The 215,185-nt window shown below is 39.2% G+C and overlaps 1 protein-coding gene and 1 pseudogene across 2 annotated transcripts; one reads left to right on the top strand and one right to left on the bottom strand.

Annotated features, from left to right (window-relative positions):
* The first annotated feature begins 2,615 nt into the window (after positions 1-2,615).
* PLA2R1 (phospholipase A2 receptor 1) lies at positions 2,616-197,125 on the top strand. Of its 2 annotated transcripts, XM_037849248.1 has the most exons (32): positions 2,616-2,948; positions 20,167-20,550; positions 26,509-26,682; positions 42,463-42,636; positions 45,955-46,068; positions 46,559-46,702; positions 48,741-48,935; positions 50,774-50,931; positions 53,765-53,863; positions 72,165-72,277; positions 78,997-79,166; positions 123,379-123,581; positions 125,461-125,606; positions 129,602-129,686; positions 131,739-131,871; positions 132,430-132,465; positions 132,920-133,077; positions 145,188-145,252; positions 145,520-145,623; positions 147,779-147,912; positions 153,582-153,699; positions 154,382-154,512; positions 154,902-155,049; positions 157,218-157,456; positions 158,916-159,084; positions 161,237-161,371; positions 161,874-161,990; positions 163,137-163,313; positions 165,685-165,717; positions 165,841-165,896; positions 195,870-195,927; positions 196,921-197,125. In XM_037849248.1, exons 1-31 carry the CDS (start codon positions 2,843-2,845, stop codon positions 195,915-195,917), a joined length of 4,266 nt encoding a protein of 1,421 aa, XP_037705176.1. In that variant the 5' UTR covers positions 2,616-2,842; the 3' UTR covers positions 195,918-195,927; positions 196,921-197,125. The 2 variants fall into 2 exon arrangements, with proteins under 2 accessions (XP_037705176.1, XP_037705175.1); XM_037849247.1 differs by lacking the exons at positions 195,870-195,927; positions 196,921-197,125 and having other exon boundaries at positions 165,841-168,380.
* LOC119544111 lies at positions 14,828-15,200 on the bottom strand (annotated as a pseudogene).
* Positions 197,126-215,185: the final 18,060 nt, after the last annotated feature.

The raw sequence follows: 215,185 nt of genomic DNA, 5'->3' as shown, positions 1-215,185 counted from the left end.
ATTAAGTGAGTTTTAAATCCCTGCATGTTTTTCACTGTTTTCCTTCAACCCAAGGTTTTTAATATTTTCCTTAAGTTTCAAATGACTCCACCTACTATATTCCTTTCACCTCCCTCCCTCTCTCCCCTCCTCTCCTTTCCTCCCTGCTCCCTTCCTTACTTCCCTCCCTCCCTCCCTCATTCAACAGATAGTTTGGGAGAGATAAAGTGCCAGGAACTGTACTACCCTAGAGTCTCAAACATAAGTAAAATATAGTCCGTTCTCAAGGAACTCACATTCAGGTGGAAAATATAAATCAATAACAAATTCTAATTCGAAATGATAAATGCAACAATGAGAAAACATACAAAGGCTGGCAGGTGCAGAGCCTTACCCCACTGTTCCTGGCTAGAGTTGGGAGACCTAACTATCAATCAGCGCTCTATAGTGCTTGTTTCTGAGCTCTTTTTGCTCCTGCGTGCTGCCCTACCCCCTCCCACACTCACAGCTCCCATCAGCAATCATTTACAACTTGCTGGACTCTGTGCTAAGCACTTTGCATACATCATCTCATTTCATATAACACCATGAAGCAAACAGTATCATCTCCATTTTACATACAAGGTAACTGAGGCTAAGGAAGTTTAAATAACATTCTGGAAAGTGGCACAGCCCCCACTTTTAACCATTACACTATGCTCCCTGACAAATCTGAAATACAAACAAGACTGGGGTGTGTGAAATTTTCTCGAAGGCCAAAAAGCTCTTTACCACAGATTTTCACCTCTAAAGCCGCAATGCTTCAGGAAGAGATGAAAAACTAGCTCTGGATCTTCTAATTATTGAATAGGAAATACAGAGTCGGTAGGCCAGGAAGCTGTCATCACCTCTCTTCATTACACTAATTGCTCTGAAGATGAAATGTAGCTTTTTTTCCCACCTCTCTTTATCCTACTCATATTCATAGCTCTGGTATTTCAGAATATCATCAGCTTGGTCAGGGGAGGTTTTCTGTGCTTTTGTTGTGGTGATGTTTTTAAATACAGAAGATAAAACTGAAGCCCAGAGCAGGTAAATGACTCATCCAGGCCTCACAGCCAGTGGGAGGGAGCCCAATGTCCTAACCAACCTCATTTGCCAATGTGCCCCAGTAGCTGCCCTTTGCCCCAGCAGGCAGGCACACCTCCTCACTGTCTCCCAACAAGCATGTTCACTCTAACCATGTGGTTTTTTTTCTCTTTTCTGCATCTTTCCAGGTAAGGATGTTGACTTCCACAAATAATGCTGTTCTATATACCCACTATACACATTGGACCCTCTGTGCACATTTACATTTCCTCAGCTCTACCTCCTACTGCAGCCAGCTCTGCACAGGCTTCCCTCAGCTTCCATCTGTGACAAACTGACAGCACCTCATCTCTGGTGATGTCATGCACCTGTCACAGGGGGCAGGGGAGCAGGGGCGGGGGTGGGAGCTTCTTGGATACCAAGACATGGAACTATGCTTGAAGCTTGCCACTGCTGCAGAAGTGTGCAGAGAAGTTAATAACCCTAGCATCACCTTAACCAACTGGGTCTGGAGCTTACAGATAAATGTTTTTCCCTTTTGTCACTAGGGCAGACTGTTCTGAGACTTTCTGAGGTTTCTGCAATACTAAGCACCTGTTGCCTCTGCCATGGCCAAGGCAATTGCTTTCCCTTCTTCCCTATTTCATTCTGACCTTCAACTTCCTCTTTGTCTGAGATCACCTCCCAGGCTCTGTTTTTAGGGGAACAAGGCCAAGACATCTACTCAGAAATACTGGGTTGGTATTGGCTGATAGGTAGCTGAGAAAGGCAATTCTTCCAAGATCCCATCACTGTTTCTCTTTTTAAAGGTTCCCTTAGTTTTCTTCCCTATCTTATGTTTTAATGACTAATGACAAGCTCCTATTTAGGAAAGGTCTTATATTAGCCTGTACTCCCGAATATTAAATGCTTCCGGTGTTCTGCTGGTTACTAACGTTAGAAGGACTGCATTCCGGTCAGAGTTTTCCTAATTACTAGTTTAGGGAGTACCTTTTACTACATTAAGGAGTAACACTGAGCAAATCACTTAGGGGCGGGGTGGTAAAGTGGAATAATGCCCTTCACCACCCACCACCCCGCTATTTTACTGGGTTAGGGGCCTGAAAGGAGATGCGGGATTCTTTTAAAATGTAAATGAGTTCAACAATAGAAAGGCCTCGGGGTTCCTCAGGAGTGAGGAGGACGGAAACCTGGACAGAACACGTTAGGGGGGTCCAGTGCTCCACATTCCGGAGGAGAGGTCCAAAGCGCTCCCGAAGCACGTGAGCTCAGGGGGAAGCTCGGTTTACTTTAAGTTGCCTCCTGACAAACCCGCAGTGTTTACCGGAATCTGGGTAATCTGTAAACCCAGATGTCAGACTTCCTGTGACTTTCAACTCTCTCAATCCCTACTCCTCTTCGGCCTTCCTCAGGAAGGCAAGAGCGCGGCTGGAGGCGGGAGGAGCGTACTCTGGGGCCTCATCCCTCCTCTCTCTCCACCCTAAAGGCAGGAATTTCTGGGATGGGCAGATGATCCACCCCCTCTTATTCCTCCTTCCCCAAGCCGGAGTGGGTAGGGCGGAGAAAAACTCCGCGACTTTCCCGACTCCCAACCCAGGGCTCCCTAGTGTCCGCACACTGTTGCGACAGAGTGGTGGAGCGCGGCGCCAGGGCGCAGGGGTGGGGAGGCTCCCGGCGGGGGTGGAGCGCCAGGGACCCGCGGTCCGCCTCCCGCGCCGAGGGGCAGAGCGCTCTGCGTGCGGCGCAGGCCCGTGTGGGCGCGAAGAGAGGCGCGCCGCGAGCCCAGTGGTTAGCGATGCCGCCGCCGCCGCTGCTGCTACTGCTACTGCTAGGGGTGCCGCGGGGCTCCAGCCAGGGCGCAGCGGCAGCGCTCTCCCCGGAGCGGGTCCTCGAGTGGCAGGGTGAGTGCCCCTCGGGCTGGAAGGACGAGATCGGCACGTCGGGGACGGGGGGTGGTAGAGGAGCGGAAGGAGGGCGAGGGGGGACGGGTTTGTCTTGAGGCCGCGTGTCTGCAGTTCTGAGAAGGCCCTGCAGCCGGGTGGGCCCCACATCCCCTTCCCCTGCCGCGCATCCTCCCGGCTTCTGTGAGGGGCGCGGCGAGGGGCGGGGCCTGGGCTCTAGCCGAAGTCTCGGGCACCCGGGACCAGCCAGCCATAGGACGGTAGGAGACTTCTCCAAACGTAAACTTGCTGAGAGAGTTGTTTATTTGGGAGGAACACTCTCGGACAAATTAAGGCAAAAGGACTTTACATCTTGTCTCTCAAAGCAAGCGCTCCTTTGTGTGCGCCGTCACCTGAGGAGTGGCCCCAGGCCAGACCTCTCACCTCCGCCACCTTGGAAAGAAAACTTGATCACTGTTAACGCCTCTCAGACGAGATGGGGGAGAGCTCCCCGATGAGCTGTGTGACCTCAAGCAAGTTACCTTCTTTGTTCCTCAGTTTACCCCATCAGAATAAAAGAGGGTTTTCCCTTGGAACACTGAGGATCAAATGAGAGCATTTCTAAGGCCCGTGGCACGCAGGTGCTTTGGCCATTGTGAGAGATCCTTCAAAGTTACCCCCAACACCTCCCCCCCCCCCCACGGATCAATTCAGCAAACATTTATTGAGAACCTACTACACATTAAGACACACGTGGGGCATATAAAGAGAAAGGAGGAGAGGTTTCCGCCCTCCAGGGGCCCACGTTCTTGAATAAAGGTATAGACGGCCCCTGAGGCAGAGAAGCCCGGGTCTAAATGCAGAGACCCATATATGGAGAGAGGAGGGAGGTAGCAGGAAATTAAATAAATGGGGAGGCGCCTCTAGGCAGCCTTCCTTTCCTGGCTTTGGGGGTAAATTTGGAGGGAAGGGCTTTAACAAGGTATGATCATTGTCTGCATTCCTTCTGTTTTGTTTTCCTTCTCAACATACTAGGTCCAGTTTTTGAGGCAGTCCTTCTGGGGTGCAATCTGCAGCACTCCTGGGAGGCCTTATCGGGAAAAGGCTGGGTAATAGGACCATTCTTATACTAAAGAGGCCAAAGGTCGGAGAGGCTCTTCCCAGTTCCCACTAACAGTTTAAAATGTGGGTTTTGCCTGATCATGAGATTTCTAGAACAGGGTAGCAGCCCACAGGACAGAAGCTGGGACTGAGCCACTGAGAGGGTCTGTGCTAGGGATTTCCAAGCCAGGGTTAGTGCTGACTGCCTAATCCCTTTCTATATATAGCAGACCCAAGTCCTGGCCTGATTTCTAATCAGTGCCTTCTTAGTGGTGAAGAACACTCCAAAATTAGAAACATCTGCAACCTCCTGTATCCTCCACATGACAGTTTGCAAATCTGAAGGGGTTTGATATAGTTTTCATAGAGTTTCTTCAGATATGAAAATGCTGCAGCTAATGTTCTAAAGAACACAGAGATAGTGTGGCAGTGAATTTAACAGTCCTCACACAGGCTCCCTCCCCTCCCTGACTCCAGTCACACATATCAGTGGAATTCAAGCACAGTCTACATGGGTTTGAAATCAAGTTTTTCTTGTCCATACGAAGATGGAAAACAAAATCTTAGAGTTGGAAGGGACCTGAGACATTGTCTTCTCCAACCCGCCATTTTTCAGTTGTGGATGCAGGAGTAGGCCACCATGTAGTTAGCCATGTTTTTGGATGCCTCAGTTTACCACAGTGTTCATATTGACCAGATTTACTCACCCTTTGCCATGATAGGCATTCTCAGAGCAGCTAGCAGAAGAATACATACCTATTTTAGTTTCATCTCCACTTATAAGGGATATGTTATGATGTGAGGCAGATTACAAAGCTTTTTTCTCCAGAATTGTTTCATATGTATCACTGATTGATCTGATAATGTTTTATAAGCATCCTAGCCTTGGGAAGCAGATGATGGATGGTTTTATGCTGACTTTTCCATCATTTATCAATAATTTTGTATTAAAAAAATCAGTAGATGAATGTTATATAGCAGTTAAGTCCATGGGCTCTGGAGACAGACTGTGTTCAAATCTTGTCTCTGCCCTTTACTAGCTGTATGACTTTGGTCATGTTACTTAACCTCTCTGTACCCCAGCTTTCTCATCGATAAAAGACTGAGCTAATAATAGTATTTACCCTAGTGTTGTTCCTTTTGTTGAGAAAGCACCATGGAGCCTTCTTCCTCTGGCCACTTTGAAAGATTGGCAGCCTTGCAACAGTTATTTTTGGCCCTGTGCCCAGTACTTAATTTGGAATGTCTGGAGCTTGTCTCCCACCTCTGGTTGACTATACCCAGGAACCTCATGGTGGTTTGTTTTCTTCAGTCTGGAATCTGAAGTCTCCTAGCAAGAAGTCTTCACAAACTTGATGACCTAAGTCATTTAGGTAGCCCAGATACTGGGAGAGCAGGGGGAGGAATGAAGTGGGTGGGGCATCTTGGTGAAAGGTGGGCATAGTCTTGTGGAGGATGCTAAATGAAATGAGTTGGAGGCAAGTAACAGGACTTTGAAGCTACATTGAGGGCTGAAAATTTTGAATATGAAATATGAACTAACCCCAGCCAACATAGTAGGAGATTAACTTCCTGCAGTATTCAGCCCTCCCACTACCACTCTTTGGGGCATGGTGGGATAGGTGCTTCTGAAGGACCAGCAACCAAGGGAAGTGGGGTGCTGATGAGGTGGAGGTCTAAGGACTTGACCATGGAATCCCATCAGAAGAGAATAGAGTGAAACTGGGCTTCTCTTGATACTTTGGGATGGGAAAGGGGTAGGGGGAAGGTGGCTAAAGGCCTCGGTTGTTCGTTCACCATCTGTTGAACGCTTTGTGCTTTATCTTCCCATCTTGGTTTGGGTTCACGCAGAAGCAATCCCTGGGGTATGTATTTGGGTGCATGTAGTTTATTTGGGAGGTTATCACAGAAAGGGTGGTGAGGGAGTGAGGAAGCAAGACAGGTGAGAGAAGACGTCTACTGTCGGCAGCTAGGGCTCAGTTTCACAAGGGACCTCTGAAGGACTGTGTAGAACATACTTCAGAGGGGGACAGGAAGCTGGGGTACTTATTCACCAGATTCCATCCTCCATTGATTGAGGGTGGCTCCTGGGACATTAGCCTCCTGGTGCTCTGGCCTGCCTGGTAGCCCTCAGGTGAAAGGCACAGAGTGTGGGAACTGTCTGCAGGTGAGTGACCTCCAGGGCAGGCGTGTGGGTAGGGAACCAGCAGAATCTCCCACCTACCTCCCAAGATCAGGGAGATACAAATCTGACTAAGATATGATACAGAAGCTAAGAGTGCAGTGACAGATACAGAAACAGACAGTTGCAAAGCAGGGTGGTGGGTGTTATGATAACAGGATGAGCAAAGTGCTAAAGGGATGTAGAGGAGGGACTGGTCTGGGAAACTGGAGACTCACAATAGTGCAATTGAGTTGTGGTAAAGGATAATAACTAGGTAATTGCCCTGTGGGAAAAAGGAGATAGAGCGTTCCAGAGAAAGCATGGAATCTGTGCAAAGGCACAGAATCTCGGGTTGGGCAACAGAAGTTCAGTGAGCTGAAAGTTCTAGTTTGGGCTTTTTGGTTGCAAGGAAAGAGGCCCCAACATTTCACTCAGGTAAATGTAGGGCTGGTTGTAAGTGTATGAGGAACTCACGGTGATCCCAGGACAGATCTCCTTGAGCACCAGGCCTCTGGGAACCAGGAACTGGTCTCTGGAATGAAGTAACCACTTCTTCTGTTTCTTTCTCTCAGAGGCTACCTGGTAGTCCTGCTTGGTTCTCCTTTCTGTTAACTGGTTTCCTCTGCTTTAACTTTAGGATCTTTCATGTGTAGCTCCCACAGCTTCCTGGGGAGAGTTCTCTGCTTCCCCAGAGAGGAATCTGGCCACCTTCCTCACAGCAATCTGGCCAGTCCATGTGCTCTGCTCTGGAATCAGAGGCCTTCCCCTGGCTAATTCGCCATGGCAGGGGTGGGGGTAGGCAGGGACAGGTCAGACCATTCTGTGCACAAGGATGCTGCCCTCTGGGGACTGTGGATGGGCAGGTCCCCAGAGCAGGGTCATGGGCAGTGCAAGAAGCAAGGACAGGTCTGTTTTTGAAAGCAGGGGAGAGATGGAGTAGTGAAGTGTTAGGCTGGAGGCACTCTGCTTGTGGGGAAAAAAAAAAAATTCCAGTCAGGTGGATTGGCAGCTGCTGCAGAGGGGTTTGGGCAAAAGGGGAAACATCACACTTTTAAGTTTAGGAATCCATGGTCAGGCCAGGACTTGCAGAGGGTAATTCTGGAGTTGTGTAGAGTGGCAAGGAGACCATCTGGAAGGCTAAAGCAGTAGCCCAAGAAGAAAGATGCTGATGATCTGAGCTAAACCAGTCCCAGTAGGAATACTGAGTAGCAGAAAGTTTGGGTTAAGTACATAAGGGTCAAAAAAGAAGACAATTAAAAAAAAAAATAGACTTAATAGAAATTAGGAGGTGGGAGAGGTGGCAAAACGGGAGGGACAGTAACTATGCAGTGGGAATTTCAAGTTTGGGAAGTGGATCCATTCTCAGCAGTGACGAGATCCAAGGTGTGGTTGTAGGAGGAATTAGGAAAATGGAGTAAACAGGTGAAAGAAGTCCTCAGAGCCGAAGGAGTCAGGAATCAAAAGTCCAGAGCAGTTGAAAGAGTTTAGAACTTTTTGCCAGTGAACCACAATAAGAAATACATTTTAGATCATGACCCACACATCTGTATAACTGAAACAAAAGTTTCATTTAAAAAATACCTTTTTCTAGTTTGCTAATGCTGCTGTTTTACAAAACACCAGAAGTGGATTGGCTTTTATAAAGGGGGTTTATTTGGTTACAAAGTTACAGTCTTAAGGCCATAAAATGTCCAAGGTAAGGCATCAACAATAGGGTACCTTCACTGGAGAAAGGCCATTGGCATCCGGGAAACCTCTGTTAGCTAGGAAAGCATGTGGTTGGCATCTGCTTGCTCCCAGGTTGAGTTTCAAAATGGCGTTCTCCAAAATGTCAGCTTTCAACAGCTGTCTTCAAAATGTGTCCCTCAGTTGCAACTTCTCTAAAATGTTACTCTCAGTTGCTCTGAGGTCCTTCTGTCTGTGAACTCCTTTATACAACTCCAGTGATCCAATTAACACCTACCCTGAATGGGTGGGGTAATATCTCTGTGGAAATTATCCAGTCAAACATTTCACTCACAGTTGATTGAGTCACAGCTCCATGGAAACACTCAATCAAAGGATTCCAATCTAATCCACACTAATACCTCTGCCCCTAAAAGATTGCATTAAAGAATATGGCTTTTTTCTGGGGGACATAATATGTACAAACTGGCACATACCTGTACCTCGTATGGTATTGTATTAGTATCCCAGGGCTGCCGTGACAAAGTATGGCAAACTAGGTGGCTTAAAACAACAATTCACTGTTCCAGAAAATGTGAAAGGCTAGAAGAGGCTAGAAGTCCAAAATCAAGGTGATGGCAGGGTTGGTTCTTTCTAGGGGTGCTGAGGGAGAACCTGTCCAGCGCTTCTCTCCCAGCTTCTCCTGGTTCTCAGCAGTCCTTGGCGTTCCTTGGCTCGTTGCAGCATACCTCCAATCTCTGCCTGCATCTTCACATGAACTTCCTCCCTGTCTATGTCCTCTGTGTCTGTGTCTCCAAAACTCCCTCCCTTTATAAGGACACCAGTCACTGGGTTTAGACCCACCCTAATCTTAATCTGATCACGTATGCAAAGACCCTGTGTCCAAATAAGGTCACATTCCCAGGTGCTGGGGATTAGGACTTCAACAGATCTTTTAGGAGGACACAAATCTACCACAAGTGTGCTGCTATTTTTCTATTCTATTCTATTTTGTTTTGTAATGCCGGTCAAGACACGCTGAATAGATTTCATGACCCACTCACGGGTCATGACTTGTAGCACAGAGAATACTGGGCCACAGTGTTGAGTCCTCATGTGGCAGCGAAAGGTCTCGGGGCGTGGAGGACATCAGGGAGCCTGCTGGTGCCCAGGCTTTAGTGAATGCGGGAAGAGAGGCTTGGGGTGGTGAACGCCAGTGACGAGGACGGGAAACGAGAGTGCCACATGGAGGGGTTTCTGAAAGAGGTTTGTAAGAGCCATCCCATGGAAGCAGCAGTGCGGAGGAACTGTGGCCTTGAGGTTTTCCCCTTGTTTCCATTTCTGACCCAAAAGTAAAACTGCCCCTCTCTTCCGCTCATAATAGCATCTGGTGTTTGTGGAGTGCTTACGGTGTGCCATTTGACTTGTATCACCACAGTTAATCCTCACGACAACCCGGTGAGGTGGATAATATTAATACATACCCATATTTTATTTGCAGGTGAATTAGGGCAAAATAGCTTACGCCTACTCTGTGGGCAGCATGGAATATACCAGCCTTTTGGTCTGCAGCTCCTCCCTTCCCAAGCCCATACTTCCACATGTGGGAGTGCATATTTTCACAAAGCAGAAATGTGCAAAGCTATTGGTTTATTTATTGTTCCAGGCAATTCCTGCAGCTCTGGGCAATTAGCCAGTCTCCTAATCAGGAGATTTGGGATTTAAGTAGAAGCCTGATCAGATTCTGGTTTCGCTGTCCTTCCTGGCCATGGATCGCTCCAGGCAACTGGACCCCCTTTCTCCTGTGTCTGCCCAGCGTCTCTCAGCATCTCTTCCACTTCCGACTTATCTCCTCCCAGCTACTCTGAATGGCTCCGGTCCTCACCAGCCTTTGCAAGTCAGCATAGATTTCCAGTTTTACTGGTCCTTTTTACTCATTAATCTTCTTACTTCTTTTCTTATTGTTGGTTGTCACAGTAACTGTCACAGTTTCAAGCCTGTGTCTGGAAAGTTTGACCCACACAGATTGCCTTCTTGTCTCCTTAGCTCCCCCTTCCTTAGCCTAACAATTTCCTTATTTATGTCAGATTTTCTGAAAAAAATGGTTTCTTTGTTTTGCCTCTTCTGAGCTCATCCCTATGCAGTGATTCCTCATAGGGATCTATCAAAGTAATATATTTGAGACCTTTATAGACCCTTTACTCCATTTTCTTTCAGAAATTATCCTTGAAAGCCTTTTAGGAGATACATAGCTAAGAACATAAATTATATTTTGCCTTGGCCAATGTGAAAAGAAATATTATAGTTCGTGAAAGAAACAAACAAAAGAGCACCTTATAAATACTTTAATAAGTCATTTAGGGAAAAATATTTTACAAAGCCACTTAAGAAAAATGGAGGAATATTATTAGAATTTCTATAAATTGGGTTCTGTGATACAGAGCTAAACAAAACAGACAAGAGGTTTCTGCTTTCATGCGTGGCCATATGACTTTTAATTATGATACTCTCCAGACCACTACAGTTCCAAAGAAATATGCTAACAAAAAAGTTTTACTCTTTACAAGCATTTGGCATTCTGCTCTTGAGAACTTTCCTTTTCAATTATAAACATATTAACAGGAAATTCAAAGTGATTATTGAACTTTACCATTGTTGTCTTATTTTGCTGCTATTTTGCTCCATCCATGTTCAAAGTGAAGGTTTGCTTTTACTCTTGTTAACATTTACAAAGTGACCCTTGTGACTGAGGTAATCCTTATAAGGATCCAGTGAGACCAACACTGTTATTAAAGATGGGGAAACCAAGACAGATACTCTTCTAGCCTCAAGTAGTTCTACCCTAAAAGAGGTGCTTTTTTGTTGACCAAAGTCTTTTTTCAATAGTGTTAGCCTCATTCAGATAAGAACAGGGCCATCTTCATGGGCCTGTGACTGGTGCAGGCACACAGGACCCCATCTCAGAAGGGCCTCATGCTCAGGGTTTAATGCTCTGCAGTCGCTGTCTTGAAATTCTTAATCAATTTATCTTTGAATCTGTGTTTGGGGCATGAAGTCCCAAGACAGTGGAACCTCAGGTCAAGCACGATCCAGCCTCTTGTCACCTCCCTGCCTCCCCTGTAGGTTCTCAGCAGCCCTGTGCCTGCTGCCCTGCACCCATTGTGGTAACTGAGTCACATTTGGGTGGAGGGGAAGGCCCGGGGCCTGGGAGCAAACCCCCCATGGGTGGGTTCCTTAGGTGGGGCAAGGTGGGGGCATCCCCACTGGGGCTGGCAGTACCCTGCAAGCTCAGAGGGGACTTGATGGAGACTAATCACCTGTCCCCAATCCAGGTACTCACTGTGACAGACAAGAAGTTTGCAGTCCTTTGGGGGTATCTCCTGTCTACTGTGGGTTGGGGCAGCCAACCCATGGAGAAGGGGGATTGACATTCCTGACCCCAGCTGTTTTGTCCTGTGCCCTGCAAATTATGTAGCCAGCCCTGAATAAGATGCATGGAGACTAACAATATAGTAAAAGTATTTTTTTAAAGATTTCTACCTCCCACTTAAGTAAATGTAATATTTTAGAAGTGGGCATATTCTCAAAGCAGTTAAGATGAGTAGCTCAGTGAAAATACTTCTGCTTTCAGTAATGTGACATCGTTTCCAAAGTTGTTTGGTTGTGGGTGAAGTTATTTTCTGTTTTTTTTTGTTTTTGTGACCCAGTCTTTGAGTCATTTCTCCCAGGGCTTTAAAGTGCAAGGCTTTGTGAGGGAATTTTGACAATGTTCTGAACCCATCAGCTGTGTCTTACTATGTCTTGTCATAACTTGCTCTTTGTAAGGAGGTTACCAGGTGACTGAGATGGTATATTTTCAACACAGTATATGCAATGATAATAGAGCTCTGTGAATAATGGTTTCAGCACAAGCAGTGTCTGTTAGGTACTTTCAGGTTAAATAAGGCCAAAATAATGGGAAGAGAGGAATAAACCAAGATCTAAAACAAAGAAAAATCTTTTTATCTCAGTTCAAAAATTCATTGATCAGGTATGGCCAAGAACCTTGGAAGAGAGTCCCTTACCGTTAAACAAGATAAGATTTTCTGCAAGGTCAGCCACTGCCAAATGAGAAGGACAGAGAGTGAGGGCTGGGGGGGAAACAAGAGCAGGCAGAGGGAGGCAAGGACAGTCGGGAAGTGTTCACCCACCTCGTAAGGGATCCGTAACAGGCAATTTGAATCCTCACAAAACTGGAGCCTGTGGAGCCGATTAAGCTGGGTTTCATTTTTCCTATGTGAGAAAGAATATTGTTCACTTCCTAGAACTTGGATCAGCAATTTGGGGAGATTAGGCAGAAAGGGAAATGAAAAGGGGAAGAGAATGAACATGTAAAAAGATGTAGCAAGAGGGGTCCCCTGGGCCTGTGGAGGTGGCGATTATTAGGTTCAGAAGCTGCTGGAGAATAAAGAAGCCTCAGAATCAAGGACAATGGTAGGGCAGGGAAAGAGAAGGAAGTTCTGAGACAGGATGAGGACATTTTAAAAAATGTCCTTAGGTAACTTTTTAGTTGGTTGATAGAAAGCATTTGACAGGAAGCCACGGGCATCCTTAGTGCTATCAGTCAGACCATTAAGAGACATACACTAAATCTCAAAGGATTTGGTACAAAATGCTAATGTTGGTCAGAGAGGGGCAGGAAGGGCAGGCACACCTTTCACTTTCTTCTGTGGTTTTGTTCTTTCAGGTACTATGCACATGCTGCTTGCTGCAAGCAGAGGAACTTCCTTGCTTATTGGTTTAGAAAGTTATAGTAAGAACCCAGATTTTTGGTATCATTCAACTACAAACAGGACTTGATTGAGCAGCTTACAACATCCCTTCTTGCTACCGGGTTGTCTAAGCAGCACAATCAGATCCGAATCCATGTTCCCTAGATGGGACAGGCAAAGACGGACCCAAATGTATGTAGCTGGAAAAGGGCAGTACATCTCAGGACAGAAGCCCAGGACTCGCCTTGAGACCCTCCCTGTTCCCTGTGAACCCCTTCCCTGCCAAAACTGAAATGCTGTCAAGACAGCAAGGAAGCGGACAGATTCAGTGGCTGATGCAGGGCAGGAAGTGCTTGAACCCAGAGCTGGCTGTGTGGGTTGAGGGAGTAGGAGAGGTTTCAAACTCAGGGGACTTTGGTAGGAGATTGAAATTGGATTGCACTAGGTGAGCTGTGGTTTCCTAATAGCTTGTCTTAAACATTACGCTTGCTGTGATCCATGCGTTTGAACTTGTCCTTCCAGTTCCCCTGACATGGAGAGGAACGGAAGCAGAGGCTCTATGTGTGTAGCTGGATTAGATGGTTGCCATCATGGTGTAATTTACTGAATACCAGAAAGCTCAGCCAGATTAGCTTTCCTTGAGCTAAGAGGTGTGGAGAAGCAGTAGGAGACACTGAAAAGAGTATGGAGGTGATCAGAAGTGGCACCAAAAAGTTAAGTGGGAGGGCTTCAAGAGTAGCTTCCTATGGTTACCTTGCAGTGGCACTGTTCAAGCAGCTGGATCAGACTGTAACAATAGCCCCAGGTTTTCTGCTCGAGCCTCATGGCCTCATGGCATGGTAGGGATTGGCAAGCATGTGTCAGTGATCAAATCCCTAAAGCCAGAAGCAAGTCATTTATACCACCTTTTCCAGAATCTTCACATTCCATCAATTACCAAATCCTTCTAGTTCTTTGAAATTTCTCTCTGGTGATTGGAGTTGAGACCATTCCCTCTTTTCCTTTCTCATCAGCACCTTTAGTCTCCCCTGCTGGGACATGGGAATTGTCTCCAGATTGTTCTCCATGTCCACCTGTGCGCTGTTCATCTCCTCCTACCTAAAGGAGAACTCCTCCAAGGCAGGAACTTGGTCATTTGTCTTCACCACTATATTCTAAGCCCCTAAAACAGAAGTGGGCACACAGTAGATGCTCAATAAATGTTTTCATTGACTGATTCCCTACCCCGAATCATCTTTCACACTGCTACCTGAGTTGTGCCTTCCCTTACCTCCAAAATTCCCTTTCATCTGAAGAATTTTTAAATGAAATTCAAGTTCCTGCATAAAATGACCCCACCCACCTCTTTCCCACTTCATATATATTTTTTTAATTTGAAAATGTTTATTATTTCTGGACTCTATTTCCTTTGTAAATTTTTGGTTCAAACTGAAAAAGCAAGATATGGTTCAGCATGTATAGTAAGACCCATTAAAAAAAAAAATATATATATATATATATTCACATGCACATATATCATTTGGTTTTCTCTGACTAGTGGGATTCCCCATACTTTGGACTTCATTTCTTTCTTCCTTTCTATATGTGAATTTATTACAAAGAATATATACTTTACATTTACCTCAAGAGCAATTAAAAGACCACAGTTACCATTTATGTAATTTCTTGTTCACCTGTATGTGCTGGTATCACTTGGTATCAGTTTTTTGTTGTCCAAACTTATATTCCAAATAGATTTGGTTAAATTTTCAGTTGAATTCTCACTATCCAAACTTCCACTTTTTGTTTTCCTAAACTCAGTAGTCAAATAGATTTGGAAAGTGAGGATTCTTATAATTGCTTTTTTATATTACCATCATTTCTGGTTCTAATTTTTTCTCCCCCTTTTTGTTTCTCACATACTACTAATTTATATTATCTTTTGCAGTTGATATATTTGCTGAAAGGACAAATATATCTCTGTTAGCCCATTTAAATTCCTGTGGCAGCAAGGCAGATTGTAAATGACATATTCTTACAGAGAAATATAACCTAAGGGAAACTCAACTAAGAGTAGGTGTGCTCTGAGGGCAATGGCAATCTCCACATGAGGATCTGATACTCCTTCTGGGACAAAACATTACAACCAGAGGGGATGGACAGGAGATCTAAAGACCCAGTATCCTTCACCTTCCAAGGAAGAGGAGAGGGAGGCATTGCTGAGTAGCTGAGAAAAAAGATCAAGAGTCTTCCTTCTCCTGGACCTTGCAGTTGGTACAGGTGTAGGAGACAGTCTGCCCTTCATCAGCTGAGTGCATCTATCTGGTGTGGTATGCCATTCCTTCATGACCTCATCGAGAGCAGCGTCTGTCAACCACGGGCCCTTGGAACTCTGGTCCTTCTTCCACCAACACAGGCATGGCTGTTTCCAGTTTGTGGGACACATGAGGTCTTCATAACCTTCCCTTCAAAGTCCCGCACATTGATGGCGAAGCCACAGCAAGTACAAATGACTGTATGTGGTGTCCCGGGCAGAGGTAGAACCGAGCCACAGTCTGGGCAGAAATCTAGGTCTGACTGGAAGCTGGAGCAGGTCTTGGCGAGGTCCATGACGGACAGATGGTCTGAGGTTGGGACGGGGATGAGAAATTTATTAATAAAACAGAGGTTTTTTAAAAACCAACCTCACCACTTGGGTCCTTCCTATCCTGTCCCAGGACTTAGGCATAAATAACTCGAGCCCTCCTTTCTACACATGCCTCCTATTTCGGCAACGGGTGAGCCTAAGCGCCCGACATTCCCAGCCCACATTGGGTGCCAGCTGGCCTGGTACCCTTCCTGGGAGAAGAACTGGACAACCCCGCGAGCTAGAGCGTGGGCCTCCGCACGAGCCACCCCCACTTCATATTTTACCACCATCAAAGGGTTATGTACAGGCCTTTGTCACCCCAGAGCTCATTATTTTCATCCTTTCTGAGTGTTGGTGACTATCTGTAGATCTGTCTGTAGATCCATAGGCCTCCTCCACTGCTATGGACACTCTTTCATGAAGATGGGCATCCGTGCCTGTCTGATACACCAGTGTATCCCCATGTATGACAAATATTAGGTCCCTAATACATGTTTGTTGAATGAAAATTGTAAAGAGATTTCTCTGTTCTTCCAGGCCAAACTGACCCCTTCTGCCCCTTGGTTTCCATGCTATTGCTCTTATACTCTAATGTCAAAACATATTTTGGTATTATGTTCTAGTTATTTCTATACATTTCAGTAGCTCCCAGGAAGAACCTCAGTTCCTTGAGAGCAAGCACTATGACGCACATATCCTGGTATCTGCAGGGTTCCTAACACGTGCCATAGTCGGTACTCAGTAAACGTTTGTTGTTGGAATTGTAGGTCTTCTACTTGAATATGCTCAGCAACAATCTACAGTGGTTCATTTACTTCTTTCTAGATTATAAATAAACATATGTAAATAAAGCTAGATCTGAACCTAATATGGTCCTCACTGAGTATATGGGTATAAAACTTCTCTCCTAAGACAAACCAATTTGAAGTATGTGGTTCTGGGTGTATGGGTAATGCTAACCTCCTGTGCTACCCCCATGTTCCTTCCAGCACTGTTCTGCTCTCTCTTCTCTGGAAAATGGACAAGCACGTGCGTGTACACACATTTCCCCTCTCAGAAAGGACTGATGACACTGAGGAGTCCTGTCCACCTCACACGTAACATCAGTTGAGCATCCATTTGACTGTCTTAAACTATTTTCTTTTTCTTGTTTTTAAAGGCTTAAAGTACAATTATAATGATTTCCCCTTTTTTTATTAGCTAGATGAATTCACATGATTCCAGAACAAATAAACATAGTTCAAGGGAAAGCAATTTAGGCCAATAATTTCCCTATCTCCAGCATCCTGCACAGTGCCTAGCATGTAGCTGGTACCCAATGATACTAGTTGAGTGAATTAATGAATGAATGAATACTCCACATACAGTCATAAAAGGAAAACCTTAAGCTTAAGTTCAACAGCTGATCAAAGAAACATTCTCCTCCTACTCCTTAGGAAAGTACATGTTATCCTGTAGGATGAATGAGTGGGTCTGAAATGAACTTCTAAAAAGGAACTCCAAAGCAAAAAGTATAGCCACTGTCTTCCATGGATTTAATTTTTTGAATAAAAGGATGGAAATTAGCTTACAAGTTACTTCTAGTAAATCAATCCTTTCTCTTCCTAAACTTGTAATTATGAAGGGAAGCATAACAACAGTTTCCTGCAAAGAGATTTAGTAATTCTGGCAGTACTTCATTAATCACTTAATCAGTGTTCAAGCAGAACTGATGTCGTTGACATATATAATCAATCTTGATTCCTCCTACATTTGATTTTCATCTTTTGTAATCTGACAGCTATAGGCACTAAGGATTGGTGGCTTATTTTCACATTATATTTTTGTTCGAGTCAACCCAGATGTGTATATTTTAACCATCAGAATATTGATACCTATATCGGTTGGGTCTCCTTGTAGTCTATTTGAAAACAATTGTTTTCTCTTCTGTGAGTCTGTGGAGATGAATGTTACTGGGAGCAGACTGTATTATAACTTAATGGGAAAATGGGCCCGGGTGATTTTTTAGTTTAAAATAAGATGGTATTCTTTTGGAGGTAGCGTGTTTACTGTTACTGGTAAGTCATAGCTACTTGTGTATGATACTTTCTGAAGAACTTTCCAAAGCTGCATTCTAAAGGCATCTGGGAATAAAAATGAAATAGCACCCAAAAATCTAGTAGCTTAGGATTAAGTTTAAGCTTAATATTGTCTGCTTCCAAAAGGAATTTTTTAGTTCACTGGCATGACTACAGAAATTCTGATTCTGTCCCCCATTTTCTCTTAATACTTAATATGTGTAAGTTTAAAACATTTCTCATTCACCCCAAATTTTGGTGTATGTATGACATGCAATTTTTATGTTCACTTGCAAACCACCCAGTCACCCAATCACACACTGCTACTTAACATCATGCAATTTTTCATTCCTGTAAAAAAGCAGTGGTATCAACTTTACATATAGGTAGAGTGAAAGATTAACAGGTAAAGTCTCTTAGTCATAATTGTGCAAGTATTTGAAAACAGGAGCCAACAGTATTTTAATCTCGTTGTTTAAAGTGTATCTGTCATCCATAAAAGTTGATAGTGCAGTATTTCAGGATCATTTACAAATAAAAAGTCTGCAAAAGCTAAAGTAAAAATGAGCTGTAGAGCTGATGATGGAATAAGAGACGCATCTTTGGGAAATGCTCAAATTAGCACCCAGATCTATGGCTGAGTGTGCAGACATGAACCATCGGGATAATGGTAACGATAATAACAACGACCCACATTTGCCAAGTTATTCCCTTGCTGAGATACCATGCTGTGTGTCTTGCAAGGCTTATTTAGTGTAATACTTTTAACATCCCCATGAGGTCAGTACCATACTTAGCCCTGGTTCACAAAGGGGAAGATGAGGCTCATGGAGATCAAGCAACTTGCCCAAAGTCACACAACCAGTCATTGGCAACTGGGACACCAGATCTGTCTGATTCCAAAGCTCTTAACTACTAGCCAGGTTGTCTGTCTGCCTATCTTAGAAGTTTAAACTGAGGCCTAGCAGGCTGACCTACAGTCAGTAATTTGCAAAGCTGGACACACTTGAACGTAAATATTAGGTAGAAGCTGAACTACAGAGCTATTGTAGTAAAATATTTATCCTTTAGTAAAATTTAATGGAACTCTGAACTGGCTGGAAAGTAATTAGTAAGTTACACCAGAAATTAAGATTAACATTCTACCCAGGCATGAAAAGGTGAAAGGGGAGTTGGAGAGAAGGTTAATTATCAGAGTCTACATTGCATCAGTGAGAGGTGGATTTGATTTTGAATGCTTATTACTAATAGCCATACAGAGATGGCCTTCATTAGGAAAACAAATTTCCTGATCTAAATGAAATCTCCCTAAAACCATTCATTCTCTCCCTCCCACACTCCCTTTCTCTTTTTCTCTGATGTGGGATGATCAAAACAATTTGCTGACAACTAATTCAACTCCTCAAATACATGACTATAAGTAAGGTCATAAATTGTTAAATAAGGTATAGCTTTCATTAATGCATTGACAGTCTTCTTTAACAGTCTTAAGTGATTTTGGTTACTGTAAATCAGTTCTCCTCAACCTGATTAACTTTGGAGAAATCAAAAGAACTTTTACCAAGATGAAGCATGGTTCCCACACAACAGTATGTGAAGTGGCTCATTCTTCACTGTTCCAAATCTCTAGAAGGCCTCGGCTTCTCCCTGTTATGCCCCCTGCACATAACTCATTCTTAACCTCATCCATTTTAAGGGAACCAGATAACGTCAATTCAGATTTTCATAGACTAGACAGGAAGGCAAATTTAAGAGGGAGGTCTAGCTGATGGGAGAACAAACAAGTTCTAACCAGGCATTCCAAACAGAGGTAACCTCGGCAGCAAGCTTAGCCCAAGCAGCTACTGTCAGCAAATTCAATCAACGTGAGGCACTTACTGAACTTTTATGATGTGCTTACTATACTCTATGTAGACAGAAAAAGAAATGAGGCATGATTCCCATCTTCAAAAAAACCTATGAAAGAACAAGTTCACAGTTGTGTAACAGGTGCCTTCAAAGCCAGCAACCAAAGTCAGGTGAGGGACAGTGAACTAGCATGCATTCCCTGCTAGCCCCTGCCAGCTTTATCACAGGATGCTCTACCAAATCCCTTCTTCTGGCCCTATGGGGTGAAGGCTGAGGAGTATGTCACCAAGTGCCCTCTTTATCCGCATTTCCATGTGACCCCTGAGGCTTCTGCCACATCATGGTGGTCTAGCACCTCTCCTAGATCTAGGTGTGGGGTCCTTGAGTGTCCTGGGCACCCATCGCTGCTGCCAGTCATTCCCAACAAGGCTGCTCTCACTAAGTCTGTCCCCATAGTAGAACGTCCACACTTTTCTACTTCTGATGGTTCTACAACAGAAAGCAAATATAGAGAAACTTTTTTTTTTCCCTCAACACCATTGCATCTTGTATAAGGACCCAAAGCAACACGCCACTTACATCCTTTTGGTTTCCCACAGGAACTTAGATGATAAAGATGTTCATTTCAGTGGTTCTTGACTCCAGCTGCCATGTTCCTCACATTCAGGCCCTTGTTGGAAGAAACCCAGAGTGTCACCATCCCTCTAGCCCTACGTATTATTACCAATGCCCACCCTGTTCAACTGTGGTGAGCTCCTTCTCTCTCAGTACCACTCTGAGTGGACTAATAGGCGTTCTTGTTCCAGTATGGCCTCGTGGGTCTTAGCTCAGTCAGAAGTCCCCCATGAGTTCCATTAATTCTATTTATGCATCCCAAGAAACTCCTCTGTTTTATACAAATAAAGCCCTTCAGGTGAACCCTACCCATCTATATCTGCCTGAAAAGGGTGGCAGCTGTGATATATCACAGCTTAGACATGGAATCCTCATGACACTAATTAATTATATATGAAAATTTGATACATCTTTTATTTTTCTGTTTCAGATAAAGGAGGATTCATTCTGCAAAGTGAGAGTCTCAAGACATGCATTCAAGCAGGCAAATCTGGACTTACTCTGGAGAACTGCAAACAGCTAAACAAGTGTATGCTGTGGAAATGGGTTTCAAACCACCACCTCTTTAACATAGGATGCAGTGGGTGCCTGGGTCTGAATTTATCTAATCCGGAGCAGCCATTAAGCATCTACGACTGTGATTCCACCCTTGTTTCCCTGAGGTGGCGCTGTTACAGGAATACCATCACAGGCCCACTCCAGTTCATGGTCCAGGTGAAGCACAACAACACCGTGGTGGCCTCATGGAAGCATCTTCATAAGTGGATTTCTTATATGTCAGGTGGTGGAGGCATTTGTGAAAATCTGCATAAAGGTAAAAAAAATAATTTAAATCCAAGTACTCATGAATTGGTATATTTAGAAAGTTTGCCCATGAGTAAAGATTTGTAAAAGATATGAAAGAGCTGCCTGGTGCATGGAACATGAAGGGACTTTTGTTAAATCCATTTCAGGTGCATGCTTATTGCTTATTGCTTATTGCTTATTGTAAAAGGATTATGGCAGAATTGGAATGGTCTTGCTAAATTCCAGTAGCATAACCTCTCAGAATTTAAAGGTTTTAAGGGCCAAACATTTAGAAAACTTTGAGAACCATTGGAAAGGAGAAGAAAGAATGGGAGAACAGGAGAGAAAGGAGAAAAGAAGGTAGAAGAAAAGATGTTTGAAGTGAAGACTTCTGTTAGGATGACTATAATAACCTACCCCATCCCTGTTTTTCCTTACTGTAGAAGTTCACCCTCATTTATGGCATTTGTAGGGCACCTTGATGCCCGCTGACTGGCATCCAGGACCATAATGAAAGCATAACCTAGGAACTCTGTACCTAGTCCTTGGGGGTCAGGCAAGGAACTCCTATGGTCCGAGGCTGACCTTCCTCCTGTACCTACAAGGAATGAGTAAAAAGAGACAGAGTCAAGAGCAAGATGTTTTCAGGATGTGCTACAATAAAGCAAGTGATGCAAACCAGCACTCTGAGTAATCTACAGATCTAAAGAAAAATTAGATTTTTGCTTTATGTTAAGATTTTAGCCATGTACACACACGTAGCAGAAGACTCTAGGCAATATATGAATTTGGGTAGAAGGATCAGGATTGAAACAAAAGCATGTGTCCTCAAATAGCTGTGGTTCCTAAGCAGCTCTGCCCCTAATCACTAGGACTGGTGACACAGTGTGAGCTCAGTACCCCTGCCAATTGTGGGAAAGTGGTAGGAGTCGCTATAGCTGGCCCTTTCACCCCAGGACAGTCCTGATCCTCCTCATCGTAGAAAGTACCGACCAAATCATGAAAAGTTTTTGTTGTTTCCTACTTACGGCCAAAGATGACTGATTATTCCAGTACTCTGAGAAAGCAGCCAGGAGGCATCTCTGCACCATCATCTGTCTCCTGCACTACCATAGAAGCCTTTCAACTAGTCCTGCCTTACCCTCTCGCTGTCCAGACTCTTCTGGACTGTTTAGATTGTTCTCCACACTGCAGCCCCAGTGAGTCTTTAAAAGTGGAAATCTGATTTTGTCCCATTCAAAACCCACCAGTGACTTCCCATTACCCATAAAGGCCAATGTCCATAACATTGTGGAGATGGCCCTATGTGAGCTGATGCCCTAGGACTTCCCATCGGGCCCTCTTGCTCTTCACCCCCCCACCCCACACACATTCTTGCAATTCCAACTCTTTTCCATAGACTTGAATCCTCACTTCACTCACTTGTTCAGAGAGGCATTCATTGACCACCCTATCAAAAAGTCCCCCAGATAGTCACTCTCTTCCTTCTTACCCTCATTTGTTTTTTCTCATGCCACTCAACACTATCTGAAATTATATTATCTGTTTATTTGTATATTTGCTTTCTGTATTAGTCAGTGGTCTCTAGGGAAACAGAATCAACAGGAGATATCTGTAAATATGAGATTTTATAAAAGTGTCTTGTGCAACTGTCGGGATGCACGAGTCCAAATTCTGTAGGGCAGGACACACGAGTCCAAATTCTGTAGGGCAGGCAGCAAGCTGGCAACTCCAATGAAAGTCTTTTATGAACTCCCCAGGAGAGGCTGGCTAGCTGAAGAAGAGAAATTCTGTAGGGTAGGTTGTGAGCTGGCACTCCATCGAGGGTCTTCAGTGAATTCCTGTAAAAGTCTGGCTGGCTGAAGAAGAAGTGAACATTCCCTTCTCCCTTAAAAGTCTTCAACTGATTGGAATAAATCCAGCTGATTGCAAAGACACTGCCTTCGTTAATGTAATCAGCCACAGATGCAATCAGTTGACTGATGATTTAATAAACCAGCCACAAATGTCCTTACAGTAATGGTAAGTAATGGTAATAGCTTGCTTGACCAGATACCTGGGCACTATCACCTGGCCAAGTTGACACATGAACCCATCCTTCACAGTCCACCCCTCGTCAACTTGGCAGCTATACACATCACCTTAAACCATACTTAATCTCTAAACAGAACACCATAACAGACATATGTTTTGCCTAACAACACTCGCCTGTCCTGCATACAACCGGAAATGCACTAAATCTCTCCAGAATAGGGTGCAAGTCCTTGGGTAACATTCACTCTTAAACTTGATATCCTATAACATAAATACTATGAAATAAATAATACAGCTTATGTCATATGATAAGGGGATGAGACAGAGAAGTAAACAAAGATATTTGTTTCATGTACAATTACAAACATACTCATAATAATAAAACAAGGAGGAAATATTCATGCCATCACAGTCCTCATTTCTGTAACTGTTCATGTGGTCATATTTCATATTTATCACTACCTTCTTCCACTACCCATCCCAGGTTCCCTTTACCCTCAGCAAGCACTTCAGCTAGCCATGGTTCTTTGCCTGGTAGGGTGACCAAAACCTTCATTCCTGAAGTTTCTGGGTCATTGAGAGTCATGCCTGGATTGGGTTGTTGCAGTTTTACATGGACTTTAATCACAGGGCATGATAGTACTAAGAGATGCCCTAGGGGATCTCCTGTATTCCAGGAAAACTCTTCTTTACCTCCATTGTATAGTTGCAGTCCTATTTTCCCTTGATAGTCAGGATCAGTCACCCAAGCCAGTACAGTAATCCTTTTCCTTCCTTGTGGATTCAGAGGCATGAGAAGCCCAGAGTGGCCAGGTGGCAGTCTTAACTTCCAGTTCAATGGAATTATTGTGTCTCCTGATGGAAGCACTCCTCCTTTTGGAACTCAGACTTGTAGAGCAGCAGAGCTTAAGGTTTCAGGGACAGGAAGCAAAATTTTTCCTCATGGATCACTAAGTGTGATAGTGAGGGTTGCCACTCCCATTTCCATCCCTTGATTCCTGGACCCGTGAATCCTGGCTATGGGAGAAAAAGCACCATAGAGTGGACACTGATTCAGAGCACACACAGCTTCCTGGAGAACACTGCACCAGCCCTGCAAAGTATTGCCACCTCGTTGGCACTGTAACTGAGTCTTCAAAAAGCCATTCCACTGTTCAATCCACCTAGCTGCCTCTGGATGATGGGAAACATGGCAAGACCAGAGAATTCTATGTGTATATGCCCATTCCCTCACTTCGTTTGCTGTGAAGTGGGTTCCGTGGTCAGAAGCAATGCTGTGTGGAATATCATGATGGTGGATAAGGCATTCTGTAAGTCCACAGATGGTAGTTTTGGCAGAAGCATTGCATGCAGGGAAGGCAAACCCATGTCTGGAGTATGTGTCTATTCCAGTTAGAATAAGTGGCTGCCCCTTCCATGATGGAAGTGGTTCAATGTAATCAACCTGCCACCAGGTAGCAGGTTGATCACCTTGGGAGATGGTGCCATATCAGGGACTGAGTGTCAGTCTCTGCTGCTGGCAGACTGGGCACTTAGCAGTGGCTGTGGCCAGGTCAGCCCTGGTGATTGGAAGTCCATGTTGCTGAGCCCACGCATAACCTCCATCTCTGCCGCCATGACCACTTTGTTCATGAGCCCATTGGGCAATGACAGGAAAGGCTAGGGTAAGAGGCTGACTGGTATCCACAGAACAAATCCTCTTATCCAGTTGATTATTAAAATCTTCCTCAGCTGAGGTCACCCTCTGGTGAGCATTCACATGGGGCACAAATATCTTCATGTTTTTTGCCCACTCAGAAAGGTCTATCTGCATACCTCTTCCCTAGACTTTGTCACCAATTTTCTAATCATGTTCCTTCCAAGTCCCTGACCATCCAGCCAAACCATTAGCAACAGCCCATGAATCAGTATACAAACACATCTCTGGCCAGTTCTCCTTCCAAGCAAAATGAACAACCAGGTGTACTGCTGTAAGTTCCGCCCACTAGGAGGATTTCCCCTCACCACTGCCCTTCAGGGACATCCCAGAAAGGGGGTGCAGTGCTGTAGCTGTCCACTTTTGGGTGGTACCGGCATATCATGCAGAACCATCTGTAAAATAGGCCCAAGTTTTCTCTTCCTCAGTCAACTGATTGTAAGAAACTCCCCAAGAGGCCATAGCTCTGGGCTGGTAAAGAGAAGGTAATGTGAGAAGAATAGGGGACATGGGTATTTGGACCACTTCCTCATGTAACTTAGTTGTGCCTTCAGGACCCTCTCAAGCCCTATCTCGTAGATACCATTTCCATTTTATGATGGAGTGCTGCTGTGCACGCCCAACTTTATGGCTTGGTGGGTCAGACAGCACCCAGCTCATGATAGGTAACTCAGGTCTTATGGTAACTTGGTGGCCCATGGTTAAGCGTTCTGTCACTACTAAGACCCAATAGCAGGCCAAAAGCTGTTCCTCAAAAGAAGAGTGGTTATCTGCAGAGGACGGTAAGGCTTTACTCCAAAATCCTAAGGGCCTGCATTGTGATTCTTCTATAGGAGCCTGCCAAAGGCTCCAAACAGCATCTCTATTTGCTACTGACATTTCTAGCACCTTTGGATCAGCTGGATCATATGGTCCAAGAGGCAGAGTAGCTTGCACAGCAGCCTGGACCTGTCACAGAGCCTCCTCTTATTTCGGTCCCCACTCAAAACTAGAAGCTTTTCTGGTCACTTGGTAAATGGGCCAGAGTAGCACACCCAAATGAGGAATATGTTGTCTCCAAAATCCAAAGAGGCCAGCTAAGCATTGTGCCTCTTTTTTGGTCATAGGAGGGGCCAGATGCAACACCTTATCCTTCACCTTAGATGGGATATCTCAACGTGCCTCACAGCACTGGACACCTAGAAATTTTACTGAGGTGGAAGACTCCTGTGTTTTTGTTGGATTTATCTCCCATCCTCTGACATGCAAATGCCTTACCAATAAGTCTAGAGTAGTTGCTACTTCTTGCTCACTAAGTCCAGTCAACATGATATCATCAATATAATGGACCAGTTTAATGTCTTGGAGAAATGATCAAGGTCCTTGTGAATAATACTATGATATAGGGTTGGAGAGTTGATAGACTCCTGAGATAGGAGAGCGGAGGTATACTGCTGGCCTTGCCAGCTGAATGCAAGCTGTTTCTGGTGGTCCTTGCTAACAGCTGTTGAGAAAAAAGCATTTGCTAGATCAATAGCTGCATACCAGGTACCAGGGGATGTGCTGATTTGCTCAAGCAATGATACCACATCTGTAATAGCAGCTTCAATTGGAGTCACCACCTGGTTAACTTTACAATAATCCACTGTCATCCTCCAAGACCCATCTGTTTTCTGCACAGGCCAAATAGGAGAGTTAATGGGGATGTTGTGGGAATCACCACCCCTGCATCCTTCAAGTCTCTTTGTCTCTTCCCTCTAGAATAAAACTCCACATGGAAGAGAAACTTTTGTCAGTTTGCTCACTACTATATCCCCAGTGCTGGGTACAGTAAATGCTCAAATAGTATATGTTGAAGGAATGAATTAATAAATGCCTATGAAACTGTTGAGGTTTAGCTGCTGATGGCTAATGTATTTGGGCACCAGAAGATATTGTAAAGTAAAATCGTTACTAAATTTTCCTTCTCATCCCTTTGCAAATACATATGCTTCTTTAGCTGAACACCATAGTAAATAAACAAGTAGATCCATAAATAATCAAACCATTTATCAGCATTTCTTCTCAACCCAGCACTCAGCCTAGTGCTTTGACACACAGTAGACAGTGAGGTCCTGGAGGATTCACTGTGCTATAGCAAGTGCCTTGCTCATAGTAGGCAAAAAAAAAAAAAAAAAAAAAAAAAAAAGGCATTAAAAAATGCATTAACTATTTTAAAATTTCCAAAGATAAAGCTGGTATACTACTTACTTGACTTTTTTATTTTCTTTCTCCTAGATTTGTATACAATTAAAGGGAATGCCCATGGGATGCCATGTATGTTTCCTTTCCAGTATAACCACCGGTGGCACCATGAATGTACTCGGGAAGGTCGGGAAGACGACTTGCTGTGGTGTGCCACGACAAGCCGATATGAAAGGGATGAGAAGTGGGGATTTTGCCCAGATCCCAGTAAGAGTGAAATCTAGTCTCCTCCATATGTCATGAATGACTCAATCAAGGATGATTAGAAAGTTATCTGATTCTAAAGAAAAGCACCAGGATTGATATATTGAAGTCTGAATAAGCACTCTGATTCCATTAATACAGATTTTGATTTTGTGATTGTTTTTGCCTTGAAAAGACAATTCTGATGTATATTCCTTTTTTTTCCTTAGGTTCAAAAGATGTTAATTAGCCATTCTTCATTTAGCTCGGTGTGTAAGGATGCTTTAACCAGAATCAAGTTATAATATTCTGATCTCATTAATCTTAGCTTCTCAGCAGGATACTTCAAAACAAACCTAAATGCATACAAAACCCAGCTATCTTTTCAATCCACTTCCTCTTATGAGATGCCTTAATTTCCCCATGTCCCAGACTGCTACTCTCTCCCATTGTCAAATCCAGGCATCAGCTGGGCTCTGGGATGATCTTTCTAAAATCATTGCCCTCTTTATTTCTCAAAATGTGTTTTCATCTTGATTCCCTTTCCTTATTCTACTTTTTGTATATATATATATGGCATATATGGAAGGTCTGTATGTTTATGTCTATGTATATATATCGTATATTTATGCAATTTCCCTCACTTTGCTTCCTATAAGTCAGAGAATAGCTTTCACAATTTCCCTATCTTCCATACCCATCCCCCTCCACCTATACATAAAATACAACAAATAAATTTGAAACAAAAGCAGATGGCAAAGGTCAACTCTCAAGAATCTGATATATAAGTTATATGTAATTTCTTTTTATTCTAAGAGGCAATACAGCTTAGTGGATAAGAAAGAGTATAGATAGGCTTTGAAATCAGACAGTATTTCAAAGTCCTGTATTGGAGATTGGAGTCCTGTATCTTCCCAACAATGAGATGTGAGGAGGGTCGTTCCATCTCCCTGAGTCTCAGTTTCCTTAGCCCAAAATCGATAATAACTGTACCAATTAGGGTCATTAGGATGCATGTAAAGTACCTATAGGGCCTCGCACATGGTGAGCACTCCAGATATTGATTATGATCATCATCATCTTCCTCAAGCCTCACTTATCCTTTCAGTGCCCATTTCTGAATCAGTGATCTGAGAAAAAAGCATTTTCTTGAGTGCCAAGATCTAACAAAACCAAACAAACCAATGCCAAAAAACACCTTTCACAGTCTTTGCAAATTAGCTTTGCATTGGCTGGTGTTCTCCTTCAGAGTTCAGCCCTCCTATGGTGAAAGACAGCCCAGGGCAAATACAAAGTGCAGGGTGTTCCTTGTGCTCGCTAGTGGACTTGAGTCCCCTGTTCACTGGAATTTGAAAGCCCCTCATCCCCCTAGGAAACAGATCTTCTTCCTATCCTGGGTGTTCCACTTTGGGACTTAAAGCAGGTAAGCCTTTGCTCCAGGCCACCCAACTCAATTATTTTTTACCTTACTTCTGCTGTCTCAGGCTGATTTTGCCTGCAGGGCAAATTCTAGGGTGGGGATGGGCAGGTGAGCAGGAGAGGAGTTTCCCAAGTTAGTCTCTCACAGCCGGAACCAGGTCAGGGACCCATAAAGGGAGGACTGGTCAGCTCTGTACTGCACTGGGGAAGAATGGGGCAGGGGTTACCAAGGGTACCAGGAGATTTTTCTATGGCTCTCTGAAGCAGAGTACTTGATTTGGCACTTTCCCAATAAATGCATCCCCTCCCTTTTTTTTTTTCAGTTTTATTGAGATATATTCACATACCATACAATCATTCATGATGTACAATCAACTGTTCACAGTACCATCATATAATTATGCATTCATCACCCCAATCTGTTTTTGAACATTTTCCTTACACCAGAAAGAATAAGAATAAAAAAATAAAAATAAAAAGGAACACCCCAATCATCTCCCCCATCCCACCCTATTTTCCTTTTAGTTTTTGTCCCCACTTTTCTACTCATCCATCCACACACTGAACAAAGGGAGTGTGAGCCACAAGTTCTTCACAATGACATGTAAGCAACATAGTAATGCAGTTGTTTTCAGGAATCAAGGCTACTGGGTTGCAGTTTGACAGTTTCAGGCATTTCTTTCTAGCTATTCCAATACACTAAAAGCTAAAAAGGGATGTCTATATAGTGCATAAGAATAACCTCCAGAGTGACCTCCTGTCTCCATTTGAAATCTCTCAACCACTGAAACTTTATTTTGTTTCATTTCTCTTCCCCCTTTTGTTCAACAAGGCTTTCTCAATCCCATAATGCCAGGTCCTGACTCATTCCCAAGAGTCATATACCACATTGTCAGGGAGATTTACACCCCTGAGAGTCATGTCCCATGTAGGGGGAGGGCAGTGAGTTAGCCTGCCAAGTGGGTTTAGAGAGGCCACATCTGAGCAACAAAGAAGTTCTCTGGGGGAGACTGTCAGGCACAATTTTAAGTAGGCATAGCCTCTCCCAGGCCATAACAAGCTTCCTAAGGGCAAGCTCCAAGATTGAGGGCTCATCCTACTAAATTGTTAGTCCTCAATGTTTGTGAGAATATCAGTAATAACCCAGGTAGGGAGGTCCAACACTTCCACATTTTCCCCCAGTTCCCCAGGGGGGCCTTGCTAATACATTCCCATTCTCTGCCCAAATTACCCAGGGATGTTTCAGAATATCACACTAACCTGTACAAACCTACCAGATCTCACTTCCCATTCCAAGTTCCACGTAATTATGGTGCCTGAACAAACCGATCATACAAGTCAAACTATCCAATGTGCTGCAGAAAATATAGACCCTGCACCAAATAAACATCTTTTCCCTTGGTCTCACACAGAAGTCAAAGTTTTATAACACAGTCAATCTAGTCCTTTATCCTCTGGACTGATTTTCCTTAGTCCTAACCAGATCCTCTTCATTCATATCTCTAATTGAAGTCTAGACTCTTTTTCAGCTTTTTCAACAGTTGCTGTATGAGGCCATACTGACACCCACAGCCACTGAGCTCTAGCTCTGAGCCTCAGGCACCACACAGATACCCAAAGTTCCAGAGACCGACCAGGCCATGCACAATGAGCTCAGCATCTCAGAACTGGGAGACAATCACCACAACTCAGGAATAGATGCAACTGCTGTAAGAGCCCACAATCTAAGGACCATCACAATAAGTTTTCCCCTGATAAGCTGTGCTCCAAGATTCAACTCTCAGAGTTTATACCTCATAGCTAGTCGACACCAGTGAGGCATTACAATGTTTGTATTTTCGTCTGTGGCATACCTTACTCAAAATGCTATCCATTCACCCAGCTGCATGTCTCACAGCTTTCTTCCCTCTTGAAGCTGCCCAGTACTCCATTGTATGCATACACAACAGTCCACCATTCTGTTCATCAGTTGATGAACCCCTACGCCAACACCATCCATTGTAAGTAGTGAATACTGCTGCCACAAACACCAGTGTGCAAACATCCATTCACGACCCTGCTCTCAGATCTTCCAAGTATATACCCCATAATGAGGTTTCAGGACCTTACAGCACCCACATACCCAGCTTCCTGTGGAACCGCCACACTGTCCTCCAGAAAGTCTATACCATTCTTCTTCCCCCCCAACAGTAAATAGGCTCGTCCCCGTCTCCACGTCCTCTCCATATCCCTCTGCTTGTATTTTTCCCTGCAATTTTACAGAGATATATTCACTTACCATACAGTCATCCAATGTACGGTCATTTGTTCACAGTATCATCATATAGTTGTGCTTTTATCACCACAGTCAGTACTTGAACATATTCATTATTCCAAAAAAAATTTTTTTAAGAATAATAAAAAAGATAAAAAAATTAAAATACCATACAATACAATATAATAAGGTCAGAAAACAAAATCACCGCCAAGAATCCCATACCCCTCCTCCACATCCACCCCTCACAGACATTCAGCTCTGGCATACCGCCCCTGCCAATTCAGTGGAAGCATGTTACAATGCCACTGCCAACCACGGACTCCGGTTTGCCCTGATTATACTCCTCCCCAATACCATCCCCTTTTCAACACCCTGCAAGTCCGACATTCACTTGTTTTCTCACATGCAAAAACATTTTCACACCTGCACATTCAGTCACCATCACTGACCACTCCAGGTTCCCACCGAGCCACATAGTCCCAGTCTCTATCATCCATCACCCCCTCTGGTGCCATACCTGCCCCCAGCCCTCCTCTCCCAGCTCCACCCACAGACATCTTCGCTCAGTGTACCCACAATACTGTGCTACCATCACACAGCACTATGCTATCCGCCACCGGATCTACACAAGCAATCCTGCCGAACACTCAACACTCCTTCAGCATCAAATACATGATCTCTACCCTCCTTCCATATCCCCATAACCTGTGTTCCCAGCTCTCAACCCTTAGAGTTTGTCCATCAATGCCAGTCCACACTTATGAGACCACATAGTATCCGTCCCCCTGTCCCTGGCCCACTTTGCTCAACATAACGTCGTTAAAGTTTATCCATATTATATGTTCCGTGATTTTGTTCTGTCTTACAGCTGTATAATATTCCATTGTGTGTATATACCACAGTTTGTCTATCCACTTGTCCATGGATGGACATTTGGGCTGTTTCCATCTCTTGGCAATCATGAATAATGCCACTATAAACACTGGTTTACAAATGTCCATCTGTGCCTTAGCTTTCAGTTCCTCTGAGTATATACTTAGTAATGGTATTGCAGGATCATATAGCAATTCTATACTTAGCTTTCTGAGGAACTGTCACACTGCCTTCCAGAGTGGCTGCACCAGTCTATGTTCCCACCAACAGTGAATAAGTGTGCTTCTTTCTCCACATCCTCTCCAGCACTTGTAATTTTCTGTTTTTTTTTTTTTAATTACGATCATTCTAGTAGGTGTGAGATATCTCATTGTGGTTTTGATTTGCATTTCCCTAATAGCCAGTGAAGTTGAGCATCTTTTCATATGTTTTTGAACCATTTGTATTTTCTCTTTAGGAAAGTGTCTATCCGTGTGTTTTGCCCATTTTTAAATTGGGTTATTTGTCTTTTGTTGTTGAGTCGTAGGATCTCTTTATATATTCTAGATATTAAACCCTTATCTGATATGTGGTTTCCAAATATTGTTTCCCATTGCATAGGCTGCCTTTCTACTTTTCTGACAAAGTCCTTTGATGTACAAAAGTGTTTAATTTTAAGAAGACCCCATTTATCTATTTCTTCTTTGATTGCTCATACTTTGGGTGTAAGGTCTAGAAAACCACCTCCTATCACAAGATCTTTAAGACATTTCCCTACATTTTATTCTAAAAGTCTTATGGTCTTAGTGCTAATGTTTAGGTCTGATCTATTTTGAGTTAATTTTTGTATAAGGTGTGAGATAGGAGTCCTCTTTCATTCTTTTGGGTATGGATATCCAGTTCTCCAAATACCATTTATTGAAGAGGCTGCTCTGTTCCAGTTGCTTTGGCTTGACTGCCTTATCAACGATCAATTGTCCATAGATGAGAGGGTCTATTTCTGAACACTCAGTTTGATTCCTTTGGTTGATATATCTATCTTTATGTCAGTGCCATGCTGTTTTGACCACTGTAACTTTGTAATATGCTTCTAAGTAAGGTAGTGTGAGACCTCGCACTTCGTTCCTCTTTCTCAATGTATTTTTGGCTATTCAGGGTACCCTGCCCTTCAAATAAATTTAGTTATTGGTTTTTCTATTACTGCAAAGTAAGCTGTTGGGATTTTACTTGGTATTGAGTTGAATCTATAAATCAGTTTAGGTATAATTGACATCTTAACTATATTTAGTCTTCCAATCCATGAATACCATGTGTTCTTCCAGTTTTTTGTTTTTTTTTTTTAGGTCCTGTTTGATTTCTTTTAGCAGTTTCTTGCAGTTTTCTCTGTATAGGACTTTTGTGGCCTTCGTTAAATTTATTCCTAAATACTTGATTCTTTTGGTTGCTACTGTAAATGGAATTTTCTTGATTTCTTCCTCCTGTCGCTCATTACTCGTGTATAGAAGCACTAGTGATATTTGCATGTTGATCTTGTAGCCTACCACTTTGCTGTATTCCTTGATTAGCTCTAATAGATTTGCTGTAGATTTTTTTCTGGATTTTCTACATATGGGATCATGTCATCTGCAAACAGTGAAAGTTTTACTTCTTCCTCTCCAATTTGGATGCCTTTTCTTTTCCTTGCCTAATTGCTCTAGCTAGAACTTCCAGCACAATAACAATAACAGTAACAATGGTGACAATGGGCATCCCTGTCTTCTTCCTGATCTTAGAGAGAAAGCTTTCAGTCTTTCCCCATTGAATATGATGTTAGCTGTGGGTTTTGCATATATTGTCTTTATCATTTTGAGAAAGTTCCCTTCTATTCCTATCCTTTAAAGTGTTTTCATCAAGGAAGGATGTTGAATTTTATCAAGTGCCTTTTCTGCATTGATTGAGATGATCATGTGGTTCTTCCACTTTGATTTATTGATGTGGTGTATTACATTAATTGATTATCTTATGTTGAATCCACCTTGTATACCTGGAATAAATCCCACCTAGTCATGGTGTATAATTCTTTTAATGTGCTGCTGGATTTGATTTGCAAGTATTTTGGTGAGGATTTTTGCATATATATTCATTAAAGAAATTGGTCCATCATTTTCTTTTTTTGTAGTATCTTTGTTTGACTTTGGTATTAGGGTGATGTTGGCTTTATAGAATGAATTATGTAGCTTTCCCTCCCCTTTGATTTTTTTGAAGCGTTTCATCAGGATTGGTATTAATTCTTTCTTGAATGTTTGGTAGAATTCACATGTGAATCCATCTGGTCCTAGGATTTTCTTTTTTGGGAGATTTTTGATGACCAACACAATCTCTTTACTTGTGATTGATTTGTTGAGTTCATCTATTTCTTCTTGAGTCGATGTTGGTTGTTCATGCTTTTCTAGGATGTTGTTCATTTCATCTAAGTTGTCTAGTTTATTAGCATATAGTTGCTCATAGTATCTTCCTATTATTTCCTTTATTTCTGCAGGGTTAGTAATTATGTCCCCTTTCTCATTTCTGATTGTATTTATTTGCATCTGCCTTTTTTGTTTGTTTGTTTGTTTGCCTAGCTAAGAACCAACTTCTGGTTTTGTTGATTCTCTCTACTGTTTTCCTGTTCTCAATTTCATTTATTTCTGCTCAAATCTTTGTCATTTCTTTCCTCCTGTTTGCTTTGGGGTTAGTTTGCTGTTCTTTCTCTAGTTCTTCCAGGTGAACAGTTAATTCCTCAATTATTGCTGTCTCTTCTCTTTTAATATAGGCATTTAGGGCAATAAATTTCCCTCTCAGCACCACCTTTGCTGCATCCATAAGTTTTGATATGTTGTGTTTTCATTGTCATTTGCCTCAAGGTATTTACTAATTTCTCTTGTAATTTCTTCCTTTACCCACTGGTTGCCTGAGAGTGTGTTGTTTAGCCTCCATGTATTTGTGAATTTTCTGACCTTCTTCCTGTTATTGATTTCCAACTTCATTCCATTATGATCTGAGAAAGTGTTTTTTATAACATCAATATTTTTAAATTTATTGAGACTTACTTTGTGTGCCAACGTATGGTCTATCCTAGAGAATGGTCCATGAGCACTTGATAAAAATATGTATCATGCTGTTGTGGGGTGTAGTATTCTATAAATATCTGTCAAGTCTAGTTCATTTATCATGCAATTCAATATCTCTGTTTCCTTATTGATCCTCTGTCTAGATTTCTATGCATTGATGAGAGCTGTGTAGCGAAGTCTCCAACTATGATTGTAGAGGTATCTACTTCTCCCTTCAGTGTTGTCAGTGTTTGCCTCATGTATTTTGGGACACTCTGGCTTGGTACATAAATATTTATGATTCTTATGTTTTCTTGATGAATTGACTCTTTTATTAATATATAGTGTCCTTTGTCTCTTTTAATTGTTTTACTTTTGAAGTCTAATTTGTCCAATTTATATAGCTACTCCCACTTTTTTTCTAGTTGTTGTTTGCATGAAATGTCTTTTTCCAACCTTTCACTTTCAGCCTATTTTTGTCCTTGTGTCTAAAATGAGTTTCTTTTAGGCAGCGTATCAGTGGGTCCTGTTTTTTAACCCATTCTGCCAGTCTGTGTCTTTTTATTGGGAGTTTAATCGATTAACATTTAGTGTTATTACTGTAAGAACATTGCTTTCTTCTACCATTTTGTCTTTTGGATTTTACATGTCATATCTTATTTTTTTCTCTCTCTCCTTTCACTCTTTCTGACAGTCTTCATTTCTACACTCCTCTCTAAACCTCTCTCTCCTGTCCATTCCCATCAGCTTGCAGCACTACCACTAGTATTTCCTTTAGTGCAGGTCTCTTATCCACAAACTCTCTCAGTGTCTGTTTGTCTGAAAGTACTCTAATCTCTCCCTCATTTTTGAAGGACAGCCTTGTCAGATATAGAACTCTTGGTTGGCAGTTTTTCCCTTTCAGTATCTTAAATATATCATACCACTGCCTTCTCACCTCCATGATTTCTGCGGAGAAATCTGCACATAGTCCTATTGAGTTCCCCTTGCATGTGATGTATTGCCCTTCTCCTGCTGCTTTCAGAATTCTCTCTTTGTCTTTGACATTGGACAATCTGATCAGTAAGCATCTTGGAGTAGGTCCATTGGGATCTATTCTGTTTGGGGTATGCCACACTTCTTGAATCTGTAATTTTATGTCTTTTATAAGAGTTGGGAAATCTTCAGTGATTATTTTTTCTATTATACTTTCTACCCCTTTTCCCTTCTTTTCTCCTTCTGGGATACCCATATCATGTAGATTCATGCTTTTCATGCTGTCATCCAGCTCCCTAAGATCCTGCTCTTATTTTTCCATTATTTTTCCTATCTGTTCCATTGTGTGTATGATTTCAAATGGTCTGCCCTCCAGTTCACTGATCCTTTCTTCCCCCTCTTCAAATCCACTGTTGGATGTCTCCATTGTGTCCTTCACCTCTCCTGTTGTGCCTTTCATTCCCATAAGTTTTCCTATTTATTTTTTCATGCTTATGAATTCTTCTTTATGATCATCCAGTATCTTCTTTATATCCTTCATCTCTTTTGCCACACTTTCCTTCAGCTTGTTGATTTGATTTAGGAGATTTGTTTGAACATCTTTAATTAGTTGTTTCAATTCCTGTATCTCAGTTGGGGGTGTTAGTTTGTTCCTTTGGCTGGTCCACACCTTTGTCTTTCCCAGTATGGCTCATTATCTTTAGCTGTCTAGGCATCTGATTTTCTTTTTAGTTTTTTCTGGAGCTCGTTTTCACTCTTTTACCTAGAGTTTTCTTGTTTGTTGGCACTGTTCTCTATCTGTTCTTTGGTGTGCAGCTCAACTTATTCTAGACCTCTAACCTAGTTTCTGTTTACTTGATCAGAATTTTTCACCTCTTGTTTTTCTGGTTCTTGCCCTGCCTCTACGTAACAGTTTTGTGAGAGGATCTCCCCAGATATGATTGACCCCAATCAGATTTTCCCAGTCTGGAGAGGCCCAGGTCTCAGGAAGACAGTATGAAGTTTCCCTGAGAATGAGACCCTGCAGGTTGCCAGACCCTCCTGTGAAGCCTCTAGACTCTGCAGGTTTCCTACCCTGTCTAGCAGGTGGTGCCCGTCAGCTGGCAGCTCCCCACCAGTGTAAAGAGGTACCACAGTTGCCTTTAATTCTCCACAGAACCACCCCCCTACCCCCCCACCTCCGCCCTGTCCCTGCCAAGGACGTGGCTGACTCAAGCTGGTTTCTGTTTTCCACCCCCAGGGGTCTGAGTTCTCCGAAGGAGGGCCACTACTTGAGCTGGGCCCCACACCCCCATCTCAGGGAAGCCATGTCCCCCAGGGAGCTGTCTCCCCCCCACTCTAAATACCTTCAAAAGCACCAAGTAAAACGTCTTATTTCAGTGGATTTTTAAAAGAGCTAACAACAATGATGGCATACTTAGTTTAGGCACCTCTCTGAAGAAGTTAGTGTTGGCTATTAATTTACCTGTAGAAGGGCTGCCTTGCCCCAGGTCCCTTCAATGTGTCTTAATAGTCTGGACATGCTTATTGAGACTACAGGCTGTGTTCCAATAACCTGTCCCTAGACTGAAAGGTGAGGGTGGGGTTGCAGAGGAAGAAACAATTGGATCTTAGTGCTTATTGTGTTGAGTGAAAGACATAGCAGCAATAACCAGGAATTTGGGTCAGAGGCAAGGCCACTGCTGAGCTTGCAAAGACGTTTATCACCTGCATCCAATCTTGGTGCCTTGTTCACCAGGAGACCCATTTTCCCCACAAGCTATAACCTGGCTCAGCTGTGCATGAGCCCCAATCAAATCCTTCCTGCTGACTGAATCTCTGCACAGTGGAGAGTGAGGGCTGTAGGTCTCTAAACCAGGCAACGGCTCATATCTGTAATCTGTAATCTGTTTTCTGTAATATCTGTAATCTGTTTTCTTCTTCCAACTTCCCTGTCACCATTCTCCTCCCAGTCACTAAGAAATAGAAATACTAAAAGAGAAGGTGCTCATCAATACATCAACAAAAAACAAACTTTCTTACAAATATCATGCTTAAGAATAATGGTAAAATCATTATAGGTTATCAGGTAACAGAGGTCTTTGATCAAATATGCGTTTTGAAATTCAAACACAATATGGAGGGATGGGTAAGAGGGGGAGAGACGGGACCCAGGGAAACCAGTTAGGGAACCCCCACCTATGTAAATATTGGCTTTAGTCACAGTTCCAAAGGCAAAACACAATTCCATGTATACTCTGTGGCAAAATATTTTAGTAATACGTGTGTGGTATGACTATCCTTATGGCAATCAATAGCAGAGGCATCATCTTCTAATCCTTACCATTACATGGCCATTCATACACATACTCAAATATATACACAAGTGTCATATGTTCATACAAAGAAGGAAATATTAATTTTTGAGTTAATTCAGATATTCATTAGTGTAAACACAAGATTCATAAATTCTCTTCTGAAGTAGTAAAAATCTTCTCTTCCTCCTCTGCCTTCTTCTTCCTCTCCTTCTCCTCTTTCTCATCCTTCTCCTTTCTTTAGCTTGGCTAAGCTTCTTTGGCCATTTTACTCATTCCTTCCTTTATTCACCATTTATAGTAGGAGACTTTTCGAATATTTTAATAATAAGGAATCATAAATATCTGTTTCCTTTTAACTTCTTTATTTAATCTCTTTTATTTTAGATGCCATGCTTTCCTGGGTAACATTTCTTCTATTTCATTTTTTTTTTTTTTTTTATTTTACAAACACTCTATATCCACCAAGCAAAAACTCCCTCTTTCCCGCTCCTGCTAACCCATCGTAACCTCTAATCTACTTCTGTCTTTGCAAATTTGCTCATTCTAGATATTTCATATAAGTGACTTCATACAATATTTGTCCTTATGTGCCTTGCTTATTTCACTGAGCCTAATGTTTTCAAGGTTCATCCATGTATAATTACAATTTTTGGCAGGTGCTATTAAAAAAAAAAAGCAAGGAACTGAATTTAGATTTGGGAGTCAGGAAAGGCTTTCTTGAGGAAGTTATATTTAAACTCAGCTCCAAGGGATGAGCAGACGTTATCAAGTGGGGGATGAGATATCCATATAGAGGTGCCTGGTGCAGTGGTATACCAGGGAGGCAAGGGCAGGAGAGGTGGTGGGAGTGGACAGTGCCAGGTGCAGGTGGTAAAGGGGGTATTTTGTTTGAATAGGGCTAAAAAAAAAACAGCAACAAGTAAAAGTCAATCTGCTTTTTGTCACCATGCACTGACAATTCTAGACAATGTCAGTTATGTAATACTCCCACCTGTCCAGGTTGACGGCTCCCACTGCCTGGCTCCTCCGTATGCCGTTGGCCAGGTGTCTGAAGGCTTTGAGGAGGGGAGGAGGTTATTGCTCTCTAGGACAAGTGAGTAAGAGAGAGGGGAATAGGAGACTCAGGGAAGGTAGGCAAGGGCTGTATCTTGCAGGAGCTAGATAATTTGGGGGTTTGCAGGCCCTTTGAAGGATTTGTCTAATTCTAAAAGTAAAAGAACGCCATAAACGGATGTTAAACAGGAGTAATAATGATTTAAAGTTTTTTTGTTTTTTTTTTTTAAGATCACTCTGGCCCTGCATGGAGAATGGCTTGGAAGGGAGCAAGAGGGCCATCCTAGTGTCTGTAAAAGGGCTACAGCAATAGCCTGAGCCAGGAATAGTGGGGTCCTGGATTAGATGATAGTAAAAGAGCTGGAGAAAAGTGGATGGATTGAAGATCTGTTTTAGGGGTAGACTCAGCAGGATCTGGTAAAGGACAGATTGTGAGGAGAGGGAGAAGGGGAGTTCCTGACTTGGTGGGGTAGCCCTTTTACATGAGATGTACTAGCACAGTGCTTTGCAAAGAACGGATATTCAATGACTATTTGCTGAGTATATGAAAGACCAAATAGAGAGAAAAATAGTGACTTTGCAACTTGGAGTTCAATAGCAGCTCTGATAGATAGTATAAGAATTCATTAAAAAGTAATTTGCTAATATTAAAAAGTAGAAAGAAATAGTACACCTAAGAATACTTCAAAGCTGTCTCCTTAGGGAAGAAAAACCAAGCCATATCAATAGAGAAAAAGGGATGGCTAGATCCCAGTCATAATCCATCACAGAATCACTGTTGTTGTGAACACATCTCAGTTCATTAAGAGAGAAGTGTAGTTTGGGAGGAAACAAATCACCTATTTATAACATCACACCAAAGATTTTGGTACTCTTTCATCAAATAATAGGAGATTCAACAATATATATGATACAGTTGCTTCCTTCAAGGAGCTCTGACTTTAGTGAGAGAAAAGATAATATAAAGACATTAAAGATGCAAAGAAATATATCAATATCATCCTAGTATGTAGATTAGAATTTTTCAAGAATAATTAAACATACCTGAGACACTAGCCTTTAAGTTTGTATTGTTAGTGGCTTGGAAAGAGGGATTATTTATGGAAAAACAAATGAATAAGCTGTCATACCCCAAGCCAGGATGGATGCCTATGCCAGGTGGTTTCCCAGGAAGCAGTCTCCAAGGCAGAGATAAGCTTGCAGGATCAATACATGTGGAAAGGAGAGGAAGGGAGCAGGATTTCCCAGAGGGAGAAGCCGAGCTGTGATCTGGGCTCTTGATCTCTAGACCAATGCTATGTGGAATTCCCCAACTGATGGTGTTTCAGAGTTGCTCCTAGTTAGGGTGTGAGAGCTGGGCTTTATACCCCTGCCTTGATCAGTCACAGTCCTTTCTTGGGAGAGGAGAGTGGCATTGGGCAAAGGGACACCTCTGCCATGGAAATCCTTGAAGAAGGTTGACAGCTGAGAAATGTCTGTTGGCAGCTGGGGAAATAAGTCCTTCAGTCTTCAGGGGTTCAGTACAGTGCCCTGGCCTGGAGTGGCATTTTCATTCCATCTCTTCCCATGTATCCTTCAAATAAGATCTGTGGAGTGACACAGCCTGTCTAGAGGAGCAGAGAGGGGACATTGTGTGAGCCTTTGCAGAAGTATAAATTCTTATATTTTAGTCAAGAACAAATGAACTTACTTGTTAGGAGAATATGGGTACTCTTGCAAACATTTGACTGGAGGTTCCCTTTGGCACAGATAATTCAAAACCAAGGGAAATCTAGCATAAGCTGGCTATGCAATTTGTGGCATACACAGGATCACCTACAAACTTCTCACCTTAAGTTTAACTGTTCTAATACATAGAATTCAGGCAGGTTACTTCAAAAGACTGTATTTACATAGCTTGATCTATGTTTTGTTGAAAAGGTGGGACCAGCTCTTGGCAAAAGTGGGAATTAGGTCAATTGAAGTGTTCTCCAAACCTTTTTCTATCATGTATTTAGCTGTAGCCTGGAGGCTTGTAATTAGGACTTACTGTCAAATGTTCCCCATGGCAGGAGATGAGAGGCAGGTACCCTGTTCCAGGATTGACCTCCCTCTCCCCAGACTTTCCTTCTGACATCCTAATATCTTCTTGTGGCGGAGAGGTACTCAGACCTGTCCTCTCTGCAAAGTGCTTTGGATGTTTTCCTTTAATATAGTGTTTTCCACTGTGTGCTCTGGACCATCTATATTAGAATCAGGAGTATGTTTAAAATGTGTGTTCCTGAGTCCCACCCCAGACCTACTGATTCTGAATCTGAGACTGAGAACCAGGAATCTGCATTTTTTAAAAGCTGTCTAAATGGATCTTAGACTTACTAAAATTGTAAATGCTCCCCCTTCATGATCTCAGCTGTCATCCTGGATAAACATGACTGAACTAATGTCAGATAATGCTTAGTGCCTTGCCCATCTCAGGGTGGTAGCATTTTAACAGGAAGACAATCCCTGAGGACTGAATCTTAATGGGGAAAGTTCAGCCACAAGCATTAGCTGGTGAATTAGCATTCAGCAAGATGCTAATTGAAAATTCTCTTCTCTCTTTTCCCTTCCTTTCTCTTTCTTTTTTTCACAGTTTTACTTGGTGATAGCCTTGTCTTCTGCTGCCTTCAATCTGGAATCCTTCTATAAATGCATGTGTCAGTCGTAAGCTCTATAGACAACATACGTTTAACAACTTTTCTGGTTAACTAATTTAGTTCTGGGGAAAGCATGTTTCAACCAGACATGAAAACAAACTTTCCACGTTTTCCACGGGTACCACATGAGTGAGTTTTATGAGGGAAAAAAAACAAAGAATATTTCATTGTCAGTAAGTTTGAAATATACTGAATTAAAATTAAGCATGTTTCTTTACTGTGGACTTCTCAGAGTCCTTAATATGCTAATGTATACTGTGACTTTCCCAGAGGGGGCTATAGTATGCCATATGCCCCAAATTTTCTTGAGAAGCATCTTGAAGATGTTAATATTCCATGGACCACACTTTGGGAAAAATTGTTCTAAATTTTAGCAGATTGCCTATCCATCAGTTACACTTATACTATAGTATGCTTCACATATTCTACATTTTGAAATTCTTTGGATAAGTTTGGTTTCAAGTTATTATTGTGGCTACTTAGCTCAACTTGGATTTTTATTTTAAATTTTAGCAAAAGCACCCAAACTGTGTCTTCATCTTCTGTTATTTCAATAAACTTCAAATATCAGATCCACATTTAATATTTTATAAATCTACTCTTAAGCATATTGTGAAATCCTTGGTCAATATCTTACAAGTGGATTTTCTTTCTCTTCCTGTTGGCTGGAGGAATTTCCTTTCTTAAACTCAGTGTCAGTGTTTCTGCTTACAATGTTTATTTGAAATTTGTGTTAATTGGAGACTCATATTTCTTTTGTATCCCTACTATTCCATCTAACGCTTTGGTAGTTTAAAAACAAAAAGCCTTTCAAAACATTTGCAACTAGTCATATCTCAAATAAACATTTAAATTCACACAACTCTCTGTGTAAAGTTCTAAATGACTGCTTTCTAAAGAACTCGGATGTTATTTTCACAAATACTTCAGTTCTATTTCCTTCTCTTAAAAGGTTGGTCTCTATTATTTACCTGGATAGGACCAGAGCTTCTTTACTGATAATTTCTTGGTTTTTCTTAGGTAAACCTTGAGAATTTAACCATAAGTTGATGGGAGAGCAATACAGACTTCATCATAATCAAGCATAGATAAGCATTGAAATTAGAGTTGCAAGTTCGGATGATTCCATTCAAATTCATCTTAGAAATAAATTCTTGTATAGATAAAATAAGATTGTAGTGAATGTGTTTAATGGATTTTGTCTCCAGACTCTGCAGAGGTAGGTTGTGATGCTGTCTGGGAGAAGGACCAGAATTCACACATTTGCTACCAGTTCAACCTGCTTTCATTTCTTTCTTGGAATGAAGCACATTCTTCGTGCCAGATGCAAGGACGTGCTTTACTAAGTATTGAGGATGAGACTGAAGAAAATTTTATAAGGAGTAAGTAGGTGAATGATCCACATTGATTTTAATACAATAAAAAATAACTGTTGTTAATAATTATGTCCATGTGTGTGAAAAGGTATTCTGGAAATAAATTCCTTAAAAATATTTTTCTTTTCCAAGAGTGGTCCAAAGTCATACCCATAATTATGAGGCATTTCATTTGGCAACCAGTCATATCCTCCTTATTTTTCCCTCCTTGGAAAAGGGAAATTGAAGCAAAAGCAAGGGACCCAAGAGAATTTACAAGTCTAGCAAGCAGATCAGAAACTTGAACTTGAACTTAAGTACAAGTTCTTGCTCTTCTAGAGATCTTAGCCATTCACTCTCCATTCACAAATAATTAACTAGTTTATTAATACATGCATTAAACAAAATCTTGTCTATCATTCACTTTGTGAGGTACATAGTGGGCCTTCTGGTGCATGCCAAAACACTTAAAATTTAGTTGGAAAAGCAAAAACAGACAAATTAACTAATAGTACATGACAATAATATGTCAAAAAAGCTGGGTAATGAGCTTGGTTTGTGTTTTACCTATCAACTAAATGCTATTCTTCCTATTCCTTTAGAGATTAAGCGTGTTGGTGTGAACATACAGCTTTTTAAAAATATTTGGAAACACTTGAAAGTGTCACAAAATTAGTCACTTCTATTAAAAGTTGCTGACACCCATGTTTTTTCAAATTTTATTGCACAAGTACATGTTTATTCTAGAATAATTTTTAAAACTCAGGTACACAGAGAGAAAAATCTCCCATAATTCTGCAACTCAGAGATAACCATGTTTTCTGGGCAAACTTGTAAATGGAGATGTGTCTATATAGTACCTAAAACAAATACTATTGAATAAAAACATGAGGTTGCTGTTGTACAGTGGCCAGGAGCAGGGGCCACAGAGCTACCTTGCCCGGGTTCCAAGCCTACCTCTACCACTTACTAGCAGTTACCCAAGACCATGACTTAACCTCTCTCTGCCTCTATTTCCCCCTCTACCATATGGATATAATCATACCTCTTAGTGGTGTGCATTACATGTTATAATGCAGTTAAAATCTTAGAAATATACCTGACACATGTCAGCTACTTGACAACAGCTATGCACACGGTTTGTTTATTTCTCTTAGCCACATGTAATGAACATCTGCCCAGGTTTATAAATATAGATCTGCTTCATCATTGTAATGGTTACATAGCTTTGTAGGTTGGCAGTAATTTATTTATCTAATCTATACTATTAGATAGGTTTTAAAATTTATTTCATCAGTCTTTTTATTTTTTACTGTTATAAACTATTTCTTCACATACCTTTATTATTATTATTTCTTTTAAGTTTGTAGAAGTGGATTCGCATTTGGAATCCACATGTGGAAGCACATTTTAAGGCTTTTAAAAATTGTGAGTACCTTCCAGAAGGATTGTGACATGCACATGAGCAGGGCATGTGTGCCCCTTTCCCCACAGCTGTGCAAAAGTGGGGAATTATCACTGGATGGATTTGAGCAAGTCTTGTTGCAAGAAAACACCAATTTCCAAAATCATTATTGGCCTGTAATAGCTTTTATATAATTTGTGTATGCATACCACTATGAATCACAAGCTTTATCTGTTTTAACTGCCATGATTTCTAATAAGCTGATTTGGACTTACGCATCAGATTTTCATAATGATTAATAAAACTAAGATACTAACTTTGATTTAAGGATCTCCATTAAAAATTTAATTACAGGCTTTAGGGATTGTTTAGGGAAACAGAAGTCTGTTCATAAAGACAGAAGCCTATTCTGATAAAGTTATTTTTTACAAAGAGAATAGTATATTGTTTCTTGCTAATAGCTCTTTATTCCACCTTAAATTTTAAATTTTACTCTGATAAAAAGATGACTGGGGAACATTAACTATGATATAAGGAATTATCTAAGCTGTCATAAATGCCAAGAAATACCCAAAATAATTTAGGTCTGAGTTTGTTATTACAATATCGTGGACTAACATAAGAATCAGGCACCCTTTAATTGTAAAGCTAAATAGACTATTTTTGACCTTTAAGCACAGATTACAAATTACACAATGATATTTTTATGTGTATTGTTAAAGCAATTGCATTGGATATTCAGAATAATTCTAAGATAAGAATAATTAATATTTGAATATTTTAATTGGATTATTTAAAAATAAACCTGGACTTTACTCTGATATTAAATATGGAAATTTATCCCTGTCTTGTCAGTCTATCTTGAAGTCTACCTTCTGTCCTCACCATGATACCTGTTAAATGATGTAATCATATGATGCTGTCAAAAGTAATCAAATGGACATTAGGATGAGACTCCATGTTAATGCTACAGAAACTTGAAAGGTGACGCCCACCTTTCTGTTTAGTTTTCCTGGCATCTCAAAATTATAAAGAACTCTTTGTCTTTCCTTAAGTGGCTCTTCCAGGTTTCTACAGTGTATTGAAATGTCCCGTCACAGAGGAGGCTACAGCCTTCATTTCCCATCCTGCTAGCCACCCCTCTGGGTGCCCTGTGCGCTGGGGTTACGCTGCTCCTCTTGGCCAGACGCCTGCTCAGTCTCACACCAGGCAGCCCCACCCCTGCTCTGCTTTAGTGTAGCTCCTTAGACTTGAAGACTTGCCTCCTTTCACCAACACGTCACCTGCTTTCTTCTTCCTTCCCCTAAAGAAAAGCTTCTTTAATATTTTAAAGTTTTTAGCTATGAAAATTTTCAAAAATTTTTGAAAAGTGCAGAAAATAATATTTACACAGACATATCCCCATTATACAGACAGAACAGCGTTTCTTGCTAATCTTAGCTCAGGCCCTGAGGAGGTTTCAAGGTACACGGGATCCAAGCCTGCAAGCTGAGACCATGAGGTGTGCATGGAGAGAGAAGGAGGAGAGGGAGACACTTTCTGGGAGTGCCCCTCAGTACTTCCTCCTCCACCCTCTACAACCTCTAAGTGCATGAGGTCACATAATAAGCTGGCCTCAAACTTGTAACCATTCATTCTCATAGACTGGCAGTCATTGAAAGCCAACGTTTCTGGCTGCTTGGATTAAGCGCTTCACAGCTGAAGAACTGCTTTCAGTGAGCCTTTGGGAAACTGCTGTGCTGCTCGAGAAGGTGGAGGCTTGCTTTGTTACTCTGAAACAAAGCGGGGTGTGACTTGGCAATACCTAAACTCTTTCCTGTCATTGTCTGGGGTTAATTTGTGACTCTGTATTCCAGGAATAGGAAAACAAGAAAGAAGTATGCCATTGAATCTTTAAAACAAAACAAAACAAAACACCTCCTTAATTCTCTTCATTTCAGAGCACTTAAGCAGGGAAGCAGTGGAAGTGTGGATAGGTCTGAATCAGCTGGATGAAAATGCTGGCTGGCAGTGGTCAGATGGAACGCCACTCAACTACCTGAATTGGGAACCAGGTACCTGGAGCATCTTATTTAACCTTCAGCTTGTGGCATCAGCCCACAGCCTTAAACAGCTGCATTTCCCCTGTGTGCATATGACATGTTATTTTAAAACTGGCTTATAAACACTTTCTAAGCCTGACTGAATTCCTGTAAAGCAAGTTTTTCCGGACAAGAAGGTAGACATGGAGGCCAAGATAGTAAACTATTTAAGCAAGGTTGCAGAAGGATTGGGGTCAGAGCCAAGAGTCCAGTCAGCTGTTTTAAAAATAGCAGAAAATTGCGAAAATATTTCTCTACTTAAAACATTAAAATAGGCTCTTTTGTGATGTTTGGGAAATCATTTCATTATCATGCCTGGACTTTAACTGCAATACCACACGTATAATATAAGGTCTTCTAGGATTTACTATATTTGCCTAAAAAGTGCTGTCCCTTTGATACTAAAACTACATTTCAGTATACATTAAACCAAGTGCATTTGCTTCTAACGTTGCATTTTCAGACATCAGTTTTGAGCCATTTGTTGAATATCACTGTGGAACATTTAACTCAGCTATGCCAAATACTTGGAAGAGTCAGGATTGTGAGACCGCCTTGCCTTATATATGTAAAAAATATTTAAACCACAGTGATCCTGAAGTAGTTGGTAAGTGCTTTAAGTTGTTCTTGGTCATTGCTTAATTGTCCTTTCATTATATTCAAGTTCCTCTTTTTTTTTTTTTGCCAGTAATTCATAATTTGAACTTACCTAAGCCTGGTTTATATTTATATGAATAAAAATGTGTAACTAGGTGTTATCTGTTATTCTATAGTTACCATGAATTCGACTAATGCAATTAGGTTTTTACTAAAAACTAAAACAAAATAACCTGAACATATAAACATTTTTAAAAATTTGCATTCTTAGTCATTCTGCTTTAGGAAAACAAGATACAGAAATTAAATAAATCAGAAAATATTTTTATAAAATTCATTGATTTTTACCACATTCTTTATCTCTTATTAGCAACATCCGCACCATACCACCCTCCACCCTGCATAACATACAAAACTTTTAGGTGTTTTTAAGACTTAATTAATGCCTAATTATAATCTAGTACCTGAAGTGGAATTCTTTCTTTTTTTTTAAGATCTATTACTTCTTTTTAGTTCCTGTGGGAATTAATTCCTTAACTCAGAAAGTTGAGGTTAAAAACAAAACCATTTGTTAAAGAATCATTATAAATGTAATTAAGAACAATTTGAAATTTAAAATAATAAGGTAAATTATCATTTTTAAATATTGTCCTGTACAATTAGGTTTTACCTTCCATTTTCCTTTTAATAGCTAAACCTAGGGGTATTGTAGAACTTGGGGGGAGGGGCAGGGAAGCATCTTATTTTTTTTATATATAGAGATTATTTCGTTATTTCAAAGTTTTGCTGAAATTGCTAGACTGTTATCCTTTTCTCTCCCTCCCTATATCCTTTCATCCTCCTTGTTTTTCCATTTTTTGCTTCCTCATTTTTTTTTTCCTTATCGCCTCCTGCACTCCTTCCTGCCATCCTTCTTTCCTTTTGTTTTATTTCCTTTGTTTTATTTATTCTTCTGATCTACTAATTGAGGTCTAACCTCAATTAGTCTTCTGGTCTTCTGACCAGAAATGGATTTAGCTAAACTAAGCTTATTTGGATTATTTTCTGTCGCTTCAAGTTCAACAAATTCTTTTGATGATCTAGTTCAGTGTTTTCAAACTGTGTTCCCAAGGTCCGTGGTTTCTTGCCTTTGCTTCAGAGCGGTCCCTCTTTTATCTTTTTACCTTACGTTTAGAAGGAAGTTTAAGATTCCATTTTTTAAGAAGAGTTCCATGACTATTTTTTATTTCTAGGTTGAAAAATCACTGGAGGAGATGATATCTAAATGTGATCTAATTGCTATCAGAGTCCTAGAAGCAATTTTTGAAGAATCTGTCTTGAGTCCCAAATAGCAGTGAAATTATATCTAATTGCCTAAGGAAAGCACTCAGTTGTGCTTTGGTAAAATAAGGAAAAATCCTACTACCAGTTTGGAGACAAGCTCCTGGACATGGAGAAACAAAACTTGTCATGCACACCACACCTTTCCCTACAATGTCCAAAGCACCCTGGCTCTATGTTCCTCTAAATCCCTTTATGGCTCCAGCTCTCCCAACCAGGAGTGACACTACCAGGCACTCAGAATAACCCTCGGGGTGAAACCTAATTGTCATCTCTGCTTCAGAGAAAGTGTCACAATTTCAGGCTCTTTTCAGCTGAGCATAAATATCTACTCCATTTGCATACTGTATATCAAATCCTTGGAATATCACTTAAATTGTGTGCCATTATTCTCCATGGTCAGTTTAAAAAATTTTCAAAAATGGACAACTTTGTTAAATTTTGTACATAGTCTTGATGTTTTGCTTTGATTGTATGACCTTTGGCAAGTCTTTCTACCCCTTTGGATCTTAGATATTCCATCTATAAAATGAAGTGTTGAGATTAGATTAGATCCTTCTCAACTCTGAAGATTTAAGATTCTGTGATTTATTTATATGTCACTGTTGTATGTTTCTGTGTTTAAAATGTTTAAAGTAATCACAAATTGGTAGCAATGTATTATTAAGGGTAACAAATAATGTTAAAATTATTGTGAAAAAATGACATTGTTTTATTGGTTTGAAAAGAAAACGATGTTTGGAAATACTATGCTACCCAATGTGAGCCTGGCTGGAATCCCTATAATCGTAATTGCTACAGACTTCAGAGAGAAAGAAAGACCTGGAGTGAGGCTGTGCGTTCTTGCCAGTCTGATAACAGTGCATTAATAGATGTAGCTTCGTTAGCGGAGGTGGAGTTTCTTATATCCCTCCTTGGAGACGGTGAGTGCCAACTGCTTTTGTTTTAATAAGTATGAAATATAATGTAGTAACTTTTTATTATTGCAGTTGAAAAGAAATTTAAGCTATTTAAAAGTGCTTATTTATAGCATATATACCTGAAGTTTCTAAAATAATATCCATGAGTGAAAATGCATTGAATTTTTATGAAATACATGTTTGGAGACCTTGTAACATCTTCACATAATCCAGATATATTAGATGGCTTTAAATTTTTAAAAGGGGGTAAAGGTCATTTTTTGATATGTTTAATAAAAATCCTGAACCTATAATTTAGTGTCATGGCCACTAGATAGCAGTAATGTACTGTGGTTACCCAAGCAATAAAGGAAATTCCTTGGACAAATAATTGGATTAAATAACTGTAACTAGTGAAAATGGATAACTTCTTTGGTGCAGTGGTTTGCAAGCTGCCTGTAGTGTTTGGGAGTTCCAAGCTCCTAGACCTCCACCAAACTTTACTTCATCAGAGCAGACCTGCTCTTACTTGTGTTATATATTTGACACAGAATTATGCTGGAAAACATTGAACTCAGTGATTTAGAGCAAATTTTTAAAAGTGAAAAAAATCTCTATACTCTGATACCTTTCCAATGTTAAGTTTTAGTTTGGAGTGAAAACAAAAATCCTTCTCTGAATTTCTCCTCATCTTTTGCATTTGGGATTAAAATAATCCCATGACGCTTCTTGACCAAAAGGGGGATGCGAAATGAAACGAAATAAAGCTTCAGTGGCTGAGAGATTTCAGATGGAGTCGAGAGGTCACTCTGGTGGACATTCTTATGCACTATATAGATAACATGTCTTAGGTTTTAATGTATTGGAATAGCTAGAAGTAAATACCTGAAACTACCAAACTCCAGCCCAGTAGCCTTGACTCTTGAAGATGATTGTATAACAATGTAGATTACAAGGGGTGACAATGTGATTTTGAAAACCTTGTGCATCGCACTCCCTTTATCCAGTGTATGGATGGATGAATAGAAAAATGGGGACAAAAACTAAATGAAAAATAGGGTGGGTTGGGGGGGATGATTTGGGTATTCTTTTTTATTTTTATTTTTTTTCTTATTCTGATTCTTTCTGGTGTAAGGAAAATGTTCAAAAATAGATTGAGGTGATGAATGCATAACTATATGATGGTGCTGTGAACAGTTGATTGTACACCATGGATGATTGTACGGTATGTGAATATATCTCAATAAAACTGAGTAAAAAAAAATAATCCCCTGACATCCTCTGTATTAACAGGAGGCTTTAACTTCTCTCTCAGCAGCTCTCTCTCAGGGTCTTTTTAACCTTACATAGGCTTTTATGCTTTATTTATTTTTCCAGCGACCCCATTGCTCCCGTATGAATGCCTCACTGAGCTTCTGCTTTTTTTTCAATGGCAAGAAAAAAAGAAAGACAAGAAAAAAATATATCTTAAAGCTAGACTGTCATTAGTGTTTAAAGAAGAAAGTGTTTTTCCTAGTTCAATAGACCTTCCTATTTCTCCTCTCTAGGCAGAAGTAAAACCTGACTTTTTAGGTCTGTGTTAGCAGGAATTTAATTAGAGTCTCAGGATTCTGACTTCCTTCAGCTTTGTCTTTGGACTGGTTTTGGCTCATACTCTGCCTTACTCACAGGGCCTGTATGTATTGCACAGATCAGAATATTATCAGGGAAAAAAGTTTAAACAGGTATTTCAAACTGAGACTTCCACATGAAGAAATAAAGAAATCACATTCACAGTGGTCTATGTTGGTAATAGTTCCTGTGCATTATCTTGTTTGCAGGTAATAGGATTCCTGTCAGTAATTTACATTTATCTCTTACAGAAAATGCATCAGAAACATGGATTGGTTTGAGCAGCAGTAAAATTCCAGTTTCCTTTGAATGGTCGGATGGCTCCTCAGTTACCTTTACTAATTGGCACACACTTGAGCCCCAAGTTTTTCCAAATAGAAGCCAGCTCTGTGTCTCAGCAGAACAATCTGTAAGTTTATGCATGTACTCAATGCTCACTCTTCTGGGTTTGTATGGAGGGCCCCTGAGCTAGGCAGCAAACAGGAACACACAGAAAGATCATGGTAATCAGAGCTGTGAAGACTGCTCTGAGGAAATAGTTGACATGATGGCGGGAGAGTTAGGATGGGGCCACTACTTTTGACAGGTCGGTTAGGGAAGGCCTCTTCAAAGAGGTGGCATTTAAGCTGGGACTTAAAGAAAGGGAGGGATCTAGCCTCTTGAGGAGTAGGGAGAAGAGCATTCTGGGAAGACGGGCACCGAGTGCAAAGGCCCAGAGGATGGTCACAGCTTGCCATGTTTGAGAACCGAAAAGGAGACCAGTGTATGAATAACGAGGAGGTGCTAGGAGCCGGGGCGTGAAGAATGCAAAAGCACCGGGCTCATAGACTTTTGCCTCAGAACCATTATTAAGGAGACAGACAGCATGATCTGCTTTATACCATAAAAAGTAACTGTGGCTGCTATATAGAGAAGGGACAGGAGAGGGATAAAATGGAAACAGAGAAGCTGGGCATTTTCAGAGATCCTTTCAGGGACAGGCTGTTTTGCTAAATGAAATGTTGGGGGTGAGGTTTTCGGCCTGAGGAACTGGGTGGGTGGTGGTGCTACTGACCACCGTGGAGAAGACGAGGGAGAAATGAGGTTTGGGAGATTCCTCTGGAGAATGATGGTTCTTAAGCAACCTTGCCTTAATGACATAAAAGGATTTCAACAGTTCAACCTCTTTGAAAATCAGTGGGAAATCTTGCTGTTCTCCTCACAAGAATGTGACAGTCTCAGTAACCTTCACATCATAATTATCCCTTTGTCCCAGGCTCTCATTTATAGAAGACATCTGATTACACAGAATTAGTTTAATCCCAAACCATGTGAAGCGTTTATTGTATGTTTAAAGCAGATTTAACCTCTTTGATCAAACAGCTGCTGAACCATGACGCCTTCACGGAGGTTAGGCAGGTCTAGGTCCTTGGCAGGCGTCCTCACTCTTTCTAACCACCAGGATACCGTGTCACGTTCCCCTGAGGAGCAGTTTAGTAAATGTTACTTAAGTAGCTTGACAAAGAAGTTGTGCCAACCAAACATCAAAAGTTTCTAAGCAGTTTCTTTTATGGCACGCTTCCTTATTTTATCTTTTAAGGCATGTCTCAGAGTCATGTTTGAAAAGAGACAGTTGATGACCCCTAATGAACACTCTGGGTGTCGCTGTTGGGTCTGCCCCTGCTGAAATCTACCGCAGTTTATCCTATGCTCTCTCATGCTTTATTGGTTTTGATATAATAAAGATGACCTTAATTTCCCATTGACATCCTCCCCTTTTATCTGGCAGATGTGGGTGTTTCACTTAGCATGTTTACAGAACAGGAGCCAACATTAGGACAGGGAGATTCTTTTTGAGAGAGCGAGGAAAGCCATTAATATTACTGAATGTGTCAGGAGAATACTGCTCTAAGTATGATATTTTGTGGGCCCTTTTTGGCAGCTCATAGCTCTTTAAAAAGTAGATACTCAAAATTTACTGTTTATTTTCATGAAGTAGCACTTAATGTGAGTATAATTATTATAATTAACCAGTTAACTAATCATGGTAGATACATAGATTTGAATATGAGAGCCTAGGAAACTACTTCATTTATTCATTCATCCATCCATCCAAGAGTTATTAAGCAACTACAGTATGCCTGGGACTATCCTAGAGACTGAATGGTTTGCTGGGAGACTCCATGGGGAAGGATAGATGAAGGTGTCTGCTCCCTACATAGTATATTTCTGAAGGTAATGGGAGAGCTCTGTATTCCCCTAAAATCCTGGATGAGATACCGCTTGGAATCTGAGTTGTGTGGTTTTAGCCTAAGGTTCTGATTTGTGGTAAAATAAAAAGTCTTTTGGGAGGATAAACTTTTACTCTATTAGCAGTTACTGTGTATCATTACTAATGAAGGACCGGAGAACTAGGAGATGTGATGGTCTCTGCCTGTCAAATGAAGAGGAAATAGGGTGGGGCTTTGGAGAATTAGTGATGAAGGAGGATGCTGGGCATTGAACATGGACTTCAGCTATGAAAATGTTGTCTAGGGTGATTTGTGGCACTTCCAGGTATTTCCCCAGTATCTAGTTTATCAATGTGAGCAGCACAGCATTCGATTTAACATTTACAAGTGGTGAAGAGAGGAAGAGGCATTCTCACTTGGTGGGCAGGGGAGCAGCTGCATCTGTGTCACCTGAAAACATGTTAGAAACACAAGATCTCCGGTCCCACCAGACCTACTGAATGAGAAACAGTTGTCCATGTTTTAGTAACCCCTCAGGAGACTCTGATCCCACTAAAGGTTTAGGACCATTAGTCTATTCCATCATTTTAAGAGAAAAATTGAAAACAACTTAATGGAAAGGCAGGCTGACTTTGGTATAAATCCTTGCTCCAAATTTTACTGACCAGCTGGCCTTGTGCAAGATAAACGTAATCTTTAAAATGGGAATAATAATGCCAAACTCACAGGAATGTTGAGGTAATTTATGAAAATCCCCCAACATTAAACCTGGCACCCAGCAGTCACTCAGGAGACATCACTTGCTCCTCCACTTCTGCTCATCCAACCCAGAATTACATGCCTTGGAGAGAGCAGGAGTTGCCACCCTTAGAGAGAGGATCCACCCTTCCCCACGGCAGCACAGGGTCCTGAGGCACCACCCCATCTTGAAACATCTATTATTAACCATATTGCTATTCATAATAATGGGTATTGCCCATCAGCATCACTAATGGAGCGAGTTCATTGATCGTGTAATATTTTCTCCCTTAGGAGGGACACTGGAAAGTTAAACATTGCGAAGAAACACTTTTTTATGTTTGTAAAAAAACAGGCCATGTCCTTTCTGACAATGAATCAGGTTGTCAAGAGGTAAGTGTTTGTAATTTTGTAATTTATGTATAGGGACTTTTCATACCTAGAATAATTTGCCCACTATCAGTTTAAAGTGAATCTCTCTCCCTTTTTCTCCTTCCCTGCCTCACTCCTCCCTTCCTTTTCTCTCCCTTCTGCATTCCACCCTTCTTCTCTCCTTCCCACCCTCCCTCCCTCCTTTTGTTCTCTGTGAGTATGGGCTACTTTTTGTTAATGCAATTTTATTGAAATATATTCACATACCATACAGTCATCCAAAGAGCACAACAGTTGTTCACAGTATCATCATATAGTTGTGCATTCATCACCACAATCATTTTTGAACATCTTTATTACTCCAAAAAATAAAAATGAAAATAAGAATAAAAATAAAAGTAAAAAAGAACATCCAAAACATCCCAAACCCCTCTTCCTTCCCTAATATTCATTTACTTTTTGTTCCCATTTTTCTACTAATTTGCCAATACACTGGGTAAAGGGAGTGTGAGCCATAAGGTTTTCACAATCACATGGTCACACCGTATAGGCTATATAGATACACGATCATCTTCAAGAATCAAGGATATTGGATTGCAGTTCAGCAGTTTCAGATATTTCCTTCTAGCTATTCTGATAATCTAAAAACTAAAAATGGGTATCTATATAATGCATAAGAATAACCTCCAGAATAAACTCTCTACTCCATTTGAAATCTCTTAGCTACTGAAACTTTATTTTGTTTAATTTCTCTTCCCCCTTTTGGCCCAAGGAGGCTTTCTCAATCCTACGATGCCAGGTCCAGGCTCATCCCTGGGAGTTACATCTCATGTTGCCAGGGAGATTTACACCCCTGGGAGTCGTGTCCCTTGTAGGGGGAAGGGCAGTGAGTTTACCTGCTGAGTTGGCTTAGAGAGAGGCCACGTCTGAGTAACAAGAGAGGTACTCTGGGGATGACTTTCAGACCAATTTTAAGTAGGCTTATCCTTTCCTTTGCAGTAAAAACTTTCATAAGGGCAAGCCCCAAGATTGAGGGCTTGGCCTACTAAACTAGTAGTCCCCAATGCTTGTGAGAATATCAGTAATTCCCCAGGTAGAGAAGTTTAATATTTCCACATTTTCCCACAGTCCCTCAAGGGGGCCTTGCAAATACTTTTTGTTCTCTGCCTGAATTACTTGAGGCTGTTTCGGGGCTTCATGCTAACCTTACAAACCAACCAGATCACACTCCGTATTCAAGGTTCCAAGTAATTATGGTGTTTGAGTAAACTGACCATACAAGTTAAATTATATAATGTGCTACAGAAAATATAGATTTTGTACCAAATGAACATCTCTTCCTTTGGTCCCACACAGAAGCTGAAGTTTTAAAACAGTTAATATCATCCTCTAACCTTTAGTCTGATCTTCCCCAGTCTCAACTAAGTTCATTTCGTTCATATCTCCAATATGAGGCAATGCTGACACTCACAGCTGCTGAACTCTTGCAGATACCCGAAGCTCTAGGGACTGACCAGGTTACACACAAACAGCTCAGCATCTCAGAATCTAGGATAAAAAAAGATAGAAGAAAAAATGGAGTGGAATGGAGTGGAGTAGTCATACAACAACAGCAACGCCGCACCCCTCCCTTATATTCCCCTCTTATAGACATGTAGCTTTGGTATATTGCCTTTGTTAGAATTAATGGAAGCATATTACAGTTTTACTGTTAACTATACACTCTAGTTTGCATTGATTGTATTTTTCCCCTATACCATCCAGTTTTCAACACTTTGCAATGTTGACATCCATTTGTTCTCCCTCTTGTAAAAACATATTTGTACCTTTTATCACAATTGTTGAACACATAAGTTTCAATGAGTTATACAGTCCCAGTCTTTATCTTTCTTCTTTTCTTCTGGTGTCCCACGTGCTCCTAACCTTTCTCTTTCAACCATACTCACAGTCATCTTTGTTCAGTGTATGTACATCACCCAAAATTGTGTTCCAAACTTCTCACTCCTGTTTTTTCCTATCTGTCTGTAGTGCTCCCTTAAGTATTTCCTGTAGAGCAGGTATCTTGTTCACAAACTCTTTCATTGTCTGTTTGTCAGAAAATATTTTGAGCTCTCCCTCATATTTGAAGGACAGTTTTGCCAGATACAGGATTCTTGGTTGGCAGTTTTTCTCTTTCAGTATCTTAAATATATCACACCACTTCCTTCTTGCCTCCATGACATCCGCGCATAGTCTTATCAAGCTTCCTTTGTATGTGATGGATCTCTTTTCTCTTGCTGCTTTCAGGATTCTCTCTTTGTCTTTGACATTTGATAATATGATTATTAAGTGTCTTGGTGTAGGTCTATTCAGATCTATTCTGTTTGGGATATGCTGCACTTCTTGGATCTGTAATTTTATGTCTTTCATAAGAGATGGGAAATTTTCATTGATTATTTCCTCTATTATTGCTTCTGCCCCTTTTCCCTTGTCTTCTTCTTTTGGGACACCCATGCCATATACATTCATGCACTTCATGTTGTCATTCAGTTCCCTGCAACTTTGCTCATATTTTTCCATTCTTTTCCATATCTATTCTTTTGTGTGTAGGATTTCAGGAACCTTGTTCTCCAGTTCCTGAGTGTTTTCTTCTGCCTCTTGAGATCTGCTTTTGTGTGTCTCCACTGTGTCTCTCATGTCTTGTGTGTGCCTTTCATTTCCATAGATTCTGCCAGTTGTTTTTTCAAACTTTCGTTTTCTACCTTATGTCCACCCAGTGTTTTCTTTAGATCCTTCATCTCTTTTGCCATATCTTCCCTGAACTCATTAACTTGGTTTTTGAATTGATTTAGCATATTTCTTTGAAAATCTTTAATTGATTCTTTCATTAAAGTGAAACAGTATTTAACTGTATCTCAACTGAGGTGTAAGTTTGTTCCTTTGACTGAGCCATATCTTCGTTTTTACTAGCGTGATTCGTAGTTTTCTGTTGTCTAGGCATCTGGTTTCCTTGGTTACCTCAATCAGATTTTCCCAGACCAAAACAGGTTCAGGTCTCAGAATGGGGGTATAGTCAGTGTCAGATATCCCTGAGGATGTGTCTTAGAATATTGACAGACTTCAGACTTTCCTGTGAGGCCTGTAGCTGCTGTGCTTTTTCTAACCTGCCCAGCAGGTGGTGCCTTTCAGCCTCTTGCTCCTGATAGTTGTAAGGGTGTGTAGACCCTTTAGTTCTCAGCTTAGGTTGTTTCTGATTTGGCTGCTTTCCCCCAGGCCCTGGGGTCTGAATTCTGAAGGGAGGGCTGGCACCAGAGCTGGGCCCCACCTCCTTCCTCTTAGGGATGATACAGCCCCTAGGGAGCTACCTTTTGCATTTGAATTTCTCCTTTGTCTCTCAGACTCTGTTAACTCTACCCCTGTCTGGGTCAGAGCGCTGCAAACTGAAAATGGCTGAAGCTCTCTCCACTGAGCCACTCAGGTTGAGAGAGAGAAAAAGGGAAAGAAAGCCCCCTTTCAGAGCCCCCAGTTTCGCCTGTCAATCAGAGATAGCATCTGATCTTCTAGGCTCCCATTCCTGGGGCACAGGCATTTTCTGGCTCTTTAAGGTCAGTCATCTCTAAAGCCTCTGTATTTTTCCTTCTTTTTTTTAATTATTTTTTTTTCCCATCAGCCCCTCCTCCTCTCCACTGGGAGTGACCTCAGGGTACTTTGCTGCTTGTTAGGAGTTTGTCTATGTTTGTAGCTTGTATATAGCAGTCCACATTTGTTAATTAAAACCCCAGTTGGAGCTAGGCTGAGCTATATTTGCTCTCTCCAGGAATACTGCTTTCTCCCACAATGAGGTCTTGTAGCTCAGCCTGCCATGGGGGGAGGGGGCTCCCAGCACAGTTCCGCAGTTTTTACTTACAGATTTTATGCTGTAATCTTAGCCATTACACCCAATCCAGGTTGGTGTATGATGTGTGGACAGTCACGGTTGTCCCCCAGCAGTTGTTCCAGATTATTTACTAGTTGTTCCTGGTTGTTTATTAGTTTATTAGTTGCTCCAGAGGACTAACTAAATTCCACACATTTCTATGCCACCATCTTGCCCCTCCTTCTATTGGGAGGTTTTTGACTACTGCTTCAATGTCTTTACTAGTAATTGGTTTGTTGAAATCTTCTACTTCTTCTTGAGTCTATGTGGGCAGTTTTGGTTAACTGAGAATTTGTCCATTTAATCTAGGTTACTAGTTTATTGGCATACAGTTGTTCATAGTATCCTCTTATACTCCCTTTTATTTTATTTTTAATTTTTTAACTTTATCAAAAAATTAAAAAACAAACAATAAAAAACAACATTTCAAACAAAGCCAAAACAAAGGAATAAGAAAAAGCAAGTAACCTACAATAACTACATTGCTTCCTACCATACTCCAAGAAAATTAACGAATGATAATTGAACAAAGGAATAAGAAAAATAATTAACCTAAAATAACTACATTGCTTCTAACATGTTCCTACCATACCCCCCCAAAAATTAACAAACCATAGTCGTTCATGAGCATCCTATAACATTAAGATTACCCTCCATAACTTATCTGTTTTTATTAGATTATTGTTCTACCTTCACTATTTGCTGTCTATTGCTAGTTCCCCTACATTCTACAATATCAACGATTTATTTTACATTTTTCACAGAGTTCACATTAGTGTTAACATACAATATCTCTCTTTTTGTGCCTGGCTTATTTCATTCAGCATTATGTCTTCAAGGTACATCTATGTTGTCATATGTTTCACAACATCGTCCCTTCTTACTTCTGTGTTGTATCCATCATGTATATATACCACATTTTGTTTATCTACTTATCTGTTGAGGGACATTTGGGTTGTTTCCATTTGTTGGCAATTGTGAATAATGCTTCTATGAACATTGGCATGCAGATATATTTTCATGTCACTGCTTTCAGATCTTCCAGGTATATACCGAGAAGTGAAATTGTTTCATTGAAGGGAAACTCTATATCTAGTTTTCTAAGGAACTGCTAGACTGTCTTCCAGAGTGTCTGTACCATTATACAGTCCCACCAACAATGAATAAGAGTTCCAATTTCTCCACATCCTCTCCAGCATTTGTAGTTCCTGTTTGTTTAATGGCAGCCATCCTAATTGGTGTGAGATGGTATCTCATTGTGGTCTTAATTTGCATCTCTGTAATAACTAGTGAAGCTGAACATTTTTTCATGTGTTTTTTGGCCATTTATATTTCCTCTTTAGAGAACTATCTTTTTGTATATTTTACCCATTTTATAATTGGGCTGGCTGTACTATTGTTGTTGGGTTGTAGGATTTCTTTATATATGCAAGATATTAGTCTTTTGTCACAAACATGGTTTCCAAATATTTTTTTCCCATTGAGTTGGCTGCCTCTTCACCTTTTTGACAAATTCTTTTGAGGTACAGAAGTTTTAAGTTTGATGAGTTCCCATTTATCTATTTTTTCTTTCATTGTTTGTGCTTTGATTGTAAGGTCTAAGAAGTGACCTCCTAATACAAGGTCTTGAAACTGTTTCCCTACATTATCTTCTAGGAGTTTCATGGTACTGTGCCTTACATTGAGGTCTTTAATCCATTGTGAGTTAACTTTTGTGCAGGGTGTGAGGTAGGGGTCCTGTTTCATTCTTTTGGATATGGCTGTCCAGCTCTCCCAGCCCCATTTATTGAATAGACTGTCATGTCCCAGTTCAGTGGTTTTGGGGGCCTTATCAAAAATCAGTTGACTGTGGATCTGGGGGTCTGTCTCTGAATTCTCAATTCAATTCCATTGATCAATGTCTATCTTTGTGCCAGTGCCATGCTGTTTTGAGTGTAAGTCCTCCCACTTTGTTTTCTTTTTCAGAATGTTTTTAGCAATTCAAGGCATCTTTCCCTTCCAAATAAATTTGATAACTAGCTTTTCCAAGTCTGCAAAGTAGGTTGTTTGAATTTTGATAGGAATTGCATTGAATTTGTAGATGAGTTTGGGTATTATGACATTTAGCCTTCCTATCCATGAACATGGAATTTTTCTCCATCTTTTTAGGTCCCTTCTATTTCTTTTAGTAAAGTTATGTAGTTTTCTATGTATAGATCTTTTACATTCCTGGTTAAGTTTATTCCTAGGTACTTAATTTTTTTCGTTGCTATTGAGAATGGAATCTTTTTCTTGAGTGTCTCTTCAGTTAGGTTATTTCTAATGTATAGGAAAATTCTTGACTTATGTGCATTAATCTTGTATCCTGCTACTCTGCTAAATTTGTCTATTAGCTCAAGTAGCTGTGTCATCAATTTCTCAGGGGTTTCCAAATAAATAAGATCATATAATCTGCAAATAATGACAGATTTACTTCTTTTCCAATTTGGATGTCTTTTATTTTTTTGTCTTGCTGGCTTGCTCTTGCTAGCACTTATAGAACAATGTTGAATAGCAATGGTGACAGCAAGCATCCTTGTCTCATTCCTGATCTTAGATGGAAGGCATTCATTCTCTCACCATTGAGTACTATGCTCTCTGTGGGTTTTTTGTATATGCCCTTTATTATTGAGGCAGTTTCCTTCAATTCCTACCTTTTGAAGTGTTTTTATCAAAAAAGGATGCTGGATTTTATCAAATGCTTTTTCAGCATCTATTGAGATAATCATTTAATTTTTCTCTTTTGATTTATTTATGTGTTCTAGTACATTGATTGATTTTCTTATGTTGTACCATCCTTGCATGCCTGGAATGAACCCCACTTGGTCATGGTGTATGATTTTTTTAATGTGTCTTTGGATTCGATTTGCAAGTATTTTATTGAGAATTTTTGCATCTATATTCATGAGGGAAATTGGCCTGTAGTGTTCCTTTCTTGTAGCATCTTTACCTGGTTCTGTTATTAGAGTGATGTTAGCTTCATAAAATGAGTTAGGTAGTGTTCCATTTTCTTCAATGTTTTGAAAGAGTTAAAGTAAGATTGGTGTCAGTTCTTTTTGGGAAGTTTGGTAGAATTCCCCTGTGAAGCCATTTGGCCCTGGGTGTTTATTTGTGGGAAGCTTTTTGATGACTGATTGGATCTCTTTGCTTGTGATTGGTTTGTTGAGGTCTTCTTGTTCTTCTCTGGACAGTCTAGGTTGTTCATATGCTTCCAGGAAATTGTCCATTTCCTCTACATTATCTAAGTTGTTGGCGTACAACTGTTCATAGTATCCCATAATTTTTTTAATTTCTTCAGGATCTGCAGTAATGTCACCTCTCTCATTTATTATTTTGTTTATTTAGGTCTTCTCTCTTTTTTATTTTGTTAGTCTTGCTAGGGGCTTGTCCATCTTATTGATCTTCTTAAAGAACCAACTTTTGTTTTAATTTATTCTATTTTTGTTGTTGTTGTTGTTGTTCTCATGTCATTTATTTCTGCTTTAATCCTTGTTATTTCTTTTCTTCTGCTTGGTTTAGGATTAGTTTGCTGTTCATTTTCTAGCTTCTTCAGTTGTTCCATTAGTTCTTTGATTTTGGCTCTTTCTTCCTTTCTAATGTATGCATTTAGAGCTATAAATTTCCCCCTCAATACTGCCTTCACTGTGTCCCATAAGTTTTGATATGTTGTGCTCTCATTTTCATTCATCTCTAGATATTTAGCAATTTCACTTGCTATTTCTTCTTTAACCCACTGATTCTTTTTTTTTTAACTTCATTTTATTGAGATATATTCACATACCACGCAGTCATACAAAACAAATCGTACATTTGATTGTTCACAGTACCATTACATAGTTGCACATTCATCACCTAAATCAATCCCTGACACCTTCATTAGCACACACACAAAAATAATAAGAATAATAATTAAAGTGAAAAAGAGCAATTGAAGTAAAAAAGAACACTGGGTACCTTTGTCTGTCTGTCTGTTTGTTTCCTTCCCCTATTTTTCTACTCATCCTTCCATAAACTAGACAAAGTGGAGTGTGGTCCTTATGGTTTTCCCAATCCCACTGTCACCCCTCATAAGCTACATTTTTATACAATTGTCTTCGAGATTCATGGGTTCTGGGTTGTAGTTTGATAGTTTCAGGTATCCACCAGCTACTCAATTCTTTACAACCTAAAAAGGGTTGTCTAAATTGTGCGTAAGAGTGCCCACCAGAGTGACCTCTTGGCTCCTTTTGGAATCTCTCTGCTACTGAAGCTTATTTCATTTCCTTTCACATCCCCCTTTTGGTCAAGAAGATGTTCTCCGTCCCACAATGCCGGCTTTACATTCCTCCCCGGGAGTCATATTCCATGTTGCCAGGGAGATTCACTCCCCTGAAACCCACTGATTCTTTAGGAATGTGTTGTTTAACATCCAGATATTTATGAATGTTTTAAATCTTTGATGATTATTGATTTCTAATTGCATCCCATTGTGGTCAGAGAATGTGCTTTGAATAATTTCAATCTTTTTAAATTTATTGAGGCTTGTTTTATAGCCCAGCGTATGATGTATTCTGGAGACAGTTCTGTGAGCACTAGAGAAGAATGTGTATCCTGGTGATTTGAGATGTAATGTTCTATATATGTCTGTTAAGTCAAATTCATTTATCACATTGTTTAGGTTTTCAGTTTCCTTATTGGTCCTCTATCTGGTGATCTCTCTATAGAGAAAGTGATGTATTGATGTCTCCCACAATTATTGTGGAAATATCTATTGCTTCCTTCAGTTTTTTCCATGTTTGTCTCACTCATTTACTTTGGTGCATCTTGATTGGGTGCATAGACATTTATGATTATTATTCCTTCTTGTTGAATTGTCCCTTTTATTAGTATATAGTGGCCTTCTTTGTCTCTTATGATATCCTTGCATTTAAAGTCTATTTTATCTAAGATTAATATTGCTACTCCTGTTTTCTTTTGGCTGTAGCTTGCATGGAATATTTTTTTCCATACTTTCACTTTCAATTTCTTTGTGTCTCCGGGTCTAAGATGTGTCTCTTGTAAGCAACATATTGATAGTTCATATTTTTTAATCCATTCTTCCAATTGATATCTTTTAATTGGGGAGTTTAATCCAGTCACATTCAAAGTTATTACTGTGAAGGCATTTCTTGAATCAGCCATCATGTCCTTTGGTTTTTATTTGTCAGATATATTTTCCCACCTCTCTCTTTATTTCCTTTAATGTACCCTTACTAAAAGTCTTTAGTTCTGTACCCTTCTCCTTATCTCTCTCTCTTTTCTTTTTTTCTCTCCTGTTAGGGCTCCCTTTAGTGTCTCATGTAGGGCAGGTCTCTTGTTGGCAAATTCTCTCAGCACTTGTTTGTCTGTGATGATTTTTAACTGTCCCTTGAATTTGTAGGAGAGCTTTGCTGGATAAAGAATTATTGGTTCACAGTTTTTCACTGTCAGAATTTTAAATATGTCATATCACTGCCTTCTCACCTCCATGGTAGCTGCTGAGTAGTCACTACTTAGTCTTATGTTGTTTCCCTTGTATATGGCGAATTACTTCTCTCTTGCTGTTTTTAGAACTTGCTCCTTCTCTACAGCATTTGACAATCTGATCAGAATATGTCTTGGAGTTATTCTGTTTGGCTTTTGTTGGGTGTCTATTATTCTGTGTTTATGTCATTTTGAAGAATTGGGAAGTCTTCTCCAACAGTGTGTTTGCATATTCCTCCTAGACTTTTACCCTTCTCTTCCCCTTCTGGGACACTGATGATTCTTATATTTGTGTGCCTCATGTTGTCCATCATATACCTGAGACCTGTTTCACATTTTCCTATTTTTTTCTCCATTTGTTCTTTTGTAGTTTCACTCTACAGAACATGTTCTTCCATTTCACTTACTCATTCTTTGAGTTCATCTAATCTGCTGCTTTGTGTTTCCAGAATCTTTTTAATTTGATCAACCGTTTCTTTTATTTCCATAAGTTCATCTATTTTTTTATTTACTCTTGCAAATTCTTCTTTATGCTCTTCTGGGGTCTTCTTCATGTCCTTTATATCCTGAACCATGATCTTGTTGTTTGTGATTACTTCTTTGATTAATTGCTCCAAGTTCTGTGTCTCCTCTGGTTTTTTGTTTTGGGCATTTGGCTTATCCATGTCTTCTGGTTTCTTCATATGCTTTAAAATTTTGGGGTTTTTTTTTTTTTGGCATCTTGGCATTTGCTTATTCTGATAGGGTTCTTTTGATATATGCAGACTTATCTGAACAATTATCTATAATTTTACAGAGCTACAGCTTGGTGAAGTGCACTTTTCCTGACTGTTCTAGTTTGCTAATGCTGCCAGAATGCAAAACACCAGAGATGGACTGGCTTTTATAAAGGGGGTTTATTTGGTTACACAGTTACAGTCTTAAGGCCATAAAGTGTCCAAGGTAACACATCAGCAATCGGGTACCTTCACTGGAGGATGGCCAATGGTGTCTGGAAAACCTCTGTTAGCTGGGAAGGCACATGGCTGGTGTCTGCTCCAAAGTTTTGGTTTCAAAATGGCTTTCTCCCAGAATGTTCCTCTCTAGGCTGCAGCTCCTCAGAAGTGTCACTCTTAGTTGCACTTGGGGTATTTGTCCTCTCTTAGCTTCTCTGGAGCAAGAGTCTGCTTCCAACGGCCATCTTCAAACTCTGTCTCATCTGCGGTTACTCTCTCAGCTTCCGTGCATTCTTCAAAATGTCCCTCTTGGCTGTACCTCCTCCTCAAAACATCACTCATAGCTGCACTGAGTTCCTTCTGCCCCTCAGATCATTTATATGGCTCCACTGATCAAGGCCCACCCTGAATGGGTGGGGCCATGCCTCCATGGAAATATCAGAGTTATCACCTACAGTTGGGTGGGGCACATTTCCATGCAAACAACCTAATCCAAATGTTCCAGCTTAATCCCCACTAATATGTCTGCCCCACAAGATTGCATCAAAGAACATGGCTTTTTCTGGGGGACATGATATATTCAATCCAGCACACTGACCTACCAGCAGTTGGCGCCCTCCGGCCACCTATTACCCTCAAGTCTGTTCTCCACAACTTTGTCTGTGCGGCCAGTGGGGGTCCAAGCCTTATGAAGGTCCAGTCAGTGCACCAATTTTCTGTGGGCAGTTGGGACTGCCAGTCCTAGGGTGAGGAGTGTGCCCTGTGCAGTTAGGCAAAGAAGACAGCTTTAACACCCAGAACACCAGCTGTTCCCAAGGCTGTGACTGTAATACTCTGGTGCTATTGCATGAGCCTAACCCTTCAGCTCAGATTCCCCTTGGCTGTGGGCCCACAGCTCCCTGGGATTGGTGTAAGGCCCTTCACCCTTCCATGTGGGACCCCACCTCTCAGCTGTGTACTCTGTGGGCCTCTGCAGAGGAAGACTGAGCAATGTCACAGGTGAGCAGAATCCCCAAAGGGAGCTCTCGGCTGTGGCACTGTGAAGGGGTGTCTTCCAGCCCACTGAAAAGATCGCTGTGTGAGGCATGGTGACTTCCCACTTCTGCAGTCCTCTGCCTGCTGCAATGGGCCAGTTCTGTCTCTGGGATAATTAGCTGTGGTTGTGCAAAAGGCTGTCACCCACACCAGATATTGAGGCAGGTGCCCAGGGCATGGAGGGCTCTCCCCACTCACTCAACTGCGCAGCTCTCTTTACCAGATCCACAGTCACTTTCTGGGTTTCTTTTTTTTTCACTAACCCGCTTCCAAACGCTGACCTCAGGTTTCTCCCCACTGTGGCCACCGAGCGCTGTTTCCTCAGCAGTTCAAGGACTCACTAGATTCCGAACGCAGTTTTTCAGTTTCACCAAGTGCACAGTCACTGTGGATGTAGCGGACCTTGTCCAGCCAGTAGAATCTTGGATCTGCTATTCTGGAGCACTTTCTGTCTTTTACCTAGTGTTTTCCATGGAAGAGAATTTTTCTCTTTCTCCCCTAATCTGCCATCTTGGATCCCCTCACTCCCTTTTGTTTTAGTGGGGTCAGTAGTAATGTCATCCTTTTCATTTCTGATTTTCATTATTTGAATCCTCTCTGTTTTTTTCTTTGTCAGTGTACCCAAAGTTTTATCAGTTTTCTTGATCTTTTTATAAACCAACTTTGGGGTTTATTGATTCTTTCTCTGTTTTTTTGTTTTTATTTTTGTTTTATTGTTTGTTTTCTATTTCATTTATCTCCACTCTAGTATTTGTTATATTCTTCTTTCTGCTCAGTTTGGGTTTTGTTTGCACTTCTTTTTCTAGTTTTTCCAGTTTTGAGGTTAGGTCTGATTTGAAGTCTTTCTTCTTTTTAAAAATAAGCATTTAGAACTATAAATTTCCCTCTCAGCACTGCCTTCACTACATCCCATAAGTTTTGGTATGTTGTAATTTATTTTCATTCACCTCAAGATATTTCCTAATTTTGCTTCTGATTTTCTCTTTAACTCACTGGTTATTTAAGAGAATGTTTTTTTAATTTCCACATAGTTGTGAATTTTCCATTTCTCCCTCTGTTATTGATTTCTAGCTTCATTTTGTTTTAGTTGGAGAACATACATTGTATGATTTCAGTATTTTTGAACTTATTGAGACTTGTTTTGTGACCTAACATATGGTCTGTCCTGGACAATGACCTGTGTGCATTAGAAAAGAATATATATTCTGTTTTTGTTGGGTAGAGTGTTCTATTTATGTCTGTTAGGTTTAGTTGGTTTAGAGTATCATTTTGGTCTTTTATTTCCTTATTGATCTTCTGACTAGATTTTCTATCCATTATTGAGAGTTGTGTATTAAAGTTTTCTATTAAAATGTAGAACCATCAATTTCTCCCTTCAAATGTGTCAGTATTTGCTTTATATATTTTGGGGCTTTGTTGTTAGGTGCATATGTATTTATAATTGTTATAGCTTCCTGTTTACTTGTCCCCTTTATCAGTATGTAATGGCCGTCTTTGTCCCTCATAACTGTTTCTGACTTAGAGTCAGTGTTATCGGATATTAGTATAGCTATCCCAGCTCTCTTTTGGTTCCTACATGCATGATATATATTTTTCCATCCTTTCACTTTCAGCCTACTTGTATCTTTGAATTTAAGGTGACTCTCTTGCAGACAGCATGTAGTTGGGTCATGTTTTTTTATCCATTCTTCCATTCTCTGCCTTTTGACTGGAGAGTTTAATCCATTTACATTTAAAGTTACTACAGGACTTATGCCATTTTTCTATTTAGCCTCTGTAAGTCTTACACCTTTTTTGTCCCTCACTTCTTTTAATGCCTACTTGTACATTTATTTGATTTTTTGTGTTGTACCATATTGAGTGCCTTCTCATATGTATCTGGATGTATTTTGTATCCATTTGCTAGTGGTTACCATGGGGTTAATATCTAACATCCTAAATATACAAGAATCATATTTGGTTTGATACCATCTTAGCTTCAATAGCATGTGCATATACTTTTCCTGTACCTCTCTTTCCCCCCCACCTTTTTTTTGTACTTATTACCACTTTATCTTTGTATATTGTGTGTCCAAAACCATGAGATTTATTGTTACTTTTTATGCATTTGCATTTAAGCCCATGTAAGAAGTGAGAGGTAGAGTTGCATACCAAACCATACACTACAATATTACTGACATTTTTAATTATCCAAATGGTTACCTTTCCTTCAGGTTTTTAATTGCTTAATGCCAATGTGAACCACTGTCTAGTGTCCTTTCCTTTCAGTCTGAAGAACTCCTTTTAGCATTGCTTGTAAGACAGGTCTAATGGTGATGAACTCCCTCAGCTTTTGTTTGAGAATGTCTTAATCTCTCCCTCATTTGTGAAAGAAAGTTCTGCCGTTTATAAAATTTTTGACTGGCAGTTGTTTTCTTTCGGTACTTTAAGTATTTCAACCCACTGCCTTCTTACCTCCATATTTTCTGATGAGAAATTGGCACTCAATCTAATTTGGACTCCCTTATGTAACACGTTGCTTTTCTCTTGTAGCTTTCAGTATGTTCTCCTTGTACTTTGTGTTTGATAATGTGATCAATATATGATGGGGTGTATTTTTCTTCATGTTTATCCTTTTTGGTGTTCTTTGGACTTCTTGGATGTGTATATTCATGTTTTTTGCTATGTTTTGGGAGTTCTCTTTCATTATTTCTTTGAATATTCCTTCTACCCCTTTCTTTCTTTCTCCTCCTTCTGGGACTCCCATAATGCTTACATTGGTGCACTTGATGGTTTCCCAGAGGTGTCTTAGGTGGTTTTTACTTTCAATAATTCTTTATTCTTTCTTCTCCTCAGTCTGACTTATTTCAAGTGTCTTGCTTTTGAGTTCACTGATTTTTTCTTCTGCCAGCCCCAATCTGCTCTTGAAACCCTCCTAGGCATTTTTCTTTTACAGTTATTGTGGTCATCAACTCCAGTAGCTCTGGTTGGTTCTTTGTAAAAGCACGAAGTTTCTATCTTTTTATTACAAAGACTCTTATATTGCTCATTCATTGCTTCTTGATATCCTTTAGTTCTTTCTCTGTATTTTCCTTCATTTCCTCTAGCATTTTTTAAGACATTTCTTTAAAGACTTTGTTCAGTATGTCCACATTCTTGTCTTCTTCATTGGTGTTCTCTGGGTGTTTATCCTCTTCCTTTGGATGGGCCATGATGTCCTGTTTTATGTTTGGCTTGTATTCTTTTGTTGAACACTGTAAATTTTAATATTTTACATTGTTGCCTCTGGGATTTATTCCCTGAGATGTCTGTTTCTTGATTTTTTAACTAGTTGGTGCTAAGATAGATTTTCTTGAGCTTCAGCCCTCCTATCAGGAAGGTCTGCCCAAGGTGAATACAGTGTACAGGGTTTTTCCTGTCTTCCTGGGCCTCTGTCTTCTCCTGGGGTTTAGAGATTCCTCAATTACAGGGTTTTGTTGTCCCCTCTGTTTCCCAGGAGACAGACGTCCCTTTCCTGGATGTTTGAAGCTGGCAGGCCTCTGCTCAGGATTGTCTGCCTCGGTGGTTTCTTACATTCCTTTTCATTGCCTCAAGCTGCTTTTGCCTGGAAGGCAGATTCTAGGAGGAAGGCCATGCCAGAGAAGACTTTCCCAAGTCAGTGTTTCCCAGCCAGACAGTACCAGGGACCACAAATGGGGTGCAGACAGGCTCCAAAGTGCCCTGGGCTCCAAAGAACTTGTCTAGTAGCTCCCCAAAGCTAAGCTTTCCTGGCCTGCCCAGCAAATGCAGCCCTTTAACTAACTGTCCCCACAGCCCTGAGGAAGCACAGCATCTTTAAGTCTTCACCACCACTATTCCTTTCTGGATAGAGTTGAAACAATGGCTGTCACTGCTTTTGTCCAGGACAGGTCGAAACAGTGGTTGCCCCCAGAACTGGGCCCCCAGCAGTCTGAATTCGCTAATCAAAGCTGTGATCAGTGATCATCCATGCCCAGCCCTGGTCTGGGGGAAGAGGGGTTTTACATCCCTTTCTGTCACCAGTGAGCTAGCCAGGGACTGGACCACATGGTCGCCTGCCATGAGAGTGGGGGATGGGTGCCAGGAGCCGCCACGCAGAGAGAGCAGTTTACTGTTCTTTACTGTAATTTATCAGCCGCTTACTCCCACTCTTCCCTGGATGCTGTGTTCTTCTGGCCTCCAGAGTTTAAAAATAGTTGTTTCAGACAGTTCCTGTCTGTTTAATCATTGTTTTTGTGGAAGGACTGAGTCCTGGAGCTCCCATCTTCCCACAATCTCCCCAAACCTGGTTTTTATGCAGCTGTTATGTTCTTTTTAATTTTTTTCTTAGGGAAGTTGTAGGTTTACAGAAAAATCATGCAGAAAATATAGAATCTCCGTATACCCACCCCCTTTATTAACATTTTGCATTAGTGTGGTACTTTTGTTACAATTACTGAGTTAAAATTATTATAATTGTGCTATAAACTATAGTCCATAATTTACATTACCACTCACTGTTTGTGTTGTACAGCCCCTTTTAACCACATTCAGATGTATAATTCGGTGGTGTTAATTACATTCACAATTTTGTTCTACCATCACCACTATCCATTACCAAAACTTGTTCATCACTGCTCCATTACCAAAACTTGTTCATCACTGCAAACTGAAATTCTATACCAATTAATTATTTTCTCTTCTAATCCAGTTATTTATGTTCCAACTAAAACATAACCCATCTCTCCAGAAACTGCATTTTATTCATTAATCAATGTGTAAACATATGAGCTACTCTTCATAAGCTAGACAAGTAACATAGCTCATGTCACCAAACATTGTGTCTCATTCAGTTACAATTTCTGAATTTGTGATAGCTGACCACTTACCTAATCACTGATCAGAAATATTGAAATTTTTTTTTTGGTCTCTTTGTGGCTTTCAAGGCAACTGAATGTTTTATTTTTGTTGAAAGGACAATTAATTTCTTGCACAGCAGAAGCAGGACTAATGTTGTGTTTAAACTTTTGTTTGCTGTTTCTCTTTTCAGACCAGCATTACCAGTATTTAAACTCTTCCTGAGTTCAGGGACAGTTCTAGCATTTTGGTAAAATTCTCATTAATTTTAGAAAGCATCAATCTGTGAAGGTGGTTTTGAAAGTTTCCTTTCTTTTAGTCATTTCTTTCAATACAATTCTCTAAATAGTTTGCACATTGAAAATCTTCTTACGAACTCCGTCTTGATAATTTGCCAGAAAAAAAATTAAATTTTTCTCTCATGAGTCATTTTTGGGGATTAGACTGTATGAGCAATTACTTCAGGATTGTCATCATCACCGTTTCATTTAAAAATGAAATAGAGCACCTTGTGTACAAAGGATATTGATCAAGTCAATCAATTTTTCTTCCCACTTTCATTGAATGGATATGTGGACAAAGTCTTATATTAAAGAGTCTTAGTTTTCCGGTTATTAGTGGACCATATCTCTGCCCACCCACCTCTTTTTAAAGCAGTTCAGTTCTTGGAATATTTGTTTTGCTAAGCAGCCTATGATATAAAAACCACTAATGAAGAGGAAATAATTTGTCAGAAAGGTCAAATAGTCAGCCTATCCTTCCAAGTACAAAAGCCACCTCACCTCCCTGACCACACCAGAGTGACTGACCATGTCTCAAGCTGTCAGTTGCTTCACCTGGAGAAGGTAGGCTGTAGAAGTAAAGAGAGTGAGTCCAGAGTGTGAGATGCATGAGCACCTGCAACCCACACCTCATTTAATAATATGTTTTGAACTAAAATAACTGATTTATAGAACAAGTTTTTTTTTTTTTTAATTTACTTCAAGACCAAGACCTTTTCCAAGAAATATACTACAAATCATTTTATATCTGATCAAAAGCTGGCAAGCATTGACAGGACACAAAGTGGAGAGTATTTTAAAACCAGTGAATAAGTAAAAATAGATATGTGTTGTGATTTTTATAATATCAGAAGAAAAAAATGAAAATAACTCAGTGGAAATATAGAAGATCAATGAATGCATGTCCCCTGCACCATATCATTTTAAAGAATAGAACCACTGTCCAGGGCTAAGCCATGGAGCTACAAGCTTGTCATTTTTGTTGATGGCCAAAGCTTGCCTTTTTCTTGTCTAGAAGCCTAGCAAGTTAATCTAGGAATAATCTTTACAAAATAAATGTATTTTGGCCATTCTCTATTTGGAAGCATTAATCATCCAGCCAAGACCATCTGGGATTGCATCAGAATTGGATTCCAGGCCCAGCTGATCCACTGGTTTATGACTTTATCCCTGTGCCTAACCTCAGTGAATCTCAATGGGATAACATGAAATAATCAATGAAAGAAGGTTGAAAAAATATACTATATTATCTAAATGCAGTATTAGCCATATGGCCTCTTTGCTCACCACTGAGTGCCTGGCTCTGTTCTGAGGTCTCTGCCTGCATTGTCTCCCTTTGATTCCCAGAACAAGCCCTTGGATACTGTTATTATCCCCATTTTACAGATGAGAAAACTAAGACATTGTGAAATTAAATAAGGTCACACAGTGGCAGAGACAGGACTCAAACCCAGGCTTTCTGACTCCAGAGCCAACACTCTGGACATACTATGTGTATGAAATTCTGTAAGTCTGAAGTGTGTGTGTGTGTGTGTGCATGAGAGAGAGAGAGAGAGAGAGAGAAAGAGAGAGAGAGAGGAAGGATGCACTCTTGAGTGGATGCCCCTTTATTTTCATTTGCTTTCAGTAGGTTTTAAGATAATGAGTTAAATATATGTAGAAGTGTCTGTAGCTAATGGCATTACCAGAAAGAATAAATATGAAGATATCAAGACAAAAATCCAAGTTTTGAATGGGTCAGAGAAGAAAGTTACATACGTGGTCAATGAGAATGTGCAAAAAAGATCTTTTGCTTTTTAACTAAATCAGATTTTTCTCTCTAATTTCCTTTTGTCCTTCTTAAGGGATGGGAGAGGCATGGTGATTTCTGTTACAAAATTGACACAATCCTTCGAAGTTTTGACCATGCTTCCAGTGGTTATTACTGTCCTCCTGCACTTGTAACTGTTACAAACAGGTAAAAGAAGAGTTTTCTAACAGAAACATGACTGTGCTTTGACATGAAGGCTCTTGGGAAATGATAAGATCTAAGTATAATCAGTAACTTATCAAAATGAAAAGCTTGTCAAATATTAGAGTATTAAATTATTTATTGAAATGAATTTGAATCATACAATGTTATTGCTAAATTGATATTCAGGTAGCAGAGTAAAATTTAAGATTCTTTTATTTTCCATAAAGATTTATTAATCATCTAACATTGCTAATATTTTCAGTTTTCCTTAGATTTTATCTTCTAATGGAAAAGAAATGTTATTTAACAATTAAGCATTTTTAAATATAATGTGTGTTAGTTGTGTGTGTGGGGGGGGGGCATTCTTTTTAGAACAAAAGGAGGTATACCAAAAATGAGAGTATTCGAATGGAGGGTAGTCGTTGCTTCTTAGGTCTATTTGTGTTTAGATTTAGATTTCTCTGTGCACAGGTGTCTTCCTGATGCCAACAGAGAAACCATGCCCTTTTTATACTCCATACAGATTACCAGCTTGCTACAGCTGTGTAATAGAGGATAAAAGTGCCACCAAGAAAGGTGGCCTCAGTGTTACCACCAGGTGAAACCCAGCAGCAGGAGGCTGAGAGCACAGCGAGGGTTGGAGACTGACTCAGTGCTGAACACAGAAGCAGAGTAGAACTTTTCAGTGGCTCTGTGGGAAACTAGATCTTCAAAGAAAGCCATTTGCTTTTTCGTCTGGGCCATTGCCTTTAAAAATATGCATTGAATATCAGGAACCAGAACAACTAGTGCCATAGTTTTACCTAGAAGCCATTCCCAAATAAGTCAAATCTGTGAGAGGAATTCCTGCTCTCCCCCTGTGAGAATTCAGCCTTCACAGCCACAAGTATTTCCTTCTTCCTCCTACCTTTCTACCTGCCTGCCTTCTTTCCCAGCGTTTCCTCCAAATGACGCATAGGATGCATGTGTGTTACACACACACACACATACACTCACACAGGGGAATGGATTGACAGCCCTTGGCAGAATAAATCACCTGATGATGTGTTTTATGCCCAGGAGACCCTTCCTTCAGGACATAGTACTACCTTTGCTGCCTCTTAGCACTGCTTTTATCTCTACTTTTCTCCTTCCTGAGTATAGCAACCAGGCAGAAGGAAGCCCTTATCCCCTCAGCTTGGTAGCCCACCCGAAACAGCAGCTTGCGTTGGCAGTCCCATCAGTGAGTGAACACTGGACTATATTCAGGAGACTGACCAATGAAGCTATGACTTTTTTGTTAATTATAATTTAATTGTTTTTCACTGAAGAAAAATAAGTCTAATAGTTTCACCTGTTTTTCTGTCTTATTCTTTCTTTTTTTTGTTGTTTAATATTCATTGAGTGCCTGTCACATACCCAGCACTGTGTTAATTACTTTTCATATGTTATCTGATCACACAAAAATTAATAGTCAAGAGATTATTAGAAAATTATTTGTCAAATACCTATTTTGTAAGTGGCTCCGTGTTAAACACTGACACACCATACAAAAGAAATAAAAGGCATGGTGAAATTGTCCAGGTGCCATTTGCAGTCTAGCAGCTAAAGAGATGGAATATAGACACTTGAAACAAGTGACGAAAATGAAATAGCACAATAAATGACTTAACTCAAAGTAAAATTATAGACAGTCCCTAGTGCCAAAGTGACCCAAGGCAAGGCAGAAATCTGTTAGAGCTAAAATGCTTCATATTCTAAGAAACCTTTGGGGACCTCATAGAAATGACAGAACGTGTCTGAAAAAAACTACTGTTTCATTTCCCCCAAAATGTATGCAAGAGTATATTGTAAATACTTGAAATTTCTTCTTTGATCAACTGTATTCAATAGCCAATACTAATGTTGGGCCAACTGTAAAGCAGAACTAGGGCACAGGAAAGTTTGTTTTCATCCCATGCTCGGCCTCCTAGGCCTGTCTGGGTTTCCTTGTGCAGGTTACCATGCTACCCAGTTCCTAACCAAGACCTGGGGCACTACCTGGAAGACCTCAGGAAGCAGCCCTCTGAGCTAAGTAACACACATGCATATTACTCTGCAAACATGACTCCAACATGGGACTTGGGAGGTGAGGAAAGGGAGGCCCCAGGCTGTTAGTTTTTCCACATTCAGACCCCATCAGGTAAGAAACAAGGGTCCACACTCTACTGCTCTTTGAGTGACAGTACATGTGTAAGAGCAAATACTCGAATATTTTTCAACAGCATCTTTTGTCTGAGAAGGTTGGGCAGTAGATGGAAGTCTCTGCAGATCCAGGAGTGTCCACCGGCAGCCTTGGTAATCATTTTCTTCCATTACTGATTTCCTGTTTGAGCTAAGACACTCCTGTCACTCCCCAGTACCCAAGCTTGTAGTTACTAATTGATTTTCCACTCTTCTGCACAGTGGAGTGACAGGTTTGATGGGCACAATTAGAACCACCTGCTACAAATGACTTCTTTTTTTAGTGGGCAACTGCTCCTGGTCTAGGACTTTTAACACTTTGTGGAATACAGAGGGGAAGGAAAACACTTTTATTGTTGCAAAACAGAATTCTACTTGCTTGCTAGCTGGTGCAAGCAAACCACTTTGCTTCCAGAGAGAGCATGAATACAAAATTTGAGTTCCAAATTACATGGGTTGTTTAAATGCATCTATATCTAAATCTTGAATCAGTTGGCCATGAAATATTTGTTACAAAACAATCAAAATGACATTTGATTTTGTGAATTTTACAAAAAGTGAGAAATCCTGCTTTATCTTATTTTCTCATAGGTTTGAATGTGTATTAATTTCATGTATTTTTATAGCTCTGCCATTTTCTTTGCACCTACCACATCCCTCAAACACTTTTGCCGTTAACTTTCTTTTAAAAAACACATTTTATCTCTCTAAAATTTCACAATAACACATTTTCAGTGGTCCAAATTCAAGCAAGTGAGAAGAATATAGAATAAAATCTTGAAGTTCCCTTTCACCCCCACTCCTTCCTCCTCTCAACCAATCCCACTCACCTTCCCAAAGTTAACCACAGGTAACTGTTTGGAATTTGCTTTTCTGGTTTTATTTCCTATGTATATATTAAGTGTATTTGCTGAATTTATATTTCCTTTCTAATATTTTGCAAGAAGGAATATCCAAAAGCTGTTTTCATGTTTCTGGTTCTTGAGGAATGCCACCAGAATCTTCTTGCAATAATGTTCAAGATACAGGACTCACATTTTAAAACTACTGACGTTCTGGTTCCATTGTTCACTTCACAGAATGAGAAGGAAATTGATCATTTTTGTACTAGTTAAGCAAAAAGTCAGTTATTTGAAAGTGGCATGAAAATGTTAACAGTTGTGTTCTTGGAAGAAATTCAGTTGCAGTTACTCAGTTTAAAGCTGAATTCCTCCTAACTAGATCTCCAACTTCCTCATGTACAAAGACTACTACTATTTTTTTTTAATTGAATAGCTCTCCAGTGAAATTACTTCCAAACTTTTCATTTCTCATTTCAATCTTTTGTTTTAAGTAATACAAACAAAATCATTATAGTACTGCTGTCTGCTAAGTATTATATTGTTCACAGACAAGAAACACTTTCTTCACCTACATATGCTACTGGCTAAACTGATGAAGTAATATAATGTTCAGATAGAGATTTAAGTATAAAAATACCTCCTTTTACACCTGCAGTTTTTGAAATGCAAAATGTTTATTCTGAAAAGGAAAATTCTGGTGATGTATGCCACAGGTATCTTCATGCATTTTCTAATAAAAATGTGATATTTAACACCAGGAGCAAAAATTTCTTTATTTATCAAAATAATGAAAGTTCAAGATACATTTTTTTTTGTTTACCTTGAAAAGACACTTGATTTCTTAACCTTTTTTTAAAGAGTTGATTGGAAATCCTAATTTCTTCCTGAATTACTCCCCTATGAAATTTGATTTTATAAACAGGTGCACACAGCAGAATATTTTGTCATTTGTTTTTTGAAAGAATAACAGCTTCTTTTTTACTGAATTCCTTAGAGATAACATGTCTGGTTCAAATAATATAAAAACGCACATATGGTTATTGTTTGTTCCTTAAATTATAACAACATTTGAACTAAACAACCTCAGTGAAACCAAACAAAATGGCCAGATATTATACAACTCTTGAATATTCTCAAGTGAATAATTCTAGAACAGAGGGCCAGAAAAAACTGAAAATTCATGTCCTGTATTTTTGTAAGCCAATGTTTTCATAACCCTTTTAATGTTTAAAACCAGATAGTGAGTGGTAAAGAATGTAAAATGTTCTTTTGTTTCTTTGTCAGTTGGAAACACTCAAGATATTACATGCTGTTATTCAAAGTTAATTTTCCTAAAAATACATGGTTTAGAAGAAAGGCACACTTGCTGAATTTCCTTACTAACAGTGCTATCTTGTAAACTCGACTGAGTAAACTAGAGTGAGTCCTGTTTTCATTTGGAAGGCTTCAGGATTTAATGTTTTGAGTGTTGTTATATATAACTATTTAAAGATATACTTGCCAATTCAAAGGCAGAAGGTTTCTATTGTTTTCAGCAATGATAAATGGAGAAGAAATAGCAAATCAGAGTGGATGAAATAAATCTAAAATCAACAGAGGAAAAAAGCAGAATGTTGTCATGAATAGTGATACCTGAGGCCAAGGTCACAGACAGTGTTATTTTCCTCTGTTGTCTCATAAATCCGTATCAGAAGGTAAGGGAAGAACCAGTGGGGTGAGCAGTGGTCCTGGCTGTGCCCCTGTGGTGCTCCCTGCCTCCTAAGGCATTTATTTCAGGCACCAGGTGAGGATGATAACGATGCTCAGCTGGAGAGGGAAAAGCAGGTCATAGGTTATGAGTGCAGGAACCAAAGGAAAACAGTGGCCAGCAGTGTTGAGTTCTATACACCTTCCTTTTGCAGCACATTTACATGAGGTTCTGTCACCCACTACAATCTGGTTAGTGAAGAACTTTTCTAATTTCAAATATGTGCTATTGAGATTATTCAGAAAGTATCTGCAAAAATATTTATTAAAGCATTATTGAACTCCTTATGCTCTGAAAAAGTGAGTACTCCAGATGCTTAAGGTCACTAAATGTTGCTAGTTATGTTCATAATGTTCATAAGATGGTTGCACAGTTTACTTCAATTTTGCTTTTTTCTTCTTTTCCTTCTCTATTACCTTTGAGACTCCTCTTTTCTTGATTGATCCTATTTCTTTTGCTTCTGTTAGCAAGCTAAGGCTGCATAGGAATGACAAAATTCCAATATTAGATTTAAAAATTTCTAATTTGCTTTCTCCTTAGGTATCCTGGGCAATTTCATCAGGCCTCTCCTTTCCCAGTGACTCAGCACATCTGGCTAGTCACCATTGTTTGCAGTTTGTTTCTTCTAAACTTTATGTTTTGCAAACAAATTCCTCAATGTAGTTTCAAACTTATCTAAAATTTCAATGTAGTTAAACATTTTTAAATAATTTTTCTTATTAGGTGTTCATACGGAAGCATATAGTTTTCTAGGTTCTGCTTTTGTTTCATTCATGTTGGGAAGGAGGCGATGGCACCAATAGTTGAGCACTAATTCATTAAGCTGTTTGGGGAAAATATTAGTGGTTCTGTTTCCTTGGATTAGTTTCTAGGATTTTTTTTACTTATCTGCTGTAAAAATACACATTTGAATAAGCCAAGAACTCTGTGTCTGTGGATAAACAGATTTGGGAGACACAAAAGTGCTACTCAAATCCCCATTCCTTTTCACAAGGCAAATATTTTAATTTGCCAGGCTGCTATGACAAATACACAATGGGTTGGCTTAACAACAGGAATTTATTGGCTCACTGTTTGGAAGGCTGGGTGTCCAAAATTAAGGCATCATCAAGGCAATGGTTTCTTTCTGAAGTCTGTCACGTTCTGGCTCTGGCTTGCCACAATCCTTGGGGTTCCTTGGCTTACTTCTTTGCCTCCCTTCACATGGAAATCTCTCTCTCCTTGTGTCTGCTCTTCTGGTTTCCGCTGACTTCTGTTTCAGATGACTTACAGCTCTCTCCTCCTCCCCCTGGCTTTTTCTGACTCCTAGCTTCTGGTTTCTTCTCTTTATAAGGCCTCCAGAAATGTAGGTTAAGACCCACCCTGATTCAGTTAGCCACTCCTTAAATTCAAAGTAAAATCTTCAAAAGGTACTATTCATAGTGAGTTCATATGCACAGGAATGTGGGTTAAGATTAAGAATATGTGTTTGTTGGGGTACGTATTTCAGTCTACTGCAGCAAGTGTGGGTGAGTGAATGAATATTAAATCTTTGTTGGTAGATGCCAATTAAAAATAGCATACTATCCTCCCACCCAGCCCCTCCACCTACCAGCACCCTGGGCATAATGTCATTGTGCGCATAATGTCATTGTGTGTGGTCTTAATTACAAAACAGGGCACATTTTGCTGCAAGAAATGTATTGCTAGCTCTGTGGACTTCACCACCTACACTCACTCATGTATTTCTGGAATCACCCTGACATTGACATTTATTAGTAATAATAAATTGACACTGGTCAGGGACTTCAGGTATTTTTCTGTTCCATGTTCTAAATAATTAACAAGCAGTGCTTGGTGTGGTACCATTCTGTGCACCTGTTATGCTTTAAGACTTTTTTTTTTTAATTGTCCTGAGACTTAATATACTGTTTCCTATTTCCCTTATAAAGGTTTGAACAGGCTTTTATTACCAGTTTGATCAGTAGTGTGGTAAATGCGAAGGACAGTTATTTTTGGATCGCTCTCCAAGACCAAAATGATACAGGAGAATATACCTGGAAGACAGCAGGGCCAAAGTCCGAGCCGGTGCGGTACACACACTGGAATGCACGTCAGCCCCGTGAGTAAAGCACACCCCAACACCAACTTCCACCACTTCTTACTCCTGCTTTCTTTGCCTGAAATTCCTTGCACCCCTTGGTCCATCTCCTGAGAGTCTTCCTTAATGTTTTCCTAATGCCTAAATTGTCTCAGAGGATGACGGCAGATTTGCAGGGGGTGACATATGGTTGGTTGGTCATTTTTAAAGGCATAATCTGTATGAGCCATTTGACATGTTCAAGATGTAAATTCAGTGCTCGAGACTCCACATGCCTTTTCTCCCACCCCTTCTCATTGTCCAAGGACCCCAAGGTTTTTCTCAGTCCAAAATGATCAGTTATACTTCAAAACACAGTGGAGAAAGGCAATGGACAGATATAGGCACATCTAGTTAGTTCACTAACCCATTACTGGATTTTTGTATTACCTTACCCAGGACTCCAAGCCTCCAGAGATATGGCTCTGTTAGTTCACTCTCATCTGCTCAATTCTGAATCCCAAAGCATGATATTGCAAAGAAACTAATGGTTTTAGTCACAACCTACACTACAGCCAGCTCTGTGGATCATCTTTAGGCCCTGCCTTGAGTTTAGTTCACCAGCCTACACCCCCCCCTTCCCTCAGGGTGAGTCCCCGTTTGGGTGCCTTTGTCTCCCTTCTTGCTTGTGGCTCTCCATCAGTGTTACCCCAATAGACTGCAACTGGTGACTTCCAAGTTTGTATCTAGAGGAAATGGGATAGGGGCTTAGGCCCTTCCCTCCCAGCATTTTGTGCAAATTGATCACCTCCCTCCTCAGAGGTCTGTATACCAAAGTAAAGATAGTGTTTGTTAAGACACAGGGCAAGGGGTACCTAGTGGTTGCACACTTAAATACAAAAGAGGCTGCAAAATTATGTTTCTTATAATTACAAAATTCTAGCCAAAGGCAGTTTGCTAATTCCAACAGTAGACAAAAGAGGTTGGCAATATGTCACCACTTTTTAAAATCAAACAATTAAGTCATGAATATATTCTCACTATAGGTAAAGTGATCATATGCCCCTTTTGCCCAGAACAGGTCTAATTTGTGTCTATTGTCCTAGTGTAATTATTAGCACCCATTTCCACTTTTTAAATTTTTAAATTTTCTTGGTTTGGATGATCCATCCTTTATATGGACACTATAAAGAATTACACTGAATGTAATGTGGAAGTCCTCCATTACACCCCACTCTCTGCCTCCCCAACATCAACACATTTACCTCCTCAGAAATAAATACCAGTAACAGTTTGCTGTGGTTCTGCTGGTGTCTTTCTATGCATATACATATATGTATATATATATGTACATATATGTAGATGTACATGTATGTGTGTTCATATATTATAAATATGTATAATGTTTTACTAGAAATGGGATTGCATATTTCTGTTGTTTGTTTAATTTAACAATCTGTCTTGGAGAGCTTTCCATATTAGTATCTATTGGTCAACATTTTAAGCAACTGCATAGAATTCCAGGCTATAGAATTCATAATTTGCTTTGCCTTGACATTACTGATAGATATCAGGTTAAATTCATTTTCTTTTCTGCTATAAAAATGTTTCAGTGGAAAATATCTGTGTAAATGTTTATGCATAGAAATTGTAATACTATTAGACGTTATCAATTTATATCCCCACTTAAAAAGTGCCAGTTTTCCCACGTTTTTGTCAACACCGAGTATAACAGTCTTTCTCATTTTTGCTCATTTGATTGAATAAGGAAATGTTTCATTGTCTTACTTTATATCTTTCTGTTTAGTAATGAGATTGAACATGTTTTCATATTTACCTTGTATGTTTGTTTTCCCTTCAATTGCCTGTCATAAACTTTGGTCAATTTCTATTTTCTCATTGATTTGTAGAGGTTTTATTATACTCTAAAAATAAAATCTCTGTTTATTATTTATGTTTAACTTTTCTTATTATATATTTTGTCACAAAAATTTTTAAACTGTTTATATTAAAATATGTTTATATTTTTCATTTTAGCTTTGAGATGTTTTGTATTTTCTGAAGGCCTTTCTTAACCAAAGATTATAAAAAATACAGACCTTACATTTTCTTCTAATACTTTTCCAGTTTTTTTTACGGTATATCTTTCAACCAGCTAGAATTTTTTTAAAAGTATGTTCCAAGAGGTATAAAACTTTAATTTTTCTATATAATAACCAGTTGTTGCAATACCATATATGGTGTGATTGGGAAAGCCATATGGACCACACTCCCCTTTGCCCAGTGTATGGATGGATGAGTAGAAAAATGAGGGCAAAAAAAAAAAAAAGGCACCCAGTGTTCTTTTTTACTTTAATTGTTCTTTTTCACTTTAATTTTTTTCTTATGATTTTTGTGTGTGTTGTAATGAAAATGTTCAAAAATTAATTTGGGGAATGAAGGCACAACTATATAATGATACTGTTAACAATTCAATGTACGCTTTGTATGACTGCATGGTACGTGAATGTATCTCAATAAAAATGAATGTCGAGGAGGCGGGGCAAGATGGCGGACTGGTGAGCTGTATGTTTTAGTTACTCCTCCAGGAAAGTAGGTAGAAAGCCAGGAACTGCGTGGACTGGACACCACACAGCAATCTGACTTTGGGCATACTTCATACAACACTCATGAAAACGTGGAACTGCTGAGATCAGCGAAATCTGTAAGTTTTTGCGGCCAGGGGACCCGCACCCCTCCCTGCCAGGCTCAGTCCCGTGGGAGGAGGGGCTGTCAGCTCCGGGAAGGAGAAGGGAGAACTGCAGTGGCAGCCCTTATCGGAAACTCATTCTACTGATCTAAACTCCAACCACAGATAGACTGAGACCAGACACCAGAGAATCTGAGAGCAGCCAGCCCAGCAGAGAGGAGACAGGCATAGAAAAAAACAGCACGAAAAACTCCAAAATAAAAGCGGAGGATTTTTGGAGTTCTGGTGAACATAGAAAGGGGAAGGGCAGAGCACAGGCCCTGAGACTCATATGCAAATCCCGAAGAAAAGCTGATCTCTCTGCCCTGTGGAACTTTCCTTAATGGCCCTAATTGCTTTGTCTCTTAGCATTTCAATAACCCATTAGATCTGTGAGGAGGGCCCTTTTTTTTTTTACTCTAAGAAGCCCAATACAGAAAGCTTCAAAGACTTGCAATTTGGGCAGGTCAAGTCAAGAGCAGAACTAAGAGAGCTCTGAGACAAAAGGCAATAATCCAGTGGCTGAGAAAATTCACTAAACACCACAACTTCCCAAGAAAAGGGGGGTGTCCGCTCACAGCCATCATCCTGGTGGACAGGAAACACTCCTGCCCATCGCCAGCCCCATAGCCCAGAGCTGCCCCAGACAACCCAGTGTGACGGAAGTGCTTCAAATAACAGGCACACACCACAAAACTGGGCGTGGACATTAGCCTTCCCTGCAACCTCAGCTGATTGTTCCAGAGTTGGGGAGGTGGAGCAGTGTGAATTAACAAAGCCCCATTCAGCCATCATTTCAGCAGACTGGGAGCCTCCCTATACAGCCCGCAGCCCAGAACTGCCCTGGGGGGACGGCACTCACCTGTGACATAGCACAGTCATCCCTCAACAGAGACCCCAGGTGCACAGCCTGGAAGAGGGGCCCACTTGCAAGTCTCAGGAGCCATACGCCAATACCAAGGACTTGTGGGTCAGTGGCAGAGACAAACTGTGGCAGGACTGAACTGAAGGATTAGACTATTGCAGCAGCTTTAAAACTCTAGGATCACCAGGGAGATTTGATTCTTAGAGCCACCCCCCCTCCCTGACTGCCCAGAAACACGCCCCATATACAGAGCAGGCAACACCAACTACACACGCAAGCTTGGTACACCAATTGGACTCCACAAGACTCACTCCCCCACTCACCAAAAAGGCTAAGCAGGGGAGAACTGGCTTGTGGAGAACAGGTGGCTCGTGGACGCCACCTGCTGGTTAGTTAGAGAAAGTGTACTCCACGAAGCTGTAGATCTGATAAATTAGAGATAAGGACTTCAATTGGTCTACAAATCCTAAAAGAGCCCTATCAAGTTCAGCAAATGCCAAGAGGCCAAAAACAACAGAAAATTATAAAGCATATGAAAAAACCAGATGATATGGATAACCCAAGCACAAGCACCCAAATCAAAAGATCAGAAGAGACACAGCACCTAGAGCAGCTACTCAAAGAACTAAAGATGAACAATGAGACCATAGTATGGGATACAAAGGAAATCAAGAAGACCCTAGAAGAGCATAAAGAAGACATTGCAAGACTAAATAAAAAAATGGATGATCTTATGGAAATTAAAGAAACTGTTGACCAAATTAAAAAGATTCTGGACATTCATAGTACAAGACTAGAGGAAGTTGAACAACGAATCAGTGACCTAAAAGATGACAGAATGGAAAATGAAAGCATAAAAGAAAGAATGGGGAAAAAAATTGAAAAAATGGAAATGGCCCTCAGGGATATGATAGATAATATGAAACATCCGAATATAAGACTCATTGGTGTTCCAGGAGGGGAAGAAAAGGGTAAATGTCTAGGAAGAGTATTCAAAGCAATTGTTGGGGAAAACTTCCCAAATCTTCTAAACAACATAAATACACAAATCATAAATGCTCAGCGAACTCCAAATAGAATAAATCCAAATAAACCCACTCCGAGACATATTCTGATCACACTGTCAAACACAGAAGAGAAGGAGCAAGTTCTGAAAGCAGCAAGAGAAAAGCAATTCACCACATACAAAGGAAACAGCATAAGACTAAGTAGTGACTACTCAGCAGCCACCATGGAGGCGAGAAGGCAGTGGCACGATATATTTAAAATTCTGAGTGAGAAAAATTTCCAGCCAAGAATACTTTATCCAGCAAAGCTCTCCTTCAAATTTGAGGGAGAGCTTAAATTTTTCACAGACAAACAAATGCTGAGAGAATTTGCTAACAAGAGACCTGCCCTACTGGAGATACTAAAGGGAGCCCTACAGACAGAGAAACAAAGAAAGGACAGAGAGACTTGGAGAAAGGTTCAGTACTAAAGAGATTCGGTATGGGTACAATAAAGGATATTAATAGACAGAGGGGAAAAATATGACAAACATAAACCAAAGGATAAGATGGCTGATTCAAGAAATGCCTTCACGGTTTTAACGTTGAATGTAAATGGATTAAACTCCCCAATGAAAAGATATAGATTTGCAGAATGGATCAAAAAAAATGAACCATCAATATGTTGCATACAAGAGACTCATCTTAGACACAGGGACACAAAGAAACTGAAAGTGAAAGGATGGAAAAAAATATTTCATGCAAGCTACAGCCAAAAGAAAGCAGGTGTAGCAATATTAATCTCAGATAAAATAGACTTCAAATGCAGGGATGTTTTGAGAGACAAAGAAGGCCACTACATACTAATAAAAGGGGCAATTCAGCAAGAAGAAATAACAATCGTAAATGTCTATGCACCCAATCAAGGTGCCACAAAATACATGAGAGAAACACTGGCAAAACTAAAGGAAGCAATAGATGTTTCCACAATAATTGTGGGAGACTTCAACACATCACTCTCTCCTATAGATAGATCAACCGGACAGAAGACCAATAAGGAAATTGAAAACCTAAACAATCTGATAAATGAATTAGATTTAACAGATATATACAGGACATTACATCCCAAATCACCAGGATGCACATACTTTTCTAGTGCTCATGGAACTTTCTCCAGAATAGATCATATGCTAGGACATAAAACAAGGCTCAGTAAATTTAAAAAGATTGAAATTATTCAAAGCACATTCTCTGACCACAATGGAATACAATTAGAAGTCAATAACCATCAGAGACTTAGAAAATTCACAAATACCTGGAGGTTAAACAACACACTCCTAAACAATTAATGGGTTAACGACGAAATAGCAAGAGAAATTGCTAAATATATAGAGACGAATGAAAATGAGAACACAACATACCAAAACCTATGGGATGCAGCAAAAGCAGTGCTAAGGGGGAAATTTATAGCACTAAACACATATATTAAAAAGAAAGAAAGAGCCAAAATCAAAGAACTAATGGATCAACTGAAGAAGCTAGAAAATGAACAGCAAACCAATCCTAAACCAAGTAGAAGAAAAGAAATAACAAGGATTAAAGCAGAAATAAATGACATAGAGAACAAAAAAACAATAGAGAGGATAAATATCACCAAAAGTTGGTTCTTTGAGAAGATCAACAAGGTTGACAAGCCCCTAGCTAGACTGACAAAATCAAAAAGAGAGAAGACCCATAGAAACAAAATAATGAATGAAAAAGGTGACATAACTGCAGATCCTGAAGAAATTAAAAAAATTATAAGAGGATATTATGAACAACTGTATGGCAACAAACTGGATAATGTAGAAGAAATGGACAGTTTCCTGGAAACATATGAACAACCTAGACTGACCAGAGAAGAAATAGAAGACATCAACCAACCCATCACAAGCAAAGAGATCCAATCAGTCATCAAAAATCTTCCCACAAATAAATGCCCAGGGCCAGATGGCTTCACAGGGGAATTCTACCAAACTTTACAGAAAGAACTGACACCAATCTTACTCAAACTCTTTCAAAACATTGAAGAAAATGGAACACTACCTAACTCATTCTATGAAGCTAACATCAATCTAATACCCAAACCAGGCAAAGATGCTACAGAAAAGGAAAGCTACCGGCCAATCTCCCTAATGAATATAGATGCAAAAATCCTCAACAAAATAACTTGCAAATCGAATCCAAAGACACATTAAAAAAATCATACACCATAACCAAGTGGGGTTCATTCCAGGCATGCAAGGATGGTTCAACATAAGAAAATCAATCAATGTATTACAACACATTAACAAGTCAAAAGGGAAAAATCAATTGATCATCTCAATAGATGCTGAAAAAGCATTTGACAAAATCCAACATCCGTTTTTGATAAAAACACTTCAAAAGGTAGGAATTGAAGGAAACTTCCTCAACATGATAAAGAGAATATATGAAAAACCCACAGCCAGCATAGTACTCAATGGTGAGAGACTGAAAGCCTTCCCTCTAAGATCAGGAAGAAGACAAGGATGCCCGCTGTCACCACTGTTATTCAACATTGTGCTGGAAGTGCTAGCCAGGGCAATCTGGCAAGACAAAGAAATAAAAGGCATCCAAATTGGAAAAGAAGAAGTAAAACTGTCATTGTTTGCAGATGCTATAATCTTATATCTAGAAAACCTGAGAAATCGACGATACAGCTACTAGAGCTAATCAACAAATTTAGCAAAGTAGCGGGATACAAGATTAATGCACATAAGTCAGTAATGTTTCTATATGCTAGAAATGAATGATGTGAAGAGACACTCAAGAAAAAGATACCATTTTCAATAGCAACTGAAAAAATCAAGTACCTAGGAATAAGCTTAACCAAAAATGTAAAAGACCTATACAAAGAAAACTACATAACTCTACTAAAAGAAATAGAAGGGGACCTTAAAAGATGGAAAAATATTCCATGTTCATGGATAGGAAGACTAAATGTCATTAAGATGTCAATTCTACCCAAACTCATCTACAGATTCAATGCAATCCCAATCAAAATTCCAACAACCTACTTTGCAGACTTGGAAGCTAGTTATCAAATTTATTTGGAAAGGGAAGATGCCTCGAATTGCTAAAGACACTCTAAAAAAGAAAAACGAAGTGGGAGGACTTACACTCCCTGACTTTGAAGCTTATTATAAAGCCACAGTTGCCAAAACAGCATGGTACTGGCACAAAGATAGACATATAGATCCATAGAATCGAATTGAGAATTCAGAGATAGACCCTCAGATCTATGGCCGACTGATCTTTGATAAGGTCCCCAAAGTCATTGAACTGAGTCATAATGGTCTTTTCAACAAATGGGGCTGGGAGAGTTGGATATCCATATCCAAAAGAATGAAAGAGGACCCCTACCTCATCCCCTACACAAAAATTAACTCAAAATGGACCAAAGATCTCAATATAAAAGAAAGTACCATAAAACTCCTAGAAGATAATGTAGGAAAACATCTTCAAGACCTTGTATTAGGCGGCCACTTCCTAGAGTTTACACCCAAATCACAAGCAACAAAAGAAAAAATAGATAAATGGGAACTCCTCAAGCTTAGAAGTTTCTGCACCTCAAAGGAATTTCTCAAAAAGGTAAAGAGGCAGCCAACTCAATGGGAAAAAATTTTTGGAAACCATGTATCTGACAAAAGACTGATATCTTGCATATATAAAGAAATCCTACAACTCAATGACAATAGTACAGACAGCCCAATTGTAAAATGGGCAAAAGATATGAAAAGACAGTTCTCTGAAGAGGAAATACAAATGGCCAAGAAACACATGAAAAAATGTTCAGCTTCACTAGCTATTAGAGAGATGCAAATTAAGACCACAATGAGATACCATCTAACACCGATTAGAATGGCTGCCATTAAACAAACAGGAAACTACAAATGCTGGAGGGGATGTGGAGAAATTGGAACTCTTATTCATTGTTGGTGGGACTGTATAATGGTTCAGCCACTCTGGAAATCAGTCTGGCAGTTCCTTAGAAAACTAGATATAGAGTTACCATTCGATCCAGCGATTGCACTTCTCGGTATATACCCAAAAGATCGGAAAGCAGTGACACGAACAGATATCTGCACGCCAATGTTCATAGCAGCATTATTCACAATTGCCAAGAGATGGAAACAACTCAAATGTCCTTCAACAGATGAGTGGATAAATAAAATGTGGTATATACACACGATGGAATACTATGCGGCAGTAAGAAGGAACGATCTCGTGAAACATAGGACAACATGGATGAACCTTGAAGACATAATGCTGAGCGAAATAAGCCAGGCACAAAAAGAGAAATATTATATGCTACCACTAATGTGAACTTTGAAAAATGTAAAACAAATGGTTTATAATGTAGAATGTAGGGGAACTAGCAATAGAGAGAAATTAAGGAAGGGGGAACAATAATCCAAGAAGAACAGATAAGCTATTTAGCATTCTGGGGATGCCCAGGAATGACTATGGTCTGTTAATTTCTGATGGATATTGTAGGAACAAGTTCACAGAAATGTTGCTATATTAGGTAACTTTCTTGGGGTAAAGTCGGAACATGTTGGAAGTTAAGCAGTTATCTTAGGTTAGTTGTCTTTGTCTTACTCCCTTGTTATGGTCTCTTTGAAATGTTATTTTTTTTGTATGTTTGTTTTCTTTTTAACTTTTTTTTCATACAGTTGATTTAAAAAAGAAGGGAAAGTTAAAAAAAAAAAAAAAGAAAAACAAGGAAAAAGAGATGTAGTGCCCCCTTGAGGAGCCTGTGGAGAATGCAGGGGTATTTGCCTACCCCACCTTGATGGTTGCTAACATGACCACAGACATAGGGAACTGGTGGTTTGATGGGTTGAGCCCTCTACCATAGGTTTTACCCTTGGGAAGACGGTTGCTGCAAAGGAGAGGCTAGGCCTCCCTATGGTTGTGCCTAAGAGCCTCCTCCCGAATGCCTCTTTGTTGCTCAGATGTGGCCCTGTCTTTCTGGCTAAGCCAACTTGAAAGGTGAAATCACTGCCCTCCCCCCTACGTGGGATCATACACCCAGGGGAGTGAATCTCCCTGGCAACATGGAATATGACTCCCGGGGAGGAATGTAGACCTGGCATCGTGGGATGGAGAACATCTTCTTGACCAAAAGGGGGATGTGAAAGGAATTGAAATAAGCTTCAGTAGCAGAGAGATTCCAAAACGAGCCGAGAGGTCACTCTGGTGGGCACTCTTACGCACACTTTAGACAACGTTTTTTAGGTTCTAAAGAATTGGGGTAGCTGGTGGTGGATACCTGAAACTATCAAACTACAACCCAGAACCCATGAATCTCGAAGACAGTTGTCTAAAAATGTAGCTTATGAGGGGTGACAATGGGATTGGGAAAGCCATAAGGACCACACTCCACTTTGTCTGGTTTATGGATGGATGAGTAGAAAAATAGGGGAAGGAAACAAACAGACAAAGGTACCCAGTGTTCTTTTTTACTTCAGTTGCTCTTTTTCACTCTAATTATTATTCTTGTTATTTTTGTGTGTGTGCTAATGAAGGTGTCAGGGATTGATTTAGGTGATGAATGTACAACTATGTAATGGTACTGTGAACAATCGAAAGAACGATTTGTTTTGTATGACTGCGTGGTATGTGAATATATCTCAATAAAATGAAGATTAAAAAAAAAAATGTAGCTTTTGAGGGGTGACAATGGGATCGGGAAAGCCATAAGGACCACACTCCACTTTGTCTGGTTTATGGATGGATGAGTAGAAAAATAGGGGAAGGAAACAAACAGACAAAGGTACCCAGTGTTCTTTTTTACTTCAATTGCTCTTTTTCACTCTAATTATTATTCTTGTTATTTTTGTGTGTGTGCTAATGAAGGTGTCAGGGATTGATTTAGGTGATGAATGTACAAGTATGTAATGGTACTGTGAACAATCGAAAGTACGATTTGTTTTGTATCACTGTGTGGTATGTGACTTTATCTCAATAAAATGAAGATAAAAAAAAAATGAATGTCAAAAACAATACCATATATGGACAAGTCCACACTTATCTCACTGAATTGAAATACCATAATTAATATAAATTAAATTTTGTTGTTTTCTATTTCTCTGCCAATAGCACCATAGTAATTCAAACAGTGTCTTATTGACCAAGAAATAGAAAAAATGAAATCAGAGTAATGGAAGAGAGCGCAGTCATACAAGAACATAATTTATTCTGTTGTTCCTAGTTTGCTTAGAGTTCTATTTTTAAATCATTAATAGATGTTGAATTTTATTCAACACTTTATAAATCTACTAAGATGGTCCTATGATTTTCTCCTTTAACCTATCAATATGGTGAGTTACTTTAAAATAGTAAACCAACTTTACATTACTGAAACAATCTTAACTTAGTTATGATGTGTGGTTTTCATATATCTCTGGATTTCTTTTCCTAGTATAATGCTTCACAAGCTATAATGTGCATGGGAATTTCCCAGAGATCTTCATAAAAATTTAAATTCTGATTTGGTAGATCTGGAGTGGGGTCCAAGGTTCTGCATTAAAATAAAGCTCCCAGGTGGTGCAAATGCTGTTGGCCACCGAGCATATTGAGTAATAAAACACTAGTATATGGGATATGATTTTTGCAGCTATCGTTCATGAGAAAAATTGGTCCATATTAAAAATGGAGAAAAATTGGTCTCCCTTTTTGTATTTTTCTTGTCTGGTTTTGGTATCATGATTATGCTCATTCCATAAAATGAATTGGAGAGTGTTCATTGTGTATTTTTCTTTGTAAAGTATATAACAATTGGAATTATAAGTACAGGAAAGTATTTATCAGAATGTGCCTCCTGATAATTTGGGAAAAGATATTTTAAATTACTGGTTCAATTTTTATAATGGTTATAAGACTATTTAGGCTTTCTGTTCCCTTCCAAGTAATGCTTGGGCTGCATCCCAGAACATTTGGTAGTATTTTTTTTTTTTTAGTTTTCTTTTTTTTCTTTTTTTCTTTTCTTTTTTTTCTTTTTAATTTTATTTTGAAATAAATTCAAAGTTATAGGAACAGTTGCAAAAACAATACAAACCCCATACACTGAACTCCAGCATACCCTGACTCCTCTCCACTGTTACCCTGATCCACTAACTTTAACATGCTGTCACACCACCACTTCTCTTTCCCTCCCTCCCTCTCTCCCTCCCTATCATCTGTCATCTATTGCATCTTCTGAACATATGAGAGCAGGCTGCACACATCCTTGAACAAACACTATAATTCACATATACAATTCCCATGAACAAGAACATTCTTTTGTGCAATCCCATTAAGTGCAGCTAAGAAGTTCAAGAAATTCAACATTGATACAAAGCTTACATTCTATAGTTCCTTTTTTTTTTTTTTTTCCTTATGTTTCAACTGTGTCCTTTTGAGCCTCCTGTTCTCCATCCTGAGATCCTATCCAGGATCATCTTTGGCATTCAATTGTTACCTATTTAGACTTTTTTTTTTTTTTTTTCAATTGTGGAAACATATATACAGCCTAAATCTTCCCATTCCACCCCCTCCCTAGCATTCCATTAGTGGGATTAATCACATTTAGAATGTTGTAATGCTATCACCTTCCCACCATTGATTACTAGAAATTTCCCTTCACCTCAAACAGCAACCCTACACTCATTTCTTAACTACCCATTACCCCTTCCCCCACTTTTCATAACCCATACTCTACTTTTCATCTCTATGGTCATATTCTCTGATAATTTCTTTGTGTTTACTGTGGGGCTTAAAATTAACCTCTTAAATCCATAACAATCTTGTTTTTCTTTGATACCAACTGAACTTCAATAGGACATGTAAACTATGTTCCTATACTCCTCCATTCCCCCACCTTTATATAGTTCTTGTCAAAAATTACATATTTTATGTTGAGTCCAAAACCACCGATTTGTCATTATAGTTTGTGTATTTTATATCCTGTAAGAAGTAAATAGTGGAGTTACAAATCAAAAATTATTGACTTCTATTTGTATTCCATTGTGGTCAGAGATTGTGCTTTGAATATATTCAATTGTTTTGTTTTGTTTTTTAATTTATTGAGGCTTGTTTTATGTCCCAGCATATGGTCAATTCTGGAGAAAGATCCATGATCACTAGAGAAAAATGTGTGTCATGGTGATTTGGGATGTAAGGTTCTATATATGTCCATTAAAATTCTCTCTATCTCTCTCACGCCTTTCTTTGTTTCTCTGTTGGTAGGGCTCCCTTTAGTATCTGAAGTAGGGCAGGTCTTTTATTGGCAAAATCTCTCAGCATTTGTTTGTCCGTGAAAAATTTAAGCTCTCCCTCAAATTTGAAGGAGAGTTTTGCTAGATAAAGTATCCTTGGTTGGAAATTTTTCTCTCTCAGAATTTTAAATGTCATGCCACTGCCTTCTTGCCTCCATGGTGGCCACTGAGTAGTCACTACTTAGTCTTATGTTGTTTCCTTTGTATGTGGTGAATTGCTTTTCTCTTGCTGCTTTCAGAACTTGCTCCTTCTTTTTAGTTTTCTTTTTTTCTTTTTTTGTGTTTTTATTTTTTTAAAATTTTATTTTGAAATAAATTCAAAGTTATAGGAACAGTTGCAAAAACAATACAAACCCCATACATAGAGAGTCTGATCAGAATATGTCTTGGAGTGGGTTTATTTGGATTTATTCTATTTGGAGTTCGCTGGGCATTTATGCTTTGTATATTTATATTGTGTAGAAGGTTTGGGAAGTTTTCCCCAACAATTTCTTTGAATACTCTTTCTAGACCTTTACCCTTCTCTTCCCCTTCTGGGACACCAACAAGTCTTAAATTTGGATAAAACAAAATCCATTTAGATTTTTTCGATTTTTTTCTCCATTCTTTCTTTTGTTCTTTCATTTTCTGTTCTGTGGACTTCTAGGACACTGAGTCATTCAGCTTCCTCTAATCTTGTATTATGAGTATCCAGAGTCTTTTTAATTTGGTCAACAGTTTCGTTTATTCCCATAAGATCTTCTATATTTTTATTTACTCTTGCAATTTCTTCTTTATGCTCTTCTAGGGTCTTCTTTATGTCCTTTATATCCTGTCCCATATTCTTCTTCATGTCCTTTATATCCTGTGCCATGCTCTCGTTATTTGATTGTAGTTTTTTGATTAATTGCGCCAAGTACTGAGTCTCTTCTGATCTTTTGATTTGGCTTTTGAGATTAGGTTCTCCATATCATCTGGTTTTATCATATGCTTTAAGATTTTCTATTGTTTTTGGCCTCTTGGCATTTGCTTTGTTTGATAGGATTCTTTCAAGTTGTAAAAAATATCAGTCTAATTTTTCAGAACTACAACTTGGTGGCGTACACTTTCTCTAACTAGCCAGCAGATGGCATCCATGAGTCATCTATTCCCCTCAAGTCAGTTCTCCTCAACTTTGTCTTTGTGGTGTGTGGGGAAATGATTCTTGTGGGGTTCAACTGGTGAACTCAGTTTGGGTGTGTTTTTGGTGCTGTCCTCCCTGAATGTGGGGCGTGTGTCTGGGTGGTTAGGAAGGCAGGGCAGCTTTAATATTCAAACCTCCCAGGTGTTCCTGGAGATTCAAGGCTGTTGCAAGAGTGTAAGCCTTCATTTCAGTTTTGCCCCACATTTTCTCTGCTGCTGACCCACAAGTCCCCGGCATTGATGTAGCATCCCTGGGTTTTCCGAGCAGGCCCCTTTCTCAGCTGTGATCTTCCAGGACCTCTGCTGAGGGAAGGCTGTGCTATGTCACAAGTGTGCGCTGTCCCTCAAGGGAAGCCCCAGGCTGCTGGGCCTTGCAGGGGCACTCCCAGCCTGATGCAAAGATGGCTGAATGGGGCTTCTCAACCCCCCACCCCCTTTCGCACAGCTCAGCCTTCCCAGCTCTGGGACAACTAGCTGTGCATGCAACCACGGCCACTGTCCACGACCAATATTGTGGCATTTGCGCACTGCCGTGGGATACACTCCCCATCACGCTGGGTTTCCTGGTGCAGCTCTGGGCTGTGGGTATGGCCCTGGGCAGGAGTATCTCCAGCCCTCCAGGGAGCCGGCTGCAAGCAGCATGGTTTCTTTCTCCTTTTGGCTCTCCCCTCTGCCCCCCTGGCCCTGAGGGAATCAGCAGCAGTCTATCCTCCATGCCAGACACCAAGAGGTTGGCTCAGCCCGCTCCTGCCATGCTTCACTGCGCGGTTCTCACCATCATAACTGCAGCCGCTCCTGGGTTGTTTTTTTTTTTTTTTTTTTAAATAACTAGTCCGTCTCCAACCGCCAAACCCCAGTTTCCCCACACCACAGCATGGCTGCGGGACTTTCAGCTGGCTTACTCACTCGTTTCAGAATGCAGACTCCCGGTTTCACCAAGTGCATGGTCCCTGTGGTTTTAGCAGACCTTGTCCAGCTGGTACATTGCTGAAACTGGTGTTCTGGGTCACTTTCTGGTTTTTATCTAGTATTTTCACAGAGGTGTTTTTTTGCCCTGTCTCACCTAGCCGCCGGTTAGTTTCTCCGGTAGTATTTTTTTAATTTTTCAATTTAGAGTACAGTAGATTCTAATTTCTGATGGATTTCCTCTTTGACCCTGGAATTTTTTAGAAGTATTTTTTTAATTTTCCCCAATACAGGGGCTTTCTAGATATCTTTCTGTAATTGCTCTTATTTATTTACACTGTAATCAGGAAATACTGTCTGTTTAGTAATACTCAGTTCAAATTTGAAGTGACTTTTATGGCCTTGTATCTGACCAGTTTTTTGTAAATATTCTACACATACTTGAAAAGGATATATATTTTGCTTTAACTAAATGCAATTTCTGTATCTAATAGATCATGTTTCATGTTAAATGTGTTGTTCAAATCTATAACCTTACTATTTTTGCCTGCTTGATGTATCAATTACTGAGAGTGTCTTAAAAAAAAAACAAAAACTCCTACTATGATGGTAGGTTAAAAATGTAAATTTCTTCTTGTAGTTGGATGAAGTTTTTGTTTTAAATATTTTTGAGGCTGTGTGATTAGGAGCATACATGGTTAGAATTGTATATCTTCCTGTGTTCTCAAAATCATTATCATTTCTTCAGTGACCCTTTCATTGTCTCAAAATTATTTCTTTAGAGTTCATTTGTCTGTTATTAATATAGCTCCCATGCTTTTTAAAATCAGTATTTGCCTGGTACATCTTTTCCCATTTTTTAACTTTTGATCTTTTTTTGTCCCTGAATTGAATGAATTCATTATAAACACTATGTAGTCTGAATTTTTAAAACCCAATCCACACTATCTTTGTCTTTAAATGTAGATTTGGCCCACTTACATTTATTGTCATTATGGATATAATTGGATTTATTTCTATCATCTGCATATTATGTCCTTTCTAATTGTCCTGCATTTTTTGTTTCATTTTTCCCTTTCTTTCTGATTTTTTTTAATATTCATTTTATTGAGATGTATTCACATACCACGCAGTCAAAGAAAACAAATCGTACATTCTATTGTTCACAGTACCATTACATAGTTGTACATTCATCACCAAAATCAATCCCTGACACCTTCATTACCACACATACAAAAATAACAAGAATAATAATTAAAGTGAAAAAGAGCAATTAAAGTAAAAAAGAAAACTGGGTGCCTTTGTCTGTTTGTTTGTTTGTTTCCTTCCCCTATTTTTCTACTCATCCATCCGTAAACTAGGCAAAGGGGAGTGTGGTCCTTATGGCTTTCCCAATCCCATTGTCACTTCTCATAAGCTACATTTTTAGACAATTGTCTGACTGATTTTTAGATTGATTTTTTTTTCCTTCTTTTCTCATTCCATTTCACCCCCTTTGCTTAGCTGCAAGTTAAATTATCTAAGTCTTTTCTTTCAGTGGTTACATTAGCTATTTAATATGCATTCTTAACAAAATCAACAAAATCAGAAGTTAATCAATAAATTTTACTTTCATCTTTAAAAGGGCTCCTGAATGAAGTTTTGCCATTGCTGTCTAGTATTTTAATTCTAGTCTGTTTCCCTTCCATTAGATATTATTATATTGTTGTTGCTGTTGTTATCTATATAGTCAATATTTGTTTGGGTATATATACATATTTACCCGTATACCATTCTTCTGGCAATCTGGAATACCTTCAATTTGGATTTTTTTCATTGAACTCCCTCAACCTAACGATAGGTAACTTTACACAATCCTAGAAAATTCTCAGACATTATCTCTTCAAATATTTGCCTCTTCTCTGCTCTCCCTATTATTTTCTTTTGTAACTCCAATTTCTTGTATTAAACCTTCTCACTCTCTCCTCCACGTCTCTTAGCCTCACTTTCATATTTTCTATCTCTTTGTCTTTCAAGATGTATTCTAGAAAATTTCATGGATTCTTCCAATTCACTGATTCTCTCTTCAGCACGATATGATCTAATTAAAATTTATTCTTTCAATTTTTAATATTAGAGAATATATTTTTCATTTCTACAAGGTCTGTTTATTTATTTTCCAAATTCTTTGATGGTTCTTTATAGCCAGTTGTTTCCTTCTCACATTTTTAATATTCTCTTTTATTTTACACATATTACAGAAAGTTATTTGTATTTGGTATCTGATAATCCCATACCTGAAGATTACATAGGTCTGTATCTGCTGTCTGATTCCATGTGTTTTGTGAGTTTTGCATTGAGCAGCTCATTTTTCTTGGTACTTTATCTATGGGCGTTCCCTCAGCCCTAGGCCAAAGTTGAGTTCCTCCAAAGAGAATTATCCTTTGCTTCAATCATGCAGTTGGGGGCACTGCAAACCAAGAGCCACTTTAAAAGCTCTGTTTTTTTGAACACACAGATAGCAAGAATTCAGACTACTAACCTACATGAAGTTTGGGTTGTGGTTATAAATTCTCTGGGGAGTAATTTCTTTTTCTGACTATTTACTGCCAAGGTTAAGGGAGACAAATGTTCTCATATACATCTGAGTTTATTCTCATTTACGTTTATACTGAAGATAGTCATTTGGGATCCTATTTTAATGCATGGTTCTTTCTATTAGAGTCCCCACCTTGAATATATCTTAAGCTTCATCTCCTTTCCTCCCCAAACTCCAGGCAACTGTCAGAGCAGGAGCTCGAGGTCTCTACTTTTGGGAAGAAATTCTCAGGATAGAAACCAACTTTAATGGTAGCTTACTTTTCAGAGTTCATATTTTTATTTCATTTGGGAGCGTTGCAAATTCCTTCATTTTATGCCAGCTCATTAATTCAATTATAATCTATATTTTTAAAATATTTTACTCAGCATTTCAATTGGTTCAGTCAGAAAGGTCTTTCGAAGTACCTAATCTGCTGATTATTTCTTACGGCATATTTTAGTTCAGTACATGGGGTTTTAGGACAGAGAGGAGGTAGACATGTGCTCAGTCTGTTATTCAATTTTCAAAATGCCTCTTGGCATATAGATTTTTAAAATTCTAACTCCCTACAACCCTGTTTCATGATTAAGGCCATTCATTAAAAAAAAAAAAAATCAGAAGACACTTTTTATGGTAAGGGCCATACAAAAACACATAACCTCAAGTATAAGTCTTCATGTTGCTGTAATCTAGAAAAGTGATAAGAAGTATAAGGAATAAGTCTAATACAGGAAAGTATGTGATGAGTGTTGTAACAAATATGAAATAAAGTATCTAGGAGTTCAAAGAAAAGAGAATGAGTTGCCATTGGATTTATCATAAAAGAGTTTAAAGAGGAAGTGGCATTTCGCTGGGGATTTGAAGTACTGTAGAATTTGATGACTACATAGGTAAAAAGAATGTTCTAAGTATGAGCAAACATATGGAGTCAAGACACACTGAGCAGCTTTGAGGAACTGCAGTAGCTCCATGTAATTGGAGAGTAGGGTATATGAAAAGGGGTTATAAAGACAAGGCTAGAGAAGAACATTGAAACAACTGCTTTAATATTACAAGCTGAAGAGTTTTCAGTTATTTTTCTAGATATTGGGAAGCCTTTGAAGGTTTGGGGTCCGAAAAATATTAGGATCAGAACTATTCTTCTTGGAGGGTATAAAGAAGCATAATAAAATATAAGAGAATACACAGCAATATGGCATGTGGCTCAAGAGCTCCCACCACTGAATCAGACTCAAGTCCAAATCCCAGCTGTATGATTTTAGGAAACTTAATCTCCCTGTATCTCAGTTTCCTCATCTTTACGACAAGGATAGTAATAGCATCTACCTCACAGAATTATTGTGAGATTAAGATAAATTATCGCATATTTCCAGGTGCATTTTAGATACTCAGTAAACATGAGCTCTTCTTATTACAGAGCAGGATTTTCCCTAAAGTTACAAAGAGTACCACTGTTAGCCTGTTAGGATACCATGTTCGTGTGTTCTAAGATGAAGGATCTACTGGACCAGCCACCAATGTGAGCATCCTAGGAAATAATAAGGGCTTTAAAGGAGGGTCTGATTGCTGCCTACACCCCTAGATCTCCCCAACACTTTTAAACCAGCGTTACGTGTTAAAACAAACAAAAAGGTTTTCCTTTAGACTTCCTGAAGATAAAAGAAAGAGGAGAGATCAAAGAAAGTCAGTTAACATTCTCTCGATTGAATATATAGTTTTAAAAAGATTGTATGTTTTTAAGATGCATGCAAAGTGAAGTAAAGATGAATTAGATTGCTGTGTATATGCATCAGTTTAGGAATCTTTTTTTAGAAACTAGTGATTTTGCACAGCTCTGAACAAAAACAAATCACAATTCACTCAATAGACCAACCCTCTCATTCTACAAATCTATGAATATTATTAAAATGCAAAGAGTAGTGGTTACATATCACACATTTACTCCAAAAAATAAAAGCTCAGGTAACATTTTTAATATACTTCGGAATGTGTCAGGAATGTCTATAACTGTCAAAATAAATTAATACATTTTGAGTAGACAAAATCCTTAGTTTCTAATGTTACCTTCCTTGGGGCATATTTGGATGTCTAAAATTTGAAACTGAAGCAGAGCTCCTTGTCATTCATAAGTTTCTGCTGTGATTTATTTGAGCAGCACTGCTCTTTGTCTCTTTTTCCCTGAAGCAAAAATAATGCTGTAATGTGGTTTGGCTGCTCATGCTGATTGACATTGAGTAAATTGTCTCTGAATAAGATGAAATGTAAATCTTCTTTGAAGAAAATAATAATATAAAAATCCCTGTGTTTCCCTTTTTCTTTTAAATTGCAGTTTGCAGAAACACCACCCTAAATCACATTTTCTTTCCTGCCTGTCACAAAAGAATCCATTGACTTGGTCCCCATGTCAGAATCTTAATCCAGCCCAGACAGACTAAATAAATTGACCACTGAACAGGAATCCTGCAGCTTTTTATAAACTCAGCCAAGACTCTGTCCTTTTGTCATATCAGCATAATGTTCAATCTGTGGTGGAATCACAGTTCTGCCAATTTTTCAACTTTGTATTTTGTTGACTGAATAGTATAATGAACCACCATGTACTCATTACTCACCTTCATCAATTGTCAATTCATGGCCAATTTTGTTTCATCTATATTCTACCCACTCCCCCCACTTCCTGTATTTCACAGGAAATCCCAGACATCATATTATTTCATTCTTCAATATTTTTCTATCTCTAAAAGATTGACTCCTTTTTAAAAAAACATGATTATAATACAGTGATTACACCTAAAAATAATTAACCATTATTCCATAATATTACCAAATCTTCAGTTAATGCCCAGATTTTTAAATGACTCATAAATATTATGTAATGAGTTTTACGGTTTGTTTGAATCTGGATTCAGATAAGAATCACACTTTGCAATTGGTTAAGTCTCCTTTAACCTGTAGGTTTCCCTCTCTCCCACCCCACCTCAACTGTTATTTTTCTTAAAATTCATTTGTTGATGAAAACAGTTTGTTTGTCCTTTAGAGTTTCCTACAATCTGAGCTTTTCCCAGCATATTCTTTAATGTGTCTGTACTTTATTTTCCATAAATTTAACATTTTTATTTTTTAAAAGTTAGAATTACTGATGGGAATACTGAATTTTATGCATGATTGATCCATAAACCCACAACTTGTCTCATAAAATTTTTTAAAGTTAGAATTAGAAACTTGATCAAATTCAGGCTTGGTTTTTTTTTTTTTTGAAAGACTATTTCATAGGTAGTGGTGCATTTATCTGGAGGCACATAATGTCCAACTTCCTCCCTTTTTGTGATGATGTAGCCATTGATAATCAATACCTAGATTCCTTGATTCAGTAAGGGTTTCTTAATTTATTTGCTGGGATATTTCTAAAAAGAGATAATTCCTCTCAATTTATTGGATACCCTGTGGTACAGCTTTATAGGAAGACAGAATAAAAGTTTTGTTATTTCCCTTTATTTGCTAGTTTTCAAAATGATGATTAATTCATTAGCATCCTCCAATAGTGACCAATTAAGTTTTGTTTTGCTTTTTTTTTTAGTATTATTATAAAATAAGGATTTTGAACATATTTGATCTGTTTCAATCCTTTCTAATTATTATTCGTTTTGGTACTCAAATTGCCACATCTTTGGCCAGTGAGATCTCTTTAAGTATTACCTCCTAAGTCCTTTTTTTTCCCTCTAATTCATTTTTTTTATTAAGATTTATTCACATACCATACAATCATCCAAAGTGTATAATCCATTGATCACATTGCCATCATATGGTTGTTCATTCATCAACCTGATCAATTTTTTTTAACATTTTCCTTGTACCAGAAAAAGTGAAAGCAAGAATAAAAAAAAACGAGTAAAAACAGAACACACAAATTGTACCCTCTCATTCTTCCTTTAGTTTTGTTTTTGTTCCACCCCCCCCCCCCCCCGTTTTTCTACTCATCCATCCATACACTGGACAAAGGGGAGTGTGATCCACATGGCTTCCCCAATCACATTGTCACCCTTCATAAGCTACATTGTTATACAGTCGTCTTCAAGATTCAAGGGTTCTGGGTTGTAGTTTGATAGTTTCAGGTACTTACTGCTAGCTATTCCAATTCATTAGAACCTAAAAAGGGTTATCTATACTGTGTGTAAGAGTGCCCACCAGAGTGACCTCTCGGCTCCTTTTGGAGTCTCTCAACCACTGAAACTTATTTCATTTCATTTACATCCCCCTTTTGGTCAAGAAGATGTTCTCCATCCCATGACACTGGGTCTAGATTCCTCCCCGGGAGTCATATTCCACGTTGCCAGGTAGATTTACACCCCTGGGTGTCAGATCCCATGTGGGGGGAAGGCAGTGATTTCACCTGCCAAGTTGGCTTAGCTAGAGAGAGAGGACCACATCTGAGCAACAAAGAGGCATTCAGGAGGAGACACTTAGACACAATTATAAGCAGGCCTAGCCTCTCCTTTAGAGTAACAGTCTTCCCAAGGGCAAGTCCCCAGTGTCTGAGAGCACATCAGCAACCATCGAGGCAGGGAAGCCCAACACCCTTGCATTCTCCCCCAGCTCCTTAGGGGGGCTCTGCGTATTTTTTTTTCATTTTTTTTTTAATTAACTATTAACTATATATATAAAAAAAAAAAAACGGTACAATAAAAAAACATTTCAAACAAACCAAAATAAGGGAATAAAAAAAAGACAACTAACCAAAAATACCTCTTTACTTCCAACATGTTCCTACTCTACCCTAAAATAATCTAATATAGCAACATTTCTGTGAACTTGTTCTTACCATACCCACCAGAAATTAACAAACCATAGTCATTCCTAGGCATTCCCAGAACGTTAAAAATTTACCCACGATAACACAATAATTGTAATAGTCCCTAGATTGTAAGCTCTTACAGCAGTTAACTCTATCCCTGAATTGTAAGGCCTACCTCTAAACTTTAAGATGCTGATCCCATAGCGTATGTTGTCACAAACATTGGGACTGGGAGTTTGATGTGCTGAGCCCTCAAGCATGGGACTTGCCCTTAGGAAGCTCATTACCACAAAGGAAAGTCTAAAGCTGTATGTAATGGTGCCTAAGAGTCTCCCCCTGAGTACCTCTTTGTTGCTCAGATGTGGCCCTCTCTCTCTCTAACTGAGCCATCTCAACAGGTGAACTTGCTGCCCTCCCCCCTACGAGGGACCCAACTCCCAGGGTTGTAAATCTCCCTGGCAACGCAGAGTATGACTCCCGGGGATGAATGTGGACCCGGCATCGTGGGACTGAGAGTATCTTCTTGACCAAAAGGGGGATGCAAAATGAGACGAAACAGTTTCAGTGGCTGAGAGATTCCAAACGGAGTCGAGAGGTCACTCTGGTGGACATTCTTATGCACTATATAGATAACACCTCTTAGGCTTTAATGTATTGGAATAGATAGAAGTAAATACCTGAAACTTCCAAACTCCAACCCAGCAGTCTGGACTCCTGAAGACAATTATATAATAATGTAGATTACAAGGGGTGACAGTGTGATTGTGAAGACCTTGTGGATCACACCCCCTTTATCTAGGGTATGGATGAGTGGAGGAATGGGGATAAAAACTAAAGGACAAATGGGGTGGGATGGGGGAATGATTTGGGTGTTTTTTTCACTTTTATTTTTTATTCTTGTTCTGGTTCTTTCTGATGTAAGGAAAATGTTCAGAGATAGACTGTGGTGACGAACGCATAACTATGTTATCATACTGTGGACAGTGGATTGTATATCATGGATGATTGTATGCTGTGTGAATGTATTTCAATAAAACTGAATTTAATAAAAAAAAAAAAAAAAAAAAAATTTACCCACGATAGCTTATCTGTTCTTATTAGGTTATCATTTCCCCTTCACTAATTGCTCTCTATCGCTAGGTCCCCTACATTCTACACATAAACCATTTATTCTGTATTTTTCAATGTTCACATTAGTGGTTGTATATAATATTTCTCTTTTTGTGCCTGGCTTATTTCGCTCAGCATTATGTCTTCAAGTTTCATCCATGTTGTCATATGTTTCACGATATCATTCCTTCTTATTGCCGCATAGTATTCCATCGAGTATATACCACATTTTATTTAGCCACTCATTTGTTGAAGGACATTTGGGTTGTTTCCATCTCTTGGCAATTGTGAATAATGCTTCTATGAACACTGGTGTGCAGATATCTGTTCGTGTCACTGCTTTCCGATCTTCCAGGTGTATACCGAGAAGTGAAATTGTTGGATCGAAGGGTAACTCTATATCTAGTTTTCTAAGGGACTGACAGACTGTCTTCCAGAGTGACTGAACATTATACAATCCCACCAACAATGAATAAGAGTTCCAATTTTTCCACATCTTCTCCAGCATTTATAGTTCCCTGTTTGTTTAATGGCAGCCATTCTAATTGGTGTGAGATGGTATCTCATTGTGGTCTTAATTTGCATCTCTCTAATAGCTAGTGAAGCTGAACATTTTTTCATATCTTTTTTGGCCATTTGTATTTCTTCTTCAGAGAACTGTCTTTTCATATCTTTTGCCCATTTTATAATTGGGCTGTCTGTACTATCTTCATTGAGTTGTATGATATCTTCATATATGCAAGATATCAGTCTTTTGTCAGATACATGGTTTCCAAAAATTTTTTCCCATTGACTTGAATGCCTCTTCACTTTTTTGACAAATTCCTTTGAGGTACAGAAACTTTTAAGCTTGAGAAGTTCCCATTTATCTATTTTTTCTTTTGTTGCTTGTGCTTTGGGTGTAAGGTCCAGGAAGTGACAGCATAATACAAGGTCTTGAAGATGTTTCCCTACATTATCATCTAGGAGTCCTATGGTACTGTCTTTTATATTGAGGTCTTTGATGCACTTTGAGTTAATTTTTGTGTAAGGTGTAAGGCAGGGGTCCTCTTTTGTTCTTTTGGGTATGGATATCCAACTCTCCCAGCCCCATTTGTTGAATAGACTGTTATGTCCCAGTTCAGTGGCTTTGGGGGCCTTATCAAAGATCAGTCAGCCATAGATCTGGGGGTCTGTCTCTGAATTCTCAACTCCATTCCATTGATCAATATGTCTATCTTTGTGCCAGTACCATGCTGTTTTGACTACTGTGGCTTTATAATAAGCTTCAAAGTGAGGAAGTGAAATTCCTCCCAATTTGTTTTCCTTTTTTAGAGTGTTTTTAGCAATTTGAGGCATCTTCCCTCTCCAAATGAATTTGATAACTAGCTTTTCCAAGTCTGCAAAGTAATTTGTTGGAATTTTGATTGGGATTGCATTGAATCTGTAGATGAGATTGGGTAGAATTGACATCTTACTGACATTTAGCCTTCCTATCCATGAACATAGAATATTTTTCCATCTTTTAAGGTTCTTTTCTATTTCTTTTAGCAGAGTTATGTAGTTTTCTTTGTACTTTGTACAAAGATGTAGTTGTCTTTTATATCTTTGGATAAGTTTATTCCTTGTTACTTGATTTTTAATTACTATTGAAAATGGAATCTTTTTCTTGAGTGTCTCTTCACATCATTCATTTCTAGCATATAGAAACATTACTGACTTATGTGCATTAATCTTGTATCCCGCTACTTTGCTAAATTTGTTTATTAGCTCTAGTAGCTGTATCGTCGATTTCTCAGGGTTTTCCAAATATAAGATCATATCATCTGCAAACAATGACAGTTTTACTTCTTTTCCAATTTGGATGCCTTTTATTTCTTTGTCTTGCCAGATTGCCCTGGCTAGCACTTCCAGCACAATGTTGAATAACAGTGGTGACAGCGGGCATCCTTGTCTTGTTCCTGATCTTAGAGGGAAGGCTTACAGTTTTTTCACCATTGAGTACTATGCTGGCTGTGGGTTCTTCAAATATACTCTTTATCATATTGAGGAAGTTTCCTTCAATTCCTACCTTTTGAAGTGTTTTTATCAAAAACGGATGTTGGATTTTGTCAAATGCTTTTTCAGCATCTATTGAGATGATCATCTGATTTTTCTCTTTTGATTTGTTAATGTGTTGTAATACATTGATTTTCTTATGTTGAACCATCCTTGCATGCCTGGAATGAACCCCACTTGGTCATGGTGTATGATTTTTTTAATGTGTCTTTGTATTTGATTTGCAAGTTATTTTGTTGAGAATTTTTGCATCTATATTCATTAAGGAGATTGGCCTGTAGTTTTCCTTTTTTGTGGCATCTTTGCCAGGTTTTGGTATTAGATTAATGTTAGCTTCATAAAATGTGTTAGGTAGTGTTCCATTTTCTTCAATGTTTTGAAAGAGTTTAAGTAAGATTGGTGACAGTTCTTCTTGGAAAGTTTGGTAGAATTCCCCTGTGAAGCCATTTGGCCCTGGGCATTTATTTGTGGGAATTTTTTTGATGACTGGATCTCTTTGCTTGCGATTGGTTCATTGTGATTTCTTCTCTGGTCAGTCTAGGTTGTTCATATGTTTCCAGGAAATTGTCCATTTCCTCTGCATTATCCAGTGTGTTGGCATACAGTTGTTCATAGTATCCTCATAATTTTTTTAATTTCTTCGGGATCCACAGTAATGTCACCTTTCTCATTCATTATTTTGTTTATATGGGTCTTCTCTCTTTTTGATTTTGATTTTGTCAGTCTAGCTAGGGGCTTGTCAATCTTGTTGATCTTCTCAAAGAACCAACTTTTGGTGTTATTTAGTCTCTCTATTGTTTTTTGTCCTCTATGTCATTTATTTCTGCTTTAATCCTTGTTATTTCTTTTCTTCTATTTGGTTTAGGATTAGTTTGCTGTTCATTTTCTAGCTTCTTCAGTTGCTCCATTCATTCTTTGATTTTAGCTCTTTCTTCCTTTTTGATGTATGCATTCAGTGCTATAAATTTCCCCCTCAGTACTGCTTTTGCTGCATCCCATAGATTTTTGTTTTTTAATTTTTTTTATTGAGATTGTTCAGATACCATATAACTATCCAAAGATCCAAAGTGTACAATCAGTTGCCCATGGCACCACCATACAACTGTGCATCCATCAACACAATTATTTTTTTTTCAATTTTTAGAACATTTTCACTACTCCAGAAAAGAAACAAAGACAAAAAAAAGGAAACTCACATCACGCTATATCCCTAACCATGCTCCCCCCATTACTGATTCATAATTTTAGTATAGTACATTTGTTACTGTTGATGAAAGAATGTTAAAATACTACTAACTGTAGTATATAGTTTGCAGTAGGTATATATTTTTTCCCTATATGCCTCTCTATTATTAACCTCTAGTTATAGTGACATACATTTGTTCTAGTTCATGAGAGAGATTTCTAATATTTGTGTAGTTAATCATGGACATTGTCCTCCACAAGATTCACTGTTTTATACATTCCCATCTTTTAACCTCCAACTTCCCTTCTGGTGACATGCGTGACTCTGAGCTTATCCTTTCCACCACCTTCACACACCTTTTAGCGCTGTTAGTTATTCTCATTACACGCTACCATTACCCCTGTCCATTTCCAAATATTTAAGTTCACTCTAGTTGAACACTGCTCATAATAAGCAACCGCTCCCCATTCTTTAGACTCATTCTATATCCTGGTAATTTATATTTCATGTCTATGAGTTTACATATTATAATTAGTTCATATCAGTGAGACCCTGCAATATTTGCCTTTATGTGTCTGTCTTATTTCACTCAATATAGTGCCCTCAAGTTTTCTTCATCAACCCATTTCTTTTAAGATGGTTTTGTTCAAACACTATACATTCCGTCCTAAGTAAACAATCGATTCCCTATATAGTCACATATTTATGTATTGAGCACCATCGCTGCTCTCTGTATAAGGACATTTCTTCCACAAAGGCGGAGGAAGAGTCAAAGAAGGTAGAGAGGCAAAAGAAAAAGGCAAGAGAAAGAGAGAAAAATAAACAAACAAAAAAACTTGATAGCTATAAGGTGACAAAAGAAAAGATAGCATTAACCTAAAGTAGAATAGTCAGACAATATCACCAATGCCTGGAGTCCCATACCCTTCCCCTATTCTCCACCCCCACATATGCATTTAGCTTTGGTATATTGCTTTTGTTACATTAAAGGAAGCATGATGCAATGTTTCTGTTAATTCTAGTCTCTAGTTTGCATTGATTGTATTTCCCCCCAATCCCACCCTATTTTTAACACTTTGCAATGTTGATATTCATTTGTTCTACCTCATGTAAAAACATATTGTTACCTTTTATTACAATCGTTGAGCATCCTAGGTTTCCCTGAGTTACACAGTCCCAGTCTTTATCATTTGTCTTTTGTTCTGGTGTCCCACATGATCCCAGCTTTCCTCTTTCAACCATATTCACAGTCATCTTTTTTCAGTGTACTTACATTGCTGTGCTACTATCTCCCAAAATTGTTTCCCAAACCTCACTCCTGTCTTTTCCTTTCTGTCGGCAGTGCTTCCCTTGGTGTTTCCTGTAGAACAGGTTTCTTGTTCACAAACTCGGTCATTGTCTGTTGTCAGAGAATATTTTAAGCTTTCCCTCATATCTGAAGGATAGTTTTGCTGGGTATAGGATTCTTGGTTGGTGGTTTTTCTCTTTCAGTATGTTAAATATATCACCCCACTTCCTTCTTGCCTCCATGGTTTCTATTGAGAAATCCACACATAGTGTTATCAAGCTTCCTTTGTATGTGATAGATCATTTCTCTCTTGCTGCTTTCAGGATTCTCTCTTTATCTTTGATGTTTGATAATCTGATTATTAAGTGTCTTGGCGTAGGCCTATTCAGACCTATTCTGTTTGGGGTACGCTGCGCTTCTTGGATCCGTAATTTTATGTCTTTCATAAGAGATGGGAAATTTTCATTAATTATTTCCTCTATTATTGCTTCTGCCCCTTTTCCCTTCTCTTCTCTTTCTGAGACACCAATGACACGTAAATTCTTGCTTTTCATTTTGTCTTTAAGTTCCCGGAGACGATGCTCATATTTTTCCATTCTTTTCTCTATCTGTTCTCTTGTGTGTAGGCTTTCAGGTGCATTGTTCTCCAGTTCCTGAGTGTTTTCTTCTGCCTCTTGAGATCTGCTGTTGTATGTTTCCAGTGTGTCTTTCATCTCTTCTGTTGTGCCTTTCATTTCCATAGATTCTGCCAGTTGGTTTTTTGAACTTTCAATTTCTGCCTTATGTACATCCTGTGTTTTCATTATACGGTTCATCTCTTTGCCATATCTTCCCTAAACTTTTTGAATTCAGTTATTATTAGTTGTTTCAATTCCTGCATCACAGTTGAAGTGCAAGTTTGTTCCCCTGACCGGGCCATAGCCTCATTTTTCTTGGTGTAGGTTGTAGTTTTCTGCTGTCTAGGCATGGTTTCCTTGGTTACCCCAATCAGGCCTCCCCAGATCAGAATGGGCTAAGGCCCCAGAAGGAAGAAATATTCAGTATCCGGTTTCCCTGAGGCTGTCTTAGAAAACTGATACACCATCTGATGCCTCAGGTCACTGTGCTTTTCTGCCCAGCAGGTGGCGCTTGTTAGCCTATAATTCTTGACTGGTGTAAGTTCTGAATGAAAGGCAGGTGGTAGAGCTGGGCCCCACCCCTTCCCTCTTAGAGAAGATAGACCACCTTCGCGGAGGTCATTAGCATTTCAATGGTCTCTCTCTGCCTGTGCTATACCCTGTCTGGGTCACAGAACTGGGAACTGGAAATGGCTGAGGCTTTCTCCACTGAGTCGAAAAAGGAACAGAGCTAGTCCAAGGCGACCCTCTGGCTCTCCAAGGTCAGTTGTCACCCAAAGCCTCTGTCTACTTGTTGGGGATTCGTACCTCATAGTGAGCAGTTCACAGTCACTAATTGAAACCCCAGTTGGAGCTCAGCTGAGCTATATTCACTTGCTGGGAGAAAGCTTCTCTCTGGCACCACAAGGCTTTGTAGCTCGGGCTGTGGGGGAGGGGTCTCCTGATTTGGATCCGCAGTTTTTACTTACAGATTTTATGCTGTGATCTCGGGCACTTCTTCCAATTCAGGTTGGTGTGTGATGAGTGGATGGTCACGTTTGTCCCCCTGCAGTTATTCCGGATTATTTACTAGTTGTTTCTGGTTTTTTTTAGTTGTTCCAGGGGGACTACTTAGCTTCCACTCCTCTCTATGCCGCCATCTTAGATCCTCCCATCCCATAGGTTTTGATATGTTGTGTTCTCATTTTCATTCATTTCTGTATATTTAGCAATTTCTCTTGCTATTTCTTCTTTAATCCACTGACTGTTTAGGAGTGTGTTGTTTAACCTCCAGGTGTTCATGAATTTTCTAAGTCTGATGATTATTGAGTTCTAATTGTATATCATTGTGGTCAGAGAATGTGCTTTGAATAATTTCAGTTTTTTTAAAATTTTGAGGCTTGTTTTTTGTCCCAGCATGTGATCTACTCTGGAGAAAGTTCTGTGAGCACTAGAGAAGTATGTGTATCCTGGTGATTTGGGATGTAATGTTCTACATATGTCTGTTAAATCAAATTCATTTATCAGATTGTTTAGGGTTTCAGTTTCCTTATTGGTCTTCTGTCTGGTTGATTTATCTATAGGAGAGAGTGATGTGTTGAAGTCTCCCACAATTATTGTGGAAACATCCATTGCTTCCTTTAGTTTTGCCAGTGTTTGTCTCATGTATTTTGTGGCACCTTGATTGGGTGCATAAACATTTATGATTGTTATTTCTTCTTGTTGAATTGCCCCTTATATTAGTATGTAGTGGCCTTCTTTGTCTCTCATAACATCCTTGCATTTAAAGTCTATTTCATCTGAGATTAATATTGCTACTCTTGCTTTCTTTTGGCTGTAGCTTGCATGAAATATTTTTTCTGTCCTTTCACTTTCGATTTCTTTGTGTCCCTGTGTCTAAGATGCGTCTCTTATATGCAACATATTGATGGTTCATATTTTTTGATCCATTCTCTCAATCTGTATCTTTTAATTGGGGGGTTTAATCCATTTACATTCAATGTTATTACTGTGAAGGTGTTTCTTGAATCAGCCATCCTATCCTTTGGTTTATGTTTGTCAGATATATTTTTTCCCTCTCTCTATTAATGTCCTTTAACATACCCATACTGAATCTCTTTAGTACTGAACCTTTCTCCATCTGTCTCTCTCCTTTCTTTGTTTCTCTGTTGGTAGGGCTTCCTTTAGTATCTCAAGTAGGGCAGGTCTCTTGTTAGCAAATTCTCTCAGCATTTGTTTGTCTGTGAAAAATTTAAACTCTCCCTCAAATTTGAAGGAGAGCTTTGCTGGATAAAGAATTCTTGGTTCGCAATTTTTCTCTCTCAGAATTTTAAATATGTCATTCCACTGCCTTCTCACCTCCCTGGTGGCCACTGAGTAGTCACAACTTAGTCTTATGTTGTTTCCTTTGTATGTGGTGAATTGCTTTTCTCTTGCTGCTTTCAGAACGTGCTCCTTCTCTTCAGTATTTGACAATCTGATCAGAAGACGTCTCGGTGTGGGTTTATTTGGATTTATTCTATTTGGAGTTCGCTGAACATTTATGATTTGTGTACTTATGCTGTTTAGAAGGTTTGGGAAGTTTTCCCCAACAATTTCTTTGAATACTCTTCCTAGACCTTTACCCTTCTGTTCCCCTTCTGGAATACCAATGACTCTTATATTTGGACATTTTATATTATCTGTCATATCCCTGAGGTCCATTTCAATTTCTTCAATTTTTTCCCCATTTTTTCTTTTGTTCTTTCGTTTTCCATTCTGTTGTCTTCAAGGTCGCTGATTTGCTGTTTAGCTTCCTCTGGTCTTGTACTATGAGTACTCAGAATCTTTTTAATTTGGTCGACAGTTTCTTTTATTTCCATAAGATCATCTATTTTTTTATTTACTCTTACAATTTTTTCTTTATGCTCTTCTAGGGTCTTGTTTATGTCCTTTATATCCTGTGCCATGCTCTCATTGTTTGTCTTTAATTCTTTGATTAATTGCTCCAAGTACTGTGTCTCTGCTGATCTTTTGATTTGGGTTTTGGGTTTGGGTTCCCAGTCGACTGGGACGATGGCTGTATGGGGAGTGGTTTTCTCATATGCTTTAAAATTTTCTGTTGTTTTTGGCCTCTTGGCATTTGCTTACCTTGGTAGGGTTCTTTTAGGATATGTAGGCATATTCAAAGACTTCTCTCTAATTTGTCAGATCTATGGCTGGGTGGCATTACTTTCTCTAACTAACCCAGCAGGTGGCGTTCGCAAGCCACCTATTCCCCTCAAGCCAGTTCTCCCCAACTTTGTCTTTGTGGTGAGTGGAGGTCTGAATCTTGTGGGGGTCCAATTGGTGCACCGAGTTTACTAGTGTAATTGGTGCTGCCCATGCTGAATGTGGGCTGTGTGTCTGAGCGGTTGGTGGGGAGGGCGGCTTTAATAATCAAACTTCTCAGGTGTTCCTGGAGATTTAAGGCTGTTGCAAAAGTCTAAACCTTCGGTTCAGTCTCGCCACAGTTTGTCTCTGCTGCTGATCCACAAGTCCTTGGTATTGGTGTATGGTCCCTGGGACTTCTGAGTGAGTCCCTCTTCCAAGCTGTGCCCTCCTAGGGACTCTTCTGAGGGAAGGCTGTGCTGTGTCACAAGTGAGCGCCATCCCCCAAAGGAAGTTCTGGGCCACAGGGCCGTGTAGGGGCATTCCAAACCTGCTGAAAGGATGGCTGAATGGGGCATGTTAATTTCCCCCTTTTTTCACACCCCTCTGCTTTCCTAGCTCCAGGACAATTAGCTGTGGTTGCATGAAATGCTGTCATTGCCATCAGACATTGGGGTGTGTGTGTGTGTTGATGGAAACACTTCCCATCGCACTGGGTTGTTTAGCACAGCTCAGGGCTGCGGTGCTAGCACTGAGCAGGAGCATTCCCAGTATGCCGGGATGATGGCTATATGGGGAGTGGTTGTTTTCCCCTTTTGGCTAACCTCTGCCTTCCCAGCTCCAAGACAATTAGCAGTGGGTGTGCTAAATATTGAGGCGTGCCCACAGGTTGTGGGGACACAGTTCCCGCTGCACTTCACTGTGTAGTTCTCGCTGCCGTATCTGCAGCCACTTTTGGGTTTTTTAAGCTAGTCCGACACCAAACGCCAACCCACAGTTTGCCCAGACCACAGCGTGGCTGCTGGTTATTCAGCAGGCTCACTTACTCATTTTAGAACACAGACTCCCGGTTTCACCAAGTGCACAGTCCCTGTGGATTTAGCAGACTTTGTCCAGCTAGTGCATAGCTGGGACTGGTGTTCTGGGTCACTTTCTGTCCTTTATCTAGTATTTTTCAAAGAGATGTTTTTTTCCCTGTCTCTCCTAACTGCCATCTTCTCCAGGAACTCTCCTAAGTCCTTCTGATGTGACTTCAGTAGTCTTCAGTAGCATCTTTGCTATCTTGTGTGACAAGATGTACAGTTCCTACTCTAGACTTAGAACATCTATTTCATCAAGGAACCCTGGGTCCTTTTCATGGGAAATGGTATTATTTCAAGGTCACAATCTGGGCGTAGGAGTTGTAATTTCTTTTGTTTGTTATTGCTTCTAAGCCATTTTGTGGACAGAGCTAGGAAGTGTGGGTGTGTGGGTGTGTTTGTGTATGTGTGTGTAAGATGAAGTGCATCTTGAGTTCAAACTGATACTTCCGATTCAAATTCAGTACTACAAGGTTTTTAACTTAACCTGTCTTATACCTGTATTTCCTTTGTTTCATGCCAAAATTCCAATTCCCCATTCTCTAAACACCAGGAAATTCTGCCATTTTTATTAAAAACAACAAAGAGACTCTGTGGCCTTGGTAATTTGAAAAGAGTAAAATATTCAGGTGAATCAAGAAAAACAGTTTTTATCTATACTAACCTTTTAAGAGGGAAAGATGATAAATAGGGCCTTTCTCATTCAGGGAGAAGCTAATACATAGAAATTAAAAGGTACTTTGAAATTAGATTAATGTTTAAATATAAATGAAAGCTGCTCTATGGTGAAAGAAAATAGGTCAGTTCTTACTTGTTAAGACCTTCAAATAATCTTCTGCAAGTTATATTAGAGTTCTACTGGTGTCTGTTTAGGGAAAAATATACACTTTGAGATTGCTACTTTGCATCCATCCACAACTCAGCTCTGTGACAAAAGTTTCCTGTTTATACACCTAGAGACTACTGCAGAAGAAACATCTCACTCATATGGGCTAACTCCAGGGCACATGTACCCAGTTGTTCCAAACCAATGGAATTCTTTGGCCAGTGACAAGGAAAATGGTATCCCAGTAGAGCAAGTCAGATTTTTCTTCAAAGTACCCTGCACAGTGAGTAGCTAGTAAAAATCCTGTCTGGTCAGCAGACACGACTAGATAGGCTGATCCATTTTAAGGCTCATCAGAGTTCTGAAGTGAACCGGCATATAAATGAAGACAAACTTAGTGTTGTTTCTGAGCACCCTTTGGACATTTCTATATCTTTTCTTAGTCATATAAATAGCTATCACACAAGGAAATACTGTGGCCATACAGAGGAGTGAAATATTATGACCAGAGGAGTGAGAGTGAGTACCATGGAAAAGGAGGAGCATAATTTGAGGGGAAGATTCAATTATTCATTCATATAAATAAACAGCTATTTACTGAATGCCTACCCTCTCTGTGCCTTGCTATTGTCTCTTAGTAGACGCAAACAAATCTGGTTTCAAATTCTGGATCGAACACTTATTAACCATATGGCCTTAGGCAATTTACTAAACCTCTGTACCTCACTTTTTCTGTCTGCAAAATGTAGATATTAATATCATTCTCACAGAGTTTTTTTTTTTTTTTTTAAGTAGGGGAAACCGTATAGAATGCCCAGCCTGGTGCCTGTCAGATGCACAGCATTCCATGAAAGCTCAGACCTTCCCTACACCCTATAGCTTCACTATTGGTGGAAAAGGAGGCTAAGAGAAAGGGAAGTGGATAGGGAAGGGGACTTGAGAGGTAAGCATTTGAAAGGCCTGTTGCAGGGAATGGACAGACTCAAGTAAAATAAAATGATTGTCTGTAGACACTGAAGCCACAGCTACTCTTCCTTCCTGCCCCAAGGCCATAAATAGGGTTTGTTTGTTTTCATGTATTTGGTCCAGAGAGGTGGAAGGCAGTGGCTTTCCCAGCTCAATTCATTCTATATGTTTTATTAATTTCTGAGGGTTGTAACAAAATACCACAAACTTGGTGGCTTAAAACAACAGAAATTCATTCTCTCCCAATTCTGGAGGTTGAGCATCCTAAATCGAGGGGTCACTTGGCCATGATCCCTCCGATAGCTCCAGGGAAGAATCCTTGCCCCTTCCTAGCTTCCGGTGGTAGCCGGCAGTCCTAGGTGTTCCGAGGCTTGTCGCTGCCTAACAGCAGTTTCTGCCTCCGTCTGCACTTGCCCTTCTCCCCTGTGTGTCTCCGTCTCTGTGTCTCCTTCCCTTCTTACGAAGACATCAGTCATATTGGATCAAGTGCCTTCCCTACTCCAGTCTGACCTGATTACATCTGCAACAGACCTATTTTCAAATAAGGTCACATCCTGAGGTACTGGGGGTTAGGATTCAATATATCTATTTGGGAAATACAGTTTAACCCATAACATGTGGTCAGGTAGCTTTATCAAGTGGGAGACAATAGAATGGTGAGTTGGAATTTTTTAATTGATCAAAAGTTTCCCCATTCATGTTTGATGGAGAGAGTGACCAGGGAAAGGCAGGTAAAGAGAATCAGTTTAAATATGAGATTCACCACTCAGGAATTGGGTGATAGTTTTTCTTCTCTAATGGGAAGTTCATTATCAAACTTGAGAACAATTTCTCTTGGGGAAAAAAAATACCTTCACTATTTCCTTCACCCCTACCCTTATTACTTGGCTTTGCTGCAATACAGGATTATAAATTTGGTTTGTATCTCCCTTAGCCCAAGCTCACTTTATTACACCACTTTACTGCTTCTTTGGGGCTGAAACTCTAAAATTTGGGTCAAATGTTCCATTAAATTAACCACTTTAGTAATATCAATAACATGCCTGAGGCACTTTTCATCTTCGTAGCAGCTTACAAACATCTCCTTCTTCACTAATGAATATCTGTAGTATCTAAAACCAAAGCTATTTAATCATTGTCTCATGTGGGAAAGTGACACAAAGTGCAAGACCAACAACAAAAAAGTATATTACAGTTTAAACTTGCTGATTCAGACTTTTTAAAAATTCTTTAAACACGCAGGCAGAACCATGCCACAAAATCCCACATTTTGTAATGAAAAGGACCACAATAAGAGTAATAACATGGTAGGGGTGATTTTAGCCCTTCATATCTTACAGAGTGATTTTCACTACATTATTTCATTTGATCCTCATGAAAACATATGAGAAGAAAAGGAACTTTTATCCCCATATTTTATGCAAGTCTTATTCTGATTGATTAACCTGCTCAAGTTCGGCGTTACTAAAAACTTACACTGGGACAGAACCCCAGACTTCAGGCTGTGAGTCTGAAGTTCTTTCCCATAGATTTTCCACCGTGTTCTGCAGTAACTGCAGCTTCCACTCATATCCCCCAGGAGCTGCTGGAAAAGGAAGGGTAGAAGAATCAGGTTGCAGTGCATGTTTTCCCTCCTCTTTCAGGTAGAGGAACTCCACAAATATATTACATTTTGAGCTTCCATGTGGATTTCCACAGTTTAATGAAGTTAAAGTTTCATTGCACAGTGCATGCAGCATCTGCGGAAATGTTCATGCCCCAGCATGAACTGCAATCCAAAATTACTCTCAACAGGTCTGCAAAGCACCATAAATGGAAGGGACAGGGCATTATATAATCTCTCCCCCTTGCCTCCCACCCAACTCTCCATCTTTAACGCAACTTAGCTCTTCTGGGGCAGTGGGTCCATCTCTTGGCCTTGATTTCCCTTGCTTCTGTATGCTCATTCTTAGCTACTAGTGCCCTCTTCTATGACAAGGTCATTTTCCCCGCTGTGGGTCTCTGTGATGCATCAGCGTGCACAGTGCACACACGTGACTGTTAGGCTCTTACATGCAGGGACTCTCTTGCTGATTGTGATGCCTGGGTCCTAACAGATGATGTGTACCCAGGCTTATTGAAGACGCAAACATCCATTCTTCAGCTCCCTTATTCTTTCTCCTCATTCTTTGAACTCATTTCCATTCCTTCAAGGGAGGATCTTTTTATGTCTTTTTTTTCACTTCCACTCTTCATTTTCCCTCCCTTTAGTCTTTCAAACCCAAACAACCAAAACATGGCTGACGAGGATAATGCCAGTTACATGTATCTAAAAAAATTGAAATAATGATTTCTGAAGTGAAAATAAGTAACATGAATATCTAGTACCAAGTGTCTACATTTTTTGAAGTGGCTTTGGGTCCAGAGTCATCAAAAGTCTTTAGATATCTCTATAATTGCTTGTTTTTTTACAAGCACCCCTTGAAAACACATTTCTCCTTTACATCTTTCAAAATTCAGCCCTAACGTCACTTCCAGTGACTCATTTACAGACGTTCCCAGCCTCTATCACCTCTTACAAATTCTCCGCACAAAACTTTGAACATGCTGTTTTCAAATTGGAGAAGTTGTAGGTTTACAGAAAAATTATCCATAAATACTGAGTCCCCATATACCACCTTATTATTAACACCTTGCATTAGTGTGATACATTTGTTACCATTCATGAAAGAACATTTTTATAATTGTACTATTAACTATAGTCCATCATTTTCAGTAGGGTTCCATGTTTTTTATTGTATAGTCCTATGGATTTAAAAAAAATTTTATTTTAGTAAGACTCAACATGATGTCTTCAAGTTTCATCCACTTTTTCACATGTGTCAGAACTTAATTTCTTCTTATGGCTGAATAATATTCCATTGTGTTTATCCATTCATCACATTTGTTTATCCATTCATCGGTTGATAGACATTTGGATTGCTTCCATCTTTTGGAAATTCTGAATAATGCCGCTATGAACATCGGAAAGCAAATATCTGTTAGAATCCCTGCTTTCAATTCTTTTGTGTATGTATCTAGAAGTGACATAGCCACGTCATATGGTAATGCCATACTCAATTTTATGAGGAACTGTCAAACTGTCTTCCACAGCAGCTGCCTCGTTTTAAATTCCCACCAACAATGAAAGAAAGTTCCTATTTTTCTACATCCTCTCCAAAACTTGTTTTCCATTTTTTAAATAGTAGCCATTCTAGTGAGTGTGTAATCTCTTTGTGGTTTTGATTTGCATTACCCTGATGGCTAATGATGTTAAGCGTGTTTTCATGTGCTTTCTGGCCATTTGTATATTGTCTTTGGAGAAATGTCTATTTGTCTTTTGCCCAGTTTTTAACTGGGTTGTTTGTATTTTTGTTGTTAAGTTGAAGCCTGTCTTTATATGTTCTGGATATTAAACCCTTATCAAATATGTGGTTTCATAATATTTTCTCCTATTATGTAGGTTGTTGTTTTACTTTCATGATAAAGTCCTTTGATGCACAGAATTTTTAAATTTTGATGAAGTCCCATTTATCTATTTTCTCTTTTGTTGATTCTGCTTTTGTTTTGAAATCTAAAACTGTTGCCTAACCTGAGGTCCTGAAGATGCTTACCTATGTTTTCTTCTAGGAGTTTTATATTTCTGATTCTTATATTTAGTTCTTTGATTCATTTTGTATCTAGTGTGAGGTGAAGGTCCATATTCTCTCTTTTGCTTATGAACATCCAGTTTTCCTAGCACCAATTGTTGAGGAGATTTATATTTCCCAATTGAGTGTATTTGGCACCCTTGTCAATAAATGTTTGGCCTTAAATTTGGGAGTTGACTTCTGAACTCTCGTTTCAATTCCATTAATCTTTATGGATGTCCTTGTGTCAGTATCATACTGTTTTGATTATGTAGCTTTGTTATAAGTTTCAAGATTATGAAGCGTTAGTCCTCCAACTTCTTTTTTCTTTTTCAGGATGGCTTTGGCTATTCAGTCCTTTACCCTTCCATATAAATTTGATGATTTTTTATTTTTCAATCATTTTTTCACTGTAGAATATAACATATATACATAGAAGTGATAACTTTCCAAGTACAATTAAACAAGTAGTTAGAGAGCAAATTTCAAAGAATATTATAGGTTACAGTTTCTCAGTTTCAGTTATTTCCTTATTATGAAAATATAACTAATATACAAAAAGGTAATATCATTCAAAGTATGATTTAAAAAATAGATATATAGGAAATTTCCAAAGTTGTTATGAGCTATAGTACCATAGTTTCAGTTATTTCCTTATTGTGAAATGTAACATATATACAAAACGGTGATAGTTTTCAAATTACAATTTAAGATGTAGCTATAGACCAAATTTCAAAGGATGCTATGTATTATAGTTCCACCATTTCAATTCTTTCCTTCTAGCTATTCTAATACCATAGCAACTAAGAAAAAGAAAATTATATGAAGATTCAGTATTCATAATCCTTTGTTAAATTCCATCTTGTCTGTTGCTACCCCTTCCTCTAGTTTAATCACTTTTCCGATCTTCAGGGATGTCTAGGCAGTGACCACCCTAACTTGTTCATGGTGAAAAGGGGTGTCAAATTTATGAGCAAAGGGGACACATCTAGTTGATATTCTTGAAGAGGCTATTGCCTCTGGGTTTTGGGACTTAGCTGGCATAGGAGCTCTCTGAAGGATTTAAGTCTCTGAAGAATAAACTTAGTGAGTGAAACTTTTGTAGAGTCTCAGATAGAGATCCGAGTATTCTTTAAGATTTTCAGCTCTACTGTTGATTTGAGCTTATCATACTGTGGTCATTTGGCACATCTAGGTAAAGCTTGCATAGGAGTTACCTCCAGGAAAGTCTCGACTCTATTTGAATTCTCTTAGCTGCTAAAATCTTATTTTGTTGCCTTTCTTTTCCCCCTTTTGGTCAAAAAGGTGTTTTCAGTCCCTCGATGCCAGGGTCAGACTCATTCCCGGAATCTGTGTCCCATGTCACAAGGAATCCTCATTCATCTGGGGGAGGGGGGCTGTCCCATGTTGGGGGTAGAGTTATGGATTTATTTGCAGAGTTCGGCTTAGAGAGAGCAAGTCCACATCTGAGCAACAGAAGAGGTTCTCTGGAGGTGACTCCTAGGCATAGTCATAGGTGGGCTTAGCCTCCCCTTCACAACCATAAGTTTCACCTGAGCAAGCCTCAAGATCAAGGGCTTGACTTATAAAGTAAGGGGTTCCAGAGTTCACACAGCATATGTTATGTTCATGAGAATCCATCCATATCTCACATTATCATCACTTAGTTGTACAATCCTCATCACTCTCCATTTTAAACAATTCTCGACCCAAAACATCTCATAGCTCTTGACAGCCCTTAATTATTTGTCCCTAGTATTTGTGTAGTACTAGTATGGTATTCCTATTAATTATAGTCCCTAGTATGTAATATGTAGATTTTTCCCATATGCTCTTCTGTTGTCAACTCTCTGTGCTAGTGTCATACCTTAGAAGTATATCATGCAAGCACCACATCTATATTTGTGGTGCTGATCTATGAGAAATATGCCTTTAAACAACCCCTTTCAATCCTATTTACCTTCAATTTGGCTCTGATACTTATAATCCCATTAACAATCATCATCCCCGTCCATTACCGTATCTTTGAATTCACCATCATGAACAGTTTTTTTTCTTGAATTCTTCTTCAGCTCATTTATTACTAGTGTATAGAAACACTGCTGATTTTCGGGAGTTGATCTTGTACCCTGCTGCTTTGCTGAACTCACTTATTAGCTCTAGGAACTTTGTTCTATGTAGATTTTACAGGATTTTTAGTATATAGGATCATGTCATCTGCAAATTGGAAAAGTTTTACTTCTTCCTTTCCAATTTGGTTGCATTTTATTTCTTTTTCTTACCTAATTGCTCTGGCTAGACCTTCCAGTACAATGTTGAAAAATGGTGGTGATAGTAGGTATCCTTGTCTTTCAGTGTTTCCCCATTAAGTATGATGTTAGCTGTTGATTTTTCTATATGTCCTTTATCATGTTGAGGAAGTTTCCTTCTATTCTTGGTTTTCTAAGTGTTTTTATCAAGAAGTGGTGCTGGGTTTTGTCAAATGCCTTTTCTGCATCAATTGAGATTATGTGATTTTTTCCCCTTCATTCTATTAATGTGGTGTAGTACATTAATTTTCTTATATTGAAGCACACTTGCATACCAGGGGTGAATCTTCTTGATCATGGTGTATAGTTCTATTAATGTGCTATTATTGTTTGCTAGTGTTTTGTTGAGGATTTTTACATCTATGTCATAAGAGAAATTGATCTGTAATTTTTTTTTCTTGTGGTATCTTTGTCTGGCTTTGAAATGAAGATGATGCTGGCCTCAGAGAATAAGTTAGAAAGAGAGCTGGTCTAGTGGTAATGAACTCCCTCGGCATTTGTTTATCTGGGAATGTCATCTCTTTCCTTCATTTTTGAAAGAAAGTCTCACTGGATAGAAAATTCTTGGTTAGCAATTGTTGTCTTTGAGCACTTTCATTATTTCAACCCACTGCCTCCTTGCCTCCATGGTTTCTGATGAGAAATTGGCACTTAAAGAAATTGGGACTCCCTTGTACATAACACATTGCTCTTCTCTTGCAGCTTTCAGAATTCTTTCCTTGTCTTTTGCATTTGACAGTGCAACTACCATGTGTCTGTGCCTGTTTCTCTTCAAGTTTATGCTGTTTGGTATTTGACAGGTTTCTTAGATGAGCACATTCACATCTTCTGCCAAGTTTGAGAAGTTTTCTGTCATTATTTCTTTGAATATTCCTTCTGTGCCTTTCTCTCTTTCTTCTCTCTCTGGGACTCCCCTAATGTATATATTGGTATGTATGATGGTGTCCCACAGGTCTCTTAGGCTATTTTTGCTTTCTATAATTCTTTCTGGTGCTAAGCCTGACTCATTTCATTTGTCTTGTCCTTGAGTTCACTGATTCTTCTACAAGCTCCAATCTGCTGCTGAAACCCTCCTGGGAATTTTTCATTTCAGTAATTGTGGTCTTCAATGCCAGTAGTTTTGTTTGGATCCATTTCAAAAGTTCTGTCTCTTTATGAGATTCTCATGTTGTTCATTCTTCGTTTTCCTGATTCCTTTAGTTCTTTCTCTGTGTTTTCCTTCATCTCCTTGAACAAAAACTGAAGATCATTTTTTTAAAGTTTTTGTCTGGTATGTCCACAGTCTGGTGTTCTTCATTGATGTTTTCTGGATTTTTATCCTCTTCCTTTGGATGGGCCATCATTTCTTGTTTCTTTGTTTGTCTTGTAGTCTTTTGTTGCACACTGTACATTTTAATATTTTATAATGTTAACTCTGGGATTTAGTCCCTGAGTTGTCTGTTTCTTGAGTTTGTGTCCATCTAGTGATACAGCAGAGATTTTCTTGAGTGCCAGGATCTAACAAAACCAAACAAACCAATGCCAAAAAACACCTTTCGCAGTCTTTGCAAATTGACTTTGCATTGACTGGTGTTCTCTTTCAGAGTTCAGCCCTCCTATGGTGAAAGACAGCCCAGGGCAAATACAAAGTGCAGGGTGCTCCTTGTGCTTGCTAGTGGACTTAAGAGTTCCCCTGTTCACTGGAATTTGAAAGCCCCTCATCCCCCTATGAAACAGATCTTCTTCCTATCCTGGGTGTTCCACTTTGGGACTTAAAGCAGGTAAGCCTTTGCTCCAGGCCATCCAACTCAATTATTTTTTACCTTACTTCTGCTGTCTCAGGCTGATTTTGCCTGCAGGGCAAATTCTAGGGTGGGGGTGGGCAGGTGATCAGGAGAGGAGTTTCCCAAGTTAGTCTCTCATGGCCGGAACCAGGTCAGGGACCCATAAAGGGAGGACTGGCCAGCTCTGTACTGCACTGGGGAAGAATGGGGCAGGGGTTACCAAGGGTACCAGGAGATTTTTCTATGGCTCTCTGAAGCAGAGTACTTGATTTGGCACTTTCCCAATAAATGCATCCCTTTCTAACTGTTTTCTATAGTTTTGAGGAAGAGGGCTGTCTTTATGTCTTCTCTGCCATTGTTGCCTGGGGCAGGTTGAACCGTGGCCACCCTCAGAGCGAGGCTCCCAGCCAGCTGAAGTAGCTAACCAAAGGCAGACATTAGTGATTGTTCCACATATGCCCGGACCTTGGGGAGCAAGGTCTTTAATCCCACCCTGGCACCAGCAGGCTGCACCAGGGACTGGGGTTGAGTACCTCACTGCTGCCTGCCTTGACACTGGGGGATGGGTGATGGTAGCCTCTGCCCCTGGGGTGCTATTCACCAGTATTTACTGTGATTTACCAGCCCCTTCCTCCTGCTCTTCCCTGAATGCTGCACAGTGTTCTAGACTCTGGAGTTTCAAAATAGTTGATTCATGCAGTTCCTGCCTGTTTGATAGTTGTTCTGGTGGAGGGATTGATTCCTGGAGCTTTTTGCTCTGCCATCTTCCCACAATCCTTCCCTGAACACTCTTTTACTCTAGTTCTCAACACTTCATGTTTGTTGTAGTTGATTGTTTATATGTCTGGGTCTCCCACTAAACCAAGAGTTTTTTGTTTGTTTCTTTTGTTTTGTTTTATCCTTCTATCTCTAGCAGATAACATATAGCCTAGCCTGGAAAATTGTAGATGTACAATTTTGCATGTATTTTTGGATGAGGGTGATTTAGTTAATTGAATGATCACTCTGGATTCAAGACAAAAATAAGCTCATTTTTCCCAATTTGTTTTCTTTTTTGGGGGATAGGATTGTTTTCTTCTGTACTTCATTGAAATTTGAAGTGTTTTTTTTTTTAGCTGTCTTATGAATTATATAGATTTTTGCTGACAAACTTGAGAATATATATTCAACTTATGAATTGTTTCTATGGTAAAATGTTTCATGTTCCAAAATGTTATCACACACACAAAGGAATAAAGTGGAGTTTATTCCATAACTAGACAATATTTTCCCTATATTTCACTCAAACTATCAAGGTATAAAAATCATCTCTGCACTTCTACTTTTCATTTAAAACCCTGCCCCCAGTCCTCTCTGTTTTCACTGATTTCCTGCCCCCACTGCTTCACCTAGTTAGAAATTATCACAAGCTCTCCATTCTTCCATGGTTCACAGTTTGGTTGTCTGTTATGTACCTTGCAGTTTGCTTTGAATCCGTTATTTACATAAGTATCTTCTCCTGTTGAACTTAGTTCTCAGAAGGTAGGCACTGTGTATTTTCCATTTTTGATTCTTCACAATGGTGTTCCTAAGAACAGCATACAGAGTAGATACACAATAAAGGATGAGTTCATTTTTTTCTCTACACACTTTAAAACATCCAGTAATTCATGGTAGAGGGATGTTGGCATTTGATGAGATAGGGGGGATATTTCTGTTCCAAGTAGGAGCAACTCCTGGTTTCTCATATTTGCCATCTGAGCTCAAAGCAGACAATGCCCAAATTTCGGGACCAATAAAGTTTAGGCTTCACAGTCTTATCTCACATTTCCATCTTTTGTTCTCCAAAGGTAAAAAGAAATGAGTTAATCATGCCAATAAAGCATCCTCTTTCATCTTTATTGTTCTTATCTGGGTGCTTCATAATGAGATGTCAGTTATTCAGCATCTAAAGCACTGGATTTTTTGGCTCAGAACATTTTAGTTATCTGTTATAAAAGTGTCTGATTTCTGCTTTTAGGCTACAGCGGTGGCTGCGTTGTCATGCGAGGAAGGAGTCCACCTGGTCGCTGGGAGGTGAAGGACTGTAGGCACTTTAAGGCGATGTCCCTGTGCAAGCAGCCAATCAAAATTTGGGAAAAAAATGAGCGTGAAGAGAGATGGCCCTTTCACCCCTGCTATCTGGGCTGGGAGTCAGAGCCCAGCCTGGCTAGTTGCTTCAAGGTGATGCTAAGGTTACATGTGCATTATCAACAGAACCATCATTATTTAAATTTGATTCATGTGTTCCACCTTTCTTTATTCTGGCATACAGAACAGTGCCTGGCACATAGTACGTGCTTAATCAATATTTTTTGACTGTGTTATTTCACTTATATTACAAAATAATTTTTAAGTCAAAAGATTGACATATCCCACATAAGATTGAAGCCCTGTTCATGAGGTTTGATATTGAGGCACCAATCAAGATTTTTCTCGTTGTCAAGCAAATGCCAGATGAACAAGGCAGACACTCCCAATCAATACCATGTGTCAACAAATTAATAAAGTCCTTATTATGGAACAATACCATTCTGCTGTATCTTGTTAGACACCTGAATATCAAACAAATTAATACATACAGTGATATATAGCCACAGTTGAGGTATATACAGTTGAGATATAGAGGTAGATATATTATCTCTGAAGAAAAGTTCGTTTGCAAGTCAACCCTAGAATCCTAGGTTTAAATCAGTTCCTATAGACATCTTGTCAGAAATACATTCTTTGAAATATGATATTTTTGTTTGGTGGTTTTGTCTTGGTTCCTTTAACTAATAGCTTCCCCAAACCCTGGGAGAAAGCTCTTCTGCAGTTGGTCAGAAATCTTCCATCCACAGAGCGGAACAGAGAGTCGCTGTCTCCAGAGATGTTGCCATCTAATAGATGGCATGAAACAGATGTGTATGCACTCAATCTAAATATCTTACATGTAATCCTACATTAAGTTCAGGGAATAATGAGCCCAGAAGTGACCTTGCAGAGTAATAAATTAAACCTTTAATATGAATAAACTGAGGCGAGTGAGGTGAAATGATTTTCCCAAGATCATAATTATTTATTGACAGAATCGGAATAAATCCCTTGTCCTGGGATTCCTGATTCCTGTATTTTCTGCTATATCACCCTTTTATGTCAACAAATGAATGGTGTGTTGGATGGGCACAAGTAGTATGATTTATGCAGTTAGACTGATTCTGAAAGAGGTTCCTAGAGGAGGCAAGTTTTGACATATAATTTAAAAGATGGAAAGGCTGTGCTGTGGTCCACAGGACTCAGAAAGCTATTCATTCTAGTCTCAGCAAATCAGAGCCTGGGAAAAGCTGGCTGGCAGGCTACTTGCCTGGCATTAGAGGCTCAGGCTTAGTGTCTGGCAGTTAAAAATAAGGGTGCAGAAGTCCAGCATTGGGAACTCAGGGTCTTCAATCCCTCCCTCCTGATCTAAAATAGAGCCAAAGGCAGACACTACATTCAGCTGACTTCCTACTACTGTGAGGACAGCTGAGATACACAGGAGAGAATTTAGGCACAGCTGAGCCACTACATCTCCCAGTTCAGCTAAGACCCCAAGAACCTAGAAATATACCTGCCCTATGTCCCAGGTCTCATTTCTCATTTCTTGCCGTGGTGTCATCCAGATTTGTGATCATCAGGCCGACTCTAATTTGCCAGAGGCAATATGGTGGGATGGAAATGCATGAGCTCTATAAGCAAGGAGTCCAGGTCTAATCCTACCTCTGCCAGTTTTTAGCTGTGTGACCTCAGATTCTTAACCTTCCTGAACTTGAGTTTCCTCATCCCTTCACAGTCAGTTATTGAGGTACAAATATATTCCAGCCACAACAAACAGAAGAAAAAATAAAATCTTCACAGAGCTCATTTATAAAAAAAAAGCTATGTGAATTTGTTGTAAGGATAAAATGTAATAGTTTTATGATGATGGTACATTCTATTTTCAAGCATAATAATACAATTATATTACTTATGTTTTCCTTTCCAGATTTAAATAGGCTCCCCTTATTCATGACTGTTAATTTCTTTTTTGTTGTTGTTTACTACACAGGTATTTCATAGTGAAAAAGTCTTGATGAAAAGAACATGGAGAGAGGCAGAAGCATTTTGTGAAGAATTTGGAGCTCATCTTGCAAGCTTTGCCCATATTGAGGAAGAGAATTTTGTGAATGAGCTTTTACGTTCAAAATTTAATTGGTAAATACTTGTTAATTTTGAAAACTTATAGTCAAGGTTTCAGTCTCCCAATAATGGCTTCTTAGGAGAGAGTATCCCAAAGATTTGTTTAAAATCACAGGAATTTCTTTAAAGCCTAAAACCAACTAGACCCTAGTTATGAAAAATATATATAGAGAGTGGTATAGTTAAAGTGCACCAAGTTCTCATCCCCTAAAACGAAGAACAAAATGATGATTGTTTTGATATTTGAAATCTTTTGTGTGTGCCACAAATCAGAACATTAGAGCTTTTCTGTAAATCTCAGAAATTATCTAGTCCAGTGATTTTCAAAGTGTTATCTGAGGAGCTCAAGGATCCTGTAACCCCAAGAGCAGTAAATAGCAAAGTGGCAGATCCTGGTTCCTCACTCGCTGACTCTACCAGAGCAGCTCCCAGTGGTGCTTCATTTGTATACCACAGGGTTCCATATAAGATTTCATGTGAAAAACAGAATTCCAATGATTTTTTTTAAAAATTGTAATCCACCCCCCTAATTTTATACTTGAGGAAACAGGGGTTCACTTATCTACATCCATCTTGCAAGTTTATAGCATCTTGACTTCCATGGCATTAGAAAATCAGATCCGTTTAAATTGGAAGAGACCTAAGAGGTCTTGTGCTACCTCCCATCCGATGCAGGGATTCCTTCTACCACATCCCCCTGGTTATCTTATCCATTGTCTGCATAATTCATTCCAGTTTCTCCTTAATGGGAGAAAGCTCATTCCATTGTTGAAGGCAGTTTTCGAAGATCAACTTTCTATGTTGCTGGCAATCTGCTTCCCCTAAGTCTGGAGCCAGAGCAATATTGATAGATAAGTCTACTCTATTTTCAAACATTTGAAGATGACCATCATGGCTCCATTTAGTGAGTCTGCCCCCCACCAACCCCAACTCTTTTCTCTAGAATGTTCTTAAAAGTTAGCTAACATTTCGAGATTATCTTCTTTGGAAGAGGTGCTGTTATATGCATAGCTGGCTGGAGAAAAGTCCCTGCCCCTGAGGATGTCCTAGTCTGAGAAGGGCATGCCTCCATGGACCCCACATTTATTTAATGAAAACAAATGTAATTCCAGGTACTCTGCTCCAAGCGGGAGTCTTAGTGGAGTCTCAAGATGCACTTGCCTGAATTCCAGAGCAAATCCAGAACTATTTTTTGAGGAAAATGCTGACCTTCCCCATAAGTTTCCTTGTAGGGCACCCCCTAGGAAGATTAGTATGTAACACTTATCAAATGATTGATCTCCACCATCTACAAAAATGACCTTAACGATGGGAATGTCTGATAATATCTCTCAGTGTTTGTCTCATGGAGTACTCTATTGAGGGAAAAAATGATTTTGTGGTCAAATAACTTTGCAAAACAATACACAGTCTTGCATATTTGCCATATACTTTAGCAATGTAAAGACTTGTCAAGATACAACTGTACCAGACAACGTTAAACCAGCAAGGAAGACTTTATTCAGGGGCTGCTATAGCAGGGGAGAGAGAATAGAACTCAACTCCGTCAAAACAAAAGACAGTCAGCTTTTAAGGGTTGAGAGTAGGTTGGAGGTAGAACACTGGAAGACAGTGAGGGTGATCACTGGGGTGGGTGAGTCATTTACTGAGTTTGCAACTGGGATGATTTGGTTCCACGGAGACAGGTTAGGGATTTACCAAGGTTGTGATTAGGGCCGGGTAGTTCAGAATGTTTTCCTTTGCGATGAGTAGGCTGCCTGTGGTTTGTAGGGGCTGGGAGAGAGGAGGAGGGAGATAAGGAGCTGCCCAGTTAGGGGCCTCTCAAGTACCTGGAGAGTGTAAGGACTGGGGTGAGAGGCAAAAGGGAGGGGGAGGTTGGGGGCAAGTTGATATTTAGAATAATTAGGGTCTGAAGTTGTCTTTCTTTGTTGTTGCTGCTGTTGCTGTTGTTGTTGTTTTCTCTGCAATCAAATTATTTTTCTCTGCAGTTGTACAGCTGCAAGATTAGTTTCAAGGTAATCAGTTTCCGGGAGGGGCATGCGAGGAGTGAGGCTGGCAACTTGGTCGAAACAAAGAACAGTCCTCATCAGACTTAGAAAGAAGCACTTTCTTTGACCAAAAAAGAACGTTCTTTTTGAGAACACTTATTAATATTCCACAGAACTGCTGTTGCATACAGGAAATGGTGACTGAGGCCATGGTTCCCAAAACTGGCTGATCATCAGACTCGCTTAGGACATCTTTTAAGATAGAGAACTGTGTTCTCACAAGAGAGTCACTGAAACAGACTCTCTGGGGCTGAAGGGAAGTTTTAGAAGCTTCCTGCTTAATTGGATTATTAGCCAGGTATTGGGACCTGGGATGCAAGGGATACGTGGTATCATCTTCATTGTTTTGAGTTGCAACTTTGTTTCATATCTTTAGCCTCTCACAAAACATGCTTGTGTATTCTGCCCTTGGATTTAGAGAGGGTGACTATATGAAACAACCATGTGCAAACTGCTTTGAAGTTTGCTGTAAAGATCAAATAACTTTCTTTTACATGAGGTCTCACACTTGAAATTTCTAGTATTGGTGTCAAGCATCTATTAAATTATTGATCTTTAGCATCTAATAACAAATGCTACATAATGTATATTTTCCTTTTTGCCAGGACTACCAGGGGTTCAGTCAAATCTGATAATTTATAGCAAATATACCAATTCTCATAGTTAGTATGTACGCTTCCTTCTCCTTTTTATGGCACTGTTTTTCTGTTTATATTTTATTAACCAGACACACACATCCTCTCTCCCTCCCTCCCTCCCTCTCCCTCTCTCTCGTATATGTGTTTATTTAAAAATTATACAACTTTAAGAAACTGGTGGAGAGGAAATTAATACCAATTCATCTTTTCAGGAATAGTGTATAGCAAAAGAAATGTAGAACTCAGGGTGCAGTGAGGAAAGGATTTAAAAAGTCTCAATGCAGGAGAGTGACATGGGTTTCCAACCTATGCCATTGAGATTAATGTGTCTGACTTAACCTTAAGATGGCCATTCTCACCTTCTTGCAACCTTAAAATTGTAAGATGTCATTGCAACAGCGACCAGCCAGCACCAGTAATCTCTCTGATTTTATGAGTTGCATTTTACTTTAATTTTTATTATTCAGGCAGAGTAGCTTAAGTATCTGAACATGGATCCTTCAAATGGGCTTGTTTACTCTGCACTAAAGAAAATAAAGCATCTGTCATGATTTCTGAATCTTTTAAATCTTTAATTCTTCAAAATTATTCTTAGAAAATTATCTTAGTGAGATGGTTCATTGTACAATTAGGCTTTATTGCTTTATTTATTGAATACTCTGTGGTTTGACATATTTGTACTTTGCTTCATAGTAGGGAAGAAGATTCTCTGTGGAGTTTCTTACCAAGTGTAAACCAGTGGTGAATGCTGAAGTTAATCTACTGCAGCTCAGACTATTTGCTGTGGAATTATTTATGTTAGGATCTGGAAAAAAAAAAAAAAATCCAAACTTATTTTGTTTGTTTCATTAAATGGGGGTGGTGGTGATTAACTTTCAGAGAACACATGAACTTTTGACAAAATAGCAACAAATTAATGCTATATAAAGTAAAAGTAGTAAAAAGTCTTCTAGCAAAGAGATGTTCCAAAATTTCTTACCAATTTGCTCTCCTATTTTCTTGGCCTGATTGAAAGGCACTGCCATTTCTAATGAGAAACCCATGCTCCAGTATGGACTGATTTTTCCCCAATCGTACATCACCAGTAAGCATACCACACAAACCAAGAAAAATAGGGTGTGGGTCTAAATCGTCTATCAGTTCATTTCCTAGCACAGAGTTTGGCATATAGAAAATGTTCAGTAAATGTTAGTTGACTTGATCAGTCCTGCCAGGAGCATCAGCTGTTCTCCGCAGACATAAATACTTTAAAATATTTTGGATCTTTTACATTAGGTTGTGAATTCCATGGGAAAAGCGACCTGTTTTTTCCTTCTCTTCACAGGACAGAAGAAAGGCAGTTCTGGATTGGTTTTAATAAAAGAAACCCACTGAGTGCTGGCTCTTGGGAGTGGTCTGATGGGACTCCTGTAAGTCTTTCAAACTGGTGAAAAGGAGATGAATCAAAAATAGGTGGCCCTGGAACCACTTGGTGAACTGACCAAGCACAGTGGAGTGACTGAGAATGAACTAGGAACCTGGGAATCATGGCCTGTTTCCCATGAGCCTGATCCAAATTAAAATGGCATCAGACCTGGGAACCAGAAGAGTTATTCCAGCAAAGTCCTAGGGAGCCTTTGCTAGCCTGTTAGTTCTGAGCCCATCATTGGACTCTCGTCTTGAAAAGAAATCAAAATCTATGAAAGGACCCCAAATCGTCTCCCACATGAAGAGTGTCTCAGGCAGAGAAGCAACTACTCTTTAAAATAATAACCTGGCTTCCTTTACCCTACTACCCTCCCTCTCCTGGATAGTGTCTGCTTGTGTGGCATGGGACTATAAGATATTGCCCTTGTCCACCGAGCAGTGAAAAGGAGACTATCTTGGAGAACCATTTTCAGTTTCTCACAGAATGCCAACCTTAGGAATATCACCTCCTTCTCAGCCAGAGCAAGTTATTCTGGAAAGAAAAGAGACTTGCTTTTCATTCAGTTTCATATTAGCAAACCTTTGTGAAGGGAAGAGAACTCACTAATGCATGTTTTTTGAGGTGCAATGAAGAGTTCCACATATTCCTCAATATTGTAGGAGAAAAAACTGAAGCAGTTCCCCATATTAAAATGGAATTCATCCTAGGGCACATGCAACATCCAGTTATCCCATTTAACCTGTGAAAAGGGGAGACTAGTAATAGCCTGCAGTGAGCATTTAATAGCAGCTACTATTTATAATTTCCTACCTTATCTCATTTAATCCTTCAATGACCAATAAAGAAAAAGATCTTTAGTTCTACCATAGTGTTCAAATTTGTGGCTAGGATGGGATTTGTGGAAAAGCTATATTCTTATTGTGGGAGCAAAAATAATAATAGCATGATAGTTAAAAAAAAAATTCAAAATTAACTTTTTCATCCAATACTGCTTCTTTAAAAAGGGTATTAGAATCAGAACCAGAAGAGGTCTTAGAAGTTATCAGCCCCACCTGCCTATTCTGCCGATGAAGAAACCAAGGCCCAGAAAGTGTGGAGGGGCAGGTGGGGGAAGGGGTGCATAGCAGGGTGGACTGCCCCATCAGTAGCAGCCACGACATGACACAGTGGGTGGTTCACAGCAATATAGCCCTGTATAAATGAAATGTGGTACACAGAGTTTGAGAATGCCTCATGTTTTGTGAAACAAACTCTTCAGTAATAGGACAGGAAATAGAGCATTTGGTTCAGAATAAATGAGCTCAAACTGTGAAGCAGCTAACTGAGGTCCTGACCATTTCCCACTGCACAAAATGAATTAAAACTCATACCATTCTCAAACTCCAAGGTCACATATATTTAATTTAGGTGAATTGTTGTATGACTGTGTACATGTTTGTGAAGGAGTATAAATGGCTTCAAGGTATCCTCTTTTTTTCCCAAAATTTTACTCCAGTTTTACTTGTGATCTATTCATTCTATTGTTAGGTAGTCATTGAGTAGTTGAAAAGGTTGAAACTATTTAATACCACTATTATATGATCATCTTAGAAAGTGTTGAATATTTTCCAGATTAAAGCTATCTGTGACTTGGAATTTATTTATTAGAGACTAAAAGCTTAGTGTGCATGCAAAAGAATCTGCATCAAAGGTAATACCCAGATCTGACACCTCCCTGAGCCACTAAGAAGTTTATCCAATTTCCCAGGGCTACATAAATTCTGCCAGTTAGAAAACGGTGCAAGTTCAGCACAATGCTTGCATCTGACTTTTCCTTCTGTAGAAAGGAGCAGTCTTCCTCTTTTTAAGAAAAAGCTTCTTTCAGGAAGAAATGCTGAAGTGTTGATTAGCTTATTTTACAAATGTGGAGCAACTTTTAACTGGAATCATCCCCAGACATTTCTGAAGCCTCCTCCAGAAATCTGTAATGACTATAGGGATGCCTTTTTTTTGATCTATTGAAACTGCTTTTGGGGGATCATCATTAAAGAATAATGAACTTCATCTGCTGCAGGTTGTCTCTTCATTTTTAGACAATACTTACTTTGGAGACGATGCAAGAAACTGTGCTGTATATAAAGCAAACAGAACATTGCTGCCCTTGCACTGTGGTTCCAGACGTGAGTGGATATGCAAAATCCCAAGAGGTAAAAATATTAATAAGATCTTTATTATGTGTTTGCCTTCTAATATTCTATAGCCATTTCCCAAGTGAAGAGTTACAGCAATCTAAAATTTAAGCACCCGGAACCAAAGTACCGACAACCTGAATGATGAACCAAATTGCACTATCTTAGAAAAGAATGTAATGTAGGGAAATGAGAAAAGATGACATGCAATATGCTAAGGTAGTTAACTGAGGGAAAAGGTCTTCTGCTTATATGGTGGAATATTTTATTTTTGAAAGTACAATCCGAAAGAAGTGTCACTTTAACTTTCAAAGTGAACAGAATTACTTGCGAAATGCCTAAGTGTCCAACACCCTGAAGCCCTCAACAAGTCTCTTCCTTCCTTCTTTAAGTAGAGGTCTTATTTAAGCTCCTCTTCAAGCATGGAAACAAACCATGGATTCCAAACAGCACATTACCTTATTTAAAATGATATTTTTAAAGGTAAACTAGTAAATGTTTTTAGAGCAGAAGTAATTGAGTGATAATGCCTCTGTGGAGAAAGGTCAGTTAAGGTGGTTTGCTTTCACTTTGCAGATGTGAGACCCAAGATTCCACCGTGGTACCAGCATGGTAAGAGCTACCCTGGCAGTTCCTGAATTTCTTGTTATGTATCATTACATAACATTACTGTATTTTACATCCCTCTTTTCTTGTGTTAGTCTAGAGCTAATTTATTCAGATTTATAAAATAATAACAAACAGAATTAATCAATGTTAAATATGATTGAAGATTAATATCATAGCCTAAATCCATTTTCATGACACATGATAGATAAAATATATATCTATCCCTGACCTTTGACTACTAGTAAAGGTTTTATATATAAAGTAGACCAAGGAAAATAAACAAACTGTATTTTATTTATACACACACATACACACAAATATATATTATTTATATAGCTACACACATTTTTTAAATGCTGAGTTAACAAATGGCAAGTTACAACCATAGCATACCCCATTTAAGTCTGCATTGGTTCAGTCATTTTTGCATCATTTGCATTGTTTATTTTTATTTCAGATGAACCCTGGCTCTTTTATCAGGATGCAGAGTACCTTTTTCATACCTATCCTTCGGAATGGTCTTCCTTAGAGTTTGTTTGTGGTTGGCTGCACAGTAATCTTCTCACAATTCATTCTGCACATGAACAGGAATTTATCCACAGCAAAATTAAAACGGTACTCAAATAGAATTAACCATGAAAATACATGAACTTAGCTCCTTCTTCTGTCCTTGGGGGACTTCTTCTTTTTTTTTTTTTTTTTTTAATCTGACTTCAGACATTTATTTGTCATTAAAAGCCATAGATTTTTGGGAATTGTTTTCTTCCTGTTATAGAGATTAAGAGAAAATAATGGGAATATAGGTTTATTATGTTGGTTAGTCATTATACTCCTCAATTATTTATTAGCAACAAAGGTGAGTAATAGAATTTTATTGTTTTGTGAGGTTTATTCAATCATTAATTTAACATATTTATTGAGAGCCTACTCTAGTAGTGCCTGGGGTTCTATCCTGAATAAAATGGACCAAAATTCCTGCCCTTGGGGAGCTTAGTGTGGGAAGAAAGACCATAATCAACATAAATAGAATTACGTAATATAATACAAAGAGATAAATGGTTAAATTCCTTGGAGGAAAATGAAGCCCAAATGAAGGACAAGGAGTATCTGGGGCTGGGGTGGGAGTGAGGGCATGGCGGTTTTAAAGTTTCAAATTTTGCTTACAAATGTGCAATATTTTTAAGTTTATAAAGACTCAGTGTGCCAAAAATGGAAAGATGTGGTTTTCCATTTTGATTTGAGATAAAGACTAGACTTAACTGCTTGAGGAACTAAGCTAATTGAAAAGGTAATGCAAAACCTGTTAAATAATGAAATAGGTTGCAGGGAATAGTGTACATTTTCCTTCAATAAGCATTTACTGAGTGTCAGGTATGTGCCAGGCTCTGTATTTGTTAAAGACACAAAAATGTATGAGATCTCTGTTTTTAGCAGGCCTAGGAATTATACTTTGTAGAAAGTAGAAAGGGAAAGTGTGTACAAGTTACCCCTGTGACATCAAGGAGGTAACAGCTCCCAGCTTTTTAAAGGAAACCTTTGAAAGCAAGATAAAACTTTTTCTTTTTTTGTCATTTAACCATATTTCATGACCTCCAGGAATCCTTTCTAGCTCATCATCTTTTTATTTCTTTGTAAATTGACTGTTAAAATTAAGCTCTGTATAGAGCAATGTAGACTTTTAAAAATATCTGCCCTCATAGTTCTTTAGGTTTTACTGTTTCTGTAATCCTGTTTGTTGTACACGTAGCCTGTGAGATCCAACAGATGGGGATAAACTACCCCTGTTATGAAGGAAAAGTGGTGAAACGGAAGTTAAGTGACAACCCCACAATTCCAGAGTCAGTAGCAGACCAACCACTGCAACCAGGATGTCCCCACTGTCTGTCTGTGCTCTATTTTGGTACTCTTCCTCTTTTACAAATGGAACACTGAACCCAAAACTGTAATACTGACAAAGAACAAGACACCAAACTCCTAGCCCCAGGTGTCAATAACCAGACCTCAGATGAATGGCTGAAAACCAATCTTGACAGTCACAAAGAGCACATCCCAATAAGAGCTGATATTTGGCCAACACTAACCAAAACAGTGCCAGGCTCTGTGCCACGTTCTTAATGTTTAACCACCTTTAATCGTCTCAGAAACCTCTGTGGGAAGTCAATTATTAGTCACAGTTTCTAGATGAGGAAGTTGAGACTCTGAAGCAGTTATGCAACTTGGATATACAGTGGTTAAGAGTGGAATTTGGAAGTGAATCCAGGACATTTGATCACAAGGTCATTCTAAAACCCTGTATGGAGTTGCCTCTGACAACAAAATAACCATATTGGGGGCATATATAAGAATATAACATTGTCATTTAAAATTCTTTTCCTAAAATCCCTCCCCAAAAGATGCCTGCCCCCAGTCTGCCTCAGACATGAGTGAGCGGCTTCTTTGATCTTTCCGCAGAGTTCAGCAATCCTGGGAACCTCCGCAACCTTCTCTCCTCACCTTTCCCTTAATTAATTTTCCTAACCTAATCCCTGGGGAAACCAGTGAGGTTGGCACAGTTAGTACCTCCTATAGAAGGAACTAGTAAGACTGCAGGGATTGCGGGAGGGGGAAGGCACCCAGTGTTCTTTTTTACTTTAATTGTTCTTTTTCACTTTAATTTTTATTCTTATTATTTTTGTGTGTGTGGTAATGAAAATGTTCAAAAAATAATTTTGGTGATGACTGCACAACTATATAATGGTACTGTGAGCAATTGAATGTACGCTTTGTATGACTGCATGGTATGTGAATTTATCTCAATAAAAAGGAATAAAAAAAAAAAAAGACTGCAGGAATTTAGCAGTGTGAGAACGTATAGCCAGTGTCATAATCTAGACTTGAGGACTGTCATCTCAAACCAGATAAACTGTGGTATCCTACATGGCAAAATTGCTACCCAACAGTATCACTCAGGGTTCCCCAGAGAAACAGAACCGGTAGGAAATATACAGATATATGTTATCTCAAGAGATTTACCTGATTGTGGGAGCTGGCAAGTCCAAAATCGATAAGAGCAACCGGGAGTGGATGTTGTAGTCTTGAGGCAGAATTTCTTCTTCCTCTGGGAAATCTCAGTTTTGGCTCTTACAGCTTTCAACTGATTTGACCGAGACCAATCTCCTTTACTTAAAGTCAACTGATCGTAGATGTTAATCACATCTACAAAATACCTCCACAACAATGCCTAGTTAATGTTTGATTGACTAACTGGGTACTAGTTATTCAATTAGTCTGGCCAAGTTAACCCATAAAACTAATATCCATCACAACAGCCTTTGGCCGTGTTAATGTAGAAACCCCTGGTAATACTGAGAGAGAGCTGCTGAATGATTTAATACAACACTCCCCCATGCTACTGAGATTACTGGGAGCATATATGGTGTGGAAGCTAAGAGAAGGGCATGAGGGCCAAATGGAAGTGGTATCAATTTAGAAAGAAGAAAGCTGTAGTCAGTAACAAACTTCAATTTCTAAGGCAGTTCTTATTTCTGCATACTTTGTGGCTGTGTTGAGCACTTTTTGTTCATGATGTTGGTGGTGTTTATGGTGACCCTGTACATTTCTGAGTAAGAAATTTCATATCTAAGAATGCCCTCGTGAATTAGTCAGACCAAAAGAAGTTATTTTATTCCAGGGTGAGGAATTGAAATATAGAGGTCACACCACTCACTATTTTGTTTTAAGAGAAGTTGAAGGATTATGCAAAAATCATGCAGAAAGTAGAGTCCCCATGTACTCCCCACACACACAGTTTTTCCTATTATTACGATTTTGCGTAAGTGTGGTACCTTTGCTACAATCGGAGAACCAAGATTATTAAAATTATACCGTTAATTATAGTCCATAGTTTACATTATGATTCACTGTTTGTGCTGTACAATTTTAGGTGTTTTAAAATTTTTATTCTAGTAATATATATATACAACCGAAAATGTCCCCCTTTTAATCACATTCAAAAATATAATTCAATGGTGTTAATTACATTCATATTGTTGTGCTACCATTGCCATTACCACCATTCATTACAAAAACCTTTTCATCATTCCAAATATAAACTCAGTACCAATTAAGCATTAACTCCGCATTCCCTAACCACACCCCAGCCCCTAGTAACATGTATTATACTTTCTGACTCTGTGAATTTTGCTTATTCTAAATTATTTAAGAGAGATCATACAATATTTGTCCTTCTGCGTCTGGCTTCTTTCACTCAACCTGCTGTCTTCAAGGTTGATCCATGTTGTTGCACTTATTAGTTTCCTAGCTGCTAAAACAAATACCATATAATGGATTGGCTCAAACAATGGAGCTTTATTGGCTGACAGTTTTGAAGCTAGGAAAAGTCCAAAATTGTGGCGTCAAAAAGGTAATGCTTTCTCTCCAAAGACTGTGGCATTCTGGGGCTGGCTGCCAATGATCCTTGATTCTTGGCTTTTACATCACATGGCAATGCACATAGTGGCATCTTCTCCTTTCTCTTCTAGGCTCCATTGATTTCCAGTTTCTGGCTGCTTTCTGTAGCTATTTCTCATGTCCAATTTCTTTTGTTTATAAGGATTTCAGCCATATTAGATTAAGGCATACCCTATTCAGTTTGAACACACATTAAATAATAACAACTTCAAAGGTCCTGTTTACAAATGAGTTCACACCCACAGAACCACAGGCTGAACATGCCTTTTGTGGGGAACTTGATCCCATGATCACATGTGTCAGAACTTTACTCCTTTTTAGGGCTGAATAATGTTTGTAAACCACATTTTGTTTATCCATTTGTCTGTTAATGGACGCTTGGGTTGCTTCCATCTTTTGGCAGTTGTAAATAATGCTGCTGTAAACATTAGTGTGCAAATACCTCTCCAAGTCCCTGCTTTCAATTCTTTGGAGTAAATCCCTAGAAATGGAGTTGCTAGGTCATGTGGTAGCACTATACTTGCTGAGGAACTGTCAAACCTTTTCCCACAGTGACAGCACCATTTTACATTCCCACCAAAAATGTGTGACAGTTCCTATTTCTCCACATCTTCTCCAACACTTGGCTTCCATTTTTAAAAACAGTAGCCATTCTAGTGGGTGTAAAATCTCATTGTGGTTTTGATTTGCATTACCCTAATGGCTTTTGTCCACTTTTGATTGGGTTGTTTGTATTTTTCTTGTTAAATTGAAGAATTTCTTTATATATTCTGGATATTAAACCCTTATCCAATATGTGATTTCCAAATATTTCTCCCATTTTGTAGGTTGTTTTTTAACTTTCATGATATAGTCCTGTGATACACAAAAGTTTTTAATTTTATTGAAGTCTCATTATCTATTTTTTCTGTTGCTGCTCACACTTTTGGTGTGAAGTCTAAAAAACCATTGCCTAGCTCAAGGTCCTGAAGATGCTTCCCTATGTTTTCTTCTAGGAGTTTCATAGTTTTCATTCTTTTATTTAGGTCTTTGTTCCATTTTAAATTAATATATGTGGTGTGAGATAGGGGTCTACCTTCATTCTTTTGCATATGGACAGCCAGTTTTTCTGGTATCATTTGTTGAAAAGACTATTCTTTTCCCATTGAGTGGACTTGACATCCTTGTCAAAAGTGAATTGGCCAAAAAGGTGAGGGTTGATTTCTGAACTCTGTATTTGATTCCAATGATCTATATGTCTGTCCTTGTACCAAAACCATGCTGTTCTGATTATTATAGATTTGTAATACATTTTAAAATCAAGAAATGTGTGTCCTCTGTCTTTGTTTTTTTTCAAGATGACTGTCTACTTGGGGCACTTTATTCTTCCCTGTAAATTTGATGATTGGCTTCTCCATTTCTGCATGGAATGCTGTTGCAATTTTGATTGGGATTGCACTGAATCTGTAAATCACTTTCAGGTAGAATTGCTATCTTTAAAATATTTAGTCTTCTAATGCATGAACATGGAATGTCCTTCCATCTGTTTAGGTCTTTAATTTCTTTTAGCAATGTTTTATCATTTTCCATGTACAAGTCCTTTGCATTCTTGGTTAAATTCATTCCTTGATAATTGATTCCTTTAGTTGCTATTGTAAATGAAATTTTATCTTGATTTTCTCTTCAGATTGTTCATTAGTAGTGTACAGATTTTTGCATGTTCATCTTTCACCCCACCATTTTGCTCTACTACCTTTCTTGTAGACTTTTCAGAATTATCTGTAGATAGGATCATGCCCTATACAAATAGGGAAAGTTTTACTTGTTCCTTTCCAATTTGGATGCCTTTTATTTCTTTTTCCTGTTGAATTGCTCTTGCTAGAGCTCCCAATACAAAGTTGACAGTTGGCATCCTTACGTTGTTCCTGACAGTTGGCATCCTTACGTTGTTCCTGACAGTTGGCATCCCTGATCTTAGAGGGAAAGCTTTCAGTTTTCACCATCAAGTATGTTGTTAGTTGTGAGTTTTTCATATGTTCCCTTTATTATGTTGAGGAAGTTTCCTTCTATTCCTTGTTTTCTAAGTGTTTATCAGGAAGGGGTGCTTGATTTTGCCAAATGCCTTTTCTACATCAATTGAGATGATCATGTGGTCTCTTCCCTTTGTTCTTTTAATGTGGTATATTACATTAATTGATTTTCTTACATTGAAACATACTTGCATACTTGGGATAAATTCCAAGTATAATTCTATTAATATGCTGTTGAATTCCATTTGCTACTATTTTGTTGAGGATTTTTGTATCCATCTTCATAAATGATATTGGTCTGTAATTTTCTTTTCTCATCATTTCTTTACCTGCTTTTTGGTATGAGGGTGATGTTGGCCACATAAAATGAGTAAGGAAGTATTTCTTCCTCTTCAGTTTTTAGGAAGTGTTAAGCAGGATAGGTTCAGAATTTTCCAAACCATCAGCTTCTGGTTTCTTTGTGCCGAGGAGTTCAGTTCTCAGCTTATCCTCTTCCTCTGTCATTTCACTATAAGCTGCAAGGAGAAACCAGCCTGCACTCTGAACACTTAGCTTGGAAATCTTCTCAGCTAAATATCCAAGTTCATCACTTTCAAATTCTGCCTTACATCCAACATCAGAACTCAGTTTATCCAAGTTCTCTGCCACTTGAAAACCAGGTTCACCTTTCCTCCAGTTTCTAGTATCATGTTCATCATTTCCTTCTAAGTCCTCAACCAGAAGTACCTATTACCTCTGTATTTCTACCAACAGTCTCTTCAAAGCAATCTAGGCTTTTTCTGTCAAGCGCGTCACAGTTCTTCCAGCCTCTACCCGTCACCCAATTCCAAAGCCACTTCCACATTTCTTTTTTTTTTGGCTTTTATAAAAGGGGGTTTATTTGGTTACACAGTTACAGTCTTAAGGCCATAAAGTGTCCAAGGTAACACATCAGCAAGCAGGTACATTCACTGTAGGATGGCCAATGGTGTCTAGAAAACCTCTGTTAGCTGGGAAGGCATGTGGCTGGTGTCTGCTCCAAAGTTCTGGTTTCAAAATGGCTTTCCCCCAGGACATTCCTCTCTAGGCTACAGTTCCTCAAAAAGGTCACTCTTAGTTGCACTTGGGATGTTTGTCCTCTCTCAGCTTCTCCAGAGCAAGAGTCTGCTTTCAACAGATATCTTCAAACTATCTCACATCTGCAGCTCCTGTGCTTTCTTCAAAGTGTCCCTCTTGGCTGTAGTTCCTCTTCAAAATGTCACTCACAGCTGCACTGAGTTCCTTCATATATATGGCTCCAGTGATTTAATTTAGACCCACCCTGAATGGGTGGGGTAACACCTCCATGAAATTATCCAATCAGAGTTATCACCCACAGTTGGGTGGGGCACATCTCCATGGAAACACTCAAAGGATTCCAATTTAATCAGCACTAAAATGTCTGCCCCACAAGATTACATCAAAGAATATGGCTTTTTCTGGCTTCCACATTTTTCGGTATTTGCAATAGCAGCACCCCACTATCCTGGTATCAAAATCTGTTTTTAGTTTCCTTGGCTGCTCAAGCAAATACCATGCCATGGGTCAGCTTAAACAATGGGAATTCATTAGCTTATGGTTTTGAAGCTAAGAGAAAGTCCAAATCAAGGTGTCAACTAAGCAGTGCTTTCTTCCCAAAAACTGGCACTCTGGTGCTGGCTGCTTGTGATCCTTGGTCCTAGGCTACTCTGTCACATGACAGTGCATATGGCGGTCGCCTCCTGACCCTCTCTCTTCTCTTTCTGAGTTCTGTTTACCATTAGCTCCTTGCTTCCGTGGCTTTCTCTCTTTCTGTCTGAATTTCATTCTGCTTATGAGAGACTCTAGTAATAGGATTAAAACCCACCTAGGCCACACCTTAATTTAAGTAACTTCATCAAAATGTCCTTCTTACAATGGGTTCACACCTATGGGAATGGATTAAGTTTAAGAACATGTTTTTCTGGAGTACATGGAGCTCTAAGCCACTGTAGTTACCATGGACTTAAATTTTAACATCCTAAATCTATAACAAGCATGTTTGAGTTGATACCAACTTAACTTCAAAAATATACACAAATACTGTTACTACACCACTCTGTCCCACCACCTTTATGAAGTTCTTGTCACAAATTGCATGTTTATCCATTATGAATCTGAAATCATAGATTTATTGTTGGTTTTTATGCATTTGTATTTTAGAACTTGTAAGAAGTAAAAAAGTGGAGTTACATACTAAAACACACCCACAAACACACACAATACAATAGTACTAGTGCTTAAAACCTTTACAAGATGTCTTTATTTCTTTTTGCCACTTTGAACCACTGTCTAGTGTCCTTTCCTTTCAGTCTGAAGAATTCTCTTTAACTTTGCTTACAGGGCAAATCTGATGGTAATGAACTCCCTTGGCTTTTGTTTTTCTGGGAATGTCTTAATCTCTCCCTTATTTTTGAAGGACAGTCTCTCTAGATATAAAATTCTTGGTTGGCAATTATTTTCCGTTAGCACTTTAAATATTTCATCTTACTGCCTTCTTGCCTTTGGGGTTTCTGATGAGAAACTAGCACATAATCTTATTGGGACTCCATTGTAATAGCATGTTGCTTTTCTCTTACAGCTTTCAGAACCCTCCAGTTGTTCTTGGCATTCAGCAGTTTGACTACTATGTATCTGGGTGCAGTTTTCCTCAAGCTTATCTTGCTTGGAGTTTGCTGGGCTTCTTGAATGTTTATATTCATATCTTTTGTTAAATTTGGGAAATTCCCTGTCATTATTTCTTTGAATATTCCTTCTTCCCCTTTCTCTCTTTCTTCTTCTTCTGAGATTCCCATAATGCATATATTGGTATGCTTGATGGTGTCCCACAGGTCTTTAGGCTCTGGTCACTTTTGTTTTATTATTCTTTTTTTCTTTCCGCACCTTCACCTGAATCATTTCAACTGTCTTGCCTTTGAGTTCACTGATTCTTTCTTTTCCCAGCTCCAATATGCTGTGAAATCCTCCAGTGAATTTTTCCTGTCAGTTATTGTGGTCTTCGGTTCCAGTATTTCTGTTTGTTCCTTTTCAAATTGTGTATCTCTTTATTGATATTTTCATATTGTTCATTCATCATTTTCCTGATATTCTTTAATTCTTTCTCTGTGATTTCCTTTATCTCCTTGAAGATCATTTTTAAAAAGTCTTTGTCTGGTATGTCCGAAGTCTGGTCTTATTCATTGATAGTTTCTGGATTTTCATCTTTTTCCTTTGGATGGGCCATCATTTCATGTTTCTTGGTTTCTCTTGTAATCTTTTGATGTAAGCTGTATATTTTAGCATTTTATATGGTAAGTCTGGGATTTAGTGCCTGCTTTTTCTTTCCCTTATATTTCTATCCGTATAATGATATGACCTAGATTTCTTTGAGTGCCGAGGGTTAACATATTTTGCAAAGACTCTACATTGGCTGGTGCTCTCCATCAGAGTTTAGCCCTTTTCTCAAGATGATCAGCCTTAGGAAAAGTGAAGTGCCTATCTTTTCTGAGTCTGAGCCTTGTCCTGGGCGTATGCTCACTCCTGGCCTTATGAGCTCCCTGTTTACTAGAATTCAATTGCTCTCTCTGTTCCCTCTGAAATAGACTCTCTCCCCATCCTGAGTGCTCTTTTGTATGTCTTAAAGCAGGTAATCCCTTGCCCCAGTGTGTTTTGACTTGATTGTTTCTTACACTGCTTTAGCTGTAATCAAGCTGCTTCTTTCTGTAAGGTAAGTTCCGGGAGGACAAGCCAGAGAAGTATTTCCTGGTTCAGTCTTTCAGACTGCCCCCCGATAGATTGGCACCAACATACAGGAACCCCAGTATGCGCATAGTGGTTATTCTGCTTCCTCCATAATAGGGTAGCAACCCAAAATGGGAGTGCAGGCTGGTGCCACACCATGCGGTGCTGGCGGGTGGGGGGCCAACAAGGGTGCTTCTGGCTTTTCAAACCATTTTTTAAAGTTGCATTTTCTTAATTTGGCACTTGCTCACTTACTGCAACCCTTTGTTTTCTAGAGTTTTGAGGAAGATGGCTCTGCCAGTTTTTGAAGTTGTTCAAAGATTCTGGGGGTGGGAGTGGGGCAACACCCTGGAGTGCCATACACCACCATCTTGGTCAACAAGAAGTACATCACTTAGTTTTGTAGCATTATAAATACAGAAAGAATCAGAATAAATAATTAAATATTTTTAATTTCATGTGTATTTGTACAGATTCCTATAAGAGTAGTAACTAGAATTGTGAAAAACAAAAATAACATTTATTTGGAAATTGGAAGAACTGATCATTGAAAAAGAAGATTGGGTACAGTTTTTAAAACTCTGAAGCAGAATATTTTTTAACAAAATATTTCCATCTAGGAAAAGTAATCAGTGTTTTCTCTCCTACGGCAATTTGCCATTATTTTTGCAATTTTGTTTCTAATTGCTTCTAACAAAAATATAGCAAAACTGTTAGTCCTCTTCCAGAACCTGGTGTTTTAAACCCTTAAATTGATTTTGCTGTTTTTGATGAAAACCATTTTAAAAGATAACAGGTTGTTCTTCCTTTTTTTGCTTAGTAGATTAATAAATTAGCTGTTACTGTGTTTTTATTCCTGTTTAACAATTGTTCTTTCATATGATGCTATCTTTAATGGCTATTTGTGTGTAACCAACATAGATGATATTATAAAATTGATGGCATTCATTTATACCAAAGCATATTAATAAGTCTTCTATTGTGGTTTCATACCTAAACTAAAATTTAAAACATCCATTTTAAACATTGGATTTTTCATTTTGGGTATCTTCTCTGAAGTCCTATGAAGTTCTTTCCCATATCACAAGGGTGTGATGTGCATGTGGAGGATTACCATCCTGTAATTGAGGTGGTTATAAATATGCCACTTAAGATGCAGTAGTTATAATTTCCCTTTGAGGTCCTTAATTGGGGCAGTGAACAGTTGAGCCATGATTTCCACTATTGTTGCATACGAGACCTTTTAGACTGAACAAAATTGTTGTGGTTTCCCCACTGAGCTCACAGCCAGTCTCAGTGGACACATTCCAAAGTCTGACAATGTGAATCTAAATTCAGCATGAAGGAACACATCCATAAAACAGCACCTCAGGGATCCAAAATTACAGTTGCTCCATGTTGCATTATTCTCAAATCGCTGATATGGCAGGCAGCCACACTGTTTAAGTAGCAAAAATACCTGCTTACAAATTAGAATGTTAGAAAACTGTTAGGTTCTATTTTTTGATGACCTAAAGTTAATATGGAAAAAAAAGTCTTCAAATTTATTCCCCAAGTTTTTATATAAGAAATGAGAATGCAAATGTAAATATATAATGCCTTCAAATTAACAGGCTTTTGTCTTATAAAAATTTTACATTTCAACACATACATATAAACCCCACACACCATAAAGTATACTGATCTAGACTTCTGAGAGAAATCGTAACTGCCTCTTCTTCTTTTATAGTTAAGGAGGGAATTTCAATTTCCTGGGTCATAAGTCCAGTATTACATCTGTTTGTGTATGTGTGTGTGTGGTGTTTCAATTTTGTACTTGATTTTACATAGGTCCATGTGATTAGTAATAGTGTAAAATTAATAAAATATTTTAAGGATAATTTTCTAGTTGAACACTGGGAATTGTATAGTATTCTTTTGTTCTACATTGTCTTTATGTAAATAAGGAAGATGATAATACTTTGTTTAAAAGCTTAACAGTAAGACTAATGCCTAAAATTCAAAATCTTTATGCTACTGATATCTTTATGCCTTGAATTGGTTTTCAGAGAGGTATATGTGCATTGAATTTCTGTAAATCACTGAGAGGATAAACCACTGATTTTTTTAGTGAAAAGCAGAATCCATCTTCTATTTTACTTTATAATGTTACTTTTGAAATCCCTATAATAGAGTAGAAAATTTACTTTTAAATACATAGGGAAAGTTGCAAGAAGGATACTCCATATTAGATAAAACTAAAGTTATTTTCAGTCTTTTACCACAATTTTCCTTCATAATGAGAAGGGAATATTTTAGAATAATGAAGTTTCAGGTTTTCTCAAGATTCTAGGCCTTAGATAACTGGGTAAAATACTAAAGAATATTTTTCCTTAGGTAACTGGGTAAAATACTAAAGAATAAAAAACTATTAACAGCAAGCCCATTAATCTTAATAGTGAAAACAGAAAGCAAGTAGAATAAATGCTGACATTTGTTTCTTTCTTTCCTTTTTTTGTTTTTTTTAACTAGCTATCAAAGTATGGTGTAAATTGGTGGATTGGTCTTCAAGAAGAAAGAGCCAATGATGAATTTCGGTATGAACCTAGATGAATTTGCATTTTATTTTGTTCAACAGGTTTTATTTACAGAATGATTGAACTAGATCTTGGCAGTCAATTTATTTAATAGCCTTCAAGCATTATCTTTGACTTAAAAATTTTCATTTCTCTAACCGAAGACATGAGTGTCTTTTTAAATTTAATAAAATATGCCTTCAATCCACACCTCAGAAATTCAAGAATGGTGTTGGTGGTTGAACACGCAGATGAGAGAAGACTTTAAAATTTTTAATTTTCCTACAGCTGGCAAGATGGCACACCATTAATATACCAAAACTGGGACAAAGGAAGAGAAAGATATGGGAATAATCAGAGCCAGAGGTGTGGCTTCATTTCATCCATAACAGGTCATTTTATTTATCCCTTTTTCAGTTTTGTATACCAACTGATCATTTCCAGGAGGCTTGAAGTCTCCTTTTCATTGCATTAGTTCAGTAAGAAGCTTTTTCTTTGTTTCTTTTCCTTTTCAGCTGAATGTGTTCAGTTTTATCAGTCTTTAGGCTTAGGGATAGACATTCCTTCAGTTCAATCTATGAATTCATTGCTTGAAAATAATTTACAGATGAATAAGTCCTTCCTCAGGAATCAAATATTAATTCATTGAAACTGTCCAGAAATATACCCAATAAATGCTTTTCTCTGGGAAATTTCAATGTAGATCCCATTTTTAATCTATCCCTAGTATCTAGATTATAGTTGTCCAGAACTTTAACCTCTGCGCAGTTTTCTTCCAATTTTTTAAATAAAAAATTTTCATTAAATTCAGCATTCTTTTTTTTTTTTTTTTAACCTGGCATTAATTGCTGCTTGCCTTAGAACAGCAACTGTTTGCAAATTGGATTTAGAAGTACATTTTTTTGTTAAAGACTGTGGGTTTTTTTTTTTCATTCAGTTTATCATTAGTGTTGTTTTGATTGCATGGTCCACTCATATCCCCCACCCCAATCATTCAAAGGTAATGATGAGTTTTGTTATCCCTCAGAATCATCATATGACTCTTAATCCTACTTCTAGGTGTACACCCAGTGGAATTAAAACAGATACTCAAACAAATCCTTGTACACGAATGTTCATAATAGCACTATTCACAGTAGCCAAAAAGTGAAAGCAACCCAAATGCCCATCAACAGATGAGTGGATAAGCAAAATGTGATATGTGCATGCAGTGGAGTATTATCCAACCATAAAAAGGAGTGAAATAATGATACAATGAGGATGAACTTCGAAAACATTATACTAAGAGAAAGAAGCCAGATGCCAAGGTCCCATATTGTATGATTTCATTCATATAAATATCCAGAATCAGTAAATCCATAGAAACAGAAAGTAGACAGGTCGTTGCCAGGGACTGGGGAGGAGTGCGGAATGTGAAGTAAGTACTTAATAGGTATGGGTTTCTATTTTGGTGATGAAAATGTTTTGGTATTAGATAGAGGTGGTAGTTGTATAACATTGTCACTGTACTAAATGCCATGGAAAGTTCACTTTAGAATGGTTTTTTTTTTATTATTCTGTGATTTTCACTTTAATTTAAAAAAAAAAAAAAAGGATAATGATATCCCTGACTAACAGATTTCAACTAACCTTGTGCCCTAAGTCAGGAGAGGGATAAACAGGGAAAGCAATCCTTGGTACAAGGACCCCTATAGATGTTAGGAAAGGAAAAGCTATGTGGTTAATCGGTTTGCTTTTGCCAGCAGGTGTCACAGTAGCCTACAGAAAGGGTTGTTTTGTGAGTCTGAGAGAACAGCAGCTAATCTGCATTGAAAACAGCATTCCAGCCTCTCTTCCAAAGTTCCAGTATCCTTTTGGCTCATATTCCTCATACTGGAAAACCAAACCTGCCCTTGCCATTGCATGCATGCATCCTTGTTCTCTTCTAGAATTTATAGCTTGAATGCTAATGAAATATACTCTGTAACCCACACTCTGACAATACAGCTTTTCTAAATTAAAAAAAAAAAAAACATTTTCCAGGAGACAAAGGACTTGGGGATATATTTTCCTGAGGGCATGTCTACATGTATGTCTGTTTTATTTAAGGGTTAGTGTTGAGAAGTGCTACTTTCTTAGACGTTCCTGAGTTTAATTTTTCTAAATTATATTTTCTAAAGAATTACAGGGTGAAAATGACCATCTGTTGTTTTAGAATCTTTTTTCTCTTTTTACATTGAAGCAGAATATTTTTAAAACAGCAATATGACTCTATGAAGTATTCATTACCCAGCTTAAGTATTTAATCAATTCTTTGATATCAACTACAGTATTTGTTTAGTTAGATTTTTTGTGTGCTTGCAAAATTTCTACACTCTTGAAAGGAATTATTGATAATTTCTTTTCCATCTAGCTGTTGTCATTTGAGAACTCTGTGATCAGTAGTTAAGTTTAATTCAGTTCTTTGGTTTAAAAAATGAATTATGACAAACCATAGTGATGATGGAAATAGTGATCAAGGAGGATGCCTTTCTTTTCAAGCCATGTCTAAACTGTTTTCTTCTCCAGGACTCTGGGGTAGTGAAGAGTGTTCGGTGTCTACGCCTAGTATTTGTAAGCGAAAAAAGTTTTGGATCATAGAGAAAGATACACCAGAACTTCATGGAACATGTCCCAAAGGATGGCTATATTTTAACTATAAGGTAAACTGGTTTTCAAAAAGTTGCCTTTGTTTCACTTTTGTGAGTGTTACTTTTGGAAAATAGTTAAAAAAAAAAAAAAAAACCCCACATGGGAATGGCTTGTGTAACTCATGAACTGTCCATAAGACCTGGCTTTTTTTTTTGGCACAACTTTCAAGAGACTTGAGAAATTTTCAATTTAAGAACAAACCTCTTGGAATAAAAAGGTGGTATCAGAAACAGACTTGACAACACTCCTCAGCATTTATAAACCCAATTTTTACTCCTGGGACAGTCATATGTTGCGCTCTGACAGTTTTCCATTAGGTGTGATGCCTGTGTGTGTGTGTGTGTGTCTACACCCTGCTTCCCAATGAGCTGGACATTCCAGAGAGACCCAGACTTTTACCGTCTTTCTTCTAGTCTACCTTCTTGGAGCCAGTGTGAAACTCTTTCTGCTGCGTGAATTGACTGATAACTTAGTTAAGTCAGTGTCGTCTTGAGCCTTATAAAGATAGTGCTCCCATGTAGAATTGAATAAAAAAAAAAAAAAAAAGTTAGTGGTGATATTCTAAATATTGTATTATTTCTGATACTGCCTTCAATTAAGGCCTAGATTTTTTCTCTGCTCTCTGTTTTATGATAAAATAACTTTATAGGTCTTAGGTAGAAGGAATTAAAATACAACCCAAATTATAATTGCTTAACTCTTTGCTCTTTTGAAAATTAAAAAACCCAAACTACATCATAATTTCATATGCTAATATGAAATTGTTCTTCTATTGTGGACAGCCAATTTTCGGTATAAGAATTCAGTTATATTGGCAGCTGTTTTCTTCATTGTGATCTTGCCTCCATAGTTACAGTGGGAAATGGGGCCATTTGACTTTAATACATATTTATCGAGCACCCACTGGCTATTTCGGCACTAATTTTGCTGTATGATCTCATATATATTTCTTATTTTATTAAGCTTTTAAAATACACTGTATTATTATCCCCATCTTAGGTATGAGAAGACTGAGGCCAATAAAGTCTTGTGACTTTTCTGGCGCTTTAGAGCAAGTAAGTGTCAGTCAGGAATTAAACTCAGGTTTTCTGCCCTGAGTCTGTAGTCTTGCCTTCCCCTTCAGCTGCCACTGCATATTGCCATTCTAACTTAGCCTTGTAATATTATCAGCCTGGTGGCACAGTGAGACATTTTCTAGCATAATATAGTTCTAGAAAATGTTAATACAGTATTGCTATCCTTTATTTTTTATAGTTGATCCTTTCTATCTGCTTCCTATTTTCTCAAACCACAAAATCTTTCTACCAGTTGTATTATTTATACATTTCAGTATGAGAAACCTGTAGCTAATATCATTCAATAAGACACTGGGGATTATTAAATCATTTATCAAAACCTTTGATGAATTAGTTTTTCTCAGCTGACAGGGCAAGTGCATCCTGGAGAGGTCTGGGGGGCACAGGCACAAAGGAATGTGAGCAGCCCAAGGCAGGAGCACAACTGTTCTAGTTAGTAACTCAGGCTTCCTTCCTCCCTTTCATGAAAGAGGATGTTTTAAGGAGATTGATGGCATGTCAAATCCCTGCCATTAGAGGAATGCTTCTTAGAATCCACCATCACTGTTTTTAGATCTGTCCTTGACTGTTATCCTTCCCCAAACTTTTTCATACAGAAGGCTTAGCTCCATCTGTTTCTGCTGTGTGAGCACAGGGAGCATGTGTACACATGGGCGAGGTGGAGCAAACCCAGGGCAGGAGACCAAGTGAAGGCTTCTTCTGAAAGGAACAGAAGGGGGCACAAACACATACCTGAAAGAAGAGGGGTTTTCCGAAGCTAGGTGTGGAGCATGCTTAAAACACTCATGTCACTGAGAGTTAGGGGGGAAAGCACTTTATTGATAATTAGTGGTTCTCAGCCTTGGTCACATAACTAGAATTACCTGGAGAGCTTTTAAAATATATCAAGGCTGCAGTTTCTAGAGTTCCATGTGGGTCTCCCCACCCAAGTCACCTTCCCCTGCACATTTATGGCTTAAATCCCACCACTAGAGTTTCACTCCTGTGGTGTAACACTCTCCTTTATATTTTTTAAGGGAAATATTTTGAGATTGCCTCATCTGTCATCTTGAGAATAACTTTATCAAATTATTAGAAAATCTGGCAATAAGAGGATTGAAAGCTGAGAGGAGTGGAGAGCCCAGTGGGGATGGTTTTTCCTGTGTATCAAATAAAGCTACAGAAGGAAAACTGGGAAGTAACAGTGATATTTCTGAATGAGTTTCCATGTTATAACCCATTCAACTTTGCTTCTTATTTTTCAGCTTTTTAGGGCTAATTTTATTGGTTATTTCTAACAACAAAAAAATCCTGCAGTCAAGCATCTTTTCTAATAACTCATAAATCATTTTCTCCCTGTTTGACAATGTTAAAGATGCTTGATCAGGAAGAGATTACCCCAGGAAGAGTGATTCTTCTAAGATACTTGTCACAGTGGAGATGTGGCAAGAACTTCTAATTCTTCTTTGTGTGTGTGTTAGATTAACTCTTGTGCTTCTATTTACAACTTTTTTTTAAGGACCTGGGGACTGCTAATGACTACTTTGCACCATCTAGTTTGACATTAGCCAGTATTTGATTTCATATATAACATAGTTTTCCCTTCAAAAATGCTCTTCTCTTTTTTTGCAATTTATTCACTTCCTAGCAATTTGTCCATTTATTCATTTAACTGTTGGATATTGGAAATTCAATGATGAGAAAAAACTGACACAAATTTCTTCTCCTTTGGACCATTTAGACCAAAGAGGTAACAAATATTAAGGCATCAACCAGGAAAATAACTATATAATTGAAAATTGTGACACATGCGATGAAGGAAAGTTATGCAGTTCTATAAAAGTGAATATAGGAGAACCTGGCTGAGGTGGTCATATTTAAGAAACTAAAGGAAGCATAGAGAACTAGAATAGTAGGAAGTGAGGTAGGAAGAGCTATGGCATGTTTTATCCTAAGAGCACAATGGGAAACCCCTGAAGGGTTTTAAACTGAAGAGTGCCATGATCAGAACTGAGTTTTGAAAAGAATCACTCAGGCTGCAGTGCCAAGGATAGATTGGAGGAGGGCAAAGGTGAGAAAGGTAAGAGCAGTTAGGAAGTTATTGCATTAGTCCAACCAAGAGATTAGGAGCTTGGGCTAAGGTAGTGGTGGGAGAGACAGTGGGAGCATTTGAGAAAGGGGATGTCCAGTTGATAGGGTTAGAGGAGTGATAGCGTTGGAGGTGAGGATGACCCCCAGGTTTCAAACTTATGCAAAAGCATGGGTGACTGTTCCATTCAATGTCAGTAGGAACGCTGGGAAAGGACCAAGTTTGAGGAGAAAATAATGAATTCTATTTTCAAATGACAAAAAAAGAAAAAAAGAATTATATATTCAAAACTTGTTTGGAATGCAGTAGAACCTTCTTAATTCACAGTATTAATCAGAGATGCATTAAACTTGATCATGTTTTGCAAATTAGTAAGTAAATAGTTTAAAATTAAGGATGCTGCACTTCATTTCGCTGCTTTGCTTTAGTTATTAATGATACCATTTCTAAGAGTGTTAGTAAATATGTTATATTTTTAGAAACAAAATGAAGTAGTGGTAATGAGAGGCCACACTCCTATAGTCAAGCTAATAAATCTTGGCTGAGGCAAACATTGTGTGAGGTGTGGGGTAGAGGATGCATGTGTGTTTTTTCTGGAGAGATTTATTGAACTAACAACCAACAAGGTTCACTGGTATTTATGAATGGTTCATTTGTGTGACTATCTGAACAAAGGCGAAGTCACATTAAATGATAAGACTTCCTAATAATTAGTATGTGCCATTCTTTGGAATTTATAATTAGAAGAAAGAGGCAAAATGAAAAGAAATAGATTAAAGGATAGTTTTTATAAAATTAAACTCCATTAAACTCAATTCAACTTTCTTTGTGAAGCATATGGGGTAAAGAGGACCAGAAACAGTATTTTCTGGCTTAGTTGGTAGCTCAACTTCAGGCTATATCAGGGTTTCTGGTTTTTATTCTAAAAACAATAGGAAATCCTTGGAGGGTTTTAAACTAAAGGGTGACATGATTGGGACTGAGCTTTAAAAAGAATTACTTCAGCACTATTGACATTTGGAGCCAGATCATTCTTTGTTGTGTGAGGATATTCTTTGCACTGCAGGATGTTTGGTAGCGTGCCTGGCCTCTGCCCACCAGATGCCAAGTGCATCCCCCTCCCCCAAGTTGTGACAACCAAAAATGTTTCCAGACATCACCAAATGTTCCCTGAGAGGCAAAACCTCCCTGGTTGAGAGCCACTGGGCTAAATCAGCAAGGCCTGAAAATGTCATTTGACAACCATTTCAGGGCCTATTGACATTTTATTTTGTTCCATAAATATTTATTGAGAACACTCCCTGATGTGATGTTCAATGACCAGTAAGATTTAATCTTTCTGGCTTTAAGGAGTCTGCAATGGTGGGGAAGGGACAAGGGACTGACAAATCTAGGAATTACACTGAGTCATTCCAAATAAGGATGGGTAAAGATGCTCTGTGAGATGTAGGTTTCCTACTCTAGCCTAGATTTATCCTTTAGCTGGGGCTTTTCTCAGTGGCAAGATCTTGGGATATGGCCTATCAGTGACACAGTTGTCTGTGTTCACTGATGAGAGGACTAAGCATGAGTGAGAAGTCCCAGGCAAATTCCACATGGAATATCCTTTGCATAAAGCCCCTCCTGATGCCTCTGGAACTTTGCCTGATCCATTATAGTCTGTGTCTCTTCTATCTCTCTGTCTCCTCTGACTCCATCTGGTCCTATCAATATGTTTGAATATAACTGAGCTTTACCAGGGTGGTGGTGGGGGGGGAGCTGCCTTCAATTCAGCCTGTCTTGCCAAGCAGGTACAATTCCATTTCTCATCCCTTAACAAGGAAACTCCTGCCATAACATGAATCTCTCATGAGTAACTATCAAACCTGTCATTGCCAAATCCCATAGCCTTTTGTTTCTCTTTCTCCTTTGTTTCCTTGTCCTGTTGTTCCAGCCCTTGCCTACTTCTCTTCCTGCTGGGCTCCTTTTTTCTCTTCTGCTTTCTGATTGACATACTGCACAAGGTATTGACATACTGCCCAAAATACTGATTCCAGGTATTTAGTGAATTTAAACACCTGATGTGGTTTGATTCCCCAGTATTCCTCTCCCACTTAAAGTGAGGAAGTATGTTTGTAACTGAAATTGAACCATGCTGCTAATTTCTATTCCAGAAGGTTTTGTTTTTTGTTTTTTGTTTTTGTTTTTTTAATATTAAATCTGCCATAAAACTTTGCAGTCAGGCTGGCTCCTTTTAGGGGGAATACTATTTTTCATGGAGCAGAAGCCACTGTTTTGAAACCCCACAGACAGCACACATCAGTTTTTCTATTCCTGCCAGATGCAAACGCATGCAAGTCATTGCCACCCTGAAAGCTGTTACTCTTCGTTTTACTTTAACACTTTTGGAACAGGTGAAGGAAAAATGTTTTTTTTTTTTCTGCCCAAGAAAATTATAAAGACTTTTCAAGGCTGATCCTGATAGTATCTTTGGGAAATTTTAAATTCCTTTAGAGAAATGCAGGAATGAATGCTTTGTTTTGATGTTTTTTGATAGTGCCTCTTGGTGAAAATCCCCAAAGATCCAAGCCATGGGAGGAACTGGATATCTGCTCGAGATTTCTGTGTTGAAGAAGGCGGGACACTGGTCGCCATTGAAAGTGAGGTGGAGCAAGGTAGAGTACTCAATGTTCAATCAGGCCAAAAAACCATTTTTATTAAGTACATTTTTTTAAATATTCCAAAAAAATATATGAACATTTCCAAATCAGCATTTAGAGTATTCTATTGCTGATGGCATATAAATTTGCAGTTTGATCTGTAAGGTTTAATATAATGACTTCTGTAAAAGTTAGTATACTACATTGCTGGTAAATTGCTGATATTAGGAGCTTTTTGTTTCGCTAATAACAGCAGAAAGGATAAGAACATATTTATGCTCTGTATTTCTAAATGGCTAAAATAATATGAGGCATAGTCTATTATAATTATATGGTATAGATTTTTATATTCCTGGAGATTTATACTTTTATTTAATATTTAACCAGTTGAATACTCTAGCTTAAATATAGTACATAAATCCTCTTTTGGATAAGAAGGCATTGAGTGAACACTGGGAATTGTTTTGTTAATGATATGATGAAATCCCAGGCTCAGCCAACTAATTTCTGTCAACTTAAACTGAAATAAAAGTGAAAGAGCTTGCATTACCTTAATGAGGATGAAATAACAAATTCTTACAGTTGATTTGTGATTTTTTCCTGTGATTTAAATATAAACACAGTTATAAACACAGTTTGATGATTACTCAAATGGTTTATATAGTATTAAATTTGGTAATGTTTTCCTATTTTTCAGCTTTCATTACCATGAATCTTTTTGGCCAGACCACTAATGTGTGGATAGGGTTACAAAATGATGATTATGAAAAATGGGTAAATGGAAAGCCTGTAGTATATTCTAACTGGTCTCCATTTGATATAGTAAATGTAAGTTTTAAGCTTTATTTTTTTAGAAATCATCTTAGCAAGAGATTCTATTCAAGACTTGTTTACTAAAGCTTATTTTTTACTTCCTATCTTTAATAGGCATAAATGTGTATGAGGTCATTATTAATATATTAATTTTTAATAATGTAATTTCATATGTTCCATAAATGTGAGCACCTTACTCATCATAATTTTTTATTTTTTGGTTATGTAATGATGTGTAAACAAGCTCATTAAATGCAAATAAACAAGGAGCCATTGTGTTTTAATAAAAAAATAATTGTGTCCTGAATAAAAATTTCAATGGCCCTTCTTTGGGTAACACATACATACATACATATATATATATATATATATAATTTTTTTTTTTTTTTTTTTTTTTTTTAAAGATTCCAGGTCATAACACCACAGAAGTTCAAAAAAAACTTCCTCTCTGTGCCTTGCTGTCAAGTAATCCTAATTTTCATTTCACTGGAAAATGGTATTTTGAAGACTGTGGAAAAGAAGGGTATGGCTTTGTTTGTGAAAAAATGCAGGGTAAGACATATTTACTTTTTATTCCTTTTGTTTCCTTCATCCATTCTTCCTTCCATATTTGTGTTACATAGCTGAATAGATGACAGTATCATAGTTAACAGTTTCAGGCTCTTATTCTTTGAACTTTATGTATATTTAGTCATTTAATCCTCCACTACCCCAGGATTATGCCCTTGAGAGGATTCTAAGGATTGCAGAGACTGCTTGAGTAGTGACCAAGTTTATGCATCCATTATAGTCATTTTTTAATATAACTTTATTGCTTTGTCCTGAGATTATGTTTCTGTTCAGGCAATAAAAAAAGATACTGAGAAAATGTTGGAGAACATTCAGGAAAATAAACCAACTCATACTTACTCCTTTTCTGGAACTCTAAAAATTATCTCTGTGGCTAAACGTGGCATACAACCATGTTTCTAAATCTGATAGTCAAAATCCCCAAGGGCTTCTGATGTGAAATACTAATGTCATACTACTATAAATAGCTAATGGGTCAATGAGCCGTGTGAATGGACTGTAAGTGACCTTGGTAATAAAAATTAAAACAGTAATAACAGCAACAACAGCTCACATCTGTTGTGCTTTTACTGGGCACTAGGTTTCTCTCTACCATGCCACCCTAGAAAGCCACAGTTTGTGTCTGGAGCTGTGGAACTCTGAGCAGCCTAGCATAAATCTTACTTGGAAGAAGGACTGTACTTCTTACTGTTAGATGCATATGAACTCTTTAATGATTCTAACTATCAACCCATACTTGGAGAAGCAGTTCTAGGGAAGCTTGGTTTCCTAGTTCACAGTTAGTTATCTCTTAAACATAATAGCAGGCAGGAACTGAAGAAGACACTAGATGAGTTATAGCAAGAGTACTATGTAAAGAGCGGAGCCTTGTAGGGAAAGAAATAATATCATTATAACATGTAGTTGCACATTGAGGATGTACAAACTTCTAGCGAAGAGTAAACTGATAATAAAAGTGTGATCCATCACAATTTACTTGGTAAATAGATGAATTTCATTTTAGTTTTACCAAATGTACTGCTTTATTGAGGTGACATTTTCAGGTAAAAGTCAAATTCCCACTTTGCCATCTTTAATGGAGGAAATGTGACAAGAGAAGGAGAGGCAAACAAGGACCAACATTTACTGAGTGCCTGCTATACTCTATGTGTAATAGCTCATTGAATTCTACCCACACCCTTCTAAATAGAGTAAATTTTACTAATCTCTCATAGACCAAGTTTAGGGAGATTAATTTTCCCAAGGTCTCTCAGCTAGTTAGTGTCAGGACTGGGATTGAGTCCCAAGTCTCCTAACCCATCTACACCTCATGCAACTTTCCAACCTCAAATGTAATAAAACCAGTATGCAGGGAGGACTCCAAGTCACTCTGGATCAGATGGTTCAGAAACTCTTACTTTATTTTTATTTTTTAGATTTTCTAAATTTGGTGTATCTTAGTGCATAACATAATATAGGACAAAAGGCAAAAGCCCATATTAAAGGGGAGATATCTGTATGTAAAACTCAGCCATGCATGAACACACAAGCACCAATGATCACCTGTGTGAAAACCTTGCCTTTTAACACATAGTAACTGTTTTTAAGAACTCTGTGTATCTCTGAGCATTTCTATACTTAATTTAAAAAATTCTTCTTAAAATTTATACATGTAAACATTAAACGTGATAGTGATTATCATACAGTCTCAGAAGTTAAATCAAGTATTGAACCTGAGAATATGCACTTGCATTTTGTGACTACATAATAGGTGTTGATATTCTATTGGTAAGTATTAAGTTCTGCTGGAGTAGCATGTGTTGGGCTGAGTGCAGCTGGTAGAGTGAAACCTGACTAAGGAGTTCACCATCAGTTCCACCAAAATCTGGTCAGTTTGACAGGGATCTTCAAAAATGGGAAGTCTTCCAGAAATGTTTCAATATTTGTTTATAATTTTGAAGAAACCCATTCATTAAATTTTCTGTGTTCTAATTCTGTAGCATCACCCCCACTTTCAGGCAGTGTCTTCATTGTGAAATGGTCGTTTCCGGAAAGAAAAACTCTGATGTTAACAATATCATGATCACAGTGACTGGGCTCCTTGCGAAGCTTTGCCTCCTCCTTTCTCATCCAGATGCTACAAATGATTGTTGTTGTTGTTCTTGTTCTAGATACTTCTGGACATGATGTAAATACATCTGATATGTATCCAATCCCCAATACCTTAGAATATGGAAACAGAACTTACAAAATAATTAGTGCAAATATGACTTGGTATACAGCAGTAAAAACCTGCCTGATGCATGGAGCAGAACTGGTCAGCATTACAGACCAGTATCACCAGTCCTTCCTCACTGTTATCCTCAGCCGGCTAGGACATGGCCACTGGATTGGACTCTTCACCACAGATGTAGGTCCCTTAAATCCTTTGGAACACTCTTGTGTAATTAAGTTTCACATTTACCTCCTTAGTGATATGACCACTGAATGTAGCTCAGAAAAAAATTTCCAAGAAAAAAAATAGTAAATGTGACGTTTAAATAATTGATTTATACAATAACTACTATTGATCAACCTCATGAGCAGCCTATAACTACAAAATAAGGATGTTCACCTTTTAGAGCAAACATCTGCTTGCCTAATTTCTGAAGATCAATGCCCTTCAAAGTTTCTTTGAGGATGTCTTAGTTTCACAGGATGTTATCTCATGGGTGCAGTGGAACAGGTCTTAAACTGAAGCACCTGCGTTTGGGTAATTTGCTGCATTTAAGGCATCCCTGAGAAAAAAGAATCCTGTTTCTTGCCTAGAAATTTGGTTATTAATTAACTCTACCCATTGAAATTTAACATATGGGATTTTTTTTCCTCTTACTTGGAGAGCAAGATGGTTTTTTGTAGTTCTTATAGATTTCTGTATCAGCACATAAAAATCTGACACATTCTTTGTGACAGCAACATATAAAGATATCCCATACTTTATTAAATAATTCCCCTGTGAATGGGCATTTGGGTTCTTCCCAGTTTTTCACAATTACAAACAATGCCCAACAAATAACCTGGTACAAGTAGGATAAATCTCTAGAAGTGAAATTGCTGACTGCACTTTAAATTTTAACAGGTTGTGCCAAATTGCCCTCCAAAAGTTTGCGCCAATTTACATGTCAACAACAATTTATGGTAACATCTGGTTTCCCTACTCCTCACCACACTGAATATTATTAAAATTTTAATCCCTGCCAATAGGTGAAAGAATAGTATTTCATGTTTTTAAACATATATTCTTTATTAGTATTATCAAGCACTTTTTCATGTTCATGACATTTTATTAGGGTTCTTTAAGTAAATTAGTCCCTAGGTGCTATTTTTTCCTAGTTTGACTTTTACTTTGTTTAAGATACGTAGATAGATAGATAGATAGATAGATAGATAGATAGATAGATAGATAGAAACTTCATGTTGCCAGTTTTGCTTTATGACTTCTGAATTTTGTGTCAGACTTGGAAAAATTTTCTCCACATCAAGAGTATAAAATATTTAGTGAAGTTTTCTGTAACATTTTTACATTTTCAATATTATGTTTAAACTTTGGTCAATCTGAAATTTATTTTGGTGCAAAGAACAAGTACTGATCCAAATTCTCTCTCCCTATTGGGAAATTACAGTGGCAGGGGCCAAGGATTCCCAAAAACTAAAAAAGAAATTGTCTGTAGCAGATGCTTCTTTTTGTCAGGCTATATCCGCAAGCTGTCCTAGAACACCTTGGAAGTGATGTGGAATGTTAATCTGTGAGCTGCGGGATGCTCAGACAGCATTGGGTGATATTACCAGCAATCTTGGCAAGGAAATGATGGCTCAATTTCCCTCCACAGAACGGTCTTAATTTTGACTGGTCAGATGGTACCAAATCCTCTTTCACTTTTTGGAAAGATGAAGAGTCGTCCTTCCTGGGTGACTGTGTATTTGCTGACACCAGTGGACACTGGAGTAGCACTGCCTGCGAGTCCTTTCTACAAGGAGCCATTTGTCATGTCCCCACTGGTGGGTTCAGTTCCATTCATCTCAAGAAATACTGTGCACCTACTACATGCATGACACTGTGCTATGTAGGGGACATGAGGATGAGTCTCTGCCCTCAAGAAGCCTCTGGACTAGTCAGTGATGTTGAGACAAACAACTGTTATACCAGGCAGGGCTGCCAAATGACATGAGAGAGGTAGCAAGTACTGTGGGGGTAGGAGAGAAAGAGTCCATCATATCCATTAGGGGAAATGCAGAAAGGCTTTTTGAAGAATGTGACAGTGGGGGCTTAAAGAGTTGTGTGGCATGTAAACAGGTAATGATGGACCAGGGAGAGGCATTCTGAGCAGAAAAGTCTGAGGCAAAGACATGGAAGGAAGAAAGAACTGGGCATGTTGAAGGCAGAGCTGGTGTTGAGATTTGCTTGCATTGCAGGTTATGTGTAAGGGAGAGGTGGGAAATCAGGCTAGATAGGTGGGTCAGGAGCATGTGGAAAGGGCCTTGATGCCAGACCGAAGGTTTTGATTTAAGGCAAAGACTAACAGGATTCTAGAGCCATAATAATAGTGATAATTAATGATGATGATAATAATAATCACAGCACATACTGTTCAGATATTTTATTATATGCCCGGTCCTGTACTTTGTATATCTTATCTCATTCACATTTAAAATCCAACTGGCCCAACTCCTTTTTTTTTAAAGTTGAAACTTGAAAAGTCAGATAGCTTCCTGAGGATCTCACAGCTGTCCATCAGTAGCACCAGGAGTAGGAGCTGAGTTTCCTCACTGTCTGATGTGATGTTTATCCCCTTACACCAGGGTGCCTCTCCCTTGATTGTTATGGTGTGCATAGCGTTTCTTAACACAAGCTGGTCTTCTTTTACATCTCTCATTTAGTAAAAGCACATGCATTTACAGGTGTACCTCATTTTATTGTGCTTCACTTTACTGCACTTTGCAGATATTACATTTTTTACAAGTTGAAGGTTTGTGGCAACCCTGCTTCAAGCAAGTCTATCGGCACCACTTTTCCAACAGTAGGTGCTCACTTTATGTCTCTGTGTCACATTTTAATTAAGGTATGTATATTGTTTTTTTAGACATAATGCTATTGCACACTTAATAGACTCTAGTATAGTATAAACATGATTTTTTATGCACTGGGAAACCAAAAAATTCATGTCACTCGCTTTACAGTGATACTTGCTTTAGCGCAGCAGTCTGTAACTGCCCCCACAATATCTCTGAGGTATGCCTGTGCTTGCATTCTGGATATTATAAATCAAATAGCATACACACTATATAACTTTAAATCAAAACAATTAAGGATAAAAATGTAAATGATAGCCATATATATTGGAAAGGCAAATTCTGCTTCTAAAGCACTATAAAATTGTCCTTCCCTTTTCAATAATAATGCATCTATCGAGTGCTTCATAAGTGTCAGGCACTAATTCATTTAAACTGTACAACAACTTGTAAGAAAGATATTATAGTTCACTCCCTTTTATAGATGAAGAAACCAAAGTGTAAGAGGTTACGTAGCTCACCCGTGACCACATCCCTAGTATGCAGCAGAGCAGGGATGTGCCATGGAGATGTCTGACTCCACCCTGCTGAAGCAAAGATCCTCCACCACCACCACTGCCAGAAGGTCCCTCGTTTATGTTACATGACATTACGTTATGTTTCTTTATTGAAAGCATTATTTTCTCTCACAGGTTTAGTAGCAGGTAAGGATTTTTTTTTTTTTTTAATCTGTGGTGCCCAGCACTCATGGCACACATTTTATGCATTTGGTAGTCCCTTTTGTCATCATCATTTAGCTGCTGGTATTTTTAGGAATCATATCACTCCAGTTGGTCCAATCTTTAGGAAACTAATTGGAAACATGAAAGACAGCCACCTTTGCCCAGGCAGCACCCAAACTAAGGCTATGAAGCTGTGCATTAGTGTCCACTGTTATGTTTAGGGAAAGATGATTTCTTCCAGAATGCTATAAACCAGGCCTAGTTTTATAATCATTTACATTAAACTTAATCTTTCAGAGTATTGCCATGAAAATCTCATTGCGTATATTTACCATGTCTTCCATGGAATGTAATGCAATGTTTAGCGCAATAAATGAACCCATTCACCACCTGAAATAATAACTGATTTTTGTTCATAGAAACATCAGGACATCCAGAGTTGTGCTCAGAAACATCTATTCCCTGGATAAAATTTAAAAGTAATTGCTACAGTTTTTCTACAGTCCTAGACAGTATGAACTTTGAGGTGGCTCATGAATTTTGCAAAAAGGAAGGTAATTATTTCATGATGGTAAAATGCGTTCAGTGTGCTCCCTCTTGACATTTCAGTAAACAATGTGGTTTTCTTTCTTTGTCTGATTATTTCATGACTTTAGGAGCAAAGAAAGTAATGAAAAAAAAAATAAACACTATTGAATTTGCTTGTTTGGAGCAGGTTAATATATGAAACTTAATGTTCAGTGTGGCATTTGGAAACCTATGATGTCTCAGAATACTGCAGTTTCCCAAGGAAATGTTCCTTTTAAATTTGAATTATGAATTTTTAATGTTTCCTAAAATTAATATTGTATGCTTTTAATGTCTTCAGTGCAAGTTTGTATCTCTTAATAAATGTGGCTTTACTTTAAACTGTTAAATCAGAATCACTTATTTACAATAAAAAATTCAATTTCCAAAGCCTGGGCTTTGCAGATTGTTGTATAAGGAGACATTTAAAAATTTTTATTTACATGTAAATGCAATTACTTGTTCATTTGCTGTTTGTCTGTTTTATAGGATCTAATCTTTTAACAATCAAGGATGAGGCTGAAAATACATTTCTTCTAGAAGAGCTTTTTGCTTTTGGTTCTTCTGTCCAAATGGTTTGGTTGAATGCTCAGTTTGATAGCAACAGTAAGTGATCTGCGCAGAGAAAAGGAGAGGGCATAAATAAAAACACGGTTGTTAAGGCAGATGATAATGGCATCTCTGAACCAGAAAACTCTCCTTTGGTACAGAATTGCTGTGAAATAATCACATGAATGTTACAGCCCTTTCTTCCAAAGATGACACAGCTAACCCTTTTCTATACCCTCCAGTTCTCTGAAATAATCCCAGAATGCCAAAAATGAAAGCCAACAAATAACACAACACATTCATTTACACTTACCTTCATATTGAAGATGCTTGGCTTGGCCTTTGTGTTCACAGACTTACTCACAGCACAACAAAACCATGTTCACTTGAAAATATCCCAGATCCCCAAGTATACAATAGAGTTAAAGAAATGTTTCAGTGACATTACAATTATTTGCTATTCATAAACACCAGAGTTTGTAAATAAAATGAGACCATAGTGTTCTGTTCTTTCTGTAATTGATGGTTATTGAAAAGTACTTGTAAAGAAAATTACTTCAGTTGGTTTGGAGATCTTGTTACAGTGGTGTGTACCAAGGTGGGGAGGTGGGTCCAGCCTGGCAAGCAGGAATATTTTATCTCTGACATTTGAATTGTCAATACAGAGTGATAATAAAAAGCAGCCTGAAAATTCTTTTCAGATACTGCACACCCTGATTTCTTACGTATGGGTTGGACCTTCCCCACCACCTCCGCCTCTAGGAACACCCACCACAAGCTGGCAATTGAAAGAGAGTCACTGTGAAATTTTTGTAGAAAATGTGCCATTTTGTAATTATACAGACACTAGGATTTATATAAGGACGTTTCTTTTTATTGATTCGTTTATTAAATGATTTCTTTGAATTGATTATAATGACATGACATATTTTTAAATTTAAATGGTTACATTAAGAAACAGGATAATCTAAATGAAATAAATTAGAACAGTATATCTAAAACCCATAGAGGATTAGCAACAAGACATCTTTATTAATATCTGCCTTTTGATGTTAAGTTCATGATGACATTTACTTAGCTGAATGCATCAGATAAGGGGAGAGACTCATTCAATCTAAGTGCTACTTTTTATGGTTGATTCCAGTCTTACTACATTTGATAACCATACATATAAATCATAATAAATCAGCACTTTTTCTGCAGATGCCACCATAAAGTGGTTTGATGGGACTCCCACAGACCAGTCAAACTGGGGCATTCGGGAAGCTGAGACAGACCACTTCAAACCCCATCTGTGTGTTGCCCTGAAGATCCCAGAAGGAGTGTGGCAGTTAACCCCATGTCATGAAAAAAAAGGATTTATATGTAAAATGGAGGCAGGTGGGTAAATTCTTCATTTTGATTCTACCCTAACTAAGGCTAACCCACATCTTTAGCATTTAAAGCTTTTTAAACCAAGTATTCAGGAAGTATTCAGCTAAATTCTGATATTATCATCTTGTTCTACATCCAACAAGCCAGAGAACACTTCAACTCCCTCCATTATCTCATAGGAAGAAAAAAATCATTATAATGCAGCTTGAAGACTATATGGCTTTCTTGTGTCTCCCTACTTGCTAATCTAGTGGTCAAAAAGCAGTTAACTTCAAGCCCATAAAGCTAGAAATGAAAGCCAACTTTCATTCTGGTGACTATTTGAAATTTTAAGAGTCATCTTTGATCCCAAGAAATAGAATTTAAGCCTATATATTTTTGTTGTGAATAAATAGATATGATTTTCTATGGTAAGCCATAATATGTCATCAAAGCCATATTTTATCTTTGGCTAAATGGTTTGTTGTGATAAAAAAATAATTTTAGAAATTGAAACAAGAAGTCATATGCAACCAATTAAAGAAGTTTCTAAGATAGCACATTAGTGAGGATAATTGACAGTGGAACAGTGATTATAACAATAACAACACTTTCTGGATGACAGCATTATAAAGAAAGGGAGATTTGTGTGGCCTGTCCTCCTGGAAAAGACTTTAGAGAGGAGGTGAGGCTTTGGAATCTCAAAAGATGAAGGCAATTTGAGGAGCTGAAACAGAAGAAGGGCATTTGGACATAAGGCCCAATATGACTATGGGCAGCTATTGAGAATGAGCTTATATTGGAGCGGAAGGCTCATGTTCGGGGGTGAAGAAAATAAAATTGGACATTAATGTAGGATCTGGTCATGCGTTAAATGCCAGGCTAAAGAGCTGAATTTCATGGTAGGGGAGACAGGAAAGCCCTGTGGGCTCTGTTTGCAGACAACCTGGAATGGAATTGTACTCATCGAGATGAAAAAGGAGGCTGTTGCAATTTGAGTCTTAGAATGGGAATAGGAAAGTAACAGAGAAATGAGAGAAACATTCTGAAGAGAGAATCAACAAGTCTTAGGGACTGATTAGATACTGGGAATGAAGAAAAAAAAAATGGGTAGGTGTGGACACCGATGTTTGAAGCCCTGATAGTATGAATGCTAACTCTGTTGGAAAACATAACTAACCCTAATAAATAGCCTGCCCAAGTTTTGCACTATCATTTAAGCATCAAAATCAAATCAGAAATACGTCATGGTTGTTCAGTGCTATAAAACTCTGTACTGTACTTAAGATACCTCATTTATACTTCACAGCAATTTTCCAAGGTAGCAGAACAGATAAAATATCCCCCTTTTAAAGATAAGGAAAATACTTGTCCAAAGTGAAGCCACATCAAGCACAGACTCCAAATTTTCGAACTCTGAGTGCTCCTTCTACACCTGGCCAGTGCCTCTATCCTGAAAATACTCTTAACAGTCCTTCTTAAAGAAGTATCTACATACATAAAACCATTTTCAATCATTTTATGAAAAATTATACAATATTATTTTTAAATAATAAAAACAAACTTTTTTTTTTTTATGTGGGTTTGCTCTTGGTAACCGTGTTGCTATTTCTTTTAAGCCTATGAATGAATGAAAGAGCTTAAGGAGTGCACCAAGGCGCAGCCTCCGATCACAAGTCCAATCACTGGTCTTTCTCTGGATCATTCTCTACATCTTTCTCTGGATTGCTACCTAGATCAAAAATAGCAGAGTTCAAATTGTGAGAGATTTTACTTGAAAGAGATACATTTTTATAGTAGAAAGTCCTAAAACAAGAACCCTCTAACTTTTTTTTCATGGAGGAAATCTAATTCGTTTCCCGATTCTTGAGCTCACAAAGGTGAGAATATGCTGATATAAAAATCCTTGCATAGAGACAGGGAGGTTGTCATTTCTGGACAAACTCCATATCTGATCCCAACACAATGGTGAGTTCCATGGGGACAGAGACTATATATTACTCATATTTATATTCTTAGCTCAGTGCTGAGACTGGAGGGAAACTCTCCAGCTTAAAAAAAAAAAAAAAAAAGGCAGTGTGCATTTGTCATCACTAATAATGATTACTATAAATCAGGGGTCGGCAAACTTTTCTTGTAAAGGGCCAGATGGTAAGTGGCTTAGGTTTTGGGGATCCTATGGTCTGTCACAACTACTGCTTCTGCTATTGCATCTCAAAAGCAGCCACAGACAATATATAAGTGAATGAGTGTGGCTGTGTTCCAATGAAATATTATTTATATCAACAGGCAGTCAAATTTGGTCCATTGGACCATGGTTTACCGACTCCTGCTATAAATAATTTTGCTGAATTAAGAGAAAAACTTCACCTCAGTATTTTTCTGTATTTGATTTTAGATATTCACACTGTAAAGGAGCATCCAGGAAAAGGTAAGTTTGGAACAGTAGGAATATTTTGATTTTTCTTAGAAATAATAAAATAGAAAATAACTTTGTGACAGTGTCTTACGTTACTTCATCATTGAAGTTTTCCTTTTTCTCATCTACTTTCAGGACCAAGTCATGGCATTGTACCTCTTGCAGTAACACTGACACTGATAGTAATTCTGGCAATTTCCACCCTTTTCTTCTGCATATACAAGCAGAATAGTGGTTTCTTCAGAAGACTTGCAGGATTTGGGAATCTTTACTATCCTACAACCAACTTTAGTACAGTAAATTTAGAAGAAAATGTTCTCATTTCTGATCTTGAGAAGAATGATCAATAGTGGTAAAGTCATATGAGGATTGAGTTCTTCAGGATGAGTAAAGAATTCGGGAAGGGAAGACTCCTCCATTATCTCCCTTTACAGACCAGATGCCACTATCATGCAAATTGAATCACTATTTTAATTATTCTTAATGTGATTACTGGTTTTGAATTGTAACCAAATCAGGTGGGTTTTGATTTATTCATTTCCCCAAACTGTGATCTATTCTTAAAGAGGGGAAATTACACCATGCTTATTATTCAGAAAGACAAGAACTATTAAAAGAATCTCCCCTTTGCAAAACTCTCAATCAAATGTGAATAATAGTTTTTGTGTTAATATATTTCTACTGAAATTTATTTGGGAATTCATTAAGTAATCTGGCACCTATTCAGAGATTTACTTATACCCATTCCATTAAGAGAAAAAAAGAGAGAGAGAGAGAGAGAGAGAGAGAATAACAGAATTTTAAAACATACTCTTGTATATGAAAGGAAAAGAAAAGGCATCTGAGAGGTTTCTACTTTGTTTTTAATTCAATCTTTTAATTCATTTTTAATAGGGTTTGTAAAATACTAATTTCTGTGTTAAAAACTTTCAAGTTCTAGGCTCCAAATTAATATATAGGGTGAAATTAATTTTTATTAAGTCTAATTCTCAACATAAAAGGGAAGAAAAATTATCTTTCTTTAAATAGTCACTATCTTGGTTAGCAGAACACTTTTGTAAGCAACCTTTTGAGCTAATTAAAATGTGGCCTAAAACCTTCATATGCCTTTTCTCTTGCTAATTTGTTTTAAAATGAGGATGATTTAAAAAAAAAAACAACCCTAAGATAGTATATGCAAATTACAACATAATTTAGAATGTAAGGTAGTTCAGAACAAATTTTTTTCTTGATGGATTACAAAATACCTTATATATATATATATATAAGAGCATATGATAATATTGATGAAATTAAAAATTCTCTCCATCTGTTCAACAAACCTAAATTACTGCTGAGTATTTCAATTATTAAGTGATAACTAAGTTTGATATTTAAAAATATGTTATAGATAAGGGTAAAGGAACTTACTGAGATTTTAATACCATTAAAACTTATTCATTTTATTAAAAACTAAAGGTATGAAATAATATATAACACTCCCAACAACTAAGAGGTATAAAATATAACTTGAATTTAAGGGAAGCACATTAAAGATGTAATTCATTGGAACTAGAGTAGATGATGTGTGGCAAAGCCCTAAATAAATTCCTCTCCTATAGTAATCAAGATACCTGTGCCATCTAAATGAGTTTATTTCAGATGTTCTATGTAGTAAACTGTGGTTTCTGGGAACCATCTTTTGTGTTGGGCCAGTTAGTGCAGTTGTAAAGCATAAATAAAAGTACTGATACTGTCCATGAATAACAATAATCATCCTTCCTTCATTACTTTGTTATAAAGAAAGTTGGTTCCATAATCAATATTCAAAAGTCCATTCATTCTGTGTTTATTGAGGGCCTGTTAAAAACCAGGTGCTTTTCTAGAGATGAGGTATTGGATGAGCAAGGCAGTAAGATCCCTGTTTTCATGAGGCTTATGTTCTAGGGAGGGAAAACTGACAGTAAAGCAGTAAAGAAATGCATAAGTAGAAAATATCAGGTGGTTATGAAAATTAAGCAAGGCCCTACGATAGAAAGAAATGGGGACTTCAGGGCCTTCTGGACATTGTGAATTTTCATTGTTATAACCAACTACTTCAAACTGGAGGCCACTAGTCACAAGAGGGAGCTCCGGGAGAAAGTATGACTGAATTTCTAAATGGAAAACCATCCTTAGAAATACAATTTGAAGAGCATGTCCTGGAAATGGAGTCCGTGTGGACTGAAACAGTTAATACAGCATTGCTACTGATGTGTAGTTTCCACGCTGGGGCAGTCTACATCCCATAAATTTTTAAGCCTTGAGACTACATTTTTTAAAAGATATGTGGCAGTTTCATATTTATGACTCAAAAGACTAATTGGTTTGAACTAACCAGATGGTATAAAAGCCCAATTTAACAATCTGTCAAGTGAAATTAAAGATCCATTCCTTTCAGAGGACTTGGTAAAAAGTGCTAATCAATTAGCTTTCCAGTCAAAGTATATTGAAGTGAAATAGTCACACATAGCAATCTGACAAAGTATGTCATCAGTAAAGTGGTTTTGCAGAAAGAAACTGTATTGCTTGTCAATGACCCATACCTTGATACTTTGTATTGAGGCACATCTCCTGGGAATCTGTCCCTGTAGATTATGCACTTCTTCCCATTACTGAAATTTCAGAAATAAAAAGTACTGAAATATTCTGCTTTATTCATGTATGTATAGTTAATTTTTTTTCTCTCACATCTATTTTTAATCTGAACTAGGCTTCATAGCTACAACACGAAAAGAAAAGAGTACCAGGGTCACAGACTCCCTTACACATCACTGATGTGCACACCCCTTCCCCAAATAAGTCAATTATTTTCTATAGCAAATTTGACTTTCTTTCTTAATGAACCCTAGGTAGTAGAAACCTTGGAATTTCCAATTAAAGATACCTCAGACTCTTCCAGTTCCAATAGTCTTTTTTCAGTTTTAATGTTTCATCTGTTGAAAGTTTGACTCCCTCTGAATGGTGGATGAAATAGTCTCTTTAGATAAACATTTGGTTTTTTGGAATTTCCTTTCCCTCATAAATGGCAGCTGGATATTTGAGAGCTTGCTGTATCCTTGTGGTTTGATGGTTTAAGTTCACCTGTCAAGTTGGCTAGGTTATGGTGTCCAGTCGTTTGATAAAGCAAGCACTGGCTTGTTTGTTGCTGTGAGGATATTCTGTAGATTTAAATCATCAGTAAATTGATTGCATCTATGGCTGATTACTTCTACAATCAACTGAGGAGACTGCCTTCAATAATGAGAGAAGTCTCATCCTATCAGCTGAAGGCCTTAAAAGAAGTAATGATTTCAGCAGTCAGAAGGGAGAATTTCCATCTCTACTTAAGCCAGCCAGCTTCTCCTGAGGAATTCACCTAAAACCTTCATTGGTGTTCCCAGCTTGTGGCCTGTCCTATGGAATTGGGACTTATGCATTCCCACAGTTGCATGAGCCAATTCCTATAATAAATGTCATAATATTTACATTATATGTATATATTTATCCTGTCCATTCTGTTTCCTTAGAGAACCCTGACTAATATAAGGGGGGAAAGTGATACCTGGACTCACAGCAGTCCTGGATTTGTGTTTCTTGGTGACCACTGTAGATAGTTGTCTGACTCCACTCCTGGGAATTTCGGGGTCATCTGCTGCTGAAATCCATAGGTGGTGCGATTTGTGGACCTTGTCTCTTTTCCAACTCCTGATTATTGTCAAAGAATGTATTTTCTGGAGGGAAAGCCTGGGAAACAAAGCAAAAGAGTGTAGATATTGATAAGAACCCAAAGCCATACTTTATTCAGGTGATAACCTCATGGCAAGGCTCTGTTTTATCTCAGAGTATTAAAATTGTTTTTTGAATTGAAAACTGAAACAGACTTTCTCTGAGCATTAAGTCTAGTTTAGCTCATTGGTTTGACAATGAAGATTGACTTTACCAATTAAGTTTGCTGGTGAACATTTTAGTTAATTCAATTAACTAACTTAACAACTCTAGTGTTCTGATTAAAGTATATTTAAAGCATGTAGTAAGATAAAAGCATTATGATAGAAAAATGACATTGAAAAATGTGTAATGAAATTTAAAATATTTATTTTTCCTCAATCTTATTTTGTATGTCAGATAAAACATGGTGCCCATAAGTGAAAGAGTAGCAGACATTATTAATAGTCATTTGAATAGTCTTGGTAAAGCCTTTTAAGTAAATGTCTAAGAAATTGAGAAAGTGAATCACTGTAATGACTGGATAACAAATCCTTTGCAAGTCAAGGTTTTCCAAATGTTTGCTTTAAGCAAAACTGAAGGAGGACATAAGAAAGTTGGTAGATGAAGAAAAAATAGTTTTTGATGCAGGATCACTGTGATTTTTGGCAAATAACTAGGAGAATTCAAATAATGGTGTGCCTTTGCAACAAGTTTCCTTTTGTTCCCATCTACTTATTTATGTGAACAAAGTTTCTATATTAGTTACGATAGGTTATGGAAGAGCTACAGTAGGGGATAAAAGGAGACAGAATTCCAATTATCATAAATTTAGAAGTGAAATAGAAAATCACCATTAGGCAAGCACAACAGAAATAACTGTTCCAGGCAAGATCCTCAAATGGATGCTAAAATTAGTGGGTGAAAGTTTGAGGAGAAACTGGATACTTCTGTAGTCTTAAAATATCTCCTTCAGGATACCAACTACAAAGGGAAAATGGTAGTTTTACAGTGGAGAAACCAGGCAAACACCTCCTTAATCAAGTGCTCAAAGGTTGACATAACCAGTAGTAAGCCATACTGATGTCATATACACCCTGATATGATGCCCTGAGAGGGGTACATGGTTTCCTTCCCAATAATACATAATCTCAATCTAGTCATGAGACATTCAGGGACATCTACAAAATAATTGGCCAGTAATCTTCAAAAGTATCCATATCGGGGAGACTTTAAGATGGCAGCATAGAGAGGAGTGGAAGCTAGTTAGTCCTCCTGGAACAACTAATAAACAACCAGGAACAACTAGTAAATAATCCAGAATAACTGCGGTGGGACAAATGTGACTGTCCACTTATATACCAACCTGAATTGGGAAGAATACCCAAGATGACAGTATAAAATCTGTAAGTAAAAACTGCGGATCCAAGACAGGAGCCCCCTTCCCCCATGGCCCAAGCTGCAAAGCCTTGTGGTGCTAGAGAGCAGCTCTCTCCCAGCAAGCGAATATAGCTCAGCTGAGCTCCAACTGGGGTTTTAATTAACAAACGTGGACTGCTTGATACAAGCTACGAATCCCCAACAAGCAGAGAGAAGCTTTGGGTGACAACTGACCTTGGAGAGCCAGAGGGTGGCTGCAGACTGGCCCTGAAGGGGGCTTTCTGTCCCTGTTTTGGCTCAGTGGAGAAAGCCTCAGCCATTTTCAGTCCCTAGTGCTATGACCCAGACAAGGGTAGAGATAGCACAGGCAAAGAGAGACCATTGAAATGCTAATGACCTCTCCCTAGGGGGTATATTCCCTATGAGAAAAGAGGTGGAACCCAGCTCCACTACCCGCCTTCCATTCAGAACCAGACCCCAGAGCCTGGGGGAAAACAGCCACAGGCCACACCTCCTTACACCAATCTGGAGTGACAGGCTGACGGATGCCACCTGCTGGGGAGAAAAGTAGTTACCCAAGACCTCAAAAAGTGTACCAATTTTCTAAGACACACCCTCAGGGAAACTGGATACTGAATATTTCTTCCTTCTGGGACCGGAGCCTGTTTTGTCTGGGAAAATCTGATTGGGGTATCCAAGGAAACCATGCCTAGACAACAGAAAACTACAACCTACATTAAGAAAAATGAAGTTGTGGCCCAGTCAAAGGTACAAACTTACACTTTAACTGAGATACAGGAAATTAAACAACTAATACTAAATCAATTCAAAAAGTTTAGGGAAGATATGGCAAAAGAGATGAACCATGAGTTCCGGCAGAGAGCACGGTGAAAAGTGAAGCATGGTAGAAAGTGGAGGCAGCCTGTGTTCTCCAGACCCTCTGGGTCCTCAGACCCCTACAGCCCCAGGCCAGCGGACCCTGTCCTCCCTGCCCCCCATGATGTCCTGATAGCGGCGGTGGCAGCCTCTCCGAGCCTGGACCCCGGGGCTGCTGGGTTTCCCTGCCCAGACCTGCCCGGCAGTGGGCGTGGCAGGGAGAGAAAAATGGCAGCTTCCCAAATGCCATGGAGGGCCATTAGGGGACTCGAGGGCCCAGCAGACGGGTTGCATAGACTCAAACTCGGTCCTCTCTTTGGCTTGGGCCACAAGCTGTACAGATCTGGGACCTGGGGAAACCACCCTGTCCCAATTGGACAAGATGCCACCTCATCCCAACAACAACAGACAAAGGCCTTAATGAGCCTGGAAGGTGAGCAGAGTCCCGGACGACGACAGGTGGAATGATTAGCAGGCCATAGGGTGGTTAGTCTTTGTTCTACCAGATCTTGCTTGACATTGGAAGAGAGAAATGGTAGACTAACCTGCAATGTTTGTCCAATAAGAAGTGCCCACCACCTTTTTGGAGAGATTTACTGGCTGTTTATAGAAGAAGGCCTATGTATACAATATGAAAAAGCTGCTCTCAAATTTCCCCCCAACCTTTTCAAAGAAAACTTTTGCCACATCTAGGCTTTCTAGATGTAAAGAAGTTGCCGACGTATGAGAGTAGAGTTAGAAAATCACATGTCTTGTAATGCCCATTTGTTAGGGGAAAAAAAAATCTTAGAAATGTCTTTTGGAAATGACTTTGAAATGGAATTTAGACTGCCTCTGGAAGTGATAGCAGGAGAGACACACATCCTTGCTTGTTCTGTGGGTTGGTGGAAGAAAAGGTTCTATGCCACACTAGTCATATTTAGATGATATTTTCATATTATAACCATTGTTTTGTGTGTGCAATTTATTCCTCACTACTGTATATGTAATTGACAATGCTAAGTACTTTTTGAAATATCTCCTCTTCCTAGATGTTCTGAAGTGCCTGACATATGTTAAAAGTAGAAGTAAAAAAAAATAGTAGAGGTAGTAGAAGAACATGTTTTGTAATTATCTTTTTGTTAAAATTCATATGAAATTTTGTGGGGTTTTTTGGAATGGCCAAACCACCTCTCTGAGTAGTACACATTTTGTACACTGGTTTGGGGGAGGAGGGAGAAGGAAGTGCAAAGGGCTCTATGCCAGTATTTTATAATGAGACAAGATTAACCATTGTCCTTATGCTTGTGCATTTGGTATTACTTTGCTGTGTATATAGTGTATATAATGGACACACACATCCTAATTTGCATCTAGTCTTCTAGATGTTAAGAGGTTGCCAGTGTATGACAAAAATAGAGTTAGTAAAATGTACATTTTGTGTTAAAATTCCTAAGAAAGATGTCTTCTGAAATTTTGAGCAGTATAGCCCCCAAGGCTGGTGGAGGAAGGATAAAAAGGAAGGGTTCTAGAGTAGAATGTGCATATTTAGAAGACACTTTAACTGTTGTTACATGTGTACAGTTTATTCAAGACTGTTTTGTATATAGTGGACAAACTAAGTCATTATTTGAAACATCTAGTCTGTCTAGATGTTTAGAAGGGCCCAACATATGTTAAGAGTAGAAGTAGTAAAATATTACTTTGTAAATACTGTTTTGCTCAAATTCATAGGAAATAGTCTTTTGGAATTGGGATTGTTAAAACCATCTCTGAGCAGCATACAACTGTCTGTCTATTTGTTCAGTAGTTTGGAGGAGGTTGGAGGGAAGCAATAGCAAAAGGTAATATGCTAGTGTGTTCAGACAAAACTTTTTCTGTATGTCCTGTGCATTTTATTCAGCTGTATATATAGTGTATACAATGGACAAATGAGTTCTAATTTTGCAGCATCTAGTCTGTAGAAGTTAAAGAGGTTGCAGTATATGACAAAGTAGAGTTATTAATATTAGCATGTTTTGTATACTTTGTGTTGAAATTTATTGGAAAGCTTGTCTTCTGTAAATGACTTTTGGGTATGAATTTGTTCACCTACCTCAAAGCATTACACTTGCCTGTACTTGTCTGCTGAACTGGTGGTGGAGAAAAGGAAGTCAGGAGGGTATGGTTCAAGGCCAAGATGGTCATGTTTAGGCGATACCTCAGATTATAACCATCGTTGTGTGTGTACAGTTTTATTTAACAATACTATATATACAGTGAACAAGTAAACTCTTATTTGAAATAGCTAGTCTTTTTAAATGTTTAGAAGTACTTGATGTGTTTAAAAATAGAGGTAGTAGGATAACACTGCTAATAGCTCTTAAAAATTGATAAGAAATATTGTCTCTGGGAGTAGAATTGTCGAATCACCTCTGAACATTGTATTTGTTCATTGGCTTGAGGGAGGTGGGAGGGAAGAAATTGAAAAAGGTGTTTTGCGAGTGTGTACTAGAACATTTCTGATCATCCATTGCCCTGTATGTTACGTGCATTCATTTAACTTTGCTTTACTGTATATATTGTGTATATACTGGATAAATGAGTCCTAATTTTATAATATCTTGTCTCTAGATATTAAAGAGGTTGCCAATGTATGACAAAAGTAGAGTTAGTAAACTAACACATTTTGTACACTTTGTGTTAAAATTCCTAGAAAGGCTGTCTTCTGAAAATGACTTTTGGAAATGAAATTACAAAACCCCATCTAAGTGACACAGGTGCCTGTAACTCATCCACTGGGTTTGTGGTGGAAAGAAGGAATCAGGAGAAATGAAGGGCTCTAGACCAGAATGTTTCTATTTAGAAGACATTTTCAGATACAACAATTGTTACATGTGTGTAGTTTATTGAATACTACTGTGTATATAGTGGACAAATTTAAGTCCTTATTTGAAATATTTAGTCTTTCCAGATGTTTAGAAGTGCAGAAAGTATGTTAAAAGTAGAGGTAGTAAAATAACACATTTTGTAAATATTGTTTTGTTCAAAGTCATATGAAATATTTTTTGGAGATGGAATGGTCAAACCACCTTCAGAGCAGTACACATTCTGTTTGTGCTGTTTCAGGGAGGAGGGAGAAGGAAGTGCCAGGGCTCTATGCCAGAAAGTCTGTAGTTGGCCAAGATAAACCGTTATCCTATATGTTCTGTGCATTTTGTTTTACTTCACTGTGTATATAGTGTACATAGTGGAAAAATGAGTCCTAATTTTTTATCATCTAGTCTTTCTAGACCAGTGTATGACAGAAGTAGAGTTAGTAAACTAATACATTTTGTACCATTTTGTGTTAAAATTTATAGGGAAGACTCTGTTTTGAAAACAACAGAATTTTACTTGTGGAAGCAAAATTGTTTAAAACAAAACAAAACAAAACAAAAAAACCCTCTAAGCATTGCAGACGCAAGCACTGGGTTGATAGAGGTGAGAAGGAGAAGGGTTCTAGACTAGAATGTTACTATTTAGAAGACATTTTTCTGATTATATCATTTGTTACATAAGTATGGTTTATTCATAGCTATTGTGTGTATCGTGGACAAATTTAAGTCCTTATTTGAAACATCTAGTTTTTCTAGATGCTTAGAAGTATACAACATATGTTAAGAGTACAGAGTGTAAAATAATACTTTAAATATTTTTTCTGTTAATACAGAGGAATGGCTGCATTTGGGGAATGGCACTGTTCAACTGGATGTCTTGGAGCAGTGTGTTGAGGGGGTGGAGAGTAGGGAATGAAGAGCAGAGGGAAGGGTTCTTTGCCTGTGAGTTGTTAGACAAGTTCAGATTGTTTGACCATTGTTCTGTATAGGCATTTTAGTTATTGCTATGTATTAAAGAACAAGTTCTAATGTCCAAAGTATACTAAAAATAGAAGTAGAAAGATAATCCCTATAGAAATGTCCTTGCGTTAGTTTAAAGGAAGGCCTGTCTTCTGGGAGTGACTTTGCTAATCCACCTCTTGGAGCCAGACACATTTCTGTACTTAGTCATTGAAATAGTGGAAGAGGAAGAAGAGGAAGAGCTCTTTGCTAGTATCTCTATATCTAGAAGACAGTTTTAGATTATAACTATAGTTCTATGTGCATTTTTTATAAAATACCTGTGTTTATTGAGGATTTTTTCACAATATCTAAGCTTTTTAGATTTCTTGAGGTGACAATGTGTGATAAAAAGTAGAGCAGTGAATTAATGAATTTATAAATATCTTTTTGTTGATACAAAAGAAGCATCTTTGGCATGGAATTGTTAAATGACCTCTGAGCAGTTGGCATCAGAACTTGTTCATTAGGTAGGCTGCAGAGGGGCGGAAGAAGGTGCAGGGGGAGGGATGTATGCAACTGTGTTCATATTTCCGTTTTAATGTAACCATTGTACATGGGCATCTCTTGGCTGTACCATTGGAGAACATTGCTAAAATAATTCAGTGGAAACATACCTTGCTATTTCAATATAGATCTGACAATGAATTCTCTTAGATGAATTATACTTATTGTACTCTTGCTTTATGTCTAATTTTAAATTGAGCATTAAGGGAATGCAGTATTTGTAATACTGCCAATATCTATAAAGGCCTGTTGCATTTTTGTCTTTTATGAAATTTTTGTCCCCAAGAAAGGCAGGAATACATTTTTCCCCCCTGATTGAGTTGGTGTCATGTATTCTTGGTTACCCTAATATTCATAGCTTTGAGACTTTGAATTGGTAAATATTCATGAAAAAGCATGTTACACATAAAAATATATGCTCAGTTGTGTGTATACATATAAAGCACCTAGAAGGGTATGTCAACCCATAAACTGCTTGTGATTCTGGATGACTTTTGTGTTTGCTTCTTTGCGGGTGACTGAGCTTGTACCTCGGCTTGCCAGGCCTGGGCCAGGGGACCTGATCACCCCCTGGGGAGGGTAGTAGGTACGGGCGTGAGTGCCCTCTGCAGCCCCCCCGAGCCTGGGGAGCGAGGTCAAGGCAGCTCCCTTTTCCTCACCCAAAAATGCCACTGGCAGGGGAGGCTTGCCGGAGGAAACCGCCTTTCTCCCAACTGCCCTTTCCCCACTTCCTTATCTTACCCACTCACTCCCTGGTGCCAAGGCCACTCCTGCCACCGCCAGCGCGCATGCACCGTGGCCAGAACAACCCCCGCCCCGCTGCAACGGCTCCTGCGTTCTCTCAGAACCAATCCTAGCCCCTATCCCTTCAGTATTGCCATTTAAGGCTGCTTCACCTCCTTTCCAGCCCTGCCCTTCTTACCAGCCTATATAACCTGTAATCACCCCTGAATAAATCTCTTTGGCGCATACTCCTACTGGATGAAGAGTGTCTTGTCCTTATCGCCGCCCTCCACACCTTGCACGCCTCCCGCCGAGGACCTGGCCAAGTCCTCCGCCTCGCCCTCGCCTCCGGGAAAGAGCCCCCGCCGCCGGTACCCTTTAAGCAGCCCCGAGAGCTGAGGGCTCCGCTACCGGCCGCCACTCCCCCCAGAAGCAGTAACCGCGACCGCAACTGGTGCCCCGTGTGAGGAGCGTCTCCACACAACAGTTCGGCAGGTCGCCCGCTCGCCCGGACGCCTCTCCAGCTTCCCGTTTCCTCGCCTGCAAGGTAAGGGCCGCCTCTCCTTCGCCGCTTCCGGAGCCGTGGGAGGTTCACTGCTCCGAAGCCGCTCCTCCCTTCCCCCACGCTCTCTTCGTCCGGTGGGAGTGTGCGCCAAGGAGAGCTCTCTTCGTCCTCTTGTATGCGCACTTCTATGACCCCCGTTCCTCCTAACGCTCTCCCTCTTCCCCTCCATTACTTTGCTGTAGTTCTTTGTATCTTTGTTTCCTCATTTGGTGCCGTGTGCCTCTTTGCAACCGCCCCCCCCGACTACTCCCGTTGCCAAAGGGCACTGCTTTCCGCTCTCGCCGTCTCCTTCGGCCTTGCGGCCACAGTTTATCTCATTCTCTCTGCTCGGTAAACAACTCCCCCTCCTCCCCCCTCAGCTATGGGTAATCGTATATCTACGTGCCAGGCACCTCAAGTTCGTGCTCTAGCGGGTCTCCTAGACACGCATCGCTGTAAAGTGTCTGTTCGGCAGCTGCAAGTATACTGGGACCTCCTGCTGCCCTTTAACCCATGGCTCACCACTTGCCATCTGTGGGACCCTGTTACTTATGATCGCCTTATTGATCGGGTCACCAACGCCATGGAACATGAGAGCAAGCGCTTCCCTCCCGGCTTGCTCCCCACCTTGATAACCATCCGCTCCTGCCTTCAGGGCTCCCTCCCCCCTGATCGAGGCCCCGTTAAATCCAAGGAGGCCCTATCAACCCAGCCAACAGATTCAGATAGCGATACTAATTCAAATCATGACTCGGACACGGAGTCCTTAGTCGAGCAGATTAACAACGCGCTCGAGGTGACTCCCAAAAAGCAAAATAACACTGCGCCACGCCAAGATGGCGAACTTCCTCCTTCTTCTTCCATCGAGGGGAGGAAATGCTCCAGCGATGACATCAGCCCTAAGCTGGGCCGGAAACCGCGTACGCTTTACCCCGCCCTTTCACAGGGCGGAGTTAGTCCACCATCTTATGCCTTGAACCCCACCCTTTCACAGGGCGGGGCTGATCCACCATCTTGTGTCTTAGCCACGCCCACCGCGCCGCCATCTTGCGACGCTTGGGGCCTCCCACTCCCACCTCCCCCTTCGGCAAGCTCCCCCTCGGAGCTGCTACCGGCAGCTGCCGCCGCTCCTTCCACCCTGCCGACTAACAACCCCTGGCTGCCTTCTACACCTCAAGGCAACTCTTGGGGCAACGCTCCCCCTACCCCCACTCCCGCGCCAAGCCCTCTGCAGGCGCGTCTTCCTTTCTCTCGTGCTTTTCGCTGTTTTCCTCTTAACCTTGCCCCCACCCCACAGAAACCGTATGACTGGTATCCCATTAACTCAGATACTATCAAGCAGCTTCGCAGGGCTGTCAAGGAGGACGGGTTAGGTAGCCCATACGCTTCCCAAATACTGCAGGATCTCGGCATGGACTATTGCATCCCCCAAGACTGGGCCTCGCTTGCCCGTTCCATTCTTAACCCCGGTCAGTTTGTTGACTGGCGTGCTCACTTCCAGGCAGAAGCAGCTAAGCAAAGTGAGCAAGACGCAGCCCTTGGAGCCTATCATCCCCCCGAAGCCTATATGGGCACTGGAGCATTTCTAAATGCGTCTGCTTATATTAATGTCCCTGCTACCTTCTGGACTGTCCTCAGAGGCATCGCCTTGCGCGCGTTTGCCAACTGCTCTGACTGTCGGCCTAATAAATTCACCAAGCTCTTCCAGGAGCCGAGTAAGCCTTTCGCCACCTTTGTCTCCAGAGTCGAAGAAACCTGCGCTCAAAAGGTAAGTAACCCCCAGGCCCAATATTACATGTGCCCATCCTCAAATCCTGAAAAATCGTACTGTAATTCCCCCAACGAGTACTACTGTGCATACTGGGGGTGTGAAACACTAACCACTAATTGGAAGCCTCCTGTTCCTGATCATTACCTTACCCTAAAGTGGGCCCCTACAGGGTGCAAACTCCCTACTGTTAACTGGCTCGGCCAAGAAAGTAAGGGATCCTGCACACATCTTAATCTTACAGTGCAGCTCCCCACTAATCCCTCCTGGTTACTCGGTCAAATTTGGGGCTTCAGAATCTATGAGAAAGGAGCCGACCGAGGATCACTTATTCTTATAAAAAAGGAGGCTGTAAACCAACCAGGCCAAAATACTGCATTAAGAACACCCTCTGGCATAGGTCCCAACCAAGTCATTAACCCCCTTTTTCCACAGCCCTCCAGCCGCACTTCAAGTACAAGCAGCGCATCCGGAGGCCGCACCTCAGCTGCAAACAACGCATCGCCAACCCCACCACCCCAACCTTTTCTACCCCCCTCTCATTACTCCTCTCCCCTCCTCAGCCTCATCCAAGCCGCCTTTGCCTCAGTGAACTCCTCCAACCCCAATTTTACCTCATCCTGCTGGCTCTGCCTCTCCACCTCTTCCTCTCTATACGAGCCCGTTGCCTCCAACCTCTCCTTTTCAGAAAGCACAGAAAACAGCCCCTTAGAATGCATTTGGAATACCTCTGCCGTCCCCCTAACCTTTCATTCAGTCTCCTATACGGGAAAGTGCGTCCGCCCTCGCTCCAGTAACTCTCCCGACCTCACTGCCTGTGCCAGCTACTCATCTCCCAGCAGCTCTGCAAAATTTCTCATTCCTCATAACTCCTCCCAATGGCTCTGTTCCTCTACAGGACTTACCCCCTGTCTCAGCACGAATGTCATCAGTGAATATAAAGAAACTTGCCTCCTAATTGTCCTTATCCCTAGGGTCTTATACCACAGCGAAGAAGACTTCTTCCTCCGTCTGGAAAAAACTGCAGCTCCTGCCCTTCTGCAAAAGCGAGAGCCCATCACCGTCCTCACAATTGCCTCCCTCCTAGGTCTTGCCGGCACTGGCACCGGAATCGCTGCACTAGCCAGTCAAGGCTCCGCCCTAACTCACCTCAGGGCGGCTGTTGACGAAGACATTCGTCACTTACAAAACGCTATTTACCATCTAAAAAATTCTGTCAATTCCCTCTCTGAGGTAGTGCTCCAAAACCGCCGAGGTCTTGACCTTCTCCTCCTCAAAGAAGGAGGCCTCTGTGCCGCCCTAGGAGAAGAGTGCTGTATTTATGCCAATTCCACAGGTCTCGTCGAGGACAGCCTGAAAAGGGTCCGAGAAGGACTGGAAAAGCGTAAAAGAGATCGTGAAGCCACCAGTTATTGGTCCAGTTTTTTCACTCCCATCCTCCCATACATCCTTCCCTTTCTTAGCCCCCTATTAATAATTATTCTAGCTCTCATCTTAGGACCCTGCCTCATCCGCAAAATTGTCCAGCTTGTAAGAAAACAAACAGATGCCATTTTTTCCTCGTTCGTGCAAATCCAGTATCAGCGACTCGCCACCTCTGACGCCCCCCACTCCAAGATGACAGCCAACCCTCCGCGACCTCAACGCCACCGGTCGACTCGCCAACCGCGAGGCCCTTCTCAATCACCTGAACATCGCTCTCGCCTCGAGTTCCAGCTTCTCTGAACCCCTGAACTTTAAACCCCTCACCTTCGCCCAGCCCGCTGCAGCGAAGCCATTGTCAAGCGCCCGGGCACCACACCAACACTGAGCTCTAGCCTCGCTGAGCCGCCGTCAACCCCTTTTTCCCTTCCCTAACCTCCCCCTTCCCTCACCCGTAGTGGGCCTCTCCGGTAAAGCCTCTTCCTCTAATTAGAAAAGAAAGGGGAATTGCGGGTGACTGAGCTTGTACCTCGGCTTGCCAGGCCTGGGCCAGGGGACCTGATCACCCCGTGGGGAGGGTAGTAGGTACGGGCGTGAGTGCCCTCTGCAGCCCCCCCGAGCCTGGGGAGCGAGGTCAAGGCAGCTCCCTTTTCCTCACCCAAAAATGCCACTGGCAGGGGAGGCTTGCCGGAGGAAACCGCCTTTCTCCCAACTGCCCTTTCCCCACTTCCTTATCTTACCCACTCACTCCCTGGTGCCAAGGCCACTCCTGCCACCGCCAGCGCGCATGCACCGTGGCCAGAACAACCCCCGCCCCGCTGCAACGGCTCCTGCGTTCTCTCAGAACCAATCCTAGCCCCTATCCCTTCAGTATTGCCATTTAAGGCTGCTTCACCTCCTTTCCAGCCCTGCCCTTCTTACCAGCCTATATAACCTGTAATCACCCCTGAATAAATCTCTTTGGCGCATACTCCTACTGGATGAAGAGTGTCTTGTCCTTATCGCCGCCCTCCACACCTTGCACGCCTCCCGCCGAGGACCTGGCCAAGTCCTCCGCCTCGCCCTCGCCTCCGGGAAAGAGCCCCCGCCGCCGGTACCCTTTAAGCAGCCCCGAGAGCTGAGGGCTCCGCTACCGGCCGCCACTCCCCCCAGAAGCAGTAACCGCGACCGCACTTCTTGTGCTTTTCAGTTTTCTATATTGCACAATTAAAAGTTTGAAAAAAAAAATGTTATTTTAAAAACCTTAAAAAAAAAGAGAGAGAGAGAGAGGGAGAGATGAACCGTATAATGAAAACACTGGACATACATAAGGTAGAAATTGAAAGTTCAAAAAACCAACTGGCAGAATCTATGGAAATGAAAGGCACAACACAAGAGATGAAAGACACAATGGAAACATACAACAGCAGATCTCAAGACGCAGAAGAAAACACTCAGGAACTGGAGAACAAGACACCTGAAAGCCTACACACAAAAGAAGAGTTAGAGAAAAGAATGGAAAAATATGAGCAATGTCTCTGGGAACTTAAGGACAAAATGAAATGCAGGACTGTATGTGTCATTGGTGTCCCAGAAGGAGAAGAGAAGGGAAAAGGGGCAGAAGCAATAATAGAGGAAATAATCAAATGAAAATTTCCCATCGCTTATGAAAGACATAAAATTATGGATCCAAGAAGCACAGTGTACCCCAAACAGAATAGATCTGCGTATGTCTATGCCAAAATGCTTAATAATCAGATTATCAAATGTCAAAGATAAAGAGAGAATCCTGAAAGCAGCAAGAGAAAAGCAATCCATCACTTACAAAGTAAGCTTGATAAGACTACATGTACATTTCTCAATAGAAACCATGGAGGCAAGAAGTAAGTGGGATGATATATTTTGAGATACTGAAAGAGAAAAACCTCCAGCCAAGAATCCTACATCCAGCAAACTATCCTTCAGATATGAGGGAAAGCTTAAAATATTCTCTGACAAACAGACAATGACAGAGTTTGTGAACAAGATACCTGCTCTACAGGAAACACTAAAGGAAGCACTGCAGACAGAAAGGAAAAGACAGGAGTGAGAGGTTTGGAAAACAATTTTGGGAGAGAATAGCACAGCAATGTAAGTACACTGAACAAAGATCTGTAAGCATGGTTGAAAGCGGAAGGTTAGGATCATGTGGGAACCAGAATGAAAGACAAAAGATAAAGACTGGGACTTTATAACTCAGTGAAACCTAGGGTGCTCAACAATTGTAATAAAAGGTACAAATATGTTTTTACATGAAGTAGAACAAATGAATGTCAACATTGCAAGGTGTTAAAAATAGGTTGGAATTTGGGGGGAAATACAATCAACGCAAGCTAGAGACTATAATTAATGGAAACATTGCATTATGCTTCCTTTAATATAACAAAGGCAGTATAACAAAGCTAAATGTATATGGAGGGTGGGGAATAGGAGAAAGGTATGGGACTCCTGGCATCGGTGATGTTGTCTGACTCTACTTTAGGTTAATGCTATCTTTCCTTTCGTTGCTTTCTAGCTGTCATGTGTTTTTTCTCTGTCTCTCTCTTTCTCTTTTCTTTTTCTTTTGTCTCTCCGCCTTTGACTCTTCCTCCTTTGTGGAAGAAATGGAGATGTCCTTATATTAAGATAGTGGCGATGGGGCTGAATACATAAATATGTGACTTTACAGGGATCCAATGATTGTTTACTTAGGACAGAATGTATGGTGTTGTGAACAACACTGTCTTAAAAAAAATGGGTTGATGAAGAAACCTTGAGGGCACTATATTGAGTGAAATAAGACAGATACATAAAGGGAAATACTGTAGGGTCTCACTAATATGATATGATATGAACTAATTATAATATGTAAACTCATAGACATGAAATATAATTTACCAGGATATAGAATGAGGCTAAAGAATGGGGAGCAGTTGCTTATTATGAGCAGAATGTTCAACTAGGGTGAACTTAAGTGTTTGGAAATGGACAGAGGTGACAGTAGCATGTTGTAAGAATAACTAACAGTGCTGAAAGGTGTCTGAAGGTGGTGGAAAGGGTAAGCTCAGTCACGTATGTCACCAGAAGGAAAACTGGAGGCTACAAGATGGGAATGTATAAAACTTTGAATCTTGTGGTGGACAATGTCTGTGATTAACTGTACAAATATTAGAAATCTCTCTCACGAACTAGAACAAATGTATGACACTATAACTGGAATAATAATAATAATAATAGAGAGGTGTTCTAGTTTGCTAATCCTTCTGGAATGCAAAACACCAGAAATGGATTGGCTTTTATAAAGGGAGTTTATTTGGTTACACAGTCACAGTCTTAAGGCCACAAAGTGTCCAAGGTAACGTATCAACAATTGGGTACCTTCACTGGAGGATGGCCAATGGCATCCCAAAAACCTCTATTAGCTGGGAAGGCGCATGGCTGGCATTTGCTCCAAAGTTCTGGCTTCAAAATGGCTTTCTCCCAGGATGCTCCTTTCTGGGCTGTAGTTCCTCAAAAATGTCTCTTAGTTGCTCTTGGGGCATTTGTCCTCTCTCAGCGTCTCCAGAGCAAGAGTGCTTTCAACGGCTGTCTTCAAAGTGTCTCTCGTCTGCAGCTCCTCTCTCAACTTCTGGGCTTTCTTCAAAGTGTCCCTCTTGGCTGTAGCTCCTCTTCAAAATGTCACTGTCAGCTGCACTGAGTTCCTTCTGTTTGCCAGCTCATTTATATGGCTCCAGTGATTTAATTTTGACCCACACTGAATGGGCGGGTAACACCTCCATGGAAATTATCCAGAGTCATCACCCACAGTTGGATGGGGTGCATTTCCATGCAAAGCACCTAATCCAAATGTTCCAACTAATCCCCACTAATATGTCTGCCCCACAAGATTGCATCAAAGAATATGGCTTTTTCTGGGGGACATAATACATTGAAACCAGCACAAGAGGCATATAGAAAAAATATATATACCAATTGCAAACTATATACTACAGTTAGTAGTATTTTAACATTCTTTCATCAATAGTAACAAATGTACTATACCAAAACTATGAATCAATAATGGGGGGGGGGTGGTTAGGGGTATGGAAGGATTTGAGTTTCCTTTTTTTGGTCTTTATTTCTTTTCTGGAGTAATGAAAATGTTCTAAAAATTGAAAAAAAAATTGTGGGGATGGATGCACAGCTGTATGATGGTACCATGGGCAACTGATTGTACACTTTGGATCTTTGGATAGTTGTATGTTATGTGAACAATCTCAATAAAATATATATATGTGTGTGTGTATATATATATATAAAGTATAGAAAATTCAGAAAAGCAAAAAAAAAAAAAAAGTATCCATGTCATGAAAGACAAGAAAAGATTAAGTAATTGTCCCAGATTGAAGAAACTAAATGCAATGTGATATCCTGGCTTGGATCCTGAACAGGAAAAGGACAATAGGGGGAAAAATGTGAAATTCGAATAAAGTCTATAGTTGAATAGTATTGTAGTAATTTCTTAGTTTTGATGTTATACTTTGATTTGATGATGGTTTTGTGAGTTGTACCATTAGAGAAAGCTGGGTGAAGGGTGTATGGGAGTTCTCTGTACTATGTTGGCAACTTTTCTGTACATGTAAAATGAGTTCAAAATTAAAAGTTAAAAATTTATATGGTATTAGATTCGAGTGCATACATTAAAAGAATGAAATAAAATGCCAGTATTTATTATCTATTTTAAATTGTATCCTAATTGTAAAAAAACTTTAGATGTCAACTTAAGTGTGAGGGGATATAAACTTTTCAAAAAATTTTAGGGCATATATGAGCAAAAATGTTTAAGGGCCATAGGTATAAATTGTTCTTTCTCTTTTGTCCCAAATGAAAAGTAGGTCAAAAAACAGCTTTTCCTGAACATGCTTAATACTCACCCACTGGATTTGAGCCTTGACACACACGTCTCACTGTATATACTTCTGTATTCACATTTACTTCTGTTTTTCTTTCCTCTATGCTCTTCTTTTGTATCTCCTTCCTATCTTGTCTGTACTTATCATACTCCTGTTTATCCCCTACACTCATAGCTTAGTCTTAATGGCAGACAGGATACTAAGGTGGGGGGAGGAGGACTACCTTAGTTTCTGTCTTTGTTCTTCAGAAACAAAAATTGGCATATATTTTTTAAATGTTATATCCGTAATTCTTATTGACAACATCTATAAAAAAAACTTTGACTAAAGTGATTATTGCTACACATAGTTGGAATCTCTATTCTCTCTTTCCCTACCCCTCAAAACAATGATTTAGGGCAAGGATTGGCAAACTATGGCCTGTGGGCCAAACCCAGCCTGCCTGTTTTTGTAAAGGAAGTTGTTGGTTACAGCCACCTTCATTTTTTTACATATGGTCTATGTCTGCATTCATGCCACAGTGGCGGAGGTGAGTAGTTATGACAGAGTCCCTATGGCACACAAAGTCTATAATATTTACTATCTGGCCCTTTACAGAAAATGTTTGCCCATCTCTGATTTAAAGAGATGGGAAGTCTACATACTCTGACATTTCTTAGCAAGCATTATTATGTATATGGGCAGCACTTAGCTAAAGTGTATCAATAAGCAATTCTGATCAATAAATGTTTTTTGAGACCCTATGAGTATAATAGGCTCTGAGGATGGAAATATGATTAAAACCCCAGTCTGCCTCACAAAACTCAGTCTGGATGGGAGAGGGACTTGTAAATAATAACTGCAATACAATGTTGTACATATAACAAGAAGAACAGAATTAGAATAAAGGGCATTATGGATTGAATAAGATCCCCACAAAGACCAATTCAAGTCCTAGCCCCTGGGACAGTGGTTGTGAACTCACTTGTAAATAAAATCTTTGAAGATGTTAGTTAAGAGGAAGCCAAACTGGCTCAGGGTGGGCCTTAATCCAATGTGACTAGAGACCTTAAAAGCAGAGGAAATTTGGACACAGGGGCAGGAGACAGAGGAAAACAGATGTGAGGGAGGTGGAGATTGGATTATGGACTGCCAGCAAGCCACCACCAGAATGCAGACGTCAGAGAAAGTGCCATCCTGCCAACACCTTGATTTTGGATTTCCAGCCTTCAAGACTGTAAGACAATAAATTCCTGTTGTTTAAGCCAACCAATCTCTGTATTGTTATAGGAGCCCTGGCAAACTAAGGCAAAATGGTAGTGATTAATTCTGACAGAGGTAGAAAAAGGCTTAGCAGGGTAAGTGATGCTTATTAAATAGCAGGAAGGAGGCGGGGCAAGATGGCAGACTGGTGAGCTGTATGTTTTAGTTACTCCTCCAGGAAAGTAGGTAGAAAGCCAGGAACTGCGTGGACTGGACACCACAGAGCAATCTGACTTTGGGCATACTTCATACAACACTCATGAACACGTCAAACTGCTGAGATCAGCGAAATCTGTAAGTTTTTGCGGCCACGGGACCCACGCCCCTCCCTGCCAGGCTCAGTCCCGTGGGAGGAGGGGCTGTCAGCTCCGGGAAGGAGAAGGGAGAACTGCAGTGGCAGCCCTTATCGGAAACTCATTCTACTGATCCAAACTCCAACCATAGATAGACTGAGACCAGACACCAGAGAATCTGAGAGCAGCCAGCCCAGCAGAGAGGAGACAGACATAGAAAAAAACAGCACGAAAAACTCCAAAATAAAAGCGGAGGATTTGGGGAGTTCTGCTGAACATAGAAAGGGGAAGGGCAGAGCTCAGGCCCTGAGGCTCATATGCAAATCCCGAAGAAAAGCTGATCTCTCTGACCTGTGGACCTTTCCTTAATGGCCCTAATTGCTTTGTCTCTTAGCATTTCAATAACCCATTAGATCTGTGAGGAGGGCCTTTTTTTTTTTTTCTTAATCCTTTTTTTCTTTTTCTAAAACAATTACTCTAAGAAGCCCAATACAGAAAGCTTCAAAGACTTGCAATTTCGGCAGGTCAAGACAAGAGCAGAACTAAGAGAGCTCTGAGACAAAAGGCAATAATCCAGTGGCTGAGAAAATTCACTAAACACCACAACTTCCCAAGAAAAGGGGGGTGTCCGCTCACAGCCATCATCCTGGTGGACAGGAAACACTCCTGCCCATCGCTAGCCCCATAGCCTAGACCTGCCCCACACAACCCAGTGTGACGGAAGTGCTTCAAATAACAGGCACTCTCCACAAAACTGGGCATGGACATTAGCCTTCTCTGCAACCTCAGCTGATTGTCCCAGAGTTGGGAAGGTGGAGCAGTGTGAATTAACAAAGCCCCATTCAGCCATCATTTCAGCAGACTGGGAGCCTCCCTACAAAGCCCAGAAGCCCAGAACCGCCCTGGGGGGACGGCACTCACCTCTGACATAGCACAGTCATCCCTCAACAGAGGACCAGGGGGTGCACGGCCTGGAAGAGGGACCCACTTGAAAGTCTCAGGAGCCATACGCCAATACCAAGGACTTGTGGGTCAGTGGCAGAGACAAACTGTGGCAGGACTGAACTGAAGGATTAGACTATTGCAGCAGCTTTAAAACTCCAGGATCACCAGGGAGATTTGATTGTTAGAGCCACCCCCCCTCCCTGACTGCCCAGAAACACGCCCCATATACAGGGCGGGCAACACCAACTACACACGCAAGCTTGGTAGACCAATTGGACCCCACAAGACTCACTCCCCCACTCACCACAAAGGCAAAGCAGGGGAGAACTGGCTTGTGGACAATAGGTGGCTCGTGGATGCCACCTGCTGGTTAGTTAGACAAAGTGTACTCCACGAAGCTGTAGATCTGATAAATTAGAGATAAAGACTTCAATTGGTCTACAAAACCTAAAAGAACCCTATGAAGTTCAGCAAATGCCAAGAGGCCAAAAACAACAGAAAATTATAAAGCATATGAAAAAACCAGATGATATGGATAACCCAAGCCCAAGCACCCAAATCAAAAGATCAGAAGAGACACAGCACCTAGAGCAGCTACTCAAAGAACTAAAGATGAACAATGAGACCATAGTACGGGATACAAAGGATATCAAGAAGACCCTAGAAGAACATAAAGAAGACATTGCAAGACTAAATAAAAAAATAGATGATCTTATGGAAATTAAAGAAACTGTTGACCAAATTAAAAAGATTCTGGACACTCATAGTAGAAGACTAGAGGAAGTTGAACAATGAATCAGTGGCCTGGAAGATGACAAAATGGAAAATGAAAGCATAAAAGAAAGAATGGGGAAAAAATTAAAAAAATTGAAACGGACCTCAGGCATATGATAGATAATATAAAACATCCTAATATAAGACTCATTGGTGTTCCAGAAGGGGAAGAAAAGGGTAAAGGTCTAGGAAGAGTATTCAAAGAAATTGTTGGGGAAAACTTCCCAAATCTTCTAAACACCATAAATACACAAATCATAAATGCCCAGCGAACTCCAAATAGAATAAATCCAAATAAACCGACTCCGAGACATATTCTGATGACACTGTCAAACACAGAAGAGAAGGAGCAAGTACTGAAAGCAGCAAGAGAAAAGCAATTCACCACATACAAAGGAAACAGCATAAGACTAAGTAGTGACTACTCAGCAGCCACCATGGAGGCAAGAAGGCAGTGGCACGATATATTTAATATTCTGAGTGAGAAAAATTTCCAACCAAGAATACTTTATCCAGCAAAGCTCTCCTTCAAATTTGAGGGAGAGCTTAAATTTTTCACAGACAAACAAATGCTGAGAGAATTTGCTAACAAGAGACCTGCCTACTGGAGATACTAAAGGGAGCCCTACAGACAGAGAAACAAAGGACAGAGAGACTTGGAGAAAGGTTCAGTACTGAAGAGATTCGGTATGGGTACAATAAAGGATATTAATAGAGAGAGGGGAAAAATATATATGACAAACATAAACCAAAGGATAAGATGGCTGATTCAAGAAATGCCTTCACGGTTATAACATTGAATGTAAATGGACTAAACTCCCCAATTAAAAGATATAGATTCGCAGAATGCATCAAAAAAAAATGAACCATCAATATGTTGCATACAAGAGACTCATCTTAGACACAGGGACACAAAGAAATTGAAAGTGAAAGGATGGAAAAAAATATTTCATGCAAGCTACAGCCAAAAGAAAGCAGGTGTAGCAATATTAATCTCAGATAAAATAGACTTTAAATGCAGGGATGTTTTGAGAGACAAAGAAGCCCACTACATACTAATAAAAGGGGCAATTCAACAAGAAGAAATAACAATTGTAAATGTCTATGCACCCAATCAAGGTGCCACAAAATACATGAGAGAAACACTGGCAAAACTAAAGGAAGCAATTGATGTTTCCACAATAATTGTGGGAGACTTCAACACATCACTCTCTCCTATAGATAGATCAACCAGACAGAGGACCAATAAGGAAATTGAAAACCTAAACAATCTGATAAATGAATTAGATTTAACAGACATATACAGAACATTACATCCGAAATCACCAGGATACACATACTTTTCTAGTGCTCACGGAACTTTCTCCAGAATAGATCATATGCTGGGACATAAAACAAGCCTCAATAAATTTAAAAAGATTGAAATTATTCAAAGCACATTCTCTGACCACAATGGAATACAATTAGAAGTCAATAACCATCAGAGACTTAGAAAATTCACAAATACTTGGAGGTTAAACAACAGACTCCTAAACAATCAGTGGGTTAAAAAGAAATAGCAAGAGAAATTGCTAAATATATAGAGATGAATGAAAATGAGAACACAACATACCATAACCTATGGGATGCAGCAAAAGCAGTGCTGAGGGGGAAATTTATAGCACTAAACGCATATATTAAAAAGGAAGAAAGAGCCAAAATCAAAAAACTAATGGATCAACTGAAGAAGCTAGAAAATGAACAGCAAACCAATCCTAAACCAAGTAGAAGAAAAGAAATAACAAGGATTAAAGCAGAAATAAATGCCATAGAGAACAAAAAAACAATAGAGAGGATAAATATCACCAAAAGTTGGTTCTTTGAGAAGATCAACAAGATTGACAAGCCCCTAGCTAGACTGACAAAATCAAAAAGAGAGAAGACCCATATAAACAAAATAATGAATGAAAAAGGTGACATAACTGCAGATCCTAAAGAAATTAAAAAAATTATAAGAGGATACTATGAACAACTGTATGGCAACAAACTGGATAATGTAGAGGAAATGGACAATTTCCTGGAAACATATGAACAACCTAGACTGGCCAGAGAAGAAATAGAAGACCTCAATCAACCCATCACAAACAAAGAGATCCAATCAGTCATCAAAAATCTTCCCACAAATAAATGCCCAGGGCCAGATGGCCTCACAGGGGAATTCTACCAAACTTTCCAGAAAGAACTGACACCAATCTTACTCAAACTCTTTCAAAACATTGAAAAAAATGGAACACTACCTAACTCATTTTATGAAGCTAACATCAATCTAATACCAAAACCAGGCAAAGATGCTACAAAAAAGGAAAACTACCAGCCAATCTCCCTAATGAATATAGATGCAAAAATCCTCAACAAAATACTTGCAAATCCAATCCACAGACAGATTAAAAAAATCATACACCATGACCAAGTGGTGTTCATTCCAGGCATGCAAGGATGGTTCAACATAAGAAAATCAATCAATGTATTACAACACATTAACAATTCGAAAGGGAAAAATCAAATGATCATGTCAATAGATGCTGAAAAAGCATTTGACAAAATCCAACATCCGTTTTTGATAAAAACACTTCAAAAGGTAGGAATTGAAGGAAACTTCCTCAACATGATAAAGAGCATATATGAAAAACCCACAGCCAGCATAGTACTCAATGGTGAGAGACTGAAAGCCTTCCCTCTAAGATCAGGAACAAGACAAGGATGCCCGCTGTCACCACTGTTATTCAACATTGTGCTGGAAGTGCTAGCCAGGGCAATCCGGCAAGACAAAGAAATAAAAGGCATCCAAATTGGAAAAGAAGAAGTAAAACTGTCATTGTTTGCAGATGATATGATCTTATATCTGGAAAACCCTGAGAAATCGACGATACAGCTACTAGAGCTAATAAACAAATTTAGCAAAGTAGCGGAATACAAGATTAATGCACATAAGTCAGTAATGTTTCTATATGCTAGAAATGAACAAACTGAAGAGACACTCAAGAAAAAGATACCATTTTCAATAGCAACTAAAAAATTCAAGTTCCTAGGAATAAACTTAACCAAAGATGTAAAAGACCTATACAAAGAAAACTACGTAACTCTACTAAAAGAAATAGAAGGGGACCTTAAAAGATGGAAAAATATTCCATGTTCATGGATAGGAAGGCTAAATGTCAGTAAGATGTCAATTCTACCCAAACTCATCTACAGATTTAATGCAATCCCAATCAAAATTCCAACAACCTACTTTGCAGACTTGGAGAAGCTAGTTATCAAATTTATTTGGAAAGGGAAGATGCCTCCAATTGCTAAAGACACTCTAAAAAAGAAAAATGAAGTGGAGGACTTACACTCCCTGACTTTGAAGCTTATTATAAAGCCACAGTTGTCAAAACAGCATGGTACTGGCACAAAGATAGACATATAGATCAATGGAATCGAATTGAGAATTCAGAGATAGACCCTCAGATCTATGGCCGACTGATCTTTGATAAGGCCCCCAAAGTCACTGAACTGAGTCATAATGGTCTATTCAACAAATGGGGCTGGGAGAGTTGGATATACATATCCAAAAGAATGAAAGAGAACCCCTACCTCACACCCTACACAAAAATTAACTCAAAATGGATGAAAGAGCTCAATATAAAAGAAAGTACCATAAAACTCCTAGAAGATAATGTAGGAAAACATCTTCAAGACCTTGTATTAGGTGGCCACTTCCTAGACTTTACACCCAAAGCACAAGCAAGAAAAGAAAAAATAGATAAATGGGAACTCTTGAAGCTTAGAAGTTTCTGCACCTCAAAGGAATTTCTCAAAAAGGTAAAGAGGCAGCCAACTCAATGGGAAAAAATTTTTGGAAACCATGTATCTGACAAAAGACTGATATCTTGCATATATAAAGAAATCCTACAACTCAAGGACAATAGTACAGACAGCCCAATTATAAAATGGGCAAAAGATATGAAAAGACAGTTCTCTGAAGAGAAAATACAAATGGCCAAGAAACACATGAAAAAATGTTCAGCTTCACTAGCTATTAGAGAGATGCAAATTAAGACCACAATGAGATACCATCTAACACCTATTAGAGTGGCTGCCATTAAACAAACAGGAAACTACAAATGCTGGAGGGGATGTGGAGAAATTGGAACTCTTCATCATTGTTGGTAGGACTGTATAATGGTTCAGCCACTCTGGAAGTCAGTCTGGCAATTCCTTAGGAAACTAGATATGGAGTTACCATTCGATCCAGTGATTGCACTTCTCGGTGTATACCCGGAAGATCAGAAAGCAGTGACACGAACAGATATCTGCATGCCAATGTTCATAGCAGCATTATTCACAATTGCCAAGAGATGGAAACAACCCAAATGTCCTTCAACAGATGAGTGGATAAATAAAATGTGGTATATACACACGATGGAATACTACACGGCAGTAAGAAAGAACGACCTCGTGAAACATATGACAACATGGATGAACCTTGAAGACATAATGCTGAGCGAAATAAGCCAGGCACAAAAAGAGAAATATTATATGCTACCACTAATGTGAACTTTGGAAAATGTAAATGAATGGTTTATAATGTAGAATGTAGGGGAACTAGCAATAGAGAGCAATTAAGGAAGGGGGAACAATAATCCAAGAAGAACAGATATGGTATTTAACGTTCTGGGGATGCCCAGGAATGACTATGGTCTGTTAATTTCTGATGGATATGGTAGGAACAAGTTCACAGAAATGTTGCTATATTAGGTAACTTTCTTGGGGTAAAGTAGGAACAAGTTGGAAGTAAAGCAGTTATCTTAGGTTAGTTGTCTTTTTCTTACTCCCTTGTTATGGTCTCTTTGAAATGTTCTTTTATTGTATGTTTTTCGTTTTTGTTTTTGTTTTTAAATTTTTTTTTCCATACAGTTGATTTAAAAAGGAAAAAAAGGTTAAAAAAAAAAAAAAAAAAAAGGAAAAAAATATGTAGTGCCCCCTTGAGGAGCCTGTGTTCCCCCTTGAGGAGCCTGTGGAGAAGGCAGGGGTATTGGCCTACCCCACCTCAATGATTGCTAACATGACCACAGACATAGGGAACTGGTGGTTTGATGGGTTGAGCCCTCTACCATAGGTTTTACCCTTGGGAAGACGGTTGCTGCAAAGGAGAGGCTAGGCCTCCCTATAATTGTGCCGAAGAGCCTCCTCCTGAATGCCTCTTTGTTGCTCAGATGTGGCCCTCTCTCTCTAGCTAAGCCAACTTGAAATGTGAAATCACTGCCCTCCCCCCTACGTGGGATCAGACACCCAGGGGAGTGAATCTCCCTGGCAACGTGGAATATGACTCCCGGGGAGGAATGTAGACCTGGCATCGTGGGACAGAGAACATCTTCTTGACCAAAAGGGGGATGTGAAAAGAAATGAAATAAGCTTCAGTAGCAGAGAGATTCCAAAAGGAGCCGAGAGGTCACTCTGGTGGGCACTCTTACGCACAATTTAGACAACCCTTTTTAGGTTCTAAAGAATTGGGGTAGCTGGTGGTGGATACCTAAAACTATCAAACTACAACCCAGAACCCAGGAATCTCAAAGACAATTGTATAAAAATGTAGCTTATGAGGGGTGACAATGGGATTGGGAAAGCCATAAGGACCACACTCCACTTTGTCTAGTTTATGGATGGATGAGTAGAAGAATAGGGGAAGGAAACAAACAAACAAACAGACAAAGTTCCCCAGTGTTCTTTTTTACTTCAATTGCTCTTTTTCACTTTAATTATTATTCTTATTATTTTTGTGTGTGTGCTAATGAAGGTGTCAGGGATTGATTTAGGTGATGAATGTACAACTATGTAATGGTACTGTGAACAATCGAATGTACGATTTGTTTTGTATGACTGCGTGGTATGTGAATATATCTCAATAAAATGAAGATAAAATAAATAAATAAATAAATAAATAGCAGGAAGCTTTAGCTACAACTGCTGCCTTTGGTCTTTTTTTGAGTTAGAAAATAAGTTTTTAGTCTTGGGCCAACAATGAACAAATTATGGGTCATCAGTAAAGAAAAGATGGACCAAATTGATGTACAGCTTACTTTTGAATCCCTACATAAGAGACATTCACACAAATGATATATAAAATAAAATGGCCTTTATACTTTGCCTAAATCTATTTAAATCCAATTTGTATGTGCTGTTTTCTAGTTTTTACCAGAGTAGAGTGGAAGAAGCAAATAAATACGGACTGGTGATCACATAATAGCATTCAAATATTAGGTTTATGCAAAGATTTCTGTGAATGTATAGCTTATACTTTGTGACTGTGTGAGTGTAGAGAACCTTGTGGCTCACACTCCTCTTGTCTAGTGTATAGAGAGATAAGTAGAAAAATAGGGACAAAAAAGTAAATGAATATTAGTGGGGAATAAGGGAGATTGGTTGTTTTGGGTGTTCTTTCTTTACTTTTATGGTTATTCTCATTTTTATTTTTATTTTGGAGTAATGAAAATGTTCAAAAATTGACTGTAGTGATGAATGCACAACTCTATGATGATGCTTTGAACAACATATTGTACACTTTGGATTATTGTATATGTGACTATATCTCAATAAAATTGCAAGGAAAAAAAGGTCAAGGATACAAAAGGAAAATTGATAGAGTAACATGATAACCAGATACTCTTTTTTTTTTTTTTTAAATATGTCTTACTTATCCCAGCTTGGGGTCCCATACATGGATATCTTCCAAGCACGTCACAAAAAAATAAATAAAGATTTCAGCTCAAAATCTGTATTTCATCATGTGTTATACTAACATGACTCTCAAAATCACTATGCCTCTCAAAATTTTTAAGCATAAAAACATCTTAAATTAAAAAAAATAAAGCTTTTATAATTGAACATTGGAAATAAACACTTAAAGTTATATCTATTTTAGAAATATTGACTTGGTTAGTTATGGCTCTCTAAAGTCTGATAAAAGTTTCGGTATCTTGGATTATTCCATAAATTTCCTGCATTTAGAATTTTATGTTCAGTATTTACAATTCAATATGAAATGACTGAAAAACCAGATTGTTAATTTTTTATGTTGTAAAAGTTGAAGTACAATAGCTTATGCAGTTTAAAAAATTCAGCTATAATATTCAGACTTGAGAAAATGTCAGTATTTTAGGTATACTTGTAAATATGTGGTACCATATGTTTCATTTCATAAGTTAATGCCATTATTGTTGCATTTTAATTTTCTTACAGAAGAATCAACAAATGTGCTTGAATGTAAAATGCTGGATAAAAAAGTGAAAATCCTAAGGTACTTAAAATGCCTAATGAAGAATCCTAATTGAGGAAGAAAATCTATAACTAAAACCACAAAATGAGCTCTATGACCTTCTTTACTCAGAGTTAATTAACACAAGCACTTGTTTCTTGCAGAGCACTTTGCTGTAATTTAGAATAAATTAAGGGAAAAAATCATTCAAGCTGTTTTCTTCACACCATGAAGTGAAAATGATGGACCAAAGTTAACTTGTTTAAAATATTATCATCCGTTTCTTATAATTATGAGTAGCAACACCATATCTTTTTTTTTCTTTGCTTAATAGAAGACCTTATCCTGATCTATGCTATTTTCAATTTTTTCCTGTGCTTCTACTTAATAATGGAAATTGATTTTTAAAAACAATATAAAATGTCCTTGTCCATTTTCCCATTAAGGCTTTCTTATTTACATTACATTCAAGCATTGAATATTTTCCTGATAAATAAAATTTGACTTTAATATTGAAAATTATTAAAGGACTATTTTCACGGTTTTCTTGCCCCTCCCCCAACCCTGAGATTGTGATTTTATTAGTGCTTCCACACTGTGGTTTGAATTAACTTGAGCTCCTTGAGTTATGACCCAGAAGTTATTTAAACTTCTCTGTATCTTATTAGAAGGTAGAGCTTCATAGAAGATGGATATGCCAACTCATGGATATAGGAATCAGCAAGGCTTCTGCCCCTGTAGACAATCTGTAGAGATAACAGAACCAGAAGGCAGAACAACAACAACAAAAAAACTCACAGAAAGTAGGGAGGGGTTGGGATTTGACATAAGTGTTACTTCAGTGTGTCACCAAGGGCTTTGGAACCCCCCATTCAAAACACAGTTCTATGGAGGCTAATGAGAAACTTGTTCAACTGAAGACTGAACACGCCTTAATGAATGTAGTGTTTACCTAAGCCATAGGCACTTGCAGTTCTTAAACAAGGGCTCCCCAATCAGACAAGAAATTGTTTTACTCCATCTGTTTTATTCCAGATGACACCTAAAGCTGCAAAGGAAAACTAGTCTCTCCACACACTTTCTAACAAAGGGCACATGTGAATGAAGCAGCCCCTCCTGGACCCAGGGAAGGATTAGAGAGCTCGGTGAAACTGGTATGGTAGAAGCTCTTTGGTGTTCATTCTATAACTTACACTTCCCAAGGGCAGCTTAGGGAGAAAAGATATATATTGAGCCAGAAGGCCTACTTGTTCATGTATTGCTTTGGAAGACAATCTGTAATTGCATATTGATAAGTAAATTTACTGTTAAACTTTAATAATAAACTAATATGTGTAAATATTTCTTTTAAAATGCAGTTTTGTGGACGGTAGCCATCATAATTATCATATTATTATTATTACTATTATTACTTAGACTGCATTTGAAGCACTCTTATATGAGTCAACTGGGACCTCTAATCAGGAAATCAAAAACTCAGTTAATGCAAGGAACCATAAAAATTGATAGATTTCTTAGTTTAAATGCTATTTTAAATTAGAACACATAAATATATATATATATATAGCCACAAAACTTTCAGTGTAGGGACAATGCCTATCATCTTAAAAATTGTTTCCTGTTGGTCTTGTGCATAAAGCATATCTATAAGGTTTTATTGGCAATCTCCCGTTGTTTCAGGGCCTTTAGTGGAGTGAGAATTGAAAGATAACTGTAAACCATCTGAGTGCAAAACCCTAAATTTTAATAATTTTCCCCAATGTTTATAATCATCTTACTCAACAAACAGTATTTTTAGCTACTTGCTGTTACTGAGTCTTTACAAAACTTTTAGTTTAGTTTTCATATAATAATTCTTTTCTCCTACTCATATTTTATGTTTATGTAGTTTAATTAAACTATAAAATTACAATAACTAATACAATTGGCATAAATGGATTTGGGGACAAACACAACCAACTTGCCTTAAGCATATGAGGGAGCCGCAGCCTTGGCCCACTAGAGCAGTATATTTAACAGAGGGTGTGCTGGGCCAGTAGTGCAGTTAAATCTTCAGCTTCTTCAGCTGTTAATGTTTGAAGGCCTACTCCAAACACTTGGAAATAATTTTTCTCATAATTTAACACTGAAATTTAAACAGAATGGAACTGAGCATAAATAAGCAAGCCTTCTAAAAGAGAGAAAATAGGTAATAGCTCCCCTGGTCACCAGTGTAGATTATACTTTGATTAAACATATCTGAGGAAGGAAAGCAAGACGGGGTTGAGGAATGGGCAGGGGAGGAAAATCAATCTTCTAGAGAAACAGTATCAGTGAAACACTTCATTAGCAGTTTTGGGGGGAAAGGGGCTTGGATATTGGATGGAATATACTTCCAGTTCCCAAGGCAAAGCTCCTGTGGAGACACGGCCAGAGGGGTGTGGTCAAAGGATTTGAGTTCCAAGGGCATCCCTGTGGTGAGATGGATGCATTATTAGACCATCTCACATCTTCCCTTGTTCCATTTCCAAGTTCAACAAAAATCTCTGGTTAGGCTTTAGGTCCTCACTGTAGTCAGCCTAGGGTGGAGAGAATGTCTGATCTCCCAGACTTTGAATATATTAGGCCCCAAGGAGACTGATTGATATGATAAAGGAAATGGCTTATGAGTGTGATTAAATTTCCCAAGTGGCTTGAGAGAAGGTGCTAACTGCAAGTATTCTTATCTTATATTTCTAATTGTAAACCAATAAATTGGCATTGTGATGCCAACCTCAGAAATGTGTGAGATTTCGTTGGCTTGGGGAGTGGTGGCTCCAGAATGTCGCTGTAGGAGGTCCACAGGTGTGGGCAATCTCGTTGGAAAGGTGGTCTAGGTGCAGGTGACTTGTCCTGGTGCAGTGATTGCAGATCAAGTGTAGGTGGTTACTTAGATGGCAGAACAACCATAAATGAACATGCCAGTCATCTATCTCAGCTGTTGTCAGTACTTCCTTAGAGTGAGTAAAGGCATGATAGGCAAAAGTGAGTTTCTGTGGCTTAAAACTGAGGAACCAAGTCATGGGGCACATTACAATCTGTAGACTCCAGCCCATCTCCAGCCACTCCTCCTTTCCTGTGAAGACAACCAGGCCACTTCTACTGGCTCTCATTCTACTTACTTCAGGTTAGTATTTGAGGGATCACAGATCTATTCCAAGTGCCTTGTTTTACAATTGACATAAGCAAGGCTTAGAAATATTCCTTGATTTTTACCAATAATACATGGCTAATTTGTGGCAAAGTTGGAACTAGAATCTAATCTTATCATTCCCATTCAGAGCTCTCCTGGTAGCCTGTGTTGCCTGCAGTATGGCTGACCCCAGAGCATCTCAAGAAACGTGGTGGTTCAGAGGAGTAGACACATGGCAAGGAAATGTTCAAGTCTCAATTGAGTTCTTGTGGGTGTGAACCCATTTGTAAACAGGACCTTTGAGGATATTATTAATTAGGATGTGGACTCATTTGTGAAAAAGATCCAGAAGATCCTATTTAGTGTGCCCAATCTGAATGAGGGTGGTCCTTAGGGTCTCAATGTGTATGACCTGGAGGCTTTATAAAGAAAGGAAATTCAGATAACTGAGCAGAAGAGCCCGGAAGCCAGAAGTAAAAGCAGCCCAGAAGTCAGAAGCCAGAGAGGAGAAAAGAATAGCCTTGCCAACATCTTGATTTTGTACTTCTAACCTTCAAAACCATGAGAAAATACGTGTTTGTTGTTTAAGCCAACACACTGTGCAGCCCTGCTCTCTCTTTGCCTTGCTGCTGCTTAGCAATGGTCAAATACTTTTACTGAGGCCCCAGCACCTGTCTCATGCCGCCTCTTTCACAGATACAGCATCCTCCAGATCCAGGAACAGCAAACTTGCTACTCCTTCTGGCCTGGGCTGGTAAAGGGTCCCTGATGCTTTGAGTTCCTGGGTCTTCATGTCCCTTGTTTCTCCCCTTACCTTTCCCACATCTTTACAAATAGTCCCTTCATTAAACTCTTTTCAGTTGCCACTGCAAGCGAAGCCACCCATTTCCTGCCAGGCCCCTACTGACACTGCAAGCTTGCAAGCATGAACCATGGTTTTGGTATTGGATTGGCTAGCTATTCAGCAGTCTGTATTCCTCAGCTTTCAATTTCATTTTTGTGTGAAGGTTTTCCAAGACAACAACATAAAATTCCAATTAAACACATGTTCAGCCCTACTAGGCTCCAAAAGCAGAGTAAATCATTCCCAAGTAAGCCATTCTTGAGCTAAAATAAGAGTGGACACTGTCAAGGGAAAAAAAGGTTATTGCAAGCCCAAAGTGTTAAATTATATTTTCATGACTAAACACAACTGTGATCCATATTATTATTTTAAATTACACTACAAAAAGCAGCCATTTATTGCCTTTCTAAAACAAAGTGATAATATATTACCAAATTATCAAGGGTACCTTATTAAAGCCCTTGAATTTGATTTATAATGCACGATGTAGCTTATCCTTGAGAAAGATCCACTAAAAGGTATACTTAGACTTAAAGCCAGTGAAATAAAATCTCCCTCTAATGAGTTGCCAGAAAGCTTCCGCTTCAGTGCTTTGTTGATACTGGTGTCAGCAGGACATTAAAAAGCTTGAAGCTTTTTATGTTTGATCAAATACCAACATTATGCTGAAGCAGAAGTATGAATTCATAGAGTGAAGCTTCCAAAACCTCTACAGTTCTCCTTCATTCTCCCTCCCCCTATCATAAAGGTCACTTCAGGAGGGTTTGGGGACAGAGAAACGATGTACATTTTGTGAGTCTGAATGTTCATTGTATACAAAACCACTCTACAACCCAAGGGAGAGACATGCACTAAAATATGCTTTTCTTAAAATGCCAATCACATGTAAGAAAGGGGGAAGTAACTGATGCTGGGAAGTAAGAAGGTGGTTATTATTCTCATCTTAAAATGAGAAACAGAGGGCCATAGAGGAGCAGGAATTTGCCCCAGACTTTCAACTAGCATTTGGGGAAGCTGGGATCATTGTCAATCAGATTATAATACTACAGTCTCTTCCCAAATAAAATCTCCCACAAAAAAAAAAAAAAGAAAGAAAGAAAGAAAGAAATATGAAGCCTCCAAGGTTAAGGAAAAAAAAATCATTTTTACCACAGCTCTTTTAATTCTTCTTTCCATGGCTTTGATTCTGGACCTTCTAAAAGAAAGTTTTCTTTATGCTGAGAAACTCACAAAAACTTTCAGTCTAACAGATTGAATTTTAAGTGTGTCCTAGAAACCTGCCAGGAAGTGTCAACAATAAAAACAATGTTCTCAGAAGATTATTTACACAGAAGAGCCCAAACTGTATTAATACTGGCATCTATGTAGTTGCTATAAATCATAGTAATCTTTCACATACACCCTCTCCCATCCAAAATGTATAATCATTGTTCCCATTACATAATTTGAACACAGAGCAACCTGTAAGATGTCCATCATCATTGTAACACTACTAAGATATGCCAGGTCCTAAGAGATTTTTTTTTTAATTTTTTTTCCTAAGAGATTATTTCTTAAACAGATTAGGAAATAAGAGTTAGCACAATTATTTCTAGCAGGTATAAGTATGAGAGGAGCTGGGAAAATTAATCACTGATACGGAAGACTATATGTGCATTAGGAGAAAAGGGAGGTACAAAAGGACCATTTTGATTTGTTTGAAAACTAAATATCAGGGAGTTGAAGAAATAGAAGTTGTTCACTTTTTATTGTCCTTATTGCCATAGATGTATTGGATACCACAGGAGTAATATACATCAGGCCAGACAGGAAATGGAATCTTCATGACATTATAACCGTATGTCATTCTTAAAGAAACACAGGTTCTCACTGAATTGTCCATATTAGGATCCTGAGGCAGATTTTCCCTGCAATCAGAAAATAATACAACCCAAATCTGTACGTGTTTTTTATTTTGTTTTGGTTTTGCCACTCCTCTAAGTCAAAGGAAATGGTTTTCTAGATTGCTGGGTTTTCCTTGTCAATTGTTGCACAGTTTGACAGAAGTGGAAATCACTTATGTCAAGGCACTCAGTAAAAGGTACTATCTCTCAGTTTCAAGATTCTGGCTAGTATACACAGAAGTTCATTTTTATGATGCTTTGGAAACTAGTATAATGGATATTTTACAAGCATTTTGGTTACCTGCCATCTTTGCACACCTTTAGTGCCAGAGAGCTCACTTACAGCTCAGGGGCAGACATGTGACTTACTTTCCACCAATGAGATTAATGCAAGTGGGTCTTGCATTCAGAAGCAAACAATATTGTATTAGGCTGAATAATGAAAGAGGGTGTGCGTTTGGAAATATGAGATTAGATCAGAGCTCTGGAGAGGGGTGGGACCTGGAAAAAGATTGAGGAGAAAAGTGCACAAATGCGACAACTAATACCCTGGAACTAGATGAGGTTGCCAGAGGAAAGTATGTGGACGATGAAAAGACCACAGCCAAGTAAAGAACCGTGAGGAACACTTTCATTTAGGGAATGGAAGAAGGAAGAGAAGAAAATGTAACAGCCAGGGATCTTGTGAACAAACGACAGAACCCAACTCTGGCTCACTTACTATATAGGATATAGGCTTGCTCACAGAAAGCGAGAGCTGGAGAACCAGACTCAAAACAAGAAACCAAACGAGGCAGGCATAGGCAAGCTCACGCATGCCACAGGAGAGGGTATGGCGAGAAAGCCACCCCAGTGCTGCCTGCAGGGAGCACTCACCAGTGCTGACACTGCACCCTTGTCCAAGATAGCAGACTTTTAGGGCTACTTCCACCTCCAGAAATCTTTACTGAGGGTCCCCAGGAATGGCCTCTGACTAACAGAGCCCGGGTCCCGTGCCTGCACTCTAACAGCAGGAAAATACAGAGCCTCTCAGCCCCACGCTGTTGCTTCAGCCGTGCCTCTCAGCCCCCAACCCCAACGATTTCCCCAAACGGATGTGGTTCCGGAAGGTTAGCAGCCAAAATTGACAAATGTTCGCCAAAGTGACAAGAAAGGAAAGGCTGCAGTGGAATCAGGAGAGCCCAGCCTCAGGAGAGAGGGGAGAGGCGGGTAGTTGTCACGTGGTCCTCGGTGTTAAAGACAACATGGCGGACAAGGAGGACGCAGGCAAAGGGTTCACCACACCAGGCAATTTAAATTACAGGTAACTTTAGGAGGAAACGAAGTCAGACCAGTGGTAGGAAGGTGAAAGCCAGACCAAAGAAAAAGTATAGAGAAACAGCCTGAGGTTAAAACATGGAGCCTGTGAAGAGACTATTCTTTTTAAAAGAGTAGGGGTAGAAGGAAAGCTGAAGAAAGGTTGTTTTAGGACAGAGGACATTTGAGCATATTTTAGGCCGGTGGGCAGGAATCTATTAAGAGAGTAATTAAAAAGTACAGAAAAGAGAGTGAAATAAGATACTGGAAGATGTGGGAGGGTTGGGATCAAGGAAGCATTGAGGCTAGCAGTGGAGGCAGCTGGCTAGGGGAGAGACCCTAAGCAGAGAGGAGCAGTCCTGGTGTGTTTCCTTCATTTAACTAATACTGATGGAGTGTTCTCCATAAGCAAGTATTATGCAGGGTACCGTGGCCTGTACTAATATGGGTAGGAGAGGCCATGACCTCAATGAGCTAATGAGCCAGTGACTGTTAGATTAGGTGACCTCTAATGTTCATGTCAGTCTTAAATATGCAATAACTTTAATGTTTTAACTGCAAATATCAATAAAAAAGTTAGAATTTCATAAGGTCCAAACAGGATACAAATTGCTACTAGAGATCAGGACAGGAAGCAGACACTTCCAGCTGGGAAGGTTCTGTGGGAAGCTTAACAGGTAAGTAGACAGTGGGGATGGGGAGCATTTGGAGGGTTTGCCAAATGAAAACAGAAGGCATAAACTATGGCACACAAAAAAATTGACTGAGAGTAAACGTTTGTCAGTTTTGAAGCTTCCCAGTGTTAAAATAAAAACGAGCAGAATTTGGTTAGATCTCAGTTTTATTCAATCAATTCATGAGGTAGAGAGGGATTCTGCTGAGCAAAGAGAGCAATAGGCTTTTATAGACAGTAAAAGGGAGTACTTTGGTAGGAAATTTTCATTGGTTGATGCGGATCACATTCCCTAATATGGTTAGTGCAGGTGGTTGCTTAGTAATGAGGAAGTTAACTGAGAGTTGGTGAGAGCTGACTGGCTGATTTAAATTCCATTTTCTGGGTAAGCCAGGTGTTAACAGGAATAGAAATTTACTTAGATTTTGATTTTGCTGACTTGGGACTTAGCAAAGGAGCCTCCATGTTGGGCCTACTATATTTTATTTATCAGTTCCCCCCTTCTGATCTGGCCTTCAAGCAAATTGAGGCCTGAGATCGAAATTTAAAGAGCACCACACTCAGTTACCATATGCTGGCTCTAGATAGCTCTCCTAGGTGATTAACTTGAGGTTACAGGTGCCGAGGGGTTGGTCATTTTTGTTTTCTTTGGGCTTCTGTCATTCTAGAGGGAGACCCTTTGGTGAGATTGCTGGGTATAACCATTTAAAACTTTTGAGAGGATTTAGTGCACCAGGGAGATTATGATGAGTATGAGTAGTAAAATTTTAGCCCGGTGTTTGGAGTATGCTTCTGAGCCAAGGACCCCAGGACCCAAACTGAAATTAAAGAGATTGAAAACCGATCTCAAGGAAGGACTTACTTGTTTAAACCATGTGGCTTGTTTGAGTGTTTCATTATCTGGGTTTCAACATCCCCGGAATACAGCAGGTGGTATTGATGACCAGCATAAACTCCTCCTTCCTCAGCCAGCAAGAAGTCAAGCTCAATTCTATTTTTTAAAATAACTTTAGCTAAAGAATCTAAAGGTTTTTGTTGAGCAGTAATAGACTTTGCAGTGGAATTAGCAATTTTCCCTACTGTTACAAATTTCTATTCATATTTTCATTGATGTTAATTCCTAACTAAGGGGATAAGGGTCCAAGGAAAGAGGCCTATTCGATACCCCAGGGTAATTAGTGTTTGGCTGGGAAATGTAAATTAAGTTAGAGTGGTGTAGTGTTAAGTTTCAGATTTGTTATGAATTTCTAAGGAAACAAGAAGGTGTTGAAGGTGCATTGTCACCTCACTGTCCAATGACCCTATGCATGGAGTGGCTCAACCAGTAGAAGTTTCATTTTCTCCACACAACAAATAAACCCTGAAGGGGTACAGCCACCCCTAGAGATGTCAAGTCTTGGAGATGCCTCTGAATATAAGAGTGAGCCATTTGCCATTTTTGTTGTAGTGAGGGTTGCATCGTGCCAGGTTGCCCAGGGGTGTGGGGAAGAAGGGTACACAGCTAATGGTTATGCCATTATCTTTGTTATAGGGTAGAAATGAAGGCTTTTCTGATGTTTGTACAAATGTGAGGCAAGGGAAATCAGCTCCTGTGGTAGTGATCCTGACTCAATAGAGAGGAGAGAGAGATGAGGACAAGTGATAGTTTTAAAGGTGGCATTTGGGACCTTAGAGTGATTACTGATGGGTAAAAAAAATTGGGTTTCTGGCATCATGTGCAGATCGTGGTTTGTGATGACAGATGTAACAATCAGTTAGATTCCCCCCTTTTGCAATGGCCTGGGAAAAACGATTGATAGCATTGTCTTTCCAGGCCATGGCAAGAAGGAAGAAACAGACAAGTAAGTAGAGTTTAAACATTTTTGGTGGTAGAAGTTTCTAAGCAAAATGGAAAAGTTTTGCAAAAGACGTGTAGAAACAACAGAATAATATAAGGAATATAATGGGGACATAGAGGTTTATGGGTCTGTTCTGTGATCTTGGGTAGAAGCTGTTCACTTCTTGAAGCCACCTACATTTTTTCCCAGTAAATTTTAGTTGTAGGTCTCCGGCTTGGTTACAAGTCCCATTGTTGGAAGGTGGAACCCTTTTAAGATATGAGCTGTGGACCCAAGGTTTAATCTCTTCTAGTTTGACTGCAGTGTTAGAAGTTAAGGATACTCAGTAAGGTCCCAGGAACACCTCTGTTAGCTGGGAAGGCATGTGGCTGGCATCTGCTGGTCCTTTGCTCCCGAGTTGCACTGCTTTTCAGCTTCTAATTCCAGTTGCCTTCTCTTTAAGCATCTGTGGGTTCTCACTTAGCTTCTCCAGGGCAGACTCTGGGCTTCATCTCTTAGCTTAGTAACTCCAAACATCTGGTTTCAACTGCTGTCTCCAAAATGTCTCTAGGCGTTTTCTCTCTAAGCATCTCTCTCAGCTTCTTAAGGACTCCAGAAGACTAATTAAGACCCACCTTGAATGGGTGTGGTCATATCTCCATGGAAATAATCTAATCAAATGGTCCCACCCACAGTTGGGTGGTTCACAACCCCATGGAAGCTACCTAATCAAAAGATCCCACCCACAATAGGTCCGCCCTCACAAGATTGGATTAAAAGAACATGGCTTTTCTGGGGGACATGATAGATCCAAACCGGTACACTCGTAATCCATCTTAATCCAAGAATTGAGAGGTGGTTATTAGTCAAGGTTAAGTTAGGGAAACAGAAAGCCCCCTACGTATTTCAAGTAGAAAGGGATTTAATCAGGAAATTATAGGCTTTACACAGTCTCTGGAAGGTCCAAGAGAGCAAAGGTCAGGGGAGCTTCTTTTGGAATCAAGAAATTTGGAAATGCCTGGTTTGCAGAAACTCCTACTGATGATCTCAGCTGTCTGCACCAAAGTAAGTGATTCTCAGGCAGATGCTTAGAAATCTTGGGCACATTTATCCAGATATCTGCCATCTGCCAATGCTCATGCACTTGCCCATAGCTGGAGCTGGAAAAAATGACTTCTCTTCTATCTTGTGTCTCATTGGAGGATTCTAAACTGGAAGTCTATTGGCAAGGGAATCTGGGAAGTGTGGCTTTCAAACTTCCCCTCCTGCCTTATGGGGGAGGGTTTAGAAGGATGGTCAGGAAGGAAGGATGGAAGATAACTTCCCCAGCTGAAGTGTAAAATGCCTGCTCTAATCGTCTTCTCTCCTTCACCTCTCTCACCCTCCCACTACATCTGTCAAACCAGTTACTTCATTGGGACTTCGAAGACTTTGATACCTCAATTTTCCTCCAGTCTATCAGTATCCTTCATTTTTCTTAAAATCGTCAACTCCCTTGCCTCCTTGTCTTCCCACCATTGCTTCTCTATACTGTGTAAAATCCCAACATTGTGCCAATCCAACTGTTTGGTCCTACCTACCTGCAAGCTGCCGGGCACCACTGAGGGAAAAAATCATGCACTATGTAGGTTGGTGTTACAAGTAATTTATAGCCTCCAACAGGTCCCAAATGAGCTACAGCTCTCACCTCCACAGCTACTGGTTAAAGCTTAAAAATACTTCTATCACCTCTGACTACCCCTTAAGCTCTTCCCCCACCCACACACTCTCTCAGTCTCTAAGCAATGGCCTTGTTCCTCTTCCACAAATAAAATAAATACCATAAACTTAGAATTTCCCGTATTCTCCTTTCCTCTTCTCCACATAAAATCTACATACTTATCTGTACCTGCTTCCAGTATTACCATTTTCCTGCCCATAATGGTAAGGCCAAACCTGCTCAAGACCAAACTTCTCACCTGTGTTCTAGATCCTCAAAGATTTTGTTATCAGTTATCAACTCTCTTGCCTAGTTGTCTAAAATTCTCTTCATTTCCTGCCCCATTCCTTTCATAATACAAGAATTCCTGACTCTCACCCATTTTTTTTTAAAGGCCCTTTCTTTCTGCTCTCACTCAAGTTACTGTACTAACTAACCTCATACTGGGAGGCATTAGAGCATATAATTTAAGAGCTCAATTTTTGAGACTGTTGGTCTGGGTTCACATTCTGGTAGGACCACTTATTTAGCTGTGTGACTTATACAAATCATTTATTGATTGGGTACACCAAAAGGTTTGGAGTCCAACTGTCTCTGTGTAAGTAATAGTCTCTCATGGCTTTCCTCCTCTACTCTGAGCTCATCTTCTTGGCTGCTTTCTTGCCTCCTCTTCTCTTTCTTTTTCTTGCAGTTTAGTATTCCACAAAATTCTTCATTGTTTAGATACTCCTATAACTTCATCTCCTACCTTTACACAGATGACTGTCAAATATCTGTCTCCAACATAGACATCTCCTGATTTCCAGACTTACGGGATTAGTAAATTCTGCACATCCATACCACAAATACCCCAAGTTCATCAAGTCTACAGAAGACTTTATCTTCCTCATAAATCTTCCCCTCCTCTTATATTCCTTATCATAACAACTGGCACCATCACTTGCCAGTTGCACACTTGAAGAAGCTTGGAATTTATCCTTTCAATTCCCACTTTCTACTCAGAGAGTTACACCCCCCAAATAGCTCTGGAATGTGTCACCTGCTCTCCATCTCTGCTGTTACTGTTCTAATTTGGGCACTGGCTGAAACAGAAAATATGTTATATTAAAGGTCAATAGCTCCATCTACAATGTAAAATTAAAATGAAAAAATAATTTGCATCATTAGTTTATTATGCTAGAGTTACCAATATCATCAGAATGGTCCAAAATGAAGACATCTGCTATCGGGGTATGTGCCAGGACTCAGTACAATATTGTTTTAAGACGATTATTACCTGGGTTGCTGAATTGATTTTTTTAATCCTGTAATTTGGTGTCTAGTAATTTAAGTATCTGGCTGTCAGAGAAAATCCAATTACTATTTGGCAAATGATTTCAAACTGAATTGATCAGCCATGAAATGAATGCAAGTGATATGCACAGTTTAAAATATGCATTTAATAGTTTAAATATGAAATGACATTGACAACTTTCCATATAGTATTGATGTTCTAATAGAGCAATTCATATCATATATTAACATATATCCTTTTATACTACCATTACCATTACTTTTTTCCTTTAGAACTCCAGAATTTTGCATTTTTTTTTTTTTTTTGAATGTATTCCTAAATTATCCATACTGATGGCTTTTAGGGACATAAACTGTTGCAAACACAAGTTAAGCTCAATGGCCGCTGAGGGATTGCTGACCTCATTCTCCTCTTACAATATTTACAGTTTAAATGGAAACAAGTGTGGTTAGAAAGTGCAACAAAACCCAAGACCATAGTACACAATTTGAAGACAAATGTAAAGAATCTCAGTTGTACATAGATTGATAACCACTAAAATGAGAAGTTTCTTTAGAATAATTGGGAGAGGCTAGTGGCACCATAAGCAACAATTATGTCTCTGATCTTTCAAGAGCAGCGCATTATGTTCTATCTCCTTGTAACATCTCTCTTATCGCTCATCTTGTCTCTGCCCCTATTGTTACTATCCTAGTCAACATTCGCTTAATCTCTTGCCTGGATTTTCTTAACAGCTCTTCTACTCTTATCAATTTTAAATTCATCTACAGTTGCCAGTCTTCTTTTTAAAATGTAAATCTGAATGTTTTTTTTTTCCAAAACCTTTCAATGGTTCATGGTCCTCAGAAGATAGAGTTCAAGCTTCTTAATGTTGCACATGTGGCCTTTTGGTTTTTTTTTTAACTTTTTATTTTGAAATAATTTCAAACTTTCAGGACAGTTGCGAAAATAATACAAAACCCATACAGAGAACTCCCATATACCCCCTACCCAGATACTCAGATTTACCAACTTTTAACATTTTGCCCCATTTGTTATTATCTATCTATCTATCTATCTCTCTACCTACCTGCTTACCTACTTACCTACCTATCTATTCTCTAAACCTTTGAGAGTAGGTTGTGCACATCATGCTACAGAGACCTGTTCTATTCCTGGGTAGCCACTCATGGTTCACAAATGCACCAGACTGTTTCATGTCTTCGTGACACTGCATATTCAATTCCCATAGCTACAAAGCCCTTAACCCTACTCCCGTCTGGCAACCTTGCCAACCCCCATGTGTCGAAAAGCCATACCATGGCCTGGGGAATCTTCTATTACTCACCCAAGCAAAATTAACCACTCCCTCCTAAAGGCCACCTTAAAAGCCACCATCCTGGCTTTATTTGTCTCTATCATTGTTCTGAGTCCTATGAAATAATAATTTCTTCTTCATGTAGCTCATTTTCAGTTAGGCTTGGAGCTGTTTGAAGGCAGGGTCCGTATCTTGTTCATTTCTTATGTCTCCAAGATTAAGCTTAGTACCTAACAATGATAATAAATACCAGTTATTGAGCCCTAGAATCATGTGTCAGGTGCTGGTCTAAAAGCTTCTTTCATTCAGTTCTCAAAATAACTTTATGAAGTGGATACTATTGTTATTTCCATTTTATAGATAAGAAATACAAGATACAGTGTAGGTGCTCAATAAATGTTGGTTAATGAATATTGTTGCTTTTAAAAAACTGTCATCAAAGAATTCCATTTCTTTCATTGGTCAACAGATATTTGTTGGGCACCAGTTACTATGTGCCAAATACTTTGCTTGGCACTAGGGAAACAGTGAGTAACAAAATCATTATATTCTACAGTAATGGAACTTAGGCTCATAGAAGAAGCAGGCATTAAAGAGTTAAAACTTACTAATAAATATGTTATTAATTGTTATATTGTCATAATGCTATCAAGGAAAAAAAGAATGCTTTGATATACATTAACAAGAAATCTAATTTAAACTGGAGGGGAAACCTTTCCTTAGAATAAATTCCTAGAAATGTCACTCTGAGGAGGTAACATTTCTAGAAACTGATTCTAAGGAAAGAATCAGAGTTGTGAACCAATGTTATGTACAGTGATGTTCACTGTAGAATGATTTATATTAGTTACAAAAAAGAAAGAAAACTAAATGAAGAATAATAGAGAATGGAAAAGATGATACAAGGCAGGTTTCTTACTAAAACTTTTTCCCAAAGACTAAGCACTTTGAGAAGATCAGGACTTGACATGGCAAGGAGTGGAGAAACAAAGGGCAGAGGGAGAGACGGATTTCATTTCACTAAAGAAGCAATTCTTCTCAGTTGAGGTGGTGGTATGGGGAATGCAGAAGCAAGATCTGTGGATTCCAAAGGAATAGGGATCTGACCTGCTTCCTGGTCTGGTCCTGAGAGAGTGGCAGGACTCTATCAAGTTGCACCCTGGGTAGCAATGGAGCTTCAAGACCTGAAGGGACCATGTAGCCTGCGACAATGGGGTGTTTAAGGATACCTAATGACCCATTCACCCATTCATTCATTTGCTTCATTGAAGAATTTTATTGGGTGTCTATTATGTGCCTGGTGCAATTGTAGGTGGTGGAGCTAAAGCAATGAACAAGGTTCCTTTCTCTGAAACTTTACATTCTAGTAGGAAGTGACAGACATAAATAAGTAACTAAGTCAGTCAATTATAAGAAACAATTTCATATAGAGATTAAGGCTACATAGAAAATAAAAAACAAAACTATGATCCAGAGAGCCTGCATAAAACCTTGGTGCTACATGAGACCTTGAGACCTTTGCTCTGCGTTACAGGGCAAAGCCCTGAAAATGACTGGGGCTAAATTTCCCACCTCAGTCTGGCTTGGGGTTGAAATTAACAATTTATAGAAATGTGGTATTTCTTCCATACCTGCATTGATGGATTAAGTTTCTTACCTGATATAGATTCATATATGTATATTAGGGTGAAGAATCTTAGTTTACATGGAAGAATTCCCCTTAAGAAAGAGAATTATCTTAATTTAGTGAAACACCTTGATTAGGCATTTTGGTATGGAAAAAATCACTCTCAGGACATGGCAAAATTGTTATGTGGGTCAATGATGAATTTATTCTGAATAATAGAGAAGAATTTTGAAGTCCTAGGGGCAGCTAGAGAAGGGGAGTGATGAGGAAAGAGTCTTGAGGAGTAAGAGAGATTCCCATGATGGGAGGCTTGGGCCTCTAGGAGAAAAGGTAGCCATTGAGAAGTTCCCTGTAAATGTCTACTATTTATTAATATTAAATTACCTGCTGTCCTGTGCTATGATGTAACTCTCTGTCATTACCCTTGAAGGTCAGTAAAAGTCTATTTTAACTAGTGGTGTGTTAGGCAGACCCACCACTAACATTTACAGGCCCAGGGCCTGTTGACCCCCCAACCCCCTCCACATACACACATACTCACAACGCCTGTCCCCTTCTCTCTCCTGGCTCTTTGTGCACCGTGAGGAGCCTTCCATGTATTTAGACATCCCGGCCTTCATGTCCAAGTTCTGCTCTCACTCGTCCCCTAATTATCACCCTAGGTCACCGCTGAGGTTGAGTTATTTGCATACTTTATGTAGTGGTGTACTCTTGGGAAGAGGGACCAGGCAAAGAGGATGCACAGGCCCTGGAAGCAAACTCAGGGCTCTTAGGGCAGGGAATTCTTGGGTCCCAAGTACATGGAGTATGAACTAAAAGAAAGGATGTGGTTTCCAGGAGGGCATATCTTTGGCACCTTGGAAAAGGGCATTGTCAGAGGAGAGGTTACTTCTGATGCTTGAGGCCCAGCCAAGGTGTGCTAGTTGCCCAGGTCAAATGGCAGTGCTGGTTTGAGGGAAATCAGAGTAAGCACTTTGTGTTCTATTTTGCTTTGCCATGAGGCTGAAGGAAGAGCATAGTTACAGGAGGTGAGAACAAAGTGAGATGGAGAGGTCAGTGGAATCAGGGAACTGAAGCCTGATATGACTAAACAAAACATTAAAGCCAGCCAAGACTCTTCAAAGATGGTGGGAGGTAGACAGGGTCACTCATCATGAATAAAATGGGATTCAAGACAATTTTTCCTTAGAACAAGGTGATGTTATCAAGCTGAAGAATATAGGTCAACAAAGAGCTGATACCTGGGAGACATAATAGCAGTGCCTGGAGTACAGTACTTGAAGGATACACAGCAAAATGTTAACCCTGGTTGTCTTTGATGGTAGAATAATGCCTTAATTTTACTTCTTTATTAATGTATACAAATTTCCAAATTTTCTGCAATAAGCATATATTATTTTATCATCAGATAAAATAAGCACTCATTTTAAAAAAGAAAGATGAAGAGCTTGCTTCTCTGTCTGCAAGGGAATATAGCACTTGCCTTCAAGGTTATATAGATGCCTGGCTCTAGGCCAAAATGCCAGCCCAAAGCAATGGACAAAGAAGCTGAATTTCACCAAGAGGGGCAACCAAATAAACCAAATGGATCAGAGGATAATACTAGAAAGGCTTTCCACAGCTCAGATATAAAGAGTTTTTCTGGAGAAAGAGGGTTGTCTCCACAAAATTAAGACAAGGGAATCTGAAGCCCAGGAGGGAAATTCTTGGAGCCAGCCATGGAAGTGCCATCCTTCCCTGGGATCCAGGGAATGGTACATCACAGGTAGTTCAGGCCTGATTAATGAGCAAGCATTTGCCACAGGCACCATGAGGCCAGGCAAAACCCTGGCTTAGTACCATACCAAAGCATGGAAGCAACCAAAATATATGTGCTGCCCAGTTTTCCTTCTTGGAGCCTTGCTGGCCTCTGCTGGTTCCTGGCTTGGTTCCCATCTTTGGCTCTGATTCTCATATTTACTCCTGATATTGGACTAGACATCTTTAATTTATCCCTCCAGATCACCTCTCCCTCCTTCTCTACCCTGCTCTGTGTCCCAGGGAGGCTGACCTCAGTAGACCACATCAAACATGCTCCTTTCCCTCCTGTCTCCTTTCAATTTCAGAATCAGCAAGATAGAGAGGAAAATCAGGGTCTAGTGTATTTACCACAGCTTCCTCCCTGCTGGGTTGCTGTGTTTGGCTTTGACCACAGCTCTTGTTACATGGCCCTGTCCATATAGCAAAACTGTCAAGGTCCAGTCACCACTTCCTCCTGCTGTCCTTCACGCCTTGGGATAATAACAGCAACCTGATGTCACTAGCTCTAGACTACTGCACAGTTTCTGAAATCCTGTCCATTCCTTTGAAACTAGTCTCTTAAGCTCTCCTCATATTACTCAGTTTGAGCATGCCATATATTCAGGTTCTTCTTTCCTAATACCTGGTAGTTGAATTTGGCTCCACCCCTCAACCTTATTCTATTTGCTGTATCACATGTCCGTATCACTTGGATTTGCACCTGACCTCCCAGACTAGACTGGAGGTTTCCCTACATTTTCTCTGAAACACAACCCCATTTCTCCTTCAGAGCAGTCTCAAGATGCCATGGCCCACAGCCCATATTTTATACTATGTTTTCCTGTAGTGGTTGTTGTTTTCCTTTCTTTTTTAGAATCATTTCTTTTTTAGAATTCAAACTTTGTCTTCCTAAGGATAAAAGGAGTTTTTATATACCTTTTTCAAGAGAAGTAGGGAAAGCACCATGTCCCCAGCGACCAGGAGTGGTCTTGGCAGCAGTGCCAAATCCACTTGAAAGCCCAGGGTGGAACATGAAACTGAGATGGAGAGACTAAGAGAAAAAGTCATGGAATATTCCTGTACTCATTCAATAATTTTCGAGTATCGACTATGCACTAAGATCCTAGGAAAATCTATTCACCCATTCAGTAAATACTTATTGAGAGCCTAGTATATGCCAGGCATTGGGCCAAACCCAGAAGTCATGCTGAACAGCATAAACCCAGCCTCTGCCATACAAAGCTTATTGGGTGTTGGGAGATACCATCAAGCAAATACATAATTACAATACAATATGAGAAGTGCTATCATGGGGAAATAGAGGGTGACATGGGAAAACACGTAACTAAGATTTCAAGAAGTCAGGAAAAGTGTTTCTGAGGAAGTGAAATTGTAGCTCAGACAGGAAGAAGAGGGAGTGTTCCAGTTAGAGAAAATGGAGAAATATCTGGAGATGAGAGAAAGTGTAAGGTAATACAGAATTTAAGTAAAGTCAGTATGAAAGGGATTTGAGTGTGTGTACATGTGTGTGTGCATGTGTGTATGTTGGGCAGGTGTTGGTTGGTGTGTCAGTTTGAATGTATTATGTCCCCCAAAACGCCATTATCTTTGATGCAATCTTGTGTGGGCAGACATATTAGTGTTGATTAAGTTGGAGTGTTTGGGTTAGGTTGTTTCCATGGAGATGCACCCCACCCAACTGCAGGTGATAACTCTGACTGGATAATTTCCATGGAGGTATGGCTCTGCCCATTCAGCATGGGCCTTGATTAGTTTACTAGAGTACTATATAAGCTCTGACAGAAGGAGTGAGCTTGCTACAGCCAAGAGGGACACTTTGAAGAATGCACAGAAGCTGAGAGAGGAGCTGCAGATTAGAGACAGTTTGGAGACAGCCTTTGAAAGCAGACTCTTGATCCAGAGAAGCTAAGAAAGGATAA

The sequence above is a fragment of the Choloepus didactylus genome, chromosome 9 (assembly GCF_015220235.1).
Source record: "Choloepus didactylus isolate mChoDid1 chromosome 9, mChoDid1.pri, whole genome shotgun sequence".
NCBI lineage: Eukaryota > Metazoa > Chordata > Mammalia > Pilosa > Megalonychidae > Choloepus > Choloepus didactylus.
Note: the sequence above shows the minus strand (reverse complement) of the source record. Positions and strands in the feature narration are given on the sequence as shown.

Excerpts from the sequence above, each read along its gene's own strand:
- PLA2R1 (XM_037849247.1), top strand. The coding sequence starts at position 2,843 with ATGCCGCCGCCGCCGCTGCTGCTACTGCTACTGCTAGGGGTGCCGCGG. Across the intron at positions 53,864-72,164 it reads ATGAATCAGGTTGTCAAGAG|GGATGGGAGAGGCATGGTGA; the intron begins GTAAGTGTTTGT and ends GTCCTTCTTAAG. Across the intron at positions 79,167-123,378 it reads CTGGAATGCACGTCAGCCCC|GCTACAGCGGTGGCTGCGTT; the intron begins GTGAGTAAAGCA and ends TTCTGCTTTTAG.